The following is a 288,358-nucleotide window of genomic DNA, read 5'->3' on the forward strand; positions in this document are numbered from 1 at the left end:
CGTATTTAAGACATTGGTAAATTCAGATAGTAAACCCATCCAGACACAAACACACCAACTTTACATAGGATAAGGAATTTGGGTATTCAGGGAAAAGGAATATTAATATATCCTATGGTGAATGAATACAAAAATAAGTGGAGGTTTTTAATGACTCACATAAAATTAAATTAACTGCTTTCTGTGATACCCAGTAGAGTTTGCATGAAGGCACTTACCAGAGGTGTATGTGCTTTTAAAGGGTGTTGATTTAAGACCTGATTTGTTTGAAGGTTGACTTGAAAGAATTTCAAAGGATGTAGCTTAATTAAAAATATTCCAAACTTTGCATTCCTCGCAAAACCTTTTGACCTCTCACGACATTTAATGCTTGAAGGTGAGGAGCTGACTGACTGCTTCTCACTTCACCAGAGGCGCTCCTGATCCTTCCCCCATGCAACAACCATCATTAATTGTTGATAGGTGCTCATTACACCAACCTAAAATGAGCGTCTAGAGAAGTGGTAGGTTAGTATGTTGCAGGCACCTACTGCACTGGAGGGACTTTTTCCAGCTGTGCGTCAAACATGGCTCATCCTTTCAAAGATCCCAAGAACAGAGCGCGCACACAAAGGTCTGCGCATTGCAGCCATCCCAAAGTCTGGCATTCCCACCGACGGAGGAATCGAATGGAGCTATCCATTAACAGGCCAGCGAGGAGTCATTAGAGGGACTCCTCCGACCCCCGCTGCCTCCTGTGACGGATGGCCTGCTGTCACCCCCTCGGAGGGGGCCTCTCACCATGCAGGCTGTTTGCATTCAGTCAACACTTTGCTTTTATAGGCCTGTGGAGCCAAAGATTGCTAGACTTTTGAACCCCAGGCTAACTTCTGTCTGGCTACAGCCTCATTTTCTGGAGCCAAAATCTTTTTTAACAACTACACAATAACAAGTAATTAGGGTAAAGTCTGCTAATCTTCTCCTTTGGGCCTGGAGGTTGTGTATTCAGAATCCGTTGGGGTGAAGGTAGAATTACTGCCATCAAAGCCTGAGGTTACTTTGTAAAAGGGGTTGAACTCTAGGTCAAGGAAATGTTAACTGGACAAAGAGAGATCAGGGCAGATAGTGTTAAAATTGAAACTGTCCTACTGAGATAATGCAGAATTGACTGCTTTTGCTCTGGAAACTAGCCGAACGCAAGCCGTGAAGGGAAGGCTAGAGCATTTCTTTCAAAAGGCGAAAACATAGTTAGCAATAAAGGATCTATTGACTTAGTTTCATCTGGGAAATTATTTTTAGTCTCTTTATTCAGTAAGACAAAATAAAAGATCTTATTTTTTATGTCACCTTGTATTTGGGGCACCCTGTTTCCTAAAGCTGTTTGATTTACTAAATTAAATAAGCTATTTCTTAAATATCTTTTCTCTCTCCCTCCCAAAAGCCCCAGCACAAAATTCATTAGAAATGGAGAGGTTTCTGCTCTTGACTTAAGAGTCCTGAGGACAAATGGGACTTGCTGGGTGGCCAGAAGGATAAACAAGCCCAGACTCACACGTACAGTGGAGGAAACATGCTCCGGAAGAGAGTGGTATCCGTGCAGTGTCCTGGATATAGCATGAGGCTGTTTTTTGTGCCTCCGCTGCTTGCACATAGCATAGGTTGAGGAAAGATTCCAGTTTTTCAAGGAATTAGAGCCCAATCACTGAAAATCTTTAAACATTCAAAATAAGATCACAGATTTTGCCTGGAAATCCATCACAGAGCAGGGCAGCCCTCATTCCACAGCATGGAGTCACTCCAAAATTAATTCCGCTCGCTGCCGTCAAGGATAACAAATACGCTGCTACCCCCTCGCCGGTATCAAAGCTGACAGCTCCGACAGGATCGGCGGCACTTTGTTCTCCCCCGTCACTGCGAGCAGGCCTTTGCCTGCTGCTGCCAGTGGATTTTGAGTCCCTATATGGGAGCGGAAGAGTGGAAACGTTGAGGCCAGCTATTTCCCATGCCAGGTCCCGCTGGGCTCTGCCACGGCACCCTGGCCACCTCCCTCGCTTTTGGGAAATGGACAGAAATGCTTCGGCTGACACAGGCAAGGGGTATCTTTGGAAATCCTCAGTATGTGATGGCAATCAACACAGCAGCGGAATTACCTCACAGTTCAATTCTCAGGGCAAAGATGTATTTAATGGTGTTGCAATTGCCAGCTGGATTAAGCCAAGCACAGTAAAGCAGATACGGCTTTCTGCTTCCAAGTTGAGCTATCAGAAGGATCCTCTTGTGGATCCTCTGCAAAGTTGAAGGCTCCCAGAGTAGCTGGTACAGGTACCATCATGGCAGAAAAAGTGTTTTGTACAAGACCAGTGGTAGCAAAAACAACTCTCAGCTCTCTGGTGGGACACGTGAGTGCACAGGGAAAGACGTCTCCAGCCCCACATCTTCCTCCCAAGGAGGTGGCATCCTAGAGCTCTCCTCTGGGCTGTTGACAGAAGGAGACTTTCCAGTCTCTCCAGAAAAAAAAGGCAGTAGCCAGTCTTCTTTAGTTCCCTGTCATTTTGTTGGCATTTCCCAGGGGTTTTAGGAACCCCAGGCTGGCATTACTTTCATGAAAATGTAAACTTTCTCCATACAGGAGCTAAATGAAACAAGTCTCATCAGTAATAGCTTTCTTTTGTGATGGGTAGGTTTTGCATATATTTTCTTTTAATTGTATCAGAGTAAAATAAATTAGTGGTGATGACTAATCATGGACACAAAGCATTTTTTTTTCTTTTGAAACATTCTTCTGACACGGAGATAGAAAATGACAAGTGCATTTTTATGTTAATTATGGCCATGTGAATTACCCCATCTATGGCACAACAACGATGCTAAAATCCACCAAAGCGAAGGGTGCCTTTTTTTCTGAAACCTAGCACAGGAGCAGTGTCCATGGTACAACAGACATTGGGATATGTTTCTTGAAGGTTGAGACTAGAAGTAACTGCTCTCTGCTGCACTAGCAGCAATACCAAAACTAGTTAACTTTTGCCTGGTTTAAATGCTTCACAGATTAAACTAACCAGTGTAACTGTACCGTGAAGCAATTCTGTATTTGTGTGGATATAATAAATTGGTCTTTGGTCAGATACCTCTCAGACCAAAATGCAAACCTGTCTCCTAATTCAAATGCCTCCATCCATACTCTTTTGTGTTTTAACTCTGCAAAATGGCATTTTGCGGCTACCAGTGAAAACTGTCCATCAAAACACCACACAGTACTTCTTCAATTAGGACAGCTTTTGGTTTTAGAATACGATTTATAAGCACATTGTGGCTGTTTATTACACAAAGGTCTGTTCAAAATGGGAAGAAAAAGTAGACAGAAAATGGTGCTGGAGAACAAAAAACTGTCCGCCTTCTGTGAGGAACTTGTAGTTTCGCATGTGGGTGTTACCCTGTTGGGCAGCTAGCAAGCCAGTTTGGGGGTCTTGCAGGCTTGTCTCCTTTAGGAAAGAAATCAAATGTGTGAGTCTGGCATGCCCTCTGGTACCATCCCATTTTAATTCTTGAAGATTTTTTCCATGAACCCAACAGAAACAGACATCAGGAAGCACTTTCCTCGCCCAGAAACCCCACAGTCTGTCTTTCCAATTAATTCTATGCCCAGACACTGGGGCCATAGTTGGATTTTATAGCTAAGCCAATCTCAGCTCAAGCTAATGCCAAAAGATTCAGTTCTGTCCGTCCCTCTATTGCCACTAATTGCATCTTCCTATTCCCGGCATTGCACTGTGTCTGATGCTTTTCTGACCTCATAGTGTGCTACATCAGGGCTAAATCACCAGAAAAAATATTAAGTTTTACAGAGCTTTGCAGACAGGCAAGTGCTTGTGACAGCAAAGGAAGAAACAAGAGGACACAACTGAAAACTGAGAAGGAGGAGAAAGGGAATAGACTGCCGTTTCAGAGGCATCTGATCATCTGATTGCCTGGCCTAGCATCAGACTGTGCCCTGCACCCTGACTGTCTGCTCCGTCTCAATGTGATGACCATGACTGTTTCCTTTATAGTCTGGTGACTTTTTTCTTTTCTGTACAAACAACAGCTTGCCCATCATATTCTTGTTCTTGCACGCACAGACCAAGTATTTTAGTACTGCTCAAGCTTTGTCACGCATTCCCTTGCCTTGGGCCATAACCCATGTCTGCTTCCTACCATCTTTGTATAAAAGAGCATTTATTAAAGTCTCCGGTACTGGGACCAAAAGAAGCAAACCCACTGTCTTTAGCTAGGACTGTGATTACCAACAGATCAAAGACCTGCCTGACAAAAATTGGGACTTCTAGGCAGACACCCTAGATACGAAAACAGCTAGAAACTTCTACGGGGAATGAATCAATCCTCATCATCACTGTAGGTAGAAGGCGCAAGGAACACAATCATCTGACATTCACTTTGGAACAATACAGGTTCCTTTCTATGTTTCTTGAATAACAGTAACTCACATTTACAAGAATACGTTAGAAACTCTATTTTTCCTTTTTTCCCCCGAGTAATGGCACTCACACGCACGGCTCCTGGGCTTGATTCATCACTGTATTACTTCAGTTTTATTTAAGGGACTCCATTTATAGTGCTGCAACAACATGAACTATGAGTTCTGTCTGTGATGCTCTCAAAAGCAAAAGGGTAGGATGGACTTTTAAGTGGCTCGTGACTTAGGACTGAGTTGCCTAAGTTCCCTGTTTGATGCTCCTCTGCGGGACCAGCTCCCCAGGGTGTGAGGGCTCTGCACTTCCCAAAGAAACTGCTTCTTCCTCCCTTATGCTGAGCAGCCAAAACACAAGGGCATTTAGCTCATTAGTTAATTCAGAAAATTCTAGTAATGTGAGAAATTGCCCTGCCCAAGAATTCCTAGCTTCTTCAATCATTAGTCGATATTATCAATTATTATGCAGCCTGCAGTGTGCAATGTGCTTTCACAGCCAAAAGAATGCCCCAGTGTCTGATTTTGCCAATAGTAAAGCATGTGAATAACTTTACTGACAGGAATAAGCTCATTGAACTCTGTAATAAGACTCAGCAATCCAAGGATGTAGCTAAGAACTGTCATTCTGGAATACAGCAACATGCACATTATTTAAGTCAAGCTACACACTGTAGCTGGCTGTGCAGGACTCAGGAAAAAGGAAAATTTTTTTTTTACCTCCGATAATTATCGTATTTATTATTAACATCATGATAATGTCCCATAGCTCTAACCAGCTCTCATTAGCCAAGGTACTGTATAAACATACCAGATGATTAAATCCCTGCCAAAGGAAGCTTACATACACTTTGAAGCATAAAAAATGAGAATCCTATTAATTTTATTCCACCGTAATCGACAGGGTCTTTTAAAACCTTAATGCTGTAATAACAAACTGAGGGCTTGAGTGTGATCTCTGCTACTCCTGTGTAAAGCCATAGGAATGCCATTCATTTAGAACTCAACAGAGAGGTTGAAATATGTATTGCTGGCATGAAGTAAAAACACTATTAGAAGAATATTATTAAGGTTGCAATGTCAAGCACTTTAAAGCTTACAGAAGAACTTGTGCACCTCGCTGCCACCTGAGATACCTCAAAGCGAACAAAGTTTAACTGCTGATGACCCCCAGAAACAGCTACATTTTCTCATCTCTTGCCTTTCCAGCAACATCACGAAGGTACCCTACTTTCTGTCAGCTAAAGTGCATTTTCTCCTCTGCCTAACACCAAAACCATTCTTAGATGACTGATCTTATCCATATTTTGCCTGGGGAAAACAGGGATGCAAAGAGTATTTATACTGCACGGTGCAGAGACACTCAAGACAGCTGTGATCCGTACTGCTCAGGTACGGAAACAGCGTAGCTGTGCAATCAAACTTACCAATTTTGGGGCAGGCTTACTGCACAATCCTCTACCTCACTGACACAACATCATACATCCCCTCCCTTCTCCCAGGGTGCTGCGCCGTCACTGCTCAGTGGGGCTGGCAGCTCAACACCAGGAGCCAGCTCAGCTAAATTTTATTGCTGCTAACTTATAAAGAAAATTCCAGATGCAGTTGCTTGGCATGTGTAAATCACCATCTTCCAACTGCTCAAATCTTGGGCAAAAGGAGCTTTTCAGGGAAGCAGCGCCAGCCGCATTCCCGACACACCCTGCCAGATTTTGTGTCCCTTCCTCCAGGCACAGAGTGCCGAAGATGTTCAAGGAAACAGTAACAGATTTTGTTACACAGGCAAAAAACAAGGTAATTTTTTCAGAAAAAAGGGCCAAATCTTTTAGGATGACATTTTCAGAGGGATATTAATTTCTTTTCATCTTTATAGATCAGCCTGAGGCATTTATATTCGAGTCCAAACAAAGCCTAGCAAAGCTGTAAACGTCTGAAAAGAAAAGTCCTCTTTTAAGAGGAAGCATTGGTCCACCTTAATAATAGACATTGTCTACTGTCTGCTCTGACGGTAATTTGCAAATATAAAAAAGCTTTTGTTCACATACAGTAACCTGCAAAATTTCACTTAAAACAAAAAACCTGGGTGAGGGATTGTAAAGGTGTGTGTGAAAGACTAATTTGTTGTTCCTGTTTTGTATTCTCAGAAATCAGACATATTTTGTCTTTACTTATAATAAAAACATCCTGCACAGAATCCGAGCATTACTCAGTTCCTAATGCTTAAACTGAATATCAGCTCAGCGCTGGGCTTCAGCATGGGCTGAATTTCAGCCCAGATGAGAGGTGCTGCATTGCATTTCTTCACAGAGACCAGGGTTGGCCTAGAAACCCCTCAAACAAATGAATGTGGTAGAAATACTGACACAGAAAATTTAGATAATTGATAGCACAGGAAATCCTGATCAATTGAGCAATAGCTGAAGTCTCACTGATCCTGAATTTTTTTTTTTATGTGTTAGTAGGCCCCCAGGACACTGAAATTATCTTTTTTTAAAAAAAAGGTGAAAAGTTGTCTCTCACCGCATTAAGACATTTTGAGTTTCTAGCTCTATGTCTAGTTCAGAATCCTATAATATTAGTGTATGCAGGGAAAAAGGATCTACAAAATGGATCAGTAATGTCCCTAATGGTCTCTATATAGAGGCAGATAATATCTTCAAGGGGTTCAAGAGTGTTATGACCATCGGTCTGTGGCAGAGCCTCCACTGGTAGTCTCTGCCGCTCTGCTGATTTACATCATTTGAGTGTCCAGCCTACCAACTGAACAGCTAATGTGTTTTCACAAATACTAAATACTAGTGCTTCCAGTCTGTTTTTGTAAGGACATCATTCCCCAGCAAAGGGAAAAAATGCCACCTTTAAACTATAAAGAACTTTTGCCCTGAGTAAACCAAGTGTCAGCCATCAATATGTTTTTCAGATGGCTTCACTTGCAGATGGGAATTTATTTCCTACAGAGTTGAGGTCAACAGGAAAAAAAGATGAAAAAAAGACTTCCATAATGCCCCAAAACATGGCTTTAACAGAAAACCAGAGAAATTCATTAAAATAAAAGTCTTGGAGTTAAGCAAGGACATTGCCCATTTGGGAAGGCAGAAGATCTCAGTAGCAGGACTTTCCAAAACACTTGTGCCTCTGGCAAAATGAGCAAAGTGCTTCACCATGGTCTCCACATTATGGTAAACAGACCTCCCACGTAGTATCATTTTATGTCGCTGGTATCTGCAGTGCTGGAACAGCCTAGGGATGGGAGAAAAGCCAGCATTTCTGCACGCTTCCTGCGTCCTGGGGATCGCAGCTGTGAAGTACAGCAGGGCGCAATTTCTGTTGCATCTCTCAAATATAGTCCTGAATGCAACTTCTGTCATTAAGAAATATTTCCTAAACAGACTCCATACCCCCACTTTCCATCTGATAATCATCTCCTTGTGTTTGTGGTAAGTCAACATCCTTCATCTTTGCCTTATGAGGAAAAGCTATGGCTGTGAGCACTCCAAAATTCCCTCAGCGTTTGCAGATCCCTACGATAACAAACAACAGAAAGCATCTAACACGCTTTTTTCCTTTCCTTACAGAGACAAGCACTTTACTCAGAAGAGAGCAGCTCCCATACCAGCTTTCTGCCTGTGCTATCTACTAAGTTACAGCACACGCTTATCTCTCAAATTTGGCAATGAAGAGAGGAGGCGCATGATGCAGCACCATCCGTTTCTGGTTGTTGGGGGGGAAGGAAAGGGCAGAGTTTGTATACCCCAATGTCACCACACGCCATGAGAAAACACCAGTGGGTAGCCTTTATTTCCCTTCGGCTATGAGGTGTTTGGAGCAAACTCAGCCACCTTCCTTGAATGCAGCATCTTGCTGGAGTCCCTGGAGTCACTCATATGTGCTGCTGTGTAATGGAGGGGGTCTGGCCCGATGCTTGTGTTCCTGGGGTAACTGAGCAATGCTGAACACGCACACTCAAGGTCTAGGGGGGCACTGAACTGAGCTTAGCAATTTGTTCCACCATCTTCACTCAGGCAAAGCTTTCGGTGATTTATAGTGGTGTGGAGAGAGGGCCTAAGCTGTAGCCTCATTTAAATGTTCACATGCAATTGTTTTTCCTGGAGCTCTGAATAAAGTGTCATCACGCTTCTCAACAGGGAAAAGATTTTGGATAAGCTTTTCAGAGAAGCTGAAGAAATGCCCTCCAGACACACGATTGTTAAGCCCAACTTCAGTTTTGCTACCAGAGCTGCCTTTGGCAGCCACATTTTTGGTCTCTCCCTGCTTTCCTCACCACTCCCCGCTCCTCAGAGGGGGGGGTCAGTGCCCTGTGACGCTGGATGGGCCCCGAGGAAAGGCTGCTTCCTCACGCCTGCCATCCCTGTTAGCAGCGGCAGAGTGCTGGGTGCTATACAGAAAGGACCCAGGGAAGCCATGCGGAGCCAAATCTACACAGCGACAGGGAATGGAGATGGGGAATAAGGTCATCTGCTAGGAAGTGGCATGAGTACAGCAGTGGTATTTTCTTACTTCTTCCTCTCATATACACCTTTCCTATAGCTCACTACAACTGACCGAGACCATGAGACCCATCCTGTTTTTCACTGTGAAAACAAAGAGGAGCAGGGAGGCTTAAGGCTGGGAGAGAGCGGAGTTGATTTAGGAAACATGAGACAAACAGCAAGAGAGTAACAGGGAAAAGAGAGAGGGTAAGAAAATGAAAGAGGAAAGGACCATGGAGCTCAGGAAAAGGTCTGTGGAAGAACAGAAGGCACAGGGGGAAGAGCAGCGTCAAAGAAGGACAAGCAAGAGAATGGGGAAAGAGAAAATTATGGCTACAACAATGACAAAAACCAGAAAGAGTTGGAAGACATTTTGAAGGTGGCCATAGAGTGGTTTGAAAGGGTGTGAGCGGGAAAGAGGAAATGCAAGAAGGGGAACCAGCACGATGAGCTACACGATGTTACTGCACAGAAAACAGAAAGCAAAGTGCTAATGGGCACCCAAACACTGAGGGGAACCTTGGCCTTACCAGAGCAAAGGGGACATGGATGCCACGGGACACAATTTCACCCTTTGTGTTAAAGGCACCGATGGGTCGTGTGAGAAAGCTCTGATCACTTCTGAAGGTACAGTTTTCCTTCCTAATATCTCCATTGCTTCTGAAGGAATTCAGTACTTCACACTCCTACACTATAATATGAAGCAGGTTGTGATTTTTTTAGCTGCAAAGCGGGGATATTCCCCCCCCTTTCCTCTATACACATCAGGCCTGTCCCTACAGGCACAAAGGATTTATTCTTCCCTTTACAAATTACTTTACCAGCTGAGGAACTGCAATAGCTGCCAAACCCCCCAGAAGCCCGAGACCTCTGCCCCATCCCAGCAAGGACTGAAACAAGGGAGGGGAGAGAGGAAGCGAGTTATTTTGAAACAAGTGCTGGGGGGGGACCGCAGGAGCAAGCAGGGCCCGGCCTCAGAAAAGCTAGCAAGTGCTCGTGTAGCATGAGCCATTCCCTTCACTGTGCTAGGGCAGAGTTACCCGGGAGCCTGTGTGGGGAGGGTGAACATTGCTGGTGAGAGCCCTCACCACTTTTCCCTCCAAACCATTTGTAATTAAGAGCCGGCACACGAGCAAGTGTAAACACCCCCAGCAAAATCAGAGGTTGAACCAGGTTTTGGTTTGGCTCCGGTTCTGGTTTGGGTTTGCCTGTGACCAAAGTTGTTCTCGCCCAGTCCTGGTTCAAGTTCAGCCAAGGTTTCTGACTTACAGCCCTGGTTCAGGCCTCACTCAAGGAAAAATCTGGAACAAGTTTTCTGCCTGACTCTGCTGAATGTGTGTGTGAGCAAAGCTGGTCTTCTTTGCTTGCTTGTCCCAAAAAATGATGAATTGCAGAAGTACCCATTTGGTGTTAGTCATTCAGTGAAGCAGGAAGGAAGCAGGAAACCCTTGTGAGCACTAACTTTTCAAAGCAGCTTGCAGAGAAAGCCAAGGCCCTCCTCCCCTAGGCTACATTGCTGCACGCTGCTCTTTACCTCCTCACCTTAACGGGCACCTAGTCACAATTAACATTTGCAACACATTCAGCCGGAAATATTTGCCCAGTGCAAACAGCTGAGGCATTCGGCATCAGCCTTTTCTCTGTGCAAGGCGTATTAAAAAGGGGGAGGGAAGAGGAGCCCTACACTTGCTGAACGGGAGAGGCCCGATTGCGCTCAACAGGTTCAGTTCACGCTGTGACCCTGCCCGGCTTCCTGCTATTCAGATGTGTTACTTCCCCTTTGTGGTAATGGCCTGTGGCAGCCAGCCAGAAAACACTATTAATTTCAGAAGTGGCCTGACAACAAACCCACAGCGAAATGAGAGGAAGTGGCGGGGAGGCCATCTGTTGACTTCAGCAGAACAGTAGGGACGCAGCTATGTAGGTTCTACAAGGAAAGCAGATTAATAATCCACAAAGAGGAAACTGGCTAAAATTATCCGCAGACCGTATTAAAAAAAAAAAAAAAAAGAAAGAAAAAAAACCAAGGGAGTCACTTGAGCTGCAGCTGGACAGGAAATTGCTAGAGCTGCTTGCAAATCTCCACTTTGAACAGAGCAGCACAGGGAATGCCAAGAGCGGAAACCGTTCAAAACTGGATTAGCACAAGCCAAGTTTAACTGCAACCCACTTCTACTTTCACAGTTTATGCACTCAATCTAGGCCACTACTGCATGAGACACTGACTCACTTTTTTCCCATGTTTTGTTTGCTTTTCATTTCACACACTTGCAGTTTCTAAAATTACTTGAAATGTGCTCTGGCTGCCAGGAGTTCTGCAGAACCCCAGCCGACAGCCCCAGCTGCAGCATCAGCCCATCACCGTGGTACTACACGCAGATTTTGGCACCACCCTACCTTGGGCCACTCCTCATCAGGAAGGATGTTAATGAAAATAAGTTGCAGCAGGAAGTTTTGCAATCGCTAGAATCCCCCTTTTTCCTTCTGCAGAGACAGGACTAGCTGAAGGGTCCAAAGAGGAAATGAGGTGACTAAGGGTATATAGACACTTTTCCTCCTTGCCTTCACCTGCTAAGTTGCAACATGGCTGAACAGCAACAGAAAAATCATTTACAGGCTGCAGACCGTTGATGGATCTCTGTGAAATGAGCTCCTGCCAGACGGATAAGGAAAGCACAAACCTGTCTCCTGGCTTCTGTAATAGAGTGGCCAAAACTTGTAAACAAACCCAGAAAACAGCAGCTCCTTACTCTTAAAAAAAAAAAAACCAAACCAACCAAAAAAACCCCCAACATCCTTATGGTCCAGGGTCAGGTGCATCCCTGGGGTAGCAAAAGTATGCCAGAATATTTCGCAATTAACCTAAAGGCCTTCAAAAGTGTTCCCTTCACCAAAGCAAGACAAGAATCCAGCACATGCACTGTTTATTCATTTAGGCATCAGTGGACCAAAGGGGAAATCAAGGCTTTATTGTCTTAGGGGCTGTACAAAAGCTCTTGAAAGCAATCATTACCTTTAAACATAACCATATGTGTATGTGCAATTAACCACACCCACACAGAGGGGAAAGGGGGAATAAACCAGGCAGGTTCTCAATAGCCAAAAATAGTTATTTATTTATTAATAATTTAAGGTTTTACATTCTTATAATAAATTCCATCTTAAAACTTTTACACCGTGAATTAGACTCTCCCTTATTGGCAACCATGTGCAGGTTCACTGTGCGTACACACAGGTACAAATGCTCGCACATACTTCCAGTTTTATACAAAAAAAAAAGAAAAAGACACAAAATATTGCATTTGAGGTGAAGCTCCCTGAAGAATTTGTACAGAGGTAATGCACTGTTTAGCACATCTGAAAGTTTTAAAAAGTGATCAAAAATCTTTCGCATTCAAAGACAAACCTCCTCCCAGATGATCTATTTACAAAAGGTAAGGCAAAAAATTAATTTAATTTAAAAAATATATATATATATATCACGTGGAAACTACATCAAGAGTGTGAGAAAAAAAAAATCACCACAAGGAAAAGAAAGATATATGAAAGAAGAGACTGTACTTGCTCACAAAACATGATTTGCAAACTTCTCACCATTGCCGTTTCTCCCTCACGGAAAGCTTGCTTCAGTTGAACAATAAAATTAAGCATGCTGCAAATATATTCTTTGCAATTAAAAAAAAAAGAACAAACAAATAAAGCAGAATTTATGAAGAGAACAAAAACACAGATGTCCCTTGGATTGATTTCTCGAATACATGTGAATTCAAAAAAAAATTGCAAATCGATTTAAGATTAAATATTTACATTGATCAAGTAGACTACTACCGAGCTCCCGGCAAACAAGTACTCCAAATACACTAAGCTGAAATCTCTTTCTTTGGCTCCTCTAAATTAAAACAAACAAACAAACAAACAGAAATAACCAGTCTTCACTGAAGACAAAGATGTGTGTCACAGATCCGAAAGCAGAGAGGGAAGCAGGACAGTTCCAGTCTCTAGAGAACACGTGCTCAGCCTGTCCAGCCTTACACTACCCCCCTGGAAGTCCTCGGACCCAAGCCACTGCGCAAGTAGGGATGAGCGTGCTGCCCACCTGCCGCCTGGTCACCGCGGTCCTTCCCAGAGAGCTCACCACGTTCCCTCCCTTCGCAATAGCCGATTCCATACTGTGTAACCTTTCCTAGCCTGCACTGGCAGCTGCTTTTTGATAGCAGAGGCCAGAAAAAGAGAAAGCTGCGTTTTCTTTATCGCTGCCAAAGAGAAACCATTGAGGAGTGATCCCATGAAACAGACAGGAGAAGGGAGGCGGTGGGAGCTCACGTGGACTGCAGGGAATCCACCTGGAAGACATTCTGGTTGGAAGGGGTGGTGAAGTACAGCTGCTGGTTCGGCACTCGATTGTCACAGGGGCTGCTCAGTCCCAGAGTCCGCTCAAAGTCCAGCAGCTGACCCATGAAGTTGAAGTTGGGCGAAATGTTGGACTTCTTCATCTTGACGATATCATAGGCATCGTTCATGGACAAGTTGAGCTTCTGCATGAGGTAGGCCACCGTCACTGTGACCGAGCGGCTGATCCCTGCTAGGCAATGCACCAGGACGCCGCAGTTCTTCCCCCGTGCTTCATCTGTAGAGAGACAAAGAGGCAGAGAAGGACACGTAAGACAGGGGGTCGGTAACTGATCTCTCAACACAAGTGAGATTAGTATCAAGTAGGAAGAAAGGACGATTCTGATCCCAGTGGCCAGCAGTGCAACGCAAGAGTTAACTTCACCAGCTTAAAACCAGGACAAGAGGAGAATCCACCCCGCTACGTATATGTACCCAAGTATGAGTCCCAAGAGCTGAGAAAACTAAGAATGAGACAAAGGGAGCAGGATACGCTGCGTGACACTGTTTTAAAAGTCAGTTTCAAAAGACACGCTTTGGCCTGGAGATTTGCCTTAAATTCTTACAGTCCCCTTGCCCCAGCATGGAAATCCTACAATATGTCACTGAATGCCTTTTATACAGGCCAGCAGACTGCAAAGGTCTATTAAATTATTCTCCAACTGTTGTGCAGCTAACAATGGAGGTATTCAGGCATTTTAAAAGAATGAGGGAAGTCACAGGGGACAGCCCATTAGGAGGAACAGGATGTCAACATTGGTTGAAAATGGGTTCCTTTGTAATAGGAAATGCATTACAATGCCTGGAGATTACTTTCTTTGTGGCTTCCAGCCCACATTTCTTCCTGCTGGGCTCAGGTTACCTACATTCTCCACTATTACCGGTATCATTCAACCGGATTACAGCACAGCTTCCCAACAGATAATGCGGTGCCCACCCCACCGCATGGGGTGGTGGGCATGGGATGGGATGATTTTAGTCCTCCCCAAAACGAGGGAGAGTGTGCAAATTTTAACCAGAACTCCTTGAGCCCAGGGAGACGCGTTTCCAAAGCTGACAGATAATGTCTAAGGGCTGGTTCACCGAGGCACCGAGCCCGAGAGGTCTATCATTATTACCACGAGATTTAATTAAAGCCCTGACTATACATTTGCCAGGGATATCGCCTCTGAATAACTGAATAACTTGTATTTAAAAGCTAAAGTTAGCTTCCCAGATCGTTTCTTGTTATTATACTGCTCTTCAGTAACCTCAAGAAGAAAAAAATAGCAACAACAACAAAAAAAAGACGAATAAGCCATCAACCTCAGGCTCATTTACCTCCCCCCCACTCTGCGAGGAAGAGATTTAAAAAGATCCCCCATCCTGCCCATTGCTCAGTTCCCAGCTCCGACACAAACGGCTCGGGGAGGAATCCCACAGCCAGCCAAACCAGGTATACGTTTGCAACCTGCAAACGTCGCTTACAATTCACCGGGGCTCCTCAATAACCCCCCCAAACAGTCCCCACCCACCCCTCAACTTAAGCCAGCTTTAAAACCAGAAAGCGGGGCATCCCCCAGAGACTGCCAGCAATGCTGCTACTGCTTCTCGCCCGAAACCTCTTGAATTCTGCAAAAGAATTCTGCCGCTTGACATACAGCTATTAGCAAATAACCGGGTCTCACCTATAAAGGAGATGGCCTCAGGAAAGAACTGAGACAGATTTTGGCTCCAGTGGTCAGAGATCGGGATCTGTTTGTACTTGAATTCGCCGGCGTTTTCAAAGAGATTAGGCAGGTTGGGGGTAACATTCAAGATGTATTTAATGCCAAACTCTTCTAAAACGTCCAGATTAGTGGAGTCCTTGGCACAGCCTAAGTAGAGGTAGGGTAAAATCTCCACCGGGAAGGAAGGCTGGTTGTTGGAGAGAGGGCTGCCGTCGGAGTCGGTGGCACTATTGGGGTCTCTGTCAATGTCAGATTCAATGTCTGATGAGGAATCGGAGCTGATTCGGAGGCCTCCCAAGCCCAGGACTGGCAAAGGAGGAGAGCTGCTGCTACACGAACTGTCTAGGTTAGTTTCGCAGTGCAGGGCGAACTCGGCCTGGAACTTGCTGAAACCACCTGGGGAGAAAAGCAAAGGGGAAGAAAAAAAAAAAATGCAATCTGATACAAGATGGCAAGCCGACTTACCTCCCTGCCACAGCCCTGTCTGCAAAGGGGCATCTGTTTCCCACCCTCTCGAGCCCCGGGAAAAAGAAAAAAATGTCACGTTCTCACGCAGACGGACTAACCTCAACGAAGGTTTAAGAAAATCGCCCGCTGCGGCGGAGGGCGGAGGGCTCAGCACACTCAGGATTAAAGCTCTGTGCCGCTTCGCCCTGCGGGGACCTCTGGAAAGATGTCTCGGCGGCAATTCCTTCTGCCCTCCCCGGCTCACGCCGGGCTCCCCGTTAGCCCTGTCCTCCCCACGCTGCTACAGCGATCCGAGTCCTCGGGGTCTCCTTAAACAAAGCGAGGACAGGGATGCCGGGGGGGGGGGGGGGGAGGGCAGGGGGCTTTTCCCCCTGCCCAGGTTGGGGTCCTCCCGGAGCGTCAGTATGCAATGCCCGGGGGACGCTGCGGACGCTCCCCCCCCCCCCCCCCCCCGGGCGCAAAGCCGCACCGCAGAACCGCGGGGCTCGCCTGCCGGACACCCACAGCCCCGGGCTCCCAGGCAGGCAGCGATGTCTCCCACAACCCCGGGCCCGGGCGGCCCTCCTCACCTTCCAGATAAAACGCCTTGCAGCCTTCGTCTTTGAGGCGCTTGAGGAGCAGCCCCAGCACGGACTCGCCGCCCGTGTTCTCGTTCCAGTCGCGGCTGTGCTCGTCGTACAGCACCACCGTGTCGGTGCCGCACCGGCGGGCGAAGCGCTCCCGGTCCTCCTCGCTGCTGGCGACGAGGGAGCGCAGGGGCAGGTTGCCCTTCTGCAGCCGCCGCAGCATGATGCCGGGGATGGCCACGTTGATGGCCGACTCGATGTGGGACGACTCGTACAACTCCTGCGGCCGACAGTCCATCAGCAGCAGCCGGTCGTTGCCCATCTCCAGCTGCTCGTTCAGCCACGCCACGGATTTACTAATCGCCATTTCCGACGCGAAAGGGACGGGTCTGAACGTATCTAGCATGAGGAAGGACGGGGGGAGCGGAGCGTGCTCTGGAAGCGCCCCTCTCTCTCACAGAGGCATGCGGCTGGCTCGGCGGGCGGGCTGCACCCCTCCAACTCCGCACAACTTATCTCCCTCCGCCCCAGGAAAATGAATCACGCAGCCCCCCCGCACCGCCTCCCCCGCGCCGGGCGGCGGTGGAGTCACGGGGAGAAGCGGCCCCGGCCCCGGCGCGTGTGTGTGAGGGGGGTGTGTGTGTGTGTGCGCGCGTGTGTGCGTGTGCCTGCGTGCGCGCAGCCAGCCTGCCCGGTCTCCTCTTTTTTTTTGTCAATGAATCCCTGAATGAACCTGCCTAATCGCCGCTGCAGCCCGAGCCCACGGGCTTTTCCTCCGCCCCGAGTGAATGAAATCCAATTAACGTGCCGCCGAGCGGGGCTCCCCCGCTCAGCGCGGAAACACCGCGGCGGCGCCGGTGCCGCCGCCGCTGCCCCTTCCCCGCCCGCCGCCAGCAGCGCCCCTCGGCCGCGGCCCCGCGCAGCCCGGCGGCTCCTCAATGGGTACAACCGCGGGACGTCTCAATGGATACATTCTCCGGCGCAGCCAATGGGGGCGCGCGGAAGGGGCTGTTGCCGCGGCGACGGGCCGGCTGGAACAGGTTGTGTTGATGAATCGTTAATGAGTTTGTCATTCACAAAAACGGAAAGGAATTTCCGCTCCGGATAAGCCGAGTGCAAACAAGCGGCAGCCGCGGCGCGGCGGGCGGGGGCGGCGGGGGCAGGTGAGGGGGCGCGGCCCTGCCCTCCCCTCCCTTCCCCTCCCCTCCCCTCCGCGGGCGCTGGCACCGGCACCAGGCGCGGGGCGGCCGCCGCCGGCGGAACAAAAGGCACCTTTTCTCTCCCTCCATGTTTTCTCTCCCTAAATCCGACGTCCGCGGGGGGCCGGCCGCGTCCCCCGTAATTCCCCAGCGCTGATCCCGGCCCGGCTTTTCATTAGGGTGTTCCGGGAATCTCATTTTTAGGGGGGCGGGTAGCCTCTGTCCTCAGCTGATCTCTACACGGGTGAAGGGTAAACCCCGAGCTAATCCCTTCCTACGCGGCCCGGCTTTATTCGCTGCACGAATTCGCCGGCACCGCTTCAGGAGCAGCCTGCGGGCACTGCTACAGCCCGGGCGGGCCACCCCAAAAACGTGACCGGGGAAAGCGGCCCGCCTCGGCGCGGCCGGCACCTCCAGGCAGCCGGTAACTGAACCGCCCTCGCCCGGCTGCGGCGTGGGGCCGCCGCCAGCGCGGAGCCCGCAGCCACCCCCGGCGGCGCGGGGAGCGCCCTGCCCGCCGCCGGCCCGGCGGGGTCCGGCCCGGCCCGGCGGGGCCCCTCGCACCTGGCAGCCCCCGCGCAGGCGGCCCCGGCCGCCGCACCGGCTCCTCCCGCGGGGCGGCCTGCGGGTGGGGCCCCGCCGCCGCCGTCCGGCGCTTCCCCCCGGCCCCGGCCGGGCGGAAGGGCACTGCGGTCTCCGCCGCACCGGGAGGCGGGGGAGGGGGGGAGCTGCGGGGCCCGGCGGAGCGGCGCCGGGGTAGCTGGGGCCGGGGGGGACCGGGCGGAGCAGCGTCGGGGGGCCGGTGGAGCGGGGCCGGCGGGCGCGGCGGGGCCGGAGGCTGAGCCGGGCGGGGTTGTTCCGAGGTGCGGGTTAGCAAATGGGTTAAGTGGAAAGCGAGGAGCGAAAATAAATCGGGAGAAGCCTGGCCTCAATGCTGATCCCGTCGCCAACATCTGCTTGGGAGTAAAATTGTTCTGAAGAGGCTAATCTCGTTTACGCTGCTGCTGTGCTTCCGGGGCCATTATTTTTAAGCCCAGCTGAAGGAGGTTCCTGAAGTAGCGAGCGGCTGAAGAGTGTTGACCCTGGGAACAGATAGTGGCATGGACAGTCCTGTGTGTTCTGCTCAGAAAACATCTGTGATGTTAATTAAAGTTGGCACATCAGTCACTGCAGTTTCAAGCAAGGCTGACACCCAGATGGCATTAACGGCATCCTCCCCAGCAGGGATTTTGAGAGGATCCCTGCTTGCTACCTTTTTCAAAGGCTTGAAAGTGGGACTGAAGTGTTACACAAACCTTGCCCTGCCTCTAAGCAGGGGGATTTGGCCAGGCTGATGTGCGACTCACGGGACACATGCCACGTACCTTGTCCCACCGCTCAGTGGGGGCAAATTGTCCAGTCCGCCTTGCCCACCATGGTCCTGCCCTCTCTCATTAAGGAGTTTCCAGGCTGTTCTTACCAGTTGCTTCACTTGCTGTTCAGCTCTGTGTATTCAGGGTATGGTGTTTAAATGTTCAGAGCAGCGACAGCTCAAAGCAGGAGCCTTTGACTTTTATTTATTTATTTGTTGATATCCCCCCCCGCTATATTTAAGTCTTTTGTTTTCACCCATGTCAGGGCTCAGGCAGGACAGCAAATTCTTTGGGGCTGGCACTGTTGGTCACTCTGCATTAGTATGACGGATAGCACAGTCCTGGTAAAATGAATAATCAGGTCATAATTTAAGTACTACTTTTTTTTTTTCCCTTAAAATTGGCACCATGTTTATTCTTTATCCTTCTCCTCAAGAGTATCACATCAACTTTTGTTCAGATTTTACGAACTAATATAACCCAAACCTCAACCTTATTAACCATGGATTTCATGATTAAGAAATGAAAGTTCTGGAAACGGAAGTTCTGCAAACCATGAGCAACTGAAATAGAAATTCTCAAACCACCTGAGCTGTAGTTATCTCTTAAGGTGCAGTATAACATGATGCTCGTCTTACAACTATCTATCTCAAACATTTCTTATTACTCCATTATTGTAGTAATAAGCTGTATTTTTTCTGTTAACCTTCATCCCAACAGGAACCACAGCCAGAATAATCCTCAAATGATCAATTGTCACCTAAGGGGTCAACTTAGAAAACAAGCAGAAGGAGTCATATTAAACTACAGTGATTGTGACCTGAAAGTTAAAGGAAGGGACAATTTCAATATAACATTGTGACAATTCCCAGCAAGCTTGACACAATGATAAATACAATTTGTTTCTTGTAATCCATGTCATTATTAATTAATAATACTGGTTCTTTAGGGTTACATTGTACTTTGATTACATTTTTTAAAATGAAGATGCACAGAAAAACATCAGCACATTGCGGAGTTAGGATTCGAAGAAAACAGAACAAGCCCCAGATTACTTCCATCAAATACTTCCATATTCATATAAGGTAAACTTGCCTCTCTGATGACTAAAATATTTTAGGAAGAAAATATGTTCTGATTATCATCTTCAGGGCATTTTCAGTGACGTTTTATGGCAGTGGTTTAAAATACAAATCTTAGTCATTCAACATTTTAACTGAAAGCTACATATTATGCAAGCAGTTTATCAAACCCATTGAGATACCTGCCTAGTAGTAATGCAACAATAAATAATGGTAGCATTTAAGGAGATTTTTATCATTAGTACTGTCAGATCTGATTGAAATGTTATGAGCATTAAGGTTAAGTATATGAAGGCTATAAAATGTTAGATGAAGCGTGCTCAAGAGGGTTGTATTTTCCAAGTGAAGCCGGGGGCAGAGACTTGTAATATGATGGCTATAGCCAGCTCATTGCGTGGCAGCAGTCTGAGGGTGGCATCTGGCGAGTTGGGAGCCAGGCAGGAGATTTTGCACTGCAGCAGAGTTAAGTAAAATACAAATGACACCCTTTGAATTTGTAGTAGTACATCCCTCAGCACCCACCAGCTGAAGAGCTCTAAAGGGGAATGAAAACTACGTGGCACGTTGTTATCTTTGTGTTCACATGCATGTATGCACTCACTTTTCCTCTTTCTGTCTGAACCACGCTGTCCTGTCAGCCGCTGAGGGATGCAGGAGTGGATTCAGTTAACCACGCTACCATCTGATGCTTTGTCAGAGACCAGATCTACAACCCAAGCCTCACCAGGAGGTCAGTTATCCTTCAACTTCCAGAAGATTTTATAGTACCTAGGCAGTAAGAAGAGCCTATTCCTGTTAACCATGATCCCCTCATTCATTCAGTCACTGGCAGAGTCAGCTTTTGAACCTGAAATGTTTATTTCTGGGTGGGGTGTGTTTTATTTTGTTTTGGTTTCATACCTCCCTGGCTGCGAATGAAACCTCTTCAGCGCAGCTCAAAGCTTATTCATCATGAAAAGCCTATTTTGCTGGGTTTTGGACCGTAAACCTTTTGCTCATTCTTAGCATGTGTAGAGGCCCAAATAGATCTCCGTGAGTGCTTATAACCTGAGCTTGTCTTGGCCAGAGATGCAGACACAGAGGACAAGAGCCTCGCATGGATGATGGAGATTAGAGTTCAGTGTTGCTTTGCCCGATTCCTTCATGTCTCCCTGTAATAGAAGCCCTGGCCCTGAATTAGGCAGACAGGCTATCTACATAGTTTAATGAGAGAGAGAAGTACCAAAAAGGCAGGTGTCTATGACATTTTGAAACAAGGCCAACTGGGCCACTGTGAGATGCTTCACAGCCTGGGATACTGAGGCAGCGATGCAGAGGCGTCCTCAGGAGGCTAAGTACTGATGAAGTTTCTTCTTGCATTAGACATCAGGGATGGGAAAGTTTTTTTTCCTTATGTAAGTACTTTCTTCCTCTAAAGATGCAGGTTCACACCTCTCTTCTACTTGATTTGGAGCAGAATTCAACAGGAGCCTGTCTTTCTGTGAGAAGATGGGGCCTAAAATAGGAAAGGTTTTTCTGCTTCTTTGGTCAGACATTTCCCATGTTGCATCAATCAATATTTACCAAAGCAGGGACTCCAGCCTTGGTTTTCCACATCCCGCTGATGACCTGAATCAAAGTGGCAGAGACACCTCTGTCTCTGCACTGTTTAATGTCGGGCGAGTGAAGTACGCTCTGGGATTGCCTGCTGGGGAAGGCCAAGGAGCATGAAACATGCTGGCATCAGGATTTTGGTTGAGATGCCAACTCAACTCAACTCTGGAAATGCAAGAGCTTGGAAAATGTAGTGGAGACAGGTTTCTCTGCTGACAGGTCACGCTTAGGCATGAATTTTGAGGATCTTGACTGTCAGCTTTGACTGAACCAGCAGATGCCTGTGATTCAGCTAGGTAGTCATTCAGCTTTAGACGTCAGAAGTTAGATGTTCACATTTTAGCTAGTTATTTCTTTTAATAATCACTTTCAGGGGGTCTTCAGAGAGGACAAACTGCACTCTGGAGCCACTCAGTTCCCTTCCCTGTCTCTAAATGGTGCCTAGTGTCACCAGCCCTTACTTTTAGGTGCTTACCTTACAGTCTGTGATTCTGACCTCTAGGTTTATCTGTAAGTCCCTCTCACAGTTCCTTTAATTTCAGTAAAAGTGAGAATTAATGGTCTGTCTGTGGTAGTTTGTGTGAATGATCTATTTGAAAATAGAAATACACAAATCATCCTAGACCAAACTGATCATAAAGTACAGTGCCTTTGGTGCAAAACTGGTTAGTGCAGGGTGCCTCAAAGGCAGAACAAAAGTGCCCTATAAAGCATTTTACTTGTTTTATGTAAAGCACAAACAATTTATAGAAATGGCATTTAACTGATTATTCAATGTCCAATTATTCACATCTAAAATAATTCCTGAAGTTGGAGAAATAAAACACTGAATTACTCCATTTAGGAAATCCTTTTGACTCAAGTGCTTTCCTTGAAACAGCAAATAGCTGGATGACCTCAAGCACATATTTAATTGTGCCTTGTAATAAAGTAATGTAATTAGCAATTACTTAGGAATGAAGCTTTAAAATACTTAGCTACTACAGACATGCATTTATTCAAGAGGTTTTGTTTTCTTTTGAGTTCTTGTAGTATAAACTAAGTTCCCTTCTGAATGTAGCTTATACGTGAGTTCTCCAAACGGTTCCTCAGGGTGTGCAAAGGTGAGCAGTTTTGTTTGACAGCAGATCGCTAATGGCTATAGGGTTCTCCTTTCTCAGAGGATAAAACTAAGCTTGCAAGAGGGCATTGCAAGGCACACATTTAGCCAGGCTCACAGTGTATTGGCCAAGCACACAGGCCAGCACTCTAATCTTTTTTTTCTTCTTTTTTTTTTCCTTTTTTTTTTCCCCCACCAGGTACTGCCATTGGTAGTGGCAGTTTTAGTGGCACTGACCTGTGTATCGCTTTGCAGTGGTTTACATTCTGCTGGCAACAGAAACATAGCATGGGTGGGCAGCTCTGTCTTAAAAATAATAAACATGAAGAGAACAGACGGCTATGTGTGTGCATACTTTTCTTATAATTAATTACATGTTAATTTGAAAGCTTTCAAATAAAAAATTGACTGTATAATAGAGGCAAAAAAGAGCAGCAGACTAAATTTTAAAAGTGGTACTGAGACTGTGATTGCATAAAAATACTGATACGCCCTTAAATTTGGTGGCAGTGATTAAATTAATAAATTAGCTTACTAGTTGGAATCCAGATTCGTATGGTTCTGTTACCTTAGCTGAGGAAAATAGCAGTTCCTATTCAAAAGTCCTGATCCATGGTGCAGGAATATCATGCTATTTGTATAGGGACAGGTCTGTCCTTATATTATTTCTTTGCCAATACCAAAGAGTTCAGAAGTGTGAAGTGTGTTCTTACATTTTGCATGCTGGTGTGTTTCTCTCTGCTGTTGCCTGCTATTCAGGGACAGCCTGTATCATGCTATACTGGGCACATACATCACACCAGACGAGGCTGCTGAGAAAATGCTATAATCTCTTTAGTGCTGCCCATTTTGATGCGCTTGGAAGGGCTTACTAGGCACTAACGTGTGGGCTTACCTGGGGAGGTATTAGTGCTATCGCTCAAGTATGTTCCTTCAATAGCATTGTCCCATTTTCATCCCGTTCACTCATCCTACAAGGAAGCAAACCTGACAGCATCAAGAAAGTGTAGAAAGCAGCTTTCTGTACCCAATGCTAAAGATTTATTTTCCTCTGCGTTTACGAGGTCCCCTGATCCTAAATCTCTCTCTTGTTCTGACCATGGGAATAAAGCCTGCCCCTGGGATGACTGAAGGCTTGTTCTAGACTGTGAAAAGAGTAAACAAGGACTGCGTTTGCACAGTGCAGGGTAAATCAGCTGTGCAGAGAGCAGAGCAGGGACAGCAAATTACGTAAGAAAAAGATCTTCACCCTGGGACAGGCATATTCAGGAAAAGAAATGCTGTGCAGCTATCTTATGTTCTGGTTCCAAAGAGAAGCAATTAGGAGTCCAACCCAGGCATGAACAATTCAATTTCCGCTGTCTGTTTTTTATATGGCCACTGGAATGTGTCCTGGGGACCCGACGGAGCCGAGCACACAGTTTGGCTCCAGGATGTCACAGGGGGAGAGACATAGACATATATGTCCTGGCACCTGCAACTCCCATTTAGCACATCTGTTTTACTTTTCACAGATGTAACCCGCGTGGGGACCTCTCCTGGGCCAGGCAGGATCTGCACCAAATGGGGTAAATGCATTGACAGAGGCAAGAGTTTCCTTATTACTGGGGCTGGGGGTTTCCCTGGTGACCTGCTGCTGTCAAACACGGTTTGGTAAAAGCTTATCGAGAGAGAAGCACCAAACTGATGGCCCGGCCTAGGTGCTAAAACGTCCTACTCTGTTAAAAAACAAACTCAAATCACATGCTGAATTTGAAGCACCAGCGGCGTTGCTGGCTTCCAGGGGACAGCACGTGACATAAGTCTTCGCATCCTGCCGTGCAAGGGCCTAGCTTTCTGGTTTAGTTTGCTACATTTTGCACACACACACACCCCCAAGAAAAAAAAAAAGGAACAGGAGATAAAAAGAAAACTGCCAAACTACAGTGGTCTCAAGGGGTCAGTCACCACAACTCCCAAGTCCCACAGATCAACCTAGTAATTTCTTTTCATCTGGAAGCTCAAGAGACATTGGTCAGTGGGAGAGGGAAACCAGTAGAAAGAATTTGGTGTAAATAGAACAAATGGGGAAAGGATAATGCCCTAAACACGAGGCGGTATTAAAAATGGCTGGGGCAGTATTGGGTTGTGCACATTACTGGGAAAGTATATATTTAAGGTGTACAGTCCTTTTGAAAGGCATGCATCTCAAGGTATAGCCATAAATGGGGATGGTAGTTATTTCTTCACCTTTGATTCAGCATTTAAGAGCTTTGCAGTGTACAACATACCTTGATGATTGGGTGTGTACAAGTGTAATCTCTGCAAATGTTGACAAGAGAATTACTGCTGTTAAGTTTATCCTGGCTTTAATATGCTTAGATGTTTATCAGGACTTAATGGTAGAACTGCCCCATCCCAATACCAGGTCGTCACTTGGTATGTCAGAGCACAATGGCATGATGATTACAGTACTGTTCATGGTCACAGTTTATGTTACTCATTTGGTACATTGGTGCCACCAGCATACCACAAAGGTAAATTATATTAAATTATTACTTTCTCTGAGCAGTTTTGTAGTATAGCTGTAAAGTATAAACTGTTTTCACAAAGTTTCCTGTTCTGGCTAAACCGCGCACATAAATCTCTGTTCAAGCGTTCACAAGAGGTTGCTGTAGAGATGCCTACACCCCTATGCTTTCCAGTGATGCATTGGAGCCTCCCTGCTCTTTCTTAGAGGTTTTCTCCAGTAACTTATAAATGTTGGTTTGTTATTTTGTTTTTGCTTCCAGTCCCATTTTGCACCAATCATCTGCTTCATTTCATGTGTCAGTCTCATCAGGTCAGAGGAGTTAAGCATTTCTGGATCACATCAGAATTTGAATGGGAATAAGACAGAAGCGTGCAGGAAGCAAGGACCCGGATCCAGCAGTGCCCTGCTCCCTTTCCAGTCTGCGCCAGGTCAGTGCCTCAGCACAGGGTTAGGATGAGCTGCACAGAGGGGAGCGCTGTCCTGCAGATAAGAAGGTTCATGGCCAGCTGTAATAACTGGGTTCAGAAAGGCGAACATTACACAGCACGGAGGTCAAAACTGAGTAGGTTGTAGGTACAGTTGCTTCTGTATCTTGTTTCAGCAAGCAGAATCCAGAAGACTCACAGCCAGCCACATCTAATCCCAGCTCTGCCCTTATATGGGGCTCAGGCAGGTTTTTGGAGAGCAGATACCCTCCGCAGCGCTGCCATTCTTGGCTGTTTCCTCTGTGATGGGTGGGCAGGATCCCAAAGATATAGATTATCCTTTTTTTTTTCCCTGAGTGAAGTGTAACTTTATTGAATCAGGGAAATCACATTAGAATTACGCTATAGATGATGTATCCTAGATGGTTAGGTCTTCAGATACGTAGAGGAACGCTCAGTGAGTCAGCCCTGCAGTTTTTGGTGGAGTAGGTCTATTCCGGCGTGTGGGTGTTAGCAGAACAATTACGTAAGTGTCAGGGTAGTGAGGAACTTTTGACATTTCTGGCAGCTTAACTGAGTTCTTTTCAGTCAAAAATACACTAATTGTTGTTCTCTTGCATTGAACACACATCATTGCCTTAACTGGATTTGGGGGGCATTTTTTTAAGCATCAGTTGTCAGCACAAGATATTGGAGCAGTTTTATTCTTGAGAAAACAGGAGATTTTTCACAGTTACAGTGAGACGAACATTTGTGAGAACCATTTTAAATCATATAAGAGGGTGCGAAAGTTGCTGTGCCATATGCCTGGAATTTACTATGGTAAAGCTAATTACTGCCACTGAATGCAAGGGCCCGTCAGCATTTTCATCATCACACCCACCCTCAACACCTTTTCTCTTTTTTTTTTTGAGTTTTAGTTTGCCTGACTTTTTTGCTTATATAGTTTTTGGGCTAAAGAATGATAATGCAACCTCCAAGCTAACCCTTGAAATGCCTTATGGCCTATATTCAAGGTGAGTAGGTTTGGTGCCCCACTGAAGTATGGTGGATTAAATTACAAGGCAACTGCTTTTCTACATGTATTACACAGGGAAAGAAGGAGAATTGGTTTGTTTCCCAAGAGCAAGATACCAAAATTAGTCAGACTAGGTCAGTGTCCAAATGGGATTTTCAGAGAAGATTTCCCTCTAAAGATTAAATACGAAAGAAACAAAACCTGGTAATTTTCTTTCTTATTTGATCAAAGTTTGTGCCTTTGGTACCAAAAACCTCCAGTCAAACTAGCCAGTGTTTTTTTAAATCTGGATAAATATGAAATCTTTCAAATGATCATGACCTTGATATACTCTCTCTTCTTCTACATGGTACAATTCATGAGCCAGGTCACAACTCTGAATGGAGCTGGGCATCCAATTGACATGCCTGAGTGATTGTCTAGCAAAACAGCATTTGTCCATGGCTCTTGGAGAGTCAATAAATGGCTGTAGGATGTTTTTCACCTAAAAAAAAGTATATTTTCTGAAGTCAGTTAGAGAGAAGGGCTCTGTTATGTGCTCTGTGGGTTCAGAGGGAGAACTGAACCTACCAGCTGTGTGGGTGCTTGTCCACATGCACCACGTTGGCTGTGTTAGCAAGGCCTTACCGAGACTGGAAGTATGTAAGATGAGGACTCTACCAGTGACAGTATGTGGTGAGGAATCACTGGGATAACCTGTGTTCTTTGGGCTCCAACCAATATATTTTTGGCCAGGAATTTTCCTAATTAGTGAGGACAACTTCAGCCTGGATGTTCTGGCTTAATGATATGAACATTATGCCAGCTCAGACTCTTAGCATAAGGGGGTACATTTTATCACTTGTCTCTGAAAATAGCAGACTCGAAGTTTGAATGTGAAGTTGCTGCAATCATCCAATTGCTTCTCCAAAACATAGAAAATTCTGGAGATCTGCAGTGTGAATCCATGGCCTTATATCACTCGCAGCCTGGTGGACTGAAGGGATTCATTGTTCTGATGTGTGCAGGAGGAATTGCTTAAATCCAATGAGCAAAAACAAAGGGACTCTCAGTGCCTCATATTTCCTCCCCAGGATTTATGCAAAGTAAATAAAGGAAACAAGTCTTCTGCATTGAGTGCTGGGGATGAGAGCACTCTTCACTCTAGCCCAGTGCTTTCAACCGCCACCCGTGTCGATTCATGTAGTTACTCAGAGAAAACTGGAGGCAAAGAAGCATGAGTTCTTGCATACTAAGAGCTCTCTATGCTCACTGATAAAATTAGTCTCTCTTAGACTCAGGCACAGACTAATTATTTAAAAACAATTGCTCCCACTCCTTTGGGGCTCATTAACAACACATGTGATGCCTCTTCTATGTCAGGTGGACAAGAACTGTTACATACAGGTAGGGAAAAGTCACCTACCTGCATGATTCAGCTTCAGGGCAACTCAGAAACCTACAACAGGATATTTCCTTTGAAGGGTTTTGTTAGCTGGACCTTTTTTTTTTTTCTGAAAACCTACAAAAGTAAACGTATGAATGCTGCATTATTAATTGGTAAAGCTAAGCGATACATTGCTATGGGAAAATACTGATTACAATTTGCTAATTGTCAGATGCACACCTGTCTGTCCCTGTTGAGGAAGTATTACTTGATTCGATCACTCTGATGCTATTTATCTTATCTGAGTAAGATGATCAGTATTCTTGAGCTAGAGACTGGGCTGGAAGCAAATAGAGCAGTAGGTATTCTGGTTTTAGGGGCGAGGAAACTGTAGGTAAATTGACCCAATTCTCTTCATCGATATGTTCCACAACAAATAGCAACTGTAACATTAAAGTAGTAGCAAGAAACAATAGGAAAATTCATAGCCGTTAGAATAACAGTAGTCTGTGCTGTGAAAACCATTTTAGGCGTAGTGCCTCACCTCCCTGTGAGTGGTGTTACAGCAGTTTTTCAAGCTAGGTTAGCTGACATAGTAAGGCAAAAGCAGTGCCTGGAATAGGACCCATGATGTTGCTTGTCTTTTTGCTCTTATAAGCATAGCCCATATTGATTTTGCAATTGATTCCCTGCAAAAATATATTGCATATTACTTTAGAAGGCAAATGAGGCCAAAATTGCAGAGAAATTAACCAGGGCTTTTTATTCTCAGGGCTTGGAATTGATCAGTCACTCTGATCATCCATTAAGATGGATTCAGCACATTGCCTTTAGAAAGAAGGGGAAAATGAACTTCTGACCATAGAGACAGTAGAGATGAGATGGGAAAAACGTGCCAGAGGAATCAGGTCCAGCTGTGGCAAGGTGAGCTCCAAGCAAGGGTTACAAGCAAGGTGAAGATGACCCCAAAACCTCCCCTATGCCAACAGCTGCCCTGTGGATCTGCGCAGCTCCAGCCCTGTGCCCCTTGTCTCCTTTCCTCCCAAATTCCCACCTGACCTTCATACTCCAGCCTCCAAAAACGTGTGAGCTGCCTCCATTCACCATGGGCTGAAGAGTTTGCCTGCGAGCAACTCCTGGGCATCTGATGTGTGTCCTACATGCACTGTTGTGAGGCACACTGATGAAAGGGTCACATGGGCCAGCGAGGAGGGAACTGAGCACTTGCTGAGGTTGTTTTTGGCTAAGACCACCCCTTAGAGCAAGAGCCTGTTTGAGAGCAGCCAGGAGACTTTTTGCTCGCTCGGAGTGGGGTTATGAACTGTGGCTGAGGTCAGGGAGGAAGGACCAAGGTCTAGACAAAATGGTGCTGCAGAGTCTGAGATAACAGCCCTCCATGAAACATGGTCTCTCTATCTGAGAACAGGCTGCCCACCTAGCCTGGTCTCTGTCTGAGCTCTTCTTACCGCCATGAGGAGAAAACATCTTAGCTGACGTATTCTTAGATAGAGACAGTTTTCCTTATCTCTTCATAATCTGCCCAGCAAGGGCATTTGTTGAAACTCAAGGTGTCTGTTTTCGTTTCTGCTGCTGGGTGAAAGGGCACCTCACACTTCTCCATGGGCATGGTCTAGTTCACTTTCAGAGGAAGTACAAAATGCTTTTTGAGAAGTGGCAGGGAGGACTTTGTTCTCTGACTCCTTTCCTTCCCTTAGGTCCAAAGAAGGGTTTCTAGGAAGCAATTTGTTTGGGTTTTTTTTTAGAAGACATAGCACCTGTAGGAGCCTACAGTCAGTATATACTTGGAAGAGAGGAGATGGGTGTATCATTTCAGAGGAATCAAAATTAATTCCTCAGATCTGTATGTCAAAGATTTCCTCCAAGGGTTTTCTTAGCACAAGGACCATGTTCTTCTGAAATTTCCCATATGTTTTCAGGGCTTTCATAAGAACATGTGGGCTACATTTGCTATGGAGTGGCCCTTGGACCAGGGTGAATTTTACCTTCCAAGAATCAACTTCAGCTGAAGCAACCCAAAGTTCGTGTCAAAATTTTTTTTTTTGCCCCGCTGTCAGTGATGTTTGTGAATGATGGAAAACCATCCATATGGCTAAACAGACTATCTCCACTCCCCCACAAGTAGTCACTTAGAGGATGAAAGTAATATTCATCCTGATCATCTGTTTTGTAACAGGATATTTATCTCAAGCTTTCAAGAATGTCATTATTATTGGGGGAAGAGGGGAATGGGCAGTAAGATGGGATCTGTAACAGATTATTTATGCTGCGAAGTGGGTAAGCTGGAGGGAAGGAAACCTGCCTGAACCCCACCAGCCCTGCTCTTGCCCAGGAAGAGGGGCTGTGGGCCTGTGATAAAGGGAGGAGGAGGAGGAGGAGGAAGCATTATCACCGTGGTCAATCAGGAGTCCAAGGAGACTAAGTGGGGTTTGAAAAATGGTAGGGCCCTGAAAGGGGGGATGACGACGACACATCTAATGTGTGTGAAGAGAGGACTGGTTAGGACAGGGACGAGGGACAAGGCTGTAAATCTGTTTTTGCGAGCACATCCTTGAAAGCTAATCCCGTTGTGCTGCAGGGAGGCTGGCAGTGGAGGAGGCTGGATCTCAGCTCTGGGACTCTGGTCCAGTTAAGCAAATGGCACGGTTCTGATTGCTCCTGGCCCAGAGTATGGCTCAGTGTTTGTGGCCGCCTAAAAATGACCTAATTTAAACTCTGTTTCTGAACTAAGGAGCATGAAAATTTCAAAGCTTTTTGCTTCCAGTCAGGACTTCCAGGGGTGGTATTAATAGCTTTGGTGAACTGTACTCCATTGATTTAAAGCACCTGTGCATCTGAAAGTCAGGATTTTATCAATTTTTTATCACTTACACAGGAAGCAGTGCTGTGCTTAATGCTATTTATCCAGCTGGACATATTGACTTTGACTTAGGAGATCAAAGCATTTGGGTTAGGGATTGTGTAACATCTTCCTATAAGAACTGTCAGGGGTAAATTTACCAAAGCCTGAAACTTTGATTGATGATCATTTTGCATAAGTGTTCAGCATCAGGAAGCACACAATAGACCCTTTCTCTTAATGGAGCTGCAGGCCCTGACACCTTTAAACATACATATTTTGAAACGCGTTTCATCACCTCCTGGAACATAACAGTACACAAAACCCTGGAGGTACGCTTGAAAGTGAGCTTTCCCTGGGCTCCAAGGAGATGACCCAAGACCCTTTAAGATGCAGCTTGCTGTAGTGCAAATTGGGAGCCAGTAAAGAGAATAAGTTATCTTTTTTCTTTCTTTCTTTCTTTTCCCTTTTCCTTTTGCCATTGTAATAACAGCATTTCCCAATAGGTAAGAGGCTGGAAAGTGCTACCTCAGGAGCTCAGAGATTCAGTCCTCTGCTCCAGTGAGTCCTCCTTGCAGCACTGCAGGCAACAGCACAGCCTGGCAGACAGAGCAAGACCTTCCTCTGAGGCTAGGTAAGAGAGACCTGACTTCTTGTCCCAGCTTATGGTGAGATAGATCACCTTCTGTGAACCGACTTCCCCCATCTATTTGTATGTGAAGGGTACTAAATATGCTTGTTAAACACTTTGGCATCTTATATCACCAATTATTGAGGGTTTATTCACATCCTTTAACTTTTAGAAGGTGGGACGCTGACCCCCTTCACTAGGGTAATGAGGAGAGACTCCACAGAGCAGAGCTCAGCAGGGGATCCTAATTTAGGGGCACTAGCTGCCCCCCAACAGAGAATACCTTCTACTGCTGGCTATAAAGGGAGCCACGGAGAGTAATCTCCTTCCGCTGCCTCAAACGAAGCCGTGAAAAGTATCTGTCCCAGCCTCAGTGGAATTAAAACGATAGTGGTCCCCTCATCACAGGAGGTGTTGTCAGCATGGATGTACTTTTTGGATAGTTGCCCTTGCTGCAGTAGTAGGGGGCATGTACAGAATTAAAATAGATGAAATATGACAGACAGTTGTCTGAGTTTTTCTCTCAACATAAAATTAAAAACCATCAAGTTATATAGCATTATACTGGCCCTATTACTGTCCATCCATGGGTTTGAAAGCCATGTAGAGCTTTGATCTGCTCTGAAAATTATTGCTGTTGTACAAGACAGCGTTACTCTTTTTTTTGGCTAGGTGCTGAGAGTGCAGACTACGCCCAAAAGACGGGCCAGCCCTACTTTGGCCCATCCCATCTCTGTAGCTGTGCCCTGCGGATCTGCCCCCGGGGCTGAGTGTGGCTGCAGGGAGCTGTGCTGGCCAGCACTTACCCAAGACTCAGGCATCTGCAGCCAGCTTGCTTCTACCCAGAGCAGCAAGGGCATTCTGAGTGGTGGTAAAGGGGCTTGCCGCTGCTACCGCCGCTGTTCTGTCTGCTGGTTGTAGCCCTTGTCCTGAGTGTGCCACCACCTGTGCACAGCTGGCCTCTGGTTCTGCAGCGTGCAGAGGTCTCCTGTCCTGCAGAAGGGCGGCTATTTGAAAATGTTCTGTGGGCTTTTCCTTTCTGTCCCTTTTCTTTTTTTTTTTAGCTACAAACAAACAAACAAAACCTAAATATTTGGAGTGTGGATTGCACGGCTCAAGGACTCAGGATGACTAAAAGCAGGAGCCATACAGAGACATCCAGAAATGATTGTTTTTAACAAGACAGGAACTTTGTCTGAAAACAGGATGACCTGCTGCAAAAGACGCCAACAAATCCCCGTAGAGCTTTAGAAAAAACAAGCAGGCGCCTGAGTGTGCTTTAAAAAAAAAAAAACTGCCTAGTAATAAAAAGGGATGTACGGGTAAACAGGAAAAGAGCACTCCACACTGCGAGCAGCCCGGAGGAGGAGAGGCTGGGAAGAGCGCTGATCTGAAAACCTGATATGGAAACTGAAGGGAAAGATTTCTTAATATTCCCCAGGACAAACTTCCTGTGAAAACACAGCCTCAATGCAGCTTTGATTGCCTACTAGTTCCCGTGTGCCTTTGTACCAGTCGTATGGAGGCTTTGGGAGAATAGCATGGGCTCTGCAGGTTTTGTTGGCTGGCTTCAGTTGGCTGTAAAGAAGTGTTGTTTCAGATTTGCATGAAAGACAGGCTTAAGAGACATTTCTACTGCGTAACTGTATTTCCTGACCATGAAGTTACTGCAGTTCTGCACACCTGTGCTGCAGTTATACTGCAGTATGGCTCACTCTCCCAGTTTTAGTATGAATCTCATGACATATGTTATGTTTTCCACTAAGCCCTAGCTCCTCAAGTCTCATCATTTCATGACAATCTTGGTTTTCATGTATCTGAAACAAGTCTTTCTAGCCTTCATGCCTAAGAAAGAAAATCTTGACATCAAAAAGGCAACTTACCATAATGCGTAGACCAAAAACCCTATTATTGCTATTTTCTGACAGTGAATTTTAAAATCAAATACTATTTTGAGTAATTAGGATATTGATATTTAGGCTTGATCATGTTGACAACCTCTGCTTGTTGGCAGAATTTGCAGACTCAAATACTAAGCAGGTTTCGACTGCAACCCGCCGACCGTCAGTGAGACACCCGTAGTGATAAACGTCATGGGATATGTATGCAGCATCAGGCCCAGGGACAGCAAATTCCTTTACAGCAGTTTTCTCCTCGGTGCTGCTCCAAAGTCAAACACTTCCTCAGAACTGAAATAACAACTTATTACAGCTTGTGTTCATATGTGGCCAGAAATGGATTCAGCAGGCTATAAAATCCACTGGCAGCAAAAGATTCATCCTCTCAAATATAGGGCCTGGCTGCTACCAAAAGGCATACGAGTGGCTTGGGTTGGTGTCAGTGGTTTGGCTTCGTGTTGGGGTTTTTGGCACGGAGGTTGCTGCCCCCTGGGCACCAGACAGCTCTGTGCAGTCAGCTTGCCATGGCAGCGATGCTCCTGCACTCGCCGAAAGAGCACAGCTTTTCTGTTTTGGTGGGTCCTGTGGAAAATGCTGTAGTTCAGGCAAACATCTATGGCCATACAGGCACTGATGGGAGTTACAGAGAGGCTTTTGGGTTGCCTCCCCTGGATGCAGCCGTAAATCCCTGGTGATGCACGTCCGGTGCCCCGTCACTCCTTCGGCTCTCTGCGGGTGTTTACTAGCTGTGGCCTGGGAGTGCCTCCGTGTCTCTCCATACCAGGCTGCCTTCCAGAGAGGCCCCAGCCTCTTTGGGTGGGGGGAGCAGGGGAGAAAGGCTTAGAATCATAGAGTCATTTAGGTTGGAAAAGACCTTTAAGATCGAGTCCAACCATAAACCTAGCACTGCCAAGCCCACCACTAAACCATGTCCCTAAGCGCCACATTTACACGTCTTTTAAAGACCTCCAGGGATGGTGACTCCAACACTTCCCTGGGCAGCCTGTTCCAGTGCTTGACAACCCTTGCGGTGAAGAAGTTTTTCCTCCTCTCCGATCTAAAGCTCCCCTGGCGCAACCTGAGGCCGTTTCCTCTCGTCCTGTGGCTTGTTACCTGGGAGGAGAGACCGACACCCACCTGGCTACAACCTCCTTTCGGGTAGTTGTAGCGAGCGGTGAGGTCTCCCCTCAGCCTCCTTTTCTCCAGGCTAAACAAGCCCCGTTCGTTCCCTCAGCCGCTCCTCATAGGACTTGTTCTCTAGACCCTTCACCAGCTTTGTTGCCCTTCTCTGGACACACTCCAGCACCTCAATGTCTATCTTGTAGTGAGGGGCCCAAAACTGAACACAGTATTCGAGGTGTGAAGAGCTCACACTTGTTTGTGAGCTCTTCAGATAATGGAAAAGACATTAGTCTCCACCCTTTTCTGGGTCTTGCTTTAAGGTTGACAAAGAACAGCTTCTCCTCACCCAGGAGGAGGACGGGAGCTGGGAGCGCTGCGGGTGCAGGGCTGCTCTGAAGCTGGGCATCTCAGGCTGGGGGCCCAGCTCTGCAGCCAGTCACAGGGGCAACAGCTACCCCTGCACGCCTTTTTGGCCCCTGCATCTGATGCAAAACACTTCCCGCTGAGGAGCTGTTTGGTTTCGATTTACGATCAGTTCACCTGCACCGTTCGGTTTTGCACCTGTTTTTTCAGGTAGCCCAGTTCCTTGGGCATGGGTTTTTATTAATTCACTTTTTTATTACATAACAGACATAGGGGGTTTTTTTCTTTGCTGTAGTATAAATGAAAGGTGATTTGCTATTATTAACGTATGTGACTGAGCACAGATCAAATACTTATCCGTGGCCTGCAGCATCCCTCAGCACTGCACTACTTGAGATTAAGTATTACATAGTAGATGTTATGATCAGAGAAATTTCCAATTTCCAAGAAATGAAACTAAAACTAAATTAATTTTTTATCTCATCAAGATGGATAGAAATACCAGCTGCTTAGTCCACTGGTTACCTAATTATCTGATCCTCACACACACACTTACAGGGACACAAACAGCTGTAGCAGCATGTTTTGGTTTGCCTCTATAACTTCCAAACTCACTATGAACACAAAACACAAGACCTACTTGCAGGGTGCAGATAAACATGTCTGTGAAAGGATCTTGAGAATTTTATTCTTACAAGATGTTCTTGTCCTCCTCGGACAAGCAAAGACAAGCTTAGACCATTTATATTGGTCTAAGAAAAATTAATTCTGAGTAGACATGTCAAGGCGGTGACAGCTTGATTTAAAAAAGATTGTAAAATAAGTGTGCAAGATACTTAAATGCATCTTTGGGGGAAAAAAAGTTAATTCCTTCTCCATAAACAAGAGATGCTTTAAACTCTGCCTTAAAATGAATACAAATTCATGGGTGAGAAGTCCCAGGTCCCAAATGCATCTCACAAATTGTCAAAGGAGCACAGCAGAAGCAGCGTCACTGGAGATCTAACATGGAAAAAAATGTTTCATGTATGTTAAAAAAATGGTGAGTTCAGGGCAGCTGCTTAGGTTTCTGCAAATATATTTTTTTTCCCATAGTTCTGTCTTAAGTAAGAGGTAGCGGCTTCTGTTTATTACTTTTTATTTGAACGGTGGATCTTATGAGCCTTTTTTTTTTTTTTAATTTGAGGACATTTAAACTCTTGTGAATGAATTATTCACCTCAGCCTCTTGGAAGGGAGTCATGGAAGACTGATGCCATTAGTGCAGGATAACTTTTAGGCCATTCACTCTTTAATGGGCTATGAAGTAATTGGCTATTTTGGTTCTGCCCAGCAGGGTCTCTGGCTTGGCCAAGTGTTGCTCCCTCAGTGGCTGCCATGCCTGCACCCTGCAAACGCCTGGAAGCACAGACCTTCTTCACTGACAAAAAAGGTCGTTCAAACCAGCTCTTTTGCTGCAAAAAGCTCACTGTTTTGGGCCGTGAAAACACAGCCTCTTCACAATACCGCCCTCTCTCCAGGGGGATGCTGCCGTTTGCAAGGGCCAGCTGGGCAGCGTGAGGGTCGTGCCAGGCACAGAGAGGTGCAGCCCAATGCTGGCGTCCCTGGCAGGGGACAGTCATGGCCACCGCCAGCCCCCGAGCTGGCTGTGGGGAGGTGGCTCCTGGGGAGACGACAGCGGGGAAGAGAGCAGAGGGGAGGCAGGCTGCAATTAAGGTTTGGGAAAAGTGGCTATTTAAGCAACAGGCCAAGGCTGGCAGGGACCTCTGGAGACCATCCAGTCCAAGCCCCCTGCTCAGAGCAGGGTCAGCCAGAGCAGGGTGCCCGGGGCCAGGTTCTGCACCTCTAGCTGTCAGCGGTGCAGAAGCAAGCCTGAAGTTTGAAGCCTTGAAGCCAGAAGTTTGGCATAGCACAGCATGTGTCAAACTCATGCTGAGAGGTTCTGAGTTATGAGGGATGATGCGCTGAAAAGATCATTTCAATGAAGCTCTTTTTCTTTGTATTCCAACTAGTCACATTATTTTTTTTTCTCGCTCCAGATATTATTTTGCATCATCCTTGCCATATGGAAGAAAGGAATGATGCCGTTCTGATCTGCTGCCATAAAAATATGAAATGTTGTTTGTGTGATCCTCAGAGTAGATTAGAACTGGGAATTTCCACTTTGGGGGGATTTTCAACATGTTGAAATTTGTTTTCCTTTCAATCTAGACAAGCTACAGTAGTGTCAAGTTCTCCAATAAATTAGAAATCCCCTCCCCAAATGGATTTGTAAAATATGTAAATGTTTTATTAATCTTTATAAACAGTGCTGCAAAGCAAGATGTTCATTGATAACTTCCTTTTACTATTTTAGATAATTTGTTTTTAAAATTATTCCATGGCTATTCTGGGACTCAGGTCATAGTTTGGCCATCTAGATTCTCAAAATGTTCCTGAGGAAGGACTCTCAGAGATGGCCAGCACCGTCATCGCTGCTCCCTCTGAAGTGATCATTGACTTCTGGAACAGAACACAGCAAAAACACGAGTGCTTTGGGCAAGCCCAACGTTAAAGCATGCTATTTAGCACAAGGAGTTAAAAAAGAAACACTGTGAAGATGGGGTATGCGGGGAATAGGTAAGCATCTCTCCAGTGATACGTGTCATCTATGATCAGTTATACCCGAGTTGGGAGGTATGATGATGGAGCAGTCAGTGCAGGGGTTACTATGGTTTTCCTAACGTTATAAAATGACATATGTATTTCCTTTACAGGAGGTTGGCTACTCCTGGTAATGGAAATAATACAGACAACAGAGGTACAACCGCTCCTAATTCTCACAGAGGGTTCAGGTATCACCATGTTGCCTTCCCAGCACTCTGGCTTCTGAAGAAACGCGTTGGCTGCAGTGGCAGCGAGCCAGTGCTCCCCAGGCAGGTTCTCCGCTACAGCTAATAAATCCTCTGGGAGCTGGGCTGGTAGCGCAGAGCGTGGTGCACTGGCACTTCAGTGGCTTGAAGAAGAGCTGGGCCAGGTGTAGGGTTCATGCTCCAACAGAGTGACACTGGAGACAGCCTGGGTCTCTCTGCTCCACATCCCAGCCACTTTTCCGTGTCGGGAGGTGGTGCACTCGTGTCCCAGCCAGCTCTGCATAGAGCTGACAGGTTTGGGCTTAGCCCTGCAGGGACACAGCCATCCTACTTCTTGCCTCATCTGGCTCTGGAAGCAGTGCAGGCATGTGTGTGTGGTGCTTCCCCCGAGCCAGGAATCCCGTCTGGTTTGAGCCATCATCCTGATGGCACTCTTTGTCCCCCAGACAGCTCAGCAGCCCAGACACTGGGATAGAAACAGGCTCGGGGAGACCAGCTGGCATCATTATACCTCTGTAAGACAAGTTTGTTACTCTTACATGGGCACCTACAGTACAGGGGAGATTGGACTTTGCATCACTCAGTTTATATGCTGTGGCCTGGGCTGTGCCAGGGGACGGCTTCTTACCCCTTCCCATCTTCATTTCTTAATCAGACATAAGCAATGCAATGCTGAAAGGTGCAAAGCAAAATGTAAAATGATCTATTAAGGTACATTGTACCGGTGCTCAAAAACAAAGCAGCAAAAAGAAAAACAACAAACAATTAACATAGGACTGTATCCACATGTATTTTGGATAAGTGCTTACAATAGTACAGAACCAGTTTCTGAGGTGTTTGACATACAAAGTGCACCTTATGGCCTCTCCTGGTATGAAATTCAGAACATTTTCAAAGTTTCTTGGCACTGCAGATGGCAAGTTACTGTTGACTAGATGAAGTGATGCCACAAGTGGGAAGTGATAGATGAGGAGACAACGACGGCTCTCAGGGCACAGACGGATGCATCTCCACTGCAGCGCAGGGACAGATGTATCTTGTTCAGTCCAAAATTGCTTGTAAGTTGTTACTGTCCAGTGTCACCACTGAGTGAAATAAAGCTGAACTGATTACTAATACAGAGTCTCCAGTCCTTTTCCTGGAGTCTGAATCTATACATCATAGCTCCAGGTTAAATCATATGTATTAGGAGCGAACGTAAAATAGCTACAGAGCTCAGAAGTGCAGATGACTGGGGAATCATATGTTAATGAGGTAAAAATTGTATTTTTCCTCCCAAATGCAAAGGGACTATTTAAAGAGGAGAATTGTCCCTGGAGGAAAGACCATTTCTGAGGGCTTTTTTCCATTGTTTTTCAGCATCATTCCAGCCCAGCCAAGTAAGCCAAGCTACCAGGAACAAGGCAGTATCACCCGTGAACGATGCAAGAGCGGCTGGGGAAGGGGAGGAAGACCATCAGGGACGAGTTGCTGGGGGAGATACCTGAGGGCTTTGGCAGGGTGTTGAGCTAACTCCTGAAGAAAACCAGGCAAAGTCTGACTGAAGTCGAGAGCTGCTGCATGAGATGGAGGAGGAGACGGGGTGGACTCTCTTTCCCAGAAATGATCCCATGGTAAAAGAGGACCAATAGCTATAAGGAGAAAAGAAAGAACATAAGGGACCAGTGGAGAAAATGCTTAGTAAAGGACAGAAGACACCAGGCCTTCTCATAGTCCACTGACTCCCTTGCCAAGCAGCTGTGTCCTGCAGCTGACGGATAATCCTGGAGAGGGAACAGCCAGCCAGGGAAGGCATTTCATGAGTGGGGTGTATACGAGGCAGTACTTCGTCTCCAGGCTTCGGTGGAGGAAAGGGAGCAGAGATAACGTCCTGATGGGTAGTAGCAGGCATAGATGTGATGTTCTTTCATCATGCTTGTTTACAGTGTGGCAGCTGGGCTGAACACGCTTATTTATATTGCATTGCACGGTGTGTGAGGCTCAGCAAACAGAGGCAGGTATCTGAAAACAAGGTATTAATAAAGGCTGCAGATCTAGAGCACAGTGAACTAAACCTGATCACAAATAGGCTTTAGTATTGCACTGCAGGACAGTAACTCCCACACTAAAGCAAAGAAGGGGTTTGAATGTGTGGGCTGCTGGCTTCATGCACTCTGGCAAGGACCACCATGTTGATGTTTATAAACCATCCCAGAGGGTGTCTGAGAATAGCATAGGGGCTCAGGAAGGGCAGACCAGTTCTCCAACAACACATTGCAGTTGAATTTAGGGGGTGAGGTAACTGAGCTGGGCTTGGGCCACCCAGCAGCAGTCCAAACCCGGCCAGCCGTGCTGGGCTACACAACTGTGTGGACCTTGCTTGAAAAGCACTCCACCGGGGCTGCCGCAGCTTGGGCAGCCTTTGCTGGTGGGACTTTCATTTTCTGAAGAGAGTAGAAGAAAAATGAGCTGGACAAGCAGGGCAAGCAAGGGGGAGAGATTTCAGGCTCCTCTGTAAAGTACCCACACTATAGCAAAGCATCTGGAAATGTGCTTTCTGAGAGCAAACTGTTGCATGTGAAATGCTATGCTATGATAAGGAGTTGACGAAAAAAAGATTGGTGACTTTGCAGGTGAATGACCAAAGCACCGACATGAGAAAATGAGCTCTTGGTTTGCCATAAAGGCGTTTGTTAAGCTTTCAAATGTTGAGCAACAGGAATGTAAAACCTCTTTCAGTTTGGTGGCAAGAGGCAGCTTAGAAGGAGTACTTGTCTGAATTAAAAATCGACTTTTGCTAGACTGATGTTCCTGGCAGGTTACACCTGCTTCCCACCCTGTGCCTTGCTGCCACTCTGTCTGGAGCAACGTGCTCTTAACAATAGCTGGTGGCTGGAAGGTACAGCGTGTGCTACACTGCTCATTTCCCCTTCCTCCCAGCCTGATTGTTATTGCAGCAGTCGGGAGCAAGAAGGGCTCTTTAACACCATTAAGCTGTGAGAAACTGTGGCTGTGACATTGAGGGTCTGACTTCATGCAATATGAAGTTGAAGAGAAATATTTAAAGAGAGAAGATGCCTTCCTGTAAGTACTTTGTACTGTAAAGCATATGTATATACACAAACACTCACATGCACATGCATCCGGGAGGAGGTGTGTGTCCGTGGGGGGAAATCCTGCCTGCACCAAAGTCAATGACAGAAATTCCCACTGACCTTGGCAGGGCAGGGCTTCAGCAACCGTCTGTGCAGATGGTGGGATGTTGTGCAAGCGCTCAGGCACACTGCGAGCACATTTACTCACTGTAAGGCTGGGGGATGGCAGCCTGAGCCATGCTAGCAATGCACTGAAATACAGCTGGGGAGTGAGGGCTCGTCCTCAAGCCAAGCCCCACGCGCCAGCGGTGGTACCTTGCTGTGTTGTCATGCCTTTCTGCGTCACGTCTGAGCTGGAGCAGCTTCGCCTGCCTGCAAGTCACAAGAGCATTCCCAGGCAGTGACCTTGCCTACCTCAAGGGACTGGCAGGGGTCTTTGGTTGCTTGTTTGGTTTTGGCTTGAGGACTTTTTCTTTGTTTGCTTCCTTGTTTGTTTGTCTTTTTAACATTTGTTTGGATTGGTCTAAAAAATTGGTGAACTGCCTTCGCTTACTCTGCTCCCAAAATAGGTAGGATAGTTTTCAAGGGTCAGTTAGAAGGGCCAACAGGCCCTTGGATAACCCTAATCCTACATTCAGTGATTTCATCCAGCTTATTTTACCCTTGGCTCTGCCTTTGGTGAGGCAGAAGTTCAAGAAACCTACTTCTACAACTGACTTTAGTGGTTACTGTCTTGAAAACTACTATTTTAAGGTCAATGATAATTCTATTGCAATGATTTTTTTCAACTGTTTTGAATTTGTGCAGCTCTAAGCATCTTTCAGTGATAATATAGATGGAAATTTAAGATCCCAGCATAATGAATATAAATCTTGGTTTCCTTAGGTACCTTTTGAAGATCCATTAAAAGTAATTTAGGGGCCCAAGGTTTAAAGACCTGCTCTAGTATGTTTAGCTATAATGTGCCAAAACTTAAGCGGCTATTTTCACATCAATCCCTGCATGCAGTGGGCCAGCCACCTGATTTTATTAATGTAAAATGCATATTGTATTTACGGATTCCTCCTGTTCATAACTACCATTTTGTAATAGCTGGATTCTCATTTTTTCTGTCCTTCTCTGGCACCGCAAGCATCACAAACCAACATCACCACGTGTGACAGGCATTTACCTGCCACCTTCATCCTGACCACACACCTCCCAGCCGGGACTCCTCTGTGGGGCACAGAATTAAGTGACTCCCAAAATCGGAGCTGTGATTCCTGCAGGAAAGCACTATGTATCCATGCCTGGGACCGGATTTGGGGCAGTATGCCAAGTTCTTTTGAGAGTTTGGCCCTAACTGTAATTACCATAAGCTGATGGCTGCCCGCTTCTGAAAATCTGCTGCAGTGTTACGGGTGCTGAACATTCGGAAAATCTGGTGATAAAGACCAGCCAGTCAGTGGAGTGCTGTCTCAGTTCGAGGGTGACATGAAGGACAGCAGAACAGCGGCTGCTAGTAAAGGAAAGCAGAAATGCGTTCAGAGTAATAGACAGTGTCTGTTCAAGATTCCAAATACCTGGCAAAACCAAACCAAAACAGGAGTATTACTAACAAACATCAAGCATACCTATTTCTGCGTAACAAGTATAAAATGCTAAATCACTTCCAGAACAGTCTGAATTACCTTTGCAGAAGACTAGCATGTCCTCAGCTCCTGCAGAAGAGCTCTGAACTAAGATCCTGAACCCAGAACCTTCCAGTTGCTCTGGGCAAATGTATCCTCACTTCCACGCAGAGCCGTCGCCCCTTGGCCACGCTCTGCGTTTCACTGCAAGAGCTGGCAATACCGCAAGCTGCTGAAGAAGAAAAACTGCTGAACTGCTTTGGAGCTCTGAGATCTGGGTGGGTGAATTTCATTACAATTTAATGAATTATTTTTTCTTTCATTCATTTTAAGATGTGTATGAACTACTTTCAGAATGTTATTATAATCTGTAAATTTTTTGTCAGTGAATCTTTACACTAACTATTTACATATTCTTTACACTCTCCCTTTGGCACAGCCTGTACATGGAAACCTGTACGGGATAACACATAAACAATTGTGGTAACCACTCTATAAAGATGTAAAGTGCAGTCATCGCCACAGTACCTACAAACCAGATTCTATCAAATTTACCTTCAAACAGGGATCTCAGCTGCCCCCGAACATATCTGGATGACCCCTACATGTGTTAGCAATATGCTGCAATGACATACATGTGTTCCCACGCGGCCTATCCCCGCACTGACAGCGCAGGTTTCTTTGTTCAGAATCGCATTATGCATGTGTTTGTTATTCATGTTTCTGCTTCCCCAACTTTCCTTTGATGTAAATTTAATACAACTTTTTTCATCATTATTTGAAACAGAAACTCTGGGACAAAAGGAGCATCAAATACAGGATATACTGAATAACATTAGGCAATGTTTTATACTTTTTCTGCAAGTCTAAGCCATAATAAAAAATACATATTTTTCAGAAGAAAAATAAAAGTCTCGACTTTTATTCAGGAGCTACAGACTTAGAGTTAGGGTCAGGCTGGGATGCCATGGCACTGAGCTGACCGAGGTCTGCTGCAGAGGGTTTGTGTCAGGGGAGGCAGGAGGAGATTCAGATGGGCTTCACCTGTGCTAGAGACATTTTAGTTTAAGTGGGTATTGGCTTCTAAGTCCCCTACAAGTCCTATACTGTGTCATATACAGTTTTGGAAAAAGAATGGAAAGACATTTATGTGAAGGCTGGGAAAGATGCTTAATCTTAAGCTTTACATTCCTCTTTAAATGCTTCTGAGCCACACCTTCACCTGTTATTAGCTTGCACAGTGTATGAAGATAATGCTACTCTGTGCTTAACCTTTAAACAAAATTTCTGTGATTACTGGCCCTGGTTCCCAAAGCGACTGTGAGAAATGAACAGGGCAGATGGGAGCAGGCTTTCCCGGTGGATGCTACAGAACATTTCTGTAATGATTTAAAGCCATATTAAACAATAGCTTGTTCACATTCAAATGCAGAGCATCCCAAGATGCTCCATGAGGCAGGGGAGAGAACTGAAATTGCTTTTGCGGAGATGCTAGGCATAATTAAAGGCTTATGTCTGAATCTTACAGCTAACAAACTGCTGTACAACAAGGGAAACAGCTCCCTAAGTAGCTTTTTACAAAACACTAAATATACTATCATAACAATAAAACCTAACTATCCAGCTGCTGGTGAATTATGTGCATGTGGTACTGTGGACATCACGTCCCCTCTCTCCCCTTGAATCCATCCCTTTCTGCTGCTGGAAAATAGCAAAGGTCCTCCAAGGAGCAGCTGAAAAGTTTAATAAAAATAAGTTGGAGCTGCTTAATCTGCTTTTGCAATCTGGCTGCACTTTTTTTGAAAATCATGATTGCTCCTTTGGCAAAGTTCAGGGCGAAGTGAGAGCTGTTAGCATGGCCCCAAAGCGGAGGGAGAAACAAGCTGCTTGCTGTCTCCCCTTTTGACATGACAAATAAAGGCAAATGTGTGAAGGTATTAGAGCCCCACTGCAGAGCAGGAAGAGGAAAACAAATGGCACCACACCATATGCTCGTAATCCCAATTAAAATGCATTCAAATTCATTTCTCTTCTCCTCAGCTTCCCTTTTCCACACCAGTGAACAAGCATGTTTGACAACAGAGTGGGAATTTCTAGTTCACCGAGCAGGTTTCCTTCCTCTTTGCCCCTGCATCTACCTGAGGCTGCTGCTCCAAACCCTCACCGTACACTCCAAAGGAAGCCCTGTCTCCCCTAGCCATACAGCCAGGCATTGCGCACCGTGCCAGGGACTCTGGGAGAAAGCAAACTGGGAAGCAGCAGACACGGCTTGAAGTAAAGCATTCTCAGTGGCAGTGCTGGGCTTTGTAGGAAATCAAACCTTTTAGGCTCTCTGATGATGCTGTCCTTAGCTTGCCACCTTTCCCAGGCACAGAGCTTCCTGTGCTTGAGGAATACAGACGGGGAAGCATCTAGCAGGCGAGTGGGACCTCCTGCCTTCAACAGGGATGGAGCAGCAGGCATGGCAGCCAAGGTGATACCTACTCCGTGCCACCGGCAAGAACGGGGCAGGGAAAAAATGCCACAGGGTACTTAGGAGTCTAGAAAATGCCTTGGAGTCAGCGGGGTCATGAACACATGAGAGGAAGGCAGCATGGGCTGTACATTAGAGGCTGAACGGATCGAGAGAGGGAGAGGATGTTAGTGTGGCGAATCAATCTGCAAGCATCAAATTGATTTTAAAAAATGCAAAAGGATGCACTCACCATTATAAAATCGAACAGGAAGAGCAACAAATAAACGTGGCCTACGGTTCATAACACCATGGTTAGATAAATAGCAGAACCCTTTTCTCAGGCAGGATAGCAGGCAACCTCATCTGCAGCTTTTCACATTTCTACTTTTCACAGTTCTAATGAAGAACTAGTTACTTCCCTCTAAAGGCCCTTCGCTCTCCTCTTCACCTTCCTATTGACATAAAAGCTATTGACTGGACCTATAATCACAGCATTGCTTTTCACTGTCTCTTGCTTCAAACTCTGTTGCTTTCTCTTTTGTAGCACCTATCAGATCTCAACCAAGAATTCAAAACACTTGCTTATAACTTCTCAGTCTCCAGGTTTTGGGTTTTACATCCCCCTCCTTGCCAGCCTTTTCATATCTCCATCCCACTGCTTCCTACACAGAGTACAGCTGCCAGGTTGATGATACAGTTGCAGAGATAAAATTCAGTTCTCAAGAGCTGCCTTAGTGAAATGATTTTAACATACAGTTCCAGAGAGTTTTCTCTGTATGCATTTTCTTTATGCTTTTAGGTTCATCGCATCGCCCTTTGTCTCTTTAGCAGGTGGAGCAACCAATGGCAGTAGCAGGGTGTTATCCTCCATGCTCACTTGCGCCACAGGGAAAGTGCACAGCTGGGGAAGATACCAAGTGAGTGGCTCGATAGATGTTTAGTTGAGCAAGAGGCTGCTCTGCAAAATGGTAGGAAACAGGGCCTAACGGACTGGGGTCATTTCTTCCTGTTGCCCCAAGCTTGACTTCTCCCAACACCACAAATCTCCTTGGTCCTGCTTCAAACTCCTCAGTGTCTCATACCATCCCCATCCACTCTGCAGTTCTCAGATCTTCTCTTTTGTCTCCTTACCCCAGTCTCAATCTCCATGCTGAGTTAGTCTTGGTCCCACTGTATCCGCATTTTGTCTGGCCTGTGTCATTCTCTGTGATAGCTTTCAGTGACCTGCCTGCCTGTGTCCTCAGAAGAAATGTCTCCTACACCAGTTTGCTCCCATCAGCTGCCTGTATGCTTTCTGATGCCAGAAGGTCTTCAGGAAAGGCCCAAATGGGGGGGTGTCACATATTATCTCATTCTTCATAAAGGCTGAAAATTTCTTGAAAATTTCATCCTGAAAAGGATACCTAGCATGGAAAATTTCATTCAAATGTTGGGAAATTTGTGGGAATGGCCTCTTACAAAAAGACATGCAGGAAATGAGGATTATTTGTGGCACTCCTAGTCTGTGGTTGAAATAATTATAGGAGTTCTTGCCCACCGCTTTCCTAACCAGGAGTAAGGGCTCCCAAATGAGCTAAGTGATTCTGTATGTCAAGCCATACTAGTGCTGTATGAACTGTAATATTTACTTAAAATCCTCTTGCAGACAATGTACTGATTCAAACTCCATCCCATAGCTGCTGCAAACAATGTCATTATTATACAGCTCGTTATCCCACGACAGCTGGCAGAAATGATCTTGGTAATTCACATGCAACTCTGAAAATGCGCCTGCACTTCTAACTGTATTACCCATCACGACTTCTTAATGGCCACTTGGACAGGCAGCTACCGAACAGTATCGGTACCGACGCTTCAGGCCGATCAAAAGAAACGAGTGACACCACGAGGCAGATTCCTCCCAGCGTATGCTGAGGTAATGCCTGTGGTCATTTTTTGCTGTTTGACAGTGGAGGCCACGGTGTCTCTGTCGTGTGAGGTAACCCACGGGAGAGATCTGCAAGGAGGCACAACATTTCGACGTTGCCTCACACTATTCAGGGTTTGGCAGACCCATTGTTTCTACAACATTAATATCAAATTGATGCTTTTGGGAAACTCCACCCATGAGTGATCTAGAAAACTTCCTGATATGCCCAACAAGACTTCAGCCAAATGCACTAATTGTAGGCTGCAAAATATTTTTTCAGAGGAAAAGGACGGGAGAGAAGAGTGGGTGAAAACAGAGAGAGGAAGAGATAAGCAAAGAACTGATGGGCTACAGTAGGACAGACAATATACACAGGACAAAGTATTGGTGCAGAAGGAGACAGAGATTGTGGGTACGTTTGGGAAGATCATTCAACCTAACTATCAGAGGCTGTACTTAAGCAGAATGGGGTTCATGTTTGTCGTCTCCCTATCTCTTTCTCTGCCTGCATTCAGCTTCTGCTGGCGTTGCCTCTTCCACTCACACCCCTAAAACTTAAAGCCTCTTCTCCTTGGAGGTTTCAGCATCTGGCAGGGCTTACAGCATCACCTAGAAAATTACACTGGGGCACATCCCTTTCTTTCCCCATTCTTTCTATAGCCCCTGGCCATGCTGTGACAGCAATATATTCTGATCCCGTTGGCTGCGCTAGCCTCTTGGACAATCCACTTTTGGATGTAATGGGTTTCCTGATTGAGAAAATATCATTAAAACTGAGAAGTCTGGAAAAAATGAGATAGATACTCTAATGCTTAAAGAGAATATTAAAATGATGCTTACAGCTGTATCCTGCTGTTTGGTAACACCAAGACCAAGTTAACTCCAGAGTTTAAATCACCAGATCTTCTCGATGTTTGCTGAATGCTTCTTCTCAGTCAGGTGCATTTCAAAGCCAAGTTAACCCAGGTACACAGACACAATTAACATACTGATGAAGCTCATGGGCTGAAGGAAAACAACGTATAGGAGGTTGCTAGAGGTTGAGAGTCTGGAGTACAAAGGCAGATGAAGTTGACTGCCCGCAGCGTGAGCCCTGAAGTGAAAAAGAAGTTGTCTGCCTTCCTCAGCTTGCTTCACCTATTGAGCCCCCAGGATCCCGGGCACATGCCTGCGCAAGGTCCTGCCCTCAGATAACCCCACATTAAAGAGAAAAAATGAAACAACCAGCACCCGCCGGGTGATTCAGACTGAAGTGCAGAGAAACATCTCTGACTTCAAGTGAAGATGGAGCAGATAAACCAGGGAGCAGCAGCTAAAGCACAAGCAGCCGGCTGCCGAGGCAGCTTTCTAGAGTATATATCTGTGCTTAATGTCCCAAGAAACCACCTCACGTCCACAATTCCAGCAGCCACGAGTGCCCAGAAGACACTGGAGAGGTTGATGCAGCCTCTGTACCAGAAGCTGGCCTGGGAGAAGCGAGTGAAGGAGACAGTGCTGAAGGGCGCTGCTACTTCAGAGAGACCGCAGTGCAATTAGGCATTTTAGAAAATAGAGAGGAAGAGACAATATTGGCACTGGGAAGTCTCCTGAAAATGCTCAGAAATGAAGCTCAATGTGATACGAAAAATATTTCATTTCCAGGGCAGTTTAACCTGAGCAGCTTCTCTGGAAGGGAGGAAAGCTGCTCTGGGTCTCCCACGTAACAAACCAAGAGACTGGGCTGTGCGATGTCCTCGTTATCAAAATACCTAATTCTGAACAATCAGAAAAAGCCAGGCAGAGCCAATGTGTATTTCTCCCAAGACCTTTTCCCTCTAATTTAAAAAAAAAAAAAAAAAGTCAGGAAGAATCACAGGTTCAGTCCAGAGCCGTCCCAGAGCCGTGGAGCCTGGAGAGGTGCCAGGCAAGCTGGCAGGAAATCAGGCGGGCTTGTGATGGAAACCTGCCTGTGTTTCATCGGAAGTTCATCCAAACAGAGACGCTTCTGCGAAACATTTTGCTTACGACAAATCAGCATTCTCTGACAAAAACCTGTGCTGTTGGAAACCTCCCAGCCAGTGTTTCTTATGGCATAATCGTTCCTTAAATTAAAAAAAAAAAAAAAGAAAGAAACTGGGGTGTGTCATAGCTAACATTAATGGGCTACATTATATATAGTTTTGTAAGTGACTCCTTATATGGGGCAAATCTTAAAAATGAGACCTTGTGCATTTCAGTCTGGTTTTGTTTTCACAATGAGTGCTGAAGGCTCAGCTTTGTTACCCTACAGCGTACACAAATGTAAAAGGAATGGTGATGCTGGGTGAGGATAGAGCCATTTTATTGTATCCATCATTTTTTCACTCTGAATAGCATTTTTCAAATACTAGATTGTTAGTTTTGTATTCCTCCCTGTTCCTCCCAAATCCATTACACACAAAAGTACACATAATTCCCTCCCAATACTCAGATTATGTAACAAGGGCATAACTCTCTCACCTTGAAATTACTAACTTGATCATTTAGAGAAAAGAGAGAAATGTGGAAAACACATACACAACTTGGAATAGCTGAATAGCCGAGAGCATTTTTCTTTTGAAAGAAAAAAGACAAAATGAGGGATAGTTCCTCTTTTATGGTTTTGAATGATTACTGGAAACCTCTCTCATTCTCGCATCTCTTCCAAAGGAGTACCCAAAAGGCCACAGGATAAGGTCTGTATACAAACTGGGGACTTAGTCCTGCATACTCTTCATTTACCTGAGCTCCAGAGCCAGAAGTGGGAGGCTTTAATTCAGATAGCTGTGAAATAAATAGCAAAGTACCTATTTAAACAAACCAGAAACTCAAGTTATAACGGCTATTTTTGTTTTCCATGTACCTTTGAAAGAAAACAGCCATCAGCTGCTATTCAAATTTTCTTTCTTTGTCCCCCAGTTATGTGAATGCAGTGCACAAGATTAAGACATTTTCAGCATGTAACTTCAATCATGTGAGAAGTCCCACTGATTTCAGCCAGCGACTTCCTATTGAGTCAGCAAAGTACTTACGCCTGCGTGTGATTTTGAGATGACTAATCTCCCTGGCTGCGTCTGCGCTGGCGGGTAGGTACATTGGGCAGGATGTCCTGCGGCCCCGGCCCCCGGCATACGCCCTGGCTGCATCCTGGCTCTGGGCTGGGACAAGATCAGCGTGACCACGAGCTCCTGCATGCCGTTCTTCCGTTTGGAAAGAAATCCCTGTGCCCGGAGCCAGCAAGAAGTGCGGTGTACTTTGTGAGAGTCTGCAGCCGGGGTGACTGAGGGGATGACTGGAGGGGCATCTACTCTGCCGCATGGCCAAAAGCCCAGCTTCGTGCTTAGTGTTACCCACATGCTGAAACTCTTTAGTAACTTGGAGTGGTACTAGATCAGCCCTGGCTCGAACGAGGCTGTCACAACTTCTCTAATGAACCTCTCACAGTCTTTCAATAATGCGGCTATTTATAAGCTAGGTCTATGCTGAATAGATTGCAGAAGCTGCACAGAAGCTCAGTGTTTTAGCAATGAAGCTGTAGAGAGACATCAGCGCAGACCGAAACCACTCAGTACGGTTACATACAATTAAATATTATAATCTACTATGCTTTGCCTGATTACACTCACTGCTTAACCGAAAAGTTAATGGCATCTTATTACATTTCTAAAATTTTCTTAGAAGCGAAAGCTGGTCTTGTGAAGTACAGGAATTTTCAAGTCTTATGGATTAAGAACTAAGCCCTGCTTTTGCCCGCAACATCAATTTTTAGGTGTAGCATCACTTAATTTTAACAGAATACCCCCAGTAGTCGGTGCAGAACTTGGACATAGTCAGAAACCATCAGCAACTGTCTCATCTTTCTCTCTCAACTTGTTCTTTTTAGGCTCTAGCAAACGTCCTGGGTCTTGTGCTCCCAGCATGTATCATAAGGTGAAAATAATAATAAAAAGAATGATTAAAAAATGTTCAACAAGTGCTCTCATGAGGAAGAATTGCTGCAGGGAGCGTTCTCTCCTTCTCACCACCCAAGCGCATTGCATCTTAAATGTTTCTTTTTGAGATGTGCAAGATGAAAGTAGCATGAAGCAGCAGGACCCTTTGCATATGGCTCACCTGAATCTTTCTTAGAAGAAATCAAAGGAATTTACTGCTTTGACCTTCCCAGACTTCTGTCTCTACGACACTTGTTCATAAAGTCCCAATAAACAGCAGACCACTGCAAACATGCTTTGCTTGTGAATCTTATAAATCTTCTTCTGAATCTCACGAGAGAATTGACATTCGATACAGGTGTTGGAATAAGCGCTGTAAGCCTTTGGCTTCCATCACTGCAGCCAGAAAAGGCTTCGGTGACACCCTATAGCACAGAGACTGGCAGTTCCTGCTACTTTCACTTTGTCCTAACGTTTTATCTCTCTAAAAGGAGCAGGGATTTCCTCTGGGGATTAGGAGGAGGAAAAAACTTGAGACAGACATGCTATTTCATTACAGTACAAAGCACAAAAGAATGAAAAAGATAGCTAATGGCTGTCGTCTTCTCTTCTGGTAATTGCTTCCTCTAGCAGCTTTGAAGAGAAGTTGGGTCCCTCTGTTTTATCCTGTCTGTAAGGGCACAGGCCATAAAGGGACTTACAAGCCTAACTACTAGTCCGAGTCACAGAATCCTTTATTTAGATGGCATTGGGACCCTCAGCATTTCTTCTCAGCCCACTCCTGCCTCTGGAAGTGCACCGAGTTCTCTGATGCCCAGGTCCCTGCTATAGGCATGGGAAAATGTTGTGACCCCAGTCGCCAGCAGACTCAGTACCCCCGTTAGTGCCAAAGCTCCCGGGGGATTCCTGAACTAGACGTTCCTGCACTGGTCTAGACTGTCGCTGCTTCCCAGACAGCTGAATTTTACATTTATCCCTCCTCAGGTGAGAGAGAATGACTTTTGAAGGACAAGGTTAGGTTGGGCACATGGATCCAAACCAAAGTCCCTGCTCCAGTGGACTCGTATGAGTAGCCTAGAAATTCCCAGAGACCCTTGGAATCAAACTATTAAACGACCAAACAGCAGCTCTTCTGACCCTGACACACCCAGATGGCTTTTTTCCACTTGCTTTATTATTTTTTGTTTCTGAAGACAGGGAAAATGAAGCGAGGCAAGGTGAAGACTTTAATCTGATTGCGTAGCTTCGTGGCAGGGAATGTGTTAGTGAAAATAAGCAGTTTTTCTACTTTAAGTTGCATTTACAAATACACTGGTGGTACCTTGTCTAGAACTGCTGACTCTCTTACAAAAGAAATATTTTGGAAGGGACGACACATTTTGTCTTGCATAAGGTTCCTCGGTGCTCACCAGTAAAATTCTTCAATGCCAATAAATAATCAAAGACCTTATTTTCATATTATTAAGAAGTTTAAGTGTAAGTACAATACTAAGTTATAAATATGTTCCGTAACAGGTAATAAATGCAGCTTATTGCTCACTGACTAGTTTAGAAACTCATTTTTTTCTGCTGGATTTAAAATTTCTGGTGAAATTGGTGAGGAGTGCACTCAGCACATCCTGTTAGCTGAGTCAATTGAAATTGCACCTGTTCTTGGATGCAAGTCATAACAAATGCAACCCATACACATTGTAAAGAAAAGGACTTGTATGCACTTTTTCCAATTAACATCTGCCTTTTGGCAAGTCATTAACCTATTTTCTCACAAAGAAACCGCTTCAATTGTATTATGCATCCGAAGCATGCAAAAGTCCCTGAGGGGGCACTCTGACAAAAACATACTGTTCCTGCATCCAATGTGAACATACATATTCATTAATTGTTTGGGGCAGAGAGTACAGAATTTCTGATTTTTACAAGTCTTACAAGGTAAACAGGTTACATAAAGCTATGTCCTTGGAAATACATTCACATCCCAGCTACCGTCGCTCAGTAGAAAACTCAAGAGTGGTTTTGTGCTGTGATATGGCAATGAAAATAATTCAGCAACACTGCAGTAAGACTTCTAGGAAGAAAAAAAAAACCTGTTTACCCTAAAAATAGTACAGCATATTTATTTATTTAAATAAATATAAATAAGTAAAGGTGGGAAGTTGTATTTCTCGAATCCCTCATGCTACAGGGACCTGTTCAGGCCATCCTAAAATGGCGAGGAGGACCTATTCTACCACAATTTCTCCAGCCAGAAGATTAATTAATCAAAATTTTAAAATACAGTTTGAGTTTCTCACCATAAAGATAATGATAATGAGACAATGAATTATCTTACACATGTAAAAGCAAGAAACAACAATCCTCCAAAGACGAGGGTTCAGATACATTCGTCTCCAGGAACTGGTTTTCCAAAACCGTAAGTTTATAAAAAATGTCAGTAGTAAAGAGTAAATACTGAAGATTTTTGGAGAATGTAGTGGTGTGTTTAAAAAAACAACCAACCAAACCCAAAATGAAACAACCTCCAAAAAAAAAAAAAAGAGAAAACCCAGAATACAGTTTGAGTTGTCAGGTTGGTCCATGGTCCACAATGGATTACTGGCATAAACTGATGTCTCAGTCTGATTTTGCCCTGGTCTTTGAAAACCTCTATGTTCAGATCAAAAGAAAAAGTAAAGTGCCTTAAGGTCCAACATTTCAACATTTAGCCATTCGGTGTCTGCCCCCACGGTGATAATTAGGGACCTCTAAACGTGCTCCCAAAGGGAGTGCATATTGCCATCCAAAATGAAAAACTGAGAAAAATACCTTTATTGCCTCAATATCATGCTTTACGTAATGCCTAAGAGAAAAATTCCATTAAAATTCCACTAAACTTTGATGGGAATTACAAATAAAACTTAAGATGCAGTAGTAACTGACAGCATTTCTTTCAATTTGGAAGTGCGTTTTTGTTTCAAAATGTCTGCAGAAGCACGCAGGATGGGTTGCTGAGCTACTGCATAACGTTTTGATGCTTCAGGAACTTGAAGTTGGGTTCCTCCAGAGACAGTCTCCCAGCGATGCCAGCAGGAGAGGTTATTCCTGCTGCCACCTTCTCTCTCTCCCCCACAAACCTTGGGGATCTACTGCATGTCATTCAGACATTATTATTATTTTTTTTAATAAGTAATTAAGCCATTTTTGCAGTAGCTGGCCCGGATGCTGGAAGTAGTCTTTTTCCAACAAGGTGGCCTATTTACATTTACTATCAGAGGGATAACTTAGCTTGAGGAAAGCTGGACTGCATTAGGTAGGTGGTTCAGCTTGTTTAGAACAAGTATGGATTTTCAGTACTTCACTGCAGTCTGCAAGACAGATATACTTGTCAATCATTTAAAGGCCTGTGCAATTATTTTTTCACATGGTGCAGAAGCACAACTAAGGCTAAACAGCAGTCATCTTCCTCTAGCTCTATTAGATAATTCAAATTATTCAAGTCACCAGTTATTTGCCTGAGCACAAACCCTAGAGTAAATGCTTCTGAGAATTTAACCAGCCTCTTCAGGTGCTTTTAAAGGAAGTTTTTCTATTCCATAGCTTTATTTGAAATTATATGGATCAAGAGAATGAGATAACTAGCCCACACCAATGTTCCTTTAAAAGAAACATCACGTTAGCTGGTCGTGGTTGTGGTTTATGAGAGCCATCACAGCTTGAGGAAAATACCTCCATCCTGTTCTCAAACAACCATCTCTGGTTATACAGACACCCCAAGTGTCATGCATGCTGAGTTTCAATATCAACAGACCACCTGATAGAATGACAAGAACATATCTTAATTTGGAAATGTTACGTTAGTTCACCAGATTCACAAACAGCAGAGGAATAAACTGGATTAAGTAGTAAATGCTCCACATAATGGGTACTGAAAAGGAAGAAGGATTAGTGATAGGAGCTAAGGCAGAAAGGAAAATTTCAGCAGAGATTTTATTAAAAAATGCAGAAGTAAAAGAAATTTCCAAATCTTGTTGATAAATAATCCTGAAAAGCTTAACAACAACAAAAAATCTACAGATTGAAAACTTATATATATATATAGTCCACCCAGAGAAAACAAGAAACAAGCAAAGGATTTTAACAGCTACATGGTTTTGCGTCTTCTAATAGAGCCAAGAAAAGGCAAAGACCACAAGAGTATTTGCAAATGCATAAAGCAAAGTACGTCTGACCTAAAAGACAGTATTTACATAACTATGAGTTATATAGCATTATGAACAATTGCATAATCAAAGGTCAGGCTGTTTATATTGGAATATGTAAGACCATCCTTTCACAAAAAATCTGTGGCTAGGATGTTGCATAGAAATAGTTGCATCTAAAATTTTTTATAGGAGACTGCTTCTTCGCAATAAATAGTACTACTTAAGACTGAGCTGAAAACATGTAGTACTTGCCAGTAAAATTCAGAGTTTACCAAGCAAGTGAGGTGATGCCTGGCTATCTGATTACTATGAGAGAAAATGAAAAGTTATAAAAGAAAAATTGACTGCTCATTGCTTTGGCTCGAACTGCAATAGTATTTGCACAGTGAGCTTCTGTACTTAAGCTGAACTCTGTTGATGTTAATGAGGTATAATAGGTAGACATAAAGAAGAATAGATGTTTTCTATTAAAAAACAAGACCTACAATCGTCTTTCTAAAAATTGCATTTTTATTAAAAATAAACCCAAAATCATCATACATTGCAAAGTCTTTCCTGATTTATGGCTTCATTCATAACGCATTAACTGATGGGGGACATTCATAGCATGCAAAGCTTGAGAACCTGTGGAAGTCCTTGGAGGATGACAATCTTTTGTATTTATGATACAGATTTTGTATCATTTTGTGTTTGGTTCAAATATATTCTTCAGAAGTATGAAGCTGATTTTTATTTTTCTAAATATGAAAAATGAATTTTGATGGGGATGAGAAAAGCAGAAGTGCTCGACTGCCTCAGTCTTGCAGCTGAATTCACACAGATGCAATTATAGTTTCAAAGTTTAAGCGACTTCATTTTCATATTTGTAACAAAGTTTTTACACTACATCTTCTTGCAACCATCACTAAAACGTTTAGAAGATATAGAGTAACTGTTGCTACTTTTTGGTAAAATATTTGAGAATATGTAAGGGACAAAGAAAACCTCTGGCATTTTTGGAGTCAGGGCTAATTAGGTCTTATGGAATTTAGGTGCTTGAGTAATGTTGTCTTAGCACAAAGAGCGTTATTTTCACAATCCTTACCTGAGTTAAAAAACCTGCATAGTGCATTTCCATAATAATTGCTAATCATCTAAAACTATGTAGTTTGTTGCTTAGTAGTATTCGAAGATCTTATTAGGTTGAAATAAAACTCCCACAACGTTCAATGGGAATTATTTTAGAAAATATTAGTTTTGGCTGGGCTACACTTTATTAAATATGTAACCAGAATATCTGCTTGCTACCAATGTTTAAAATGTGTTGTATTTTTTTTTCTTCAGTTTTTATTATATTGACTTGTTAGAAAAAGAGGATTTTTTTTTTGCTTATAGCAAAATCCAATGGAAGTAACATTCATTATTTCCTTGTGAATATATGAAACATATTCATCAATACAGTTCGTTTGCATCTTTTATTCTTCCTGTCTTCCCTGGTGTAACATTTTTTGCTGATTTTCTAAGCATTCTTTCAATTTATCTTCAGTCAAAGTCAGACGTTGTTCCAGGATTGAAATAGTCTGCATGAAGAGGACAGTAATTTCAATTTGTTTTTATATTACTCACACAGCATTATAAAAGAGTGCAACATAGTAACATAAGAGAAATCATTTTAACTCAACAAGAAAAATTATCCTAAGATGGTTTTTCCTTAGCTATTCCACTATTTACAACTATTTAAAAATAATGGCTTTGTATCTGTGGAGATTGTCTAAAGGTTTAAAATTGTTTTCACAAAATATTTTCTCAGAGATAAATATATATGTACAACTATAAATTACTCTGAAATACTATGCGAAAGTTGCATCCATATTTCAACAGAAAACCAGCCATCAGTGGTGACTCCAAATGATGTCTTCCAAAAACCTAAAAGAAGCTTCTAAGGCATCCCCAAAAAAAGGAAGTGAGAAAAAATATACTGTTAAAAAGCATTCTCCAAGAGGTTACCTTCATCAGAAAAGGTAGGTTTCTGGACACAGGCTGGCAGTTTCTTTTTAATCTAATTTACTACACAAATAATTTTCAACTGGTGACTTGACTCCATACTTCCCAAAACTTATTTCTTGAGTTAACATATATATTGCAAAAGAATGCAGGAAAAAACCCTTAGCCTTTTGATTTGGTTTAATGCTAATATATTACAGACTACAGAGTAGTATCTTAAAAGATATATTGGCTAAATCTGGATTACTGAGAAGAAGTATTGAGCATTTGCAAACAAGTGACTCAGAGTCACTGACTGAGACTAGTATTTGTGCAGTTTCACTGACACTAGGAATTATTCCACTGCTTAGATTCCCACCTAAGCCAACACATTGAACACTAAGTTTGAAAAGGGATTTAACGGTACATTGCCAATTTACTTTGTTCATCCCCTGCTAATGCATGACTGTTCAAGCTGGAATCTGACAAAGTCTGCTAAACAACTGGCTTCTGGTAAATCTACACTAGATCTCACTACTGAAAAATAGTGACTCTTTTCCTCCAGAGTTAAAAATACAACAATAATCTTTATGATTATGTAGCAGGAAGCTTTCACTTTAGCAAACACAATACCTGCGATCAATATTTGCTGAAAGGGAAAAAACAAAACAGTCACTTGACTATACAACTATTCAAAATAACCCCATAGACTTTAATATTCTGATATGAACATGGTTCCTGGGTTTTTTTGCCCATTGACAGCATTATAATTTTCCACTGCAAGTGTTATCTGTTATTGCATACTTACTAGAGTTAAAACGTCCAGCTGCTCCACAATGTGCTCCAAAGCATTACCCAGGGAGGGGGAGATGCCTGTTTGCTTGTCCACATTATGCACAGCTGATTTGCTCTCATTCTCTGACTTCCTTTTTGAACTTGTTGCCAGGAGTGAAGAAGGGGGATACTGCAGATCTCCACTGCTGACATCATCCTTGAATACAGAAACACCATTTGAAGATGCAGTTGCCTTTGTCTTCATTGAATTGGAACCATACAAGAAGATAGGCAGAAAAGGCTGGCTTTTAATTTTTAAAAAAATCTATTTACACATATATGCACACACACAAGGGCCTTCAGATTTGCTTTTTGTACCAGGTCTAATTCATAACACCAATTCATTCTGACCTAAGAGAGAATTTCAGCTGTGATGGATGAGGCAATAAGAGAAATCTCAGCAGTCTTTAGGTACATGTTTCAGGTACATATGATTGAGGAACTACATGCTGTACTACTAGAGCTTGAATTAAAGTTCGAATAAATACTATTGCTGCCTGGAGTTTTCTTCAAAAAGATATCTCTAGTTCATAATGAAATTCATTCACAGCAGTCATATGGATGAAAAATCCGTATGTGACTAGATGATCACAAGGGTTCCTTCCAACTTCATAGTATGAAACATTTGTTTAGTATGAATTAACCTCTTCTTTCAGAATAAAAAAAAAAATTAAGTAGTTTTTAGTAGTTTATTCAGCGGCATTACTTTTTGAGAAACTGATTCCTTCAGAAAATGAGAGGAGGAAACAACAGAAAAGATCCACACAATGCAGTTAAGAGAGCAATAACTTTGATGTATAAACATTGCTCCAGGGTAAGTGAGAGAGCATGATCTTCCCAATCACTTCTGGTTTTGTTTGTGCCTTGAAGTTCTTAATGGCACTTTTGAGTCACGAAAGGTTAAATCATCACTAATTCATTAGAAGGTCCTTCATAACAACTTTACCTGATTTATTAATGACTTTTTGAGATTTCTGTGAAAACTTCTTATACCTTTAGATAATTTTCGTTTCTTTTTACACTAAAATAAACTGAGGTAGTCAAGTTTTATTATCTTTAATTATGTTTCCAATATCCACGACACTTACAAAATAAAACTTTAAAATGGTTACAATTTAACTGTTTCTCTGAAATTTAATCAAGAGCTGATGAAAATATTCATTAGCTACGCAAAGGGGAAATTTTAGTCTTACCTGATGTATTTAAAATACACAATATTTACAATGTACCCAAAATATATTTCTGTTGTAAAGCTGAACAGATTTTCAAAAGAAAGAGTCTTAAAATCATTGTCAGCCATTAAAAAAAATTCTCCTAAGTCTATAAAATAATCTTGTAGAATGTAAATTGCTAGGCAGAATTAGTGGCAAACCTTTACAAGATTACCTAGGCATGGTGATGAGTTTCTGTCAAGAATGATTTATGTATAGTTGACCCTGCCTTTGAATCAGGTAGGATCAGAGTAATGGATGTAATACTACTACTACCATAATGTTATGATTTTAAATATAAGTAATACTAAATCGTATCAATATTATCAGGAACTTATACTGCTGCATTATCCACAATACTATTCCTGTGTCTTCAGAGCCATCCTGCACAGTCCTGATCAACTTACATGCTCTGGACTCACTGTTGCTGATTCTCCAAAAATCTTTTCTTCCCTAAGTGCTGGGGTTGTGCTATCTACATCAATGAGAGAGAACCAAGTGAGAGACAAGTTGTGTCCACCATCTATCTGGAAATGCTTTTCTTTTTACTAGCAAAGCACAAGAGCAAACCAAAAATGCCACACACAGAGTCAGTAGAAGACCGTGGGTATAGGGAGGGGAATGGCTGAAAGCAGAGATTGTGGTGGGATAAGTGGATTTCGTATCTTAGGAAGAGGAGGGCAAAGAATAAAGTCTCACCACCCTCTCTGGGTTAAAAGCTCCATTGTGCAGTTAAGTTCTGCAAGGACAGGACTCAGCCCCCAAGCAAGAACCCAAGAGTGGCTGGAAAGCTGCCTGGCGGAAAAGGACCTGGAGGTCTTGGTCGACAGCCGGCTGAACATGAGCTGGCAGCGTGCCCAGGCGGCCAAGAAGGCCAATGGCATCCTGGCCTGGATCAGAAATAGTGTGGCCAGCAGGAGTAGGGAAGTGATCGTGCCCCTGTACTCAGCACTGGTGAGACTGCACCTTGAATACTGTGTTCAGTTTTGGGCCCCCCACTACAAGAAGGACGTTGAGGTCTTAGAGCGTGTCCAGAGAAGGGCAACGAGGCTGGTGAGGGGTCTGGAGAACAAGTCTTATGAGGAGCGGCTGAGGGAACTGGGGTTGTTTAGCCTGGAGAAAAGGAGGCTGAGGGGAGACCTCATCGCTCTCTACAACTACCTGAAAGGAGGTTGTAGCCAGGTGGGTGTTGGTCTCTTTTTCCAAGTAACTAGCGATAGGACGAGAGGAAATGGCCTCAAGTTGCGCCAGGGGAGGTTTAGATTGGACGTGAGGAAAAATTTCTTTCCTGAAGGAGTGGTGAAACATTGGAACAGGCTGCCCAGGGAAGTGGTGGAGTCCCCATCCCTGGAGGTATTTAAAAGATGTCTAGATGAGGCGTTTAGGGACATGATTTAGTGGGCATGGTGGTGTTGGGTTGACAGTTGGACATGATGATCTTAGAGGTCTTTTCCAACCTTAATGATTCTATGATTCTATGAAGTCCAGAGCATGGCCTTGATAGGGGTAGGGGGAGATGCTCATGCATATACTTCAGACCTTAACTTACAATGCTACAAAACCACACGGAACCCTTCTCAAGGTTTGATAGTAGCATGGTATTTGGTGATATGTCACTTTCATTGATTTCATTATGATTAAAGAAACAGATAAATGAACTAGAAGATATCTCCAGTTCCCTATCAGCCCTCTTTTCTGTGCTTGGTCACTGATTTATGCAAATGAACTAAGCATGTCAAGTAATAAAGGTCTGATGCAACTAATACTGAAATCCATCAGTGATTTGTATTGATACCGGGTTGTGTCAAAAAATAAAAGTGTGCTAGACATCAAACTACAGATTTCAAACATTAAACATCCGAGGCTGTTCTACAGAATGTCCTAATGGTTACAACATTTGCATTGGACTACAGAGAACTGGCCTTCTCAGTCTAAGGCTATTTAAACTCATAGCTTATAGCACAATGCTTTGTCAGCCAGGCTGTTGAACCCAGAACTTCCCCACTTCTAAACTAGGTTTAATTAAATCTTTCTCTCCAGTACCATGAATTTAAATTTCTTCTCAATATGAAAAACCTTGTGATGTCAACTTCAAATTATTCCAAAGAATTGTACATTGTGAAGGAGTCACTTGTTAGCACAAAATGGAATAGCATACAAATGGTTTGATTTTTGGACAAGGTAGGCGAAAAACAAATTTCCCATTTAATTTTACTTTGCTTTAGCTCCTTGCTTTAAAGTGTTAAAGTCCTCAAAAGAAAGTGTTCCGCATATCTCAGAATATTCCAGCTCACAATGTATCCCATGTACTTTTAGATGAGCATGAAGTATATAGGATTATTGCAACTTAAGACTGTCCATATCTTCCCTTTGCAGATTTTGTTATATGAGATACCATTAATTCAATCCTAGAAGAACTCAGATTCACTGTGTTATTTCTGACTTGCCAAGTTATATCTGAGGTCCTTGGGAAACAGGATTAATGGAAGCTTTTTGGCACACTTACTAAATCACAAGATGGAGATAGTCTCAAATGCTGATTAACACGGAAAAGATTAAGCTCAATTTGGCATTCAAATGTTAAAGAAAAAATATTGCCATACATTAAAGAATTCCTGCCTTACAACCAATCATGCTATGAAGAACATCCTTGTATTTAACTACAACAGGAGAGTCTGTTAGAATAGACTTCTTAGTGAGATTTCTATAGAAAGACAGTAAGATTACAGAAACCGTGCCTCTGTCTGTAAATCTTGACTGCTTGCCCAGAAGCTTCCAAACCTCAACCAGTATTAGCTAAATTTGACAGAGAGGTAGAGGGCTCAATAAGTTGCAACAAATTGCAGGAAAATTGGAGGCAGAGTAGATGGGACACATTGCAGGAAAGACAGGTAGAACTCAAGCATTATATATTCTGCATGGCAGCAGTAAATCTGCCCGGTTATCACATGCCTTATGAGACGCAGGCAGTTGATGAGGGAAGTTAAAAGTGTCCGTGAAAAACAGCCAGTTGGTGCAGGAACAATTTGTAAAGCTTATGCAATTATCCTTTGTAGACACCTGTATGTGTCCTCTGAAAGTTTTGGCACCTTTTGCTGATTTTAATCAAACCTAATGAAAAGGTAGGGGTCTCAGAAGTAATTAAGTTCCTGAAAGCTTCAGGAAACCATTTGCCAGAGTTTCCCACCTGAGGTTAACACAGCTCTACAAGTTCACCCTCCTTAGCTCCGAAGGGGAACAAAGATGTGAGTTCCAGAAGTGCGGGAAAGACCCAGGCTGGAACCCATGTCTTCCCAGACACCAATATCAATAAGCTCATTAGAAATAAACCTAGCATAGTTTGTCTAATGCTAACAAAGCTACTTGTACTAATGTTTTGAGAAGTACATTAATTTTCTTGCTGTTTGAATGATACAAGTAATTAAATAACACAGCCAAAACAGATGTAACTGTAAACTTCAACTGATATGCGCTGACTTTGCTTAAAGACATACTGCTTTGCAAGTTCAGTGTCCTATGGATAATCCATTAATTCTCAAGTACTTAAAAATAATACAAAATAGATTTAACATTCAATGGCACTCAGATTAAAAAATTGCTGTCTGTGATTTGAAGTATTAGGATTTAAAATGAATTTAAATTAATGGAGCAGGAGAGGAAAACAATCTGAAGTTATTAGACATTGACAAGTTCTTCTAAAAACAGTTCTACTCTGAGGTTGGTATTTCTCAGTTTCTTTTCAAACAAGCCTGCTGTACTTCAGACTGAAAATAAAGTAGAGATTTCAGTTTAAGCTCCCACAAAGTGATCACAAATTTTGCTATTAAAGCCAACCTAAATAGATTCTTCCAACCCAAGGAGGAAAGCTGTCAATTCAGGTAAACAGAGCAAACGCTAAGCTACTAAAAATCTCAACAAACATCTTTTTCTTACAGTAAAATTGATCCAAAATTCAATGTATCAGACAAATAGGCTGTGCAAAATGCTTTGTAGCTCAGTAAATTGCCACCAACATTGCCAAGACAGAGTACTGGAAAAGCCTTCCTGTCATTTAGTGGGTTAAGCAGGAAATTGAGATTCTTCTGTTATATACTTAAAGACACATAGGGACAATGTGACATGAAAGTGCTTACATAAATAAGGCAAAGGCCTCGATGTTTGTCAAATCTGAAAGGATCAAATACAGATAAGCAAATAATTGAACTTTCAAAATTAGTAAGAGAGAAATGAAATGAGTCAGTTTCAAATTTTCAACTTATTTATTTGTGCCAAAATGGTTGTTATTTTTATCATATTCTGGAAATTTGTAGAGATTTTTAAATGTTGTCAGACATCAAGTATGCTGCTACATCCTTGAGGTGCCTGCTTTATATTTTAACCTTTCCTGGGATCTAAATTTACAATCTCCTCCAGCTCAGTGAAGGGTCCAAAACCGCTGAAATCTAATGCAACACTCAAATGCCAAAACCTTGTTATAAAGGAGTGACACTAGTCTCAGTAGATTTCCTTTACTTTTGGATACCGATCTGCTCATGTCCTCCACTTTCATTCAGCATTATCTTTTATAAAAAAGTTCTCTTTAAAGAAACTCTGTCTACCCAACAGCCTATTTTACATAAAGTGTTTCAAGAACTAGATGTTGCCTTTCCTTCAAATTAGCCCCTTTCTAAAGTACTTTAAATACTACCAATTCATAAACAACAATTGTATATGTTGCCAGCATAGTAAAAATGCCTCATAATTAAAAAAGCAAACTATTCTGAAAGACTTCAGGGTTATAGCTTATTTTGAGAGAATAAATTTGAATAAGGCAATCAATTTTAAATTGTTACTTCTGAGCAAAGCTAAAAAGAAAATTAAAATGTGTACGGTGTTTCCATTCACAGCCCGTTAGTAATAAAATGGGCTCACATTTGGGCAACTTCATGCGAGTTACAAATAAGGAGGAGAAGGAACAGATTTAATTAATCAATAGGAAGTTATTACCATGACATTACCAAGCGGATGTTCAGTAGAAAATTAAATTTAGCCTATAAATGATGTCACAAACAGCAAACCATAATTGCTCATCTTTGTTTTCTGTCAAGCAAAATAGCCAAAACTCTGTGGGTGGTACTTAATCAATTTGTGAAAAATCCTTACACATAACCTTATCACCTCTGCCTATTCCCAAATGTTTTCCCATGAAACAGTCACATATCAGATAGAAACAAACACTGCATCCCGGTCTCCCTCCACTTTGTGATGTATCAGGATAGAATCTGAGTAAAATGCATCCATATATAAAGATGCCTAAGCAGTTTTAGAGAAAAAAAAATTCCCTCAAGGAAAAAAATATGAAAAAATACAAGTCTCTGTCACTCAATTGAAAATCATTAGTATTCAATCTTCTAAGAGCTTCGAATTCAGAAAATATAGACAACAGCTTCCAAATGAATATCTTAATGATCTTATAATTAAGATGGGCTTATATGAAAAAGTGACATTGGTAAGCTTCCTAATGAATCACCAAAATTGGCATGGTCTGCTTTTTAAAAATAATCCTTTAAATTTTGAACACATGGTACATTTGCCTACTAATACTAAAACATTTCTGATACTGTGATTAAAACAACTACAAACAATTAGTCATAAGTAGGGCACTAAACTCAAACAGACCAAAGAGCTAAGGCATAACAGATTAGTCTCCCATCTTACCAGACCTTAATTTCACGTGTTTTTTGGTTATTTGAAATTATTGGAAGTTTCTCAGGAGAAGTAACAGTACTATCATTATCACTGCTTTTTCCTCCATCTTGTGAACCTACCCTCGAATGAAAATGGTTCACTGTGGATATGCTACATTGAACCGTTCGGGAGATGTTTTTTTCTCTGTTTTTTTCGTAAGCCATAATTATTCACAGATTGCTTCTATTGCTTTGAAATTTTTTTTTCAGTCAATAAAACAGAGCTCTCTGATCTATTAGGCTAACACTAAGTATGTTAAATCACAATCTGTTTTATCAGTTTCTACTGCAGAGAACTTCCCTGTAGTTTCAGCTGATGACAGCACCCTTCATTTCCTTTCCTCTCCTCTCACACGCACATGAATCAGTGCAGCAAAAACCTGCCATGTGCCAAACTGCAGCTTTCTGCCCCTGGCTATCTGATGAGGTAGTTCTGGTATAATTTATTTGTAAACTTTAATCGAAGTTTTGCATTCAAGCAGTAAAATACAGATAAACTCTGCAGCACATCTAAAAAAAAGTTCTACCAAGCATTTCTAGCTTGAGCAGACCTCTTTCAGAACAACTCGTAACACAGAATTTCACACTTAATTCAAAGTCTTTCATGGCTTCTTATGCTTCTCAGTCTTCTCTAGCTCTTAAAACAATGTCCAAGCTAAAACCAAAAATTGAAAACGCTTAATGTAAGTGCACCTCATCCAATCTGACAATGAAATATTCGGTCTCCTCTCTGGCACAGGCATCATCACTGAAGGTAGCACATCCTTCAGTTTAGAACCTGACCGTGAGTAGTGGTATCAGGATACAAACTCACAGCCGACAAACCAAGCCAGACTATCAGACTGTATTCCTTAGCAAAACAGGCATTTTCACCTACAATGGAATAGCACCTTCTTAAATCTTGAAAACAACAAATTCAGCCTGAAGCTAACTGAGTCTATAGAGGTCACGAGACCAGTACAGTACAATGAAAACTAGTTGCTAACTTTTTTTTTTTTTTTAAATATCAGTACAAAATTAACTGAAATCCTGATGCACTTACATCTCTGGCCTGATTAATCAGATTTATTTATTTTTATCAGGATTACAGCTATGTCAAATTTAGCATTGCTGTGATGGCATGAAATAATAAACTCTTCCGTTCACAGGCACATCTCAAGATATCCTGAATAGATAGTTTTATGTAAAGAAATTGTATCATACTTTACAAGCATTCTTTCACACACATAATGAGAAACTTGCTATGTGGTTTTGTTATGTCAGCTTTTTCCCAGATTGATGCTGATGGTCTGAGAAAACACTGTAAAACAGTGCACATTCAATGCACTAAGTATTTTGCAATTCCACATGTACAGAATCTAGTACAGAACAAAAAATTTTCTCCATATTCCATTCATGTCAAGAGAACACAGGAAAAGAACCAAAAATAAGCCTTGTTTTCTCCAAGAAATATAAAAATTAATTATATTTCCCCAGTAAGAAACTCATAGAAGTCCACAAATATTTGAGTGCATCCAGTTAGAAACAAGTCATATTTCTGAAATATTCTTCTAAACTCTTAGATCATCAGCTTTACTTAAAAACAGATAAAAAATTATATTTTTTTAGTTTGCTCATTGATGTTAACATCAATGTTAGAAATTAATTTCTAATATCAATAGTTCCCTGACAGTCAGAGTCTGACTCAGTAAAGGGATCCACAAAAGCTGAATAGCATTGCTCTGTTTCCACTGGATTTAGATAAACCTAACCCTTAAAATGAAATACAGTACCTAAATACAGTAGCTATACAGCTTGTAAAGGAAGAAAAAACCCACAACCCCCTCAAACACGTTCTAATCAAACCACTATGTTTAAAGCATTTAGAGAAAACTGAGGATTTCCCCCCACAAAACAAGCAATACTGCTGAAAAGTTAATAAATAAAAAAATAAATGTCATGAACATCCCACACAAACTAGACAGAAATCATTAGAGGTTCGATTTCCAAAGGTGAGAATTTCCCTGCCAGGAAGTCAATTCTAAATATAACAGTTCAGGAAGACCATATTCAAACACTTCCATAATTTATAAAAATACTTGCACCACAGGCACTAAAAATAACAATATGTACCCTATGGAATAAAGGTAAAGGAAGGTAATAAATGATCTCCAATATCTCTTCAGCTTCAGCAAGAGGCTTTGTAAAGCTGAGGACAGATAACATGAAACCATAGAAACATTCCCACTATTCACAATTACAAAATAAAGTAGCCAATTTTAATTTAGGCAAATTACTTTGGACTGCATGTGTGCACATCCAAGGGAACATCTTATAGCTAAAATCAATGCTAAAGTTTCAAGCGATGACTTCTTTTTACCCATAGAGAGTCCAAATAAAAATTATATTACATACTCTGCTTGAACTTCTTGTCCATACTAGGGCAGGGAAAAGCCGAAGGAGGGTGGGAGGAATATTTGTAACAGAAACTGGAAACATAATGAAATAGATACTAGAAATGAAATAATGACAGCACATGAATAACCCTATATGGACAAGGCCTCCTTTCTAATACTATGAATAAAATATTCTGCTATACTTGATACTACAAATGCTAATGAATAAAAACAGAAGTAAAAAACCCTAGGGCTTTCCTAGCATGTGGGCAAACTCTCTATACTCCAAGTAGCAGACTGCGGAGGTTCACAGAGGGCATCAAATACATGGAAGGAAGGAGGCAGGTTTACTTCAGAGTGTGAGTGAGAGCACAGCATCCTCACCAGGAACACATCTACTCAGAGAAATGGCAGCTGTTCTTCTGGATTGCCTGCTCATGACTTCTTTCTGTCCTCTTCCCCATACTTGAGAAAGTGACTGAAAGTCTCTGCTTTAGGCCAATAGCTAGCTAAATAAGTCTAATTGAACTTTACAAAGAAACAATAGCTGGTAACAGTATGATTTATTGTGCAGAGTCTTAAAATACATATAAGGGCTCGCACTTCATCTATCTCGTTCAAATGGCTGGCAAAGTCACCTAGTATATTCATTGGTATTGTTCAAAATTAAATTACAATGAAAAGAGATCATTCAACAAACCCAAAGGAATTTCTCATTCTTGAAGGCATGTTTACTTCTAGGAAAACCAAACTAAAGCCATTTTTCTTAAGTTTAATTTTTCAAACTAAATCATATACTTGGCAATATATAATTGATTTCGCTTAGATAAGCGCCTCTTATACTTAAACCTGCTGGGCCAAAACTAATCTTGATCAAATTACACTGCATGTAAATGAGAGGAGCTAAAGGAACATACTTCTGTCTTCAACCCCACCTCTCAATAAGAATGAGCAAAAAATTACTGAAGACAAAACCCCGAAAAGACAGACTCTGCCAGGACAAGGAGAAGGATTGAAGGACGTGAGTAACCGCCTCCTAAACCCTGCAGAAAGCTGAGAAGAGCTGCAGTCCCTGTGCTCCAGCCTCCACAGACCAGGGGTCTGGGGGAGGTGGGAGGCTGCTGCACAGGAGAACCAGTGTAGAGCTGTCTGCTGCAGAGCCTCCTTTCACGCACATACACATACTACATTAGCAGAGTCCCCTGCTGTAGAAGGGGCACATAAGATCTTTTTGCCAGCCCGTACATAAGTATATACCCATATACATACCTACACGCAACCTTCTTTCAAGGTTCTAGGCAAAGCCAACAGAAGCTCCTTTCTGTTGGCACAGCTGCACCTGTACAAATGTTTTTTGTCAGGATAACAGTGTCAGTGCTATGGTATGAATTGGGTTTTTTTGGTTCTTCATACCAACATAACTCCTGTCAACAAAACTTTGTTGCATAGACAAACCTAGCTTGCCTCGTGTTAGGGGATGCTAGGAGGTGCAGGTTGTCCACACAAAGACTTTACAGAGAAATCTTCTCTTGTTAGCTGAGATATGGCAGCTCCGACTTCCCTTCAGAGCAGGGGTAACAGCAGGAGGATATACCACTTGGCCGGGTGGCTATCGACAGTACCATTGGGTTTTTACTCCTTCTTCTATGGAGCAAACAATCTCCTCCAATTCAAATTATTCACAAGAAAATGTCAAGGAGTAAAAAGCATTAGAAACTGAGTTAGCAATCCAGCATGGTAGAGTCCAAAGTTAAATCCAACAGGGCCAGCACAATTGCTTGAAGACTTTGCCAAAGAGCCAGATGCTATTAGGGGGGCGGGGGAAAGATGCCCAACATTTCCCCTGACTATAGCCAGGAAAAAAATATTTTACTATGTAATAGAGGAACACTGTTCCTCAGCATTTGACCAAGGCTTTTGTTAATAAAATGTTACACCTATAATGCATGATGAAGAAAGGTTTAACAAGGGCATCAAACACTTTAACAAGAGTGTCAAAGAAAACTCCCATAAGGATAAAATGAAGCTTCAAAATTTTCCTTGAAAAGTCAAATTTATGTGTTTTTATTCTGTTTCATTTAATACCTGGAAAAAGAAGCAAAAGTCTACACTGAGCTATTCCAGTGCTCAGTAATACGCTGAAGGTTTGGACAAGCTGTCCAATTTGTCCAGGTGAAACCAATCCTCAGCGCTGCTGAGCTTAGTTCAGAGGTGGGATTTTCAAAAATTGCTTTAGCAGCACTAGCATAACTTTGTACTTAAGTCAGTTGAGTTTTACAATTTACTGTGATAGGAATCAAATTAGGGAACTGCAGAAACTGAGATATTTGAGAATTGCATACAAATATCCAAGAAACGTTAACTTTGGAGTGGTCTGACATGCCTGTTATACTCTTGAAAAATCATTTATTTTAATTAGTGTTCTATTACAAACTTCTGTCAAAATACACACATTGTTCAGCACCAATTAAAATGTTAAATGTGTTGGCACATAAGATTGGTAGGTAGATAGGTTCTGCTTGGCTGTATTAAAAAAAGGAATTCAACAACGATAAAAATTACAGTTAAAGCATTAAGGTTGCCAGTAATAGCTTTATTTTGAAATGCTTCATAATTTTCTCCCACTGTTGGGCTGTGACAGTTGGAACTTTGAGGAAACCAAAATAAACACCTTACTGATTTAAGAATATGTTCTGCAGTTCTGCCAGTTCATTAAAATCAGAATTCAATTAAAAAAAAAATAAAATAAAACCTCTCTGTGATAAGCTGAGAGAGTGGGTTTCATTGCTCAAGAAATTCATTAGCTACCAGGCTCTAAAGATTTATCTTCTCGCTATTTGACACTTGGTATTTGTATTTTAGCCAATTTCTTCCTACCTAAAGTGACAAAAATTAACAAACCATTGGAGGTGACTAACTGTCAGCATGGGATAAATGGCAACACCACTCTGACCGAATTTGGGTGGTCGGGGCTGGGGGAAGGGTAGGGATGGTGACCAACTCAGTGAGTTATAATTCCAAGAACATTTGTTATTCTTAAATTTCACAGGAACATACTACTAGAAGAGGTCTGGATCACTGAATCTGGTCCTCAGGTACGAGAAGGAGTTTGCATCTATACCATTCTCATTGAGCAATCTCTTATGTTGGAACTGACAACATCTCCCACGGTGAATTTCTTTAAAATAAATAAGTAGTCATAAATTTAAAAAAGCATAAATATGGACAAAACTTAATTTATACAGATTATGTTCTAGCCAAGTAAAAGCGTAAAATCTTCCCACTTCTGCCTCAACAGATGCTCTGAATATCACAATGGTCACATCCACAGTCCTGCTGACTTTTGTTAAAATAAATATGGGTAAATAAATAACAAAAGTAGTCAGCTAAAATTTAGGGGTTTGTTATCCACTTCTGCAAATTATGCTGGGAGAAAGCCCCCTTTTTCCTCAGTTCTTTGTGTGAGAATGTCTTATGGATTAAGATCCTGATTCATGTTATTAGTGACGTGATACGGCTGGCTACTTTGCAGTCAGCTTTTCCTCCCTGTCAACTCAAAAGAAGAGGGGGGAAAAAAAAAAAATCTAGTACAGACTCCTGCCTCTCTCCGCAGTGAAATGCTATGAGGCCAACAACCTGAGGAAGCTCTGTCTCATGATTCTTATAGGGTTCCTTTGCCACCGAGCTGCAGAGAGGCAGTTGGCGAACACAGCAGAAGGGAAGCAACCTGGTCTAGCGTCCACAACAATTCACAACTTCGTGTTCCAGATTCAATCGCTGTCACACCTTATTACTCCTTCCTGGTACAAGAGAAAACTCCACTTACAGTTTCCATTCTCTGTCATGATGCTTATGTGACCAGAAAAGCTGAGGTACTACAAGCAGATACACAACTCACAAGAAACAAGACCAATGCTTACTCCTTCATTCAGCAAGGTGTAGCATCTTTTGCACAGAAGAGGTTCTGAAGAACAGGCTCCCTGTGGATTGGCACATCCCTCCATTTAATGTATATAAGTAGAAAATAATAATGTAATTTATGATTTTTCAAAGAAATAGCATAACATCACATAGGGCAGTAAAAAAATACATACACAAAGAAATATCTCCTTAGAATATAAGGATATATATAAAAGGCTATATATACTTTTATATATGTATTTTATATATATAACATTTTTCCTAGGGGTGTGTGTATATATGTACACACAGATATATTCCATATATATATATGCATACACACACACTTGTATAAAACACCTTCCAAACTCATATTACCTTAGAATAGAAATAAACTACAGCTCTGTCCCCTATAACATGCAAAGCTTTAAAACTGTGTGTGTATATATATTAGGAAAATAAATGGAAAACACTAAATAAAGGGTTTATCATTTGAAGGTAAGTATTAAGTTCCACCAGTCACAGTGTGTTATTTTATTCATACATCCACCCAGGTTTAAATTAATTTGTTAAACACCCATGCAATTCTTCTGCACACATTCCATATTTAATTACGTTTGCTGCTACACTACTAGCACTTGTGGTGTGTTTGGGTTTTTTTGTTTGTTTTGAACGGCCAAACTTAAAACACTGATTAACATTAGTATTCTCTCTGTGTCCAAAATGGGAAAAAATATGACAACAAAATTATATATACTAATTCATTGTTTAACTTGCTCACCTTCCTATTGCTTTAGCATACAAAAAGTGTCTTGGAATTATATTTGTATTAGTGACATCCAGATCAGAACCACCACAGTCTAAAACAACATTCAATATCAACTGTCTCTATATAGGTCTACACAATTCAGTATATTCTTGTATAATGCTGTATCAAAGTCCTGACAAAAAAAAAAAAAGAATCTACGTCATCAACTGTTTCTTTTTGGTATAAAGGAACATCCTTTGAACGTGACTAATCACACTGACAGCCAAAACAGGAGCGTCAGTATGTTCCACAAGTAGGTCTGAAAGCCACAGTACATGTACAACTTGGAGCTGAAGCACGAGGGTAGAACTTGCTCGTGTCATTATATCTCAGTAAACTAGTGCATGTCTGTTCTGGAAATCTGGTCCTCTGGTTAGACCAGGACAAAGAGAAACCGGAAACTTTTATTCTATTCCCACTTGCCATTTCTTTGGCATTGAGCTCTGATGCTTTAGCGAGCAACAGAACAAAAATTTTGTTAAGAATCACCACGGATTCAAATTAAAGCCCTCTTGCTTTGTAATGATGAGTAAGTTGCAGTCTCTACAACTTTTCTGTTTTCAGAAAAAACTCCCTTATTTGTACTAATACTATGATCTTTTAAAACTTCTGAAAGGAAGATTAGTTTGGTATTTTATTATCACCAGCAGCAGCCTGGTGACAGCAAGAATTTATGGAACTGTGTGTCCATGCAAGGTACAAGAGGATGTTTCATTTCCCATACTCTAATGAAAACACAGCATCACTGGCACTCCTTGTCATCTATATCCCTGCAACTTAAGGAAAATAATTTCTAATAATAATAATGGACAACATTAACACAAATCTTTTCTAGAGATCAATCACGTTGAGTGCCTAACACTTACATATAAGATACTCCTGCTAAGAACAGCAGCTCAGATTCTGAAATGTGCTTGCGCTCTCTTGTGCTCATGGCCATGTGGCACTTTCTTTGAAAGTAAAGCACATTTCTCTAAGTAGTTTGGTTGTACGGGTTAGAGTTGGATTAGGGATATAACTGAATTGAAAGAAAGATATGTAAAGATATAAATAACATTTAAATACTTCACTAAATTAGCATTAATGAAAAACTGCATTAAATACTATCCACTGGGGTACAGATAAGAAATATAAACACAACTATGCTAAAAGGCACGTAAAACAGAATATCATATTGTTATGTCCCCTTTATTAATTTCATTGATTAAGGCTGACTGTGTGCTTGCAACTGCATAGAAGAGCTAAACAACATGTAATCAATTGTATGGTATCAGTTATGACAGGTAGTGGTCTAGTCAAGTTATGGAGATGCCACACTCAGTGGAATATGGAAGAAGGCATACCCCTACTGTGTGCCACACTCCATACTTGATGTTAAAATGACAATAAAAACAAAAGCAGTTGGCAACATAATCCCAGATCAACAGCTGGCATTCCAGTCCTAAATGCCAAATTCCTGTTGGGGATTTAGAGTCTTCACAGAAAAAATATATTGTTGCTTTTTACAACCGTAAAAGGCAGAATAATACAAATTACCATAAATTAGAAGTCATGAAACACAGCTGATCAAGATAATTGAAGGCTTCAGCAAAAACTCTATAGCCATTAGAATTAGGAAAAATAAAAAGGACATTTTAGCCCACTTTCCTAAGGAAACAATGCTGAGACTATCATTTCCGTCTGCTTGTCCTCACACCTCACTTTTAAGTTTTGAACTTGTTGCAGATTTAAGAGGGTCTGATGGAGGAAGAGATATCCTAGAGGGAGCTGATTTCATATAAGTTTCCTGAGAATAGGTTGCCAGCTAAAGGACAGAAATCAGTAAGTACTCCCACTGGGAGAAAGGCTTTGGCATAAGTTTACACATTATTGGAGACCAGAGAATGCATATGAGAGAAACAGAACTTATAATTACCTCAAAACAAGGGAAAAGCTTCAAATAAAACCTTACAGTCAGCTATGAAACACAGATTTGTAGGAAGCTAGGCTAATAATAATAATATCTGTCACTCAAGGATTATTTGTACTTTACAAATATCAGGAACAAAAAAAGTCCTAGCAATGGCATACTTATTAGGTAGAGGTGTTAAAGAGTGATGCAGAATTTTTTTACAGGGGTTAATGAAGTATTTTTTATCTTCCATTTCAGAAGATAATAAATGCTGTAATTGTATCTCTGGCAAAATACTTTCTATTCCAACCGTAGCAAAAAAGACTGTTACACAATTTACACTGTATGTAAATATTTTTAAATCCTGGGTTACATAGTTTGAACTCAATGGTTTTGAAATAACTTAACAAGTAAGGTAATGATGTTGATTTTCAATATATCCTGGAATAACGGAGAAATACCAGGGGAGTGGGGAAGCTGACATTCCATCAGTAGTTAGAAAGGATAAACAGGATAACTGTGTGGTCACAGGTCACAGTCAGCTTGAGAATTGTGTCAGGGAAAAACACTGAAAAGTTGATTTAGGACATACATAGCAAAGATTTAAAGGCATAATGTCAAGCAATTCAATATGGGTTGAGAAAGAAAAGAAATGGTTTGTCAAACTGAAGACCTCTCCAGTGAAATATTTAGTCAAACTGTTCCTGATAAAAGTACTTTTTTTTTTTTTTAAGTCCATAATATGCATGCTACAATTTTAATTAACACATTTTAGGTTGTAATGCAGTATGAAGTCAATTATCTAGCTAGTGTTTCTTCAAAAACAGTTAAATCAGAAGGTTACTATAGAATTATGTTGGTTTTAGTAATTCCACTGAAATCTGTTCTTGTTTCAGTCCAATGCAAAATGTACAAGCATTCTGGAAGATCAAGTTTACAGATGACAAAAAAAGGCATATTAGAAACACTAAAATAGTCAGGGGTACTTGGCAATCTGACTTCATTCAGCTGTCCAAGTGCAACCTTATGTACACGTGTAAGATCTCAGAGATGAAGACACTCTAGAGTAATACGCTACAGAAAGCAGAGGTGTTGAAAAGAATTACAATGACATAATATATAACTGAGTGAAATGATAAAACTTTGATGTGATCAGTTTATTGAGTGAAGAATTACAGTAACTTCTTACATGTAGTTATAACCAGCTGAAAGTACTGAGCAAGAGGTAGTATTGCACTGTAACACTATACTGGCAAAAATTGGAAGTAAGGACACAGAATTCCTGTCTGAAAAGATGTGCAAGAAATGAGGAGACACTTCTAAAAATGAATCACAGCTTAGAAGAGTAATCTTTTCAGTAACGAACATTTGATACTGATTTATCTAAGAATAGGTTAAGGACAAAATAATTAATTCTCTTAAATCTCTATGTCAAGAAAGGGGTCTTCCTCTACAATAAAAATACTGCAATAGTCAACTCGGAGTTGCATTGCAATGCCTACGCTTCAGGTATCTGATGTGCAGTGTGGAACTGACATCTTGGCATTCAGGAAGTACAATCTCCACGCAGTTAGAACATACCAGGGCACAGCATCTATTTATCCCTTCCTCCCTCGCACCAACCCAAGCTGGTACAACCAGAGTACCATACTGTGAGGGGATTAAATAAAAAATAAATTAAAAAACAAAAAAGGTACAGCTTTTCAGAACAGTGAAAGTATCTTCACTTATGGTGTCAGTCACAGAGCTCCTACTTTTTTCTTTTTTTTTTTTTCCCCCAAGTAGTACTTATTGCAAAATGCATAAGGGCAATGGAATCCACTGTTTCTCTTCCAGAAGAACACCCTAAAGACTAACCATGGACTGCTTCTCACTTGCTTTCCTCTGATGCCATATACTTTCAGCTTTTACTTTGCAGTGCTTCAAATTCAAACATGAGGGATGGAGCTGCTTCCATTCAGCCTCTGTCTCGGTTACCTGCTGTTTAGGTTACAGCCGTGCAGACAGAAGAAAGCAAGCTGAATCCTCTTAGGCTGAAAAAATAACTGAATCCAACACACCTACTGCCTGAACAAAAGGAAGCCATTACTACCACCTCCTTTGCTCGTATTTTTCCATTGCATCTTAAGAAAGATGATGTTCAGATGTCATGCATGTAACACACCTGTATATGTTATAGCATGATCACATTGGATACATGGGTCCATGGACATCAGTCAACCGCAGTTAGGTTACAGCCAACACTAATCTCCTACTTAATCTCCAGATAATTTTTTCTCATTATATCCTTTGTGCTGGTATTAGTGTTTGGATAGCTGAGCAGATCAGGGAATTGACTTGGATGGAATTAACCAGACAAAAACAGTCATTAAGCTGAAATGACTGTGAAGTCATCCGTTAGCATTGTCCTACCTAATTTCTGACCCTAAAACTATTTTGGTGGAAGATACGAGCCAAGATGCTTTCAGAGTTTTTCTATATCAAACACCTATCTGATAAAGGAACATTTTTGCCCTCGGTGCTGAATTTTATTTGAAGAGTCTTAGTCTTGTTTTAAGCAACCTATATAATTTTTGGATCTGACTCAGTGTTTCCATTATCTCACATGAAGCAAGTAACTACATCTCTTACAGCAAACTAGATAGTAATGCAGCAAGGTTTGCAAGGAGAGGTGTGTTGTGTTAGAACAATTGATATATTTGGAGAACACTCGAACAAGCTTTTAGGCAGAAAGCACCCTCTGGGTTTAGATATCACTGTAATCTAAGTGATAAATAGAATTTGCTAGCACTTGTTCAAGCACTGTCATTTAGGAAAAATAAGAAAAGATTTAAACAGTATTAAAGTGTTTGCTTTTATAACAAACTTGCATTAACCATTTCAAATAACATATTAGTTATATATATCTATTTCATTTTATATTCAAGGTTCTACCACAGTTGCAAGCATGCTGCGCTAAACTTAGACTCCAGTAGTTTTTAAGAACAAATGGTAATTCAAGGGCACTATTTTAGCTTTAGCATCTTTTCTGACATGCTTGATCTGTAGCTCAGCTTTATTATCCAACTTAAGATAAACAAAAATGAAACCTTGCAACCTTCTCTAAGAGTCATGCACTATGAACTAAGCTAAACATTCCCTTGTTTCTCCGTCCCAGAAAACGTGCAATCTCAGAATTATTAAAGTCCTGCGAATACCAAGAAGTTCAAAACTTAACTTGTGCTGCTGCATGAAAAAAATTAAAACAGGTGTTTACAGGGTAACAGAGCTACTGAATGCTAACTTCATTAACTTCCATTAAGCTAAATGACTCACAAATGGCATTTAGATCAGTAGTAAATCATCATCTAGGTCAGCAGGAAGCTCATTACAGACTGACAATCCAAGTGACAGAAACACTTTTCTACAAGTGCTATAGTAGTAATTTCCTGTGTGAAAGGCTTGCTGCTGTTCCTGCATTCCTCAGGGGAGCTTCTTCTCAGAGGATGTTACTCTTCCCCAGGAAGAGGAAGGAACCAGTTGTTATTGGATGTGTGGGCTGATAGCTGTTGGGCATTTTCTGCATGCTGCAGAATCAGCTGTGAGAACTGTGAATACAGCTTAGATTCCCAGCCGAAGCGGGAGAAAACACTGCTTGGGCAGACAAGGTCAGAGCGTACAAGTACAGTATCTCAGGAAGTTGAAACAGAAATAATACCTGGAACTTCCACCCCTCTAGTTCCCAGAAATGTGCTGATTTGTTAGAGGAACAATATACAGACATGGATCAACTTGAAAAGCATTCCTGAAGCATTGCACTGTTGCCATGAGTAAGACCCTATACAAAGTAAAATATTGCCAGTTCTAAAAGTCATCTATAGCAAGTCAGTTATCTTACAAACTGCCTTGTGAGGAAGCTAAATATTGAAGCTTAATCTTTTATATGGCCGGGGGTGGTGGTGGGTGGGTGGGTGGGTAGATTTTTTTTTTTTCCTGCTAGGTTCCTCTCCTGAGCTTCCTGTCCTATAGTAACTCAGGCTCCCTCCATATGTGCTGTGACACTCTTACAGGGCAGGTCAGCAGTAGCTAGTCCATGCCTAGTTCAGTATCAGTAAATTCAGTGTCACATCTCACTGGCTTTTTCTTTAGTGACAGCACTAATATGTTTCCTTATTCTACTAACTGCTTATTTCCAAACTTGGTTAAAAAAAAAACACACCAACTATTTGATTCAAAAATTATTAGGGAGATAAGACAGAGACAGACAAATAAAGTACAATCTCATAACGTACATTTCCTCAGGAAAGCAGGCTAAAAATAGTATAGGAAATATTATATTCTTGCACTCTCTAGTGCCCAAATTCAGAATTCTGTCTCCAATGAAAACTTGACTTTCTCTCAAGCTCCAGTTCACTCAAAGAATATAATGAAGCCCATTAAGGAACATCAAGACATGTATTATTATCTAATTATGTAGCTGCACAACACATTTCCTATTCTCTCCTTGTAAACCAGCAGTTACATGCTGGGTTAGAATAGCATCACTGCAAAACACAAGGGCCATTTGGATCATATTCTTCTTTTATTACAAAAGTTGAGTTCCTTTCATGTATCTGACCTTTAAGTGTTATTTGATGCTAGTGGTATCAAAGCATGTTGCTTTTAAGACTAAGTACACAAATCTTTTTAAACATGCCTGCGCCTCTACAGAGACTCAAAATGCAAGTTTAGAAATTCACTGTTCAATATGCCAAATGCTTCATCCTTTTCGTACTTGTGACAGAAGATGAGCCATTTTGTTTGTATACACCATACTTTCTTTGGAAGGCCCCTAGCTGGGCAACAGAAAAGGCTGTCTCTACTGCCTCATGGTTGTTCCAGATAGATTAGGTGTAGCCTTTGGGAAGGATGGAAGACTTTCCTTCCCTGAGAGCAGCTGAACATGTTCAGCTGCAGAGCTGTGGGGAGAAGGCAGCCTATCCTCTTCCCCCCCAGCCCCACACACTGCACCTGCATAGCATGCAAAGAATAGAAAGGTCTGTCTGAAATGTGCCGTAAGCCAAGATGACACTAAAAATTGCTTGTCAAAGAGCAAGATTGGACAGAGAAGGATTCATTTGCAAAGACACAAGAGCGGAGTTTACAAATTCTTATTTTTATTCTGCTGCATGGAACACTTCTGAGTTCCTCTATTTACAGCATTTATTGTATGTTTTTATAAGACCTAGCATCAGAGATTCAGAGCCTGTTTGAGAACTTTTGGTATGCTCATCTGTGGAAAAGGTGCAGGCAGTTTTACCTCAAAACTTTGGATAAACAGGATCTCTTCACATTGTTCCCTAATTTCATTCCATGTTTGTGATTTGGAGTTCAGATCATGGAGTTGGCAGTTCGTTCAAATATACGTGTACTGGTAATCAGAAGAATGGCAGTATATGAAAAAAATCCATAGCTATTCAGGGAGTGGCCTTTCTTATTTCTGTCTGGGAGCAAGGAAGGTAAGGTGATGGGAGAGGCTGAGAACTATCAATTTTTATCAAAACCCGTCTACTGGTGGATTCACTCCTCAATACAGAGCTCAGTCTAATTGGCAGCTGAGTTTTGGACAAGGAACACAAGCAGGACATTTTTCTCTTTTTCTTAGAGGACAACGATTCCAGTCTTCCTTTCAAAGGGATAAGGCCAGAACTGTCCTTTGGTAGAGAAAAATTTATGAATATCGTGCAATGATCAGAGTTTAAGTGAAAGGCTAAATGTCCAAGGTCCCAAGAGAACTTGATATTCATGAACTACAGAAAGCTGTTGTGCTTTCGGATGAACTATAATAAGCAGCAAGGGCAACCACTGCGCACAGTGAAGTGCCATATGGGTTTTGCTCTACTGGCTGTTCCCTTCTGAATTGGACTTGGGCCCCAGAGGAGATGATCTGTGTGTAAAATTCCTATTCTTTCCTTTCTTCCTTTTCCCCTCCCCTTAACCTCACTGAAGACAGTTGGTGTTTATTTCCATGTAAGCCTGGAGCCAGGAAAGGATGTAAGTCAGAATAAATTTGAAGTTGCATGGTAAGGAAAATACGCAGTGTTTTTAGCTTTTAAGATAAAATTTCTTTTGTCATCCTCTTCTACAGGATTCTGGAGTTGTGTTAAGCCATGCGAGGAAGAGACATTACTCCAAGACCTTTTCAAAATAATTTTCCGTGAGGAAGAATAGTTGTGTAAGCCTTCATGTACACAGAGATGGAAGAATAGATACAAATTTTGCATTCATGATTGCTGTCTTTGCAAAATATATGGGGTGTTTTTTAGGTTGGGTTTTTTTTTTTTTTTGGATGTACTCAAAATAAAGGCAGAAAAAATTGGGTCAAAAATACCTAAACCTTGAAATACATACTGGGGAAGCAATGTGTATAGGATAAATTGAGAGTACAGATACTTCCACTTTTTGCATCAAGACACCTACTACAAATGCAGTACAGATAAACTAACAATGTCTTACCTTGAGGAATAAAAGTTGCACATGCTCTTATTTGCTTTCACATACTGTACAAGTTGGGGGTGAGGGGAAATTTATTTGATCACTTTCTACTTTAAAATATAGTATGTTCCTTTTGCTCCAAACAGGAACAATCCTTATCTTTCCCCGTCCAATAATTAATCCAGTCTTAACTTTGTAGAAATCATACTGTAAATGAACAATAAACATGTCTTGTTTTCAGTGTTAACTAGCACTGGAAGAGAAAGAACAGCAAACATCTCCCAGCCAGCACAGACATTCTGACTTGCAGATTACAGTACATTGCTTTGCTTCCTCCAAATCCTGTTTACATGAGCAAGGTCAGGGGATGGAACATTAGAGAGCCTCTACAGTGATTTCCTGCTGCTGTCAGTAAAAACTACCAAGACATCAACTTTCCCTTGTTCCCAACAGCTTATCAGGGACCAGAGATTACCCATGTATTGCCTTCCAGACTTGAAAAAGCCCATCCTCCCTCAAAACTAAAAGTAAAATCAGAGGATGAAACAGGAGGAAATAGTCCCAAAGGAAAACAAGACTTCCAATTTTTCCTTTTCAATAGTTCAGAAAACAAAGGCAATATTAAGCTGCTTGACACACAGAGAAGAAGGGGTGGGAGAGAGGCAGTAATGCTTTCAGAGTCATCAATGTTATAGAAAGGAGAAAGAAACACCACCCCCAGCCCCCAAACCTTGACCCCAATTCAGTGAACATTTTCAGAGTGTAAAAGGCTGGAACACACCTCATTTCTAATAACTGCAACATATGAAGGCTCTTACCATTGGAAAAGTCAGGGCATAACGCAAATACCAGTTAGTTAAGCATATATAGCTTGTTCTTATACTGGTTTCAGTGACACACAGGAGAACTGAATAAATGAATCATCAAATTCAAAGTTACTTTCCTGACAATAATAATACACAGACAGGAATTCTTAATGCTTTTGTAATTTTAGTCCAAAAGAAAGCAGCTCCATATTGAAGATCACACTGAAGTTTTTCCACTGACACAATGACCACATTCCCTTCACTAAGTTTACAAAGGAAGTTGCATCAGTGTGAAACTTAGATGAAAACAGGTTTTTCACCATGTTCAAAAAGAACTGGCCTTACAGCTTTAAGTTAGAACACAAGCTGAAGAGATAGGGTGTTTCGAGTTGAGAGAGTTTAATAATTTAAGTGTTTTCTAGCAAAATCGCTATAAGAACATTCATACCTGCATATCTTGGCTTAATCTTTGAAGCAAGAAAATACAAGTAAATTTAAAAAAAACATATAAGTAGGCATTTTAAGTGTGGAAGTTGTTATGGATTGTTGGCTTTGATGAAGCAACAAACTAAAATTCCTTGAAAAGAGGAGGATGAGTGGGAGGAAGAGATAATACCAGTATTTCCTCATACAGATAAAGCTCAAAATATAAATGAATTGCTAAGAAAATATCTAAACATGTATTTCAAATTCACAATAAAGAATCAAGAGTGTTAAGTTTTTAAATATTTGTTTTTCAAATCTTCTCCAGGCAGACTGTTGTCAAGAACAGATGACAGTGATACTTAGCTGCACCTTAATTATCTGGAGTTGTGTGTCCTGTTTTGGGCTTCTCAATACAAGACAGACATTGACATCCTGGAGCAAGTCCAGTGGAGGGCGAGCAAGATGGTGAGGGGGCTGGAACACATGATATACCAGAAAAGGCAGAGAACCAGGTTTGTTCAGCCTTAAGAAGGAAGGATACAGGGAGATCTTACTGCCAGCTCAGATATCTAATGGGTGGATAGAGAGAAGACAGAGCCAGACACTTTATTAGAGGACCACCGCAAAAGAATTAGAGGCAACAGACATGTTGGAACATAGGAAATTCTAGCTACAGATTATGAAAAAAAAATATTTTCACTAAACACTAGAGCAAGCTGCCCAGAGAGGTGGTGGAATCTCCATCCTTACACATATTAACAAATGAACTGGACAAGGCCTTAGGAACCTGATCCAAGTTGGCCTTGCTGGTTAGGTGAAATGACTCCAGACATCCCGCTCAACCTATACTACTCTATTATTTTTATTAACAAATCTTTACAGAAGGGAAGAAAAGGAATACCTTTTTGCTCTGCCACAAGTCATCTTAGGGGCAGTAATAGCATGTTTCCTATGACCAGTAGGACAGAACACAGTTCCAATAGCTGAAGAAGAGATTCTCAATAGGGAGAACACTTTCTCCTATTTCCTGGAGTAGCTTGAGATCTATGGGAGTTTGCCCGCTTACCATTAGGAATTTTTATAGCCATTCAACAAGACATTACAAGGTTTTGTACAGACTTACAATCTCCCTGAAGATATTTCAGGGAGCTTTAGAGAACTCATCACAGATCCTACAAAAGCTTCAATGTTCTTACTTGTCCCAGAGAAGCCGGTCTTTAAATACCTGAGACAGTGACCCAAGAAAGGCTGTATCTCTCTTCTTCAGTAGAAAAATTAAAGTAAGTATGTTGATTAGCTACTTCCAGTGGTCCAGGGACTTGCCAAGGCATTTTGTAAATAACCCTTAAGGCTCTGCTGTGTTATATGTGTGATAAAGACACCGAACAATAACCCTTAAAGATACGTGAGTGCAGAGTGCATTTTTCCTCTCTACACATATCAGAAGGGCAGAAGAACTGCTTAAGCTAGAGCAAAACACTTCAAAGAATAAGTAGGTATAGACAGGACATTTGTAAATTAACCTGGCAACCTGATCAAAGACTTAGTCATTTGAACAGCATTCTTCCAGTAGAACAACCAAAAAGCCATAAGCATCTTAGATGGGTCTTGACAAGTTTGCAAGGGAAAAAAAGTGTACAGTGATACTGTCTTTGATAACTAGTAGAAAAAGAGCAACCCGGGGGGTTGGAATCAGGGAGAGGGATGGTGGAGGAGGATGAATTAGACTAGAGGTTGGTAACCTCAAGTTAGAGGAGGATTGAAAAACAAAAAAACCCAAAATACACAAATAACGCATAAACACAGTATCATTCAAGTGAGGACCAACAGTATCAAGAGCAAATCTGGCAGTGAAGGTGGGATGGGAAGAAATCCAGCATCTGCCCTTCCCCTTTTGATTTTTATGAAGAACACATGAAGCCTCTATAGACGGGGCCTCTATACATTAGGGAAATTGAGCCAGCTTCAGATGAAGAGGTCAAAGTCACTGACATCCAGAACCCTTTGGAAACAAGACACAAAGAGACTGGATGGATGGCCTGATTAAGAAACAGGTGATAGTTCCACAAACAACAAAAGCTGGTAAATGCAGCAGACAGACACTGGACAGGATAATGACACTAAAAGATGAGTTGACATTAGAAAGTAGGGAGAACCAGATAGGTTGGCAAAGTTGGGGAAAGTGTTACTTACTATGGGGGAGGAAGGATGCTAGTGGCAGAGAAAACATGCAAATGGTTTCTGGATTTGTGTCAGTAGTGGTGTGTTGGACAGAGCAGTTGTCTGTAGTCCGAGTAACAAGGATACAGAAATGTTGCTAGACTGAAAAAAAGATGCAGATAGTGAATGTTGATATGCAGAAAGGTGAAAATCAATGGTGAACAGGAGATCAAGATAATGGAGAAAAAAAAAATGTAGTGATTACTGACACAGTCAAAAGACATGAATTTTGAAGCAACATTTTTGTAATGAAGACTGTAAAGCCAGCCAGCCAGCAATAAAAAGGATGCTGTCTCTAGTGGGTCAACTTATTCCTACTATGAGTTCTGGGCATAAAGTTTTATAAACTGCCCTCATATCAAAAAAATTAATGAAGGAGATTGATTGGCAGATTTATAGGTAGGTAACAAAGAATTACAGTGTAACCATGCATTTGAATTCTGTGATCAGTATTAAGATCAGGAAGTAATGAACACAGTATTTTAAAGTGATAGGTAGCCAATAAATTATATCCACCACAATCCACTATCTGTCAAGCCTACTAAAGAGATTTCTGTAAGTCTGCAAATTACTTTTGACAGAAGTTATCTTAAAGAACCATATTTCTGTTGTGAAAACACAACATGACAACTGCTAAACCTTAAAATATATGAAATTATCATCTCTTAAATAAAGGTTATTATATGATTATTTGTTTTGAAGAAAAGGTTTCTCTTAGACATCAACCTCTGTATCACGATCTTCAATAAATGATCTTAAAGAATTTTAAAAAGTATCTTCACAACATACCTTTTCATAAAGCACTCATGACAAAATAGAACAGCAGAAACCACACCTGCTGCCTATTCATATATATATTAACTCTTCAGCCACACAAACTCTTGTTATGGTAACTAAAATTGCTCAAGATACAATTTATGCCTTCACAGGAACAGATTCAGAGCTAAAAGAGAAATTCTCATTTTAACCTAATTCTAGAACAGTACGTCTTTTAGATTTCATACCAGGAGAGCATATTTCTCCTCCTACGAAACTACCGTTAAAACATTGCCTTCCTTTCCTCCCACATGCCATACCAATGTCACATGAAAAGCTAACACTAGAAGGATCCAATCCTATGATTCTGTCTTAAAATGTGTTACTTTTTTTTTTTTCTCCTAGAGAACTACTAGATGCCTTAAAAGGAGAAAAATTAAAACATCACTTTTGAAATTTTATCAATGAAGCAACTATTCTTTAGGTTTCCCATTATTTGCAGATAAAGACAGAGTTACAAAAAGTGTTTGAGAATAAGCCATAAATTTGAACAGTAATATTTGGATATAATTAACATAGGCTTATAATTAGAATTTCTGCTTGGTATATGGGTAAAATTACTAGTATAACATGAAAGCTTTGCTATTACACCATCTCCTGGTTAGCCTTGGGAACTGTGAAAGAAAGCTTAAGTTGAGAAGTTAGGATATTGAGCTCTGAGTAGTCGACAATTGTTAAAAAATATATTTCATTCATACAGGCAGAAAGAGCACATTTCTGATAACTGTTAGTTTAAGCCATACCTTCTCCCCCACCCCGAAGGCAACTTACTGGAGTACTGAAAGATGAAGAGGAGCTAATCTCTATGACAGGTGGGTCAAGTGTTTGTGTATTAGTCACATCAAAGGTAGGGTTGACCTGTGGAAAATTCATTAGAATATTGTTATTTCAGCACCAATAGAGAAAGGGAAATAAGACCGAAACAAAAAGGACCACTTGCTACATTAAGGCACCACTATTCACTAAGGACTGGAAACATGCTTTAAAATTTGTAAAAATAAAGGTAGGATGTTACCCTCCAACTGTGTAAAATGTAATCATATAATACAGAAAGAGAATCCAGATATGCATTTATTACAGAAATATAATTTATACTTCATAAAAATCCATCACCCAAAACTAACTCAGGGGATTCCTACCACAAGAGGTGCAAGTATTAAGAAGTTCAGTTGTATGACAAATCAATAAAACTGAAGTTACAAACACTAGTTTGAAATGGATTTACTAGAACAGCTAACTCAAAACCTGCCCAAGGCTGAAGCCATGCAATCAACAGTGTCCAATGATGCTGCTGAAATACCGAACCATAGGAAGTATTCAAACAACTTTCCAACTCTGTAACCGTCACTTGCAAGTACTTTTGAAAGTTTTTGCATGTGCACAACAACTATAAGGGCTCCTGAAAGTCACCTTTGAGTTTTATGTTCCAGTGTCTATCACTTGTGGGTGCAGTTGTAGGCCATCTTTCCTATTCCTCCTTTCACCAGGAGAACTGTCCCTGGCAAAAGTGGTGTACAGCCCTGGATAACCCTGGACTCGAGAACTGCCTTCTAGCAATGATGCTCAATTAGCTTGTTACAGTCCAAGGACAGCAGTAACCCTCCACTTGTGGAGGTTTCCATAGACAACTATGCAGCACTGTTTTTTATGTTACACTGGTCCCCTGCCTGTTGTAGATTACTTTGGGCACATCCTCACTCACAGTCTCATACCACAGCTTGTAAGTCTCACTACCATTCAGCTTGAGCTAGGATCAATGTGGTTGCAGCCACTCTGGCTCAGCAATACATAGGAAGGTGTGCACCAAGCCAGTCCCTAAGCCCGAGTTGCCTTACTGACGTGGGTATATCATTAGCACCAAAGTTGAAAGTGAGCACACACTTAGCAGCCCAGATCAATCAGTTCCCAACTCACACTCAAGTTCCTCAAGTCATCTATTGCAACCAAACAGACAGACTGTCGACATGCTTGCTTCTTACGTGCCAACTCTGATTGTCAAAATAACTTGAAAAACATTGTTGTGGAAAACAGGTAGGAGGTAACACTGAAATCTGTGATAAATTAACCGGCCAAACACAAATGATGCTGTTCCTAAAGCCACAGGAAAAACTTCTTTATGCTGGGGTAGTGTCAGAGGCTGATTGATCAGATACGTCATCACAACATCTGCGATTTTGACGTCTCAATATCACAGTTAGACTACTTACTTATTATTGGTTATAGGAGTTAATCTATAACTTTAGCAATATTTTGCTAATGTCCTTTCAGGAAAGTGAAGCATTAACAAAATATAAGAGAATATAAAGTTTGAGAAAGCTGCTGCTTTTATTTATCTTATTGTTTCACCTAAGGATCAGAATATCCTCCCTATAAAAACCTGCGTGCATATTTTCCCTACCATTGTATCATCTAGGTGTATCACAGCCTAATAAGTTTGCCCTCTCAGTGTGATGTATGAAAGTACTACTCTTATTATTTTATGAACTGATGTCAGAAATCAGAAAATTCACAGAAAGACTAGATGACTTTCAAATCACCAAGAACTCTGGTGTAGTAAAGAGAAATGAACTTTTCTCTTTTCAACTTTTTATCAGTAATCCAATAGCAGCCTTATCAGAGACAGCACTAATTCCAACCATCTTACTTGAAAGTGGAAAAAAAATAAATAAAACCTCCAAAACTCACACTTGCCTAGTGACAGGGTTATATTTTAGTTGCTGAAAGTTTTAGATACAAGGGTCATTTTATTTTGCCTTTTCAACGAGAAAGAGCCTGACATTTCACCTGAAGACTGTCAAAACTCTGGCTCAGCCAGAGCTGCTCCCTCAGTAACTTCAGTGCTATTTCCAAAAGCAAAAAATCCCTGATGCTAGAGTCCATATGTTGGCATACAGACTTCTAGGTCAGAGATCCATTTGTTAAGTAGCTAGAATGTGACCTTAAAACTGGAATTAGTAGCCAGGGAAGGCAGGCAATAGCATCTTGTTCTGCCTGAAGCCTTTTCATTCAGTTCATTTGGATTTCCATAACTTACATGCAGAAATTTAAGTTAAAACTAATAGAAGTTAAGATCTTCCTCAGTAAATGCGGGTGGAGGGGCAGGGAAGAAGATGATGAACAAAGTTTGCTAGCAAGCTAGAAGGTAGAGAGACATTTAAATACAGATGTCATCTGATTATTCAAGCTGAAAGTGATCCTCACACTTAGCAGCACTTAGAAATCAGAGATGACAAGCCTTCCTTAAGGGGAGATCTTAATTCTGTTTTTAAGCTAGTTCACCTTTCTGACTAGCAGTGCTTAGCTCTTTCTTGGATTCAGTTTCAACAAGCCATTCTTCATCCATGAGCTCTTTTTTGTAGGTATTCTGTCTTTTAATTTAGATTATAGTTGCATCAATCGAGAATGAGCTACCTGGAAGACAATCAGGAAAACCCATCCTGCTACTGGGCTATCAGAGCTGATAACTTAAAATTCTCCCTCAATTTGTAGATATTAGGATCAAGTCTTGCATTCTTCCAATTTTGTCAAATGGACTTGGAGGAAAGAAAGGGAAAAAGGAGAACAAAAGCCAGGTAACATGGTCTAAGTAATAACTTGCTATTTATCTGAAAGTTCTCTACAGAAACGTGATTAATGAAAGTCTCTTCTGCATATAGCATTGCTTACCACTTTATCAGAGTTAAGGTGACAAAGACAGGAACTGCAAATTTTACTTTTTTCCCCTCTGTACATACCCTGTCTATTTAGATTAAACAAACAACTGCCCTAAAGAGCTGACATCTGTTTAGTGCCCAGCATAACCAGGGTCATCTGCTTCTGACCTTCAGTCAGTCCTGTAATAAATATAATTAACATGTTATCTGAGTGTCACTCATACTACGGGCAGCTAAGCCTAAAGTCTTTTTCTGACATGCATCATTTGGGCACTGAAAAGAAGAGAGGACAATGCACCTGCAGGACTCTGCAGAAGAGGGACAGCAAGTGCCTATCACCTATCAATGTAGAGGAGCTACTGTAGTATTATTACTAATAGCTCTTGAAACTTCTTTGAGATAATATCTCCTTGTTATATACATCAGAGATATTGTAGAATGAGTTAAATACTTTTCTTGATACGGGGTTGCTAAATAAATACATGGTATGATTAAGTTAAGAAAATGTGCTCTTTATGTGGAAGTGTCACATGCTGGAGCTGGAATGAAAGTCTTCTCTGTATATAATTCTGCTTACTGCTTTATCAGAGATAGGGGGAGGATGACGGGCATTGCAAACACTGACTAGGGGTACAGGAACTGTCATAGGCCATATTAAAAGATATATCTATCTATATAGATATATGAAATTGTTAAGCAACAAGTCAGAAATCGCAAAGAGTCTAAAGAAAAGAGCACAAAAACCGTGAAGGCTGCAGGTAAACCCTTCTTGCAAATATTCGTGTTTAATATTGCACTAAAAATTAATGAGGTAATGGAATGAAGCTAAGTGTAAAAGTTTAAAATGACTTGACATTTCCTGATGAGGTGATGTAGTTAGCTGTCAAAATAATCTCACCAAAAATATTTGGAAAAACTTAACTTTAAAAAACAAGAAAGAAAAACCAGAACACTAAAAAGCAAGGCAGAGAGAACTGTCACGTATTAAAGGTTTTCAAAAACACTCTTCCAAAGCTTTCCTTTAATTACCTGGCAAACTGATACATAAGTATTTTCTTTATCTTCTTCCAACATGATGATACAATTATCACATTTCGATCCATAGCACAAGAAAATATATTTGAAGGAAGGTTTCTACAGAACCTTTCATGTAAGGAATTACAGATTTCTAAAGACTGAAGTGGAGCAAAACCAAAATATATTATTTAAAGAAAGTGAGAGGCAAGAATTAGGATCACTGCTTAGGACAGAGAACTAGAGGAGGAACAAAAGAAGCAGGCCCAACTAAGTATGTGATTCTCAGCCATATGCTTTAAGTAAATGATTATGCCCTACCAATATTGCTCTGTTGATTTTAATAAAGTATATCCAATCTCAAAAAAAACCCCCACTCTTCACTTTATTTTTATAATGCATTTCATAAGACATTGGTGTTATATCAAAAACCTAGAAATTAATAAAATTAAGAGAGGAAGTTTTAAATGACTCACACAAAGTATTTCCTAGGAAAATGATGTAGCTAGCTGTGAAATAGACTCTGCAAACATACCAAGAGAAATTTAGCTTTCAATTTGATTAAACACTGTTCTTTCTGCTAGACTGGAGCCCTCAAGCCAAGCAAGCCATATATTCTTATTCCTACTGCCACCTAGCGTATATTTGGATTTCCTTCAGCTAAGAAAACATTTACAACTGAAATTACACTGAAAATTTTAAGATGAAACTAAATCAACAGTAGCTTTTCATGCTCAAGATATAACCTTTACACATCTTAATGTGTTCAAACCTCAATGCTATGTTTTTAAAGGAAACTGTTATTTCCATCTTCCATCCGCTTTAAAGAGATGGAAATTTCTAGCATATGAAAGTTTAATTATGTACAAACACAGGAAATTCACAAATACCACTGTCACCAAGTGGAATGCATTTCTTCTAGTATATTGCAGTAAAACTGCATTACTGATTAAACATATTATTTTCAAATATCTTCAAAAGCTCATTATTTCAAAGAGAGACACTGACTGGGATTTATCTCAGCTAAATTTAGACATACTGATAGACACCTGTATTTGAGCTGGTCACCCAAGATTGCCTCTATGGTCTATGGAAAAAAAGTAGGCACCTTCAGAGAACAAGTCATTTACTTACATTTCCAAATCATCTGAATAATTGGAATGATTACAAGCTTTAAACCTCTACTTACTTGAATATTCAAGAATCACATTGATCAGTGCAGTTGGAGAACAGTTGTAAAGATATACAAGTCAGAAACATGAAATTCAACACTGCATTAAAATGCAGGCTACTGCTGGTCTGAAGAGGAAGAAATACAAGTAAGGAATTTCTTGTAAAAGTTAATTATGCTTCAAAAAGTAGGCAGGGAGATAGAAAAAAATTAGAGAAGGTATCTTAAATATTACTGGCTCTGTGTATAGCTTTGAAGTGTGAATAAGGAAAAGTTCTAAGAGAAGGTGAAAGTACACTCAAGCTCCACATTTCAGTCACTATCCTGAAGGCAAAATACCAGGTGATACCTGCAATTCTTAATGCCCTTGTGCAAGCTGTTTTGTTCAAAACAGCATTTCCAACTGGTGATGTTGTTGTTTCCTCTTGAGATCTACCTGTACATCTGTTGAACTTTGTGTTCTACCACTTTGAATTTTATCCTAAGGCAATCCATCTTCATTCCTGCTATAGAGGTGACTAAACTTAACCAGCTCAGCATAACTCAGGGCAATGTATTATAACACATCAAGTGTATAGATGACATAGTAGTGGCTTGTAGCAAACCTTAAAAGGTCATCTATACTTTTCAATATCCCGTATTTGAACTGCCTCCTCTGCCTGCCTGTAACTCTTGCATATGTTACCAAGGCTCTTAAAATACTGTTACTTCAGTTTCATTAAGATCAATCATCTTCCCCCGTTCCTCATGAAAAAGAAAATAAACAGAAAGCAAGTAGTTCTGCATTTTATCTGAGGTACAGATGAGATACTAGGAAAAACTGTGTCATTACAATTGCTGCGCTGTAGTGGAACAGATCACCCAGAGAGACTGGGGAATCTCCATCCCTCTTCAAGGCCCCCTAACTAGGCATAGCAGTGGCTGACTTGATGTACCATTGGCAACAAGACTAGATGGCCTCCAAAAGCTCCCTATGACGCATCTGTGATTCAATTCCTCCTTTCCCTGGTATATTAGAAACATGATGAGCCATAGAAAGATGAGGATGGTGTTGCAGTGGAACTACCTAGTGCTTAAATTCTCTCTATTGCCTGTTGCTTAGAAGGAGTTTGGGATGTTAAAAAAAAAAAAAAGGTATGTTTCTTTTAACTGAAGAAGGACAAAAATCTTTCTCTTCTTTTTTTTCTTCTCCAGAGTACAGCATAGCACAGTGGGGCTAGAAATGCTGCTTTTTTTCAGTTACAGGAGGAAATATTTAAGAAGATGGAACACTGAAAAATTTCAAGCATAGTTAGTGCCACTAAAGCATGTTCCTGCTAGTAGTAACCTGATACTAGTTTTGTCTGGATAAATTACGTTTCTGTACAGATGGTGAGGTCCATTCTTCCTCACCACAACAAAAACCCGTAATTTTTCTTGAGACAGACAGGAGGGACAGTAAAAAAAAAGGAAGAGACATATGGAGGAACAAAACTTCATAACTTCCTTTAACACTATCTACACTATTATATTATTAAATTACTTCTGAAAATAAGCTGCAAAAGAGATCCTAATCATTATTATTATATTAATTTACAAATATAAAAATATAGTACATTACGGTAATATCAGTTCTGTTGAAACTATCAGACACTGTTCTGTCTCAAAGAATATAATATAATTCATGTTTATTTGAGAGCAAGATATTCTACAGATAATGTGATGTTAATAGAAAACTAAACACAGCAACCTCATTCTTAAAATCTTGAAATCAGGCCAGAAAACATACCACAAGAGTCCAAAATTTTGCTACGACAAATGACAAAGCCATAGAGCCCTTTCACTACTATGGAGCAGCTAACCCAGAAGCCTATAAGCTGCTACAAATGTTACAGCCATGAAGAAATGCAGACATTAGGTTAAGTGAAATCTGTCAAAGCTAACTGATAAATAATTTCTTGACATTCAGCTATCAAATTTCCTTTATGTGCTCTTTCAGTATTGGTAATGAGGTGCTTCCTAGCCTTAGTTTAACTTCAGCCTGAACTCATTAATGCTTTTCCAGAGCTTCTCAATTACCTGGGACCAGGGATGAGGGGAAAAAAAAAAAAATCTGGAAAATTGCTTTAGAGAGTATTCGTATCTTTGCCAGGCATCTAAGCAGCAGAGGTCTGGAAAAGTTGACCTGAAAAGAAAGTAACTGAACCCTGCAGCTATAAGCTACTGTGTTTGTTTAGCATGTGTTATGACTGGGTGCAATTTGAATGGGTCTTGAAGCAAACTGTTGATGCAGCAAGAGTGGTTTAAATCTGCTGGCAAATGCTGTGATTGAGTTCGTTCCAGCACTGACCACCTATACTGAAGGCTGCTACCAGTAAATTTAACTTCATTCATTGACCTTACAATGAATATGACAGTCTGGCACAGAAGTTTGTTTCTGAAGCTTGTCATACATGCAGTTGTCCTGCTCTTGTTCTGACCAAAATGCTAAGCCATCAGAAAGTTCCACATCCAACTTGACAACAGAACCAGACACATGAGAATACTTAGTGATGGATTCTACCAGGGTTCCCCTCCTCCACCAAAATATTTTCAATCTTTATAGTACTCATATTGCATATATTCATATTGCATACACACACACACAAAAGCTCAATATCCTCAAATCTCAATGTTTTAAAAGTCTGAGCAGGAAACAAATGCCATGGTAGCAGTGTCTGCATTTTATATGAACGAAAACAGGTAATGATGAATTTCTATAGTACTCTATTAGTATATGACAGCAACCAAAAAGTACCTAGATTTATATCAGATACAGCTCTTGGACACTAGGGGCACCTGGAGAATATCAAAGAAGAGAGAAAAGTATAAGTAATCACCATGCAGAAGCTAGCCAGATCTACCAAGGACAGTCACAAATATATCCCTGGGGTTTTAGCATAAACAATGGTCTTGTCTAAAGCATAGTACTGTCTACCTATTTTGTATAGCTTTCAGACAACCTGACAAACACAGGATTTTCCAAATACTGACACAGAATATTTGACATTTCACTTTGGTTCCCTAATTCCCAATACTTCCAAGGGTTGCTGGTAGAAGGTTTGACAGTAAAGTAGCTGAAGAATGAAATTATCAGGAAATCAGACTACATATTGACATAAAACACTACTAGCCTAGAAAGGCTTTCTAAACTTTTCACTAGATATCAAGATCTTCTCACAATACCTAAAGGTCTTGGAAAGAAGGACAACTTGGACAATCAAGTATTTGACTTTCACTAATAACGCCACCCTGTCCTGCTTATAATGATGTATTTTGAGTAGTATCCTAGAGCTCACTGAAGATTCAGATATCTTCTGTAGCAGTTGCCATGTTACTTCAGAAACCAGACTAGCACCTATGTTTTGTTTAAATTAGATGTAGAGTACAGACTTACACAAGAAGCATGAAAGGAATTCATCAGGATAAATCTGACAGCATCAGATAGCCTAGTAACCGTAATGTGGATTCATAAGTTATGTATAATACTTTGGAAGCAATCATAACAAAAAGTTCTCTGGTATACATAGAGCACATTTAACTATAAATGCTAGACAGACATTTTTTGTAAACCAGAAGTTTACAAAAGCTTCTGGTTTCCTATATGAGTACTTATTGCACTCACCTCAACTGACTGAAGTTTTTCATCATGGAGATGAGGTGACCTTGGGTAAATATCAAGAAGATGAGGAGGATCATCAATATGTGTTCTTCTAATATGGTGTTTAAGAACTTCTTTATAATCAAATGAGTCAAAGTTGGTTTTCCATAGTAATACCTGTAAAAAGCCATCGTATCAGTAACTACTTGAAGCCTATTCAGTGACCAAAACATAACTATTCAGTGAAGTCTGTTATTACTAATAGATCACGATGTCAGAATGAGCCTGCTGTCATCACTTAGTCTGATCTCTACTACAACACAGGCACTTCCCCAGAGTATCTTGTACTTCAAGTCTAATAGATGTGGTTCAATCTATTTAAAAAAAAAAATCTCTAAAAGATGTCTCAATAATCACAAAACAAAGCAAAATTTTGTCCCACTGGACAAAGTTATTTTTCTGCCAAATCAAGGGGTCATATACTATCAAATTTCTGTCCCCTATAAAGGCTTCCAGGTCAAATGAGAGAGTTGAGGGGATAAGAGAAATGACAGACTTCCACAGAACTCTAAAGCACCTGGTTCCAGTGTTTTAGCAACAGGAATCTGTTTTCTGAACCTCGTCCAATTACATTCAAGGTAGAAACAATACACAACAGTCACACCACAGCAGAAGTAACAATGCACAAATGCAGAATTAAGTAGTAGAATGCAGAGGTAAGATAGCAGAAGGTAGTCTATCCAGCCTTATGGATAGACCAGGAAACCAAATTATAATGCACAATTCTGCTCTTTCATGTCAGAAAACAACTGTATATGCAAGTAATTTAATTAAGTTTACCACAAGTTTACATGATTTGTGTCATCTTTGTTACTTTAAGTGCTAAGGGAAAAAAAAAAACCAAACAAAAAAGGAAGTTCATAACACTTAGAAGATGGCAGTTTCCAAAAGTCCAATGCTGATTTTTATAGCTGCTCCCTAAATTAGAGGAAACAAAGATGGGACCATGGACTGACTTAATTTCTTGCCTGTCCAGCCAGAAGTATTTTTGACAACCATTAAAAGTATTTTTTGGAAATTAATAAACTATACATAAGCAGCACAAATCACAGATTTGTTCACAGAAATTCCAAGCAGACTAAATCTCATTTTTTATATATTCCTAAGTAGCTGCATTGCTACAAGTTCGTTTCAGGTTCAACACCTTTAATGACTGTCCTGGTTTCGGCAGGGATAGAGTTAATTTCCTTTCTAGTAGCTGGTACAGTGTTTTGGATTTAGGATGAGAACAAAGTTGATAACACACCGGTGTTTTAGTTGTTGCTAGGTAATGCTTACACTAGCCAAGGACTTTTCAGCTTCCCATGCTCTACTGACTGAGGAGGCTGGAGGTGCACAAGAAGCTGGGAGGGGGCACAGCCAAACTGGCCAAAGGGACATTCCATACCATGTGACGTCATGCTCAGTACATAAACTGGGAAAAGCTGGCCGGGGGGGCCGCTGCTCGGGGACTGGCTGGGCATCGGTCAGCGGGTGGTGAGCAATTGTGCTGTGCATCACTTGTTTTGTGTATTATTATTATTATTATCATATTATTATTATCATTTTATTTCAATTATTAAACTGTTTTTATCTCAACCCACGAGTCTTTCTAACTTGTGCTCTTCCAATTCTCTCCCCCATCCCACCGGGTGGGGGGGGAGTGAGCGAGCGGCTGCGTGGTGCTTAATTGCTGACTGAGATTAAACCACGACAGTCCTTTTTGGCGCCCAACGTGGGGCACGAAGGGTTTGAGATAATAACAGATTAACCGGAGTGTATTAAGGAACTTATATCTGTTAATAGTTGAGGGTCACAATGTTGGTTTCTCTGTTCTCGATATTGATTTGTATAATCTGCATCGCGCTCTTTTTCCTGCTGTACATGTTAAAGATTGGTGTTGGGTTTTGCAGTTTGCTGTGGTCTGCAGTGAATAGTAATGTCTCGCTTGTGAGGTTTGTTTTTAGAACATTGACCTTGACGTTTCTGTGGTATGTAAACTTCGCAATGAAGCCGTTACTGTACCATGGATACCATATCGTGGAGACAACTAGCAATTGCAGTAACTTTTCTGAGAGTTTTTTTACGGAGGAAATACAGAATGGCAGTGTCACTACCTTCTTCTATGATGTTTCCTCCTTCATTACAATAATTTTTCAGTATTTTGAGCATCCTTGGGCAGTTAAGATACTTCTATTAATACTTCTTGGGAATATTGTTTCGGTTTTGTCTAAAGTTGGTAAGCAATTTAAGAATATCATCCAGAGATCTGCCCCAAGGCTGAATAATTATGAGTGGCAGGGTGTGTGGGACAAGATGGGCAAGTACCTAGGCCAATGGGCACCCCCAGTGTTTTGGAACTTCACCCCTGAGCAAGTGCAGAATCCTGAAAAGTTAGTAGAATATTTGGAAAAAGTATGCTGTCACCCTGGCAACTCTAGAGAGATGCAACTCATTGCAACGTGCTGGGGCCTGGCCCATGCCTACCGAGCCCTGTTCAACACCATTCAGTACCCTCAAAGGGAAGAGAAGGTCTCTGGCTCTGACAGTAAAACGACACGCACTGCGGCCACTCAGACCCGGGCAACAGGCCGTGCAGCCACTCAAACCCGGGCAACACGCACTACGGCCACTCCAACCCCGGCGACAGGCCCTGCGGCCACTCCAACCCCGGCGACATGCACTGCGGCCACTCCAACCCCGGCGACAGGCTCTGCGGCCACTCAGACCCCGGCGACAGGCCCTGCGGCCACTCAGACCCCGGCGACAGGCCCTGCGGCCACTCCAACCCCGGCAACATGCACTGCGGCCACTCCAACCCCGGCAACAGGCCCTGCGGCCACTCAGACTCCGGTGACATGCACTTGCACTGCGGCCACTCCAACCCCGGCGACATGCACTGCGGCCACTCCAACCCCGGCAACAGGCCCTGCGGCCACTCAGACTCCGGTGACATGCACTTGCACTGCGGCCACTCCAACCCCAGCAACACGCCCTGTGGCTGAACCAAAGAACGAGCCTGTGCCAGTATCAGTCGCCCCTGTACACAAGAAGAAATCTTGGAAGCGGAAGTCAGCTCGTTTAGTAAGGGAGGAAGAAGCTTCTTCTAAAAGGGAACCGGAGGAAGAAGTATACGAGACAGATGACCCTAGAGAAGGACCATCACGAGAACGGGAGGAGGAAAGCCGGCCGCTGATCGGGGAGGAGGAAGAGGAAGAACTCATAAACGAGACAGTGACCACCCGATCTCTATCCCTGAGTGAGCTGCGAGATATACGAAAAGATTTCAGCCGCCGTCCAGGTGAGCATATTGTCACCTGGCTGCTCCGATGCTGGGATAATGGGGCCAGTAGCCTGGAATTAGAGGGTAGGGAAGCCAAGCAGCTGGGATCCCTTTCTAGGGAAGGGGGCATTGACAAAGCAATTGGAAAAGGGACACGTATCCTCAGCCTTTGGAGGCGACTCTTGTCAAGCGTGAAGGAAAGGTATCCCTTTAAGGAAGATGTCATATGTCGCCCAAGCAAGTGGGCCACCATGGAGAAGGGTATCCAGTTTCTGAGAGAATTAGCTGTGCTGGAGGTGATTTATGATGACCTGAACAATGAACAACTATCCAAAGATCCAGACGAAGTCAAGTGCACACGACCCATGTGGCGGAAGTTTATAAGGAGCGCACCATCGTCATACGCCAATTCATTGGCAGTGATAACCTGGAAAGATGGAGAGGAACAAACAGTGGATGAATTGGCTAGTCAACTCCGGCAATACGAGGAAAGTCTTTCTTCCTCCATCGTCTCGGCTGTGGAGAAACTGTCCGAAAAACTGTCCCGGGAGATCCAGCAACTCAGAGAGGATAGGTCCTACTCCTCACCTATACGGACCAGTATCTCGGCTATTAGAAGTAAGCGTTCTTTTGCTCAAGAGAGAGAATATAAAGGATACACACCACGGGGCACCCTATGGTTTTACCTGCGTGACCACGGAGAGGACATGAGGAAGTGGGATGGGAAACCTACTGCAGCCCTAGGGGCACGGGTACGTGAATTACAAGGGAAAACAATCACAGAAAGAGGTTCTTCCAGGAAAATTGCTGCTCCAGTTTCCAGCGGGCAGTTCCCCAGAGAGAGTAGAAGGGCTGATCTTACTCTTGATCTTAATAAAGAAACTTCTGACTCATACGTACAAGAAATGAGAAACGAGTACTGTGATGAGGATTAGAGGGGCCCTGCCTCCAGCCAGGGGGAGGAAAGGGACAACCGGGTTTACTGGACTGTGTGGATTCGGTGGCCTGGCACATCAGACCCACAGAAGTATAAGGCTCTGGTAGACACCGGTGCACAGTGTACCCTAATGCCATCAAGATATATAGGAACAGAACCCATCTATATTTCTGGGGTGACGGGGGGATCCCAACAGCTATCTGTATTGGAAGCCGAAGTGAGTCTAACTGGGAATGGGTGGCAGAAGCACCCCATTGTGACTGGCCCAGATGCTCCGTGCATCCTTGGCATAGACTACCTCAGGAGAGGGTATTTCAAGGACCCAAAAGGGTACAGGTGGGCTTTTGGTATAGCTGCCTTGGAGACGGAGGAGATTAAACAGCTGTCCACCTTGCCTGGTCTCTCGGAGGACCCTTCTGTTGTGGGGTTGCTGAAGGTCGAAGACCAACAAGTGCCAATCGCTACCACCACAGTGCACCGGCGGCAATATCGCACCAACCGAGACTCCCTGATTCCCATTCATGAGCTGATTCGTCGACTGGAGAGCCAAGGAGTGATCAGCAAGACCCACTCACCCTTTAACAGTCCCATATGGCCAGTGCGGAAGTCTAATGGAGAGTGGAGACTAACAGTAGACTATCGTGGCCTAAATGAAGTCACGCCACCGCTGAGTGCTGCTGTGCCAGACATGCTAGAACTTCAATATGAATTGGAATCAAAGGCAGCCAAGTGGTATGCCACAATTGATATTGCTAATGCATTTTTCTCAATCCCTTTGGCAGCAGAGTGCAGGCCACAGTTTGCTTTCACTTGGAGGGGCGTTCAGTACACCTGGAACCGACTGCCCCAGGGGTGGAAACACAGCCCTACCATTTGCCATGGACTGATCCAGACTGCATTAGAACAGGGTGGAGCTCCAGAACACCTGCAATACATTGATGATATCATCGTGTGGGGCAACACAGCAGAAGAAGTTTTTGAAAAAGGGAAGGAAATAGTCCAAATCCTGCTGAAGGCCGGTTTTGCCATAAAACAAAGTAAGGTCAAGGGACCTGCACAGGAGATCCAGTTTTTAGGAATAAAATGGCAAGATGGACGTCGTCAGATCCCAATAGATGTGATCAACAAAATAACAGCCATGTCTCCACCAACTAGCAAAAAAGAAACACAAGCTTTCTTAGGCGTGGTGGGTTTTTGGAGAATGCACATTCCAAATTACAGTCTGATTGTAAACCCTCTCTATCAAGTGACCCGAAAGAAGAACGATTTCAAATGGGGCCCTGAGCAACGACAAGCTTTTGAACAAATTAAACGGGAGATAGTTCATGCAGTAGCCCTGGGGCCAGTCCGGGCAGGGCAAGATGTAAAAAATGTGCTCTATACCGCAGCCGGGGAGAATGGCCCTACCTGGAGCCTCTGGCAGAAAGCACCAGGGGAGACTCGAGGTCGACCCCTAGGGTTTTGGAGTCGGGGATACAGAGGATCCGAGGCCCGCTATACTCCAACTGAAAAAGAGATATTAGCAGCATATGAAGGGGTTCGAGCTGCTTCAGAAGTGATCGGCACTGAAGCACAGCTCCTCCTGGCACCCCGACTGCCGGTGCTGGGCTGGATGTTCAGAGGGAGGGTCCCCTGTACACATCATGCAACTGATGCTACATGGAGTAAGTGGGTCGCACTAATCACACAACGGGCTCGAATAGGAAACCCCAGTCGCCCAGGAATTCTGGAAGTGATCATGGATTGGCCAGAGGGCAAAGATTTTGGAATATTGCCAGAGGAGGAGGTAACGCGTGCTGAAGAGGCCCCAATGTATAATGAATTACCAGAAAATGAGAAGCAATATGCCCTGTTCACTGATGGGTCCTGTCGTCTTGTGGGAAAACATCGGAGGTGGAAAGCTGCTGTATGGAGTCCTATGCGACAAGTTGTAGAAACGGCTGAAGGAGAAGGTGAATCAAGCCAATTTGCAGAAGTAAAGGCCATCCAGCTGGCTTTAGACATTGCTGATCGAGAAAAGTGGCCAGTGCTCTATCTCTATACTGACTCATGGATGGTGGCAAATGCCCTGTGGGGGTGGTTGCAGCAATGGAAGCAGAGCAACTGGCAGCGCAGAGGCAAACCCATCTGGGCTGCCGCATTGTGGCAAGATATTGCTGCCCGGGTGGAGAACCTGGTTGTAAAAGTCCGTCACGTAGATGCTCACGTACCCAAGAGTCGGGCCACTGAAGAACATCAAAACAACCAGCAGGTGGATCAGGCTGCTAAGATTGAAGTGGCTCAGGTGGATCTGGACTGGCAGCATAAGGGTGAATTATTTCTAGCTCGGTGGGCCCATGACACCTCAGGTCACCAAGGAAGAGATGCAACATACAGATGGGCTCGTGATCGAGGGGTGGACTTGACCATGGACACTATAGCCCAGGTTATCCATGAATGCGAAACATGTGCTGCAATCAAGCAAGCCAAACGGTTAAAGCCTTTTTGGTATGGAGGACGATGGTTGAAATATAAATATGGGGAGGCCTGGCAGATCGATTATATCACACTCCCACAAACCCGCCAAGGCAAGCGCCACGTGCTTACAATGGTGGAGGCAACCACCGGATGGCTGGAAACATATCCCGTACCCCATGCCACTGCCCGGAACACTATCCTGGGCCTTGAAAAGCAAGTCCTATGGCGACATGGCACCCCAGAAAGAATTGAGTCAGACAATGGGACTCATTTCCGAAACAACCTCATAGACACCTGGGCCAAAGAGCACGGCATTGAGTGGGTGTATCACATCCCCTATCATGCACCAGCTTCTGGGAAAATTGAACGATACAATGGACTGTTAAAGACTACGCTGAGAGCAATGGGTGGCGGGACGTTCAAACATTGGGATACGCATTTAGCAAAGGCCACCTGGTTAGTCAACACTCGGGGATCTGCCAATCGAGCAGGCCCTGCCCAGTCAGAACTTTTACGTACTGTAGATGGGAATAAAGTCCCTGTAGTGCACATAAAAAATATGCTGGGGAAGACAGTCTGGGTTATTCCTGCCTCGGGCAGAGGCAGACCCATCCGTGGGATTGCTTTTGCTCAAGGACCTGGGTGCACTTGGTGGATAATGCGGAAGGATGGGGAAGTCCGATGTGTGCCTCAAGGGGATTTGATTTTGGGTGAGAATAGCCAATGATCTGAATTATGTGATGTTAAGTACTAATTATAGTTATAATAGTTATACTAATAATACACAGATATACTAATAATACTAATAATATTATATGCCATACTAATGTTATTATAATAAGAATCACCCAGATTAATGAAGAATAACTTCAGTGAAACCAAGCAAAGCACAGTGATGATGGTACCAGAACTGACTTCAACCTGAAACAATCCAACACCACATACCATCTCCATTTTTCCTGCCCTGAAAGATTATTATGACAGATGGAGCCTGAAGTCATGGACTAAATGAACTCACTGAACATTTTAGAGGGATGGCCCACAGATGAAGGGAATGATATCTGTGTATGTGTGTATATATATATATAAAAGGGGGTGGTGATTAATGAAAATGTACTGGAAAATGTGAGACTTGAGCATGATGCAAATGGTATAGAATAAGGGGTGGATATTGTCCTGGTTTCGGCAGGGATAGAGTTAATTTCCTTTCTAGTAGCTGGTACAGTGTTTTGGATTTAGGATGAGAACAAAGTTGATAACACACCGGTGTTTTAGTTGTTGCTAGGTAATGCTTACACTAGCCAAGGACTTTTCAGCTTCCCATGCTCTACTGACTGAGGAGGCTGGAGGTGCACAAGAAGCTGGGAGGGGGCACAGCCAAACTGGCCAAAGGGACATTCCATACCATGTGACGTCATGCTCAGTACATAAACTGGGAAAAGCTGGCCGGGGGGGCCGCTGCTCGGGGACTGGCTGGGCATCGGTCAGCGGGTGGTGAGCAATTGTGCTGTGCATCACTTGTTTTGTGTATTATTATTATTATTATCATATTATTATTATCATTTTATTTCAATTATTAAACTGTTTTTATCTCAACCCACGAGTCTTTCTAACTTGTGCTCTTCCAATTCTCTCCCCCATCCCACCGGGTGGGGGGGGAGTGAGCGAGCGGCTGCGTGGTGCTTAATTGCTGACTGAGATTAAACCACGACAATGACTCTGTTGAATGGAAGACCCTAAATATACACTGGGAGACACAGTGCACCAAGAAAGATGGACCCAAACCAACTAAGACATTAGCGACAGTGAAAGTGGAATGCATGGATCTCAGTACAAACTATATAAACCTGCCTCAGAACCTGGCACTTACAGGACAATTAGGTGTTAGATTAGTTGATTCACAGCAGCTCACTGTGCTGTAAAGAGAGAGGTCCTGCTTTCTCTCCCTCCTCTTTTCAGCTGTGTAGTTCCACTACCTCCATCACCCAATCCAGCATCAAGTTATTCACAATTTTTATGTGGCTTTTTCCCATTTTTTCAGGCTAGTTTTCTGCTGGTTTAGCAATTCGAACTGGCTCAGCACTGAGTGTAAACAAGGGTATAGGCAGGAGGCAGCAGAAGTAGGACCTTTCATCAGTGGTGAGCATTTGAGCTGCTCAAGCTATAAATATGTTTCATTTTGCTCTGAAGAGAAAGGCCATGCCGCTGCAGCTTCATCATTACAGATAAAAAAATTAGTTAGAGTAAAGGCATATACGGATGTTTCCATGCTGGCTTGAGTATCTCAACTGCAATGCAAACAGTGTAAAAGCGACTACACACAACCCTAGAAAAACAGTTATTCCATAAGGAAGTATTTCCCGTTATGTCCAGGCAGTCACCAGACACAATGAGTTCTCTCTTCTATATGTTAAGAACTGAATTAACAGCACAGGCTACTGCCTTCCAAAGGAATAGGTCTAACTTTGCTCTTTCACTTAAAAGTAAGAGTAAAAGGTCTTCTGTCTTCCATGGAAGCAGGTAAATGAAATAATTTGTTATGTGCACATATAGCCAAGAAGTGCTAAGAACATGGACTTCAGAACTCTACATGTTCAGGTTTTTTTGGTTGAGGAAAGAAGCAAACAGGAAGAAACAAAAGAAGTATCCAGTGCTTGTTTCAAATACTTAATATGCTTCTGAACAAAGCTTTCAGCTGGCTCTGCACCAACCAGAAAGAAACTTGAAACCTGAAGCAGAGATACTGGTTTTCCTTCTTTGATGCAGGAAAAACAGATTTTATCTGTTGTTTGAAAATGTAACAGTCTTGAAATAATATGTGTATAGAGCAAGTAATCTGTGGTAAACTTACAGTGAATCAACTGCCTCCAACTCGCACTGTGGACAGACAGTATCTTTTGGATACTGCACGAGGGATAGAAGATGATACTTTTATGGCCAGCCTCTGCTCATCAGATTGACATTGCCGATCTGCCAGCAGAACTTTTCAAATGAATACACCCTACATTTACAGTAAGTCAACTTAATTCTACCACAGTAAGTTGAGAAGAGGTCCCACAACTATTCTCCCGGCAGACCTGGAAGAGGACTGTGGACAGGTCAGCAAAAAAGGATGTTTGTGGAGTACATGTGGGTATACACCAACAGAAAATGGACACTGAGGAATAAAGTTCTTACGTTTACTATAGATAAAGATATATACATAGGCAGTTACCACACAACAGTTAGCACTGCACATTTTAAAACTTGCAATACAAAAGTGAAAGTTACAGCAAAATAAGTAGCCCTCTCCCACCGGAACGTTCACAAGAAAAAGGGAAAAACTTCAACAGATAAAAACGTGCCTTTCTGTAAGGTAAATAAAACCAGGATTCATTACTAGACCTACCATGACTACTTTTTTAACATTTACCTAAGAAAGCACTTCCTGATGAAACTGGATCTTCCCTCTCATGCATTCAGCATGAAACCACTATACCAATCTGCTGAGAAACATGAGTCATCTTATAGATTTTTGCACTAAAATACCTACTCACTCCATGATCCCACGTGCCACCAGCTAGCTCTACAGCATGGAGTCAGAGCAGGAGAAAGGCAATGACATGACTGCACTGAACATGCACGTCATTCAGGGAGCCCCAAATTCAAAGGAAGCTTGCAATAAGTCAAGCATTCCCGGGGTATGCTGGCATTTATTTGGGAGGTTGAGTTAGGCTTAATACTGTAGGTCTTTTCCATCACCATAGCTTCTCAGATGAATCTTCTGTCATGTGACCTAGTTTAATACATGCACTTTACTTCCTCTCAAATTAAGTATAATCACCAATCGTCATAAAACTCAAAAGAAAGTACTCATGAAAAGTAAGGTCAACAATTCAGGATTACCTAGGAATCAAAGTTTCATTTTGGAACTGAAGAAGTCTCATAAAAAACCCTTTAGTATGGAAAATAAAAGATTAGACTAGCAGCTCAAGGAATAAATATCTTTTCCCCATTCTTGTGTTTTTTTTTCTGCTTGTAAAATTAGTATTGGAAGTTTGCTAACATTTTCACTTTTCCAATAACTGCAAGTCTTGGCTCGGCTTGTTACTAACGCCTTGTGATAGAAAGCAATTTTAATTTTTTTCTTTGAGTGCTTTCAAGTCATTCTAGAAAGTGTGCTACCTGAAGCATGAAGTAAAAATCAGAAACAGACTATATTCTTTTCAATTAAAAACTTCAGTATCATTAGGAAGTATTTATTATTTTCCAAGACTGTCTCTGTTACCAGCTGAAAGGTATTTCAAACTCCACAAAACAGAATATAAACATGATTTATAGTAAAGTCGAAAGATCTTCATTTCTACAGAATGGCTTTCTGGGTCTACATTGAGCTTTTAGCTTTTTATAACAGGAAACAATGAAAAAGACAACTAATATTAAGGAACGTTTCAGACTGTGAAACTCTAAGCCGTGGGCTACAAAAGTTCTTTCTTTTTGGAGAATGTGAAGACCTGATAGAGATGATTCCAAGCCTGATAGTATTTTTGTAATTATAAGATTTATCACAGCAGATGAAGATGAACTGCATGATTTGCTGTTTAATTTAAAATAACTTTTTTGTTTTAAATGCTCAGACAACTCCTCCCTGTACGAAATCCAGTACTTTGCTGTTTCCCCAATGTAAATTAGCAAAGCTAAACACAAGATTTTTTTTTCCCAATTCTAGCCAAAGTTTTCCCAGTAGTACAACTTAATTCTTACAATTACAGAGTAGCAACTTTAAAAGAAGTGAAAACCTAATGGAGCATGTAGGCATTAACACTAGTTGCAACACAACTAGTTTGTTGACGCTCAATTGCAACACTTTAAATATTTCTATTTAAAAATCATTCCTTTATTTTAATATGTAAACCAGAAGCGGCTAGTATTGTGGTCTTCTCCTCATGGTAACATCCAATTTAAAGTAGTTAAGATCAAGTTTTTAAATGATGTATTTATAATTTTTCTCTTCAAATTTAACTTTAGGCTAAACAAAGTCTCTAACACACTACTAGACAGAATGCATGTCAGCATACTGTAATTAGCATGTTACTGTGAAATACTATATTTAACTCCCATCCACTGTAACAAACATTAAGACATTTAATTTAAAGAGGCAATACCACAAACCTGAGCGTCTGCTCCACCTGAGGCAAATTTTTCACCACCTTTTGAAAAAGCCACAGAAAGTACAGGTCCCTGAAAGAAGAAAAAAAGCATACAGTAAAATTACGCTATTACTGTAATCATGGTATTTTAATGCAAAGAGAAAAACACTTATGCAGTTATCTAATATAAATAGATTTTTCAATTTTAATAAGATAAGAAACAATTTAACTGTCGTGAAATTTTTGCAAAACAACTTGATTGAAGAGGTAATATTGCACATCTTTGTAACATGCTGCATTACAATTGCTACTATCAATACTAGGAAAATAGTGGCATTTTCCTTAGGTTTTATGCTTTAACTCTGCAATGAAAAATTATCAAATATATATTACGTTACTCAAGACAATGTGTTTGAGTGCTTCATTATCAAAAGTAGGGTTTGTTTTGCATTAAGAGGAAAGGGCAAAAACATCTGCCATTCTTCACAAAAGTTATCTTCCATAAGCTTCCCCCTCCTTAGAAAGCACTGTTTTCCAATAGACAAAAAGACTAATGTGTCAAATAATTGATTTTGACAATCAAAAGAGTGAATTATTAATTAATTCAGAACATGACCTATTACTTAACATTAATCATGCATACAATATTGACAGATTAACTGCATGGTCGTAGGGAAAATTGATGCATTTCCTTATGCACTTGTGACAAGGTTTATTAATACAACACTTTGCTGTCCACTAAAGTTTATCTGCAAGTTGCAAAATACAAGACAGAGTGGCATAAATGTTACTTTCCCTTTGAAAAGATACTGAATAATCTATTGAGATCTCCATTTAAATAGGATTATTGTGTATACCTTGTGTCCATGAAGAGTGTAAATAAGTCTTCCTTCTAAGAGGTCCAAAATCTTAAGGGTGCCATCAGTAGAAGCAGTGATGAGATAGTTACCAGAAGGATGGAATGATACACAATTAACCCCTGCTCTGTGAACTAATTTACAGAAGACAATATTCAAAGACTGTAGATAACCACTAACAGGAAGTGTACACTTTATTTCTTTGCTCTTTTCTACTTCCCAAAGAACAACCTACTTCATTCAAGGGAAAAACAACCAAAGTGCTGGGGCATAGCAGACTCTCCAAAGTATTTACTTAGTTCTGTTCTAAAAATTAAGAGAAGCACTGCAAAGGAATAATCAGGATTCAGATTGAATTTTTAGGGTTGCTAGACTACAAAAAGATGACTTACAAAATGCCAATACGACCTGTTTGTCCACTTTCCCCAGCAAGGAATGAAATCATATAATCTAAATAAATCACATTCTGTTGCAAAGAGCTCCATTCTAAAGAAAATACAACAAACTACATTTTTTTTTTACCTTTGTAATGCTGCAGTAGCTTGTTCATTCGAATATCCCACAGTTTCACTGTATGATTGGAGCCTGCAGAAGCTATACACGTACCACTTGGGTTGAAATCCACAAAATTTGCAAATCTATTAATGAAAATAGATTGATTACAAGTTTCCATAGAAATATTTGGCCCGTGTGTGTGTATATATATATATACACACACACACACACACACAAATAAAAACCCCACAATATTAACACCGAGTTGCCACAAACTTGTGTGGAATCCGCGTGTAAGGAAACTCGAATCAGGTATTTCAAGCAACTGAATGAAGCATAAGAAAACAAGATGTGTGTGATAAATCAGACTGTATAATCTGGCTTTTGTTAAAAAGATAGTGTAATTGTCCTGATGCAAACCTTCACAGTTTGTGTTGGAGTACAAAGTTCCTAGAAGAAAGTGCTGCAAAGAGTTTGTAAGCAGCAAGTAAAATAATTTTGTCTAAGAACAGAATATCTAGCTATAACAACCTTTTAGCTTGGAAAAAGGATAGAGATGGCAGCCATGAAGTTAGCAAAGCACATATACAAAATTAATATTCCATTGCATTTGTTAATTAAAACTCTGGTTCCAAGATGTTTAAGAAAACTTCAGATAGGTTTAGAAAATACTTGCTTTTACTTAAGTAAGGCAGGTCACTGAAGCTAACAGAATTCTGTTTTCATCAACAAGTGGAGAATTCTTAAACTTCTATTCTTGTTGAAGCATCCAATATCAAATAGCATTATCAAAAGAGGAAAAACATGAAAATGTTCAAAAACCCAAGAACAATCTGACTTCTCTCTGGCTTATTTCTTGACTGTTCGAAAACAGCTGGATAAGTGCAGCCAGTTAACCTTTTCAGAAAAAAGTGAAATGAGTTATTTTAGTTTACGTGGGTGGTAGAAGTTTGATCTATTTTCAGATGTAACATATATAGACGTTAATACCATAAAACATGAACTTAATCTCATTAAAACTACGCATTTACATTTCTCCTTTTTTCTAGTAACACTTACCCTCCATAATCTAAGAAGCTATCAATACAAGTTTTATTTCTCGTATCCCAGATCTTAACAGATTTATCCTCACTGCAAGATGCTACTAGTCTTCCATCAGGTGAAAATCTGGAACATGCAAGTGTATACATTACTAAAAAACTGATACTACCTAGATTAGCATTAGAGACATAAGTAGCAAAACACCAGAACCAAGAAAGCCTGTTTGGAATTAAAATGTGTAACATTCAAAAGACATTTGAATTTCTCGTATTTCTCATGGAGTAATAAAACTGAAAAAAGAAAAGCTTCTCCCCCCACTCCTCCCCCCTCCATTTCACAATCAACTACAATTAAAAACAGAGCCATAAGCAAGAGAAAGAGGCGGGGGTAGGGAGGGAAGGTAACAGCAGCCTAAGGTTGTCACTTCAGATACCAAAGAGATTATTATAGAAAACTGTAGGCAAAAAGACAAAGAGGACACAGTAGAACCTTGCGTTCAATTTTAACCTACATACATATATTCTCCTGTGAGTTCTCTCTAGACTTACAAACTGTCAGCAAAACGTTCATGATTATTCCTAGACTAGCAGACTAGGTTTTTAAACAGGAAAATTGATTTGTCTATAATTTCACCAATCATTATTCTCATATTGAACAACTGCACAAGGACATTAGAACACCGTTCAAGAACTTTCACATATGATTTCCTACAGCTTTTATTTTTCTTTCCAACAATCAGATACTTTGGAACTTTGTAGGGCTCTGCACTTCACCAGTGCTAAATTTCTTTCTCAAGAGGTTTAAATCAGGCCTCTCTTAGCTGCAGATTTTCCATTAATATGGAGGAAAGAAGAAGAAAAAAATAAATCAAAGAACAATCTTTTCTTGTCTTTGAAGAACTGCTCTGCCTTTAAATAGAGTGTGAATCTTAACTTGCAGTACAAAGGCCATTTCTTTTACCTTTTCCAATGACGTAAGCTTAACTCGTTTTGACTCATGACCATTCTTTTATGTCACTACTGTTCCAAGAATAGTTGAGAAAACCCCTACCATGCATAATAAATCTAGAAGCAAGTGAATGCTGTGAAATAAGTTAATACAGGACTGGGGAAGGAGACAGGATACTGACTGAAAATAAATACAGAAGACCTTATTTGTCCTTTAATGTAAAAGAATTAACACCCAGCAACAGATATAGTATGTACACATATTAACACAGAGCAAGCTTTCAGACTTCAACTAGGACATATATATAAAACGTGTGTGTGTGAGATTGATTTATTAAAGTTTTATTATTAGCGATAGATCATCATCTATCATTCACAGATTTTTATCCTCTTGGTTCTGCCCTGAGAAATAAAAACCCTTTGTTAGGAGTTCTGCTTCTTTACAAATAGAATAAAAACAATGCTTACTTGGCACAACGAACCCAATGAGTATGTTGGAATAGGGAAAACAAAAGGCGCTGACGGCGAACACTCCATATTTTTATTGATTTATCGTTGGATGCTGAAACTAGAAAGTGGCCATCATGTGAGAAGCTCACGCTACGAATGGATGCTGTATGACCTTTCAGTACTGATGATTCTCCATGACTAGGAAAAAAACCACACCAAACCAAAACACAGTTATATTAAACTGAAAGAGTTTAAAACCCCATAAAACTCAAAGTTAACATATTTGGAATCTTATCCAAATGAAAAAGCAATGTATACAGGCTAAATCTTAGTGTTGCAAATATTTTTTGCCTTATTTGTATAATATTAGAATAACAGACTTTAAAGTAATTGTATTTAATATGACCAATTTTAGAAAACAGTGCAATTAACTAGCAGCATTAGCCTCCATACAGTATTTGAAAGAGAATTTATAATATCTTTTGATATCGTAATCTACAAAATGCTTAAGAGTTAAAGTAACATCAGTCTAAGATCATTCTGAATAGCTCATAATCACTACTACTTGAGAACAGTCTAAAAAGACAAGTCAATTCAAAAATTTTTTTCCCCTAAAAATGCTATTTTTTGTTTCCTTCATCACTTGTCTCCCCAAAATGAAGTGCAGCCATGCAATCCTTATTAAAAGAAATATATCCTTTAAGCCAGAGAAATACTTCCAAGCATAGTCCTACCCACATGAAATTATGACCTCTGAATTACTGTATTTTTATTTGGAAACTACAGAATAGTCAGTGAAGAACAAAGTAACACAGTAAAGAACTGTGTTGCTTGTGCTCCCAATCTCTGTTTCTGTCAAAGCCCAGTCAGGGATGTGGGAAGGAAAGAGAAATTTTTCGTGGGTATAGACTCCAATATTCACTTTGCACGTTAATGAAACACATAGCCAGCATCGCCCAGTTATACTTACATGCAAGGAATCCATAGTCTGACAGTACGATCTTGAGAAGCTGAAGCAAGTAGCTGCCCATCTGGTGAGAACTGTACGCTGGTCACCGCTTCCGCGTGGCCTACAAATTTGTAAGCTCTGCATTGTGTCTTCAGCTTCCACACCATAAGAAACCTATCCAAAGAGGAGGTAGCTGGCAAGAAATAAAAGATATTATGAGTCCGCTCACCATTATTAGAAAAGTCAGAGCTAATGACTATGGATTTGGATTCACCAGTGAACTTACTGGATATTAGTGGGAGGGAGCAGTTATTGGGTTTTAATGGATACTTGGCCTGAGCAGAAGCTTGGCAGCCAGCAATGCCAACACAAGGCTTTTGGAAGGACATCAGAAGACTGGGAGGAGGAGTTAAGGATAATTCTTAACAGGTAGCTTTCCCACATATTAAGCAAACTGGCTTACAAGTACTTTAAAGATATAGAACGGAAAATCCAAAGCCGAACATCATGCACATGTCATTAAGTATGAATCCAGATCTGGCATTACCAAATACCAAGAACAAGAGACAAATTCTTTGGTGATCTCACCTTGATCTCCAAGATAGAATTTGTTTCAAGCACCAAGTGTCTAACTCTGAAGAGACAGGCCAACTTAAACTCAAGATATCATTTCTAACACTTCAGATATCTACACTAAAGTGAATATCCAAATAATTCTGTAATCCTATTTAAGTACCAATTTTTTAATAGTAACATTTGTCTAGTTCAACACACAATGTGAAGTTGTCGGTCTGAAAGAAAGAGATGAACTTTTTTTTTTTCCAGTCACTTTACAGGCGGACCATACTATCTACATTTCAGAAGGCAGACATAGCTTTTACCAGAGCTTGATCATTTTCAGAAAACTGTAAGCAGCAAAAGCAATGAGCAGTTGAATTAAATTGACAAGTGTGATATTCCTACGCCCCTATTATCTTCATCTCTGCCAAGTGCTAGCATGCAGGTCATAACTAAAAACAAGGGGTTTGCACTCCCACCCCTCAATTATAAAATTCCTACCCCTACTACAGAAAGGGAGGGAGAGGAAGAACAGGGACCTCCTGGAAGTTGAAGAGGACATGAAAAGGATAGCTCTTCCCAACTCTTTCAGGCACCAACATAGCACAAAGGAATGAAGTCTGTTTATTAGCACGTGTATCAAGGCAAGCCTCAAACAAAATATTAGATATTAAACTCTCCTTAGGGATTTGGCACAGAGATATTTTTACTCCCAAAAGACTAGCTTCTGGTAAAAGATGTGGGACCAGACTATCCCTATGCCCATATCAAAAGGCCTAAATTTGACACAGAAGTACAGGATATTTTCCCACCCTCCAACTTTTCAGAACTCTACTTTACAGCAGGATCTTTCTAATTGTACTTGAATTACTTCTTTTTTCCCTTTGATTCAGAAAAATGTCATCTAGAGTGGCATAAAACAGAAAGGAAAGAGTGAAATATAAGCCAAAACAGAATTTGAAGGCATCACGTTGGAAACACGGAACAGACAAGATTGATGGTTTCTAAAACAAATAATACATGAACTGCCAATTACCTGCGAAACACCAAGAGGAGCCTTATGAACTACCCGAAGGCCATGTAATACCAGCCCTCTTCGCTTTCAGTTCTAAAAACTGAAGGAAATATTTTAAAAGATCACAATACAATAAATTCAAACCCTGGTTTCTTGTAGCTTGGTCTCTCACAGATGTATTATCCCAAGGTTAATGAGAGACAAGCAGTGACCTGAAGTTCTCCTTTCCCTGAGACTTCCACAAGCATCTTCCTTGCTCTCCCTCTGGACTCCCTGTTGCCTATGCTCACACAACAGCCTCTCTCCATCCTTCAAGAGAGGTTTCTCTCTTGAAGCCACCTGCTCATTACCATGACCCTCAAAGGCTATTATTATCTCTGACACTGCAGTTCCAGCCCAGCTGACACCACCCCAAGGATGGTAGAGGGCAGAGGTTCAGGACCTGCACAGGAAAGGGCGAGTAACTGAGAGATCCATTGCAGAATTATTTTCCTAAGGCACACAGGCTGGTGCGAGTCTATATCCGAACAGTATGTGAGAGGCATAAACCCAGAAAAGGAAACTCTAAGCCAAAACTCTGAATCTACATTCAACTTTGGCCCCTATCCTGCCAAGGAAACTGGGTTCCTTTACCCTTAACAAGGCTCAGCCAAGCCAGGCTATTCCCTATTCAAGCAGGCTGAAATCAACTTTGGTGCATATGGTGACAGCGTTGCCAGCAATAATTTCCATTATCAATACTAACCTTAAAAACATTTTATACATGAAAAATCTACTGTTTAATTTACTATTATCAAATAAACTTGTTTTTCTTTTTATTCCATTTTAAGGATTTTGTGTACTTTACAACAATGCTTCTCCAATTTACTCAAGTACAGTATCTTAAGAATTGCTTCTTTATCCTTTTATGCATTTTCCTCCCCTCAAGTTCATGTTGTCTATGCATTTAAGTGTTCAAAAGGAGGGGAGCAAGGACCTTCCAGGACAGATTACACATGGGGTCCTACAGCAATGCAGACCAGACCCAGCTGTTACATTCTGTCAGCACTTGCTAAGTATGCCAGCACCCTACAGTCTGACTTTCAATTACCCAACCACCAGTAAATGGTCCACAACAGATCTCCAAGGCTATGTGAAGTATTGGAACTGAAACAAAAAGAAACACAGAAGGTCCAGAACAGTTTTTTTTAAGATGGGCAGTACCACAAACAGGTCTGTTGCACATGCTCCTCAGAGAAAACACAACATAACCAGAACCTTGTTTAGAGGTAAAAGACAAAATTTGTCCTTGCTGTAGTAATGAAAATATTTGATCAACTGCAAAATATAACTAGAAAGAAGAAAGCTGAAAATTCACACTTAGCTGACTCCAATATGCAACTTAGTGCAGTTTATAATGTCAGTGCCTTTTTTTTAAAAAAAAAAAAAAAAACACGCCAGTGCTTTCTGTACACGCCCAAGTATAGCTAACATATCTCTAGGTAATTTGCTTTTCTGGTGATGAGTCATAGAATCATAGAATCATTAAGGTTGGAAAAGACCGCTAAGATCACAGAGTCCAAGCGTCAACCCAACACCACCATGCCCACTAAACCATGTCCCTAAGCACTGCATCTACACGTCTTTTAAATACCTCCAGGGATGGGGACTCCACCACTTCCCTGGGCAGCCTGTTCCAATGTTTCACCACTCTTTCAATAAAGAAATTTTTCCTCACGTCCAATCTAAACCTCCCCTGCCGCAACTTGAGGCCAATTTCCTCTCATCCTATTGCTTGTTACTTGGGAGAAGAGACCGACACCCACCTCACTACAACCTCCTTTCAGGAGGTTGTAGAGAACGATGAGGTCTCCCCTCAGCCTCCTTTTCTCCAGGCTAAACAACCCCAGTTCCCTCAGCCGCTCCTCATAAGACTTGTACTCCAGACCCCTCACCAGCCTCGTTGCCCTTCTCTGGACACGCTCCAGCACCTCAACGTCCTTCTTGTAGTGAGGGGCCCAAAACTGAACACAGTATTCGAGCCTGTGCGGCCTCACCAGTGCCGAGTAGAGGGGCACGATCACTTCCCTACTCCTGCTGGCCACACTATTGCTGATCCAGGCCAGGATGCCATTGGCCTTCTTGGCCACCTGGGCACACTGCCGGCTTATGTTCAGCTGGCTGTCAACCAACACCCCCAGGTCCTTTTCCGCCAGGCAGCTTTCCAGCCACTCTTCCCCAAGCCTGTAGCGCTGCATGGGGTTGTTGTGACCCAAGTGCAGGACCCGGCACTTGACCTTGTTGAATCTCATCCAGTTGGCCTCGGCCCATCGGTCCAGCCTGTCCAGGTCCCTCTGCAGAGCCTTCCTACCCTCGAGCAGATCAACACTCCCGCCCAACTTGGTGTCGTCTGCAAACTTACTGAGGGAGCACTCGATCCCCTCATCCAGATCATTGGTAAAGATATCTAACAAGACCGGCCCCAAAACTGAGCCCTGGGGAACACCGCTCGTGACCAGCCGCCACCTGGATTTAACTCCATTCACCACAACTCTCTGGGCCCGGCCGTCCAGCCAGTTTTTGACCCAGTGCAGAGTACACCTGTCTAAGCCGTGAGCCGCCAGCTTCTCTAGGAGAATGCTGTGGGAGACAGTGTCAAAGGCCTTACTGAAGTCGTAGCAGAATTTAACACCAAAGAATGAAGACTTGGCCTTATGCAAAGGCCAAGTTTACACACCGCTTTGCTGCAGTTCTCTAAACAGATATCTGGGCTTCACATATGCCACAAAAAATTTTTTTATGGTATTTGCAATGAAACCAGATTCAATGTATAAGTTGTGAATACTGATGGTATACATTTTCATATATACACGTGCCGCAATATGGAATTACCATTACATTCCCATTTCCCACAATACCACAGTAGTGGCTATAAGAAAGCTGTGCAAAAGATAAGAAAAGACATACTCAGCCAGGCTGTAACAGTTCAATGCAGCCCTTGGTCACCCTTTTTTCCCCAAATACTGAAGCATCCTCAATATAATTAACTCATCTAGTGCAAGAATTACAGGTCAGATGGAGTACAGGGCTGTGCACGTGACATTATGCGTGAATATTCAAACACCACCAACCACCAAAAACCCAAACACTTTACAGGAACCCTGCAAATCTCAGTGTGAGAAAGTGCAACATCACAATACAAACATATTTAACAGCAATTTGCAAGATTTCCTACTTGGAGGAAAACAGTTATTAATTAAACCTCTGTCAAGGGAGCTGATCTGGGATTCTAAGCACAGTGGATAAGTTATGAGAAACTTTTAATAGCTTCCATGAAGTTCATCATGGTTTTTACTGTATACTGTATGTACTTACACAAGTGGAAGAGAATTGAAAAAAGAGACAGCACACCAGCCAACATTTAATTATCATTCTGGATTTTATTTTTTCAAAAGAAACCCCAAGGCCCTCTCACATTTATTCAGTGTTGAGTTTACATTCAATTTCTTTTAAGTCACTTAAAATCAGTAGTTTAAAATATATACACAAGTGTTCCCCAAACTTTCAGAGTCTAACAGAATAGAAAATCTTTCAGAGTTCCAGATTTTCCAGAAATCTGTACACACTGAAAAACAACTGGAGTATTTTTGTAGAATTGCTGCAATTCGGTTCAAAACTAGTGAAACTTGAAATGGCAAGGTTTTTTTCTTCTCTCTTTCTCCTTCTGTAGCCACCCCTCCAACCTTTTTTATTCCCATTGGGAACAAATTTAGTTTTTTTTATTTATTTTAGGGCCAGGTTATTTACTTTTCCTTTTTTTTTTTCTCCTTTTAGTTTTTAAATAACCACAAAAATAGGATGGGAGGTGGTGGGAAGAAGGAAGAAGGGTTCAGATGCATACAGAGAGAATAACTTTAAGAGCAGATTCATTTAGACTTATTGCTTAAATAGATAAGGAACACTTTGAATGTCAGTTTTAACATCAAGGTAGTTCTTTATATGAAATGTAGTTTTTGCCAAGTCCTAGAAAATGTTAATTCTATAAAAGTTGCATAGTCTATATTCACACCATTTAATTACTTTCATCTGAGGAAACATGCATTGCACCTACAACTTATGCTCTGCCATGTAGAACAACTCAGGCCTTTTTCCTGTCATTTCTATTGAATGTAACAGTTTACAGCAAGCTTTTCATAAAAGCACATACTTTGTATAATTAATTGCCCCAGTACATAATGACTGGCTGCCTTTTAAAATTTGATAAATGGTTTATAACTTGTAGGTCCACAAAAGAATTTCTTGCTGCAGAGTGGAATGGAATTTTTCAGGAATGTCTCCCTTATATAGTAAAAAAGTTCCCTTTTAAAAAAAAAAAAATAATCAGCTGAGGGGGGGAGGAAAAAAAAGAAAAAAACCAAATTGCAAGTAACCTCCTAAAAATAAGTTAAAGACTTAAACCAAACCATGCCACACAGTGGCAAGCATTTTTAGCATGATTCAACACTACATCCACAGCTCCAAATTTTCTTCTGTTCCCCCTCTATCTTAGCCTGCTTCTACCCAAATCTCTCAACTCTTTAAACCCACTAAGATTCAAGAATATGTCTCAATTTACTCTTGCTTTATTTTTGGCAAATCTTCACTTATTTCAGGTCTCACTTGCTCCCTTTTAAACCTTCTACCTACTAACACCTGCAGCAAATTCACACCTACTACATTCCACAAGTACCCAGATTCTTATTGCTCACTAGCTCAAGTTCCTACCTACCAGCCCTATGTCAAGAATTACTACACTGTGGCTACTGAAGAACATTTATCACTTCAGTGAAAGTAATCAAAAAAGCTGGAATGCCTGAAACATTAAGATAAGTGTCCAACTTAAATCATATAAAGCTAAAAACACAGATACTAACACAAGATTTTTTTTTCAAGTACACAATATATCTATCACATCTAATGTCTATAATCACACTCAAAATAGATTAGTGACATGATTCAAGAATCAATATTCTTCAAAACTCAGCATAACAGGATACAGAAAACATTCTAAATAAGTTGTTCTGTGAACCACCTAACCAACAGATCTTGGCTTCCTCCAAGCTGCCCTTTACCTTTTCAACTCCCTTCACTTCAGGAACTCCAGCTTCCCAACCTTACCCAAGGTCTCCCATGGTACTATTGTGACTAGAAAGACACAGCATATGCTGCATTATTTCAAAACTCTACCTAGGGCTGATGTATGCCAGCTGTTACCAAAATACATGATGCAAAATACAACAGCCCAAGTTTCCCTCTGTGTCTCCTTCCTCTACCCTGCTGACAGAAAGAAAAAATGGATACATGGTATAGTGACATAAGCTTGGCATCCCCAGGATGCCAGGCTTACCATGGAAAAGCTTACACAGAGGCAATGTAAATGTTAAATATATAGCTAAGAAACAGCAGTAGCTAATGCAATTCTGTGCTTTCTTTCCTTCTCCATTACCTTTAAACAGAATTCTTACTTGTAGCCATCCCTATTTCTTCCCATTTGTGGTACCACCAGCATGTCCTTGGTTCCACTGCTACCACACTCTTCTCTAAACGCACGAGAGCTCCTGACTCACCCTCATGGAGGTAAGTTTTCCAGAATAGGCAGAAGACTGCAAAACAGTGCCAAAGCCCATCTACTAAAAAAAAAAAATTCCTTTTCTTCAATGCAATATAGCTAGTTGTCACCCTGAAACCCTTAAGAGCATGTAAATTCCCAGAAAACTGCAGAATACTACAATGCTTGAGATTCAACTTTCCACATCAATGTCGATTCAATCACATGCTACTGTAGCATTACTTAGGGAGTTAGATACATGTTATAATGTATCTGCAACATAGGTCAGTTAATTCCACTGCAAGAACCTTAACTTTTACTTCTGTAAGTAAAGATTCTTTACTTTCATGTAACATTAACTTGCAGGTTTAATGCTTTTTTTTTTCTTAAAAAAAAAAATTATCACTCAGTCCACTCTAAAGCCTTTGTTTTACCATAATCAAGACAGACCAAAGTAAGAAAATAACGGATCAAAATTTTACAAAAATAAAAGGCATTAGATCTGTATTCAACGTTTTAGAAACTAAACCCCGGTATTTAGTTTTGCTTTCTGTACAGTTCACCACAGCAGATATAGTTTCTACACCACTACAGACGCATCTGAAGACATTCCAAGGTATACAAGCAAATGTCACTATCTGCTCACAGATGTAAAAACCTTGGAGATCACAGTCCATTCCATTCATACTACCAGCAGTGATTATTTCTCAAATTTCCAAATCTGATTCTTATCTGCAGCATTACAAGTTCTCATTTGCACATCGGCACGCCCCTCAATTGTACGATAAGCAGTAAGGCACTTTCCCGAATGAGGATGATAAATAGTCCCATCTTCTTTGAAATGCCATATAATAATTTCTGGGATAGGAGATCCATCTTTTGGGCAGCTCCTCATACCTATGAAGTCTTCATGCTCAGGAACTTCAGCACATAGCTCAGTTACAGAGTTAAATCTAATCTCCTTATTTGACGTGTATTCAAAAAATTGATTGCCTCCCTGACCATGACATCCGAAGAGAGAAAGGTGAGACCCAGTAGGATTATGTTCTGGTAAGACGTAGTCGAGGCATTCTGAAGCTATTCCTGCGCTGCGGATAGCACCATGCCAGCCAGGACGATCTTCCGGTACATGCAACTCGGCAAATATGTTCTTTAAATACCAGTTAAAACTCCTGCATTTCAAACGCTCTCTTAGTATCTTTCTTTCAGAAATATCTCCATAGTTTTCTTTTCTTGCTGAAGGATTTCTGTTGTAAAAGTGCTCTTTGTAGTCATCCATCCACACCTCAGCAGCACGTGCTGTGTTCTGAAGGAAATTCGGTCTAGCATAGGGCGCACGCTTTGGAAACACATGGCCTACATGGGAGCACGGATGAATTTCCAACATGCCTCCACACTGCCAAACCCTAAAGGATAATTCCAAGTTCTCCCCTCCCCAAACATCCATTCCTGTATCGTAGGTACCCAGGTACTCAAAATACTTCTTGCTGACAGCAAACAAGCCACCAGCCATAGTTGGGGATCTGATTGGGTCGGTTTCAGATTTGCGCCTGAGACGTTCATGTTTAGGCACCGAGTGCCACTGGAATGTCAGCCGCCAGTCAAACCCCCCAATCATGGGCTCTGCTGTTTGCATGTAGTATTCAAATGTTTTCCAGTCAATGGTGTCAATGACAGGACAAATAATAACAGTCTCATTCTCAGCAATCCTTTCGAGCAGTGGTTCCAGCCAGCCGGAGACACATTCACAGTGACAGTCTAGAAATGTGAGGACATCACCAGTAGCAAAGGTAGCGCCAATTAAGCGTGCACGAACCAATCCTTCTCGTTTGTTGGTTCTTATCAAACGAACTCTTTTCAGATTGCTTATGTATTTTTCAAGTTCAGTCTTCAAATACACTTTATCACTCAAGTCATCCACCAGTATAATTTCTTTTAGAAGCACTGAAGGTGATGTTTCAAGAACACTATGTATCGTCCGCAGCAACGTTGACCAGGCTTCATTGTAAAAAGCGATTATAACAGATGTCGTGGGCAGTCTCCTGTAGTCGTAGGATTTAGTTTTACAGCCACTCAGTCGATTATCTTCAATGTGCCGGTGGAGAGATATTTTATCACTCAAATAAATATTAATTGCATACTTCTCAATCAGCTCTTCTTCCTGTTTCTTCTCCTCAGGACTCAGCTGCAGGCGAGAGGGCTTACCCCATTCTCCTGGGGCATAAGGATCAGGCGGGGATTTGTCATAAACTGGACGAGCCAAATCCACAGCTGCTTCTGCTCTGTCAGAAAACCGCCTCTCCCATTTCCCTTTGGTGATGCTCTCCCCGGCGAGGGAGGCACCGAAGGAAGAAACCGACAGCTCGACCACAAAGTAAGCGATCATCAAGAAGCCGAGAAACACGCAGCTTTTGCGGACCCACGTCCATCTTCTTGCCAGACGGATCCTCATCGTAGGCGATTAAAAGCAACCCCTAGCAGAGAGAAGCTCCGCGAACTACTGCTGGCTCCCCCCCACGCCCCCAGGACGGAGGGGGCTGCAGGCACTCCCCGCTCCGGGCTCGGGCCGCCGGCCGAGTGTGCAGCCAGTCCCTCCGCGGCGGGCCCGGAGGTTTCCAGGGGGACCGCGCGGGGAGCGGGGCAGCAGCGGAGGCACGGAGCAGCCCCCCGGCCTCGGCGCTCCCCTCACTTACTTCCTCCTCCTCCTCCTCTCTCGCCGCGGGACAAACCCCTCCTCCCGCCTCGTGGTTTGCTCAAAAAGTTGTCGCTTAAGGAAGGGGCAGAGACTCCTCGGCCCGCCCGGCCGGCGCGGGAGCCCGCCCCGCCTCCGCGCCCGGACCTGCGCCCGGAACCGCCCGGCGGCTCCGCCAGCTGCCGGGAAGGGAGGGAGGGAGGGAGCGAGCCGCCCCGCCCGAAAAGCAAACGGCGCCCGGCCCCGCCGCCGGCCCCCCGCACTCACCCAGCCCCGCGGCGTCCGCGTTGAAGGCGACGCCCGTCACCGCCGCTCTGTGGCCTCGGAAAGGCCGGATCAAGACGGGGTCCTCCTGGGGGAGAGGGTGCGCACCGTCAGGCTCCGGGTGGGGGCGGCCCACCCACTCCCCCCCCCCCCCCCCCCCCCCCCGAGGAGCCGTTAACATCCCGCACGCGGCGGAAGCACGGCGGCGAGTGGTCCCTGCACCCCGAGCGCTCCCACCGGCGGGTGCGGCGGCCGCACCGGCTGTAGCCGCGCAGCCCTCGGCGCCGGGCGACACCCGCCGGCCGCGGCGCCCGCTCGCAGGCCGGCGGCCGCAGCTCGCCCGCCTGCCCGCCGCCCCGGCCCGGGGCCGGGGCCGGGGCCGGGGCCGAGCCCTTACCAGCGCGGAGGCCATGGGCGGAGCGGGGCGCCGCGGCAACGGCAGCCGCCGGAGCGGCGCGGCGTCCCCTCAAACCCCCCGCGCTCCAGGCGCGGCCGGCCGAGCCCCGAATTCATCCGCGGCGCCAACGCGCCTTTCGATCCGTCCATTCGCCGGCCGCCCTGCGGGGGGCGGAGCCGCAGAGCCGCCTATCGGTCGTGTAGGTGCTCGACTCGCTCTTAAAGGCATAGAGCCGCAGCGCCCCTCGCGTTGCCTGGCTACCGCGCGAGCAGGCGGCGCCCCCCCGGCCGCGTCCGGGTGTTCCCCGGCCAGGCCCCGGCCCGGGCCCGGCGGCCGCGCAGCGCAGCGGAGCGGAGGGGCCTCCCCGGTCGGGCCGGGCAAATTAAAGTCTCTCGTCTCCGAGTTTGTCCGTTGGCGGGGACACAGCGGCTTGTGGTTGGGAGGGGCTGAGCTACCGCCGAGGGGCCGCGGTTCGGTGGGTGCTGGGGCAGGCGGGGCCGGAGGCGGGAAACTCGACCCGGGGGTTGTTGTTTTAGAAAAAAAAACACCCAAGCGACCGTTCTTCCTGCCAGCCTGTGAGGGAACGCCCCGGCGCCGGGCTGCTTCTCAAGCCCGGTGGCAGCGCGGCGCTCTGAGCTGCGCCGTCGGTGTTTCCTCGGGGCTGCCGGAGGAGCCCCGGGCGGCGGGGAGGCCCCCGGGGCCTGAGGCGCTGCCCCCGGCCTGGTTGCAGGCGGAGCATGTTTTCGCATGCCTGTTCCTGAGGGCCTTTTCTTCCAGCTTCTTTTTCTTCTTTGGCTGAAGAAGCAAAATCTTCAGAGCTGGTGGAGGATCTGGCCCGTGTTACCCCGTTTTTGTGACTTATAAATTGATGCAGGATAGCTCTGTTTGACACCTCAGGCTGATTTTGTGTTAATCACACACCTAAGGCTACCACCTTAGGTAGCCTCTTTGTCTTTTTTCTTAGCCTGTTAATACTGTCTAGATTTCCAAGTCAGCGCCCGTGTTTGTGTCATAGAGTTGTCTTTAAACAGTCCTTTAATGCTCTAAAAAAGTACAGCTACCTTTTTTAAAAAAAAATAAAAAAACCCACAGAATTGTTGGTGTTAGCAGTGCCGTGAATGTTTATGCAGCTTCATGGTAAGCTAGGTAAGGGAACCAATCTCACTGAAGAAATACTGCTCCAATAGCCATGCTAGTAAAAAGAGGGTTGATATCAGTTACAAAAGGGAGGGCTGTGAACTGTCATTCGATACGTCATTTGTGAAGAAGTAACTTATACTGCAATTACCCTTTTTTTTTAAATCCAGTCTCCATTTTACAGAGTTTCATCTGACATAAAACTCTCACATCTACAGAATCAGGTCAGTAATTAGGCCAACATGTAAGATTTGTCAGTTATAGGACAGTTCCAAATCAATTGTATTTAACCATGAAATGCACATTTAAAATAATTTTAAAAGTGCTGAAAAAAGCAGGATTACCACAAGTATATAAAAAGGTTTCCATGAAAATCTGCTAGCCACTCCTTAAATTGATGTTAAGCAGGCTGATAATTTGCCTTTACATCTTCAGAACATAAAAGAAGTTTTTTAAAAAAATAAGTGGTGGCACAGGACACATTGACTTTAACTTGGACCTAACTAAAGCTACAGTTTTATGTCATTATTTGTTCTTGGTTTGATTTGGTTTGTGGTTTTTTTTTTCTACACAGCTCACTCACCCATCCCTTTGTGTTAGCTCCCATGATTTAGTTATCACTAAGTGAAGTGTAGCATTAAAAAAAGTTGATAATGCTAAGACCTAAATGTGCCACGTTCTACCGCTTTGCAGGAACAGTGAGTTAACTAGTTAACTTGGGCTCTTCACCACTATTGAAATCTTCCAGCCGTTTCTCAACTGTTTTTCCAACTATCCTCTTTCTCCTAGGGTTTATCAGCTGTGAATGATGCCTCTCAGCAGGGCGACAGCCAAGCTACATTTAGATCCTATCCCTCTGGGAAGCAGGTTTAGTACCAAACTTTGAGTGATCTTAAGTTATTCCATGTTCTCCGTTTCTCTTCTCTTGAATGAGAGAAACTACCCTCTGTGCTGCTGTAATTGTGTATTATGATATCTCAGTATTTCTGGTACCTTATGTTCTCAGGTTCAGATGTGTTCTGGAAGCTCCTTAAAACCCAGTGGACAGAAGCACGTTATTTTATTTGCAAGCCGAGCTAAATGACAATTCCCAGTTATACTGAATCTTTTTCCTTTTGCCTTCTTCACAGCTGCTACACTTCCAGCAGCTCAGTATCCTTTACTCATTTTGGGCTGCTAGCAATAAACTAGAATCTGTACTTGCCCACAAAATTCCTGAATTATAAAGTGCCAGGTGATAGGCATAAAGCAAAGGAAGGACTGTGATTACTGAGAGAAAGAGGGCGGCATCCCTCTTTCTACAAATTGCTGGAAGAGTGTTTCTCAAATTGTAGAGCTTACAAAGTTCCTTGCTGCTTCTCCTCACCTGAGAGTGTTTTGAAGACTCCCAAATGCTTGTAGGAAGCAAAGTATTCCCTTGCTGCAGACATATAATTAGCTATAATGAGTGTAGTTATAAAGCTGGCAGGTTATAGTTCTTATGCTGATTATTTTTTCTCATTAGCATGCATATATTTTATTTTTAGAATGATTTTAAGATTATTGTAACTCCTAATAATTTAGTACAATTATGAGTTGGCATTGTCTTTTTAAGGTTGAGAATAACTGTTTTGCGATATACAAGTGCAGTCTACTGTATTAAGTTGTTGTGTTCTGTGATGACAATGATAAGTGGTGCATCAGAAAATATCTTCCAAGCGTCATGTCTCAGTAGCCTGTTGTTTCAACAGCTGTGAAGTTTTTTTCTCAGGCACTGAGTCAAGGTAGTATATGTCCAAACAGAAATCGTGTATATGGAGGAACACTTTTAAGATTGTAACTCAAGGTTCATGCAGGCTGCATGGTCACTAGAGGAAAGGACCTAGTACATGTAGAATTCAAGGACACATAGACAAACTTTGTACCCATTGTGCATCTGTGTTGCAATGCACACATAAATTACACTGATCACATATGATTTCATAATAATTGAGGTAATACAATGCATGTGCACAAGGGGCATATGTAATATACTAGCCCACCTAAAATTCTGTCATACCTAAAATGAGGCCTTTTAACTTAATGTTAATCCTACTTTAAAATAAAACTAAGAACCCCAACTTTAATTACATGGGATCATATTGGGAGCAGCTGTGTTAGCAGCAGAGCTGTCCAGACCCCCGGAGAGGCCTTTGGCCCTCGGGCTGTTGGCAGACCGGGGACACAAGCAGGCAGTGGTGCACCATGGGCGCTAGAGGGGACTGTGAGATACGCTTTGCCAGCATGGTGTCGGTTATTCATCTGCCTACATGCAGGAGAAGAATGTAGTCTCGGGGCACAAAGATTTAATTATAGGCTGTCTTGTGGTTGTCTTGCGGTTGTAGAACCATTATACCTTATGCTCCAGCATCTTTCCAACCTCTGATCCTACTTTTTTTTCTCCTACATCAAAACGGTTATGAAAATAAGACTGTAAAGTAACTTGTGGAGTACTGTTGATTTGTTGGTTTTGTTGAAATTTTCTTATCAAAATCCCATTGAAGTCTGTTTGCCAACAGCAGCAAGAAGACAGAAGAGAAAAGGATATCAAGTAGGTACATACAGATTTGAAACGCAAGGATGATTTGGAATATGTGTGATGTTACTTTTAGTCTAAGAAACATATATTTTTAATCTAAGAAACATCCTGGGGTCCTGAGGGAATTGGCAGGTGTAGTTGCTGAGCCATTCTCCATCATATCTGAAAAGTCATGGCAGTCAGGCGAAGTCCCCAGTGACTGGAGAAAAGGGAATATCTCACCCAGACCCTGGGAACTACTGACAACTCGGCCTCACCTCTGTGCCCGGTAAGATCATGGAGCAGATCCTCCTGGAAGTTATGTCGAAGCATATGGAAGATGAGGAGGTGATTAGAGACAGCCAGCATGGCTTCACCAAGGGCAAATCACGCCTGACTAATCTAGTGGCCTTCTATGATGCAGTGACTGCATCAGTGGACACAGGAAGAGTAACTGATGTCATCTACCTGAACTTCTGTAAAGCCTTTAATACAGTCCCCCACAACATTCTTGCCTCTAAATTGGAGTGATATGGATTTGATGGATGGACTATTAGATGGACAAGGAATTGGCTGAATGGCTGCATCCAAAGAGTTACAGTCAATGGCTCAGTGTCCAAATGGAAACCAGTAATGAGTGGTGTCCCTCAAGGGTCTGTTTTGGGACCAATACTATTTAATATCTTCGTCAATGACATAGACAGTGGGATCGAGTGCAACTTCAGCAAGTTTGTGGATGACACCAAGCTGAGTGGTGCAGTTGACACGCCTGAGGGGCGGGATGCCATCCAGAGGGACCTGGACAGGCTTGAGGAGTGGGCCCGTGCAAACCTCATGAAATTCAGCAAGGCCAAATGCGAGGTCCTGCACCTAACTTGGGGCAATCCCCAGTACCAATACAGGCTGGGGGATGAATGAATTGAGAGCAGCCCTGTGGAGAAGGACTTGGGGGTGCTGGTGGATGAAAAGCTGGACATGAGCCAGCAATGTGCGCTCACAGCCCAGAAGGCCAACCGTATCCTGGGCTGCATCAAAAGAAGCGTGGCCAGCAGAGTGAGGGAGGTGATTCTGCCCCTCTACTCTGCTCTGGTGAGACCCCACCTGGAGTACTGTGTCCAGCTCTGGGGTCCCCAGTACAAGGAAGACATGGACCTGTTGGAGTGGGTCCAGGAGAGCCACGAAAATGATCAGAGGGCTGTTGTAGCTGATAGATATTTGAGATTTGTCCTTGTTCAGTGTATAGATTGTATTTGTACTGAAGGATAAGTAAGAGAACTTAAAGTGCCTGAAGGGAAACGTGTAAAGGAAAACTGCATAATTTAAAACCAGCACTTTAAAGCAAATGACCACCTGGATTAGCAGCTGAGAGTTACAGTTACTCTGCCAAAGAACTTGTCTTAAAGTGATTAGAATTTGTATAAAAGTGGGTGTGTTATCCAAAGGCATTTTTCTGTTTGTTCCTTTTAATTAGATGATATATCTTTTGTATAAAAGATACATATCTTTCTAATGACTACAGTGATTAAATTCCTTAATGTTTCTCCCTAAGTATCCAAACAGCACAGTAAAAATACTGACATAGTCATATACAGCTGAAGCACGCACTTAGCTGCGTGTAAATCTCTCTCAGTGTTACCTTCAATGTCAGATTATAACTCATACTCTCTATAAGGTATGTGCATTATTTGAATCTGAGAATGTTTGCAGCCACTGATTGTTTTCTGGTAACGGGACTGGTCTGACTATGGAATTTTCTGGGATAATCCTATTATGGTGTTTTATAGCAGTGGCATCACTACCTGGCTGGATACCCAAATGCAATTCCAAATTTGAAGAACATCTTTCTCTTTCTTCTTCTTTTTTTGGGTTTGTATTTTTTTTTTTGTTTGGTAATGTTTTAATGGATGATCAATACCAGTAATGTTTGCTGTGTTGCTAGTAACATGGGTATGTTGGTAAATATATTTTTATTTCAATGCACTTGCATCTAGCTTTTCTAGAAATAAGTAAAGCAGTTGTTTTCTAAATAGATATGTGGTATGATGGCTCTTTGCCATTGTATACAATACCTGAGAAACTGTCACGTTGCAAAATTCAGTGTGTTGGCATCAAGTTACTTTAGCAAACTGTTTGGTAATGTGTGTTTAAAATCAAGAACTATTCATGTGTCTTACCAGGTTCATGAGGGTCAGAACAAGTTTGGAAGAATTTAGTACAATGCAGCAAAGGTTAGAACAAATTTATTAATGCTTCAGCAGATGCTTCAGCGTATAGAATGGTGTTTATAGAAAATCTTCCATTTAGTACTGCTTAACAACAGCATCATCTAGTATAATGTGGATACTAACTGCAAGAGTGAGTCAATGAAAACTGATGAACAGTGAACTGTTGTATGGAGATACCTAGCTCGGTGAAGAATCTGTTTAGGTGTGTATCACAAGGCAACAGTTCACCCAAAGAACCTGGTGAGGAGAATGAACCAGGGAATGGAATAAACAGGACCAAGAGAAACTAAAATAAGAAATTTAACTAGAAAAATGAGCTCTTGATATCAGAGCTCACTTAATTTTAGAAAAAAATGTAGCTTTTATTGAAGTCCAAACTCTGTGAAACCAAATTCTGGCTTAGCTGACAAATTTATCAATAAAAGGCAACAGTAAATTTATTTGCTGGGTGTTAATGAGGAACTTGGTATTTACACATAGCAGAATTCTTATTAGTAGGTATTTTATAAGTTCATGTGGTTTGTTTTAAACCAGACTACATTAAAACCATATGGGTGAGGTTTTCAACCATTAAACTGAAGAAATAGAGAATATAAGGCATGATAAAACCTTAATATATCATGCTTGACTCAGCTTTTCAAAAGGAAAACTACTATCTGCATTAGCTTTAAACAGAAGATGTAGAGAAGCACCTGTTTTTACCACCTCCAATTACAGCTGACCAGTATATTTCAGAAACCCAAAAAGCTGTTAGAAACACTCAGAAAAAAACACAAATTTTCCTTTGCACATAGATAGACAAACAGGCTATGAGACAGAAACATGAACTGAAGGCTGTGTAATGATCCAGAGTATATCAGTGAGGTTGGGTAGTTGATGATACACCAGTGAAGACCAAAGACAAGAATGTGTTTTTTTCTGTACTTGAAGGTACAAAGCAGAAAGGGATGCATAGGTGTTACTATGAGGCTTTGGGAAACTAGTGGGATCGAATGAAAAATTACAAGATGTGCATATCATAGCAAAAATAATCAGATGACATTAATTTGGTGCTTTTTATTCAGAGATTATGAAGTATTTTTCTAGTTCTACTAGTTGTTCTACAGGTAGGAAGTTGCTTGCTTTCACATTTCTGTAGAAGCATACACGGTGGTGAAGGCTATTGGAAGACTGCTGTTGAAAATGTGCGCTCCAAAGAAACTAATGTTATGGGGGATTGTAGCAAAATCAGAAATAGAACTAAAGTCTGACTCCCAATTCTGATTCCAGGGCTCCAAGAAATTACTAGTGTGCCTCCAGAGAATACTTACTCCCCAAAATTATGTAGAAATAAAATTCAGAGTTGTAAGAGTTGTTTTTTAAGTAAGGCCGCTTGCTAAAATTACCTATAAATGAGCATAACACAGTCCCACTTGGCTAATGACATTTTCTATTCAATAATCCTGATATTATTCCAGATTTGACCAATGTTTTGTGTCATGCCTTGTTCAGATCCATTTCTTATTGTACTTTTTCTTTAGGTTACATTTAAGACAGAAATAGTCACTTCCGTCATCTTAGCTGGTTAAGTTCACTCCAGTAGTATTGTATTTGAGTATGTCTGTAGCTTTTGTTTTCCACTAGCTATTTGTTGGGGATTTTTTTGGTGGCATCAGAGTCATATGGAAAAACAAGGGAATGGCTGTTTCTGTGTTTCTTGCATTGCCTTGGATATGGCGGTATATAGCAAGAGGCGTATAGGTATGTAGGCAGTACCTGGATTCACAGTGTGGTTTAGGCCTGAGTCAGAACTTGAGGGTTTTTTTTAAATACCTCTTGCTTATCTTGATAAGTTCTAAATTTGGTTTAAGTGTCTTCTAGCTCAGGCTGAATCTTAATGGGCAGTCCAGTATCAGCAAGGTGTGTCACGGTTTGTGCATTGACAGTATGTCTAAATATGCTAGTTTAAGACTGGCTCATTTCAGCTACTTTTAAAATCAAGTTACTGTTAATTTTGAATTTTCTTGCATCCCTGTACCATATTTATACTTGTTTTAGTACCAAAACAGACATAAATAGATCTAGTGGTTAGCTGCTGCTAAAAGGGGCATCATCACTTCTTTTCATGTTGGCATTAGTGGTCATCCGACCTAGGAGTGAAGTGGTTTAGAAAGCTAAACCAACATGAATAGCAGTGTAGTGGTTGCTTATTTATTGTCGGTTTAGTGTTCTGCTAGTTTAGTGCATTGAATTGGTTCTTCTCAGGATCAGATCAATGGTAACTGGCACACATTAAGTGGTTGGAGCTTGCTACTGAGTGCGGGACTGCTCATTTTGGCAATACTTAGCCAATACATTGTCTTAGAGAAGTTGTCAAACTACACCCTTAGACAATTAATTTTCCTAGTTTCATCAGCATACAGCTACCTCATGTTCAACCAGTAACAACAACCATCATGATTCCTATGCTATTTTTTTTTTCTGCTGCTGATGGGAGGGGAAAATGGAAGTTACTTTACTTTGTTTTTCATAAGCTTGCTTGTCTGCACTTACCCAAGAAGGACTAGGGGAAGACACACATAAACATACCAAATATGAGTGAACAGTGAAGGTACAACAGAAAAACTAAAGCAAGTGCTTGAAACCAATGACCAGAAATGCCAGGTACAAAGTATGAGAAAAGATAACAAATGTTATTACTGAAACAAGTGAGGAAAAACAACGTGCAACTATTGTTGGAAAACAAGGAACCTAATGGTGCCTGGACACCTGCAGCTACAAGTGGAGGAAGGGAGTATGTAGCTGTTAAAAAATCACAAGGGGAGGTCAGTGGGCCAACTGATCTTCTGGGTCCTCCACTATGACTTCCAGTTTAACAAGCCTGTTTATAGTGGCAAAGGAGGGGGAACATGGTATCCAGAGAGATGGAAAAGGAAGCAGAAGAGCGCACTCAGTGGAGCAGGGATGGTCTTCAACTGCACAGCCTGGTGCACATATCACGTTTTATCTGTGGCATTAGTTTCTTCTGCTAAACGCTTGCTGAAGTCCAGGGTCTGACCCATCAAGAGACTTCAGGTGCTTAGCACAGGGCTGTGCTATATGCATTTGTTTAGCAATGTCATAACGCTAGTCTCCCAGCTCCACACCACCCATCCATCCTCCCTCTAAAAAGGATCTTTAACTCTGTATCTCATGACTGGTCCAGAGATGACTCGGGCACTGAATTAGAAATGTCATTGCTCTCTCCTCTGCTGCCCCTTTTGTGGCATGTATCTAAGGACTGAACCACCAGTTTATTTTACCAGGGCTGAACTCGATTTTTGTTAGTACACTTAAAAGAACTAGGAGAACTTGATTCCACTCTTCCCTTAGATTAGTTTCCAGAGGGACAGGAGTAAGGCAAGTTTCTGACCAGCAGTGGCAGCTGCTTCAGATTCAGGATTGTTACGGAGAAGGCTGGGTCACATGAGAGAGAGAAAACCTTACAGATTACATTTTTGCCACTTCATAGGCAACCCTAAATGCTGATTGATTTGCGTTCATCATTGCTATACCAGAGCAGGGTAGGGACTTCATTGTCTGGAGAAGGAAAGCCTGCGTCTGTACTTTTTTTCTTCTTTCTGTTGCAGCACTGGCTGCTTGGGCAAGAAGAGCTTTCCAGCACGGCAGTTGCCAAACCCACAACATGACAGAGTACCACAGATGCTTCCTGCTGCTACCATTTAGATTTTCTCTTGAATATTACTTGTGTGGCTGATGCACACAGAAAGATGAAGGGGCTACTAGTAGTTTCAGACTCTCAGAAGTTTTATTATTAAATACACTGTTCTGCTTGCATGCCTGCATCGAGTATAAAAGCTGCCACCATCAATGAGGCAGCTAGACACTGGTCTGATTCAAAGAGTAATATAGTATCGTTACATCTTGCCAAATGCTGCATATGAAATTATAAAAATCTAACCAATGGGCCCTATTCCACTGATGAGGCATGCAAGTGGGTCATTTTGGGGGTAGAAAGTCCAAACTGCAAATATGTTCCCCACTCCACACCTTTTTTTAAACTCCCTTTCCTCTCCTGCAGGAAGGCTGTATACATGCCTAGCTGGGCGAGTGTCAGCTTGCTTTAAGACTTCCTGCAGGGGCTCTAATAGTATGAAATTTTATGCTGATCTCAGCATAATGACTGGTTTTGTTTCAGAGAGGCACGACTTCTGAATGGCTGAACAACCTGTGTACTGTACAGTGGAGAGAAGCAGAAGGTGGGATCTGCTTAATATCACAAAATGGAGCAGGGACAAATGTCCCTAATTTTGTTGTTAAAACAAGTTTGCGAGAACGCTGCTCAGGCTCCCTGTAGCATTCTGTTTTATCACAAAACATTACCTGTTTTTATCATTTTGCACACTTCTAATTGCAAGGCTGCCACATATGGACACACTATATCCAAGATCTCCATCACAATCCAGTTGATTCCTCGGGGTGTTTTACAGTGGCAGTTAGCGTACAGGTACTATGGAGACTGCGCCCAGGGTCAATAGGGCCTCATAGCAGACAAGATATGCAGCACATCAGTATCACTGTAATCCCTGAGCACTACAGAAAAGAAAACAGGAGTCAAAGCGCCTTCCCTTTCAAAGTTAGAAGGGATATCTGGGCGCTGCAGCTTTTGCAGATGCAGTAGCAGGAATCGGGCAGGAAGCGTGCGCTGATGGCTTCTGCCCGTTCAGAACTAACCCAGGCAGTTTTCCTTCAGTATGCCATGAGGCTGCAACCTAACAAATATTTTCACACCACACAATCTCTCTGATGGAGACAAAATATTAAATTCATGCTAAAAGGATCACAAGGCAGCCTGTTAGAGATGATAGCACCTAACTTACTCTGTGCACTGCTTGCTTTTTTTTGCAGTAATTTGTACTTAGAAATTGTTTGCTGGCTACTTTCACTCTAGTTTAAGAGAATTCATCCTTAACTAGACTTTTGTTTTGAAGAATGCAGCCTGCTGTTAGTATAAACAGCTTGTTCTTGCACCCATAGAACAGACAGGGTGTGCTTTGAATTTCCCAGTTGTTGTCAGAAAAGGGTCCTACGTGCTTGCTGCAAGAGCTGCCTTCAAGATCACTCCTGCTGCAAAGAAGTTTTCCTGCCATAGTATCGAATATCATCAGGAAACTTATGTCTTCATCAAAAGCATATGAACACTTGCAGATAGGCACATTTTACTGTGACACACTGTCCTGGTTTCAGCTGGGATAGAGTTAATTTCCTTCCTAGTAGCTGGTACAGTGCTGTGTTTTGGATTTAAGATGAGAACAATGTTGATAACACACTGATGTTTTAGTTGTTGCTAAGTAGTGCTTAGCAACTAACAACTTAGCAACACACCACTTAATTACATTAGCCACATTTAATTTTCGTATTTTAAATAAAAAGCATGGGATTAAGTTTCTTACATCAGTGTGCTTAGAACATTTGGTATTCCAGTCTTGTTACACTCCTTCCAACCTGTCATCACTTACATTAAATCATACAATGATCCATAGTGGTTGTCAAATTTTGGTATTCAGATTCACAGCACAGATCATAGTAGGCTCTCCTCCAAACCAAAACAAGAAGTAAACATGACTGAAATGCTCAAGCAAAAATATGAACTGATAGAGGGCATAGTCTGTAGCATTCCTGACATTAGTGCCTCGAGCTGGAGGTGCCTGCTTTAAGATACACGCTTTTCAACTTGTATATTCATTCTTTTTGCTCCTCTCACTCCTATCCTGTTATCCTGCTTTGCTTCCCTTGAAGCTTTCAGCAACCTCCTCGCTGCTCATGCTTTTCTTTCCACTCTCCCCTTTCAATTCCCATCCGACTTCCTTCATCCATGGTATTTTTACTGTTGCTTCCTCCACCTCTAGTTACTGTGGCACTAGGAGCCACGGAGGGGAGCACCTTTCTGCTTGAGTTTTGCTGTCCAGAGAACAGCCCACGCAGCCAATAGCATCCAACAGGCATCAGCTTGCAGCAGCAGTTTACCCAGAAGCGGTTCCAGTGTGGTTCACCACGCTGTCACAGAAGCTGTTGAAATGGCACAACTGAGGGGACACTGCAGGAAGAGAGGAGCGGAGCAGAGGAGGTAACCTGAGCCAGCATCATGGACTACGATCCTGCTGTGTGAAAGGCTCAGTTGCAACCCAATCGCATCCCCCTGCAACCAGGCAGAGCAGTTTGCTCTGAACAGGTACAATTTTCAGAGAATTTTGAGATCCCCAGCACCAGGAGATCCTCCTTGACAAGTGTTAAAGCTTGTTCAAAAGCTTGGAGATAGTAGAGTATCAGCAGCAACAAGCTGCAGAAGAGTAACACTTCCCCCTCAAATTCCATTCTTTGAAATGGCTAAGCCCTTTTATTTCATAACGTTACTCTTCCCCCCCCAAAAGCAAACCTCTCAAGCTGTGTAATTTTATTAGGGGGGTTAGTGGTTAAATGTATTTCTCCATTAAGTTTCCTCACAGGCCTGATTTCTAAGTTACATTACAACCATCAAGCCTTGCAAGACTGAAACAAGGCAAGAAAGCCACAGGAGCACTTGTCTTGTATTTGGCAATATCCCAAATGTAGTCAGTTTGGAAATAACTGTCTACGGCTTAACTGTTGAAGTTGGATGGATCCTAAGCGCAACATTTCAAACTGGGTTTATGATAGCACGCAGGATTATGTTTCAGCATGTCAGTCTTTTTGACACTGACTGTCAGAGATCAAGCATGACTTCGGAAAACAAACACTGAGGGGTCTGGTGGTTGTGCTGAGTGCCTTTGGGGACAGTAATGAAGAAAGCTGATGTAAAGTGGAATTCTCAAGTGGTATTTTATCAGCTCACACTCCTCATCCAGTGATCAAAAAGCTTGTAGCACTTCTTCATTCAAACATATAAAATGCTGATCCTTTTGATTGGTATCAAGCTGACACACGATCATTTAGTTGATATTCAGACTTGGACTGTTTGTGGCCCTTTTGAAAAGGAATGAGGGTAGTGGGATTTAAAGCTGTAATAATTGTATTCAAGTATTGACATGCCTGCAGAATGGCTGGGGACCCTGCTATCCCAAACTCTTTAAAAACGGCAGTTTGGAATACTTTTAACCTCCTGCTGTAGAGTTTAGTTCATCTTTTATTGAAACATTAATACCTTTGAAATGAAACGTGCTGCCATATACTGGCCCTACAGAAGACAATTCAAATGATTTCTGCACCTTTAAGGTAAAGAGCCAGAAGGCAGCATATTAAGATTTAGTGGTGTAGGCACTCCCCCACATCTTCTAAACATACTTATTTTAAATCTGTTTTAGTTTCAAAAGCAATGTGTTATTTATAACAAGAAAAAGGCTATGACAACTGTTTTGCAGAAACCCAGCTATTTTTTCAATGGTTAGAATGTCAAATTTCTATTTGAATCATCTCACATTACTTTAACATTTGGTCAGCCAGCCAGCTAGTTTTACTATACAGCTTATATGTGAAATATTTGACAGAAGCTTTCTCCTATTACATCCTTTTTAAGACCAGAATGGCAATTTTGTAATGTCAGGCTTCCTACATTAGCATTTAAAGTTTTGTACATAATTATCTGAGAACCAGTAAAAACAGACTCCAAGTCTGATATAACACTAAGTTCTCCAAGTGTAACAAAGTATTTCTGTAACTCAAGGCAAAAGAGAAAGCATTTGTATGTAACAGCAGAACTGATATTACATTTAATTTAATTTCACTGATACTTTGCTCAATTAGATAAAAGCCTGTAATGCCACCACTCTATGAACTAAGGTAAGGAGAAAAGTCAGCTTCTCAATTCTATTTAAGTTATAGGCTTCTATGATTGAAAATGTATTTTTCAGTGCTCTTTATTCCTGATCAGTTAGAACAATAACATAGATTTCGTTAACTTCATGTGCCTGCAAGAGAGCTTTCTTTTCCAGAAACTGATCTTAAACACATAAAACCAGAAAAAAACACAGTAGCTTTGAGAAAAAGGAGCAGGTTCTTGCAAGAGACAACTAAGTAGACAGCAGGGCAGTGAAGCCACACAAATCTGCAAATAAGTCAGCTTTTCATTTTCCTTAGAAATAGCTACAATTTTTATTCTTTATACACCTGAACGATTTGAAAGAGCCAAGTAACAGAGTGAGAAATGCTCCTCTTCCTTGAGGAGCAGCTACTTTCCACAGGTCTGCAGCAGAGCTTTCTAGAGATCATGTTAAAATCTGTGGGCTTTCCTATGAATTACAGACTGTCACTTTGAAGTGGCTAAGCATGTCTGGCTTGTAGTATAAAACACAAATATCAGAATGCATGAGAAAAGTTTAACAGATACCCATTGAAGACAGTTTAAAAATAAGATCACAGGATAATTCAGGTCGGAAGGGGCCTCGGGAAGTCATCTAATGCAAACTCCTGCTCAAAGCAGTAGAACTTTATGAAGTTTCATTCAGATTATTTCATGAACCAACATTCCTTTAATGCCTGCAAAGACAAAAAGGCTGTGAATTTTCCTCACTAAAGAGTTATTTTCTGCTGAACAGTGTCCCATCTCCACAAAAGAATAACTGAATAAGCTGTTACTTTGAACATTTGAATACCGATTTAACCCAATATCCCTCCTCACAGTTCAGAATATCTTCCCAGACAGCTGTCTGCAGAACTGCATTGCACTGTGATGGGATAGGCTCAGGAAGGAGAGGAAGGGGCAGGGATTAGAAGCCATACAAAATCTATGCAGTTCAGCACTGAACAGTAGGAACTAAGCTCTGTGTTATTTCTCCTGCAGGTTTCTCTCCTAACAGGAGATGGGAAAAGCTCAAGTCCAGTTTAAGCTTCACCGACCTTTACTAAGATTCACTGGGAGTTAAAAAAAAAAAAAAAAAGCGCCAAGGTGTCTGAAACTTCCTACAAGGAGGTTTTCATTCATGACCAGCAACTTAATCCCTGACCATCTCTGAAATTTAAAAATATCACCACTGAAGACTTCAAGATTAGATGTCAGCTTAAGTTCAGCTCACTAGAGAACAACTCTAAGACCTGTAAAAACACTTAAGTAACATTATTTGCACCAAGCTTCATGTTACTTACATTAGCCATAGGACAAACTTTTAAATATTTTTATTCCATTTTCAACTTGTAAGAAGATGATACGAGAAAGAGTTGCTAGAAGAAAGAAGAGAAAAATGCACACTTCTATTTACTAAAAGATGCTTCTACAGAGGAATGGGAACTGCAAGTTTTCTTCAATGCACATATGCTATCCCCCTTCTTCTGCACATAATGGCCCCATCTTTCCAAAAAAAGATCAAAGCCACTGGTGACATTTTAGACGACCTGAGTCCCTCTCTTGTAAGAAGCCCTCTGGGATACCTCACAGGCCAGCAAGCATAGGATATCATCTTGCATGCAGTAACTTAAAGCCTGAAAATTGTAGCATTTTAGATAAAAAAAACAAGCAAGGTAGAGTTGCTTATGCTTAATCATATCATTTTGGGAGTACTTTTCAAATGGTAGCATCTTTCAGTGCTGTCATCTAGAGCAACTCATAGGAGAGCTCTTTTGACAAGATGTATGGAAAGAACTAGCTTTGAAAAATACATATTTTTAAGGTAGAGGGACAGCTTCTTTCCCCATTAGAAAAACAACAGTATGAGTTTCATTTCAAAGTTTCAAAGCCCAGAAGAGCTATCACCAGAATTGCTTAGCTGGTTGCTTAGCGCATCAGGATTCCAGAAGGCCATTGTGTCTTTACAGAACATAGCTAAAGTTGATGCCATTTTAAGACATTAATTTTTGACTTTCCCAGTCAGTCATCATTCAAAAAGGTTTATTATAGCAGAAGTGATCCAGGCTCTGCTATCACAGTAAGCATTACAGCAGGCAAATATCAGCAAGGCCATTGGTCAGGTCAGCTTAAGGTGAGAGAAAGACAAATGTCAGTTCCTTTTTTGCTTTGGCTCAGGCCTGACCACTCCAGTGATTGATTTCTTTGTTGAATTCCATCTATGTGTATAAATAACATCCATGAGGCTAATAGGGAAACCCTGTAGAGTTACACCTCCTGCTCAAGAATTTCAGGATCACAGAATGGCCGAGGTTGGCAGGGACCTCTGCAGATCATCTAGTCCAACCCCCTGCCCAAAGCAGGGTCAGTTACAGCAGGTTGCTCAGGGCTGTGTCTAGTTGGGTTTTGAGTGTCTCCAAGGATGGAGACTCGACAACATCTCTGGGCAACCTGGTCCAGCATTTGACCACCAGCACAGTAAAAAAGTGTTTTCTTGTGTTCAGGCAGAATTTCACATGTTGTAACTTGTGCCTGTTGCCTCTTGTCCTGTCAGTGGGCACCACTGAGAAGAGTCTGGCTCCCTCCTTTGATTCGACCCATCACACACGCACAATTGTGGCAAATTAGACCCCTATACAGCTGAAGAGGTTGATGCTTGTTTTTGGGGTTGGGTGGTGGGGAGGAAGAGGGGCTGTTAAGCAGGTGTTTGCTACCTGCAGCCAAGGGATCTGTGCAGCATAGCACAGCCCGTGCCTGCTCATGTTCATTGTGTTGTGGATCGATCACTCTTCCGTGTACAGGGGTCTGCAGGTTAGGATCACTACGCTTGTTCAATTAAGTAGATGTTTTATGATATAGCTACCTCACATTGCTTTTGCATGTATTTTCTGTATTAAGTCCTCATAGGCCTTTTATGCATATTTTCAAAGCCCTGCCCTTAGGACCTTTTACTAGAAGTGTGTCTTCAGGATATACCTAACAGAAGTCTACTGTAAGACAATGCTTTTGAAGTTTCCTGCCCAAGGCTTAAATTTAAAAGTCTTATCCTAATTCTCAGCATCTGTACATCTGCAAGCATGACCAAAGTCCCGCTATGTGTAGAGCTGGAACCTTGTCTATATACCAAGGTGCTTTCATATAAACAGGCGCAGAGGTACGAACGAACATAAAGGGCTCAGCTAGGTAAGGGTTTTTTTACCTGGGAGAAATATTTGGTCTTAAATGTGCATTCTCTACTGCACATTCTTATGTTCACTCACTGTTTGTTCTTAGTCTAAAACCTAATTCTTTAAATGTTCACACCAATTAAAAAGTGGAAGGAACACATTAAGGACCCTTCACTGGAAACACCAACAGCCACGTTGCACAGCAGTTTTCCAGTGTGTTTACCGATAGTGGGTGAGATCTTGAAGTAGAAGGTAGAAGAGAAGATCATAAGGCAGGGTAGAAGGATGATGGAGACAAATCCACAATTGCACCTCTTACTCCATCTGTCCTTCACTGATTCCCTACAATAGTCCTTGGCAGACCGGAAGGGGGAAGAGGAGAAAGGGAGAAGATACCAAGTTTTAGGTCACGTCCATGCTACTGCTAGATTTATTAGAACAGAGCCTAGTTGATTTGGTAAAAGGAAAAGAGCTAGGAATGACTTATCTTTTTGGAAATTAAAATACGCCAGAAAGTACCATTTCCAGAGTATTTTTTTTATTTAAAAACACTAGTTTAATAGAGTGCTTTTTGGATGATGGTCCTCACTGAATTAGACTGTTACACTGATCGGAATATTAATGACCAATATATGGCAAGTGAGTAAAGACATACCTTCCCATCTTTAAAAACAGTGGTGTCAGAAAGCAAATCCTATCGCTTCCTACCAAAATATCAATTCCAAGAGTTCCCTATTTTGCGTAATCTATGCCTGACCCACATATCCTTTGACAGCTCCTATGACAAGGATCTGAATGTTCTAAACGCATTGTTTTGCAGGTTCTCTCCTAAAATACATAGCACAAAACACTATGCAGTAGCTGCCAGCACAGTATTCAAAATAAACTCTGTATTTCCCCACAAACATCAGCCAAATAGTGGCTTACCTTCAGGAGATCTTGAGACTAGCTTAGGTCATAACTGAAGATGCTTTGTACCTACAGCCATCAGAGCAACCAACTTGTGGAAGAGGGAAAATATCAAGTTAAATCCTGTATTTGCAAAACTGAAATTGTCAAAGATAACAGATGTATCTTCTGGGGTTTATTTGTAGAGTGGTTTTGGGATTTTTATTCTAATACCTTAAATCAGAAGTTTTGGGAGGCTATTGACACCAAGTTGAGAAGCATTCGAACTGTACGCTTTGATTCTCTACAGGACACTCTGAAAGCTTTAAGAGGAAAAGCCAGTGTTGACTTTGTGCCTTAGCAACTGTCATAAAGCAACGCCAAGATTGTGCCTTTGCTAAGGAGGAAGCCATAGAAAGTTTTCTGTATGATCGTACTTACAGTCTTCCAGCATACTTCAGCTTCACGCCCTGTAAGAGAGGTAGCCTAGGAAAGCAGATGAAGATGTTCAGAATATTGTTAGATACTGCCAGCTTTGCAATGAATCAAAGGGATACAGAATGCATACTTGCATTTCAGCGAGCAACTGCTGCTTCATAGCTGGATTGACACTTATCACTACACCAGAATTTGAGATGCCAGGTGATGTTCCAGTATTCTAGAATGTACACTTCCATCAACCAAAAGCTGTTAATTCCCAGAAATCCCCTTGCTAGTAATTTTTCCAAGCTTGAATTCCCACCATCTTCCGGTAGGGGCAAGCCAGGGAACCCTTTTCTGCCTAACAGTTTTATAGATTTTTAGAAAAGGAGGAGATGCCAGGTGCACATAACAGTAGTAAAAACTTACAGAGGAATTCACTAAACGTTGAAGATCAGATATGGCTGAAGCAAGCTGCTGCCCATCTTCTGCAATGCTAGGCATCCTTATCTGTCTTTTGAAGGAATACACCCAGAACACTACCAAGATCTGAAGTGGTCATAAAGTTGTATGTGGACACAGAACAAAGTCCTCTGCCTGCTCCATACAGGGCAGGAGAAACTCACTTGCTTCCTTGCAGCTGTTCATGTTTTGGATATAAACTGTGTCAATCTCTTCTCCTTTAATATATCATCTGCTATTAATGCTGCTGAGTTACCATGAAAGCATAAGAGCCACGTCCAATTTGTTTCCCCTACTGAGGAATACTCCCCGCTTTGTCAGATTTGCAGTCTAAGCGCCAACTCTACCTTTATGCTTTGCAACTAGAATGGTGGTGCCACTGTCTAGTGAGCTACCTTTTTCATGCTGTCTTCTTTCAGGTGTTTAAGCCCATCCCATAGTTTTCTAAGCAAATCCTTGTCCTAGACCTCACTTCGAACAAAAAGGACAAGTAGTACCTGTAGGAGGCTTTTGGTTTAGACACCGTGTAAGCCGTATCTCCTTGATGGATGCTGTAGTCTCTTGAAGGTGGTTAGGTAGTTCTGTATACAGTCCAGGGGAGAAGATAAGCAGGAACAGCTCTAAGGCTCTTGATTCTGGCCCAGAATTTCTCATGACATGGCCCTGAATAAGCAAGCCAGTTCAGTCTGGAGAGAAATCGGAGCTGGACCCTCATGCTGGCCAGGCTCATCCAACAAAGTTAAGTTATTTCAGTGAGGGCTTGAAATCTGTAAGATCAGAAGAGATGCACTGCCTGGGGAGAGGGTGGAGGTGGAAAAAAGCAGGAGCTCTTTAGAACCAAGTATTTGCATCAGAAAAGCAGTACGGACATTAAAATATTCTACTTCAGTTTATGCAAGTGATCTGGATTCTTCTAGGGCTCGGCAGAGGCTGGCACACTTCCCAATACAGTCAGCCATACACGAGTTATCCCCCCATGAACATTACATTTGCTTGCTTACTTCGAAACACATTGGAAAACTTCCTGTTATTCTAAGAAAGTCTGAGAGTGTTAGTTCATATTTTTTAGCTGCTTACACTTGCTACAGACCCCTGCATTTACCCACTGGTTTAGCATTAAGGCATTTGTTTCCATTATTCTCTCCAGACTACTCCGTGATGCAGCATTTTCCTCTTCCTGTTAAGACCAATACAGAAAAAATGAATTCTCTTATATAACAATTTTCACCCCTCCCTCAAAGCCAGGATTAGGTGTCCTAAACATTTGTCTTATACACAAGTATAGTAGACATCCTACCCAGAATACTGAATTTTAAGCCACTTCAAACAGTAGTCAGTCTAGAACTGCATTTATGTTATAAGTTACTATTGCTTGATCATAATGCCATGGACACCATGACCTCTTGAAAGGGAATGAGCTTAAAGTCATAGCAAGAGCTATTTTATAGAATTGGCATGCATTTCAGGTTTAAATCAGTACTGTACTGACATTCAAGAATTTCAGTCCCCATACAGACTGAGATGAACAGCACTTTTATTTATTTCAGTTACAAGACGACAAGTAAACCTTACAACCAGAAAGGCAATGAAGGCCTCATGAGCTTAGTGATAACCATTTCATAATCCAGGCAACATGTTATGATTTCTTGAGATCACAAAGAAAGCATACCCCCCTCTTAAACAACTTTTCCTTATTTCTGTAAGGAAATTTCCTGTAAGAACAGCACACTGATGTTAACAGAATCAAGAGGGACCACCGATGTACAAAGCCTACATTCACCATCCCACCCCCCCTCAAAAGGCTTAAGTGTAGACTTTATTCCAAAAAAGATAACAGAGTCATGATCACAGCTAGAAGAGAGGGAAAAATTAAAGTCTGTTTTCAAATAAAGTCAAATTATGATGCATTAATGAAGTTAAATGAAGATACTTTCTCACACAGCAGTGTACTTCAGGGGTAAAGAAACTCTACTCATTTTAAGCCAATGTTTATCTGACTTTTGTAGTAGGGAGAAAACAGCTTACATAAAAACCGATCCCCCTACCAAGCACTCTCGGTAAGAACTATGACGTAAGGGAAGTGCTAGAAACCTGTGGGAGAACAAGTGCAGGCCCCCCTTGACTTCAATGCATTTACTTACTTAAGTACAATAGAAAAGACTGAATTCAGGAGTGGTTGACAGTGGGATACAGTGCTACAGGTTGAACATTAGCCACTAAAGGACAAACCCAAGCATGCATGTATCCCACCACAAGGGAAAGATACACTTGAGCTTCCTAACCTGCTCATTTCTACAGTTTGCTCTAGTATTATCATCTCCTCCCTCATTACCAACCTAATTCCTGCACTCGTTTGAAGGGACCCCTTTAAAAATCTCCAAAATTCTGGATTATTTGGCAAAAAACAAAAAATCACTTGCTATTTTAAAGAACACAGAGCTGGAAAAAGAAAGGGAAAAAAAGTTTACAACTCATCTCTTCAGTTGCTCTTCTAAGCAGTATTGGACCTAGAAAACACGAGGAAGTACCAGATCAAGTACTGTTCCATCATCCTTCGCTGTTGAAACAATACAGTTGAGGCAGACCATAACTTCTTCAGTCAGTCGCTAGCAGGTCAGTTTTGGTGCATAAGATATTAATCAACTGAAAAATGTATTTTCACCCGTGCTATATGTCAGTTCTCAGTTTCCCCTGACCTAAGTGGTCAGGGATACGTTTATTATGCAGTACTCACAGTAAGTCTCGGAATTTCAGGCAGACCTATTCATTCCCAAGGAGTATCCTTTTGGCTCAGTGAAGACTTTTGAGTACCTTAGCTTACATTCATTCTGGAGGCAGCCACCATGATTCCATTTACCCAAAGTACTATTTTTAGTGGGGCTGTTACCATCTTGAAATTGCAGTTTAAAGTTAACCAGTAATACGAAAGAGTACTTTTCAGTGTTTCCAGTGAAGGAGCTGAGAAAAAAAAATCTGTAAGAAACCATTGCTGCAATTTTATTTTAACAAAAGGGCAGATTTATTCATGTTTACAAACAAGTTTCAAAAACAAAAAGGAGAACATGTATGCTACCCACTAACATCCTTTCAAAATGCCAACAGCCCTCATGCTGCATGAAGGATTCTATAGATTAGAAAAAAAATCACAGTTCCACTCACAGTTCACCAAGACAGCACTAAACATGTTTAGACAAAAACAAAGGACTAAGATTCTGATGTATTTTGATTTAATCCATTTTGCCCGAGATAACAGAAATATTTCAAGCAAGTTCCATCACATATTGATGTCCTGCATTAAACAATCCTACTAAGTTCTGAACAAAAGTTATTCAGTAAGTTTCTCAAAATTTTTAAAAATTAAACAGTTGTTTCAAAACCATTAAGTAGTAAATGTATTTAAGAAACTAATTAGGACAGAGGCCATAACTTCATTAGAACACCACTGCTCATGTTTTTACAAAGCATTAGTGTTATCTATTTGGCTATTAGTATTAGCAATTTATCTACAATATTTAACAAGGTAAATTGCAGGCAAAATTTAGTACAGTTTCAATAGAAACACCCTTTTCCTGAAAATACAGCAGTATTTGAAGGACTAGTTTTTTTTTTTTTGTGTTTTTTTTTGTTTGTTTGGTTTTTTTTTCTCTGCATCATTTATAAGGAAGCTTCCCATCTATGAACAGGAACAAAAAAAGTATCTACAAACCTTGTAAACAGATCTGTATCATTTATAAACATAAATAATCCAAATTATTAACAGCCAACAGCAGAAATTAAAGTATCAATTCAACAATCCAGGGCCTCCTTGCCCTTCCCAGCCTTCCCCTCAGAAAAGGATCATGATAAACTAAAGCTCTGCTAACACACTGTTCGGGACCATTCTTAAGTACAACAGATGATCCACAGGTCACTTATGCTGAGTTACTGTTTATCTGTCAGAGTTCATTATTACTCCCACCCCCCGAAAAGCACCCTCCAGTCTGGCAGAAAGCTTTTTTTTTTAAAAAAATAAATCTACATTCGTACAAGTGTGTCTTCTGTTGAAGTCCAAGACAAGAATATCATCTTGTCCATCATAATGTGTGAAGAGACCCAGTTTCAATTTCTTTACAATGCAGCTAGTGTGTTAACATTCAGCTTACAATCAGAGTGATGTTTCCAAACTATGTAGCGGGCTCCCTGGGGATGAAGAGGTAGCAGACTTGTTCATGTCTGTTGTAAGGTGAATTCCACTGTCAACCGCATTGTTGTTTTTATTGGGAGAGGGTGGGGGATTAGAGTTGCGTTTTGTTGGAGCATCATCTTCAGCATCAGTATCATCAATAAGGGGAATATGAGGCTCGGAGTCTTCTATTCTAAACTCAGGATGCGTCATAAAATTGTGAATTGAACTTCGTGTCTCAGGTTTCTCTAGCCCCTCGTACAAGGAGCTACGAAATGCATTCACCACTCGGATCTGTAAACAAAGAAAAAAGGTTGTTAATATGCTGCAGATTTACTGGTAATGGCATGGTTCTTATGAGTTTGAATCCACAAACAGCTAGACATGAGTGAATTGAATTTGTATGTGATGCAGTGGAACTTGCAATAAACTGTAAAAAATGAAGAGCATTTCAGTAGAGCACTGCCAGTCTACACAGTAGGAATAAAAATTGTAAAAGTACTGCAAAAAGCTGAAGGGCCTAAAAATTCAGACATGGCACTAGAATTGTTCAATTATTTAACATGGGCTAAGCATTTTTCAGAAGTGAGGCCAACAGTTATTTACTTATTCACAAATTAAATAAATCTCAATGAGTGTTTTATTGAATACTTGGGGGAGGTGGGGGAAGGAGGGGAGAGGCTGAAAATAAGTTAGAGGATAAAAGGGTTACTAATTATCATGCTAGGAATTAGGATGTCAACTGACTATGAAAAAGCCAAGCAAGTGTAAGCCAATGTCACAATGACCGGACATTTACGAAGAGTCATGCAAAAAAGGATACCACTGTAACAGCTGTAAATATTCGAGTATATACCCAGTTACCACACTAGAGAAAGTTCCTTACTGAATAGTGTTTTGGAAACTTAAGACCAGAACGAGGAAATTGAATGCTGTATTGTACAAGTAAGTAGCTATGACAGGTTGTAACTTTGAAGAGATTATGCAAGTAGCACAAAGTATGAGAAAAGCAGGTGATCAGCCTTTGCTTGAGTCTTCAATTTACATTGAATTCATGGACAAAATTCCCAGGCTGAGTATTATTTCAAGTCCTTTCATTGTTTAACTAACATTTTTCAAATCAGAAAGCTAAGTTTACAGAATTCATAAATAAACATTTCAGAGTGAAATTAGATAGAATAAAGTACAGCTTCATTTTGCAAATTGTGTATGTCCAGGTTGACTTGGATTTAAGCTTTCCAAATTGTAATTCGAATGATGAAACCACCTGCCCACACCCCCCTTCTCCTCCCATGCCCCACACGTTTTCCTCATCAACTACAGGAATTCAGGATTCATTCTTGAACTGATAAAACAAATAAGGTTAGGCAGAAGTCAGTGACCCCTTTGTCCAACACTTTCATCAAGATACAGTTTCCCCCTTCTGTTAGCTCCCTATTCGATTCTCAACATCTCTACTCTGAGTAAGTCTCCAGCAAAGCACAGTTTCAGTCCCAAAGCTCCTGTGTTGTATAGTAAGCAGCAGAGCAACTGTAGGAAACAAGAACTTACTGTTACAAACAGTAAGTCCAATTTAAAGATTTTTTTTTTTTTAGCACATTCAAGATGACTTGTTTCAAGCTGAGAAATAGGTCATGACTAGTGCTTCCATAGAGTTCCTTGATATTAAAAATAAAGTGACTTCCAGGTGAAGGAATGAAGCTGGAAGGTCAAACGGATCAAAAGCACAGACTTCAAAACAGCTAAGATACACCAAACAACCTCACTGTAAACACAGAGAAGGGCTCCCCAAAAGCAATTCATTATCAAATTTGTTACCACAGAATCACTGCACATGATAAAGTCGTAGGTCCTAACTCTGTTCTTTGACCTCTAGAGATAGCATTGTTACCCCACCCCTACCCCCTCAGAGCACTTGCGCAAAGAATTTTACTCAAAATCTATCATGTCCCCATTTTTATACTACAGGTACACGGCTGAGCCCCATTAGCTATGGAAACTATTGGGGGTGGGGTGGGTGGGGGGGTGGCGGCAGGCACACAGGCAAAGGGGAGGACATAACTACCAATAAAGGGAATACAGGGAATAGCGTGAATGTGCTTGAGAAGTAAAAAGATTACAACAGCAGCCAGTACTTTACTGTTCATCACATGAAAAAATTGAGCACGCTGTTAAGGAGTTGACACGCTACACGAGCTTTAAACAAGTCCAGCAAGCTGCATAAACTGTCTTGGCGCTTACCAAGAAAAATCAGTGGTGACAATGCCAGACTGAAAGTTTGCAATGCCTTTATTTGGCATGTTGCATCCCACTGTGCCACTGATTTATGTGGCAAAATGAAATACGACTGCCTCGTGGGACTGGTTTTTCATTGCTTACAGATGGTAAGTTAGAACATAAGCAGTAATGGAAAACAATTTTTTGGCGTAACAGGACAGCTGTAATTATCATCAGAATATAAGCATACCCACAATAAAGGCTTGATTCCCATGCAGAATGCATACTAAACAAGTGGTCTAGACACTCCTATGAACCCAGGACCCTCAAAGAGTCCAGCCATGAAGGCAGAAATCAGACTATCAGCATTTTAAGTTACACTTAAAAAGGGAAAATCTAGTGTTTTGAAGGCTTTATTTTCAACTACTCCAGATAATTAGATGAGAGAGGTTAACTATAAATAAATTGCATAAGTGAGGAGCAAACAAGACAATTTGTTATGTGTAATTTATACTGTCATCAGGTCTTCCTCATATTAGTACCAGAATAGCAAGGAATGCAGTAAGCACTCCAAATCCTCCTAGCCAGATGGCTGCTTAAGAGTTGCAACCTCACTTCATAGGAACAGCTGAACTATTTTCCAACAAACAGCTCCGAAAGAGACACACAATGAAATAACACATCTGCTTCCCATTAATACATATTAGTTATCAAAAGTTGTTCTGCTGGGGGGGTCTAGCAGAGGGCTGTACTACTTAGTGAGGATCAAAAAGTTCTCTGCTATTGTAGCTCCATATCTGCATTGGTCATTTGATGCGATGAGATGCTGCAGTGCCCATTAGATTCTGCTCAAATGGCAGCACGGCATGAAGTTGCTTTCTAGAGAATTCCGAATGTCTAATTAATGTTCTTGAGTGTAGTTAGGGATACAGGTTACTAATTAGCATTTTAACTAGGAGATGCAATCCTGTGCATGCTTACTGTTAAATCTACTTTTCATTTTGTGTTCTTGAGGCATGCGAATTTGTGAGCTGAGCTTCTTGATACTACTGCAAGGCAGGGAAATACCTGTCTCACCAATGGAGAACAGAGCAAGTACAGAGGTAAATACTTGTGCAAGCTCACACAGGAATTCTGGCCAAGCCCCCCCCCCCCCCAAAAAAAAAAAAAAATCAGAAGAGAACATTTCATTTAAGACAGCTCCTGAAATTAAGGGTCTTCATCCATCTGGTAATCTGAAAGTTTAAGAAGCATGAGGGAAAAAGAAGCCCTCTCAGAGTTATTTTAGGAAAACAATTATTTAATTAGTCTCTAGGAAGTTAGAGAAGGAAGTTAAACATGTAATATATAATTAAGATGGAAAACTCTTTCAGTGATATTAGTTATCAGTATTCAACTACAACTGTTATGCATCTTCAGGCTCCAGAGTTTAAGCCTACATACACGAGTAATTAAATCTCTAGCCTCTACAGAGAGGAAGGCTGAAACTGAAACACCACTTAGAGCACAATATAAAGAGGGCAGAATTAAGGAGAGACAAACTTTACTTTCATTGATGGCTTATGAACTGCTGCCAGAAGAACCTAGAGAGAAAAAAACCCTTCAGATTTGAATGAAAGTTTCACCATTCGATGCTTAAACCTTCTTTTCCTTTTTAATTAGCTAATTAAATGTCTTTTCTGACTTGTACGCATTTTAGAAGCCTTGTTTCGCCACCTGAATCCTGATGTTGAGAAAGTTGTGTTATTCAGTAAAAAAGGTCCAACAAAAGCAGAGACTCAGAAGTTCCTTACAGGCTACAAAGAAAATGCATTTAGTGCTCCATGTTCTAACTACATTCATATTTTTAATATACCATTTGCTTTCCCCATCAGCTTGTTTACCTTAAGTATCATTTGTGCTGCAGTGCAAGACACCTGTTTTTGTTGACCTGGGTCCATGATTATATAATTAATTCACTTATTCAATGTAAGTCACCCTAAGAGGCATATACTCGAAAATTTACAACAGTTTTCCTGTTTTATCTTAAACATCCCTCTGTACACGAATGGATGAAGGCACAGGATGTGCAGGCTCACAGCTTTCACATTAAAGTCTTTTGTTGAAACTGTTCCACCTGTTCTCAGCCCTCTAAGAAAAAAAAGTCTTGAGGACTCCACTTTGTGGAAGAGCTCTATAAAAGCCTGACCGATGATTTTAAGTACTAAGGAGAAAATGAGAAACGTTAGGTACGTGAATTAGGAAATGTTAATTTCATGCACTTTAGGAACACACACTCACACCCCACAGTAGTAGAAGCAGTAGTAGAGGAAAACACTACATGTGTAGGGGTAGAAATATTTGTTACATCATGGTGCTGGCTGGCGATGGAGGGTTGCCGCCTTAGAGCCCCCTGAATGGTACTTCCACTCTGGAAAGCATTCACTACATCCATCTGCAAGGAATCAGAGATTGTGACAGCTTGCTCAGCAAGAGAGAGAGAGAACAAGAGAAAGGACCATCCCATCTATAACACACAAAAAGTAAAGAAAAAAGGCACTTTTTTTTTTTTTTTAATAGAGCAGATACACAGGCAAGAGTTGCATTTAGAGCTGAAGAAAACAGAGGACCCTGAGGGATTACACATCCATCCATACCCCCTTTTGACAGTCTCAGTCACACCAGTTAGAACTGCCACCTTAGTCAAAGGACTGGAGATGGAGAGGAGAGATTTCCCTCATAACACCCACTGCATCCTACCTTTTTCAAGACCATACCTGAGTTTGTATCCTGTTTAGGCCCCTAAACCACAAGATCTGACCGCGACGTAATTCTCTCTCAGCATGATCGATCTCCTCTACATCTTCTGCTAGTTCTTCTTCAGGAATCTCTTCCTTTTGTGTTCCATGACCAGCTTCTTTAAGGAATTTCAGACGGCTGGTTGGAATTGTTGAAATCAACTAATGGTGAATGAAAAATATGAATCAGGATTATTCTTTTTTTTTTTTTTTTACATAATAAATGTAATACCACACTTAAGGCTTAACATAATATCCTGCATACAATTAGCAAAGTTGAAAAAACAAATTATGTAAGTGGGATGAGTGCATCAACGTAGAGCAATCACTCCAGCTGAACAGTTGCAAAGCTGTGAATATCCTTACCACCTCAACTGAGATGTGAAATTAAACTTGGACTACAAACCTAGAAAACGAAACATCCTTGCTCGGAACAAAGAATTCCACTTTAGCGTTACTTGACTATGCCAGGAAGGAGCAGTACTGAAGCTACAAGAACCATTAATTCTGTAGATTTGTCCTTGTATCTAGGGCTTTCAGAGCTCCATCAGTTTGATGAGCATGATGTGTTACCTCAAGTGAGAACCATATCATTTAATTAAAGTAGCCACAGGTAATTCAGAAACACAGAACAGACATGCATTCTTTTGTGAGCTGGAAGGTATCAATCCATTTGCAAGGTGAGTGATGTTTCCAAAACCCTTATCCCAAACTGTTACTTTGCTACTTGGTGTACACTAGTTCATCTATTTTAAGCTAAACAAAAGCTACATATGGCTGTTCCAGCTTTCCTTTTCATCCCCACCTTCAGGGCTATTCTGGTGAACTATGTGGTTAAGGGGAGTCATCTTTTGATACGTCCCATCTAGCAGATCCAGATCAGTTCCAAGATTGCTTTCCTTGATCATCACAAACCTAGAAGACCATTTCAGCAGCTGCAGAGGAAAAAGACTGCTCCAAAAGCAAGATAAACAGCCCTTTATACTGAAATTGCTACTATGAATGCTCCCAGATCACACTTCCGTTTCTACTATTCTCAGAAAGTCAAAAGCTCTTTGACTTTAATGCGATGCTAGAGCAGCATGAACTGCAGCAGGGAAGCTTTACCCTTGCAAGACACTTTGGGTCAAAGGTATTTCAAGCCATCTTGATTCTTTTCTAGGCTACTTTTAAACCTCAGAGTGACTCTATTTGATTTTTTGAAATAATTAATTTTCCAGAGAACCTTACCCACCTTTTAGAATATGCATCTATGCATGTATTTAAACTATCAATTTTATACTGAAACCTGAAGTGTCCTTTACAAAATGGAAGGAAAGAAACTGTAATGGAAAACTCTTCATGTAGTATGAAAAGTTTAGACAACTATGTCATTAAATAATGGAAAACTCCGTAGCTCTAAAGTTTCATGTAAATAAGCTTGCTGCTTACAAGCACCATTGTGCATGCAATAGTAATGAAACCCTAAGGGGGGGCGGGGGGGGGCGGGGGGGGCGGGGCGTGGAAAGGCAGGGAATAAAAATCAAAATGCAGTAGCTTAATAGGTGGGAGAATTTTCCAATTATTTCATAATTATGCAAATGAATATTAAAGAGAAAGTTGTTTTGAGTTTTGCTGCATTTCTTGCTACTCCAGGAGTTTTTAAATCAAGAAAATACTAGCAAGTTTAACAATTCTGATTTTTCAAGAAAACCATTCAACACTAAGTTAAATATATTTCAACGTCAACATGTTCATTGCATCTGTATTCTTACAGAACTTCTTCTAGTACTTATCTGACTAAAGATATAATTTCATATTTAAAAGGTAACTACAGCTGCTTCTAGTTAAAAGTTACTAAACATAAACCAGCCATAGCAACTAGTTATGAAATGTAACTAATCCACCAAGTCAGAGTAAGGAATATCCAACTAAGGACTTTCTAGCTATTGAACTAGCCAATTTTAATCAGTATTTACTGTTAATCTCCATATATTCATATAGTCCACTTGAAAGATCTGAATGCTAAAGACAGTGTATTTGTATTTTCCATGTAAAGTATTCTAATGCAAGTACATATTTGGTATTTTGAAAAAGCTAGTTTACCTGGCCCCAGAGTAGTGTTCCCATGCCCAGGAAAATGGACCACAGCCACTGTTCAATCGAGAGTTCTGAGCAACTGAAAGGCTTCCCACCGAACTGCACAATAATTATCTGTGAAGAGCAACATCATTAAAGAACACGTATCAGTGACCTGTTACTAGAAAATTCCCTAATGCTTCAAGATCACTACAGACAGCTCTGCATTAGAACATAGGGTTTCCCATCCTATTAAAGCATACACTTCCACTGTCTCAGCAGTTTGAGCACGTTTCCAAACCTAAGCCATCTTCTTATGCTTTTCAGTATTTCAAGAACTACCCATTTATTCTTCAAATGTCACACTCATGAAAACCTGTTGACTACTTCATTTTGCTTGCCGTTCTTTCCCTTCGTTTCGCAATTACAGCACGTATTTGATGCCACAAATTTACAGTGATTATTTACCATGTGAACACCCATCTCAGAACCAAGTTGATTAATAAACTTGTATTAATACAAGTCGTAGATCCACAAGACATAAAACATTTCAGAAATAATTCAACAGAATATTACTCTGTATCCCATAAGTGTTAAACGTCAGACTTTAAATCATCACAGTGTGACATCTATGTAGTAAGTCTTGGGGGGAGGGAGCAGAGATCTCAAAAGCTAAATTAAATGAGCTCCTACTGACTTACCTATTACAACAAGCTGTACAGGCCCTAATGAGCAAGGTATCCCTCTGCATAGGGATTATATGCATGAAAGCCTGCCCTGGAGAATCAACAATTCAAGTAGCAGGGCAGGCATGAAAAGGAGACAGTATTGACCATTAAGCAGGACAGCTGAAAAGCCCAAGAGTATCTTCTTTTATTAACACAGCATAAAACACTGAGACAACAACTCAGGAGTTACTTATTTGGGAAGGCATTCAGTCCACCAAATTTATAAAGGGAACGCAGTTGCAGTCAGGAGTAATTTCTACATATTTGGCTTTCTTGCACAACAGTCAGTCTGCTACATATGCAACCCTAAAAATAAGAGTAGCTTCTGAAGAAGTGTCATCTAAAAAAACCCTAAACCTGGGAGAATAAGTGAACTAGCTTCACGTGAAGCAGAGCTGCATACATTTGCATTGCTTGAACCGTTATGAATTTGGTCAGCTTCATGGAATACCAAGTCTAAGAAGAAACTTAAGGCGCAGGTTATATCTTATGTCTGAAATAACGTAAGTCAAAATGAAAGAGTTTTCTGAAAAAAGTAGTATACCGATTTGTTGGTTATTTCTTCTGATGAATTAAAAGTTAAGGCCATTTAGAAGGTGAAACTATTTCTCGTAAACTATTTTCTTTAGATTCAATTTTGACTTGGTGTTTCTCAACACCAGTGTGTTAACCCAATCAATTTCAGATAATTTCATTTCATTTGTTAGCATATACTGAGTTAACTAACTAGCTTTTACAAATCTGCCTCAATGCACCAACAAAAGGTCCCTAGACATCAGTGTTTTTCACCTAAAACAGCAGCATCTATACAGATAACTAAAATATATACCAGTGCAGATAATTGATTTCCACATCAGGAAGATAAAAACTGATACTTAAGTTTCTAAAGCTTATTCATGTCCTAATCTCATTAAGAAGATATGAGAAGTTGTAACTTTTCTATAATTGTTTAAATGGGCTCTCATTCAGATGCACAGGCAGATACTATGAGGAAGACTAGGTGGGGAACATACAACTTCTTCACATTTTGTCAAGAGACTAGAACACTAAGATCAAATTGAAGAACTAGAAAATTCAAAAGGTAAATACAAATACTTCTAGATTCCAATTTTACCAATTTCGAAGAGGTCTTACCTGAAAACCCTGTCAAGCAGCACTTCCAAGTAATTTATAGCGTGTTTGACGCTGAAGTTTTTTTTCACATTACAGAAATGAAATGCCTGGCACTAGTTGATTAGCATTTCTAAGGTAAGAAAGTACATCAGTGTACTAAGTGCATTTTCCCCCCCACCCTCCAAGAATTTACTTACCTGTACAACAAATGTCCCCAGAACAATAGTACAGAAGATAGCGTTGTTAAAGATTCCTTCAAAAACGTTTCTTTCACCATGAATTTTTCGGGCATTAATTTCATTAAAAAGCTGCATCATCACAAACGTATTAAATACAATAGTATAATGCTCTGAAGGAGGAGCATGCAGAGGTGCATTTCTTCCACTATCGATATCAAAAATTCTCTCACCTGTGTATAAAAGGCATTTATCAGCAGCTTAATTGGTGTTTTTATACACACACTACAACAAAAAATTAGTTTTAAGATCACATCTCTGTACAACTTTCAGAATAAGTTTGCAAAGCCTCAGTATTCTTACCAGCAAACAGGAGCGTGAAGACCACTACGAGTTGGTAGAATGCATGACCCAAAATGTTCTTCATCATTGTACGAGAAATCAAAGGTTTGTTTCTACCATAAGGCTTTCGCAACAGAAGAGCTTCAGTGGGTGGTTCTGTTGCCAGGGCAAGAGAAGCTAATGTGTCCATTATGAGATTTACCCACAGCATCTGCACAGCTTTAAGCGGAGAATCCTATAAAGATAGATATATAAACCCTCCAATATAAGTGAACAAACTGCAGCTATTAAAGGCATTTATTATACAACATGGGCATGTTCTGAAGGGCATTATGTTCTTTGGACTAGTATTTAACTGAAAGTTTGAAATCAAGAGTTAATGAGTCATGACATTTTCAACCTTTATTAGCTGAAACAATCCACCACCAGTACGTACTTGTGTTATGCATGCTCCTGTAAAAGCAACAATTACTGCTACTACATTGACAGTAAGCTGGAACTGAAGAAATTTGGAGATGCTGTCATACACGTTTCGTCCCCACATAACTGCTTTAACAATACTTGTGAAGTTGTCGTCTGTAAGGATAATATCAGAAGCTTCTTTAGCTACGTCTGTTCCAGCAATACCCTGGTAGAAAAAGAAAAACACTATGAAATATAACAGGATGCACTGACTTATGTAATAGAAGCTATTATTATACCCTCGGTCAGTATTCACTTTGGTGCACCTTGTCTGAAGGACTATTTTAATGTAAGCACCTAAAGTTCTACTGAATCAAGTTCTGCTTGCAAGTTCTACTCAAGCATGGGAAAATGTAAACAAAAAACAGGTAATGTTGTCTTTAAAATAAAGACCTTAATAAAAATCCTCAAGTTGATGACAAAGACAAAGTTCTCCCAAAGAAGTGTTACTGACCACTGTTCAAGTTAAAGGCCACCAGATGGTGCAGCACTACAATTTAGTCTGTGTCCTAATGAGTTTGCTACATGGATTCCAGCAGTAGGGCAATGCATGTGTTCATAACATAGTAGAATGATACATAATCCCAAAAACCTTTTCCAGAAGAGCATTAGCATTAAACAGTAGAATATGCAATATGCACGTGACGTCGCAATGCAGTATGACATTCTTAAGTTTTAAGCACCTGTAGTCTCCTGCAGTGTCCAAACAGTTAAGCTGAGTTCTGTGCAATACCTACTTCAAGGATATTTATTTGCTTTTGGCATTTCAAAAACACTAACTCAATAGCAAATTTAATGATCCTTATTCTTGATAAATTATTTTGCTAAGGAAATGACTCACCTGCATAGCTATGTGTACACCTTAAAAGGTACATTTAAATATCATGTAGTAGATGGTATATTTTAAGTGTTATTTAGATAAGCAGTTAGAGAAATTAGTTTCTTACACAGATGAACATAGACAGCAACTGCAGGAAACATTTAAGTTCTGGAAGATGAAAATAAATCTGCCCCTGACAGTGCCAACTACAGCAGCTATACAATAGCAGAAAACACATACTCGTTAAAACAAGATTGTTACTGTCTAGAGAACATTTCATGTGTAGCTGTCAAATTTTTAAGTTATGCTTTTGAAAAATGCTCCTTGAGAATGACAAAAAAGCTCCTTCCTCTCCCCATTTTTTTCTTCAAGATTAGCATCTGAGTCAGTGCATCTGCATGTGGTGTAGGAGAAGTGTGGTCTTCATTATTTTTTTTTTTTCCTTCAAGTGCTTAATAATGAGTTTTTAAAGACTATAGTGACCTACTAGCACCAAACTGTACCTTTTCAGCTTAAGACTGAGGAGGAATCTTGAGGCAAGAGGAAGCTTGAGGAATTTATTTTACAGTGTTTTGAAAGAGACAGAAGGAAGCTGAAGCCTACATACTTAAGGCATGAGTCTATCTAGTATTAGCACTTAAAGCCGAGACTTGGTTTGACTACCATTTGAAAAGGTAGTTGAGAATTTAAATTGAGAAAGCCAAGCAATCAAAGGAAACATTCAGACAAATGCAGATCCTAGATTGTCAAAAAGTGCTGTTACTTCAGTTGTACTAGAGATGTCTCTTAGTATAGCCTCCAAAGCCATTTTAAACATCAACTGGCAGTCTCTCTCATTATAGTCTCCCTGTTCCTATGCATCATTTCATGGAAAACAGATGATTAAGCTCATTCCATATTGCATATAAGCTTTACTCAAAGTCAACATAGTATGCTATTTACCACCTAAAGTCATTTTGCCTTATGTTGAACAGATCTCATTTCAGAAGTCTTCAGGATCAGTAATTCTGTTCCTATGTTTTGCAACAAGCCTTTGTGGAAAAAGGTTTTGATTTGCAAGTGACTGGGGTTCTGCGTTTTTTAAGTTTTATTCAATGGCAAATGCCACAAGGACATTTTCCATCAAATGAAAACATGGCTAAGTTGGGAGACTGAGGAAGGAGGAAAAAGTAATTAGTATTAAGTATGAGAGATGTTGACTCCATTAACTTAGTTGTATATTAGGCTCATGAAACAAGCAAGGTTGTTTAATGATCTTTTAAGTAATTTGAGAAGTTATTTTATCAAAATAGGTCTCCAAAATTCTGAAGATTTAAAAAAAAAAATCATACCATAGCAAATCCAACATCTGCCTTCTTCAGAGCTGGACCATCATTGGTACCATCACCAGTTACTGCTACAACTTGCCTCTGTTCAAAGACAGTGCTGTCAATTATACCTAAAACAAAATGACATCTTGGTGTTACAGTTCAAAGTTGACAACACAGCACAGACTGAACCTGAAAAAGAAACCCAGTTTTTGTCTTCCTCAGAGTCATTAAACAAAAAAAAAAAAAAAAACCAAAAAACCCAAGAAAAAAATCCAACAGATAGTTCTAGTTGGCTCCATTTCTCAAGCCGGGGGTGGGGGGGAAGAAATCAGTTGGCAAATGAAGATACCCTCATAGGCATTTCCCACTGCTCAGTCCTAGTTTTTTTTTTTTCTAGAAGCAGGAAAAAAAATAAATCTAGCTTTACTTAGAAACTCAGATAATTTTTACTTACCTTTTACTAGAGTGTGTTTGTCAGTGGGAGACGATCTTGCAAGAACACGAAGCTTTGGCCAGATTTTATCTATTCGCTCTTGCTCTATCTGCAAAAAGAGGATTGCTTATATTTTACAGTTAGGAGACTTAGAATATCTGCTGATCTGCTTTACATAGTCAGTATGCTTACCTCTCCTTTTTCATTGCGTATTCTCCTGTTAAAGTCTTTGCCCTCTAAACACAGGAAGTCTTCACCAGGATTCAGAATACCACATTTTAATGCAATAGCACGAGCAGTGTTAATGTTATCACCAGTGACCATACGTACAGTTATGCCTGCACGTTGACACTTTTTTATTGCATCAGGTACCTGTAAACAAAAAACAACAAACAAAAAAACCCATAGGCTCAGAGACTGTACATTAGCTGAATAAATCTAGACATGTGAGTGAAAGGAATGTTTTTGGCTCAATCCAGGATAACTCTTATTTTAAAATCGACTGTTGTTATGGAACATTTAAAAAAAATAAGTAGCTTACCACAGTTCTTTTCCTGAAAAACCACACAAATGTCAATTCTGGCAAAGGGGCTTTATTGTTGTTGTTATGTTATGTCCCCTCCCCCCTCCCTTCATTTTTCAAATACTGTAGTATTCAAAAATACCACAAAAATCCTCATGACCTATTAGGCTGTAATATTCAAAGGTACTGAGTACTGGCTTTTCATTTATGATTATGTGAAATGAACTGCAGCTCACACTTCACTACTTCACCCGTGACTTAGTGTGAAGTGATGACAGTGAAGATCAGACTGGAGTTCCACTTACATGTGGCATAAAAGCTTTCACTATTGAAAAATACTGCCCTCTTTAGACCTCAACCACAAGCTGGACTCCTTACCTCAGTTCTCAGGTGACAAACCCTCCTCTCCATCACTCCCCATGAGAAGCTGGCAACAAGCACAATATTATCCTAAACAATACTCCTAATACTCCGAGTGGTAAAAAAAAAATGACAAGTTCCATCTACTGAGACCCTGCACAGTAAGCGCCTTAAGTCATTAGTTTGTACAGAGCTTCAGTAACACAGCATAAGTGACATTAAGAAGTTTTAATCTGCTTTTATAGCTCCATTAACTTCCCCCTAAGAAATTAGTTTTTCATTTATCAACTATGCTTAAGGCGTACAATAGCGATTCAGTTCCTTGTACTCGCTGCATGATGAACAACATCATGAATCAAGATCCGTTGTAACAGAATCACTGCAGTTTAGTCAGTGACCCTACCTCAGGTCTCACAGGGTCTTCAATCCCAACAACAGCAATGCACGTCAGACCAGTAACAATATCATTTTCATTGTCCCATTCTGGCTCAGGTTCCCCTGCTGGGAAGTCTCTGAATGCCAGGCAGATGGTTCTGAGCCCTTCAGAAGCCATTGGCTCAATTACAGTTTTCACGATATCATCGCGGTCCCTAGGTCTAAATACCTTTGGTTCTCCATTAGCACTCAGTATTTTGAAGCACCTGAAAAGGAAGGTTTAAAGAGTTAAAGTTCAGCCCATTCAATGGCTTATTAGTCAACTCCAGTAAGTTTCCACAAGCTTTGTTTTCACTAGAGACACACACACACGAAAAGCCAGTGGCAGCATCTCTAAGGTAATCTTCTCCATATACACTTAATCTCTTCCCAATTGCAAAACATACTAGGTGTAGAAAGTTAACTGAGCCCGTCATCCTAGGATGAAAATAGTGCCCAATGAAATTAGGACACAAAGATTAGTTACCTCCCAGAAGTATCCATTTCTCCGTTGCATGTAAACAGACTAGTGTCTACGCTGGTTGAGTCAGTCAATCCAGTTTCAAGTTCAACAAAATAATCCCACCTTGTTAACAGTTATACAAGTCTCAGAAGTACAATACGTTTCAGAACATGCATGTGGTGCTTAAACAGCTGTAAGTACTAAACTTACAGCTCTGAAAGCAAACTTTGGTACTATGATGAACCAATGCCATCCTTAAGAGTAGTAAGGTGTGCCCCCCCCTGTCCCCCAGTCTAAGTGCAGAGAATTCAGAGAGCATCTGGCATAGAGTTCTTAATGTGAAGTATTAAATGAAAAACAAATACTTAAATCTAATTTAAATATTTGTAAGAGACTAGATGCAACACTTTGTACTCTAACATTTCAACACATGCTTTTAGTTGTTTCTTCATGCCAAACATGCCACTGCTTTCATAGACAGTATACATACTTTACCAATATTAATACCATGAATATAACACTACCAAATATTTTGAACAACAAATTTAGTCTCATTCATCTGCATGCTTAGCAAAGTTTTGCCATAAAGCAACACCATAAGCATTTGTTTTACAAATTAGTACTATTATGGCACTGAAAAAAAAATAAGAATTTATGACTTGTTTTTAAAGTATCGAGTTCGGACCTGGCAGATCTGCTAAAATGACTACTGTTATATTTAAGTATTTAGTCCAAGGGTTTAGGGAATTCCCAAGTGCAATACATATAAAGTTTCCACCTCAGCCAGGGAATGAAAACAAAGCAGTCCCTTAAAGCTTCATAGTATTCATCACAACTGAAATTTGAAGTCGATCTGAATTTCCTGATTTTGGTTATCTGTTCAAGTGTCAGCAACCACTAAGGATATCTTGTGTTACCTACAATCATAGGACTTGTGATAAATTCAAAGCATTCCAAGATGACTAAATGGAAGCCAATAAGCTTTATGTAAAGATTTCATTGAAACTCATTTCAAATATTTGACTTGATGGTAAGGAAAGAAGAATAAAACTGCTCTGATTGAAAAAGTTTGCTGCATTTCTTCTACGCTTATTAGCGACTCATTTGTGTCTTATAAATATTCATGTTTAAGCTTTCAGTGCTCAAGAACAGTCATACATGTGACAATAAAGAATGAGCAGCACAATTGACAAACCAGGTTACAAGCTCTGAGATTAATTTCTGGCACTGCATAGGTAGTGGGTAAAGAAAGTGGCTTATGATGCTAAGGCTTTTTCCTAGTCCATGCATACTCTGAAATAGTTTTGGAATTACAACTATTCCAATAGTATCCAAATCAGTCTAGGTTTTCTTGTTCTTTGCCAAATGTCCTTATTATTTATTTTCTTATCTCAGTTATGAAGCCAAGTGGACAACATGAGTCTGGGCTGAACGAGTTTTAGCAACTTCTACAGTTCAATTGCTCAACAAGATAATAAGGTACAAAATACTTCTGAAGGCAGAAGCAATGCAAATATAGGCATACTTATTCACTGATGAGACTTGGCTTAAAAGCTAACTATGAAAAAAATCACAGCTAAATCTAAGTTCCATATCAAAAGGAACAAGAGCCCTTTAAGATTGACTTTTTGTTGTCAGCACTAAGTTGAGGAGAAAGAAGATTTCATCTTTTTTCTTTAGTGCATTAGTACTTTCCTAGATAATGATTTGGGGGGCTAGTAGCAAGCAAAAAGGTAAATTGAACTGATGAACATAATCTATGCGCTTCTCAGACTAGAAATAGTCTGATGTTAGAACCAAAACCAGGCTGGCTACAACTGCTGTTCCTAGAGAACAGCATGCATACATGCTTGACTTCTCTCCTCACCTAGGAATTACCATGGCCTTCTTCACACCTAAGTGTTTGTCCCAGTGGTGACTAATCTTTCACTAATAGTCTAATCTCATTCTAATAAATCCCCTATAGATGGGCAGATGCATAAGGAAGCAATTTGCTTTATCACATTAGAAACCCTCAAGTTTCTCCATTGGCCAAGTTCAACCTCCTGTTAAATGATCAGCTTGGACACCAACTTGCACAGTCTTTTGAAGCTGAAAATAATCTTAAAAGTAATCACTTTTCAACGGCACAAGTCGTTCCTGGAATTTAGGCATATCAGCTGTTCGGACTTCACTGGAAGATGGGTGAGCATTTTGACCAACCGCACCTAAAACTATAATAGTTTAACTAGAGAATAGATCAATTCATAGACACTTTCCTGTATCAGAGCAGAGTTCACAAGTTAAAATTAATCATGACCAGCTCTTTTTTTTGGGGGGTGGGGTGTGAGAATTGAAGTAACTGAAATGCTAATTGCCCATCTTACTGCAGAAAGTCAAACAATTGAGGGAGACAAGCTGGGAAGCTGGCTGCAATCACAAGGGTATAGGACTGCTGCACTTGTTTGTGAATAGGGCAACAGAAGTATTTCGCAGACTATGGCACAATGTTGTTTACCACTTCAGCCTCCTCACCTATCACAACATTTAGCCAAATTTCAGTGCTGAAGTACAATAGTAGTTGTTCTTACTTTTTAAGAACTATCTCAGAGGCACCTTTACTGAATATCCGGAAACTGCCATCAGAGTTTTTTAACACAGTACTCATAGATTTTCTAACAGAGTTGAACGTGTACACTTTGTACAAATCCTCTTCTGGTATCTCATTTCTTACGTCCTGATAATCACGTTTTAAATCCAAGAGCAATCCCAGCAAGGCACATTCAGTTTTATTTCCAACATGACGTGGTAGGCCACCTTCTTTTTCAGGAGGCTGCAAGAAGAACAAGAACCTTTGCTGATTAGGTTAACCTATGAACCACTGAAGTACAGCATGTAGAAAACAAGGGAGCTAAGGCCAAGCTTAGCTCTAGGATGGGGAAGTTTCACTTTCGCAATGATTACTCTATAAATTCCTATGAGTCATGAGCCAAAGTCATACTGCTGGCTTTTTAAAGTAACTTCTGTACCTGTTCAGGATCTTTCAGTCCCTTTCTCAGACTCAAAAATCACCCATCAAATCCCAGCATGACCCTTCTAAAAGGCATTTTCCATTGCTTGAAATATCTATCTGATCAATTGAGTGTAGTCCCTGAATAATTATTTTGCATTTTAAAAGTACAGAGAAGTTTACTTAAACTGATTTAAGCAAGCTAAATGGCATTATTTCTGCTAAATTAAAGTATCCTCTCCTGTAGTAACTCTTCCGCAATGAATTAGACTACGATCACATCACCTGTTAGCCTTCTACTGAATAAACTAAGTCTTTAAGCTTCTTAAGTCTCACCACAAGTTCTGTTTTCCAGGCCATGGCCTATTTAACTGGAAAGAGTTCAGAAACAAGTTTCCAACCCTTTAATACCAGAACAAGTTTCTTCTCTCAATGTGGAATATGCATGTACTAGTGCTATAAGTAAAGGAGTATTTCTCAGATATTTCTGAGCTTATATAGCTGTAACATTGCAGTGCAGTTTGTAGCAGAAAAGGCAGAAGCACTTACTCAGCCTGACGTGCCTCAAACAGCTAGAGCTGAACTATATTAATCATAAGTCAGTGATCCATTTTCATCGTTCAGAGCTGCAAGATCTTGGATTTGGCTGTACTGAATACTCACACTTTCAAAATGTTCACTTTAACGTGCAGTTTAAGATGTCCAGTTCTGGGCTCCCCAGTACGACAGACATGGACATCCAGCCATGGGCCACAAAGATGATAAAGGGGCTGGAGCACCTGACATATGAGAGGCTGAGAGAGCTGAGACTGTTCAGCCTGGAGAAGAGAAGGCTCTGGGGAAAAAAAACTTATCAGTGTGTATTAAATGACTGAATGGGGCAGGCGGGTGGCGCGGCAGTAAAGACTGCCAAGCCAGACTTCCTACTGGTATCCAGTGAGAGGACAACAACGGGCAATGGGTACAAACTGAAACTCTGAAATTCTATTTGAACATAAGGAAACACTTTTTTACTCTAAGGGTGATCAAATACTTGACAAGGTTGCCCAGATGTTGCAGAGTCTCCACCCTTTGAGATTCTTAAAACCTGACTGGACATAGCCCTGAGCAACGTGGTCTGGCTGACCCTGCTTTGAGCAGGGGAGTTGGACCAGAGGATCTCAAGAGGTTCCTTTCAGCCCTCTGTGATTCTGTAAAACAGACTAACTCTGACTGCATTGGATATAATTTGATTAAAATTGTAGTAGTAAGGGACCTGGTCAGTTTACATGCAGCTACTTTTTTTCTTTCTATAAAAAGATCTTTAGAAAATTGACTGTGAAACTCCTCACATGCTATAACTCATTAGTAGTATTTCAGTCTTGTTTCGGAGAAATCGGTGCTGGTGATCTTGATGTGCTGCCTCAAGTACTGCTATTATGGAAATTCTTGCAGAGGTACCATCTTTGTTGGCTGAAAAGTAGCTTTTGGACTGGCGTTTTACTGCTATTCCTGTACAAAGCATTATAGTGGAGGCTTCTACTAAATCTTGAAATGCTAATTTATTTATTTTTTAAAGCTAAATTCTAATTATTATTTTTGCTGCCTTAAAGAATATGTTATGCAACACGTTGGAATAACTACAGCAAGGAAGCTATGTTTGGAGTTGCAGAAACTTATGCACACAAAAGTGCTAAATAGTCCAGTATTTTTAATGTGTAACAGTCCATTATTCTTTTTATTTCAAAATATTTTGGAAGTCTCAAACAAGGTATGAGCAAAGATGTTACAATTCTAAAGTCTACAAACTCATACAACAGAATCTGGAATAAAAATCCATCAAAATCCTCATCTGTACTTGTGTTTTCTCATTACCTTCTAGCTAATGTTATGCTACTCTTACATGTTTACTTTGAAGTAGCATGCAAATCAAGCCAAGATACTCTTCAAGTAAGGTAAACAGCCCCACTTATAAAAACAAATTTAGACACAACTGTGAACTTAGAGGAAGTTATCTTCCTGAGATTGTATCTTTGAATTATTTGTTCTAACTGAAATAAGCTATTTTTGAAGCTTAGACTCAAATGAACAGTTGAGTAATTTACAGCAGGTACAAAATACCTTACACTGCATTTTGCCACACACTTACACTTAACTGCCTACCATGTGGCCACCAGACAATTTGCATCTTTTGAGGAAGTTGTTTAGTTACCTTGATTAGAATGAAGAAATCCACTTACCAGTATTTTGGAAGTATAAGCACAATTAACAGAAATTCCTGTCACAAGGTAAGCCATAATTTTCTCTGGAATAGCTTCTGGCTCTGGAATTTTTTTATAGTGTTTTTCATTGATGTAGGCTTGGACCACTGTCATTCTGTTCATGGTCAATGTTCCCGTTTTATCTGAGCAAATAGCTGTTGCATTGCCCATTGTTTCACATGCATCCAGATGTCTCACCAAGTTATTATCTTTCATCATTTTCTAAGGAAATAAAAGCAGTCAACAGCTAGCCATGACCATTACTTCACATTTCAGAAATTATCATTTAGAGAATATAGAGAATATCCAGTCTTACACAGCAGTTTCAGAAGACACTCAGCCTTTAAGTTATCTGGCATCTTACAGAGGAAGAATTTGTAGCTGCCACATTCTGTAAGGATTCCTTTAAGTCTACCATGTCACAGTAAACTTCATTTTGAACAACGTTCATAAATACAGTCTTAATCTCCTGTATCTCCATGTCTTGCCAACTACTGATACTAGTCACACTGTTACGAGCAAATAGTTTATGATGATATTTAGAAATAGAGGAGAGGTACAGACTGAGCTTTACCAGATATAACATTAAAAAAAGTCTTTCTGCTTACAAGAAAGATCAAATAAACTATGTTACAGACTTATTTGAACATCAGATGCTAGATGCTTTCAAAGATGCTAGAGTCAGACTTAAAATCAAATACAAACTGGGAACCTAATGTTTCAGCTATGGTAGTGAGGACTACACAAATTTCATAAGTCAAACATTGCTTTAAATTCTTTACTTAACAGGTTTGGATAGTATTTTAACCTTGAAGAGGCAGCATAACTTCAAATGATACAATACTAAGGCCACTACTCGTTAGTACTGTAAGTTATTAAGTTTTAGAACACAGCCTAAACAGCCATTGTCTTTACAATTAGATTTTCAGATCAATAACCAGTTGCAGCATGCTGAAGCAATAAGAAAATTAAGAGAACAAAGAGCATGAGTTAAAAAAACATGCTGTATAACAAAGCTGTACGTTCTACAATATTCAGTCCTCAAGGAGAATCAATCTGGAAACTTTTGTAGTAGTTGTTTAATCAGTTAGGTAGAAGTTCAGGTTTACAGAAAGGTTTGTTATTTACAAACTCTAATGCATCTATTATTTTAAGCAAGTGCTACAATGTTATGAGCTAAACCCATTCATCTTTAGCTGGTGACAACAGGCTGTCACTGGTCACTGTTCATATTAATGTGTATTCAGAGATTAAGAAAAATACTGGGGCAGATTTCTTATGCAGTTCAGGGAAACAAGAAAAGTTTCTCCCCAGTCTGTTACATTTATGTGATGCAGCGTATCTCAACTGAGATTTTACAGCTGATGAATACACCCACCTACCTTTAAGGTCTCTTCCCATCTATCCACTTACCTTAACAGAGTAAGCCAGAGATATAGTGACTGCAAGTGGAAGACCTTCTGGTACTGCTACCACCAAGACTGTAACTCCAATAATGAAGAACTTCACAAAATACTGAATGTAAATTGGTGTACATTCAGCAAGCCAAGGTCTCTTCTGAACCCAGAAAGTATCAATTACAAAATATAACACAAGGATAATGACCGTGATTGCAGACATCAATAAACCTTGTTAAAAAGAGAACAAACAGTTTTCAGAAATTATCTCAAATATTTGGCAATACAGACTGTGGATAAGTCAAGTGCAAATACTTCTGCCTTTATAGAAGTTAGCTTATAGCTAAGATTTTAAACAGGCAAGCCGGGAAACATTGAGGTAGTTCTCAAAGGTGTTCCAACTTCCAATGCAAATACTTCCTCATGCATTTCACCTAGAAACTTCTAAAATCTTTTTTTTTCTTCCCATATAATTGAAAAGTGTAGGTCTAATTATGAACAGGAGAGACCAATATGTAAAGTCAATTGACTAAGCAGAATAAGAACTGAAATAATACAGCAGGTCTTCAACGATTGTATTGCTGACTTATTCAGTAGAGAAAGCTGCTGACAGCCTGTACCCTGCTTCCTGCTGAAGGTAGGATTAAATATGGCAGGTAAGCACAGTGTTCAATGAACTGGGAGTAACTGGGAAGAGAAACCAGAACTGCTGTTAGCAAGCTGAGCAGCACACTTAAGACACTACAGGAAAACAGTGAAGGAAAATGGACCTGGCTGGAATAAAGCAACAGAAGTCACTGAAGTGTCAGCTCTTCATAGAAAGATAGTTCACTGTGTGGACGATCCCAAAGCAGCAGGACAGAAAAATGCATGCATGAGGTAGATGAGTGTTAAGGGTGTGTGGGGAATTACAATGGGTCAAAAGGTACATAAAGGAAAACAAGAGCTCTTACTTATGAAAGAAGTGGAAAAAATTGTTTGATAAGAACAGTATTTACACAAAACATACCATGGAAGCTTTATTCAACTTCTGTTAGTACAAGTTTCTCTGAAAAATTAACATTGCTTTACATAAGTATGGAGTGCTGCAGTAAGTTTAATTGCTTTGTCCTCACACCATAACTGTCTTATGACACAGATGCTTAAGTCAGCCCTTTTTGAGCTGTGGGCTGGGCTACAAGACTTCTAGAAGTTCCTTCTAGCCTTAATAGAATCATAGAATAGTTTGGCTTGGAAGGGACCTCTAAAGGTCATCTAGTCCAACCCCCCTGCTGTGGGCAGGGACATCTTCAACTAGATCAGGTTGCTTAGAGCCCCGTCCAACCTGACCTTAAATGTTTCCAGGGATGGGGCATCCATCACCTCTCTGGGCAACCTGTGCCAGTGCTTCACCATCCTCAGCATAAAAAAATTGCTTTCTTATATCCAGTCTAAATCTACCCCCCTTTAGTTTAAAGCCATTCCCCCTTGTCCTGTCGCAACAGGCCCTGATAAAAAGTTCACCCCCATCTTTTTTATAAGCCCCCTTTAAGTACTGAGAGGCTGCAGTAAGGTGTCCCCCCAAGTCTTTTCTTCTCTAGGCTGAACAACCTCAACTCTCTCAGCCTTTCTTCATAGGAGAGGTGTTCCATCCCTCTGATCATTTTCATGGTCCTCTTCTGGACCCGCTCCAACAGGTCCGTGTCCTTCTTATGCTGAGGGCTCCAGAGCTGGATGCAGTACTCCAGGTGGGGTCTCACCAGAGCAGAGTAGAGGGGCAGAATCACCTCCCTCACCCTGCTGGCCACGCTTCTTTTGATGCAGCCCAGGATACAATTGGCCTTCTGGGCTGCAAGCGCATGTTGATGGCTCATGTCCATCTTTTCATCCACCAGTACCCCCAAGTCCTTCTCGGCAGGGTTGCTCTCAATCCCTTCATCCCCCAGCCTGTATTGATAGCAGGGGTTGCCCTGACCCAGGTGCAGGTCCTTACACTTGGCCTTGTTAAACCTCATGAAGTTCACATGGGCCCACTTCTCAAGCTTGTCCAGGTCCCTCTGGATGGCATCCTGTCCCTCTGATGTGTCAGCCACACCACTCAGCTTGGTGTCATCTGCAAACTTGCTGAGGGTGCACTCGATCCCTCTGTCTGTCATTGATGAAGATATTAAACAGTACCAGTCCCAACATGGACCCCTGCGGGACGCCACTTGTCACAAATCTCCATCTGGACATTGAGCCATTGACCACTACCCTCTGGATGCGACCATCTAACCAATTCCTCACCCACCTGACAGTCCACCCATCAAATCCATACCTCTCCAGTTTAGAGAGAAGGATGTTGTGGGGGACCGTGTCAAAGGCCTTACAGAGGTCCAGATAGACAACATGGGTAGCCCTTCCCGTGTCCACTGATGTAGTCACTCCATCAGAGAAGGCCACTAGGTTAGTCAGGCAGGACTTGCCCTTGGTGAAGCCATGCTGGCTGTCTTGAATCACCTCCCTGTCCTCCATGTGCCTTAGCATAGCTTCCAGGAGGATCTGTTTCATGATCTTCCCAGGCACAGACATGAGACTGACTGGCCTGTAGTCCCCCGGGTCTTCTTTTTTCCCCTTTTTAAAAATGGGGGTTATGTTTCCCCTTTTCCAGTCAGTGGGAACTTCACCGGACTGCCATGACTTCTCAAATACGATGGATAGTGGCTTAGCAACTTCATCCGCCAGTTCCTTCGGGACCTGCAGATGGATCTCATCCGGTCCCATGGACTTGTGCGCCTTCAGGTGCCTTAGATGGTCTCAAACCTGATATTGTCCCACAGTGGGCGGCTCTTCATTCTCCCAGTCCCCACCTTTGCCTTCTGCAGCTTGGGCAGTGAGGCCTGAGCACTTGCCGGTGAAGACTGAGGCAAAAAAGTCATTGAGTACCTCAGCCTTCTCCATATCCCGGGTAACCAGGTCTCCCGTTTCGTTCCAGAGAGGGCCCACATTTTCCCTTCTCTTCTTTTTATTCCCGACGTACCTACAGAATCTTTTCTTGTTGCCCTTGACGTCCCTGGCCAGATTTAATTCTATCAGGCCTTTAGCTTTCCTAACCTGATCCCTGGCTGCTCGGACAATTTCTCTGTATTCCTCCCAGGCTACCTGTCCTTGCCTCCACCCTCTGTCGGCTTCCTTTTTGTGTTTGAGTTTGTCCAGGAGCTCCTTGTTCATCCATGCAGGCCTCCTGGAGTTTTTGCCTGACTTCCTCTTTGTTGGGATGCATTGCTCCTGAGCTTGGAGGAGGTGATCCTTGAATACTAACCAGCTTTCTTGGGGCCCTCTTCCCTCCAGGGCTTTGTCCCATGGCACTCTACCAAGCAGATCCCTGAAGAGGCCAAAGCCTGCTCTCCTGAAGTCCAGGGTAGTGAGCTTGCTCTGCGCCCTCCTCGGTGCCCTAAGGATCTTGAACTCCACCATTTCATGGTCACTACAGCCCAGGCTGCTCTTGAGCTTCACATTCCCCACCAGCCCCTCCTTGTTGGTGAGAACAAGGTCTAGCACAGCACCTCTCCTCATTGGCTCCTCTATCACTTGGAGGAGTGTCCTGGTTTCGGCAGGGATAGGGTTAATTTCCTTCCTAGTAGCTGGTACAGTGCTGTGTTTTGGATTTAGGGTGAGAACAATGTTGATAACACACTGATGTTTTAGTTGTTGCTAAGCAGTGCTTACACTAGTCAAGGACTTTTCAGCTTCCCATGCTCTACCAACTGAGAAGGCTGGGGGTGCACAAGAAGCTGGGAGGGGGCACAGACGGGACAGCTGACCCAAACTGGCCAAAGGGATATTCCACACCATGTGACGTCATGCTCAGTATATAAAGCTGGGGGAAGAAGGAAGGAGGAGGAACATTCGGAGTGATGGCGTTTGTCTTCCCAAGTAAACATTATGCATGATGGAGCCCTGCTTTCCTGGAGATGGCTGAACACCTGCCTGCCCATGGGAAGTAGCGAATGAATTCCTTGTTTTGCTTTGCTTGCGTGTGTGGCTTTTGCTTTACTTAAACTGTCTTTATCTCAACCCACGAGTTTTCTCACTTTTACCCTTCCGATTCTTTCTTCCCCATCCTACCAGGGGGGAGCGAGCGAGTGGCTGCGTGGTGCTTAGTTGCCAGCTGAGGTTAAACCACGACAAGAAGGAATTTATCATCGACACGTTCCAGGAACCTCCTGCATTGCTTATGCCCTGCCATGTTGTCCCTCCAACAGATGTTGGGGTGGTTGAAGTCCCCCATGAGGGCCAGGGCTTGTGAGCGTGAGGCTGCTCCTATCTGTTTATAGAGGGCCTCATCTGCTCGGTCTTCCTGGTCAGGTGGCCTGTAGCAGACCCCCACTGTAATGTCACCTGTCCCTGCCTTGCCTTTAATTCTGACCCATAAGCTCTCGGTCAGCTCCTCATCTATCCCCAGGCAGAGCTCCATGCACTCCAGCTAGTCATTAACAGAGGGTGACACCCCCTCCTCATCTCCCCTGCCTGTCCTTCCTAAAGAGCCTGTAATCCTTCCATTCCAACACTCCAGTCATAGGAGCCATCCCACCACGCCTCCATGATGCCAATAAGGTCGTAGCCCTGCAGGGGTGCACACGTCTCTAACTCCTCTTGTTTATTCCCCATGCTACGTGCATTTGCATAGAGGCATTGAAGTTGGGCCCCCCGACAAAGCTGTCTTACTGGCTGGAGTTCCTTTGTGCTGCTCTTCAGGTGCTCTCCTGCTGACCTGTGATCCTTCTCCAGGCTCTGGGCATCTATTGCTGGCCCTGGCATCAAACTGGTAGGAGTGGGATGGATTGTGGTTCCCCTCCCCCGGCAACTTTAGTTTAAAGCCCTCTTCACCAGCTTGGCAAGCCTATGACTGAAGATGCTCTTCCACTTTTCTGAGAGATGGACCCCATCAGGCCCCAGTAGACCAGGTTTCTCAAAGCGAGTCCCATGGTCTACGTAGCCAAACCCCTGGCTGTGGCACCAGTCCCATAACCCTTTGTTGACTTGCCAGATTCGACTGGCCCTTTCAAACCCTCTTCCCTTTGACCAGCAGGATTGATGAAAAAAACTACCTGCGCTCCTGAGACCCTTACTGCCGCTCCCAGGGCTCTGTAGTCCTTCTTGATAGTCCTCAGACTGCTCCTGGCTGTGTCACTGGTGCCCACGTGAAACAGCAGCAGCGGATAATAGTGGACTGTACGAGGCTTGGTAGCCTCTCGGTGACATCCCTGATGCGAGCCCCCAGTAAGCAGCACACCTCTCTAGGGAGTGCATCCAATCGGCAAATGGGTGCCTCTGTACCTCTCAGAAGAGAGTCGCCTACTACTATCACCCGTCGCCTTTTCTTAGTGGCGCTGGTTGTTATACGGGGGGCAGATTGGGCTGCCTTACTCAGCTCCAGTGCTTCTCCTGGTGTGACAGGACCTTCCTCTTTGGCCTGCAGAGCGGTGAAGCGATTCTGCAAGGGCACCTCAGGCTTCGGGGAAAGTCTCTTTCTCCTGCTGGTCCTTGCCTTTGCAACCGTCCATTCTTCTGCATTATTGGCCCCCCTGCTCCCTTCTGCGTGTGCTAGTGGGGGAGTTTTTGGCTGTTTGGCTATGGGTCCACTGCAGACTGCGCTTGGAACCAGCTATCTAGCGCCTTCTGTGCCTCCCTGATGTTACGCAGTTTTCTCACCACCTCCTGCAGCTCAGCCACCTGCTGCAGGAGGTCCTCCGCCTGGGCACACCTTTTGCAGGCAGGTCTGCTGCCTGTCCCTGCCCCAGGAGAGAGGTCTAGGCACTTTCTGCAGCCTGAGGTCTGACTGCAGCCTCTCCCTTCAGCAGTTCCGTCTGCGTGGAGGCATTGGCTACCGCTGGGGTAGGTGGTGCAGATCCCCCAGGTGGAGCCGCGGCTTTTACCCTCAGACGAGTGCCCGCCATTCTGCCTTGAGCATCAGGTAGGATGAGTGCCCTTGACCTGTGCCCAGTTGCTGGGTTATGTGCACGCTGAGTCCCTCACTCGGCCCGTGGAATGCCTCTCCTTCGAAGAGGCGGCGCCCTCCCTCGCGAACTGCTGTGCAAACTGCCATGCAAACTGCCGCGCCACGCCCTGGCTGACGCGCCACGCCCTGTTTGCCCCTCCTGTTGGCAGCGCTCCTGGTGGCCAGCGCTCCCTGGGGCGGCCTTTAGTGGGAGTGAGGGGTGGCAGCCATTACTCCTGGCCCCGCCCACGCCTCGTCAGCCCCCCTCGTGAGAGCTGCCGGCTCCCCGCAGGTCTCTGCGCTCCCCTGTGGGTTCCCCGGCTCAGGAAACCCCCCCCCCCGTACGCCACCATCCGCCGCTCCGCCACGGGACGGGCCTGCACCAGAGCTGATCGCCTCTGCGAGTGACCTTCATCTTTCAACAATTCTACATGCGACAAAATAAATCCTGCAATATTTCAATTAAACCTCTACATACTAGATAACATAGCCTAAAATTTATACTGAACTTCATTGTTGTTTTTAGACTACTTTCAAGAAGCGACAGTTTATCAAGTGTTTTGACAAGACAGCTGAATATTAGCTGATAGACGAGTAACAGAAGCTAAAGGACAGTAGGAAGTCAATAAAAGTGTTACATATCAGTGAGGCATATGTTAAGTGGCAATTCCTAAGCTTCTGGAAGTACCAGAGATAACCTGGTCGACCCTACCACATTTCCAGACTTCAGTCAATTTATAGTTCTCTAGGTACATCATTAAATGCCATATCTTATCTAAAAACATCTTTCATAACAGTTGTCCAGTGATATGAAGTTGGAATTCTCTCTCCCAGAAGCTGACACTCTAAAGCCTGAATCTATTTAAATCCAGGAAAAATAAAAGCCATTCACATGACACATTCTGAAAAGCCATCAGCACACTCAGGTACAATTGCATACTTGCATGCATTAGAATTTTGCACTTAAAATAATCAAACCAGTCAAGGCTAGCTGCTTAAGTTATCCCCTCACAAACTATGCATGTTCCAACTTTACTCAAATGTGACATCAACATAAGGAGGGTACTAATATGTCATACCTGCTTTGCCAATCTGAACCGCAAGCTTTGTAAGTTTGCCTTGGAGAACCGACTTTTCTTTCTTTGGCAAGTTTGCTCTCTTCTTGTCTTTCTCATCTCCATCCCCACCATCCTCGCTCTTCAGTGGTTGCATTTCCATGGCTGCGCCATCCTGAGCTTTAGCTAGAAGTTAAGACCAAATAAAGTTTAGCCATTCGGGAGTCCCCAAAATCAATGATACTTAAAAAGCTTAACAACACCAGGCTCCACTAAACACCAGTACTGCATAGTACCTTGTATCCAGAGATGCCATACTGCACATGAATGTTTAAACAAGTGTATTTGGTGTAGGTGCCCAGGTGCTGGCAGCAGGAGAGCTGCAGCCCATGGAGAAGACCACGGTGGGGCAGGTTGTCCCCCTGCAGCCCACAGAGGACCACAACAGAGCAGATATCCACACTGCAGCCCATGGAGGACCCCATGCTGCAGCAGGTGGATGTGCCCTAAGGAAGCTGCAGCCTGCAAAGGGCCCGTGCCGGAGCAGGGTCCTGGCAGAAGCTGTGGCCCGTGGGAGACCCACGCTTGTGCAGTCTGTTCCTGAAGGACTGTACCCTGGGGGAAGGACCCACATTGGAGAAGTTCATCAAGGACTGTATCCTGTGGGAGGGCTCCCATGATGGAGCAGGGGAAGAGCATGAGGAGAAAGGAGCAGCAGACAGGCATTATGAACTGACCAAAAAACCCCATTCCCCATCCCCCTGCACTCCTCAGAGGGATGAGGTAGAGGAGTCGGGAGTGAAGTTGAGCCTGGAAGGAAAGGGGGGTGGGGTGAAGGTGGTTTTAGTTGTTTTTGTTTCTCACCATCCTACTCTATTTTTAATTGGCAATAAATTAATCTTCTCCAAGTTGAGTCTGTTTTGCCCGAAGATAATTGGTAAGTGATCTCCCTGTCCTTCTGTCAACCCACAAGCTCTTCATTCTATAATCTGTCCCATCCTGCTGAGGAGGGGGAGTGAGAGAGCAGCTAGGTGGGCATCTGGCAACCAGCCAAGGTTGACTCACCTCAACAAGATAGCTTGAAAATCATTGGTAAAGTTTACTTTTATAGTATCTAGCTATGTTGAGACTACCAAGTTCATTTAAGCATTTGTTTTACGCAGATTCACTTATGCCATCTTTAGCACAAGCACTTTGGATCTAAGTATTCAATATGCATTTTCATAGGAAAGTATGTATTCATTACATACACTCTCAGAAAATAAGGACTTGCAAGAAAGGTTCAGAGAACCTGCATTTACCTTTGTTACGGTTTTCAACAGCTCCGTCTTGCTTTTTACCTGTTGGAGAGGAGAACAATTTGTGTTTTAAATTGGCTGTGCAGTTCATTTCAGCGTTTACATTTATATATAATACATACATTACCATATGCTGAAACAAGCAACTGCATTTTAAAAAAAAAAGTGTAGAACAAACTGGAGACAGAGGGCTGATATAACTGAGGATTTAAAAGTGTAACTCAACTCACAGAAACAGCTCATACCAGTTTTTTGGACTTTACTTTTCCCATACAAGACTGCTGCAGTGTTATGCTACCATAGTTAAGTTTGCACAAATTACTGATACAGACATTTATTACTTGTGAGGAAAGCTTTTAAAAGGCTTGCCTAAACATTTTTCTAGGAAATAAATTTGTGACATTCAAGTGATTCTGGTGGCCTCAGCCTTGCTCTCTGTTCTTCCAACACTTGGCAACTGCATCTGACTACTACTGTAAGTGAACTGTAGGACCTCACTTCCAGAATCAGTGCTTTTGTACAGCATTGCAGAAGCTATTGTAGTATAAAATACTTATAAATCCACACCAAAGCTTAACAGAGGCACAGCACTCGATTACTGTATCTATGCTAACCCTGTTTATGCAAGCATGACCATAATCTGTTGGCAACATACCAGTATTACACCACTAAGAGAATAGTTCAAGTTCAGAATAAAATATCACTCCTACCTCTGTTCAGAAATGGAGTTCAACAAGAGATCATAAAGAAGGACAGTGAAATAATGAAAGACGTTAATGAGTGAAACATTAAAAGGTAACTAGAAGACCGACACATCATGTGTAGTTTATGAGGGCTGGGGGGGACACTACCTTTTTTTTTTGTTTGGGTTTTCAGATAAAAAGGTTTAGATACTACCTTGGCAAGTGAAAAACTTCTCTCCTAAGTAGAGAGAGCAAGGGTTATAGTTTCTATTTGCAATAACCTGAAATGAAAGCACAAAATTGAGGAACTTAGAACAAAACCCAGAATTTTTCAGTCTCACTGGTAATTCATTAAGTTTTCTGACTTAGGTTATGTAGACTGAAATGTATGAGACTACTCAGGTAGAAGAAAATCAAATTATCAAGCAGCCTGTCTGTCATGACATTTAATACCTCCACTACATTATTATTGTAGATGTAGTCTGATTTCTATACATAAGATTTCCCCTGACCATCCTCAGAACAGCTGAGGAAAAAAAACAAAACAAAAACCGTGTTCACCTTCTCCACAAGATGCCACTTCAAACTTCTTAAGAACTCATCATTGTCTCCTAATTTAGTATTTGTTCTTTCCTAGTTCTCCCTTACCTCTTAAAAGAGCAAAGTTCTACACTTGAGTTACTTCTAACTCCTTGCACATACGTTTGCTTTCACTCTGAACCAAGCCATACACAGCCGACTAAAAATAGCCACTTTAATCTCCTTAACATTCAGAGAAGCTAATTTAGTTTAACCTGAGTTTTACCAAGGAGAATCTTATCAGGCACCTAACTTAAGGGAAAGAGGAAGCTGTCTATCTAGGGAGAAAAAAAAAAAACAACACAACCAACCAACCACAAGTGTTCAGGCCCTAAGGCCCTAGAATACACCAAAACACTACTTATCAAAAAGACTTCCACTTATAGAATATTATAGACACTGTCATAATATTAATAAAAGCTATCGTCTTCTCCATATCTCCTGTAGCAGCTGGTACTGTTGCTTGCTTCCTCCTCCTTCCTCTGTAAGAGAAAGAGCAAAGGATGGAAACTGTTCCACACTAATCCCTGGAAGCGTTGTGGGTCAACTTTTACTCTTCACTACCACGCTTGAGCTTGAAACTAATTTTGAACTTTCAATTCTTCTTGTAACAATTCTTGTAACTTACTTCTGAAGAAACTACTTTAAGTTTCAAGAAGGGTCAGAACTGTAAAGTATTTGTGGATTAGGACAAGACGACAAAAAGTACAGTTCAATCCTAATTCCTGCACAGAGCACACATTTCAGCAATTGCCTCTTTAGTTTGAAGGCACTGAGATTCCTAAGCACATTTCTGTATGGCTTTCTATTTATGGCTTTCCATTACTGTTTCATATTCCTCTGATGAAAAATTATATTTTTCTGCCAAGAATCCTCAGATTCAGTCCCATCTAGTAGACCTCACAACAGTTTCTACAAAAATATTTGCTGTGGTGAACCTCAGTCCTGAACATGCCTTGTGAGAGCTAATATCAAAACATTACTGGTTAACATTTCTAAGCTTTAATTCTCAGGATAAAGGCTATGGCTTAGATAAGTGACCTTATAATTCCAGCTACCGAGCAAGTCCTTCAGAATAAGGAAGATAGCCCACTTCACACAAGGGCTCCAAAATGTTCTGGGTTACAAGCTCCTCATCCCTCCAAAAATAGTTTACAGAAAAGTGCTGCTAGGGATTTGCCTTGTGTATATATCTGAGCATTCAAAGTTTCAGCTCTGGAAGAAAATGAGTGGCAGAAGCACCTGTCTGCTCACCTTCATCAAAACCAGTCTTATATATGTTTAAGGTATCCACAAATTCAGTAGTATCAATGATACAAGCTTTTCCCCTTCAAGTGTCATAGAAGAACTCCCTATGCAGGACACTTTCTATCTGTCAAAAGCAGAACTAGATACTTATTGAGTTATTGGTAATAACCTGTTTGCCATAAACAAATTTTTGCTATTAGACACGAATGTACTTTGAAGTTACACAAGATGGCAGTTTAACAATTTATACATGGTATGGCTGGTTAGGAGTTGTAAACTTTCCAACCTCTAATTGATCAATGAGACCTGAAGTTTAATTAAAAATCCATGTGACAGGAGTTATTAGTAGTGGTGCACTCTCAGGTCACTGGATCTGAGTTTTTCCTGTGAAACCTACTGGAAGTATGAGGTTTAAAAAAAGATTTCTGGCTCCAGATGACTAGAACATGTTTTTATTATTATGCCTACTTTTCTTGTCCTTCTTCTCTTTTTCCTTCTCCTTCTCCTCTTCATCTCCTCCAGCTCCAAGTAAGGTAAAGATGATTCCAGTCTGAGAGTTCACACCTACAGCAGTAACTACCATTCTTCCAGAGCCTTCCATCACATGTGTACCTGAAAGATTTAACCAAGTTTTCCACTGAGACTTGAACAGTTATATGGCAGAGCACAAAGGAAACGAGTTCTCAAAGTTCACGTTGATGAAGCCTTGATATACCACTGTGTTCCCCTAGGGCTTTAATTGCCAAAACTATCTGGAAAATAAAACCATAAGCAACTACACAAAATGTTTGTCAGTTTTAAGAGTCTACTCACTTTGTCAAAGTTTTATACTAGTGGCACTGTTTTTGGATACTTTTAGAAGTCAGCCTAGATAAGGTCCAGTTTGCCAGATTTTAACCTCAAAATTTTAAATAACCAGTTTACCCCCCGAAACAAACCAATTTCTTCAAGAATTGTCAAATGTTACACACCTGACAGCAGCATGGGATCTCTGTCCAGAGATTTCTTAACATGATCAGATTCTCCAGTCAGTGAGCTTTCATCAATTTTGAGGTCATTTCCTTGAATGAGTACACCATCAGCCGGTAAAAGATCACCTACGAGAGATCACTGGGTATGTTGACTGCAGTTCCTTTTTTAAAAATAAAAGAAAGTTCAACTTTAAAAATATGTTTACCATATTTCACTTGTGCAATATCTCCAACAATTATGTCAGCTACTGGTATTTGGATGACTTGGCCACCTCTGATGACTGTGAATTTCTGTTCTTGTTCAATACGGCTCTGCAATCCCCGAAACTGTTTCTCTTTACTCCAGTCATTGAAAGCTGTTACTAATACCACACAAACTACAGATAGGAGGATTGCTGCTCCTTCAATCCAACCTGCTTCAGATTCCTCCTCTTCTTCACCAACATTTACTGATCCACATACTGTAGAAAACAGGTTTTAGATTTAAGAAAGTTCATGCAGATAGTTACTTCAACAACAAAAAAGTTTTGCCAAACAGAAGAAACTACTGATTTTAGTAGTACTAACTATATAACTATACTATATAAATTAGAAAGTTGTCATATTGCAAATCAATGAAAATTTAAGACTTGCTGACTCCCCAAAGCACATGACTGCAAATTATAAATTGCTTATATATTTGAGGTAAAGCTAAAAAAAACAAAAGAAACAAAAAAACACTTACACAGAAACATGACTGGACCTAAGACAAGTCCTTGTTCCTGCTGCTTGCACTTTACCTTTGGCATTATTTTGGTCAGAATGATACTAGATCATGACCAGGGAAACCTCATGTTGCCCTTTTAAGGCAAGCTAGAGTTTTAGTAGTGTTCTCTCAATGAGGAACAATAAGCTGCTTTTCCACTGACTTACTGTCTCCCATCAGATTTACAGTATAGGCATGTTGGACCAGAAAAGCTAGTAATATAATACAGGTAGATACCTACTTTTTAAAAAGTTTACTTACGTGATTCATTTCCTCCTGGAGGCTGGTAAAAAGAAAGGCCCAAGGATACTACGGCTGCAATTTCTAATATAATTAGTGTAACGTCCTGTAGTGCTTCCCATACTAACTGAAGAAATGTTTTTGGCTTTTTAGGAGGTATAAAGTTCTTCCCAAAAACTGCTTCTCTCCTTTCTATATCTGCTGGATTTCCACTTAAACCTATTTAATAATAAGACAAAGTTAGTGACACTTATTTGCATTTCACCCTCACGTTAGAAGTGATTGACGTTTCCCATTCATGGAGTCAAGTCCCACTCCATATTTCAGTAACAATACTGAAAAGCCATATCTCAAATATAATTACATAAGTATTATCCTTAAATTAGAGTCACTATAGAAAGCCAGCTATATTTTATAATTCACACTTTGCCAATATAAAGTAGGCTGATGGTCTACCTACTTGCACTTAAATATGACATAGCAACAGAGTAACAGTAACAGACGTACCTTCGTACAAAGTAAACAAGTTTGCAAGACAAGATCATTAGTAGAGTTACTACTATCGAGACTGAGTAGCACCATGCAGCTTTAGCAAGACCACAGCCTGTGAAGCCAGCTCTGGTTCCCACTGTAGGGATTCTGTATTCAGAGATAACATCCTAGGATCCTACAATTAATGTAACATTTATAATGAAATATTTAATATAATTAATAATATAAAATACTATAAATATTATATTTGTGTATTATTTAGTTATGATATAAAATACTATAAAAAGCTGGTGAAGCTCTCCAGGCATCATGTGGAGAGAGGCAGCCACTGAATGATGCTGCTTCCACCTGGACACCATTGTTTGCTCTTCTGAAGCTTCACTTTCTATCTCCTCTCACACAGAGAGAGCCCATATTTAGCACCGTGCAGGGTCTGTCACCTCAGTTTTGTACCTATCTTCTTTCTTATATGGCATATTTCTTTCAGAGTCCTCTTCTCTGTCTCAACTCTTGTACCATCCTTAAGGGACACTAGCAGGCAAGAGTGATGGGCCTTCACTAAAAGCCACTGCGTGCTTCAAGAGTTAGCCAGGTCCTTAAAAATAAAGGAATACCAAGTATATTCAGTGCAAGGTCATGCACTCAAGGTCTTCTGTAAGTACACCTCCTGTTTACTTCAACAGTTTCCAGCTGCCTAACCCGCCATTCAGAATTCAAGCCACTAGCTCATTTTTCAAAGCAAAATGGCCAAACATCCAGCCGTGTTCAGAGCAAAGGTCTGGATACTTCAACCATATTGCCCCCAAGGTTATGATCAGCACCTGCTTAAAGACAACAATGTTCCTAGTAGCAGTTTTTTAGTACTTAACCCAGCTGCTTAGTGATAAACGCATTGCAAACACGCTAGGTAATCAATAAGAACAGCGACCAATGCAACTGGCTTTCATAATAAGTGGGGTATTTAATACCTCTAATAGGCATTTCCTAGAACCATCATGTGATATTTCAAGACACTTTGCAAAGACTACTGAACTGCAAAGCTCAGTTTTAAATGCTAACAACTGCTATGTAATCACTTAACTGAAAAGCAAAATATTATGCGCAGATCTTTTGAAAAGTGAAACAAATTAAACATACTCTTAGTGTATATCATAAATTAGATTTTTTTGTAACACTTTTAGATTCACCTTGAATTCATGGCTTTGGAGGTTTAATACAAAGGAACAATTTTACTGGTTAGCCATAATACTATGCTTCTTGAAGTTCAAGCTTCGAGGTGCTTACTTTCACTCTCAACTCAAAGACCACCACAAGACCATTTTGAAAAATCAAGCTATATGAGGGGATCTAGAGAAACTCAGGACAGCTTGGCCATTCCAAAAGGCTGGACCGTATTGCTATTTTACAACAGATACCATTTCTCTCTTCCTTTTAGCATGGCAGAGTTTGGAAAATTATTTACATAACATCAGTGGCACCGCTTTCCTCCTCCCTTCACAGGGTACCAGGATGCAGAACATCAGAAGTATACAGCAATGGTCTTTGAAGAATGAAAAGCACTTTCTAACAAAGCTATATAAAGTCAAGCTACTATCAGAACCACTTAGTGAAGATTAGTAAATAAGCCTAGCAAAGACAAAAAGCATTTGTATGTTTAGTATTTGCCATAATACACCACGCACCATTACTAAACTTGCTACATTTACCACACAGCTGGCAATTTCATAGTTCATAGTCTACAGTCCTGAGGTCAAAACTACTGCCATTATACTGTTCATTATGTATCTTAACTAGGGTAATTTATGTTATTTGGGGTTAAGTTTGAAAAATATTAGGCAAGGGACTAGTTAAAGCTTCAGATACAAATTTTATTAGACATCTAGAAGTTACTAGACAATCAAAATAACGTAGACCTGTGGAAATATCGATGGTGTTCCATCTCTTCATTTATTCACATTTGTATACATTTGTACACATTAAAGGACATAACAAACTTCAAGTACTAAGCCGTAAAGTCTGCTCAGTGTCTTTTTTTAGTAATACCAGTAAAGGATAGTTCCCATTTCTCATTTCAAATCAGGTAGGTCTGATCCACATTTTGCCTGAAAACAGACATTGCCTTACACTGTCAACAACTTCAAAGCAAGAAATTATGCAAGCTGAACTCATCCACTGTGTAGCATTTCGGAACTACCTGTACTTTTGCTGTGAAGTCACTGATAATTACGCAAGTCAACACTTCATATCATAAAGAAAGCTTCTGAATAGGAAGAAGTGTCATAGGGCCTTGCAGGTGTACACAGGAAATTTTAGAGAGCTAAATAGTGTAACACATAGCAGTTTTCTGCATAGATCTTGCCTAGATTTTCTCCATTAGAAATGTCTCCATTTCTATACTTACACCTTGAATTTGACAAAAGAAGAGACCTAGCTCTACTTTTACAAGAGCTCTCCAGTACTACCTCCGAGAAATTTATAGCAGCTTACCTGACAGAGAAGCTGGTTCTCTAAAGGTTCATGTAGTGATTTAGAGCCAAAACAACACCTTCGTAGAAGACACTGCTCTAACTCATCTTACTTAACCTCTTCTGAGCTAATTATCACACTCAACTGTTGAAGCCTTGCTGTGTTTATGAGCTGCTCTCATACTTCAAAAAAAAGATGGTGCCCTTTTATCAACTTAGTGATTGTATTTAACTGATTGCAGGACACTACATCTAAATGTCAATTCCTTTTGAAAGGGAAAGGCCTCGATCACACAGTCCTCAATACAACAGAATCAATCTGCAGGAAAGGGCATCTAACCCTTTCTAGTTTTAGTACACTGACACTCATCATTCATGGGAATGTAAGTAAGTTAACAAGCTTGTTAACTTACATAGTTAACATTGTTACATAGTTACATTGTTAACTTACAAAGCTTGTTAACAAGTTAACAAGCGTTAACCTGCTTGTTACATTAAGGGACATAAAATGAATCTTGCAGTATACCAGGTATTTGGTGCTTAGTGCATCATGGCCGTCTACAATCATACGCCCACCTAGTTTGCAGTAATAATGGGCCTTAAACCTTGCAGATTACTGTAAAACAGGATTCAACTCTCAGTTCGGTTCCTGATTGTAGAAAACTACAGCCCTTTTCACTGAGAAAGGAAACTGCCTTTCAATACTATGCAACAGGTCAACAGGGTAACGAGAGACTGCTGCTCCTGTCTAAGAGGTGTTACACTGCTTGTACACAGCAGTGCTTCACACGCATGCACCAAACTTTACAACTCCGTTGATGCCAAGGAACAGAAGTTTACACTCCTCATGTTTTACAAATTTCTTCTTCAGCCTAAAACTGGTCTACTCCCATTCACTGGCAGGTCAGGCATGAGAGCTGGCTACTTTCAGTTTGGTAAGAGGAACCCAGTTCATGTACTGAAATAATTTCAGGAGTTTGGAAATCAGGAGTCTGGCTTCAAAAGCAGATCAAGCCAAAACATGCTAACTGCAGATGTACCCAGAGATACCTTACGGCATTAGTAGGCTGTTCTTGATCCAAGGAGACAAAACTTTCCATAGCATTTCTGAAGAACAGAAAGCAACAGCTCTCCAGGATTAAGACAGCAGGTACTTTACTGCCACCAACATGACACCACATTGGTTAAAAGCTATGTGAGTGCTTAATGCTGAGACACCACAATTTGCCAAAATCTTGATTTTGGTACTTCTCAATCATAACCAACAGCAGGACTTCACATTACATATTTTTATCTAACATTAACTTTGAGTTAAAAACATTTGTACAGGACACTACAGTTTAGATATCTTAAGCAATATGACTTGCATCTTTCTTTCACAAATTAAAGATTATAGCTTTCATTTACATTGGTAAAAGAGGGCCAGATCTTAAGGAAAACTTCTGGAAAGCTCTCAGGAGCAACACTTGATACATTTATTTCCTTTTTCACATTTGTGCAGTCTATCTTGGAGTAATAACTCTAGAGAGCAAAAGCATCAGGTAGCCACACTTCACAGAATGCCATCAAATCCAACATGGCAAAGACTTAAAGATGCTTATTTCTAGAGAATAAGATTGTGTGATCACTTTGCAAACCTTCTACTAATAGTGACAGTACCTCGTAGTACCTAAAGCTGTATTGTTAGTTATTTTGTATAGATCAAATGAAATCTACAGAAATATTACAGATTTAAAACCTAGATCCTACTATTAAGAATTCAGTGTAGTACAAATAGAAAACAGATGTCACCAGTTTTAAAAATTGTTGCATTAGGCAATACAAGAACTAGGTAGCAACACAGAAGCATTAATAAGCCCTGCATTAGGCTATTAAAACCTTGTGTTCTACGACAGCATGATCTGAATTGTAAACTATAGGTCGTATGAGCTATTCACAAAAAACTTACACTTTCACAGTAAGTTAAACATTGCTATGTTGCATTGCTATTTCATATGTGGATGCCTACATCAATGAACTTTATTCCAAAGTGCAACTTCACCACTAATCCAAAATCTCACATGCAGTTAGACCCATTGAAAAAACTCTTGCTTACTTATTACCATTGAATACCTCTGCCTTAGAGAAGTAAGAAGCAATATTTTATTATGGTAACTGACACACTTTTATAAAAACTTTGTTATATTAAAAAAAAAAAAAGTAGTATTTTGCTTGACTAAGATTTTTCCTAAATGGAGTTTGCTCAGTAATAGTGTTAAAATTGACTTACCTTCATTTGGTGAAGTTTTCAATTTTGTACAGATGCCATGTACATCTCCATAGCATTCCTGTATTTTATGCAGTGCATCGGTAGCTCGAAGTTCCATAAGAGAACGGAGCTCTGCAAGAGTAACTCCAAAATCTCCATGATTAGCTTCTTTTACAGCATTTTTTACGCCACTATATGCAACCGAGTTGTTTGCCATATCACCCATGATGCGTGCAGTCTTCAGTGTAGACAGTTTCCAGTAAGGAACAAGATTTCAACTTAAAATATTTCCAAAAGGAAAAGAAATCCTTCGGGTATGAAGACAGTCAGGAGAGCAGATACATCACCCAAGTAAAAGACCCTGTCTGGAGAGATATCTTTGAGGTTGTCCCATGGCGGGTTCTGTTCCCCAAGCCAAATGGCATGTACAGTCTAGGGAAAGAATAAATATACATTCAGTTACATAACAGCTATACAGAAATACATTATAAGACAACTGTACTCTTCAAATTGAGGTTACAGAACAAATTTCTGCTTAAGGACAATTTCTTCATATTTCTTACAATATTTTTAGTTAGCATTCAGCTGGCAAGAGTGACGAGGCATAAAATGGATGTTTCCCATCCCAAAATAACCTTGCATTATTATACTTTCTTAAATCATTAACTTCTTAGAACAGCTGTTGCCTTTAAGTCTTGCATTTTGCTTGATATATCCATATGGTTCATCATCAAGAGGAAACCTTTAAAAACACCTGGAAGTACATCTGTTTCTAGGGAAATGGAGTTTGGAGCATCCACCACTGATGTCACACAGGGTAAGAACATGCTCAAGTTAAAAATCCCGACTTTTCACTGAAGCTTTCACCTCAGAGTTTGGGATGAGCAAGCTTTTTTGCGTGTTCCCATGAATTCATTTGTGCAAACCTCAAGGAAACAGTTTCAACACTGTTAGCCCACACATGAAGTACTTTTGTAGTATAAGTAGGAGCGTATCTTCAGGCAGACCTAGGTCTTAATGCATTTTCATGTCCAAACAGTTTTAGCCCCCCTCCAGCCCATTTCATCACAACTCAAGCCTCCCACAGTATCTGCATTTAGTTCTTTGAACAGAGGGGAAAATTGCACAATACCACCTTCCTACAGAAGGGATAGGGAGACTAAGAGCAGTTCTTCCGTCTGATTATCAGACCACTGTAGCTGAGAAATTAACATCTACCCACAGGATTCTTAACCTGCACAGGCATTTTATATTTAATTCCTGCTCGGCTGACACATCTTGCATGTACACATGTATCTACACAACAGTATCATGAATGCACTAACACTTCTTGCCTATATAAAGATCTGCTGTGTGCAGAAGAGAGAAGTCTGATCATGTAAGTCAGCTTTATCAACATAACGGGGCATGGTGAGCACAAGTAACGATACATCCCCCCATGAAACATTATGACTGCCAGGCTCAGATGAAGAATAACTTGGACACTTCCAGGTCAATAAGACTCTCAGGTGTCATATGCCTAGCAGAGGCAAACAGTTACCACTGACTGCATTGCTTTACAAAGGCAAAGAGTCAAATAGCAAAGTAAAGATTAACCTGGCAGGGCAATAGCCAGAAGAGGACTGTTTGGCTGAACCACCGTGTCTATGTTGAGGTCCAGGTATAAGCACCTAATTACCAGAAATTTAAGGTCTTGGTTCCAGGAAACTGTCACTTCTCTGCTCTGGCAACAAACAGCTTCAGCTATAGTCAATCTACCATTTTAAGCACCGTGCCACAGTACTGCATTTGCATTGAAGACAACCACTGATGCTGAAAGACCCTGAAGTGATGTCACCTGACCACAAGTGACAGTCCCATCTCCAGCAGAACTACAACTGCTCTTCTCTTCTCTTCCTATCACTAGGAGATTCTGAGAAAAACACTGTCTACGTCTGTTTTCTGGAGAGCAACAAAAAGCATAAAGCAATCAATATTCATATGCATAAAACTTCAACATCAAGAAGGTACCCAATTTAAAAATTCATTTTAAACCTCCATTGTTTTGTTATTTGCAAAAAACCTATTACAACAGTTGAAGAGTCCATGATGATGGCGTTAACCTGCATGCTACGATGCAGTTTTGATTAACGCATATTTTTCAGCTGACTATAACATGTTCTGCTAGAGTATCCTGTAAGTGAAGAAATTCATGCAAGTCATGTACAAAAGAGTGCTCTTTAAAGCCACACCACATCTTTAGCTAATGCCCAAAAGCTGGATGCTGTTGGCCAACTGGTAGCCTAGGAGGATTTATCAATTGGCATCTGATCACAAGCTATAACAGCATAAAGAAGCAGCAGATCAGGCAAGTGAGTTTGTATAGAATCATAGAATCATTGAGGTTGGAAAAGACCTCTAAGATCATTGAGTCCAACCGTCAACCCAACACCACCACCCACTAAACAATGTCCCTAAGTGCCTCATCTACTCGTCTTTTAAATACCTCCAGGGATGGGGACTCCACCACTTCCCTGGGCAGCCTGTTCCAATGTTTCACCACTCTTTCAGTAAAGAAATTTTTCCTCATGTCCAATCTAAACCTCCCCTGGCGCAACTTGAGGCCATTTCCTCTTGTCCTATCGCTAGTTACTTGGAAAAAGAGACCGACACCCACCTCGCTACAACCTCCTTTCAGGTAGTTGTAGAGAGCGATGAGGTCTCCCCTCAGCCTCCTTTTCTCCAGGCTAAACAACCCCAGTTCCCTCAGCCGCTCCTCATAAGCCTTGTTCTCCAGACCCCTCACCAGCCTCGTTGCCCTTCTCTGGACACGCTCCAGCACCTCAACGTCCTTCTTGTAGTGAGGGGCCCAAAACTGAACACAGTATTCGAGGTGCGGCCTCACCAGTGCCGAGTACAGGGGCACGATCACTTCCCTACTCCTGCTGGAGTATATATAGCTATGGAGAAGATGCTGCAGCTGCTAATTAGGCAAAAATAGACCAAGCAGAATGCCCCACAACTAATTACATCAAACTTGATTCACTTTTAATTAAGAAAAGCTCTGTTCAAGCCTCTAGCAGGAGCCCTGCACTTGAGGCCCAAATACACCCAAATCCAAATACAGACATGAGGTTAGGAAAAGCTACAGCTCTAGTCACTGCTCACTCGGCATTGAAAAGCTTTGAGACTGAATACTGGGCCAGGGCAAGACTTGCTTTCATGTGCAAGTAATCTTAAGAGCAATAACATTGCTTAATCATAGCTCATACTGTGCTTTGCACTCCGGTTCTATCATCCCTATGCATCTAGATTCATTTTTGTTAAGACATAATAGTCCAGTGACTAGCTATTACTAACAGTTTATACTGAAAGGGATTCTCAGATGTTCTGAAGTACCTCAATGGTGTCCTTACGTACCAACAGACCCTTAGGGTTCAGAGACAAGTTCAATAAGCTTACATTAACACTACAAAAGCAGCACGGTTCTGCAGATCACCTCTAGTAGTGTCACAGACTATTTGACACATCCATGTTAGGAAATAGCTCTGGAAAGCTATTCCTCCAAGAAGAACAGTGTGAAGACTGAATACTGAGCAAGAGCAGTTTTGCTCCAAATCATAAAAACTTGGTTAAACATTAGCAATTGTTACACCAAATCAGACCAGAAAGAATCTGCTCCAGCAGCCCATTTTTACAAGGCATTTCTAATGGACAGTACAAAAGCCTCTCGGCACATGGGTACAGAATGGACTTAACATAGTTTCTTTGCTGATTCCTACAGAAAAATCTCACTACAAATTTCTTTAAGAAATATCCTTAATACAGTTTGATGTCAAACCTTGCAACATTCAATTGCTTCCTGTTACAGCAAGTTCCAACAGTCCACTTCTGTAACAAAGTGGCAATGCGTAATGCAACTATAAGCAGTGAAATTCAAGTATCATAAAAGAAAGCACATTTTTAAGCTACATAGATCATCTAATAATATTTATCTCTTCAACTAGTGGAATATTTTATTTGTTTTGACCAGTGTTCCAGTTTTCAGCTCAATTCTTGCAGCAGCCATTTGAGATATGTTGTTTGAGTAGCATGAGCTCTGAAGCATTATAGTTAACAGCAACTCACCTCAAACTTCCAATCTGCTAATATCTCAAATTTTAAATTCAAGAAACAGTTATCATAACTAAAAGTCACTTATACACCATTACTGAAGTTCCAGCTTATTTAAAGTTTAATTCAGTTGAAGTTATGTTAGTGTCCAGCTTAAACAAGCTGCACAGGATGATTAAGAGAAGTCTGTCTTTTGTTAGGCACATCAACTTTTGGATAATCCTTTGTTTATATATCACTGAGACTACGAGCAACTCGAAAGCTATTGTCCGTCACACTCAAGTGACTAAAAGTCCTGTACTGCAGAGGCACCTTACAGTAGCAGCACATACTCTCATAGGCAGGATTCAGGTACTTGTGCAAATCTCTCCGAAAAGACCCTGCTGCTCTGACTGTAATAGTGTCACTGACACATGTCATCGTGGCTGCCTATGAGGAGTACTGCATCTTAAATTCCCTACCCAAATCAAATTGATATTTATTGCTAAGTGAGTATGCTCCTTACCAAAGACAATAATTCAAAACCATAAGCCATGAAACAAAGGTTAGGTAATTTCACCAGTGTTAAAGGTTTAACAACCTCACAAGCCTCTGTAGTCAGACTGGAAAAGGACAAGCTATAAACAGAAGTCTACAGGTAGAGACATTTACCAAAGCATGAAGAGACTATAGATTACTACTGTTTAGTGCCACCAGAACATACTGTGTTGACCAAGCTAGAATAAGCTGTAACATGTTTCTTGAAGTGTTCTTGTAACAACACTTTCAATATAAACCCATGTTAATCCCCCGCCCCAAAAAGCAGCTACTATTGAGGCAGCCCTTAACATTAAGCATGCTTCAAAAAGGACTCCAGAAATAGTCCTTCATAAGTGAAAGTAATTAGTAACTAGTAATTTAGTATTTAGTAATTCCCTTTATTTGGAAGAAGGCTATAATCTGTGTTCTACATTCATGAAAATTAGGGCTACTTTGAAGTGATAGTTTGCAGTGGCCACGCACTGACAATCAAATGTGAACAGCAGAGTTTAAGAGTGGCATAATTACTATTGCCCAGATGCACAGGACCGAGCATACATTAGACCCCTATCTAAGCCTTTCCTATTATTGAATTTGCATTTAATACTTGCTTCACCAGCCTACAGGAAATACATTTTAATATTAATAAAATTAAATCTTAAAACACTTAAGCAAACTCACACCTCAAGAGTCAAATCTCCAGCAATTATATATCCTGTGTCATTCAATTTAATTTATACATCTGCTTGAACACTATACATCCAGATATTAAGCATTAGCTGGTACTAGCATTTGACCTTCAACAACACACTAAAGCTGGTTGGTATAATATAGGAAAAGGCTTGCAAAGTGATTATCTCAGGAAAGCCTTTGTTTAATCTAATTAGTTCAGTGAAGACCGGACAGATCTACATACCAAGAGGTTGCAGTGATAAAAACTGTCCCCATATGTTGCAGCTGTCATGCCATTTTAATCTGTTTCAAAAGAACAGCTTTTAAGATAGTGAAAAATATAATATGCCTTTGCATACTTTAGTTTGAAACCCACAGCACTGGGTATGTTCCACAGCTTCAAGCCATCACATGACATTTTTCCTTAGGGGAAAAAAAAAAGTTGTCTGTAATATTATTATAATGGAAAGTAATTGTAACTGAGAAACTGATCTGGAAATCACACTGAAAAAGCCTGAGGTCCTCTGCTCTGGAGCGTCAGGTTTTTTACTTTAAGAGACAGCCCCTCATACCTACTCGAAAAGCTACAGAAACTCACCAGCTGTTTCACAAGAAATACAAATGAACACTAATAAAACAGAAAGTTAATACAGAACAGTATGCATTTACAGATCCCTATCCCATATGTTTAAATGTGCCTAACTGAACAACTGGGAGTTAAATCATTTCAGTAGCATGCTGTTGTTTTAGTGCAGGCATCTCAGAGAGCCTGGCTTACAAAGAGACAATTACAAGTAGATTGAACAACTAAGAGGGAGAGGGCACAATCGTGGAAGACACTCCGCAGCAGAAAGTTTTTAATACATCACCTTCAGCCTCAAATGTACCCAACAGTGTTGTAATGACAAGTTTTCCTTATTACAACTCCTGTGTTCTAAACAGTGAATTCAAAGGTCATGAGTTTTGCTGTCATTTCAAAGAGAAATTTAACTTCATTCTTAAGCTTAATCTCTTGGGAGGCTGATGTACTCGCCTAACTGAAATAAAAACTGTCTGCTGTTCCTAGACTCTGCATTGGATGTAAACACTGGTATTTACTACACTTAATCTAAAGGATTGCTGGGGCCAACCATGATTGCCACTTTTGTAGTAGCAGCTTCATCCAATGGTAGTTTCTTTAAGACCCCAAATTATTTCTTAGTGAAGCGATGGCTAACAAATTAGGATTTCAGTAGTCTGAAGTCAATTCAGTAGTACAAGTTGGCAACGTTCATGCAAAGGATTCCCGCACCATTTCCTTCGTACTTTGGTAGCAGCAAGGGAAAATTGTAACAGTCTTGAAGGTGAGTTATTAGGCAATTAATATCAACAAATTTGAATCGGTTTACTGTATACATCAAGCAGCTGAGCAGCTTTCCTTTGAATTAATGGTTATGCGCAGCATGAAGAACATGACCTCTTACAAAGCAGCTCGCTCCACAGCCTCTGCAAGGAGCCCAGCAAACGATCAGTCATTCTCTTACACCATGAGCCAACCATGCAGGCCTATACTGCTCCGCCTCTCCCAAGCCATGGCCTTTCCACACTCATGAAGCACGTCAACTCAGACTGAAATGACAGCTGGATTAAGAAACAAGACTGGAAAGTGCTGTATAGAATAGTATGAGTAGAAAAACTATTTTATCAAAAGCTTAAACTAATCATTAGCTTGCTGAATTTCAGGTATGTTAACTTGAAGGTGAGAGAACTAAATAGATACAAGATCAATATACTGTATCAAATACTGATCCAACAAGTAGGGCTTCAGAAAAACCTATGAACGCTTTCAAGGAACATCAGACTTTGAGACATATGGGAAAGCCCTAGAGAGTAAAACCAATGCGATCGTCATTACACAGAGTGTCAAGTGTCCCATGTATTTAAAATACTAGGCTTTCATACTCTCCTATTTCATATTACAATGGTGAGTTGTCCACAAGAAGCCAAACACTTCGAGACACAAACCCATGCAGAAGAGTTGAGTTTTTAACTACTTAAAACACTTTTCTGGAAGCTGGAGTTACTCATTCCAGATATCCATTAACCGAGCACTGTCTTGAAGGGTCTCCTACAGTCCACAGCTCTGACCAGTGCTCAGACAGCTTCTCCCTTCTCCACCCACAGGCCCTGAAGCTCCTTCTCAGTACTTCCTTTTACTAGGCTTATCTACTTTTCATTCTGCAATGACATTCTAAACTAAAACAAAAAGGCTAAATTTGACAGGACTGTTTATAATACCAGGTAAATCCAAGTGAAGACTATAATCCCAGAGAAAAAAAGTTTTAACCTCTAGGTACGGCTGTCCCCTTTGGCATCATTTCTAGCATGTTCAAGTACATAAGATGCACTTACTGTGTGCGTCAGCTTCCTCAGATAACTTGAGATGAGTGGAGCTGCCAAAAGTTGGACTAAGGCAGCTGATGGCTGAAGGCAAACCTGGGATATCACAAGGCTCCACCTACTAGTGTTTAAAATGCAAGGAAAAAAAAAAATATGTTTGCCTAATGCCCATCAATCTTTTCCTTCACTTCAGATCCATTGGGTTCTAAACAGATGACTGAGGATTTAAAGTCTCTTAATCCTGCACAGTTCAGGCTTTTATCCTGTTTATTCAGGATAATTACGCTGTAAAGTAAGTTCTATTAACAGGACTGTCATATTAATAACTTAATATATAACCCTAAAAGTAGATTTTTTTTTTTTTTGAGTGCAGTAAAGTCATCCATTGACAAATATTCGCATTAAGTTCAGGAACAACTTACTACACTTCTCATCAATATTTATCAAAACAGTACTGGCAAAAGTTACAATACAAAAAGCTGAACTATTTTGAAAAGAGATAGTAGCATGACATCCTACTTGTTAAAATTACACATTATTAGACTACAACAGAGTTTGCTCGCATTCCCAAATTACAAGATGCATTCCAGTCACAAAACCTGTCAAGCATGTGTTAAATGAGGCATATGACATCATTATATGCAGTACAAGTTTCAAGCAAAGGGAAATTGAGACGGTACCAAATTTCATCCAACAGAGCTGGAATTGGATTCCTGGATTGTAGTCACTTGTTGCCTTTAAGGCTTAGTGCATGCCTGTAAGCAATGCACCCAGCTGCTCAGTTCTGACAATAATTATGACTCAGAGCAAAACAGCATCTGACTTCCTCGTAACAGTTATTCCCACAGGTACATCACTTGTCTTGAGAAACCTTGTTACCTTTTTTCCACAAAGCCTCTAACTTTTGCTGCTTCTCCTTAACCCTGCTTCCGATAGCTTTTGAGCTAAACAAACTTTTCAGATGTTACCTCTATTTTTACTTCCATCTTTCAATTCCCACAATACTATACATGCATGCCATTGAAATTGCTTTAGTCAGTTTGAGCAATGGTTTTCTTCCCTTCCTGTGTCATTAGACAGTAAGTAGCACGAGTGGAAATGTCTTCGTTCTGAAGCTCCAAGTCCACTTCAGGAGTTCTTAACACCAGAAACCTTGTTTCAGAACATGTTGCACCCACTTAAATTAAAACATGTTCAAGTTAAATTGCACGCAACACTTCAGCCAGAACCAGACATTTACCATCTCACACTGCTTTGAACATGCCCCCTTTTTCCTTCCAGAAATTATTCTTTCATATTAATATCCATTTAAGCAGAGCGGTATGCTTTTGACTGTAACCGTGCTTCATGGTATCAGAGGTGCCAAAAGCTCTTTAGAGCAAGGAGCCTTCAGGCAAAGGGCAAAAGTCCATCCCTACCTGATTTTTTTGTATTCAGGAAACCTCGAGATAAATTTAAAATTAGTCTTAAAATTACTAGGAAATATTTATGCCTAATGAGATTAAGCCGAATTACTTCCATAAAGTCACTCTGCATATGACTGACTCCTTTCTGTTAGCTTAGTAGGTAAGTTTTAAGGGGGTTTTTTTGCTACCTTGGACTAGCTTACTGCTATGTAGAAACAGTACTACGAAATATTCTATATGCTCATTGAACTGTAAACACATAATATATAAATAGTAATATTTATGTAGTAAATCATCCATATATGATGCTCCAAATCATCCCTGCCAAGCAATGGTTTGGAACGTAAAAAACCAAAAACCCCAGCTCTGATCACCCATCTCAATGAGCACACACTATGATGCTAAGTGGATATCTGTTTTGTTCTCCTGTGGCCAAAGTTTAAGGAGCTTCCCTCTCATCCCGTAACATGCCAGTTTAAGAGCCTTCATCTTCTTGTATTTCCAAAATGCTTTTGAAAAATCTGAACACAGTTTATCCTTATCCTCAAACCCTTAAAAAAGCCTTACTTCTTGAAAAATATGTAACTTGAAAGCTATGCTAGCTTCCCCTGCTTGCCATATTAATCCCTGCCTGCCAGAAAATACACCAAGTAAACTGGCTAAAGAGTCATTCTGAGAGAACCTCTTTCAAAAACTACAATTATGTTTGCCATCCATTCTTAAGGAGCCAAAGTGTTTTTTTAATTCAAATATCATAACTAGTCTACAACCGAGCAGCTCTTTCAGAATTACTGCACACGTTTGCTGTTCCTGCTGGTGGTGGGAAGAGGGGGTTCAGGGTGTTTTGTTGTTTTGGTTTGGTTTTTTTTAACCTTGATACTTCAATTTGAAAATCCACTGTACGGCTTTGCAAGAAACATAGGTGTGGAATCTCTTGCAAACGTCTTCATTATGACTATACTGAGCAGCCCTTTAGCTCTTTTTGATAAATTTTGAGAGCTTAGCTCACTAATCCATTCTAGTGGGCTTCCTCTTTCTGGTACAACATAAGAAGTATCTTCAGTAAACTGAGCCTCATAGTATCATCTGATATGTTTTACCATTTAGCAAGGCCACATACTGCTTCATCCTTCAGGCACATCTCCAGTTTCAAAACTGGTCCTTCCTCATGATTATACTTTTTGGTCTTTCTCAAGTCTGACACCCACTTAAAGGCTAAGTTCTCATGCTGCCTGCACTGTCCTGCTCTTTTAGCTACTCCTTTTAAATTACTTTCTCACTTACGCAGGGTTGGTTGCTGGTTTGGGTTTTTTTGCATACATTTAAACATTACTGCAATATAGCTATTGGTATATTGCAGTAATTGGTATATTTAATTCAATGTCCATAGAATGACATTGAATTAAATGCTGTGCAATCAGTAAGAGTTACATGACAATCCTGGGTCCACCATTCAATACAAGGTAATAAATTCTTCTCTTGGCAGTTTGTTTCTTTAACATAGACAGGGAGTGTGTAAGCACTGCTAGTACACAGGATGCACAAAACTGAGATTCCCATCATATCACTTCGTAAGGTCTAACAATGCAAGCAGCAAGTCTGCCACATTCTCAGGTGACCAAAGGTATGGCTGTGCTACAGCATCGAGGCATAAGACTTCCACCCACAGAGGTCCTAAAGCAGCTCTCATTATTTGACACTAACAACACTGCAACTTACACCTGCCACCCTTATCCTTTTGCATTGGGAAAAGCCACCTACATTAATTGGCAACTGCGTTAATGAAGTAACAGACCATGTGAAAGCCTGCTGTCACAACAGTCACACAGGCAACCCCAGGGCTCAGAACAGTAACTTCTTGTGTGCTTTTTTTTACTCTTCTTTCACAGCACCTCAGCCACTGAGAGACAGCACTTCATTTTGGGTCCTGCTCTAAGTCCGTTTCCCGTGGGACACGGCACTGCAACCAGTTTTATCATCCCTTCCTTTACTAATCTTTTTTCCACTGCTCTTGCCTTCTCCCTGTACTTCCATGATCTTTAAGAACAGACAATTTTTTTGACAGCAATGCGATCTGCCCCTCCAGATCCAAGGAGACAGAAAGCACCACACATATTCCCAAGCCTCCACCCTCCCACTAGCTGTGATCGTAGCCACGCATTTCACTTCTCTACAGTCTAAGAGTGCGCTACTCGCAGCAGCCTGGTGCAGAAAACAGTCATCCAAAAAGCATTCCCCCCCCAGCCACAACATAAAGCCAAAAGATTTAAATACCAAGGTTTCTACTGGCTGAACAAGTTACCACAACAGATTCCCCAGAAGTTTTTCCACAAGATGTCAGAGTAGCCGATTTATTTGTAGAAGTCATAAAGGTGATATGGATTTGCCAACTTAAGGGATACACATTCAGCTAATGCTGGGAGCATCTTCATCCTGGAACTATCCTATGTTGCTGCCACCTTTAAGATAACATTCATCTCCATTCAAGGAAAGGTTCATCTTCCCTCTGTTATTTCAGGTAAAGTGACATGCCACTAAACAAATCGCATGATACGTGAATTTACTGCCAAGGACAGACACCGTTTGAACTGAATAGCAAATTGACCAGACCGTCAAATGGCAGCTCAAGCAGATTTAGTAAACTTAATTAATTTCTCAGTTTTGGTAGGCTATTTAATAATTGCTGAACAAACTAGCTACGCACAATTAACAATTGCGGCTTCATTTCTAAAGTCTTGAGGTGTGAAGATCTGTACTGTGCATAACTCTTTAGGTTTCTGAGAGCACAAAGACATCGGTTGCATGATTAACTCATTAGAAAAAAGTGACTGGGGAAAAGAACGCAAATGGAGCCATGTTCCATGATAATATTGAAAAGTCCTATTCCACCCAGTAAAGGAAATCCCTCCCCCAGTTTCCCGTAAACCAAAGGTCTTAACTCTTCACTAGTATCAGTGGATCCTAATGCAATTTGTAGATGGTTGTGCTTTCAGTCTAAACAGCAAGCGTTCAAATTAGGAAGTGAACTAGGTGTCTATTTAACTCCGGCACAATGTTTATTCCTCTAGGCAGGGAAAGGCCATGCCTTGAAAAACTTCACAGCAACCAGCTGGACCTATTCAGTGCTGAGAATCAGATATTTGTTTCCTTCACTCCCCTGCCTAATCGAAGCACAAGGCTATCGGAAATAATGCAGTAAACCAGTAGGCACTCAGGTGCCTAGAGCAGAACTACCATGGGCATACATGGCGAGGTGTCAGTCTCCTGCTAAGGCAGCTCTGAATTCCCAGCAGTAATTCCTAGTAGCTAGTTCAATAAGGGTAATATTCCTCCTTCCAAGAGATGGTATCTGAATTGGGAGCCTACTGCCATTAGTTCAGCTGCTGCTGACCCTCAGGGCCAAGAGTCTACCCATCCACAAAGACTACAGATCATCATTCTGACTCAGCTAAGTCAGACCTATTTTGTTCCTTCTACATAAAGCTACTTCCCGCAAGTGTTTGTTTATTTTACAGTGGTGCACAGTAATGTTTTGCAACTTCTGCAATCAGGTTGTTTTTAGCAATAGCATACAGTATCTCTGAAGAAAGGGAATTGAGAAGGGCAGTATCAGCTCCTCCACTCAAGTGACAAAGTTCAAGCAACCTGCTAAACTGTTGAATTTGTGCATGTTAGACTAATTCCAACTGGCCACTGCTGAAGGCACAAACTCTTTTAAGAACGAAGATTTGTATGTCCAGCTTATGGTTTCCAAGGAACTTCCTCAAAGGGCCATTGCAATTACACACCTGACTGTAGCACACCTCAGCTCAGTGCAAGTTTCTTTCCCCATACAGCCAAGTAGGGGCTCACAGACCAACCCTAATAAGTCAGATGCTAATTACATTTTTAATCTAACCCCTGCAGCTCACAAGTTTCCCTTACTGCAGCAAACAGGTAAAGCAGAGTAGAAAAGCCAAGCGTTTCCTCTAGCCTGAGGTTAGCAAGACTCAGGGAAATGACTATTTCCCCATTGGAGGGAAGTGACTGAGAAGAGCATCAGAGTATCATGAAACAAGAGTGACACAGCACTGTGAAACAAAAGATAACATGAATTGCCAAAACTCCCACAGTTAGGGACTCAGTCTTTCTAGAAATAATTTTGGAAGATGCATAGAAGTCTCCCCCCTCTGCCTCCTAGTGCTCCACTAAGTTTCCTAAGCAGCCTCCTGTATCCCTGTCTTCCTCCCAGGATACCATTACCTTGTTTCTCAGCACCTTCAATAGACTCTTAGCTTGAAGGACACTTAACAGTCTGTCTCCATTTCTAATGGAAAAGAGAAAGTAGACTGCTAGGAAGCAGCTGTGCTAGGACTGTTCTCCAAAAACCTGCTTATTATTTCAGTCCTATTAAGAATTACTTATTTTAAGTAGTTTGTCAAGGGAAGTACAGAAGAAGCCATCTGAAAACCTTTATAGTTAAGGAACACTTTAGTAGCATCTCAAAAAAACCTACCTGAAGTAGACAAGATTTAGAAAAACACAGTGCAAGTATGAAGTCTGCTAGCCTTCACAGTAACAAGTTTCAGACTTCCTAAGTTCTCTCTAGGCAGGCTAGCAAACACTGGTTAGGAAGAACTGAAACTTCTTACTGAGTCATCCTACACATTGACAACCAACCATATGTCTCATTTCAAAGTTATATTATGAATTTGGCTCATTTAAATTACATGCATATTCAAGTCTGTACATCGTGTCAAGCAGGTTGAAAGCCAAGTTTTACCGTGGTCTCCAATTTATGTTTACTTAAATTCTTAGTTTGATTCTACTTTCAATATTTTACAACATTGCTTTCTGTTTCTTCTTTTTCTGAAGGAAGGAGATGCTTTAAAATAGACAAATTTATGCCAACAGAATTCTGAATATCCTTCATATGTTTAACATTCACAGGTATAGCAGCGCAGTTTACAAACAGTGCTTCCAGTTCACCTTCAGAACAAACATGTATTTACACTAAACATTTACGTGTAGTTTTGTATTTTGCACTTGTAGACTCGATACCAGAAGCTACTAGCTTTCTCTAGACTATTAACAGCAAGTTGCTTCTTGGTGTGCTACACTCCTGCTATAGGAGTCAGATTTTTGCACATGTATCCATTCCTACTGAAATCTTTCCTTCTAACCAAAACAGCATGAAATTGAGGTGATGGTTGGTGGGGGTTTTTTTGGGTTTTTTTTTTTGTTTGTTTTGTTTTGGTTTTTTTTTTGGATGGTGGTGGTGGAATATCTTATTTTATTGGTATTTGAACACAGTTTAGAGCAGTTATCTAATTAAAGGAACTCAGCAATGTGATCAAACAGTATACGGTCAGAATCCAGAATCAAACTAAGTGTAAAGGAACAAACAATTTTAGGCAGGTACACAGCTGTCTGTCAAAACCACAATCTTGTTTGAGGCATGATGCTTTATGCACATAATTAAGACTAAACAGCTTTCGAGACAGCTTTCTTCCTTAAAACTAAAAAAGTAGGTACTTACTAAAACACTACCTTGTTGTTGAGCAATTATTAAAATAAGCCAATAGCTGTCAAAACGTATTTTTCACTGAGCAAATATTTTCAAGTATTTAAACAATTGCCTCACAGCAAAATTGCTCAAAGAAAGCCTAAACCAAGCTATTTTAAGCTACTTTATTATTTTAAGCTATTTTAAGATTAGGAATCTCTGACTCCTTAACTTGGAGGTTTCTAAAATACACTGGGCTTTCCTAGAAAATAGAAGCATTTCCCTGTGCACTGAGAATCCTCAGCTGTTCTTACTTGACAAGATTAGGGTTCAAGGCAGGCACTGCTAAGCTAAATGTTATGGCCTATATTATGCAGATCCACAAGTTTTGGTTTGCTTGTCAACTAACGTGAACATTATTAAAATACAACTTCGGACATTAAGACAAAAGTTATTGAGCATGGCAGTAAAACTCTAAATTCTGATCATAAGTGGAGGATATCCAAGTCATAGGATTAAACTTCAAGACCTTAATCCACAATAGCATGCCCAAAGGGAAAAACTGGAAGAGCAGGATATTTGGTAGGGGGAACACACTCGCTGTGAGAGGAAGACTTGTTCTAACCTTCGTTTGAATGCCTGGGCAGCTGCCTGTTTTTATATAGCCAAGCAGTCCCTTCTCAGTATAGCAATGCCTAAAGACATCTGCAGACAGCCACAGGTATACCCAAAGAGAAATCTAACAGAAGGAACCACAGAGTGTTTGGCTGTATCGAATTCTTAAATCGGGTTTGCACAGTAGTCTTACCATTCCAAAATATTTGACAGTCATGAATTATACAAGCAAACATCTGGACAAAAGACTGCACTTCCCGGGAAATGCACCTTGAGGGCATGAAAAGCCAGAAAACACCCTCAGACTTAGGAACCAGAAGCCAGGCTCTCCACGTCACAAGGCTCAGGCGTTCTTGTTCAGAGATATCCTGAACTAGCAAATGCTAAAAAGGCAGTTTGGTTTGTTATTCCACTTATCTAGCTTCAGACCAGTTACTGACTAGTATAGCAGGGTAGGTTATTCCCTCAGTCCTCCGAAACTGTTAAACCCTCCCTGAATTCCAGAAAGCAAAAATAACTAGAATAGTAGTATAATAGAGTAATAGTATCAGAAAACAAGAAAACAGAATGAACTGCATTGGCATGTAAAGATGTCTGTTGACTTCCAAGAGCAATTGTTTTGATTATGGACTTAACACTTATCTATACCAAGACCTTGTTCAAGGCATGAACTTCTTCCATTCTGGCTGAGAATTTTTCATATCCAATATGTCTTCACATAGGAAGAAACCAGTAGTCTCAGAATAAGCAAATAAATGTACAGAGCACTGTAATTTATGGAAGGATCTAAGTTCTCTTCCCCTGTGGGAAGCTTCCAGATATCATACCTCTTTATGTACATATAGCACAGAATACCTATAAAAATAGGGCTCAGATGTATGACTAGCTGTACAAGTATTTGATATCGTAATTTGGATAGCCCCATCCAATCATTAATACACAAAAACAGACCAGACTACAATTACAAAGGTATATACAACACCAGTGTTTACCATTATAGCAGAAGATAGCATCTGAGACACCTGATTAGCTTTCAGTAACTATTTGTTGACCCATTTTTCAGGAAAATCCCTCTTCCATTCATTGAACTGTTCTTAACTCAGAATTTCACACAGGCGTATTTGTAAGACGTGCTACTCAACTATTTAAGCTCATGAAAGTTATTTTTGCAGAGCCAGCAGAGGGAGTACAGACATCATTTTATTTATCAGCTGTGGAAAAGATACACACCTTGTAAGAAAGCACTAAAAGAGCTGCGCCTGCAAACCTAATGTGGTTAGTTTAAAGCATGCCAAGAACTTCCTCAGGCTTTCACAGACATGTATGTCAATGGCCAGTAGAGTTGGTGTTCTGTTTCTGATCCCCAACCAGCAGTCACATGTCAAAGCCTCATATCTGACAAAAATGGCAGGATCAGCTCTAACAGTACTAACAAGTACCATAAGCCTGATGCTTCACATGTCAAAAAACCCAAACGTTATATAGCTACAGTTCAAGCTAGTCAGCAGTTTTTATTCCTATGGATCCTGCTGTTTCTCAATTTCAGAAAAGCTAAACCCTTTTGGTTTTTTATTTCTTAAAAAGCAGCTTCACCTGGATTTCAGAAAGTTGAGAAATTCAGAGTTCAAGACAACCCACTAGCAAAGGAGCCAGGAAGGTACAGCACGGTGTTGGACTGGAAGGTAACGAACAGCTATCCTTTCTGCTGGCATTCACAGAGGCATGCACCTACTGGCAAATCTGGTTTTACACATCCTTTGAGGCAAGAGCTCTGCTGCTTTATTTAGCATTTCCATTGATCAGCCTGCTTTGGAGTTGGCAATTATGACTGAACTGGTGTTGACACAGCGGAGGCTGTGGAAACAGTTTGAAAGAGGAACAGGCTTTAAGCAGACAGATTGATAGCTTTTTGCCATCTCGTGGAGGTGAACACTAAGCTCTAGGCCAACACGAGACAACATACCTTCCTAGCAAAAACTCCACAGACAGACGCTCCTTGCTCGTTTACACTGCAAAATTTTGACAAGAATTTTTTTTTTTTAAATAAAGTTGTTGGTAAGAGGCTAAGCTAAGACAAAATACTATTCCTGCCAATCTTAAGCATTTATCACATTATTTTATTGGGTGGCTATTTCTAACTTTCACTATTTAAAAGTTTGTATATGAAAAGCTCACACAAATGTGATGAGCTCCTTAGTCTCAAAATTTCCTCTAGAAGAGCAGCAAAACACTCTCCTCCCCCCAAAGAAGATAAATTTCAGTCCTTCTAAGCTTCACATGAACTTTAAAAAGCTTTGACAGCTTGAATCACTAGATTTTGATTACTACCTACCCAAGAAGAAGAATGCGCCTGTAGCTATGGAATTCAGCATTCGCTTGTTTCAAGTTTTGAAAATAGAAGAACCACCCTTCGGCAAGTTAGATGGCTGCTTCTGCTCCCCACTTCCTACAGGGAAGTGGTGTTCACTTCCAAGCTTCTTTTTCCCATAGTAGATTCACTAAGTGAATAAGTCAAAGTGGATCAAACTGGTTCCCATCTTATAGAGCTTACAGTTAAATATCGTATAGCTTCACCCCAGCATGGGTGAAGACCACCTTGCAGGTTTGGGGTTTTTTTTCCCCAAAATTCAGGGCTCCAGCACCCTTTCCTCTTTGCGTGCTGTACCTGGCTGGTTCCCAGGACTCCAGCCAGGCTGCTCAGTAAACTTTATGTAGGGCAACCATGGCAGGAAAAGCCCTGCCTCTTCCATCACAAACATGGTGATGCCCAAGTAGCAGGATCTGTCCCAACCACTCTGATCATCCTGTCCTTCCTCAAATAATTGCTGTCTCTTGTGACAACAGTGAAGTTTCTGCAGATACATAAGAAGCTGATCCAGACAGGAAAAATGTTGTTTTCAGGCAGACTGGTTACCTAACCAGGCTCACCACACAGATAATCCAGCACCAGGGCCAACTCAAAACAGGGCACAGAACTACACTGAACCTTCCCGAGTCAAGCAAATGTGAAACCATACTTGCAGGAAAGGTGCATTTTTTGAGAGACAAGACTGAATTTATGACTACGAAGTCACAAACAGGTAGTATAAGCAAGGCAAATGCCAAAAATTCACATGGCAATTCATTGGTTGAGTATAATACCACAAATCTAACTCATCCTGCAACTGGAGTCTCATTAAGCTCCCAAATAATTTAGTACCTTTAATAATAATTTGGTATCTTAGCTTTTTGTTCCTTTCAAGTCCTCCCTTTTCTAGTTTAAAAAATCGTATCTCACTGACAGCTAAATGTACTTCACCTCAAGCTTCTATATTAGTCCTAGAAGAATGGGAACTTATTAATAGTGTGTATTTATGTTTATAATACCCTTTACATTTGAGAGACTGACATTAGGCTTCTAGTCAGCAAGTTAAAACATGCGATCCATTTATATGGAATAGGTAGGGTGGGGGAAAGCACTGAAAAGCCCCTTGAAACATGAGTATGTTTGGAGCACTTTTCTTCTTGGAAAAGTTTCTACAACAAATTCCACAGAATTTTACACTTGAAAATTACTACAGCTGCCTTTAAGGATCTACAGAGGTTTGTTGTTATCTCAGTTTTTAACCTGAGAAGCCTAAGACCTTATATTTAGTATACAGCTGAACAATTAATGATTCCAGTATTAATCATTCCACAAGATTTAGTACTTCAATAATTAGTAACAGACAGCATGCAGCAGATGCAAGAACTTTTTTAGAAGCCAATGCTGAAGTTGTGCTCGTCGCCATCCCCTTCTCCTCTCACCACCTGGAGGTCCAATCTGAAGTTTTGAAGCCTGTTTGCATTCCACAGGTTAAAAGTTTACATTCCTCCCATCACATGCAAGATTCACCTGACCAAAAGGTAACACCTGTATCTAAGGTAGGCACTTTAGTGTTGGGTTTTTTGTGGGTTTTTTTGATAGGAAAGGGATAAATTATAACTTCTCTGCTGAAAGATTAAATTTAGCCACCTAGGACCTGACCTAAAACAGTCACATGAATTTCATCTTAGATGCGCCTGTGTCTCTTCAACAAGAGAGGTGGCCCACAGTGACTAGTTTCAGTTTTTAAGATGCTTATGTGAGTGGCCAGGATTGCACTGCTGAAGTGAAGCACAGTCGGCTGGGCTGAACTCCCATCTCAAGCGGCTGCATTACCATGTCAGAGCAGGCACATGCAAGAAGGATGTGGTTTCACAGTTAGTTTTGGAATATCTGAGCCTACGCTACTGCCAGAAGGTACAGTCCTGCGCCCTGGCCTGCACCAGCACTGATGCTCACCTGACCTCAAGGTCAGGGGACAGCCCTAGATGGGAACTGGTGACAAGGAAAGACAGTGGCAATGCCGGTGGTTCCTCCTGAAGGTCACATGGGTGACTGGCACTGTCCCCTTCCAGCACAGCACAGGCCTCACCAGCTCAAATCAATCATGGAAGCTCTTCTCCTCACCCCATGTTCATCCTGGGAAAAAGAAGAGACTGGCTGCACCTTGACTCTGAGGCCCCACTGAGGACAGTCACCGGGGTCCCTCCTTAGCCTTCTCCTTTCCAGGTCAAGCAAAGCCACCTCACTCAACCTCTCCCCACACACCACAGGGCAGCCCCCAACCAGCTTAGTGACCCTCTGCCAGCCTCCCTCTGCCAGGAGAGGTGCAAAACAGGACCCCATTTTGGATGCAGCCTCACGAGCACGATGGAGGGCAATAACCCACTAGCCATGCTCTTGCTAATGCAGCCCAGCGTGGGCTAGTCCGCTCCAGCACAGGCGCACCCTGCTGCTGACTCAGGGTCCCCCATCCAGCAGGGTGGCCAAGACCTTTCCTACAGACCTCCTCCCTCCAGCCTCACCACAGGGGGATGGGTGCCAGGCAGCTGAGGCAGCCCCAGCTTTCCTGTTCACCCTCACCCCCAGGGATCTAGACCACCCGGCAGCCATACCACCACCATCCAGCACCAGCCACATGTCACCATTTCCAGCTACTGCCAACCATCACGGTGAAGAGGAAAGCCCTTCAGTAGCGCTTTTACTTTGCCAGCTCCGTAATGCTCAGGAGGGGCCTTTGGCAACTCCCATCAGGAGCTTGAAACAGGCCTGTTTTATGACCACTGCCTTAAAGTAGCATGTATTTACTTTGTCCAGTTCAAAGCATTTTGCCCGTGGTTATATATATAGCTTTATTCTCCATATTCATTCCTCTAGCTTTAGATTTGACAATAGAATGAGAACATAAAGCTTCGAGCCTATGCAAATTCAGCGTTTCAATTTTGGAGTGAGTAGTCCACTTTCCAAAACGTTACTACAATATCTTCCCAGAAAATATAAAGTAATCTCCTCAAGTATCCATCCCTTGTATTTTTCCGTCTGGTAAACTGATTTCCTGTGCTTTGAGGTAGCTTAAGTTCACACCACAGCTTTAGGGTGTTGGACTTTGCATAACCAAGACAACTTTTTCTGAGGGGTTTTGGTAAGGCGGTTTGAGATGCTGCTGTCCAGTGCCCAGCAACGCCACGATCAACAAGGAAAAAAGAAAGCCACATGTGAATTGTTCACTCTCAAGCAGATGATATCCTTAGTATGTACCACCGCTTTATATGCTGGTATTTAATTTTTGAAAGTGCGTGTTCGTACTAAAGCTCTTTCAAAAGGTTCCTGTAACCTGGTATGCACCGTGAGTGGCTGTCTCCATCTGAAGGATAGCTCCCCTACGAGTGCCTCCACTAACAAAAACCAACTAACATGCAAAAAAAATACAAAAGGCAAGAGACCATGCTTTTCTCAAATCCTAGATAATTTAGTGCTTTATTACTAAATCCCTTTCAACTTGCTTTAGAAATACAGCTCCAGTTTAGAAACAAAACCCTAGATCTGCAGTCACCACAGCCAGATCCACCTATTACCAAAACACACATCTGAAATCAGACTTTGTGAAGACATTAAGACATTTCACTATGCAAAGCAAGCTCATTGCAGAATGTGAAAACCGCTGTCACTGTTAACTACATGGATTTTGGAGCTGAAGTAGGTGAACACAAGCTGAAGTGATCTGAGTTGTTAATAAAGCAGAAGTAAAGAAGTTGTGCTAGCAGTGGTAGAGCACCTTCCCTACCCTCCCCAGCTGCCAGTCTCCAGCTTCTCAACTATGTATATTTGAAAGCTATCTGGCAGAGATCCTGCCAGCCAGTTTAAATCATTTCATGTTTCACACAACCTCACCGGAGTGAGGCTGCTAGACACTGCTCTAATTTAAATCTTGATTTGCATTGTATTCCATAGGCTTCATGAAGTTTTGCACCAGCTTCATTCCTGAGTGAAGAAAAACTGGCAGACCCAAGCGACGTGAAGCAATTTGGAGTGCAATATCAACAGTGAAAGCAGTAGCACCTAGATGGAAGTGAAGAAACTCCTGCTCAATATGCATATTAAGATCCTGCTTTAGTCTCTACTATCTCTAAATAGCCAGGAGAGGTTCAAAAATACCACCCTTTCTCAGATAATTTAAAGGCTAACCATACCTGTCATCTTTTCTACCCATTTCTTGTTACTATCTCCTCAGTCTTATCTAAGTAAAAACCTCAGAAATCAAGTCTAGGCACACAATAAAACAAGCAGTTTTTCATTTCCTCCACTGCAGCACCAGAAACCACCTAGGCATATAGCTAATGTGTTGTAATATTCTTTAATATTTTATTTAGTGCCAAGATCTTTATGGATAGATCCAAATAACCTTTTCTGGAAAGCCATTAGTTGAAGGTTGGCACTCAAACTACTTTCCGATCCACTGTCAGAACAGTAACCTCAAGAACCTCTACGTGAAAAGATTAATACTCTCTAGGGAACGGTTTCACATGACGACCATGCAAGAAGGAACATTCCCACACCACCGAGCCGAAGACTCAGGCTGCTTCCTTCGTGCGAGCCTCGCCTCTTGCCTTGGAGAGCCCAGTCTGTGCACAAGGATTGTGTAACACAAATCATCTACTGGGACAGCGAGTCAAAACAGCAGAGATGGCACAAAGGAGGGGGGAGTACTAAGCAGCCCAGGGCAGGGTGGAAATGAAAGTAGCTATCAGGCCTCCTCAGCCACCCCATGAAACTTTCCAGTCACAGCGACGAGCCAAATAGGCAAGTACAAATGAGGCTGTCTCACTGTCCTCACAGTCTCTTGGATTATGCAGATCAACACAGCAACTTCAGAAGGCCATGATAAAAGTGTGCCATAACTTTGGAATATTAAAAAAAGCAATCAAACATCTTATATTAGCAGAAGTGCCTAGTAAGTCTTTTGATCAGGACTTAAAAGACTCCCATTTCTTGAAACACCTACCATACAAACCCAAATGTTTTCCAAGCTTTTGGAGAGTCACAGTGGCCATCCTCTTAACTCTTTATAATATTCTACAACAATATCCCTAAAAAAAGTTTGCAGTAGCTACAAGACTTCTTTACTGCTAGTGGCTAAGCTCCTTATTTCAACGAAGAGCATAGCACTATGGCTATTTCTTTCTATGGCGGAAAAAACATCAAACACAGCTAACATATCTTCTTCTCCCTTTCCCCATACAGAGATAGCAGTTGGTTTTGATTTGTTTTAAATCCAGACAGATATTCTGATCTGACTCGCAGATGAAGTTTTTTGGGTGTTTTTTTTGTTTTGTTTTAAAAAAAATCTGTTATCATGTAAGACCAAAGACATCTTGATTTCATTAGAAATGCAGTAGTTCAGGAAGCCAAAGTACACACCGCAAGCAACACATCCTTGTATTTGCATAGACACAGAAGCAATCCTGAAAGAGCCACGTGGACAAGCCGTCAGTCACTTGTCGAATAACAAGTGCAAAAAAGGTTGTGTGATCTCTGTGTAAGGGCGCAACTACAACACTCCAGCAAAAAGAGCACTTGATTTTTCTTCCACTGGTGCATGTATCGTGAAGGTGATTAAGATCATCTTGGATTCAAAAACTTGAAATGAATACCAAAGTTTGAGTTTCAATGGAGACGTAAGACAAGCAGAAAAAGAGCACACCACTGTGAGCCTTGGGTTGAGTCCCAGGAAGTTAGACAGTTGCTTAAAGCAAGAGTGGCTGAATCATCTTTTCTGCCTTGAGATGGGGTTTGTCGTTATCACCTATGCAGAGTACGGTACATCCTGGGCCTCCTCTTCCTAGACCAGACACTGTACACCAAGTGGCCAGAACCCAATAGTGTTGTATTCCCTGCCGCCACCTTATCTTTCTGTGAATATAAGGGCACAAGGGTAGCAGATTACAACTGATAGGCTCCGCAGAAGTGTGTTTTAAGAACACGGTGTTTCCCATGCTCACTGGGAATTAAGGTGGCATCCAGCTCATAAGCAATATTAAAAAAACCTGAGACATGGTGAACTTCAGTGGTCTGCATAAGTGGGAGGCCATGCAGGAACTTACCTAGCTCTCTTCTCCAAAACAGTATCAGAAAATAGGCAGCAATAAGCCAACACTACCCCTAGCATGAGACACTGGCCATGTTTTAAGTGGCAAAACCAGCCAGACTTAGTGGCCAGCACCAAAGCTTATCAACTATGTCATCCTCAAAATGTACCCATGCACTCCTTAACTGCATGGTATGGTTGCCAACAGCAGTGAGGGGAGGGTATACCCTCTTCTTTAGTCCATTCCCCTCCAAAGGCAGGGCAGATGTTCTTTGTCTGTCTTGTGACATGCTGTTACATCTTACCTCTTACTGGACAAAAAGAATTTGGATTTATTTTCAGAGCTATTTCTGTCTTTTTCTTTTTAAACGCCTCCTACATTTTCTTTACATCTCTTCTCCCACCAGACTTTTGAAATACCAACTGAGAAAGCCTCATGCCTACTTTGCAATTCACCAAAATTAAACTAATAACACCTCCCGCTGTCATCTGTCAGTTAGAATAAGATTTATAAGTAGCAGCAGAAGTCACTTTCATAATGTTTACTGGAATACGAATAGCCTGAATAGGCAGATCCCTCAAATTTACTGTTCATCTCAAGTGAAAACTGCCATGAAAACTAGTAACTCATTTGTATAACCTGTATTTGAAAGCCTGATAATTTAGAAATAAAAGACAAACTGGACGATACCATGTATTTGCATTAAAGTTACATTCGTTGTGAAAAGGTGCAACTGTTCCAAGATGGGTTACTCTAATTTTTTGCCTATTGATTTCATAGTACACGGTACCACCCAGAAATCCTCCTTCTATACTGCTTATTATCATTGCTTCCATCTTCTGTACGCAACCGCCCTGTTTCAGAGGTGCTGAACACATTTTTACATGCGGATGCAAACATTCGGGGGGCTTCACGAACAAAAAATCCTTCCTTCCTTGTTTTTTATCACTCTGCTGTGCAATTAGTGAATATGGTCTTTTCTGCTATTTGAAGCCAAAGCTAGGGGAAAACTAACATTAGTGACAGTTATTTAAAAGCAAAGAAATCCAAATCTAAAGACAAGCCATTCTGCATTAGATTCGTAATTCTTAATGCTTGTGAGAAATACCCACCCTCTACATAAATCACCATAGGTTCACTTTCCTTTTTCAAACAGGCAACAGTATCACCTCATGTCCGCTGCCCTCCTTGTTCTTCAATCAATTAGCTTTGTAAGGAGAAATAAAAATTATGCCTTCAAGAGAAAATTCAACAGGTTTGAATAAAAAAAAATAAACCTACTTGAGACTGTTGCACAGTCTTGCTATAGCAAGCCAGCAGGCAAAGCTAATCTTAGCTTTTTAGACACAATACTGCAGCCCCTAGATTTTATCTAATTTTTAATTAAAATACTCTACAGAGAAAGATCATTATCTCCTGAACAGCAGCTTTTAACATGTTTTATTATTATTATTCATTTTAAGACAAGTTCAGCATACTGAAGAGTACAAATTTAAGAACATTATTGCAATTTTATTGATCTTTTCAGAGGAAAGTAAGCATACTTTTCTATAACAAATCTGCTACAGATTCAAATAGTCTTCCTTATTTCTCAAAAGATATTTACATTTAAATGCCCTGGTCTAATCATGGCTGTTCATTATTCTGCATTAGATTAAATTTTGCTAACTGAAAGCTGACTTCAACTCTGAGCAAAATATGCATCCTTGTTGCACTAGTGTTATTTTCCCTTTAAAAACAAGAGAACATATATTAAAATAAACAGTTCAAACACTGAAAGACATCACTGAGGTCACATTTCAGTGGTAAAGAATGCCATTAATATTTAGTCTACCTTAATGGAAGAAATTTGAGTTAGAAGATACTTTAGATTATCTTGTCCACCCTTATGTCAAGGGAGACTTGCTTGCTATGGCATGTTATTGATTGTTTCGCCAAGTCCATTTTGAACTTGTCAGTTAATATTGACTTCCCAGCTCTAAAATCTTAATTTTTGGCAAAGTTAATTCTTCCAAAGCATCCACTTTTGAGGTGGCTTCAGCAGATCCAACCTACGTTTCTTCCTTCTTAATATCTTCATCTTACAACTGTCTCCAGTTTATCATACTATTCTTTTCTGAATAAACTCAAACAGTAAAAAAAAAAGTAATTACTAGACCTTCATGACTGTGAGCTGCAGGACATTTACACGCTTCTCAGCTTCCTGTGAAGCTTCCACAACATGGTTTAGAGGTTCTCAATTTTAACACCTGGCAGAAGTTCCCTATATTGTGGTCCATGAAAGAGTCACTTTCGAAATGAGATTCTAACATTAGACTGCAGAGCATTTTAATTGGTAGGATCACTCACAGATTATTAGCTGATTGTATATTACACAAATGGGGATCCTTTGCTTACATCATTACCTGTATGTAACACAACTTTGTAAGAAACCAATACACAGTTTACTCAATGCTAATGTGACACTAGTCTGCTTTCTGCTTCAAGTTCCCAAACACGTCTGCTTAATATGCAATAGTGAGTCACCGTATGTGTGCATACACAGAGTGCAGCCACAATTCCCTTTAAAATTAGTTTTGACTTGTATCATTTTAGTTATCTACATCATAAGTAGCATTTTTCTTTGAATGAACTGAAGTAGTAATGCTGCAATTCAGCACCGAGATAGCAACATTGACTGGGAAAACCTGCAAGTGTCTGTACACAGCACAGGAGCCCCTTTTTCTTCAGTTAACCCAACCTGGGTGGGTTACCATAATGAACAGAAAGAGCAAGCAGCAATACACCGAACGACCCAACGATGCTGTTCCAGACCGAAAATTTCACATTGAAGTGTACGAGTTTTTTTCCTCACTGAATTCAGTGACCACTTTTTCCACTGACACCGAGAGAGTTTCCATTCATTATGCCATAAGTATTAAAGTCCTAGTACATTGGAAGCAATTCCTGCCAAAAGAGCCAATAGTTTAAAGACACACAAGTTTACTTCTGTTGGAATTCACAATTTACGGTGTTTGGAACAAATCCTTGAAAAGCTCCAACAAACAGGCAAAAAAAAAAAAAAAAGGTACTGGCTATAGCTACAGTTGCCACCTTCTGAATACACTGTATGATGAACCAAGGAGTTGGCAAGTTACCCAGCCAAGACCTTTTCAAGCACCTAAAAACACTATTTCAACTCAAATTCATCAGGACCCACGAGTGTTTTAAAGATGCAGCAGCTTTTGGACAGGCGGCGGTTTTCCAAAGGCATGCTCTACTTCTCCCCCCAGCAAGTCAAGATTGCCAACCGCTAATGATGCAAGACATGTTTCACAGGTATTTTTGGCTTGGGACTTCACTTCCAAGAAGGGACATGTTAAGGGACACGATTTGAATATTCACCTAGCTAGTCACCCCTCAAACACTGTTAAGCCAGATACCACTGCAAACACATGCTCGGAACGATGGTTTAAGACAAGGCATAAGGTATTATCAGCAGTTCCTTTTGAACAGGCCTTGAGAAGAAAGCCTCAGCACCTGAAGTCACAAATTTAAGAATGCTGTATGTAATAGATGTTTAAGGATTAACGAGGATCTTAAAATGACAAGATAAAAGCCCCTGAGATTTTGTTACTGTGCATCTTTCTTTCCCCCCTCCCTTCTCATACAGTTTAAAAAGTGAAACGTAAAAAAAAAACCCCAACATTAGTAAGGATTTATGTCGAGTGTGAAACATGCATAGCACTGCCTAGACTCCGATTACAGCTGTGCAAATGGGTTGCCCCTCAGGTTGAAAAGCCTGGGACAGACTCACCCACAGCTCCCGATTTCCAAACGCTTCTCCGGGCTCAGGCTGACACCCCCACCCCTCCGGCACCCACCACTCGCACCGCGGGGCGCGGCGCTAAAAGAAACGCTCCCCCAGACCATGCGACCACCTCTACCCGTCAGCTTTCCGTGAGACCTTCCTCCCGAAACCCTAAGTCCTTCCGACCTCGGCCTTTTCCGACAGCCCGAGGGGCTCGGCGGGAAGCCCGGGCAGGCGGCGGGGCGGACGCCCGCCCTCCCGCCGCCCCGCTCCGCTTCACCGTGAGCGGCGAGCGCTCCCTCCCGCGCCCGGCAGCGGCCAGCCATCCCCCGGCGGAGGCTCCGGCCCGCTCCCAAACTCACGTGGTGCCACATCCAAAGGTTACACGCACCGCCGGGACGAGGGTGACACCGCCGCCACCGCCGTTAGAGGCGCTTCCCACCGCGGAGCGGCCCCGCACGGGTCCACGCTCACCCGCGGCGCGACGCCCGCGAGGGCTTCGCGCTCCCGGCTCCCGAAGGGGCGCCGCATCCCTTCCCCGCCCGCGCCGGTCGATGAGCAGTCCGGCCAGGCGTCGATAAATCAAAACAGCCCGCCCGCTCCGACGGGGAGCGGCGTACGACCCAGCCGCGGCCAAAAACACCGCCCCGGGGGCGCGGCGGGCGAGCGAGGGAGGGAGGAGGAGGCGGCGGCGGGGGAGGCTGCGCGGGTGCGGATGCCGGGCTCCCGGCCCCCGCGGGGCGGCGGAGAAGCGCCCGGGATGTCGGTGTCGTGCAGCCGCAGCGGGCTAATCCCGGCTACTTAACCCGGCGGGGGCCGAGCACCACCTTAATCCGCGGCGTGTGCGCGCTCGCCCGCCCGTCCGCCGGGGGCTGCGGGGCCGCGGCGTGCCGGCCCTGCCCGGCCGCGGGGTCCGCGGCGGCGCCGCGCCCGGCGGCTGCGCTCCCGCGGAGGCTCAGTCCCGCATCCGCTGCCCTCAAGGTCACGCCGCGCCCCGGCTGCACGGCGGCGGCCAGGTGCGCGCTCCGGTTACCTGCGGGGAAAACCGGCGAAAGCCTGGGAGCGCGGCACCCAGCCCCGCCGGCGGCCCCGCTGCCGCGGCCAGCCCGCTGCACCAGCCGCGCCGCCCGCCGCCTCCCCGGGCGAGCCCGGCCACGGCCCGCAGCCCCGCGGCGGGAACCGAGCAACGCTGCACCTGCCGCCGCGCCGCTGCCCGCCCTGGCCAGCCGGGAGGAGATCCGCCCCAAGCCGCCGCCGCCGCTGCGCTTACCTCGGCGCCGCGGGCCCGACCCCGCCGCCGCCCAGCCGCCAGCCGGGGGCCGGGACGAGGCGCCCGTGAACCTGCCGCCGCCCGCTCGCCGAGCGCACAAGGTCCCCGCGCTCCCCGCCCTGCCCACGGCCGGCCGGCCCCGCCGCGCCGCCCCCGCCCTGCGGCCGCGGGGGGAGGGAGGAGGGAGGGAGGGAGGAGGGCGGGAGAGGGGGCGGGGGGGAAGCAGCGACCGAATTGGGGAGGGAAGGAGGGAGGGAGGGGGCACCGGCGCGGGGAGAGCCGGGGGAGGAGGAGGAGGAGGAGGAGGAGGAAGGAGGGGGGGCGCGGACCGCCCGCCCCGCCCCCGTCGCCTCACCGGCAGGAACCAGCGATTCGCCCTCCTCGCGGGCGCTGCCGCCGCCGCCGCTCCCCGGGGCCGGCCCGCCTCCTTCCCCCCGCACGCACCGGGCAGCGCCGAGCGCGCCGCCGAGCCCCAGCGCCGCAGAGCAACCGCTACAGGAGCCGGGCGCCACCGGGCAGGGCGGGGCGGAGCGCAGCGATACGCCCGCCTCCCGCCTCCCTCCTCCGCCCGCCCGCCGCGGTCACTCACTTGTTCGCTCCCGCCGCCCCCTCCCCTCCCGGCGCCGCAGCCGCCGGTCCCCGCCGCCCCCCTCACCGCCTGCGGAGCGCCGGTCACGTGACGGGGCCCCTCGCGCGGCCGGGGAAGGGGGGTCCCGACGTGCGGCGTCTTCAATGGGGGAGGAGGAGGAGGGGCTCCGAGAGGCACGGCGCCTGCGGGGGCGGGGCCCCGCGCCTCTCCCCGCCCCCCCGCCGCCGCCACTGGCGGGCGGGAGGCTGACGCGCTTGTTTCCATGACGTCGCTGGGCGGGGCCGCGGCGTTTGATGGAGCCCGGCGGGCTCCGGGGGTCGGTGACTTTGCCACGAGCGGCTCCCGCGGGGCGGGGCGGGGGCGGGGCGGCGTGTCCCCCCGCCCGTGGGTCGCGGGCCGCCGCCGGCGGGGCCGGGGACCGCCTCGGGGGGGGGGGCGGGGATCCCCCGGCGGCGGGAGAGGCCGCGGTCCCGCGAGGGAGGGGCGGCCGGGAGCCGGTCCGCGGAGCCGGGGCGCGTCGGTTGCCCCGGTGGGCGGGGGCCGCCCGCGGGGCCGGGGCCGTCCCGGGGGCGGTGGCGACGCCGTGAGGGGAGGCGTGACCGCGCGGGGCCGCCCTAACGGTCCGCCGGCGCGCCCAGGACGCGGTCCTCCCCCTCCCCAGGGGGCGCGGGACGCCGTGCCGTGCCCGCCGGGGCCCGGGGCGGCGTCGCCTCACGGCCTCCCCCCTCCCGGGGGCAGCCGGGAGGTGCTGAGCGCCGGGTCGGTGCCTGTGGGAGCCGCGGGGGCCTCACCGGCGCGTTCGCGGCTCCTCACCAGCGGGCGCGGGGAGCACGGCGGAACCTGGGCGAAGCTCTGCTGCGGCTGGAGGGATGAATCGGGCGCCCCGAGGCGCGCCGCGGCGGGGGGTGTCGGGTCCCCCGCTGCGCGGGGCCGCTGACGTCCGGAGCGGCGGGAACGAGCGTGTCGCTCGCTGCCGGTGGTGGGGACGGGGGAGCGCCGGGTCCAGCCTCCCATCAGGCGTGCCCGCCTCTCGGGGAGCCCTGGCAGCTCCCGCGGGAGGTCGGGGAAGGTGTGGGGGCCGCAGGTGTTCAGCACCTCCCTGCCGCCAGCCGAGGGCTCTTCGGTTGGAGAAAGAAAAATAAACGGGGTTATGAGCGTTTGAGCCCAAGTGAGTTGTCCGGGGAGACGCTGGAAGTGAGTAACAGGGCTGGGAATGAAGCTGGAAATAAAAGACCCTGATTTCAGTTCTCCTCTTCCAATGCAGTAGATCACCACCACCACCCCCCACCCCCCAATGAAAAATCCCCATCCATAAACCATACGTAATTCTATAACCCCTTTGTGTGGTTTTTCGAGCCTTGTTTTGACATCCTACCCGCCCCTCTGTTGGGCATCTCGCTGGAATGACTGGCCAGCTGTGCCACCAGGCTGCCAGGTTCTCTGAGCCTGCCATAAATACCTCGCTTCTCCTTTGTCAGCGTTCAGATCCCACCGCTGCCGGAGCCGGTGCTGCAAAAGAAATGAAACGGAGAAGCTCATGTATCGCTACTGTTGCAGACCCGAGATGGTGCAGAGCCGAGAGGGTTAAAGCAACAGGATGAAGTCAGCACAAAACAGCCCACAAGGACTGGCAAATAAATAAATCATCCTAACTACGTTATTATCATGGCTTGCCTGAGCTTCATTGTCTCTTTCTTTCTTACCTGAATGCCTGTTACATTTTTCTCCTTGTTCAAGAGAGGCAATCAAGAGACTGTGAGCAGTAAATGGCTCCTGCCCATTTTGGAGGTTGCTAAAAATACTACCTTACCTCTCCATATCTAGAGGTCAATTGAAAAATCAAAATACTGAGGTAAGCAATCCTGCAGGCTGTTCTGTTGAGGAGATTTCTTGCATTTCTTCCCAGAGGAGAATATAAAACTATCTGAACGCATATAAAACAAATTCTCTTACATTCTGTCTGCAGTTCAGCACCCTCCTCCACACTGATCGCTGTAGCTCAGCGAGGCTTCCCCAGGCACTTGGAAATTGCATTTCTCGATACAGCTTTATAAGACTGGCAGATGTGTTCTGCACAGTTCTGTCATATCCCCTAGCTCTCAGGCAGACAAAATTAGCTTTGGTACAGCTAAGAAGGAGATGATGTGTTTAACGCATTGCAGTTTGGGTACATGTCTGTACCTGCTTCCTTTTGTCTTGAGGGAAGGTAGGTAGGTTGTGCTTCGGTTCTTTGTCTATGAAATGGGACTAATAGCCTATTTTCTTTGCAGGAAGGAAGCAAAGGTGGGAGGGGTACATAACATTAATTTTTTGAGATACTGTTACGGTAGAAGTCTCTAAGTGGATACATTTTTCAAGGCACAAAATAGTTACTATTTAATGTTCCTCTTGCACTGTTGTACGAGGATAGCATAAAAACATGCAACACATTAACTGAAAGTAAGAAGAAATTTCTTCTAGCTCTACAGAATCTTCTCCCTGAGGATTTAAAAATGTTTTCCAAATTAATCCTCGAGCTACAACACTCTTCATGATTTTTATGAGAAAATAGGCACTCCTCCTATTTCTAAAGGTTAGGACATGTAACTGACTAACAGAAAACATTCCATGTAATGTAGGTCACCAATCCTATAAAGCAAGCAAAACCAAGATGCACAAAGGAATATTTCTGGAGATCTTTCATTTAACTTTTGAGGAAACATTACCATTTCAGGAAAATTCAGCGTGGTTTGCAGACAGCTTGGAAAGGCCAGACTTGACAAATCAGTGACAATAGCTCAACTCATTCCGTGACCAACACTCTAAAGACAGAAGTATCATACATTTTAACAGAGGCAGAAAATGTGTCACAGAGAATTCAAGTGGGTTGCCTGAATCTGATCTACTTACTATGAGACTTTTAACACAAAGAGTATGAATTGGAGTATTCGGATCACTACAATATTTGGTCAATAATGAGTAAGGCAGCCAAGGTCTGTGTGACCATCTCACCACCCCGTATGAACAAGGGGCCTTTTGGCAAAATCACATGATGGGCTTGACCTGAGAAGAGAAAGTAGAAGACAGACTTTTTGTAGTTTGTGTATAGATCTAAACTTTATTTCATTTTGAAACTGGTTTCTTGACTATCCCGCTGGCACTGATCCTGTTCAAACTCGGTCAATGAATTAAATTTGATGAAACTGGAGAGCACAGAGAAAGCGTGAGAAGTTGGGAGAATATTTGTGTGTGAGCATGGAGAGATGAGTGTCCAAAGGTTCCACGGGGCTTGCAGAGTGAAACATTTCCCATACCAGCTACACTTCTCTCAGCTGGCTTTCTCAGCCCAGTACTGCTGTTTGACCACTCTCCGCAGACCACCCTGGAAAAGATTCCTGTTCCCTGTGCTCCTGGTTGGGGCCCTGTGCTGATTCCTGCTGGGCCGTGGAGGCTGCATCTTGTGATGCTTCCGCTGTCCTGCATCCTAACAGATCAGTCTGTTGCCTAAAAGACCAGACAGCCATCTAGATAAGCAAACAATTGACCTCTCGCTCATCTTGTAGGTATCACAATGACCAAACTGCTCTGTCATCCACCCATGCAGCCTAGCAATGACCTTGTGAAACAAAACAATATCATGCAATCCATCCTGAAATCATCCACCCCTCCCTTAGGAAAGAGGCCTATCTGTAAACATTTGCATTTTTATCAGCTCAGAATTCTTTCTCTTGACTGTTCAGGAGCTCAGAATTTGCGCATAATGTGTTTCCTGTTGTGAATACATATGATAATTTAAAATACTTGAATTTTTTTTCTATTCCATTTCCCTCACAACATTTTTTGTTTTGTTTTGTTTTGTTTTCTTTTAGTTTTATGTTCTTTTACTGCAGTACTGCGGGATCAGGAGGGTGAAAGATAAAAAAAGAAATAAACAAAGGAATGTGAGAAGCAACAGTAATTGCACAAATCACTTTTTCATATATATTATATTTGAAATATATCAGAAAAAATACACTGGACTTCGTGTGTTAACTGTTTCTTCTTTACATGTTCTTTTCAGGTGCCACCACAGCACAGCAGCATTACAGCCCCAGACCAGATGAAAGAGTAGAAAGTTATTTCATGAACAAAGGCACAATGTCTACATGCAAAGAAAAAAAATAACAAAGCATAAAGTCCTGGAATTGATGGAGAATCTGACCGATTAAAGGACTTGGATCAGGCATGAGAGAGGATAAGGAAAGAAGAGAGCAGGGAAGGATAACCATACTTCACACTGCTATAAAGAGCAGGAAAAAACATGTTTGGGAAGCTTTTCATGATAAAACAAACAAATAAAAACAAGTATGGATGTGATGAGACAGTATGGCCATGGCTGCCTCTTAGAAAGGGAGAAATGACTGGTGAATGAACGTGTGCTATCACTCTGCAAATAGAGTACTAGTAGAGCTCAAAAATACATACAGCGAGCGCCCAGCTACCTCCACTGCAGTGCCTTTTCCTATGCAGCACTTCCCCAGTTTGGAGCTGATACTTTCTCCCCCATGGGAGAAACCCTTGCTGCTTCATTGTTGAATTCCTAAAGTATGGCCAAAGCCTCAAGCAAGGCTGTCCTGGAGGCAATTTGGTCCAGTTCGCTAGGAGGGTTTGTTAAAAATAACACTGGTGTTGCCCATCTCCCTGAAGCTGCTATTAGCCATCATCTCTCCGTGCCTGTCCTTGGTACGGATATGTGTTGGTCAGGCAGCTTACCTATCACCCCAAGACTCAAAATGTGGGAGCATCCATTATAATTACCAAGGTACAAATGTGCTTTTGGGGGGTTCATGGTATGTACAATTCCACTTCGAAATAAAAAGTGTTAGTTCATTTCATTTATGCTACCGTGGGTACTTTTAGATGCATTGCTTTTTAAGGCTTCTCTGCTGAACTTGTCTGATGAAGCTGTGGTCTTATCTTTGAGAGCCTCTCATCAGCCGATGTTAGTTTGTGAAGGTTCATTGATTTTGCTGTTTTTGTGGGCCTGTTCCAATTCATGCTGACTGAGTATCTGGTTCATAAATTGTAATGTTGTGATCCGCTCCTCTGTGATCAAGTGACAAGGGTTTTGTTTATTTTTCCTCCCCTCCCCAAGATAAGCAGCAACACGGGTAACCAAGCTATCTCTCTCTGAGGCTAACATCAACATCACTGACCAGTCTGAGTCACACTCCTGACTCACAAAAACTAGTTTTAGGAAGAGTAAATGTAGCCCTTCCTCTCTCTCATCAGTGCTGGGTAGTTGTCTTGAGGAGAACAATAAATTGTCTCTCAGCAATGCTACTTCAAAGTCCTTTGGATAAGAAAATAGATAATTCAGTTAAGTCTTAGGTTCCTTCAGCAAACATTGGCATTTCTGCCCCTTGGCGATTGTTCAAGATGGGTTTGAAACATTTAAGAGTCATTAGAGCTAATAGCTCCCATTCTGTATTTCCTTCAAGGAGGAGTATCAGAAAAAAATACACTGCCTTATTCCCACTACCTTAATCAAGAATTAATCATTGAAATGATAAACAATGACCGGAACACACTTGAATAAACTGTTTTCTTTGTTGATCAGATACAGCTCTAATTCATCATGGCTGTTTTTAAGGTACTAAGAAAAATATCCCACCTACCTAAAATTGCATTTAAAAAAATATTAATAATGACCTATTTCACATGCAGAGTTTAAAACTCTGGGTTCAGCCTTGCAAGCCTTATTCAGGAATTATCATTTCCAGATTACAAATAACAGATCTGAAGATTATCAAGATCAAAATTTGGATATCTATGAAAAGGTGTGGATATAAAATATCTAGTATCAAAGCCTTAAAATAAATCACTCTTCATAGTAGTACAGATTACAGTAAAAGCATTACACAAAATGTCTATACTTGCGTATATATAAACTCAAGTATGCTTAGAGTGCTTAAGTGTAGATTATGAGCAGTCAAAAGAGGAAAGCCTTGACTAGGGCATTGTCTCTATTATCAGGTAATAATGCAGCTATAAATACTAAGGTGAGTAGGAACAAACTTTTAAAAATAATTTAGAATGTTGCTTGTTAGCTCATAAAATCGAGGAAAATTAACTGAGTCCTTGTGACATCAACTATATTTCTATTATGTACTAGTAGAAAAGATCAATAGGATTTTCCTCTGCCTAAGTTCCCTTTTGTCAGTTGGATAACATGGCAGCCTTGTATTGAACCACCAGAGTTTAAATATATCATGTTATGGGCACATCTAGTAATAGGACTGCTGTAGGTTATTTTCAGGCCACAACATGTTATGCAGCAGTAAAGGCAGTTTGGTTTAGGACAGAAGTGGATTAAAAGGTATAAAAATATTTTGTACATGACAGCAGTCCAGGCACTGACAGTTTTGTTATCTTCAGTTCTGCACAAGCTTAATAATTAATAAAATTGACACCTATGTTACTAAAAATACCTTGGATTACTAAAAGGGATTTAAAAATGAATCCCCATAAAGGGCTTTTAGATCTATTAAATTTTAGATTTACAGTAAATCTTAAATTTGTTCATCTTTTGTGTTTCACTCAGCTTGTTGTTAAAAACAACCAGGACCCTTTCACTGTTCCAGCCAGTTCTCAGTGCCTTTCACGTTCAAGCCCTCAGGCCCCAGCAGCGGCTTTTGAACTGCAAGCCATACACTGAGAACGATCCAGCAGGATATCAGAAAGGGCCCACAGCTAGTCTGTGGGTCTATAGTTAGGAGTAAATGTATGAGATGTCCTTGACAGCATATGTAATGGTTTTTGAAAATGTTAAGGGCTGATGATAATCCACTGGTCCAAAGCATCTGAGAACCACTATTCTAGTGCATTTGTGCAGTTGTTGGCTGTATACACGGAAAACACACATTTACTTACTGTTAATGAATCAGTCTCCACAGGAACACTTGCTCTACAGGTTGCTGCAGAAGGACTTGTAATGGCATTGGAGTGTGGGAGGTTTAAATCAAGCTCAGCTAGAATCACCTCTCCCCATCGTCTGCTCTGGACTAAAAATACTAGAGGGGAGACTTTTGTTTTATAATGAAGATGACCCAAGTGTTCATATTTCTCTGCTGTACATAGGGAAAATGCAGAAGTGAACCAATCAAGGATTCAGTCACATCATAGTGCAGTTTCAGAAACAGCCGAGGTAGGCATTTGGGATCTTCTGGACATCTTTCTTTAGGACTTGCCCAGCCCTGCGCCAAAGTGCTGTACCACAGTCTTCCACTCCCTTTGTTCCTTTGCATAACTCCCTTTGCCTCTTTTCCCTTTATGTACTCTCTCCTTCACTTTTCCTTCAGTTTGGCTTTTTTACCCAAATAACACCTTTCCCGCACTTCCTGCCAAACAAACCAAACCAAACCCCAAGAACATCCCATGGAGCTAATGCATCAGATGATGAATTTGCAGTTTGTGCTGTTCTTGAGTGGTATTCCTCCTCTTGTCAGTAGGATGGGATTCATTTGTCCTCATATAAGCATCTAAAAGGGACACATCTAGACCTGTGCTAGTAACCCTGGGCTCCTTTTATAGTCAATGGTGAGAAGCTGCAGCCTCCAGAAGGCAATATATGTCATTCTAAGTTTAAAGTTTAGGATAATTCTGCAGTTGTCTATATATTTCCTTTAATTCTGGAGGCAAAAAAGGGTGAGTAGTTTAAATTTAAATGTCTAACTCTGAGAAGGTTAGCAGTGGGTATGAGAAGTGAACTTCCCTTTCAGACTGCATGATTTTCTGGCCTCTCTTAATCTACCAGCCATTACTTTTAAGTGGCCACTGAACTGGAGAATGTACGCCAAGAAGCCAAAAGTAGAAAAAAAACACTAGGAGAACCAGGTTTTAAAACTATACATTGCCAATGATTTTTAATGAGCGCAACTTGTTTAATTAGTGCAACTTTTGCTAACAACTTTTAGTAATTAAAGCACGGAAACTTGAATTGAGGTGAACAATCTCTATGAAGTAAATGACATGGTCCTAAGTAACGACATGAGTGAAGTATGTCTGAGTCCAGAGGAGCTATCTGTGAGGAAAGGGATATCGGCGTGCAGAAGGCTCGCAGGACATGGCTCCTGGCTTCGATTCCACTGATCTGGTGGTGGTCCTGAGAGACTCAGTTTAGACTAAACTCCCCTGAGACGGTATACTTTGTTGCTAGACCAGCCAGCCATGGGAAGAAAATGAGTGTGGGTCCCATACTGGAGTTTCTTAAGAATAAGGTTTGAGATGCGGTGTCAAATTGCCAGCACTATCACAGCCTATTTTGAAAATGACACTGAGACTTAAGCTTTGATCTTTCTAATCACTACATGTTTGTCTGCCTCCCACCTTTATGCGGTTCTGTGGAAGTCCGTGATGCTCTGCTGAAGTGCAGGGAAATGTTAGCACTCGGAAAAGTGTCGAGAATCCCCCTCAAAAATATAGTGTTGGTATGTATAAATAAATATAAAAATATACATATACATAAAGAGAACTTGCTTTAGAAGGAAACTGTAATCTAAAAATACGTCCAGCTAAAACTCTAAACCAGTATTACATTTAGCAAAAATAATAAAAATTTAAAAATTATAAACCAACAGTAAACTGTCTATAAATTCTGTTGGCATTAGAAAATCCAGCTTGTTACCTAAACCAAAATTGTTCCTTTCCTCATTACTGATCTTTTCCTTATCCATATCCCCATCCATTTTATTTTTGCTAAGAAGACAAGCAAAAATATTCATTTTAGAAAAAAGCTAGGAGGTCTGATGGTTTTATATAGGAACCATACAAAATTTTGTTCTTTTTTAAAAAAGGAACCAGAACTCTTGTGGTAAACAATGGATGTTAACCATGAGAAATGAAACCAGAAAGAATTAATTAAGACCTCTAAAGCCAGAAAACAGGTGGGGCTGTACAAGTAAGGTTTTTTTTCCCCCAATCTTTTCCTTTTTTTCTAAATTAGATAAAAAACTACATGAAACATTAAATTGGCAGACAAGTACAGCTAAGATAAAGTACCTCCCTTACACTCATAATGCCAGGAAATTCAGAGATGAAGCTACAACATTACTCTTATCCCATACTGCAGTATATTTGGTGTGTGGGGTTTCTCATTGTTGATGTAATACTGAGATAGGTAAGAACACAGCTAATTTTTTGCCTTCCCTCAAAATTTTTTGTTTTGAGGTTGAGGGGTAGGGTTTTTGAATAGCTTATTACAACATTGCTATTTTCTCCTTCAGTGTGTTCCACACATTGGAATGTATTCTTATTTTAGTTTTGGTTTTATGGTTGACAAAAGTAAATAAAATTATGTGAGAGAAAGCAATGAATATAATATATATCTCATACCTGTATTGGATGAGGGTTTTTTTATTGTTCTGTTGCAAGCTCCGAACAGAAACATGTATGTAGATTAAGTTAAACTTGTGCATGCCTTTGCAGGTTTAGGACATAAACTGCCTAAAGGAACTCATGAAAATATATTGCTTGCGTTGTATCAGGGAGTTTCTGTATCTCTCTCAGTATAGTCATTATTTTCCATCTGCAATACTAAAAAGCATTTGCCAGAACTCTACTCTGTTCCTTTGAAAATTTAAACATGTGGACTTATTTTCCATTGTTATGAGAATAAGGAATGTTTTTTTTTCTTAATATATTTCAACTTTATTGCACTCCTGACATACAGCAAAGAAGTATCTGATCTGAAGCCTCATAGCATGTGTCGTTTTCAGCAGGGTTACAAGGATCAGCAAGTATTTTTAAAATAGAAATCACTGGGCAGGTCCAATTTATTTCATTGTTCAACTTCTCCCAGTTTTTACCTGTGGCCCACTGTGTGGAAAGGATGAACGATTTTGCTGAGTGTTCACCTCTTTCAAGAAGTGGTAGGAGGGAGGGAGGAAGGAAGAAAATTAATCAACGAAGTCCTTGTTCCACACACCCCTACTCAGCTACCACTTTGTCTATGTTGACCTATTATATTAGAAAGACATTTATTAATTCCCCAGAGTAAGGAGAAATCAGAGAGGTAATGGATCTCAAGCATGAGCCTCTGAGTCATTGTATCTTAGATACTCATTCACAGACTGGTGCAATCTAGCCATCTATTTTTCAGGGCTGTCTTTAGAGGTACTCTATCAGTCTACAGGAATTAAAAACTAACTGAGCAAAAAATACAAATAATTAATCACATAAAATGCATTCACCTGTATTCCAATTCCTTTAATCTGTATTTTGAACCATCAGTGAAATAAGAGGTGTAATAAACCCAAAATTATCTAAATTATGTTTCAAAGGGTTTTTTTTAGTGTTTAAGACAGATATTGCATTTTTATACCATAATTTATATAAACATCAATGGCATGGTCTGTTTCCGCTTGGCTTTAGTCACGAGTTATTTTTTGTTTTATTTTGTTTTTAAACGTGACTCATGAGGTTTCTCTACACTTCTTATACAATACTTCTTCCTTCCTGATAATGCCTATTCATTCTCTATTTTTGGCTTGCTTTTCCATTGTTATCTCTAAATTATGTACATTTAGCTGATGACTGGAGGGTCTGTTTAATTAATACAACCATTACAGAATAGTTGCCATATTTTACTATATATTAAATGTCTTCGGAGAAATAATTTTTAGTATTTGATGCTTTCATTTTATTCTTCTACAGTGTTCCTATACTATGATACATTCTATGCATTAATTATGATTTATCTGATTACAAAGCCAAAAATAAGTTTGAAATATAATCAGGTTTCCCTGAAGAAGGAGAAGTTTCATGTTGTCAAAATCAAATGCAAGAAAGAGTAAAAGGTGATGTTTGTGTAAACTGTGGAAGACATATCAAAGGTTCATGAGGATTCAGATGACCTAAAATAATGTTCGTGTACATTGATAAGACAATATATTAACTTTTTATTGTGGTTAAAAAGGGAACAGCCTTCTAATGGACTATCAATGCAACAGCTTTTTGAAAAACTCATTCACTAAATGCCAGATAGTACCAGTTTAGTAGGTAAATAAATAAAGCAGTATTCACCCAGAATGAGCATGGCAGAGTCAAGATTCTAACAGTCTAAAGAACAGCTGGGGGAAAGGTATCCACATTTTATTCTTGTCTTCCCTGATATTTGCTTTCCTCCATAGTTAATATTTATCCTAAAAATGGGTTTAATATTGCTTCGAGAAACAGGTTATATGGTGAAAGAAAATATGTATCAACAGTGTATAAAATCAGTTTGTTCTCTAAATTTTAAAATTCTGATTTCCTTAATGAAGTTTACAATCCTTATTTTGAAAGATAAAACCTAACCTACAAAGAGATATTTGTTATCCTTTGGTACACTTTAAGTTTCATATATTGTTCACTCATTAAATTTCATTTTACAAGATAATAACAGGGATATATTTTTAAGAATGCAGTTTGATATAATTGCTACTCCCTATTTAATGATAGTATTAGCTTGCAATTAAACAATTTGCTTTACCCATATGAAAGATTTCCATGATATATCCTTTTCTTTTTGTCCACTGAATTGCTGCCAATTCTTAGGTGAAACTATTTGCCTTTTCATCACACTCTTTTATCCTCTTATTTAACGCATACTTAAGTGTTCTCCTGAACTCTGGATGTTTGATGTCAGGCTAGCAAGGTTCTAAGCACTTGATTTGTTGGGTGATGTCCTTTGGAAATGGAAAACACAGAAGGAAAAATAGTGTTGCCTCTGAAGACTTGAGCGGGATATAAATTGTCTTTCATAGCCAGTATAAAGCTATGAGGGCTACGCCTCTGCAGGATAACGATGAGACACTTTAGAGGAGAAGAATTCAAGTTTCTATTTTTGATGGATGGTTGTCTTTAATCGCACCTGACTTATTTTACAAGTTATGTGGTCTTTTGCTACTAAGTTATGTAGTCATTCAAGAGTTCTGTCTGTAGTACGGTGCCTACTCATCAAATCTGTAATCAGGCACCACTTGTATAATGATATGAAGTGCTGTGCCGCAACCGAGTTTTTACATCAGCATTACAGTCTATCTGACAGAGACCGCTGAGTATTTCGGATATGTTTTCCAGAGACGCTCTCTCCTGGTTTGTTGTTGTTGGAGCTGCTTTATCGAAGAAACACCTTTCTGTCACGTAACAGCTTAAAAATCCTTTGATCGTATTCCCCTTAGAAGAGGGGACTCGCATACAGTGTGATGACAACATCCATCAGCTCTTCTTCAGAAAAAAAACCCATAGTGTAGGAAACGTGGCACTGAAGCGCTTTCAGTAAATTCTTCGCTAAAAATTATCCACCAGATTGTTTATGCTATGGGGAAACTGGTGGTAGGGAAAAATAAGGCCAGAATTAACAAAGCATAAAGCCCAAAATCTTAGAAATGTAAATCCAACATCTATCTATCTGAGACATACTGGGGGAACAAACCACATTCTGCTTCAGCCTTACCTCTTCTGAAAACACCCTCTGCCACAGGTGAGAAGGAAAACTCACCTGTATGTCTATTTGACCATACCATTTGGTTTATTTATAAATTCATCACTCTTTTACTTGTACCTATTCATATTGGTAGTTCTTCAGTAGCTGACAAGCAGTAACCAACACACATACGTGACAGCACAGCTTACCTATTCCAGTTTGAAATCCTGGCTAATGGCTAAGCCAGGTTCTTAGCTAAGTTTCTCTGCCTTTTGTTCAGTTTTTACATCAAATACTGCATATTACATCCAGATTTTGATAATGTAAGGCACCACTTCAGCCAAATGGCCTCTATGAGTAAGGCAGAAACATTTTTTATTTTCTAGGGCAATTAATTAGACATCCACACTGTCACTCCCACACTTAAATTAATCTCCATATGTTCAGTTATCATAGGAAAAAAAAATAAATGAAAGAAGAAGCTGAAGGGAAAATTCATAGCCACATCTCTGCAATGTTTTTTCAAACACCTAAATTTCTGTCAGCATGTTGGGAATTCATAACCTCATTATTCCATGCTTAACTAATCAGCATACTTCATAATTTCCGCACAAACAAAGGCCCTGTCACTTTTCATCATATATTTAAAATAGAGAAGAAAAAAAAGAAGTCTCACTCATGAGACTTTAATACTTTTATTACATGCGGTTTAGGACAGTTACTGTTTACCTGTGAAATACTACTTCCGATTTCAATAGCACTTCTCAAGTTACTTGTTTTGTGATATATTGTCTTTGGTTCATTTAATTTCTTGTTTCATTTCCTTGCTAATTTGAAAAAAAAATCCATACTTTCTTGGCCATTTTTCTGAAATGCCAAAGTTCTAATAGGTCTTGTTGGAAACCCTCTTAGATCACTTTTTAAATTAAGTGTCTTGTGTGATGGGTGGTCTCAGGTAAAAAAAGAAATATGGAAAGCACATCTGAACTGGTGAAGCGCTTTAACACAGGAAATGTTGAGGACTTGCAGCTAGTGAAATGTAGAAATATATCCTGTAACAGCTTATGTACCCCTGGCCTGATACAGTTGTTTTCTCTATGTATCATTCCTGTGTTTTAAGGCATTAAAAATGTTCCCAGCCAAAAGTTTCCACCCTTGCCCCAGCATTTCAGCTGCACAAGACGCAGTCTGACTGATCAGTACATACGAGGGAACAGACTTTACCATACAGGCATGAATCCTTCATGCAGGGCTGTACAGCTAGCAAAAGACAGACTCGTCCCCTCTTTTAGGCTGGTGCACGCCAGTGTTTAGGATGCTTACCACATAGTTCTGGCCATGATAAGGAGTTTTCTTCTCCCAGCTTTTGGAAAAGAGTATGACAAACGAATTCTAACCCTCTGCTGAGGCTGTTGAACCACGCCAGTACTGTCATTCTTTGCTCTACAGCACTTCAAGGCGTAGCAGGTACTTGAAACCCATAGTCTTAAGAAGTTGTCAACCTGCAGGATTTTATAGTCTCAGTAAACAAAACCAGATTAAGGAGGAAAGGGTTCAAGCCTTTATGTAAAGATCTGCTTGATACCCCTTATATTAGTGCTATGACTTTCCTGTCTTTAAGGCTTCACTTTTAATTTCTGCATTTTCTTGAATCTCAGGATCTCATTGCTTGCTTGGTTCAATGTTTTCTTCCAGCCACTGCCTACTTGCTCGCTTTTTTAATTCCAGCTAGGTTATTCTCCATGTATAGCTTTAGAACAGAGAAGACTGCTTAGTTATAGCCACACCTGTGCTTTTTTTTTTGTTTGAGGAGATTGGAGAAGGGTGTTGGAGCTTAAACAGTTGTATTCAGAAGCAGAAGGCCTCCCTCCCTCCCTTCCTTCTTCTTCTTTTCCTGCCTTTCTCCCTTCCCTTTCACCCTTCCTCGCTTCCTCTCTTCTTTTCTTCCTTCTCTCCTTCCCTGTCCATAGAACCACTAGGGAATTCAGTGAGATTTCTGAATTGATTGCAACTATATAACTAGACATTAAAAGAATTGTTCTTCTGTGTAAGGGCAAATAAAACAGGAGTTTAGTGAGAAAATTTCCATGGAAACAATAGTTCAGTGACAATGAAAAATATTTCTCACCACAATGTGCTAAAAATAACTTCACAAGTAACTTTATAAAATTGGACATTTTTTAATTGATAGCATGGCAGGCAAAACCATTGTATTTTTAATCTGGAGGATAATATGGCTCATTCTGAGTTCTGCATCCCTAATTCTTGAATAGGATAACTTTGTATTTGCCAACCTGTTTTTTTAAGCCTGTTCTGAAGTTATGTATTCTTATTCATCTAAATATGGGCATTACAAAGCAAAGTGGGCTACATTGTGTGCTCAGTTGCTTGCGACTTCCCAAATTCTTCTGCATTGTTGCTATTTCACAGCAATACTAAGATCAATTCCCCGGGAAAAAAGCAAGCAGCTTGGATCTGCACATTCTTCACTATTGCAAGAAAGCCGTGTCTTCTTTTACCTTTCCTACAATTTTTAAAGAAAGAAAAGTTGATTGGCAGTTCTTCTACAAGGCACAATAGAGCAGTTAAATTGGATAAGCAGTCCTCCTTTGTGAGAACTGTCACTGTACCATATATGCTGCTGCTTCTATCACTGGGCTTATGAAATTCCCTTTGGGATCTCAGTTTTATGTTAGTATCTCCGATAGTCCTTGAGGCTTTTTTCTGCATTTGGTTTTCAAGTACAAATACATCAGCACATATCTGTGACCATTTGTGTATTTAGCTATAAATAGTTGATTGATACTGGTTAATGTTATAAGGTATACACAAGTCGGCTGCAGACTGCAACTCTGTTTTGTCTGTAATGGTTGTATGGTCATACTTTGTTTTCCCACAGTGTTTCACTTTTTTAGTGAACTAAAATTTCAGTGGAATTACCTGTATAGGTTGGTTTGTTTAGCTAACTAACTGAAACATTGTAGTCATAGAAGAAAGAGTTAGTTTCTATGAAATGAAGTAGAACTGTACAGATCACTTAGTCAACAGATTTGTCCAGCAGGGTTTTGTGGTCATCTGATGGGTCTTGCCTGACAGACAGACTGGAAGGTTTAGAACAGAAGGAGCTAAAGTAAATAAATATACTTTTTCATTTTTGACAGCCTACTTAAGGAGAAATTGTCTGCAAGAGCAGTCTGAAGGAAGAGGAAATATTCCTGTCTTCTTGCTGACTTCTGGGCCCTCAGGGCTTTCAAGATGAATGGGCTTAGAAGTCCTGTATTTAGATCTGCTACTTATAAAGCAACCTCTGAATATCTTTGTTTTCTCCTTTGAGTAAATGAAACTGTATGCTTGAAAAGGTCATGCAGAAGTGCAGTGGCTCATAATTATTGTGTGTTTTTTTCTGAGAAAAGGTATGTCTAAATTATGGTGGTAGTTGAAGCTGCATCCTACATAGACATAGCCGGATTGTGGGTTTGGCTCTTAGGAGAAATGTTAGATAGTTGGTCTATATTCTCAAATTGAAAAGTAGCACTTGGATTCTGTCCAGGTGGTGAAGGTCTCAACATAGGAGTCAGTAACTGAATCTCCTCAGTTACGAGGGAGTGTCCAGAACTGCGTGCTTTATTAGGTGTTACAATGGTGAACAACACGGGTTATGTTCTTGGGATATCTTCTCTGCCAAGGATCTACTCTTCTATGTCTATTTGTGAACCACTCCCAAGAAGTATGTCAGCAGCTTAAGTGCCTTAAGAAATGACTTACAGAAAGTTAGGGAAACTATCACAATTCAAATATGTAAACATTTGAACACAAACAAAGCCTTTAGGGGGTCAAGGCCAATATACGAAGACTGTATAGCCTCCTCCAGTCATACAATGGTAAAGCAAATCTAATGCTCTTTTGAACATGAAATACTGTAAAAAAAATAGTGTGATAAGTAAAATGAGGCATACAATGACAAAATAATGACAGCTTTGTCACATTGATAAAATGAATGCTAATGATATAATGATTTCTTCAAGGTTTTGTCCATCTATGTAGTAGGACTTCTTTACTTTTAAATCAGTGCAGGTTAAAGTTGAATATCTGTGACATATTTATGTACTGGTGGGGAAAAAAAAGCCTAAAATTTGGATCCTGAAGAAGAAAGTTGAGACAGAACTCCCAAATGAAGGTTTGACTGAAAGAACAGATTGGAGAGGGAGGACATACTCCTTATTTACAACTTTGAGGCAGAACGAACACAATAGCTGAGATCACTGAATAGGGCCAGTGCAAAAGTGCAAAGAAAGTAAAACCTGACTTAAATGGAATTTCTAGGTTAAGTAAGGACAGCATGAAGCCTTGTTGGCTGTTCTGCACAGGGTTGTATGGCTGACAAAATGGATAGGGCCAGCACCCATCCACCTTGACTGTTGAAAATGCCTTTATTCTGCTAGTGGCCTTTGCTGGAAGAGCAAATTGCTTTTAAAACTAGTCTTAATATGCAGGTTTTATTACGTAAAAATGTTTTAATTAGGCATTTCTGCATTGATTGAGGGACTGTTTAATTTCTTTGTGCTTAGAAGTTTTGTGGCAATGTCATTAGTCATCATGCTTAAAAATACTTACTTTGAGTAGACAGTCCTCTCTGCACAGTGGATTTAATAAATACCCTGAGCTTCAGCATTTGCAGTCAGAACTCCTTTTAAGTGGATTTTGGAATGTCAGATTGAACATACCCTCCTGCCTGTGATCCAGAGCAGTCACCCATGTGAAAGGTTTTCAGCCTCTATTTGTTTGTGCTCTTGGCTCCGCTGGCAGTGTAGGTCTTGCACAGTCGATTTAAGCTGACTGTCAATAAGCAGTTTTCTTTGCTACCTCTTACAGATACTAGTAACAGCTTATACAGAATATGTAGACTGTAACTTGAAAACCTTCAACTTAAGAAACTGTTACACTACCTTATATGACATATTAAACTGTATGTAGTGTGACAGACTTGAAATGGGCTTGTAGTAATGAGCATCTTATGCAATAATTATTTTAACTAGATCCCTTTCTTTGCATTACCTGAGCCTAGATCCAGAAAAGCATATATCTATATGTGCCTTCACTGATAGTTCATTTGACCCTGGTATTAACCTCCAGCCAAGACCTAGTAGCCATTTACATTGCATATACCTAAGCTTTACTCTAGCAGAGTTTAGCTTGATCCTGGAAGATCTGAACATCCTCCCCAGAGGCTCACCCTGTTCCTGTCAAGTTTGGAAAGTGAATGAATGCTGAAGTACTATTTATAGGCTGCAAATGTAGGTAATTAATTCCAAAATTTGGAACCTCAAACTTGGCATCACCTGACGCCTATGTTGAGATGGGGCTGTTTCTACCAGTAGAGTTCCCCAAGTGGGTGTAGGTCTGACCTGAGGGTGCTCAGAGGCACTGAGAAACTCACAGGGCTGAAAGAGTCATTGAAATGACAAATTAGGCATCGGCTTCCAAAGTGTGGATATTCAGCTAACCCACCACATGTATTCAGAGAACACCAGCTGGAGAAAACCTACCCCAAACTCTGACTGCGATGATTTCACTTCCTGGTGAAAGTCTGAAGATCAACGGGTAGGATATTCTGGGCTGGGCTCTTGCAGACTCTTCTCATGAAAGATGAGAAAGAAAAGTCATTGTGCAGAAACACACTGTTCACCTGGGTGAGGCCACATCCAGGGTGGCAGCAGCTCCGGTGGGTACTTGAACATCCATTGTGACCCTCCTCCTAGCCTGATAAGGAGAGCTCCTTCTGCTTGGGCTGCTTCAGTTCTTCAACTCATCTGTTCTCACAAATGGTGTGAAGCTTTCCTCATCCTATGTTTCCCAGAAGTGGAACTGACTTTCTTCTGTTCTTGTAATGAGGAGGGAAAATGTTTCTTTTTTTTTTTTTTTTTTTTTTTTTTAAGTATTCTAGTCTATAACTACTATTTGGGATAGATTGCTTGTTTCCATGCTGTAGATATAAATAGGTTGTCAGTTGTTTCATTCAAAACCAAAATAAAGCTGAGAGAAGATGCAGTCTAATCTAAAGGAAAGGACTGCAGGCTGTGTTAACTCTTCTGCAACTTGGCAGCAGATGTTGCTTGAGGGAGATGGGTCAAACATTTCTAGAGATCTATCTCTTATCGGCACAGAAAAATGCCGCAAACCTGTCCCAGTGCTGCTAACAGTTGGTTTGCTCTTCAGGTGCTGGCAGCGTTTAGAGCCTTGGGGTAGACAAAGCTGGCAGCATTTTCAACATTGTTATCTACTTAGAGCAGGCCTAATCAACACCGCCTAAAGTGTTAGAGGCTGTCTGTGCTCTGTTTATGCTACGGCTTCCAACTTTACTGATAGTAGGGGAGACAAATCAGTCAAGATTTTAAGTGTTGCCATGGTTTAAAGGCTTATCATTCATTTTTTACTGAAGTCTGCTCCCAGAGTGCAGAGTGTCCACTCTGCTTCCACTGGGCTGGCTGCACTCTGCAAGCTGCCTTTGCAGCCTGGAGGTGTAGTAACACATTTTAGTTACTCCCTAAGAGCTGGGACGATGGTGAGAAGTACAGCATGTTCTGCAGGTATGCAAGAGGTGTCATGTGGTAAGCCCTGAAGAAAACTTGCTCGTAATCTTGGTCCAGGCAGGAGGCTGCTAGTTGAGAAGAATTGCCATCAATTGTCATCAATGGTGTAACACAAATATTCTGTTATATCAAAACAAAAATTGATTATATATGAATTTCTTTTTTCAGTTAAAAGCTAGTAAATGAACTTTTCTTCCTAAACTTAAGCTAGATAATGAACCAGACTACATCAATATGGTCCTTTAGACTTCAGTTGGATCAGAACACACTTTCACAATATTAAACTGTAGATGACTCTATTAAAACTTTTTATTTGTGTTCAGTGGGTCAAATTCTTAGCTTCTGTGACATAAATCAGATTCTGATCTTGTGAATGCTCACATATGGTGCTTTGCACTGTAAATCACAAATGTTTTTCAATATACATTGTACTGCAAAGTAGAAAACATCTTTTTGAGAGTCAGAGATTGGAAAAAGAGGTTGATATAAAGCACAACTGGAAAACTTCACAGTGCTTTTTATTGTGCCTTACATGACATAGAAATATATCTGAACATAGGATGATAAGGACAGAAGGCTTCATGAAGGCCCTTGGCTATTTTGGTGACACCTTGACTGTCTGCTTTGCTATGTTTGCTTTGGTTTTGTCTTGCTTTTACTGAATATTTCATATTTTTTAAATGTTCATGTATTTATCAATGTTATTTTAAGTTTTAGTTTCCTTTAAGTTATTTGTATGTATTTCAAACTATATTTTGTCATAGAATTATCAGAGTGTAAACTTTAAAGGCTTGATTTGACTTCATTCTTGCTTGTTAAGTGAGATTCTTGGGGAGACTCTCAGTTCATTTCAACTGGCATTTCTCTTTCAAGTTTTAGGGTAACATTCCTAAAATTGGAGATTTAGTCTACACAGAAATTATTTGTCACTGACCTTTTGTATTGCTACTCTGCCAAGTTCAAAGTACTGTAAATTTTTCTTTTTTTTCTTTTTTTTCTTCAAGTTTTATTTTTTGCTAAGTTCCCACCACCGTATATGGTATCATTGTTTCACTTATTCTATGTATTATTGTGTTCTGACTAGATTTAGTGGAATGATTGAAAACAGAAAAGTTCTAAGCATGCTGTGTGGGATACTAAAGCAGTATTTCATTTCTGGCAACATATTGTAGGTATTACTTCAGCTGTGTTGTAAAAATACTTAATATGGGTAGGAGGAAGGAAGAGGAGAAAGAGGCAAGTCTTGCTCTCCCTTACATGGTTATAGAAGACAGACAAGGGCGTGGAAGGAGCAAATAACATCTCTTTTGTAGCCTTTGTAAAGGTTTTGGTAAGACCACAGGGTAGCTGCTGTCAATTTGCCCATCCTGAAATAGACTTGCTGGAAACAATGGAGAAGAAGTGGGAAAAAACGTCACTAGCTGGTCTGGATGAATGAATATTGTACCTGTGAAAAATGTGCACCAGTTGACTTCCCTTCCTCCCTTATTGACACAGCAGCATATCTCAGGAAGATGCTGTGGGTAGCAGAATGCTTCCACAAGAAACACTCAAGCACCCCAGTAGGCTGAATAACTGGTTTGTTCTTCCGTGCTTTGCAAAAAAAAAAAAAAAAAAAAAAAAAAAAAAGAAATTAAACATGGTTCCAAGCAAGAAGATCTTCCAGAGGTCAGCTTTGGACAACACAGAACATGAAAAAGGTTCAGGAAGAGGAAGGCATGAACAAAACCAGGGTAGGTTACTAAAGGTGCAGTGAGGTAGTGGGTTTTATATAGGGCTTGAAAGCAAAGAAAGATGCTTGGCTGACAATGAGTGGGAGGCTTCCAAACATAGGAAGCAACATTAAAGAATGTAAAAGTTGAAAGAGGCAAGAGGTTAAAAGAAATGAAGAAAGAAGCCAAAGCTGAGTGTAGGGACACAAAGGGTCACTTGAAGTTTTCCAGTTCTATTAGACTTTTCATTTATTTTTTTCCCCATCAAAATCTCCATCTTTTCAGTTATCTAACTTTTTAGTGGCTTTCTCTTCTTTTCTTTCCTTTTGGAATGAGTTATGTACTAAACATTAATTTCAACATATTTGTGTTTAAAGTCACTGGGCAGTACCAATTCTACTACCTCTTTTCCCTATTCTGATAGTGGAAGAGAACTTAAAAACACTTTTTTCCATGTGTTCATGAAGCCAAAATGAACAAGATTGAGATCTGAGACTTGCTACTCAGCACCTGAGTAGCAACTCCTTTTTTAGCTGGAAAAAAAAAAAAAAACAACATTGATCTGAGACTTGGCTTTGCAGGTTTTACATTTTCATTAAATATTGATACTCAGACATCATCTTTGTTTATACTGCCTGCTGCTTCCTCTAGGTTTTAAACAAGGTGGGATTTTTGCAGATAGTGTTGAAGTCAGGAGTTCATAACAACTTCACTTATTGTTCATAAGAGTTTATCAGTGTATATTGAACAATATGGATATAGTCAGGTATTGTGAATGATGCTTAAAAGCTGTGTTTTTTGTGAGATCAGGTTTATGACTCCAGTCATCTTAGAGAATGCTTTCAATTAAACCAGTCATAGTCTAATAAATAATCTGCATAAACGTCATGTTAGGTTTGGTCAATGCACTAGGGTGTGAACAGTAAACTTTAAGGACATCAACATTTGAAATGGATTTAATCTGCCAACTTCTTCCAATTGTTTGTATTGTATTTGCTTTCTAGTGAAACATGTTCTGGTGATTTAAATTTAAAAAAATTGCTTGTGTGCATAGTCCTTTAGTTTGATTTTCCTGTTTTCAAGAAATTATTATTTTTTATTCTGTATTTGTCTCAGGGTTTAGGGAGAGGCAGAAAGAAGGCTGAGAAGAAACAATTTAAAGCTGTTTAGAAGTAAAATTTTGAGATATTGTGAAGATAAGCAAGGCCCTGCTTGTGTGTTTAGGTTCCCAAATCAGGATCAGATCCTTCCTTGAGGTCATTACAACAGGGTGAGTTGGCTGTTGCTGCCTTGTGGATGGATGTGCAGGGATTGCACAACTGCACAACTGACAAGTCACTTGTAACATGACTGGAAGCAGATTTCACTCAGGGTACAGCGGAAAGGGGAAGGGCTGCCTCCATCTTACTTCCTCATGTTTCTTCTAATAAAATCACAAGCGAGAAAATTAAATCAGCACTTTTTCACTTGTCAGTGATATCAGTACCCTGAGAGTTCATGGGAATGGAAAGTTGAGGGTATCTGCAAAGTCAGCGATTCAAGAGGTGGTGGATGTGGCACAGTGATAAAGTTTGCATGTTGCTACATCAGCCTAGATTTAAGTGGTCCTGACTGCCACACAGAGCAGGCAAGGGCATGGAGCTGTACCATGAATACCTACTACAAGGGTAATGCAAGATGACACCAAAAACATGTTAGAAGGCATAGGGTAACCCGTCTTACGTCTTCCCAGAGCCACCCATTCAGAGCTCTTCTTGCTTCCACTTCTTGTGTACAGTAATTTTGGCTTACCCTAGTGTCATCTGCAGCACCAGAGACACCTATGCAACATTACTGTCATATATATAACCACCTCTTATCTATGAAAGATCCTGGCAGATATCATCCGCTTGCTAAAAGGAAGCTGGTTGAATCTGATACAGTCTCGAGTTACCAAGAAACATCCAGATTATACAACCACGGCCTCCCTGCCATCCTCCTTTCGGATGGCACTCGGGTTGCTGAGGCCATTGTCCACCTTCTGCACTCTGCTGGACTGGATCTGCTGGTCTTCCCCCTTACGCTGGTGTTGATGACCCTCAAAACAAATGTAAAATAAACTAACTCAAGAGGGCAAAACCAAGTGTGTCCAAGATAGAGAGCTCTGAGTCACAGATACACTTTAAGCAAGCCTAATTTATCAAAGGAGACAGTGGACTCTCTGTTCAACCCTTACAGACTGATTTTCTCTTTCATACAGATACTGTAGCTCAATCAGAAGTTATGGGCTTCATGCAGAAATTAGTAGGATTAAAATTGATGACCTAGATTACCACTGTGAATGTATTTGTTTTGCAAGCAGAGTCCATGCAATAATCTGCTTATATCTAGCTGCAAAGAATAGGTAGGCATCAACATAATTTAAAGAAAATAAATCTAAGCATAGATGCAAACTGGAAAAACATCCCTGAAGTCAGTAGAGCTATTCTGATGTAAACTGGCATAGGTTCACAGTGAATCACAAGCAAGTCATAAATACAGCTTCAAAAGGAAAGAAGGCATATGGAATATTAATATCTTAAACAAAGAGTAAACGTGAGTTACTATCACCAGCTCATTTTGTTTATCATAGTAATGACTGGCTATGGAGGGATGCCATTATTTCATAATTTTCCATGAGTAAGTTTCTCCATTGTATCTTTTATGCCCATGCATAACAATCGAAGATGCAATGAGGAGTTGTAAAATGGTTTCTGAAATTGCACGCCGCTGGCAGGCTCATGTCAGAGGTAAATGGATGTGCCTGCCACTGCGTGGGGCTGAGCTGTGCCGGCCACCATGCCAGGAGGCGTGCTGGGACAGCCTGCTGCCAGGGGGTTCCTCCTGCCCCGAGCTCCAGGTTGTGCCTTAGAACCCGTCACCACCACCAAATCCGTTAATCGGTGCTAACAGGAGCCTGGCAGTTGAATGCCAATAGTGTCAGTCAGCAGATCCAAGAAAAGCAAGTGAAAGGAAGAGGACGTGCTGAGTGAAGCCTAGATCTTCTGTGCCAGGAAAAATGGACAATAAATGAATTAACCTTCACAAGAGGCACAGAAATCTGGGCATCCAAACAAAGAGGGAATTGATTGTTGAGTCAGTCTTTCCACTGGACTAAATAACCGATACAGCTAATGCCCTGAAGACCACCACCCTTCCACTCATTGCTGTGTGTCTGAGAGGGGGAGAGGGAATGGCAGGGTGAAAGCTGGAGTATCATACATGGAGCTGACAGATCTAGCTTGTCTGTCATCCATTTGTGCCTGGTTTGTTTGCATGTTAGCCTTCGGCTCTGGGTTCACTAATTAGTTTTTTTTTTCTTTTTTTTTTTTTTCTTTTGTTTAACACTTTAGGAGATATCTTGCATCTGTTTCTTAAGTTGAATGTTTCATGGTGAGCTAATCCGCTCTGACTGCGTGTAACATGCAGACTCAGCAGCTCAGCTGTTCTTCTTCTCATGCTTTCCTGAAATGTCAGACAGCAGCATTCATATCTGTGCAATGACAGGGCAGGAATCAGCCTGAAAAGAGAGTTTCGGTATTGATGCAGTTCTAGTTTCTTTTCAGCTGAGTGGAAAAAAACTGACTATTTTTTTTTTGGTCGGTTTTAATAGCGAATTAAACCATTTTTCTATATGCGCATGTGAATTGTGCCACCCTGACAGCAGCAAGGTATGGAAATCAATGCAGAAGCCAGCTTGACCAACTGTACTTCAACAATACAAAACTGGTTGATTAAGCTAGATTTACACTGCTTCATATTGCCAAATAAAATAAAGATAGGTTTGGTAAAAACAAATACAGCAGAGAATCATTCAAAAGTTGTAGCCAGGACACGTTTTCCTGTATTATCTTGTCAATTATTTGCATATTTCCCTGCTCCCAGAAATGCATCCTAAGCCATGTATTGTGACGGCAATAGGAATTTTGATTACTGTGTGCATTGCTGAAGAGATCATAAAATTTTGTTTAGACTTCAGAGAAAAGAGTGGTCAGAAAGAACTGCCAGAGTCAAAAGATTATGAAAAATATATTTATAGCAGTTACATTTGACTGACATAAACTCTGTCTAATTAATCTATACTTGGGGGGAGCACTCCTCTTTTCTGGCATAATTTACATGTCATAATAAAAGCTATGACGATAGAAATGAGACTTGATCTAATACAGAGTTGTGGGTTTGAGTGGCCTCTTAAAGTTCAATATGACTTTGTCTACAACAGTATACAATAAGTCATATTTAAGCTAGTATAATTTCTTGATTGTAATGAGATCTGTGATCTCTACCATCAGACATAAAGTCCATGGGTTATGGCCTCTCCAGGACAGAACGGAGGAGGGGAGAGGGACCTGAGTATATACATGTGAGGAACATGATGAAAATAAGACCACACTGCATGCTCATAAATAAAAAGAAATCAAGTTACTAAGAATCCGAGAGCTTTAATGGTTTCTTTAGTCTTGAGCACTGGTGCTAGAGAAAACAGAGAAAACATGCATTGACTGATAATTCATTTTGCAGATGTATGAACTTTTTTCTGCAAGATGCTGTTTGATCAGTTTTGACCACACTTTTCCTGTCTTCTAAAAAAAGTTAAAGATATAAATGAGGACTTGTGGTTAGAAACTGACAACAATTATTTGGTTGCATGGTTACAGGCTGTAAGCATAAAATATCTGTTATGGTAAATGGATTTACGTTATTGTCAGCTCTGAATATTTTGTGAGGTTGTTTCTAGGTACAGTCCCAGGAGCTGTTGTGTAGATCAACAGAGACTTAAACAACAATCAGTGTTTTGATGAACAACTGCTGGGTTTGGTTTAAAAGGAAAAGGAACTACTGAAATAATAACAAGTAAAGTTCTACATGCTGAAAATGAGAATAATGTTTACATCTCACTATAATTTCATTGGGGGATTAATGGGATTTGGCCTTGCATTTTTGAGGGGGGAAAAGGGGATGGAAGATGACTTACAGTAGCAATCGCAGAACATAAACTGTGCAGAACTGTCCCTGAATATTGTAAGTATCTTGGAGCTTGTTTACATGGAAGAGTTTAAAGCATACCTGCACTTTAGGCTAACCTGGTTTGGATGTGCTTAGTATTGCAGTATGCATAATACAGCTGCTTCCATTTACAAGCATTTCACAACCTGAAAATAAAGTAAGTACCTTCAAAAAAATGGGCACAAAGAGCAATATCAGAAGTAGAAGCTTGGCTCTTGAAATACAGTGTAGGTTTAGGTCTCTATACTAAAGCATGCAATCTTTAAAACAATAAAATACAATAAGTAAAATGGAAATAGACCTGAGTGACCTGAACAGGGTCCTCAAATTATTGAGGAACCTAAGTTTTCTGGCAAACTGCAATCCCTTGCAGGCAGTTTGGTGGTTAAGACAATATCCTGTGAGGGGGAAGGAGCTGCTCAGCTTCAGCTCCCTGCTCAGCATATTGCAGGAGTAAAATGTAATGTAAAATTCAGAAAGTTTCCTGGAAACAGATGATATAGTAATCCTTCAAACAATGTGCTGTTAATTTAGAAACAAATGGGGCAGGAGCTGAAATGGAAGTGAGGCAACAGGACAAAATGTCACAGACACTGTTGTGGAAATCCTAATAGTATTCACAGATTGTTCTTACCCCCACTGCAGTCACTGATAACTTTGTTGGTTGTTCTCAGAAGGCTGAGTAGAAGCGATCTGGGTGTGTAAGTACTGAAACTGTCTAGCAGAACATTTCTTCTACACTGGCTTTGATTTGTGGGGGTTTGGGCTGCACAAAGCCTCACTAGATCCTCAAAATTAGCTTGCTAGCAGGGAAAATGCTGACTTGTTACCTAGTTGTCATGACATCTTCAACTGTACAGCTACCAGACTTGGGATGAAGGCATCTATTCAGCCTGTCTGTAGAAAGACAGTAATAACATGGCACTCTGCTAGAACTATCCTCTCATTCTTACTAGGGACAAGCACAGTAAATGGAGGATAAGACCTCTCTCAGACTGTCCAAAAAGGGCATTTTTGCAGCAGGGTGTTACACCATGCAAACTGGCATAACACTCATTAACTGAAATAGAAATAGGCTGATTTATACAGGACGTGTCATTCGAAAAGGAAAACCTTCTTGCAGGAGTCTGTACTGCTCCTAAAACTCTTGGAAACAAAATGCAAGTAGGCCAATGGAAAAAAAAAACAACCCCACAACATTTTAAGATTATTACATTAAATTTACAAAGTATCAATATACATACTGCTCAAATGAGTTGTAAAAGATGGGTTAATGACAAAATGATATATTAGATGATGGAATTAAAACCAGGTTCTTGCTACATTAAGGACACTTTATATTTCATCATCATCTATACATTTATCAGCATTGTGACTGAGATGGTATGTAATTTGCTCCTGAAAGTATTCTCCTGCAGTCCTTGGGTCTTCAGAAGCCATTAAAGCAAATTAGCAACAAAAGTCTAGAGATCAAAGATAGGCTGCCAAATAGCTGGGCATGGACTTTCAAACCCATAGGTACAATAACACCAGATAAAAATCGTAGTGTGTCCCTGCAGTTGTAGTCCATGGCAAGCATCAGGTCTGGCAATGATTATATTGTAGTTGCAATTTTTTTTGTCTGAAAAATCTATGCCTTTAATAGACATTACACATTAAAGTTCAGTAAAATTATATTTTCTTTTAAAAAAAAAGTGGCAAAATAGGTGTGTGGTTTTTTTTTTTTTAATTTTTAAAGGCAATCCAGCTATTACTGATACTTTTAGCAGAAAATGGATGTAGTTTAGGAAAGCTTGTCTACTGAATCTCGCTCTCGTATATATAAGCATGCAGGCTTCATGTCTGCAAAATCTGCAGTATTAAAGACTGGAAAAACATTTGGCAGACAGGAGTTATCTGATAGGGAGGTTACAGACTGCATAATGCTGGTAAAGTAAGCTCACTGTTTATGTCCACACCATATGGCCTATGTATAAACACAATAGTTCAATACTTGTCTCATTCTTACCCAACATTCTCTTCCTCTTATTCTCGTCTTCACTTCCTTGTTTATTTTTGCTGTTAACATCAACAGCATTGTCTATGGAGTAGACAGGCATGAGCACTAGAGTTTCATATAAAGTTATAATTCCCATTATTGGATTTTTTTTTTTGCAGTGGTCAGCATCTTGAACTATTCAGAAGTGTCTACAACCCTTCAACATGTGAACATAAATTCCTCAAGTCCAATCAGTAGCTGATTTCATTGGAACTATGCTAAAAGGGAATCTGACCACTCATGTCTAAAGAATGAGTCCAGAGGAACAAAGAAATATTGTGATGGGTTATCACTGGACTGGGTTGACAGTGAGTTATTGGATGTTAAGTGGTCAACAGTGCAGGCTAACAAAACCATTCTCCAACTGAAACTGTAACTACAGTGGCAAGATGGACACTGGTTCGACCAAATCATGTTTGGTTTAATTGCTTCTAGCTTGGCTGATGATACCTGCCAATGGAATAGTGAAATCCTGTTGCTGCTGCAGTTACCATCCTTTTCCCTTTCCATGCCTAAGAACAGTTGATTGTATTTACTAGCTCTACCCTGTCTTATATCAGCTAGTTAAGATATGCAAACAGAAACTGTTTCCTATTATCTTTGTGTAATCCCATGGACCTCAACTGGCGCTACTACTGCTGATGAGAGAGGCAATACTGGAAGTACCAGAAAGATGGAAACCTGTGCCTTTAAACCTATACATGCATACTTATTTTCATATTTGCATATACTTTCTGGCATATATGAGAAGACGTATCAGGCTGACGGATGAAAAAGTATGTAGCAATATCAAACCATTAAGGGTTGAGCATGAGCCAGCAGTGTGCCCTGGCTGCAAGGAAGGCCAGCAGCATCCTGGGTTGCGCTAACAGGAGCACAGACAGTAGATTGATGGAACTGATTATCCCCCTTTACTCATGAGACCACATCTAGATATTGCATCCAGTTTTGGGCCTCCCAATACAGGAAAGACATCAGTGAATTGAGCAAGCGCAGCAGAGGGCCACCAAGTTGTTTGGGGCTGGAGCACCTGTTGTGTGAAGAGTGACTGAGGGACCAAAGCTGGTTCAGACTGGAGAAGAGAAGGTTTCAGGGAGAGCTAATAGTAGACCTCCACCCCCACAGTGCCCAGCACCTACAAGATATCAAGAGAGATCCAGGTTCTTCATGGGTGTGCATGGTAGGTGGACAAGAAACAGTGGGGATAAATTGAAACAAGAGGGTTTCCTACCTGATAAATATTTTTTTTTACCATGAGGACAGTCAAGCAGTGGGTGCTCTAAATAGCTTTTCACCGTGAGGACAGTTAAGCAGTGGTTGCTCAGAGGTTGCGCAGTCTCCATCCTTAGAGGCTCTGAGTAACCTAATCTGATCTCAAAGATGAATCTGCCTTGAGTGAGAGTTTGGACTATAGACTTCCTGAGATTCCTTCCAGCCAGAATTATTCTGTGATTTTGTGATTCTATGATTCTACATGGATGAACATATTTACTGTCTTGAACTTTAAATTCAGCCCTGTTTAAACAAAAGAAAAATGGAAGACTATTCTGCTATTATTTGTGCTACAGCTGCGATTGTGAAGCTAAGATGTCAAGATATGAAATGAAAAAAAGTGCATTTCAATTAAATTTGATTTTGGAAAACCTCTTCCTTACAAACCAGATCTCAATTTCCTGAGAATTTCTTGAGAATACAGCAAACGTGATATGGCAGACTTACTGCGTGTACATAGAAGACTTTATATCAGACCAGACTTATTACATAAGCATGCACAGAGAACTTTACATGTTACATGTGATGTATTGAATTTCCTGATATCTGTTGTTATTTGGGAACCATGTTAAACTAGAGAGCCAAAGGCTGGTATCATAGAATCATAGAATCATAGAATCATTGAGGTTGGAAAAGACCTCTAAGATCATCGAGTCCAACCGTCAACCCAACACCACCATGTCCACTAAACCATGTCCCTAAGTGCCTCATCTACTCGCTTTTAAATACCTCCAGGGATGGGGACTCCACCACTTCCCTGGGCAGCCTGTTCCAATGTTTCACCACTCTTTCAGTAAAGAAATTTTTCCTTACATCCAATCTAAACCTCCCCTGGCGCAACTTGAGGCCATTTCCTCTTGTCCTATCGCTTGTTACTTGGGAGAAGAGACCGACACCCACCTGGCTACAACCTCCTTTCAGGTAGTTGTAGAGAGCGATGAGGTCTCCCCTCAGCCTCCTTTTCTCCAGGCTAAACAACCTCAGTTCCCTCAATCGCTCCTCATAAGACTTGTTCTCCAGACCCCTCACCAGCCTCGTTGCCCTTCTCTGGACACGCTCCAGCACCTCAACGTCCTTCTTGTAGTGAGGGGCCCAAAACTGAACACAGTATTCGAGGTGCGGCCTCACCAGTGCCGAGTACAGGGGCACGATCACTTCCCTACTCCTGCTGGCCACACTATTGCTGATACAGGCCAGGATGCCATTGGCCTTCTTGGCCGCCTGGGCACACTGCCGGCTCATGTTCAGCCGGCTGTCGACCAACACCCCCAGGTCCTTCTCTGCTGGGCAGCTTCCCAGCCACTCTTCCCCAAGCCTGTAGTGCTGCATGGGGTTGTTGTGGCCGAAGTGCAGGACCCGGCACTTGGCCTTGTTGAATCTCATACAGTTGGCCTCGGCCCATCGATCCAGCCTGTCCAGGTCCCTCTGCAGAGCCTTCCTACCCTCGAGCAGATCAACACTCCCGCCCAACTTGGTGTTGGAAAAGTCCCATCCCGCCCATCCTGTAGAATGGCTTTGCCTTGTCTAGTTTTTCTCCTTGAGGAATGAGAAAATGGTCATATGTCATGTTTTGCCTCACTCCAGGTACATTAAATGATGTTCAAGACCTATATCTTTAATATTTCACAAGCATTTCATGTTTCTTATATTTTAAAATAAAACTGTGTCAATAAACAATAAGATAATATAAATAAGGGTGACATAATAGAGGGAAAGCAGCAAAGTTACTGTTCTCTTTACCAGACATGAATATTTGAGGGTTTTTTTTTTCAGTTTCTCTGGAGTTGCTCTGGAATTCCCTGTTCATAACAGCAGAATTAGACCCGTTTGTACATGTAATTTTTGAACAAAGCAAGATGCAGTGAAAAGTGTTATTCTGGAGTTGAGGAATGCACAGATGATGTTCAATTTTGCTTCATTTTCATTTACTCAAAGCAAAATCTCTCTTCTATGGCAAGGGGGAAAACTGATTCAAACACCATTTACATCAGATCCATCCAAACAAGTGAAAATATAAGAACTCTTTTTCTTAACAACAGTGAATGAGCTGGATCAGATGAGAGAAAAGCTGGTTCTACCCAGGCAACATTTTGCGCTCTGAAATGATAGGGTGATGGAGTCTAGTGTTTTCCAAGGACAAACACAAGCTTTAGTACTGCCCATAATTTAGCTAGTGATTTCAGAAGAGCAGTAGTGTGTTTAACAGTTCTATAATTCACAGCAGTTATTGAAGTAAAGATGGCAGAACAGTCTCCTGATCAAAACACGTCTCTGGAAGTGTTTAGTCCCATTACAGAGTTTGGTATGTTATCTAATGCAGGTTAATGAGCACTTTTTTACTTTCTGGAATTCTGATGTGCCTGGGTATCCTAGGTCTGTCGGGGCTGTGCAGGACCTGGACATGAAATGAGTATGGTAGAGGCAGTTTGTACACCTCCTTCATGTCTCCCAGCTTCCAGAGGTACCTGAAAACCATTCTGACTGTTGTATGTGACCACTTCAATCACAGGTCACCCTGGCGACAGAATACGTAAGGTGTACAAGCGTTCTGGATGCATCCATTTTCTCAGAAAAAAATCTAGGCCTACCAACTTGTATTTATAGATTTTTTCCCAGAGGAAATTTCTGTCTGATCAAACATCTATATTTATGTTCGACTTACACCACTAAACAGGTAAGAGTGATGTTAAGTGCTCAAGGTTGCACAATGAATCTGTGGCAGAGGGAGTTAGCTCAGATCTCTGGGGCCCCAGTCTATTTTGAATGTAAGTGTGAAGACATTGGACTGACAGATTGTGAATTCTCTTATTCTATAATATAAACACTTGTGCTCAAAACACCCCACTGAAAACAACCATCTTTAACTAAATCTGTTGTTTTAATAGAAAAGGCTTTCATTCCTTTTTTAAAAAAAATACATAGACTGACTCTGCAATAGACATTTCCCTGCTGATCAAACCATGTTCTATATTAGAGAAGGGCTAACTTGTTGTGCTAATCATGCATGTACTCTCATTTGTGATAGCCCTATTATCAAAACATTGCTTGCAATTTATTCTAGCTCTGGGTGAGAATCATATTTATTTATGGTTAGCATTACAATAGTATGTGCACTCCAAACAGAATTGGTGTCTCATTCTATGTAGGTACAAACACATAGAAAAGATTGTTCTCCCTGTGAAGAGTTTTCATGATTAACTAGATGCCTGGTTATGAAAGACACACGATATCTATATTTCAGCTAAGACAGGGCTTTAAATTCATTAGCTGACATTCCTTAGAAGTGCCTCTACGTAGAGGACTTTGGGTTCATACATACTAACCTCTGTTCAGTTTCAAAACTCACTGAAAAAACCCTCTCTTCACCTCACACTCTCTGACAGCTATATGTAAAAGAATGCAACAAAACAGAAGTGCAACTGTTTCTTGTTTATTAACTGAGTCCTCTCCTATGATGTGAACCACTTATTTCTTCACTGGAGCCCCAGTAATACTCAAAGTGTCCCCAGGAGCTTTGAATTAACTTGTGGAGGTCCTACTTAGTCTTGTAAATTACCCATTGTAGTATGGAGTTGTTAATTTCCTCTTTCAGCTGTGCTCATGTCAGGGGCTGATTACCTGACAACTATTCCTGTCCATTTTACTTTCATCAGGGAAATAGCAGATAGTATTGATAGCATGTTGACCATTTCTATTCTGCCTTGAATCTGTAGATCCTCCTCCTCCCAAATGGTTGGCCTGCTGAGATTAAGTAAACCCTAGTTTGTAGTTGTTTCTTCTTCTTCTCATTACAGCTGATCCATAACACCTAGGTATTTGCTCCTGTTCTTTTAAAACCTATCACAGAAGCACAGAGCTCAGAATGATCTAACTACTTTATCAAGAGGCCCATGCTGAGCTCCATGCTACTCTACTGAGGTGACTACTGGCATCTAAGCTAGGTAGTAGGTTAATGGTGGCTTAAACATACATTTTTACAGTGCAGTAGAGGTGCTCTGCTAATATATGTCATGTTATTCAACACTGGAAATACCTGATATGATCCTTCTTTTCTTTCCCAATTTGACGAACGGCTGCAACCCAAACTGAAGAGACCTGTAATACACAACACTTCATGGCTTCTGTCTTAGAAATGAATAAAGTAATTACGGAGAACTATGCAAAAGAATTTCATCATGTCCTTTTAAATATGCTTTCTGTGCAAAATAAGTTCAAAGTTACAATTTCATGTGCAAACTGGTTGATTAGATTAACCACTCATGCAAACAACTTTGGACAAAATAAAACTTGCAATTTAGAGGCTTTTTTGTGTATATGCACTTTTTCACAACAGGAGAGCTATTGTTGTCTTGATTTTGTTACTGAAAACTTCCCTTGAAATTCAAATTAAAGATAATGTGTAACAGAATCATATTGTGTTTAAAGACCACTGAAAGTAGGAGAAATGATTAGAATGATCCTGGAGATTACTTTGATATCTGGGGCGGGAGGGGGCACACTTTATTTACGTGGAATTATACACGTTGAAGATGAACTCCCAATGTGACAGTGTAGCTAAAAGCACTGGTGTAGCTCTTAACTGTAGAAACAAAACCTATGAGCATGGAGGCTCTACCACCTCTGTGCTTGTGAAAGCAACCTCTACTGGAATAGCGTTTCCATTTCCTGTGTCCAGAGCTCAAGAGAAGTGTTGAAAACTGAGAAGGGGTGAAAGGAAGAGTTATTGGGAGTAAGAGAAATGTGATAACAAAGCAGTCTTCAGCAGACACATTGTCTGCATTTGAAGTAAAACACGTTCAATCTTGAATTAAGGAACATGTTTTTTTTTTTCAGAAAAGATAATTCGTTATCAGAATCATTTACCAAGGTGGATTTTTCATCAGAAATGCTTAAATATAACATAGGTTTTTGGGGGGTTGTTTGGTTTGGGTTGTTGTTTTTTTTTTTTAAACACATACTGTAGTTCAAACAGGAAAAGTCCTGTAGCCTAGTGGAGATCAGAAATATCAGTCATTACACTTAGCTGACTGATGTGCTATTGCTAGTCTGCATACCTTCTAATTATACTAAGGAGAAATGTGGGGGCAGAGAGGATGTTAATCCTATTCTTAACTCTATCTCAGCTCACAGGGGTGATGAAACTAAAGAACAAGTGAGAAGAGACATCAGACACTGATTACTATTACTATAAAGGCAATGACAAATATAAATATTTCATCATGGGTCTGAGTGACATTGGATGTTTTTTCTTAGAAGTATAATTCTTGAAAACCAATGACTGGGATTTTCAACTTTTCTTAAAACAGAAAAAAAAAAATCCTCCTAACCTTCTCCTTTCAAAGAGAAACTTTAAAACAAGGCACAGTGTCACCCTGAAGGCTCAGAAAGTGAGAGATAAAAGCATGCAAATATATAATTAAAAAATAAAACATCATGATTTTTGGAGAGAGAAGCGATTCATAAATTTTACATGTTTGAAGTTGGCAGTACTGTCACTAACACACTTGAGTAATACACTGATCTGGGTACTGTAGGCACTATGTCCTGTGCTTCACCTTTGGAGAACATGGAAAAGAGCAGATGCGACCCAGTTCAGATCACATGAGAAGGACGTTGCTGTGGCTCAACAAAGTAGTGTTTAATCCTGAAATCACTTAAGATTCCTGTTTTCTTTTCAATGCCTGTGAAAGACATTCAGTTGCCAACTACAGAAAAAGGCAAGTGGTTCTAAACCATGTTGAGGCTACGAGCAGCCGATAACAGCAGGAGGCAAATGACGGATGCTGACAGAAGCAATAGATTCCTTCAAGCATTGCCTGCTTCCTTCCACCACCTCTTGCCCTTAATACTGTTGATTTCACCTAGGACTTGCAAAAAACTCACATACAGCATTCATTAAGCCTGACTAGGTCCAAAATTTTTCATTGCCTGTTTGCTTCTCGTGCTTCAACGTGGACTCATAAACTAATGCAATGGCAAGAAGCCAGTTGTTAGAAATGTGGGCTCCTCAGATAAGTTAGGAACCTAAGGGGTCTATGTGTGCTTAACTGATAATCAAGATGAACTAATGATGACACCTGAACTACAAATACCTTATTTGGTCCTTTGCTATTGTTGTTAGAGAAAGTATTCCTTATCTTAATTCATTGAGGTGACAATGCACTGAATTTTGATGCTGTATGACTCTTAATAATAAACTTAGATGATGTTGTTTCTTTTTTTCTTTCTCTTTTTTATCTTTGGGTATTAAATAAGACATTTAAAAATTTAAAAAGACATTTCAAATAAACTTTTTTAGGAAGGGATACAGATTTAATTTAATTTTAGTTTTCTGAGTTGTTAATTTCCGAATGTTTTTCTGAAAGTTTTGGAGTTACTCGCATACTTGCTTTTTGGAGTAGACTTTTTTTTTGGATTCTTGTCTGTTGTGGGTAAGCTCTATCTTGGTATATTCAGTTAGCTGCTCAGAGCTAACGAAGTCTGAGCAATTTAAAGATTTATTTTGTACCATTATTTATATAAATATTTTTATTATAAAAATAATAATTATTTAGTAATTGCAAACTAGTTTATACTCCAACTGCAAATGTGTAATCCCTAAAAAGAAGACTGGTTGGCAGATAGGTGATAGCTTGGGACTTGCAAATTGACAATATAAACATGAGTTAGTCAAAGTGAGTTAATCAACTTCTGTGTAAGACACAGTACATATTTTAAAATATGTTAAATCTCAAAGTAGCTCCTTAGTCAGCCAAGCTTGTGAAACAGCTGGGAGGAGAGAAGCAGTGGACTTACACAGAGCAGTAATTATATGATATTCCAGCTTGCTCAAAGGTCAGGTCCCTGGCCTCATGTCCAATCGCACTAAGGTTCTCAAGCAGTGCAAGGCAACGAGGAATCTGCTTTTAGTACAACCAAATCCCTGTTACTAGAGACTCCTAGTCCCTTCCCCTTACAGCCACGCAATGTTAAGTCAGGAATAGACAGCTTTTACAGCACTCATTCCCATGATTCTGCCTAAGAGAACTATTTTAATTGGTGATTTGTGTTGTGAGGAAAGCTGAGCCACAGCCTTATGGACTCGTCTCACTCTGGACTGGCAGAGTGGTCCTCCTGGATCTGCTGTAGCCAAAAGCCTATGGAGCCTTGGGCAATCTGAATTATTCCAGAGATGTTAATCCCAAGGTGGTCCTAGATTGAGGAAGGCCAAAAAGGAGATTTAAGAGTCCGTTCCTGTGTAAACCACGATCACAGATAGCTCAAAGTTCTTCAGCAATGTGCAAAAACCCGAGTTGTGTCCCGTGGGAACTTCCAAACTTGGACAGTTCTTCCATGTGAAGGCAAGATGCCAGAGGAGAGCTTTTTTTAACACAAGGAGTGTTAAAAAGTGTCAGTTCTGCCGGTGTCTGGTTCTGCCTGGAAAAGGTGCCACTAATCCTTCTGCTCCTAATCACTGGTTCTTCCACCCTTTCATGGTTGCAGCCACAGCTGACCAGCATACTCTGACTCTTCCTTCTCAGCAGCAGCTGCAGACCTGGCTTTCTAGGACTTGAATAGCCATTTGCTCCCTGGCTTTACTACCATGGGCAACTTACTCCTTTACCTGTACCTGTAACTTGCCCCGACTGTAGTGCCATTGAATGTCCAGTCTGGACTCTTCTAATTCTCGAAGTATTTCTAGGCCAGTTGAGAAAGCAGTCAGCATCCCCCCAGTATGCCTTACTCCGTTGCTATTGCTTTTCCAGCCTTTTCCTGGTGAGGTTCTTAATTTTATGAAAGCAGAAATTGAATGCTTTTGGTACTAACTGACCTTGATATCATCTAGACTAATGTCACTTCATGCCTCGATTTCTATGGTTTTCTCCAAATAATTGAAATTAAAGGTCTGTGCTTATTACTGCTGTCAAACAAAGATCACCCCTTCCTCTATTCGTGTGGTAAAGGTTAGTCTAATGACTTCACAGAAGAAAGAGAATTTAGGTAGCTGTGTGGGAAGAATTGGTTCAGAGTGAGAAATCTCAGTATGTTGGAGACAAAAAGGATTCCTCATATCCTATCCTGCATAGGATTCTTGTTTTAAGATGTCTTCCAAAGCAGGACCTCACTTCATCACACTTATTGTTCCCAGGAATATGATTGACTGACTTACCCATATAATTATGCTCTGACTGCAAGAAATGTGTTAAAGGACTATGAGAAATGGCCTTGTTTAACTTTGTATGTTAACATGAAATATGGCATAAAGGCAGGTTTTTCTATGTAGAAGACACTTGAGCTTCCATCCAGAAATGTCAGTTTGGTTTTGAAATATGTATTTCTTTCCTGTACTGGTATCATAAGTGCTGGATTTGGAATTCATACTGGCAGAATTGTTTATAAATGTGTGTATGTGCAAATGAAGATATTCATATGCTTCTGTGTAGTGGTGGAATTATAAACCTTGATACAAAGTAGGCTAACGGATTTCAGTGTACCTAAGTAATTATTGGAATGTTTAATTCAGAATTTAAAATTTCCAATACTAGCTTATTTTTTAAAAATTAAGCTTTTGTACCATTATTAGTCAGTCAGCTATATGGAGCTAAAGTATTAAAGAAGCAACAAGACTTTAAAAATGGAAGACTGATGCTGTTTATAGTTTTGAGGTGACTAATTTCAGATCCTTAAATAGACCTGTTTTTTTGAGGGTAGATCTTCATCACTTTATGGAAAACTAACATCTGTAAAACTTCTCAGTGTGGATAACAAAACACTGAGCTATCCCAAAGCATCAGTTTGTGCTTGGTTAGAATAAGTGCCCAGAAAATTATTGCAAATAAGTCTGTATAAAAATCTTGTTCATGTAGCATTGTACGTTGTAGTAACAACAAACATTTCTAAAGCGTGTAATTTATATTCTGCTTTTTTACAGTCTTTTTACTTGACTTTTTGGTAAAATTTTGTATTGATTCTAATCTGTCAACTGGATTTAAATCACTTTGTTCTTATACCTTTGTTAGAAAGTATATCAACATTCACAAAGAGGTAAAGGTATATCTAGACTGAAATATTTGCAGAACACTTGAGGGGATTAATTATCCCACCACATTGAACTCAGTTGACTGAGGTGAAGTAAATGGAAAACTTCTACATCCGGAATGTTTAAAGAAGCAGAAATTTAAACTCCTGGGTTTATTTGTGTTTGACCCATGTTTAGAATTTGCCACTGTAATTGAACATGTGATAGCCAGGAAGTGTGCTAACTGACTTCTGTGCGTTGGTGCTATAATAGGCACTGTTCTGTTTCATGGCCAAATTCTCTTCGTCAACAGAACATTTTAAAAGTTTCAACTGCAAAATTATAACAACTTTCATGTTGGAAAAATTTTAGTAAGATGCTGGTTATAGACAGCTTCATATTTCCTGGCAAGTAAGTAAAGCAGGTTGAAATATTTTTACATGAAAAATTTTCCTCTTGGAAAATGTGGTTTTGCTGAAATAAGAACTTTCTGTGGGAAAATGTCAATTTCAATGCTTTTTTTTTTTTTTTTTTTTTTTACAATTGGGGTAATCAAAAGAAAGCCCCCCATATTTCAAGGTGACAGTTTGAAACAAAGATACTTTTCAGTTTCAAGTAATTATTTGAATTAAAAATAAAAAAAAGAAACAGATTGAGTTACACAGGAAGTTTTATTCCAATCACAGGTGTGGTAATTTTTTACTTTGACAATTTTATTCTGAAACTTCCCAAAGATTTTTGTCCTATTTTTTTGATGCTCCAATTTTTCATTCTGCTTTGAAGCAGAAACTAATTTCCCATGGAACAAAATTTTGTTTCCCAACCAGGTCTACAAGACACCAATCAGTGAAGATTTTCAATAGAAATAAGGAAGAAATATTTATGAATATATGTATATCAGTTACAGTTACCTGTCTGGTCTCCCAAGCTGTTTTCAAACAGCTCAGGAGAAAACGATGTCATTATCAGAGGTAGAGCTCCTCAGAGTACCTTTATAAGCAACATTACACATGTGAAGCTGTTTTAGATTTTCCTTTGACTGGGTTACACACACAAGTACTTCAGAATCCATCTTTTTTTGAGTCACTTCAGAAACCTTCCTCAGATCTGTCACTGAAGTCCATGAGAACTGGGGACAATTTTTCCATGTGAGAAGGATGTAAACACCTCACCAACACTTTACATTCCCAAAAGGACATCATCCTGCATGATCAGTGCCCTTCTGTCTAATTGATTTTTCTTATCTCATGAAATTATATGTGTTAGCATGTGTAGTCAAGGATCTAACAATCTGAAAAATCATATCTGAGGAATCACCTCTCTGATTTCCACTCCACTCAGTAAATAACTTCTTTTGTTCACCACAAGACCTTCACAACCACCCTCTCTGTCATCTTTTATGAACAATGATCTACTCAGCAAATACTATGTAAACCATGCCTGAAGAACATTGCAGATGACCAGTTCAATTATTATTATAACTAGAGATGATCAAGTGTTCTGTAAGAAATAAAGTATTCTCTAAACAGCTTTTACTTCACCTGATGGCTCCTATCTAGACTTCACTGCCTGGCTCCCAGAAATATGGGATTATTTTTCACCTTGAGTTTTAGTCTCTGATGTTTTGAGGATCTAGATATGCTGAAAAACGTATCTCTAAAAATAATACATCCATCTCACATATTTTGGGAAGATTAGCCAGAAAAACTTGGGAATTCTACTAATTATGTTATTGTTTATGATTTTGACTGTGGTGGTAGCAGATCAGCACCATTGTGTCTAGGAAATAATATCTAAAAAATATCTCTTCCAGCACAGAAGTGGTGCTAGGAACAGTATCAGTAAGCCTGGAATATAGCCAGTGAGGTTGAGTGCTGGATGTTACTGAAGAAGAAAATAAATCTGTCTTTGTTTCTGGAGGCCATATAGTTAAAAAGAAGTATAATGCTATAAACAGCTTGTTTCAGAACAAGAATTTTCATTGCAGAAGATATGTGGTATTTTCCTCATTCTTTCCTGATTCATTCTGAGGGTAGACTTTACAGTATCATCTAAAAAGACTGCTATTAGGCATAAATAACAAGGAACTGCTTCCTTAATCATATCATAAAAGTCAACAGTTTGATTAGCCAACATATGTTTAACAGAATGAATCAGAGAGCAAGACGGTTCCTTGTTGATAGAACATGCTCTTAAGAAAGGACTTTGGGAACAGCTTGTGGGACTAAGATTAAATGTCTCATACACACATACATGCCCATGCATCTTGGATATATCTCAAGATTCAGGATGTAATCACTGGAAAACAGTCAGCTTTCCCAAAGTGTTTTAAGATGGAAGTAGATAAACCCAGTTTCCTGATGGGCAAGGGAAGGAAACCTGGCATAAGCTTCACAGTTTACAGCTCTGTGCCTATCAGTGTACGGGTGGGCAATAATTAGTGTAGCTGGCTCTCAGCGGTAGCATTTATACCTGGACCCAACCCTCCACAGAGTTCATGGATGTTTTGTTTCAGTCCCATCACAGGTGATGACTGTGTTTCAATTTGTTGTCTCAGACTGGGATGGTCAAAAGACTGCTTGAGCAGAGATCTTTAAGAAACATGGGATCTGCAGGAAATGAGGTACACAATGCATTTCTTTCTGAGACCTTACGACTAAACCATACATCTGCTATGATTCTGTGAGGATTTTTATGTTTCTGCTGGCCTACAAAAAGTGCTCAGCCTCTTATACCATTGGAACACTTGGATCTGCCCCAATTCATCAGCACTGCTTGAGGAGAGGAGGAAACTGAAGATCAGGTTTTACTTTACTTGGATGCTCTATTCCATGGTTTCTGAGAGATGCCAAAGTCCAAAGGGGAGAAGTTATCTAATTTTCTTTTTTCTGTAAACCCTAGAAAGAAACTATCTATACGAAGTAAACATCATCTATCAAATAGGAGCTCTAAAGACAGTACGTGGTTGACATTTCTTTTTCTATCACAGGGCTGACACTATTCAACAAGCAGTTAAACTCATTTAGGAAGAAAAAAACATAGTTCCCTGCCATAATGCAGTAGGCTATTATCCAATTAAAAACGGTCTGATAAAAACACTTTTTAACATTTGTCACATTTTTTTGCCTGTTTGTGATCCAGCCAAAGAATTTCTATCATTTTCTGAATGCAACCAAGATGTAACTAACTGTTGCCATACCAATAACTAGGAAGAAAAAGAACCTCCTCCACATGGACTACCCACACAGATCTGATGGGCACAGTTTGTGAAATGCCTTGGGAATAAAATGGTGTGGTGACTGATGGTATGCACACGGCTGCTGCAGTTCGATCTGGCCTTAGACTTACACACTGTGTGTGTGTGTGTATGTGCATATGGTATAAGTGTGAATCACTGAGGCATTGTATCTGCTCATGTTCCTAGTCACATCTCCCTTTTAAGTCACTGGCTACTCTTTTTTTCCTCAGTCTGTCAAACTGTACTGTGTCAGAGGAGCTGTGGGCCTGAGTCTGGTTGTAGCTCTCTAACAGCACAACTCACGTAATCCTCACAGCAGAAAAATAAGTGAGATTTTTCTTTTTTTTTTTTCTTTTCTCTGACTTGAGGACAGTTTTCCGTAGTTCTTTGATGTCTATGTGTTCAGTGATACCTGTTCACTGACACTAGATGTTGAGATATTCATATTCACTTTTAATATGTCCACTAAATTTCCTTTTAAAGCAGCATTTCTTTTCCTCTTCCTTCTCTCTGTCTTCTTGGCTGTTAGATTATGAGTATCTTGGAATAGCATTCAACTATTTCTGGATTATTGCAGTGGGTTTAGCATATCATGAAAGCTAATACATATATGTTTTAAAAAGGAGTCTGAAGAAGTGTCTGAGCTACCTATTTCTCATTTATGTTATAAAACAGTAAATAAAACAATAAATAAATCTCTCCAGTCCATGGAAAACATTCAGTAGAAAAGAACGAGCAGAATATATAGTTCCTTAAATCTTTAGATTCTCAAAGATATTGAATTTACTACTCACTTATTGTTGTCGTGTAATGCCGATGTTGTGATATGGCTTACTGTCATGAATAAATATAGTCGTTGAACCCCCAACATTGAAAAAATTAGGCCAGTTCAAGTCAAAACAAATTTTGCATGAGAAGAGAGGACTTCTGCAAAATGAAAAAGGAAATCCCATGCGGTTTCATTTTCACATCAGTCAAAAAAAAGCTTAATCTGGAATAAAATATTATTTGGTTGTGGGCTATTTAAGACTTTTAACCCTTTCTTCCTTATTTTAATCTACTACGAACATTTTTTTTTATATTGAAAGCATAGAAAGCAAAGATTTTGGCCTTTCTAAAAAGAAAATTATAAAAATGTTTTGACATTTAAAAAATTCCATTGATTTTTTTCAGCTAACATTTTTCATCAGATCCTTCCTACACTTGTAGATAGCTTCTGCCATGTGTGCCCCTTCCCCTCACTGAAAATGCCATTAAAAATAATAGTAACTTCACGGATCATCAAAAGCATGTACCCCCATTTTAACAATGGAGTCATACTTTTATATACACTTAAGTGTCTGCAAGGTTTCATAAATCATGTTCCAATGAAATATATGCAGTCATTTTAAATGTGTCTAATGCACTCTTTATTGAATTCAAGGCTTTTATCACTCACAAATCTGTCTTCTCACTTAAGATTATCGGGTTTTTTATGCAGTGCTTTGTTAATAACAGGACTATTTTCACTTATATTTGCTAATGAAAATATCTTCTAAGATATTTGATAGGAAAAATTCAGAAGTTTTGGCTGGATCTGCCTCTTTACATTCCTGTCTCTTGGGTCCTCACAGCACTTGCTGTGTTTCTCTCTGTGAGAATACAAACTTGTTGCTCAAATAGCTTTAACGTGGGACAGGTTCTGGTCTATCTTTGCAAGCTGTACACCATCTCCTGTATTTGTCCAATGTCTTCTTTAGCACTTCTTGCAAAAGGATAGACAGGTACCTTATTAGAGATTTACATGTGAATGTCCGAAGAATACAGGATATGGCGTATGGCAGTACAAGAAATTCATGGTTTCCAAGTCATAGAATCACAGAATCATAGAATAGTTTGGGTTGGAAGGGACCTTTAAAGGTCATCTAGTCCCTGCAATGAGCAGGGACATCTTCAACTAGATCAGGTTGCTTAGAGCCCCGTCCAACCTGACCTGGAATTTTTCCAGGGATGGGGCATCCATCACCTCTCTGGACAACCTGTTCCAGTGCTTCACCACCCTCAGCATAAAAAATTTCTTCCTTATACCTAGTCTGAATCTACCCTCTTTTCGTTTAAAATCACTACCCCCTGTCCTATTGCTACAGGCCCCGCTAAAAAGTCTGTCCCCATCTTTCTTATAAGCCCCCTTTAAGTACTGATAGGCTGTAGTAAGGTCTCCCTGAAGCCTTCTCTTCTCTAGGCTGAACAACCCCAACTCTCTCATTCTTGCCTCATAGGAGAGGCATTCCATCCCCCTGATCATTTTCGTGGCCCTCTTCTGGATCTGCTCCAAAAGGTCCATGTCTTTCCCGTGCTGAGGGCTCCAGAGCTGGATGCAGTACTCCAGGTGGGGTCTCACCAGAGTGGCGTAGAGGGGCAGAATCACCTCCCTCAACCTGCTGGCCATGCTCCTTTTTATGCAGCCCAGGATATGGAAGACATCTTCTAGTATGACTAGACATCATAGCATTCACCCACTTAGATCCACAGTGGCTCCAGCAACTCATGATGAAGAAAACTGCACAGAACATCTTATATCAGATTTGATAAAACTTCAGCTAAAGCATCCATTCAAATGGGTCAGAAGTTTTAATGGTAAATCTATCAGACTAGGGCATTTTTTCTGAGGTCATGAACTTTGAAGGATTTGTTCCTTGTGGCTGTCAGTAGGTCTGCTCTTCTGGAAAATAAAAGCAGTATTTAGCTAAGGATCCAGCTTTCCTCTGGGGTACACACATATCACTTCATCTGCTTTCGGTGGGGCTTATGAAGTTGTACCTGCAGATTAAATGAGCCCTCTAGTGATAAATTGTAAGGATTTTTAGGTTAACTTTAACCTGCGCTGCTCCAGTTAAAAGTCCCAATGCAGAACCTTTGATAGTAGCAGATCAAGCAGTAGAAAGGCATCAGTCTCTTTTGTCACCTGGTATAGTGGTCACAGATACATGCATAGCAACTCTCTGCTGAGGTTAAAGGGGAAAAAATATTAAATGTAATTTCTCTATCTCCTCACTGCTGTGCTTGTAGGAAGGCTGGCTTTGGTTTTCCATAGGAAATTTCAGCTTCAGTGGAGCCAGCATCTTCTTGCATCTCTACAAGGCGTCCTAAGTTATGCAGACATGGATAATAGGGGCCAAGAGCTAAGGGAGAACGCATCTCACACTATACTGGAGTGAATCGGGATCACTGAATGCACAACCTTTTCTGCTATTTCCTGCACCATAGGTGGCTACATAACATCTGTGTGTCTGTTCTCCTAATGGCGCACACAATTGTATAGGTTGGACTACAATCTAATCTTAAACTAACTTTGCACAGTTAATAAAAAATTCATGTCTTTCCTGTTACGATAAAAGGAGTTTATTGTCAACACATGAGTATTTCCCTTCAAAAAAGTGAACTTCATAACGGGTTCAGGGTTTTGCAAATGATCCCTCAAGTTCTAGTCTTGGTGTTGTATAATGTACTTTAATACTCCTTCATACTGACTTTCTGTTTACTTAATAGAAAGCTATTTAGCTTTTGGAACTTTACAGATTTTGGCACCATGAAAAAAACCAACCTGCTTATTAAATTCACGATTGAAGGAAATCACTGTAAGCCTAATAAGATTTACATGTTTCCATTCAATGTCAGCAGGGAGTCAGATTAAATCAAGGCTGAAGTCTCAGCTGCATTTGAACCCTTGATCAAGATACTAATGCTTCAGTTGAAAAGTATGACATGATGATTAGATGATTTAAATAGCCCTGTGCTTTTTGAGATGGCTGATATCACTAAAACAATTATTTTTGCAGTCAAATTATGGATTTCTTATAGTCATATTAATAAAATGTGGTTTGTCAAGTTTTTCAGTAAGGTGGTTTAATGAAAAGAATGATTTATTTTGTTTCTTTTGTTTAACACAGTTACCTGTTATACAAGTTTTCTATTACTAAAAACATAATACCTGATACTTATATAAAGTTGTCCTCAAAGCATTTTACAAAAGAGGTCTGTGTGATTACCCTTTTCTATAGATATGGAATGCAATATCTTTAATGCTACAGCTATTGAATGACATCCCAGGATTTCAATATCTGTGCTGATCCAGACTGACGAGGGATTAATTACCTTTCGAGGTCTTGTCCCATAAAGAAAGCTAAAATACATCTAAAAAGAAGGAGGCATTTAATCTGCATGGAGTGTTTGGAAGAATTTTCTTATACCATCTGAATATTAAGTAGCGTTAGTTGGTATACTTTCATGAGGGATGGTCCAAAGGCTGCCCATGAAGGTCTACAAACCGCTTCACTTCTCCTTCCAAGGTGAGACCAATGCTGGACCAATGCTCTTAGTACCTGTTGCTGCCCATAACATTCATGAGACCTGTAGTCAAAGATGGATGTCTGAAATTTTCAAGACCATCTGCTGGATTTAGAAACACGTCTTCTGTCATTTTAATGGAATGAAAGGTATCTTCAGTCTACTCCAATTTATGTAAAATAGGCTTGGATTTTGGGCCACTAGCAGCCTGCTGAAGAAATCCAGGGATGTGAAGTGAAATCTTGGGAACCTTATTTTTATGAGCTGCATGTGATGAAAATATTGAAATCAGCCAGTCAAACTATGGTTCTGATAAAGCACACACTTTGAAAGCCAAGATGATTAATATAGCCTTTGCCTCAATGTCTGCAAACCAAAACTGTAATCCCTGACAGTCAGTCTGGGAGCTAAAAACTGTAGATAACGGATCCATTTGTAATCACGTCAAAAGATAAGCCAAGCATTAAGGATGATGGTGGATATGGAGGGTTACAAGCTCACCTAGACTTTATCCAGACTAAGGTCCTTTCTAAACCATGCTTTTCTTCCTGCATGAGCTGAGTGATCTTTGCTGGCTTTGTAGGTTTGCAATGCTGTGCAGCTTGTTCCAAAAACTGATAGGCACTGCTGTAGAATGGATGCACAAATCAAACTTGGCTTTGGCAACAAGGTATTTCCTAGTCTTTACTGGGACTAAATGACAACCTGGGACACTGAAAGCTGTCAGTAAAGCAGTTTTTAGACATTTTATTATAGTCTAGGCACCTTTCTGAAATTTTAGCCTGTATCCTATACCGGACTTCATGCAGAGGCATCAAGCACTTGTACTAGCAAATGGTCAAGGTCTAACCATGTGGTGCTAGAATTTTTTTGTAGTGAAAGAGGTAATGGAAAACTGCTTCCCGGGTTCTCATCTGGAATATAGGGAGCTCTACCACTCTGCCTGACAAGGTGGATGTGGCGGGTAGGGAAGATCACAGATTGACACTTCACTGGGGTAGATCACTTCACATGGGAAAGACTTAGGCCTACTAGATTAAGAGGCGTCATTGCTGATAATGTCATGGAATTGTCTGAACTGTAATCACACTGCACCTTGATACCCTGGGAGATAAGTATTTTCCCTTTGCTCTTAGCACAGTGACAGCTGAGAACTCTCCTTATAATGTTTCAGGTCACTGAAAGCTATTTTCCCCTTAATGAACACATAAAAAAAAGTGATGAGCGGATGGACAAACTGATTCTTCAACATATATCACTCAAGACTGTGGAGTCAAGGATCCCCTAATGAAGCAAAATGTTGTGGGCTGATATAAACTGTCAGTCTCATCCTCTATTGCTACTTGCCAGTTTGCTGTGGCTGTATAATGTTATCAGTCTACTGTATTTCAAGAACATTGATATATAGAGATAAGAAGTTTCTGTTGTTTATGCCAATGAGATAGAAGTAATGGCAGTCTTAAATACAAGCCCCCCTTCTAATTTCAAACTCTATGGGTACACAGTTTTGTTTGACTAATGTGGGCTGTAAAAATTTCAAATAATGCAATGACTGAAGCAAGAAAACACAAACACATTGCATACTAGATGCAGTTGAGTGAGTACTGACTGACCAATTGCAGCTCCCTGGTAATAAATTCTATATGGTTCAGGAGTCTTAACTGCAGAAGTGTCCTAAAATATGCAAAAATGTCCTTTATGAAATGCAAGCATACACAAATGATTTATTCTAAATGTAGGAAGCAAGAAATTATATTTTTTTATATATATATATAAAAAAAATGCTCAGCATGACTGAAAAAGTGGCAAGGGTAAAGGGACATGTGTTGAAAGGAAACTCTCTCTTTTTTGTGAGTAAATCAATAGGGGAGTGTTTTGCAAAGCCATCCAGTGAACCGATCGAGCTTTCCAACATTGCTGTAGGCTACTGACCACAAAACAAAATGCTTATGCATCTATTTTGTTACAGGCCGTGAAATGTTGTGTTTATGTAGAATCTGTTTAATGATGAAGGCCCGGCAGAGGAATTTCACTTCTTCCTGCATGAATTTCCTATTAACATGAATGCATTTTCTCTTTTGGCTAAGACTCTGCAGAGACTGGCCAAGCTCACACAAGTGAGACAAGACAACTTCTGAATGGTAGGTGTCAGCAGCGTAGGCAGCTGTGTGACGTGTGACTGACATGGAAGGAGCAGGCTGGCTGCCAAGACCTCTAAGCAGCGATGTACTTGAGGTATGTGTGAAACGCTGAATTCAGTGCTTCAGTTGCGGGGCTGCTCTGACCCGTTTTGCGCTCACATATAGAATGTGTCTGCAAGTACCAGAGATAAAGCTGGAGCAATGTGAGACCGAGAGGCACATGTACATCCATAGCACTGAGCACCCTTCGATAACTTGAATGAACTCCAAAGTGAGAGGAACTCATGTCTGCTGTGATAAAAGTGACAAATGACTAAGGGCTAGGCTGATAACTGGCAGCGCAGAGGTGCAAGGTGGGCTCTGACATACTCAGTGGTCACCATAACCTTAACGCTAATCTCTCTTTTCCACAAGCATGGGAACCCAGTGACTCCCGTGAATGAATAAAGAGGAACCAGAGTCTGTCAATGACAATCCTGTTTCTGTCTCTTTGGATTCATAAAGACACTCAGGCTCAGTGGTCAAGAGTTTTTTAGATGCTAACTGCCAATTTACAGAGAGAGAGGAAACTGCTGTGACTGTCAAATAAATAGCAATGACACAGATTCTAATGCTGCCAGGCCTTAGCTTATCTCTGGGACCTGCAAACTACTGAGTGGCACACAGACTCCCAGGGCGTGTAGGAAAACACATGCTGTGTGCTCCCCTAGCCTCTCTCTCTCCTGCTATCCGCTCTCAGGGATCATTATTCTGCCTTCTGACTCATTGAGTGTTCGAGGTTTTAATCTTTAATGTCTCTACATGCCGATTTTTTCTGTGTAGTACCAACAGTAATGGATGAAGTGTCTTTTTTTAGTAAGTTACCACGTTTGTTTATGCAATATAATATCTGTATGGGACTGCTCTGAATATTTGTTTTTTCTGCTGTGGAAGAACAGAGATCATTATTTACTGGCACATGTTGTCCACCAGTGTTAATGGAATCCATAAATTAACAGTCTTATCCCTAAAACCAGAAAGCCTTATTCTTCCTTTGTTTTTATCCTAATGCAGAGTTAAGACACCTTCATACCTGTGCAAAAACCAAGAATGGAATCCTTGTCTGATAGTGTTCACCTCCTCCCAGAGACATTACCGCATGGTCCATGTTGGGCAGCTATTGTAGATTAGCATGGGGACAAGCTCCACTCATATTGTACCTATAAGTGGCTAGCTGCTCTTTGAGGCTCGCCATTCAATGTTTCTGAAAGCATTGCATCTATTCTAGCAATAGTAATTTTGCTGTGCAATAGGCCTGTTATTACACTTCATCTGTTGGAATAAGCATGCAGGTGGAGAGATGCTGCAGCTCTTCTCTGTGCTAAAAGTAGGGTGAGAAGGTAAATGGAGGGAGAAACTGCTATTGTTTTTAGAGTGTTTGCAAAGATTAGGAAAAAAGAGCCATATGCTCAGATAAAAGTTGAAATCTCATTAATTCAAACCAGCATGGCAATGAGGACATTGTAACCCCGTCACCTACATCTTGCATACAAAGTGACCCAATAAAACATCAAGGATAGAAAAAATGCTATACATCTACTTGCTTAATCACTCCTTCCTGCAGCTCTGAACGCAAACTAGACCTGTTAACATTCAAAGCAATTCTTTCCTGTCAAATGCTGTCCGAAGGAGTTCCTGCAGAGAAGCTTTCTTTTTCTATGGAAAGGTTCAGGAGTGTTACTGGCTACTTGGATACAAAGCTCCTTAGTGACTGTGAATCAGTCCCATCTTGTTAATGTCAGTAAGGCTATGCTAATTTATGCTTGCTAAAGTACTCAAACCTGCCAACAGGCACCTGGTTAAATACATATGTTTAACCTGCTGGAGTTGCTGAGAAGCAATTAAAGCAGCAACCACTCCATTAGATGTGGAAGGGTTGAAGTGTCACCCAGTTCAAGTCCATCTCTCACTTCAACATCAGGGGCATTAGGGTCCCAGGGAGTGCCTTCCCAACGTCGTCCCTCCAATAAAGCCTCTGATGGAAATATGGAGGCAGATGACTATAGATACCAACAACATGCTCTAGGAGCAATTGAAGAAGGAAGCTAAAGACTTTCTGAGACCTTGTCCTGCTGTGCCCTGTGCTGAATGATGGTATGATCCAAACTTCCCCTGCTCTTGCCTTCGCTGTCCTTACCTCACTTTTCCCTTCTTGACCTGCCGTATCTCCTTGGTCTCTTTCCTTCAGTTCTTGAACATATTTTCTTTTTGTTTATCATTACCACACTAAAAAAAAAAAAAAGAAAAAAAAAGAAAAAAAAGAAAAAAAGAAAAAAAACCACCCCACCTGATGTTTGCTACTGCTGCTAACTCTGCTTACATACTGCATGCTTTTCCTCTCCTTTGTATTGCTACTTGGACTGTAAACTCCGAGCGCTGTTTTTAGCTAAGTGCTATACAAATAATGGAGACCCAATCTTGGTTTGTCCTCAAGCATTACCATAATAAGAAAGGCATTTCAATTTAGTGCAGTATTGTAAAGATGTGCCTGTTTTTAATGAGAGATTGTCTTTCCTAGCTTGTACCAATACAAACAAAGCAAAGAGAGACCAGAATACTCATTATGAATAATACTTCAGCACAATCTGCTATTTCATTGCCTTCTGCAGTCTATCAGCCACTTCTCTTCCTTACAAAATGTACCTGTTTAACAACAGCTAAAATATTATCATGAAACTGAGCAAAAAGAGTTATTCTAATGTTACAAGTTGTGCCCTTGCAGTACTGATGACACAAATAGTAAAACAAACATATCAAGCAATTAGATTAATGTTTAAAATAACATATCACATTAAGGAATAATTAAAAAACATAATCCTGCAAATTTACAAAGTAACTTTCTGGAGACAAAGCAGTTCATTTTTCTGTTTTTTGTTTTGTTTTGTTTCTTTCTTGTTAGCATCCACTTTTCTGTCTTTATATGGGATGCTACTTCCATACAGTAACATCAATTTTGTTGGGATTTTATATGGGTGGTGAGATGCCAGAGAAGATTTTGATTGTTTGATGGCAAAGTTTCTTGTTTATGCCAGCAGTTGCACTGCTGTTCTCCTGACTGCAAATTGTTTGTGGAAAGCTTTGGCCTGGGCAATATCATAAAAAAAACCCCAAACATTTAGAAATGCTAGTGTAGTCACTTACATGGAAAGGGACTGTAAGCGTGGATAACTTTTACAACTGAAATCAATGTAACTGCTATCTTTTTTTATTAGATGGAGATATGAGACATCTCACCTAACTATAAACACCCACACTGTAGATATCTCCTTTGAGCAAGTCATGCTACTCCTTTTATAGTCAATGGAAAGAACTACCCTATTTTAGCCATTTCCTTTCAGTTGAGATAGATTACACCCTGCAAGTGCCTGTTTCTCCCTCTTGACTCTAAAGGCCATCTAGACTACAAGCTTAGATGCGGAAGTTCACAGTATAGATATTTGCATTTGGTCAACTGAGTCCTTTTCTTGGTGTTGCGTCTGAAAGGAGTAAAGAAAATACATCTTCTGAAAGGCTTCACTCAACATGCACCCATTGCTCCTTCTGTGTATCCCACACTTGGACCAGAGGTGGGTCATGGCTTCTGAGTTTGAGGCAAAATTGAAAATTGCTGTGAATGGGAGGGATAGTCAGACCAGGGTCTGCAGCACAAGAAGGAACAGGGCAAGGATGGAAAATCTAGAGGATTGGGCTTAGTGGTCCCACCATCTCACTCCTCTCAGCTGTTGTTGCCACACTACATGCTCTGACACCTCCCTTGGCAGCAGCAGGCAGCCTGGTCTCCAGCCCTCTGGCATAGGGAATGCAATGCTCTGAGCCCGTGGCCTTCCTGACACCTCTGCTGATTGCTGCTTCTGGTGTCTCTGACATGAGCTAGCTTTGGCTTGAGAAGAAAAAGAGATATGCTTCCAGACCAGGTGTTCTCAGGGATAAGTCCTCTTTCCTCATTCATCTGTCCAGCTGCAGTTTTTATTTGCCAGTTATTTGAAAGACTGTGATAAGTGGTAATTGGTACAAGATAGCACAGGCAGGCGTCTGCCTCCCTTAGTAATGAAGGGGATGAAATATTGTGAAGGAATTTGCTTCCCTTTAGAAACTTAATTCTATTTACAGGCCTTCCTGTCATTTAAATAACTAATCTCAGGAGGTGGGACGTGGCTCGGGGGTTATGGGAACCGTTAATTCCTGACTGCCACTTGCTCTTTGTGAAGAGTAAATCCTTCATGGTTCTCTCTCTCTCAAAGATGCCTGAACCTAATATGATGATGAACATTAAGGATTATATCCTTTTTTTTGAGGTAGTGGTAGACCACACAAAACCGATGCAGGAGAGGAATTATTACTATTTTGTGTGTCTGTGACACAAAAACCACTATGGTAATTTTGATGGGAATTAAATGATGGATCAAATTCACAGAATAGTCTCAGAGGAGATGGAAAGGTCCAAAATATTTGTTTCCATATTTAAAGAATTATATATACCACCTTTCTAGTCTGAAGAGGTTTTTTGTTTTGTGATTAATTTATTTTAAAGATTTTTCCCAAAGAAAAAAGATTCCCCAAACAAAAATGAAAACAACATATTTGGTTTCTGAACCAGTCTGAACCAATCTTTTTCACCAAACCTAAAAGGCCATTATTCATAAAATTTTACTTAGAAAAACTGGAGATAGATGAGAGAAACACTTATTCCCCAGGTTCCTTGGAGACCAGTGAAGTTGCTAGTAGCTTGCTTTAATGCAGAGCTGGAAAAAGGCTCTGCCTACCCACACAGTATAGCTGTATTTATCTGAACGTATTCCTATTACTTTGCATTGGATGCAAAATAATTAATTGTATCTACAGTGTTCTGAGGCATACCATTACATTGCATTAGCCTTGTGTTTGACATCAAACTGATGCAACGTGATACATTAGGAGTTTTATCAGAGCTGTTTTAATTAGGCAAGATATTTTATTCACTTAGTGAATATTTGCTTTGGGTTGCCTGTAAAAGACCATAAAGTGCAAGCACCTAAATGTTCCCAACTAAATGTCAGATGAGGTATCCTGCACTCTGCTGATTAATTACATAATATTTACATCATTTAGCTAATCTATTGAATGCATATCACATAGTTAATGAAAGATTTCAAAGCTGCGGACAGACTTAAGGAATGAATCATCATGTACAGTACACAGTCTTCATTACTCACTGCAGAAAGGCAGCATCCATAGGTACTGAGCTTGAACTGGGTGAGGTGCAAATGACAAGGTTACCCTGCCAAACTCTGCTTCACACAGCAGGGTGAATAGGTATTCTGGCTTCTTCTCAGTGGGGCAGAGACTGATCCCTGAGGTACTGATGAGGAAGGGGACTCATTGGTATTGTTCTCTCCTCTAGAGTGCTGCAGCCCCTATGAACCGGGCTCTCCTCTTGTATTGCTGCTCTGGGTAAAATTTTAAGGAGATAAAGGAATCGTAATGCTTGCCCAAGAAGAAAAAGTTCTGGGAGGTACTAGAGATTGTGCACATCTGTGTGGTTTTTTTTTCTTCCCACATGCAGTGATGTACAATGATTAGCTAACAAAGGTTGAAAAGTCAACATTATCATCACCACCTATTGTCATGGCTTGAGTAGTTCATTCCATTTCCAGGGTGTTTTTTTTCAGCTTATTAGCAGCAATTAAAGGTATCAGTTGACTTCTAAAATGACCGTGAGTTTTTTTTCCATAACTCTGAAGGCCGGAGGTTTATTGAATTTCTCTGGGATGGTGGAGGAGAAAAGGTTGCTTGTTTTTTTTTAAGGAAAAGATCTGGGAACATGAAATGGAAGCTTCACTGAACTCCAGCTCATTGATGTTCTGTGATCCGTCTCATTAGGTCTGGGCTGGAAGCCTTAGGCTTGTAGCAAAACACTTTATGAGGGCTTAGTAGATGAAAAGGTGAAAAGCAAATTGGAAATGGTAAGGAAGAAAGGCAGATGGGCTGAGAAGGCAAAAATGAGGTCTATTTAGTTATTATGATTTAGCTGATCAGGCAACTCCTCACTCAGGTTGCCTGTGGAAAGAAATTACGTGAACGGTGTGACATAATATCACAAACAAATAAAAATAGTGGATACTCTCTTCTGGGATGCAACCAGGAGACTCCAGAGTGACATTCCTCTCCACATCTCTCTCACATCACTATTGTGCACAGTTATCAGTGCTCAGGTGTATTGGGGGTCATCCTGCCCTCGGCTCCCTTGGTGGGAGGAATTGTGAGTACTCTCCCTATCTGACTTGGCCAAAGTCAGCTGGGATAGCTAATACCCATCTACTCCTGTTTTTTAAAACTGGCTCTGGCTGAAGCAGATTAAGGACCATTGGTGCTATTCCTCTCTCTGCTAACCCTCTGACGGGGGGTGGGAACAAACATCTGAGGTGGGAGTGATAATGTCTTATCTGTTCCAGCCACTTTCTGAGGGAATATCCATTCGGGGTCTGGGGGGGTATACAGCAAAAAGCAGCATACATCTCCTCCCCTTGTTTAAAAAATTCCTGTATGTGGCCAGGACCTGAGTTTTATATTTCATCTGAAAGATAACACCTCCAGGAGAGCATCTTGGGAGAGCAATTTAGTACTGAGTCAGAGGGAAGAGAATGAGTCACTGCAGCTCTTAGATTTTTCTTGGAAGTTTCTCACTAAAGCATTGACCCAGCCTGACACTGTTTAGTAGATGACATCAGAGAGACTAGAGTTTATACTAAATTCAGGGTGGATAAAGGCTAGGATCCCAGGAAACTGGTTTGAAAAGAGAGATAAATTTTTTGTGGGGCAGTTAAAAAGTGCTTAATTGGGGTATGTTATGTTCATCATGCACTTATTTTAAAGCCAAAGTAAACAACAACAACAACAAAAATTAGAAGGGAAGACTGTCTAACCAGAAATCTTGAGCTGTTAAGTAGTGGATACAGCATTTGTCTGTCACATTACAGACTGTTCCTTCCTTTAGCAATGGCACACAAAGAGAACTCATTATAATTGAATTGTATTTGGCTAGAAAAAGTGCAAGCCTTTTTCTTTTTTTTTTTTTTCTTTTTTTTTTAAATCTTACTATGCAGCTACCTGACTTTTGGAGTAAAGCTGCCTGCAATCCTGTGAAGGATCCCCTCATCAACAGCAAGACATCAATGGCAGTGCCAGGTTGTCATTGTGGAGTGGTGCTCTGGTGATTATCAGTGAATTGACAATGATTAGTGACTCACTGTTGCTCATTCTTAATCCAGCCCACTCCACCACTGCTTGTACTGCCTTGTGGGAAGCAAATCTAAGCACATGCACAGGAAGAAGCCTCAGTGCTATTTTGCTGGCAGCCTTCCAGAAACCTCCTTTGCACTGTAACTGCTTGTCTGCTACCCACAGAGTTTGCTATCCGGCTAAAGATTTTCTTCCAGCTCTGTGGGGATTTCAGAGGGTATACATTCTACATTAATGCCAAATGGTGAAAAAGGTAAAAATTATTTAAGCCAGTGAAATATGATATGTGCATGTATGTGATAAAATGTTAGTGCATATGTGAATGAAAAATGGACCTGTTGGCAAGAATCACTGCAGTCAGTCTCCTGAGGAATCTCCCTGTGCTGAAAAGATCACCTCCCATGGAACGCAGTGGCACCTACATTGGCATCCTTAAGAAGGGACCCAAACCCAGAAAGGTTTCTTTAAGCTTCTTTGCTGCTGCTGCAGGCTTGAAGCCATATGACGTGCAGACAACTGTAGATGTGCAAAAGCTGCGTATGCTGTGCCTTGCCCTCAGTATGCTACTCCAAGACTGCTCAAAATGCAGACCAGGTTGAAGAGTGGTGTGGCTCCTGCCTGGCCCATGTGCCTTGGCTCACCCCAGTTAGACATAGCAGAACTTAAACAGCCTGTAGGCCAGAAGTTCCCTCACCAGGTATCAGGATCATATGAGACTGAGATAGGGGGAGAGTAGAAGGGCAGGTCAGAAAACTGAGGGGAGTTCAGCTGCAGAAGCAAGACTTTTAACAACCTGAGCTGGTGAAGCTGGAAATGAACCTACCAGTGGAAGTATCTGAGAATCACTGTCTCAGTTCTCTTAAAGTGCTGTAAAATCTGTCCCTTTTCTACTAACCCTTCTCCCTCTGTCGTACCAACATATCTCCTACACGAAGCTGGCCAATAAAAACTGAACTTCCTCCATGATTAAGCACTCAGGGTGCAAGGCAAAAGAAAACCCAGTATATTTTCAACAGGTTATTCTTTAAAAGCTGGAGGGAAGCAATAGGTTCCTATACAAATGGCAGTCTTTCTAGTCTAGCCCACATATTTGGAGCAATAATTCTCAGAAACCAAACTAAAGGCAAAAACATGCTTGACAGCTATATGCTCAACAGCATTATTCCTGGAAAGGAAGAACATTTCTGATACTTGAATGAATTTATAAAACAAGGCAAAGTGTTCTATGATCACTTTGAGAAAAAGGGGTAGGTCTGTTAGGGTCTCTAGTCTTTGACTTTGCTCTTCATGCCAAACATATTTTGTCACATTTGCTCTCATTGCTTTGAGCTGTTTCTGGCAAACCAAGCAAGTTCTGCTTACTGCAGTGATACATCTTGAACAAACATGAAGCTGTTTATACGTAATGTTTTGATGGATGGAATGAAAGCTGGCATTTCAAGGCACATTTGAAGTGTTTGCATCCAGGGTTCTTGGCACACTGGTGCATCCTGCGAAAAAAATGGTTCTGCCTCAATAATATGGAAAACCTTGGCGGTATTTAATGGGTGGCTGCAGATAAGGTGGCATCCACACAGCTACCTGCCAGGCACTCTGTCCAAGTGTCCAGGTGTGTACTAAACTGGGCACATGTCTCCTTTACAGTTCAAGGTATTTACAGTCTATGCCTGAGAGAGGCCACATTTGCTAGTCTGAGAAGAAAATCTGTTATTCTAAAGATGAAGGGATACCTTCCAAAAGACTTTTGGACATCTCTCTGGTGTCCTTATTTAGGTTTTGACTTTCTGTGGTTTCTATTAGAGTTAAAAGGATCCCCTTATCCTCTGTCCTTTCTCTCACTGAAGTCCTTGTCCACATGTCTTGTAGGCAAAAGACACGTGGACACTAATTTCTCAATTCTTCATACTTCTGTTTCAGGAGAGAACCGGACTTTTTGATTTTCTTATCAAATGAGGCATGAGGTAACATGGGACTGGGTTATTTGACCTGTACTGTACCTCGCCTCTTTAGGCTACATGGCATGGAATGTGACTTCAGGGACTATACCCTGTGTATGGGCACCTTTCTGTTTAACACATCCTTGGGCCGTTGCACAGTACTGTGACCTTCTGCTCCATGACACCAGCAGTTTGTCAGCAAGCCACAGACCAGGCTGATCAGCAGTGGCAGAGTGTCGGAGTGGGATGGAGACCTTGGCTTTGTGTTGCATGAATGGGCAGAACAGACCATGTTGCTGGGCAGGAGTCGTCTGTGAATTTTGTACAGTGTGTGAGACATGATGGGTCTGCCAAAGGCTAACACTACTTACCGTCAGTATCTACTCCATGGTTCTTCATTAGCAGCTGAAGTGACTGAGAATCCTCAGGCTCCTGCTTTGACACCACTTTCAGGTCACTGTTTCCTAGCATGAGGCTGCACCAACAAGCGTCCCAAGGACATGTGCTGTGCCTGTGCTCCTCACGCTTGTTGGGGCAGGCTCTCCTCCTGCTGCACTTTAAACCAAGGGACAAAACGCCCATTGAAGCTAATGAGAACATGGGTGAGCCCACTTCCCATATGGTGCCTGTCAACTATGTGCTTAAGAAACATCTGATATATTTTTATTCTGATCATGTGTTTGGTATAAAGATTGAGACTTGTTAAGGCTTGTAAGTCCTGAGACTGTAGACCGTAAGAAATTCCCAAGTTTTGTATAAATATCCAGCTTTGTTCTTTTGTGAGAGAACCACATACCAGCATGAGAGCTCATATGACTTTGGGTGCAACTTAGAGAAGCCATCTGCTTTAAGGTACACTTACAGCACTCTGGCAAACCCTGTGCCTCCTATCAGTGCAGTATTTGTTTACACAAACCTAAAGTGGCAGGTCATTTTGAATTACTGATGAGTAATTGAGAAATATTAAGGCTGACCCTTATAATTTTTGCATTTCTGTGGCTTTTGTATGGCTTTAGGATGTCTGCCACCATGGCAGCTTAGTCATTGTGAAGCTGTAATGCTATCACCTTTGTTGTAAAATAAATTTATACTTCTTGTTTGAAACATAAACAGAAAAACTTTTGCACAAGACTTTAGCCAAAAGCATCACCTTTACAGTTAAAATACCTCCTGTAATAAAGCTGCTATAACATAAAATCGTTGGAATGATATTAGATCCTGATATCTCTTCTCCACTGATTAATATCTTCCTAGGTGGTTCATTTCAATACAAATAGGTCCCTGAACTTCAGGTAGATGACCAAACTTTTAATATGACATTATAGTGGGCAGGATTTATCTGTTATGAAACAAGCTTACTGTTTTATGTCACCTTGACTTTGAGCAAATGTATCATATTATAACTGAAATTGTTCAGAGTACAATGGAGCATAAAAGAAAAATGATTCTGAACAAGGCACAGGCACAAGCTGACTCTTATGTTTCCTAAGGACAGAGGCTCAAGGAAAGTGTGGAACATCATCTTTGTTGGTTTGCTTTTACTCTCCGGAGACTCATGGATTGCACTTGAGTGGACTGGATGTAAATAGCGTATGGTATACGAAAGATACAAAACCCAAAGATACCTTCCCAAAACTTATTTCTATTGTGGTAAATTGCTGACAGTGTCACCAAAGCAGAGACCATCTTGTGTTTTCTTATGTTAACAAGTAAAAAAAAATTTTCTTTTTTTACTCTTTCATAATTGCTATACTTCCTATTTCAATCCTATTTTGCATATTAGTTTGTGAGCAATAAAGGGCTTCAATAAAGGAAAGGAATAGAACTGCACAACAGCTATGTTGTTTATAGGAAACCAGAGTGGATTTAATATAATTTATTCTATTTAGTATAAAAATCAATATCTATCTTGAACAGGTAAGAACCTATCTTGAGTGGACAAAAATCTTCATTTACTTCTACTGCACCCACAGTGATTTCCCACTCTGCTGCCTAAAGCTCATTCTTCACAGTTAATAATAAACATCATTGACTAAATGATGACTGCAGTTCCTCTGCTAGAATCACAAGTGATCGTTTATGTTCCAGCCAGTGCCGTTCTTCCTTCAGTGCATTCATTCACAACACACTCTGCATTACCAAAGCCTCTGCTTGATCACCAGCTTCAGACACAGTCAAACTCACTTAAAGTCAAGCTGTAAACATTTTCCAAATAGTTGTGAAACACTTAATAAACCTGTGTGCTTTCCTTGTGCTTCGGTTACTCACTGCCTGTTTACCATAAGTAAAAAAAAGGACTTTGACCTCTAGAATAGAATTTCAGGGGCGATCTCATCCAGAACGTCTGAAAAATGTGTCACCTCAAGCCACTAACCAATTTAACCTTTAGTGTGTTTCATAGTTAACAGGGAAAACAATTCCCTCTAACTGTATCCTAAGGGTACTGGAGAGATACTGATATCACTTACAGTGTGTTCTGGCAGATAAGGTTTCATTTTCATCTTTGGCATTCAAAGATGTTAAGTCTAACAACACTATAAAAACGGTGATCTCTTCTGCGTTAATTTCCAAAATGCTAATTCGGTAATGCAAAAGGTGAGTGGTGGTAAGCTTCTGGAAGTGGCTCATTTGTCTACTGTTAGTTTAAAAAATGTTGACTTGGCTTCTTAATAAACTGATGGCTGAGTTAGCTCCTGAAGTGTTAAACAAAATAGTTGTTAGTAATCTGAGAAAGTCTAAAGGTTGTTTGAAAGACTTGTGCATTATTTTTTCAAAATGGATTGGAACAAACTTTTCATGTGCTGTATGTTAGTCCTCCAAATAGTATAAAATGTCTGTAAATCCTGAAATACTGTTTGAAGTGTTTCTTGGGGCTATGATTACAAAGCATCTGTTTTAAAAGTTAATGTTAATCAAGGCTTAGCTATGAGTGAGAGAAAAACACGCTTGAATAACTACTCAGTATAACTCCTTAAGCTAGATAGCTTGTGTCCCACTTCTAACTTGCTTCTTGATTGAAAATATATCTCCTCCTGGATTACTTTCTACTTTCTTGTAATCTAAGAAATAGTTTACCATAGAGGCGATAAAGTTTCCATGATAAATACAATAAGAAAATGTTTTGGTTCCAAATTTATTTATTTTCTTGGTGGTGCCAGGCACACACCAGCCATGTAACATAATATAATGGCATGCAGAGCAGCAGCAGAATGGGAGTCGCTCAAGGAAGCCACTCACTGGTTGTGTAATGCCTTGAGCACAGTCCTAAGGGGCCGTGCCTACCTGCTTGTATTGAGTCTGCGCACCCGAAATACTGTACGTTATGTTTCTGTCTTGAGTAACTAATTAATGAAGGCTGAAATAATTAATGATGAATGTAACAGAAGCACAGTGTAGGTACTGAGGTTAACAAGTTTATCTTATTTCTCACCATCCATTATTTGTGCATCTCTGATATTGAGTAAACCACAAAATCAAGAATTGGGTAAGTATAACCTAAAACCTATGAGTCCTGCAATATTCCAATTATATTTTTGGAAATGTGAAAGGTGTGTGGTAAATCATCAATCCGATTACTGAAGTGAGAGTGTTGCAGGTAACACCAGAAGACCCATTCCCTGGGAATGATGGTATCTTTATGACTCCATATTATTAAGCAGTGATACTGTCTGAAGGACAGCAAAATAATTATGTTTTTTTTAGTTCAGTCTAGATGCTGTTGTCATTCTTGTCAAAGTAAATGTGAAAAAATCCAGTTGGGAGGCAGACATCAGCATGACTTCAGCTCTTGCTCAAGTGATGGTGGAAGGTGCTTAGGATACCTCAGGAAATATTTAGCAACTCAGTGAACCAGGTTCGGAACCTGGAGGAAAGGGACTCATTCTCATCTCCACTTCTAAAAAAATTGAAGAAAAACAAATCTTTCTTGTTATTAAAAACAAATTTCCCAAGAGCATCTGGACTTTCCAAATGTTTAGCATGTGGATGACTCACCAGCTTTATGCTGAGATACCATGCTGTTATTTCAAAACCAAAATATCAACTTTGACATTTTTATATGTCGCACAGAGATCCATAGTCTTTCTCATTATTATATACAATTTCAGCTTTTAAAAGTCTAAAAAGAAGCTTGGATTAAGCATGATGCTGATTTTGAATCTAGGACGGTCTTTTAGAAAAAGATTTTTCTCTGACAAACCATTTGGCAGAGGAATTGTATTTTAAAAAGCCTTTATTTTTCTTGTTTGGCCAGAGTCTCATCTCAGCTGAATTGTACTTGTTGCAGAATTTGAAATAGGAAAGAAAAAGTTGTCTTTTTTTCCAGCTAGCTCAGGACTTAGGATGGACCAAAGTCTGTCCTGAGCTAGGCCAATTAAGATGGTCTTTCCAGGACTCCTCTGCTCACTGGGTCTTGCTAGAAGACAATTCAAAACGTAGCTCTTCCACCACTTCTTGTCAAGAGTCCTTAACTGCTTAGAAACATCATTTATAAAGGGGGTGGTGGGAGGGAATAGATTTAAAATACCTTTATGTATATGCAGATTTCTTTGATTTGAGAATTTTTACCAATATGAGTGATTTAAAGGAAAACTGGGGCTTTGCTTTTTGGTGCTTGTATAAAAAGCAAGGTAAAATGCCCTCCTTAAAGAATTTACAACCGCAAGACTTTGTTTTGGCTTCTGTGACTATATGTAATACTCATGCATAAGGAATTATATGTGCACAAGGAATATATACTTAAATCCTCAGTGTGGTCATGCAAGTTATTACTTGGAATAAAATAAACTATGAGTCTTCTTGAATCGCCAGTACTAGGAAGAAGAAAGTAATCTAAGACAAGAAAGGACAAGTGCATTCCCTAGACACATCTATTGCTCGTGATAAACAAATAAAGAATGAACTTGTTATTTTTGTTACAGTGAAGCATGGAGTTTCAGATAAAGAAAAATTTAGTCCCCAGAGATTTCCAGATCTTCAACACAGGGTGATCTTTTGGTTGGTGTAATAAAAAGAGCAGGGCTGAAGTATCTTCTGTAACAGCATCTGGGGATCTTTTGGTTAACTCATCTTAGACTGACATCTAGATGATCTCAGCATCAAGAAGAAAATGGGTATATAAGGCTTCCCTATCTCCATGTTTAGTGCTAAGGTTGTGTTATAAAATGTGTGCATATATACCAAGTCCAGAGAGAATGATTTTCAGTGTACGGAGACCTACATCGCAAATACAGGAATTCAGGTCTCTGTGTATGTGCTACGTAAAATAAGACGCTCTGGACTTGCTATGCACTATTTTTCATGATAAATTGGAGTCTTTCTTCAGCCATATAGGCTCGTTAATTTTACATTTCCCTGGGTTCTCTCCAAATAGAAGGAAGGCTACTTTTTATTGTAGCTGTATTTGTATCTAGTACAGATATCAGATGGTTTCTATTTGTTTTATTAAGAGCTGTGATTATACTGGCATGACCCAAGAGTATGGAGCCTGTCAAGCAGCTGCTAAATTATATTTCTTGTCCCATTCCCAAAAGGCCTTGCTCTTACACACCTGAATACAGGTGTCTACAGGCCTGAATAAAACAGGTATAGGTAGGAGAAGAGACCAACCTCCCCTAAAAAAGGCTACACCGTTCGCTGGCAGTGTCCTATCAAAGCAAAGTAGAACTTTTTAGCTACACTTTAATGTGATGGATGGACTGGATATGCAGATATAATCATTGTAACTTCATAATCCCCCTGTATGTGGTCATCACTATTTTTCTATGGCTCTGTAAATAAGATAATTGAATAAGAGAGGGACAACAGTCCCTCTCCTGGGGAACAGACTGCATTTCTCGAGCCCTGAAAATCCCTTTGCCTTCCCTGCTCCTATGCTTGCTGTCCATTGCAGGCCATTAGGTATACAGTTCCCTCTCAGTAGCTAATGAGACTTAAATAAACATACTGAGAGACAAACATGGCCTCTACGGTTTAATAAATTATGCTGATTCTGGTCTCGATTACACTGGTGTAAATCTGGAACACCACCACTGCTTACAGTTGAGTTACTCTAGATTTATATCAGAGCTGAATTTAGCCCATAGATTTCAGTTCTTTAATCCACTGGAATTTTATCACTGTGATTTAAGCCATTTTTAAAACCCAAATATAGAGATAGATTAGCAGATCAAGTTGTGTATCTAATTTTTTCCGTATCTTTTTGCATACTGCAACTCTAGCTTTATTTTTATCTGTTTTTAAACCTTACTCTTCCAATAGTCAAGGAACTGATAACGTTGTACTGATAACTGATAAGATAACTTTACATATTATAATTAGAAGATCAATGCTTCTTTTCTTAGAGAAAGCCCTTTAACTCTGCCCTTGAATTTTTGTACTTTTGGCTGCGAGTAATGTGCAGCCCAAGTTTTTAAACATAGTTTGACATCTGGTTCATGATTAAAATGAAGTGATTTGATGGATGGAAGAAACACAATGCATCTTAAACTAGTCAGAGGAACAAAGTACTGTTTTGTTCTATAAAACAAGTAGTGCCAGACATACTATGATCACATCACCAGTGTTATAATGAACAGGTTGTTCAGAATCTGCCAAAAATCAAAGGTGAGTCAATGGAAAAAAGACATTAAGAGGAGAGACTCAGCCAGTCAGCTCACAGGCAACATAAACCTTTGAGTCAAAGAGTTTTCTATTACAGTCTTCCTTTTAGGTCAAAAAGCTAGCAAATGACAACACTCTTTACAGAAATTGAGTAGCTTTCCTTTAAATTATTCTTAGCTCAGATAAAGTATGAGTACCAGTAACTATACACAGTATAAAGAAGGAAATTTCTTTGCATTTTAATTCTAAGATGGAGATGCCAAACATGCATGAAATGTCATGATTTTAACCTTGCTTGAAGATTATTCAGCTCAGTAATGCTTCTGGAAGGTGTTAGAATTTGGTGAAAAAAGGGAATATGAATTGATGTAGTAAAGGTATGAGGGAACAGGAATCTGATTGTATGAGTCTTGAGAACATAAAATATGAAGGTGTTCCGAGATGACTTTGGGTTAAATGTAACTGCCAATCTCAATGAAGCGATGATCTTCAGTAGTGCTGAGGACAGGAATCCATACATCTCGTAATAGTTACCCGTATCTTTTTGTTATAATAAGAAGAAAATGTGTGTGGGAAGGGGGAGGGGAAAGAAGATATAAAAACCTGTGCAACAGAAGCCATTTAAAAGACAAGATTTGCCAACTATCGTTACCATAGTTACCTTGCATTATAATTATAGAAGAAAGATCTGTGGTGGTCTTATTTAACCATGTGTGGGACGCATCGGTGATTGGATGATGACCCCTGTTCTGTGAAATAGAGATGAGATATACCCTCTCTCAGCACATCAGACTCATGGAAATGAATTAAAAAACTCATTAAAAAAGTCAACCTGTCAGTGTAATAATGATGAATTCTGCTTATTTCAAGACATCTGGTCACATTTCCTGGAGATGTATGACTGAAAATTTGTTAAGAACAGGAGAAAAAGTTAGCTGAGTGCTTTAGTGTTAATTTTCAAACCCACTAAGTCAGATCACACACTCGGGCAGAAGAATTAAAGTACACTGACAAGTCTAGATTAACTTTGAGGGTTGAATAGGAGTCTATTTGCTAAAGTTATACATGTAAGCCTCCGTGGTTCTTTGTACTTCCTATTTGTAAGCTGGTCATTCCCAAGACATGCATGCTTTCTTCCTATAGCTCATCACTTTGGATATTTTTTTTTACTTTTTCATCTTGGGAAAAAAAGAATTGAGGATTTTCAGAATAATCTTAATGGTGTAGGAGAGCACATGTTCTCCAGCTGTTTTTCCTTGCAAATCATACTGGCCCAGACCTGGTGTGGGGCTTGGAAGACGCAGAAGTTCTGGCGTTGCAATACCCTATTGCATCCAAATTATCCTTTGGATTCTCATGCCTGGTACAACCCATGGACTACTTGTAGATCATTTGTCTTGCCATTGTTTTACCATTTATCCTGGGGATACTGATAAGCAGGACCACACAAGGTGAAGATACATGCTAACTCATGTGCCTAGGAACTGTTACTGATAGAAACCCAAAGATGTAAACCTCTTGAAATTCCCCTTGTATGCCCTGGGAAGAATTTGCAGTATCAAGTATTTAATCCTTCCTAAGAAGTTAGTTCCCCAAGCTGATTTTTTTTGCCCTTTTGGAAGCTTCCTCCTACATACCATTATGAAAAACCTACAGCTGAGTAAAATATAAAACTGTACTTACACAAGAGAGGGACTGTTTTGTAGCTAGTGGCTTTTGAGTCATAGCTGCGTTGACCTTTTCAAATGCTGTAGATACATTTACATTGTGGTCAAACAACTGACCTTGCTTTAAGCTGACTAATTTAGGACCTGCTAGCATCATCGTCATGACAGCTCAAGCTAGCTGCCCTTGTAGTTATCTACTTCTGGGGCAGATTTTGCAGCCTCCTTTGAGCTTGTGGCTGCCTCTTCTACCACTGAGATCAGGACCTGAAATAAAGTTTAAAATTACACTAGGTGTGTCTGCAAGTGTTGGAATGCATCCCTTTGACTATAAACATCAAACACTCTGTGCCATGTTGTGACTCATGCTTAAGTTTCTGTCAGTTTGGTATTTTCTATGGCAACACCATTACTTTTTTATTAGATCTCCTTGTTTTCCACAATTTCTTCCTGAGAAAAATCAACCTGACTGTTCTCCTGTTTTTCTACCCAGACTACTCATACTTCGATCACCCAAATCATGGCATACCTGTGAAGTGAGGAAACGCTATAGTCCTGTTTATTATAAAGAGAAGAGCTCCTTGGTTTACATAAGGTTTACATAAGGTTATCTAGGGCATTGAACACTAGTCACTTCCTGCTTGATTGATTTTTAGGCTCTCATCAGGGCTGCAGAGGAGGAGTTATCACAACATCAACAGGTCTGCCACCTCCCTGTTCTTAATTTCTGTTTTATTCTGTTGTAATTCTAGCCTGGTTTCCAAATTTCATTTAGATCTACATTAAAGATGCCCTGAAATATAACTAAAAAAAAAATCCCTATCCTGAAACATACTTTTTAATTCACTAAATTTTTACATGTCAGAAAAAATCTGAAAAAACACTTAATCCATTTTGCATGTATTATTTATTTTCTGCTCTGCCACTGACCCAGGGATATCAATTGTTTAGATAGTCCTACTTGTAAGACAGGTTTTTTAGTTAGTGTAAACTGGAGTAACTCTTGATTCTGCTGGACTATGCCAGCCTACATATATTGATAATCTGACCTGTAATTTGCTTGTTCTCTATATACTGAACATTCACTCATCCTACACCTAGAATGAAGGACGGAAGTGGGAAGGAAATAAAAAGAGTCTGGCATTTTTCTTACTGTGCAAAACAATTCTTATTCTACTCACATACTGATATGTCAAAGTAACCAGTAAATCTTAAGAGTATGTTTTAGGTCAGAATTTTAATCTTTTTTCTTTGTAATGAAAAGATTAATCATAAAGGTGCAATACTTTATGGCAGTGAAAAAATATAGTGACGGAAATTATTTTTATGGGGCTCACATTGCCTTATTAGTCTCCATAACATGATTAAAACAATTCAGAGAAGCAAACCATGGCAACCTCACTATACTTCCTGAATCCTATCCTTTCCTTACAGAGTCGCATTTATTGCCTGGAGAGGAGATTAACTAAGGACTGGAAAGACCCAAATATCCCATACTTGCTGCATGACCGTGGAGTCTGCAGAATCTCTAAAGCCACTTGATACTATTTCTGCAGTCTTCTGCAAAGCCTAACAGCCTGGATATGCAAAAAAGATGTTAGTTAATTTTCAGTGGGGGAGGCTGTAGCTTTTGACTGATGCCCCGCATGCATGAATGACTAAATTTAAGCCTGTTAAGCCTTTTCTCCAGGAATCAGCCTTGATTGGATATAGAGGGTGGGGGAACGCTTCTTTTTTTATTCTGAGTAGCCTTCATTTTACACAACAGAAGTGGTAAGTATCACAGATTCTTCTGTGCTAAGAAAACAGTGTAAGGCTGTTAAGATGTAACTACGAATTGTCTTCATTTTGAAGTGGGTTTTCCTTTTTTATCCATAGCAGTAATGCAGTAATGAACATGAATAATTAATTCTTGCTGTAAAGCCAGATGCTAAATTGTTTCACAAGCAAATTGTTTGTTTATGCAAGTGAGATAATAGGCCCTTAAACTCATTTTGCACATATATACAGTGCCTAATATTAACATACTAACGTGGCCTAAACATTATGGTTGCAGCCATTTGGACATGTGGAGACATACGCACAAAGTAGCTTGATATAGTTCTGGTCCAAAAGCTCACGCTGAAGAAACTAACCTCACTGAGCTGTCTGATTTTAAGAATCAGAACTTTTATTTTTATAAGAATCTTTTCAAAATGCATGTTCAGGATTTAATCCAGCAATGCTGAAATGGGTAAGAAAAGCTTAGTAGTTCATTGGTCCACTCTATGGGAATTATTATTAAACAAGAATTTGCAAGACTAGAATCTTAAATTTGAAACTTTTCTGTGGGGGTGATAACAGTGTCCAATTATCTAAGGAAAGAGTGTTCACTGAGGTGAGCCAATGTCAAACATCCGACACCTGGAATCTCAGTGAGATTTAATTTTTTTTTTTCCACTTCTCTGTCTTCTATTTTACTCCTACATCTGCAGATTTGAATATTCAAGCACAAGCTGAGAGTGGGAGTACATTATTTTGGGCTACTGGTATTTGGTTTGAAATTGTCAATCAGCCTACAGTCAGTGTACAGTGAAGAACAAATACTGCCAGAATCTGAAAAAAAGCACTCATTACTGTTGATATAAAATGAATTTATACTAAATAATCCTAAATTAAATGTTAATAGTTCACAGATTGTGTATTAAATGTTGGTGCATGTTGACTTCCTCACCGGGTTCCGCAGTAGTGTAAGCAGAAGTACACATGGTGTGTAAGTAAAATTGGCTTCCCATGAACTCATTTTTCTTACGGTTTTCTCAAGGTCAGTAACCATTTTCCTACAGTGCATTAAAAAAATGCAATTTTCTTTTGTCTTCTCCGTATCCTTCACACAACTGGATTTAGACTTAACACTCCAAAACTGCTACTCATATAAAGCAGGAACATCTGCACATGCTCAGTCTGCTATCAACTAAATAAACAACCTTCAGAAACTGCTCAAAGAAAACAGGACAAATTCACATACATCCAGTAGCTCTATGTCAGTGTCACCTCTGGAAGAAATACAAATAATATAAGGAAATGTATGGGATACCTGTAAATAAATTAAAATTTCCCAAAGTATTGGTGATATGAAGATGCTTATACAAAAACTTGGGAATTAAAAATTGAAGAGCAAAGTCATTGTCAAGTTGTTGAGAATTGGGCAGAATATTACCTTCTGTATTTTTCCAACTAAAGGTGATTTTTCAGAAGAAAGATTAGACATCACAGTGACTTCAGCTAAGCTGCTGGATGAAGTTTGGCCTGAGGAATGTCTGTCTGGTGCCATGTTGATGTGGTGGACACCTGTTCGGCTGGTTTTCTGCCACTGTGGTGGAATGGCTTGTAAGAAACCTTGCTGAACTGCTGAGAGGTAAGTAGAATGTTTTTATACTGGAAAATAATCATTTATCAATATAGAAAAATTTCAATAAAATGCATTTCTTTTGAGAAAAAAGTTTGCTAAGAGGGCAACTCATATCCAGTGTGAAATTTCTATTCAGAAAGAGAGAAAGGGTCGATACAGAACTTCTTGGCATCTCAGGGTGCTGTAACACCTTTTTTGGCTGGCCACTGTTCTGAGGAACCCTGGATCTTGAAAAACACAGTACACTGCATTTTTCCTGGCTGGTTTTTTAAAACCAGGTTTTATTTTTTTCATTCTAACTTAGGATAAAACAATCCTGAAAATCTTTTTTTTTCTTTGCAGTTCTTGTTAGATTGTTGATGTTGCTGTTCAGTAATTTTCTGGTGGGTATTTGCTTAAGATTATGATTCAAGCATCTTCAAAAAATAATTAACATATACTCCTTTGGTACATTTGTTAGTGATATGTGAAACAGAACATTCTCATGCATGTGTTTGAATATGCAATATTTATCCCTTCAAAAATAAGCTTAATTTTGACTTCTATTCAGGATGGTAGCCTTAACCTGTTTATTATCATATTAAAAATAATAAAATATCTTAATACCTAATGACATCCAAAGTACTTTGTTCAGAAAATACAATTTGCTAGAATTTACTGAATTACTTCTTGCAGTGTTAGTAAAGCAAATTATTCCACTGTAATTGGTAGAAATCAGACAATGCTGTAACATCAATCTGAAAAGTTCGAGCAGGTCTTCTGAGGGCAGAGTAGTTAATAATGCACAGTCTGATATACACCATCCCTGTTATGGAAGATAATATTGCTAATTATGCAGTGAACTCTGCCAGAAGCAACCACTCAGAAAACCTAACAGAAGCCCTTTGCAGAAGAGAAGTCATTGCTAACGATAAAGGTACAGCAGAACTGTCAATACAGGTATAACTGAGGGGTGGTCTCTGGATTTATGTGCCACAGTGTGAAGCTGTGGAAGTTCCTCTTTCAGAGGTTGTTTCTCGTGCAGATCCTTTTCTTGTTCAGTTATTATTTGACATGTGCCCAAGTCAGGATTGTATCCAGGCAGGTTGAGCTCCTTGAAGAACTATCTCTGTGAATATATTTTAATAAGAAGAAATCCACGTATTGCTAACTACTCAGATTCATGTTCTTGTCCTAGCACCTGTAACCAAACCAGCTGAATAGTGAAATGGCTATATACTTATGTCAAGATTTTATTTTGACTTGTTTGTAGGATTTTAATTTTTAAACTTTTCAGTATAATTTTAAATGGTGGCAGAGAACCTTTAGGTGGGCTCAATATTAAGATAGATACATGCTGTTTCTGGTGATGTAAGGTCAACTTTGGAAAGTAGTCATCATATTTTCACCAAACGTTTATCTGGGCATCCAAAATGAACAAATATAAATGGATAATTCAGAACTGCTTGGTATCTGAATCTTCTGTTGGCTTTACTTCAATACTCTGATATGCATTGAAATCACAAGGCACTTTTGATTCCAAGATACCATCAACTAAATTATGCATCAGCATAATCATGCTAAATCAACAGTACTCTGTTGATACAAATACAGGATCACCTTAAGTACTGAACAGAAGCACTTAATTTTCACTTATAGTTCATCTTGCAGTTTTTTTTACTTTTGTCTTCTGCAGAGTCTGGGGACTCTAAGCTTCTCTGTTGGTTGTGAAACCATTTTGAGCATTGCACTGCTTCTCAGTGCTGAGTCATGTGAAAGAAATAAATTGATACAATCTTTTTCAGACTTGCTTCTTGACAGTCATATACTTCGGGGAAGATGCAGGTTGTCCACATTTTTTGAAGTCAATAATTTTTATGTAGCTTTCTGTAATTTGAAGGAAAGGGTCATTCCCATTTCCACTTGCATTTTAACATGATCTTCACACTGAGATTACAGTACTTTACTGTTAGGCTTTGACATGAAACTGTGCTAAACAGCCATAAGCTTTGGTACTATATCTGGGAAATATATGGAATATAGTTCCATTGCAAACAAATCTTAACAGTGTGGCTTTAACATCACTGATACTGAAGAGATAGAAAATACCAGTGACCAAACACTGCCCTTCCACGTTTGCAAATATTATAATCTTTTATAAAGCAATGGGAACTGCCTGTGCATATGGGAAGCAGAAATTTGCTCTGAATTAAAATGAATGTATTAAAAAAATCAGAGAACACAGGACTTACTTACAGAAAATATTTTGTTGCCTGCTGGCTCCAAAGCACCAGTTCAGATAAGAGGCCAGGAAAGCAGTGACTGTTTGCTGTCACCATTTGGTAGTCTGTGTGAAATGAGATAGTAAGTGCTGCCAGTTACATTTTCTGACTAATCCAATGCCTGTTCAGCTACGGGAGTTGAGAATGTGCCTGAATAATGAAATATTCCCCATGCTTGAAATCAAGCAGGTGATTTAGTACCTTGATGAGTCAGGTGTCATAACAGAAAGCGCTATAACTCTTAATGCTTGTTGGCATGTCTATAGGTAGGCTCAGCCAAGAGGACAAGAAAGGAACGGACTTCTCAGCCCAGGAAGCTTGTTGGCAGCGTAATGTGGGAGCTTACCCTGTCACTGCCTAGGCTGTGCTGGAAGATTAATGGTTATTTTATTCCGATTGCCTTCAAGTAGGAAACTGTGATATTGCCTCTTTAAGAATGGCTAGAAGTTCGTGTGTGCGTATAAATGCGCAATTATATATAACATGCATACACACACAGGTGCACAACATATATTTACAGCCTCTCATAATGTAAATGTCTCTGCTACTACAGGGATTCACATTAAAAAACCAGAGTTTCACCAGCCTTTCTCTGCACCTTACAGCTATCACCCCTCAAACAACTTTTTCACTTTTTTGGAGGTGACATTTTTTCATTGCAAAGTGAATAAAAGTAAGAAAGAATGGCTAACAACATGGTAGTAACATTAAGAATTGTAAACCTTGTGTCTAATCAGATATTTTTCTACAGTTTTATCATTACGAATTTTCTGCATGAGAGGGTGGCGTGCAAAGAACATCTGAGGAATTACTATAGTTAAAAGGAATTAGAAAATATTTATTTTATGATTTCCAAGGACTGGGTTTTCAATGGCTGTTTTGTTTATATGTCTCAAAGTATGTGCATAGACAGACAAGAGTTTAAAGTTCTTTCCCAAGGTTTTCAAACCCAGCAGTTTATTCCTCCTTTTGAAAGCAGAGGCCTAACTCACAGCTCAGAGAGAGGGTGTAAACCTTAATACTCTCTAGGAGAAATCAGTTATCGTGATTTTGTAGCCAAGCTGGCCGATCACGCACATGAGCAGAGAGAGAGGCTCGTCGTAACACTTACACATTGCCCGAAAGTTGTGCCCTGGCCAATGCTTCAGGAGCATCAGCAGGTGCTGGATGAACCACAGCGTATATCCAAATGCCTGCAACCAAACGAGTGGGCCAGAATGATCCTTTTGTGATTTTCTTCACTTTCAACACATTTGAGGACTCCCATGCTAGATTTTCATGTGAGAGCGCAGCGCTCACTCTATTTGCGGCATGACTTTCTTCTGGCGCCCCACCACCTGTCACTGGCTGGTTGGTTAGCTGCCAAAGGCTGCTTACCACAGCCTGGAGAGGTATATTAAAAAACCAGAGCTTCACATTTGTAAGTGTGACTCGGCAGTAAGTACCATCTCAAAAAATCCCATTGCTTAGGGAGGGGCAACCACTGGGTTGTGCTGGGGAAATCCCTAACTATTGTCTAATGGCTATAGCGATTGCAAGTTCATAAGGGTAGTGAACTGTCTTAACATATTTAATATATACCTAAATCATACATAACAAGACAAATGTCCTAGTACACCAATTTTATGTGTTTTATATTAAAAAAAAAAAGAAACAATCTGGTCACTATACTGAATAAGCTGAAAAATGCATCAGTTATGTAGTAAGCAAATATTTACAACCATGGTTAGTATGTTGGGTGTTCAGCTGAGATAGTCAAAGACTACTTCACTGAAAACATGAACACGAAGAGCCTCCTCTCTGAAAATGAGACAGCTTCGAGATGCTCCACGTTAGACAGCCAGAAATCTAGACGTCACAAGTAATTAGATATTTGGTGGTTTGGGGTTTTTTTCAGGTGAGAAAGGGAGAAACCAATTTGCAAAACAGACCACTGCTCTTTCAATGGTTCATAAAACAACCCCAGATCTCCCTCTTGCTTCCGCTGTACCTGGGATCACCATGCAGAACCGCTAAGTGCATGCCCAGAGCGTAACAGGAAGGCAGTGAGTTCACTCCAAACTCTCAAGTTTTTGAATCTGTCAAACTACTTTACCTTCATCTCTGTGCTTTTGTCTCCTCAATTGACCTTTTGTGTGATTTTAAATTATTTAATAGCGATCTAAATTTAATTTAACAAAACTACAACAAATAAGACTGTAAGCAGAGAGAAACTCATATTTGTACTATTACACTAATAGGCTTAATAACAATAATCCACCAACATCTGCAATCATAAAATAAAAACTTCATTATCATTTCAATACAGTTAATACAAGTCCTCAGGTTCGCCAGTACACCAGCTGTGTCCTGGTGCTCAACAACACAAAACAGCAATTCATGCAAAATCACCAGTCTTTGTTACTGACTCTTTTCCCTGGCTCCAGTCCCAAAATATTCCTGCTGTTCAGGTCTTTTGTTTCTTCTCACTGGAAGTCTTTTATTTCCTAGGAGAATACAAAAGGTCATCCCCAAGGATGCCTTCAGTAGCCTTCTCACCTCCAATATCATGCCTCCAGCTCTTTATTCCTCACAGTTAAGAGCCTCAGGTGTTTGGTTAATGGTCTCTATTGATTTGGACGACGTGCTGCTTTGTCCGGTGCTGCTGGCATTGCTCTAGACCTGCCCACAATGTTCTCTAGCACCTCTAACCAGCTTGGAAGCTTAAAGCATTAGGAAAAACACTCCTATAACAATATTTTCTGACGTCTTTCCTTAAGGATTGTAAAATGCTCAGAAAAGCAAACCATCCAACATTTAATGCTTCTCTTTGAATTAGGATGATACTCATAGTGTTGGATACTCTGTTGAGCTAGAAACTTGAGACCTTAACCAGGAGCAAGGCCTAAATGTGTTGGGCACTGTGCATGCTTTTTCTAGGTACAATTCCTCAGAAGGAGTTTGCAACTTAAATGCATAACAGAGGCAGGAGGCTAAGAAAGAGGAGATAGGTTCAGGGTGAAATATTTCTCTCCTGGATTTGAGCCAGTAATTCAGAAATAGTCCCATTGCATTGGACCTACTGGTTCAATCACTGACAACAGCTTTCCAGTGTGCATTGTAAACATGCATTAGAGAGGTGACAATGATCAGAGAGTTCATGATGCCGAGATATGACTCATGTCCCTCCCAGGCAGCTTCTCATCTCTGCCAAGTAGCCAACCAGCAAAAGGACGGTTTATGTTTCAGACTCATGGGTTGCCCTTGCGTTTCCTCTCCATCTCACTCAGTCACTCCTGGTGTGGGTACAGAATAGCTTGTGTGTATGCTGACTGAGATAATGGACATCTTCCCAGCAGTTCTGCTGGGAGGGAAGGGAGGGGAAAGGAGGTAAAAAGTTTGCCTGTCAGTTGGCTGCATCTGTTATTCCCCCAAAGCCTATTGAGAATACAAAAAGAGGAATGAACAACTCAGATAATGCCCTATTATGTAGCAGACCACAGATTTCTCAAGCTGCCATTAAGATGAGATTCAGCACGGGTAGACAACAGAATAGTCTAAAATAATTATCCATTATGAGAGGGTTGGCACCTTTCCTGAAAGCATCCTGCACTGTACCTTGGTAGAAAGAGGACACAAGCTGTCTTAGCTCAATGTGCTAGCTACACACTCTCTCTCTCCTTTTATGTTGGGAAGCTCCAGTGTTTCCATACCCCCTGGTACTCTGGCAAATAAAATAGTGTCTAAATGAACAAGTGGCACACTTCTTTTAAGAACACAGCTTTCCCAGGTGACAGGATACATGCCTCTTTACATTGATCATTTGGTCACTCACTAGTAGAGAGAATAAAGACAGTCCAACGGTGTCTGGAGCACAAGAGTCTGTAAACAGTGTGGTTTGCTGACTGGGCAGGTGAAAAGATTTGAGATGTAAACCATTTAAAGGTGTTTTAACCTCACTGGGAAGCTAAAAACATCATGTTTTGATATTGCTTTTAAAATAAGTATCAGAATTGTGTTTGGGCAAATAACATGCCTGTAACATGGGCAAAACACTTGTGACTTGAACTTACGAAGTGAGGGGAGCCAGATGCTATACTGCAGTCAGCCATTGTTCTTTTAGGCAAATCACTTCCTCAATGCTATCTCCTCCTGTCATTGCCTATCTGTTTATTTGTATTGCAGACTCCTTACAGCAAGAGAAGTTTCCTAGTAAGAGTCTGTGCAATGCCTAAAATTTTCAGACCTTACTCCTTGTTCATTTTCATGATGTTTTCAGATCTTAAGTGACTTGTATGGAGCAGGTTCAAGGGGAGACTTTGCACAATGCTTTTAGTGCCGTGGAACCAACTCAGGTGTGTCTGCACTGAAAACGTACTCCAGTCCATATATCACTGATACTCTAAAAATCTAAAGAGTTATAAATTTGGCTTTTAAGGTCCAGCTTTGCAGCTACTGAGGTATTTTTGTTGCTGTGTATAGAGGATTTTTTATTTTAGCTTAAAGTTCACATTTTCAAGCCTGTAATCATTTATCACAATGCCGAGGATTATAAAACTTTAATTCTGAGACTTACTGTTAATATTTATATTAAAAAAATAAAGTCCAGGAGGTGATCAATCCCAAACCAGCTCTGGACTTGTTATGTGACAAATGTGGGATTTTTTATTTTGTGTAGACCCCTAACTAAAACTTGTCCTCATATGCCAATTTTATTTCAGCACCAATGAATTTCAAAAATGAAAGATAAAAAAAGTTTCTTTCATTTTGATTTAAGATTGTCAGACCAAATCATTTGGTTAACAAACAGCTTTGTGACTGTTCCATTCTGCTATCATTGCTATGTCTAAAGGTCAATCTCTTTACCCCATAATAGAGACTTTTTTTGTTTGCATAGCTGATTCAGTCTTTCCTCCCTGAGTCAGATGTAACAATCTCCCTTTGACCTTCTCTGTAGGTGTTGCAGACAAAATTCTGCACAATATGTTAAGAGGGAATATGCACAGGCTTTCAACTTTGACTATGGATTCAATAGGAGTAAGAGAAAAACAGTCCAGCATCAGCATAAGAATATGAAAATATCCCACAGGACTGGGATGCTTTCCTGAGCTCTCTGAGAATAAGGACTCTTCTTCTAGGAATACAGTACAACTAGTAACTCATTACTCAGGCAGAGATTAGCACTTTGAAGTACCATGTATTTGATAATCTTTATATAGACCAAAGAGGCAGCTTGATGGATGACTTTTCTGATGTCAGCCTGTCACAATGACTCTCAACAAACTTGATATTTATCCCCTTTTTTCATAATTTCTGTTGTATAATAGTAATAAGACAGTAAGCAGAGTGTTTCCAATCAATGGTGCATTTCTTGCCTGGTGGAAATCACTTAGCCTTCATTTGTGTTTCCAGACTGCTTCACTGGAAGATCAAAACAATTCCTTAGATATACCATGGACATTCACTGTCCTGGCACTTCAGCAAATCACAGGCAGTCTCGGGTTTTTGACTGAATGAAATAATTTTCTGACAAATGGTGCCCATAATACAGATGATGACCTCAAAATATGAACCTAAGCCTGCTGTTCAAGGAGGGTGGGTAGTGCAGCATAACCCTGCCAACAACAAATGGTCCGTCTGTTCCTTTTCTGTGTGGTTGCCACTGCAGTTCTGTTATGAGAAATAGGATTGTGAGGTATTATTAGCTTAGGACTCGGGACATCTGAATTCAATTCCTTGTGATACCACTCATGTCCTCTGGGATACTCGGTAAGTCTAAATCCAACAAAGGACTTCAGTGCCCTGCAAGGCAACACCCAGGCGTACAGAGTGCAGAGCTTTTGGTCTGGTAGTAGTTAGGCTTCCTATGTAATGACTTGTTATAAATGAGATATAAAATAGCTTTCCTGTTAAGCACAAAGACTTAGATTCCTGAGTGTACTTTAGACCTTCGATCCCTGAGTCAGTGTGGCAGGTAAAATCCTCCATTCATTCAACTAGTGCCCAGAGTCTACCTCACAGAGATAGGTGCCTACATTTCTTTGAAGGAGCAGGGCAGAGTTCTTTATTTTTGTTGCTTCTGTCTCTCCTACACAATACAAATGACAAATAAAA

The 288,358-nt window shown here is 41.1% G+C and overlaps 4 protein-coding genes across 18 annotated transcripts; all 4 read right to left on the reverse strand.

Annotated features, from left to right (window-relative positions):
• Window positions 1–12,015: 12,015 nt before the first annotated feature.
• On the reverse strand, window positions 12,016–16,938 carry DUSP6 (dual specificity phosphatase 6). Its single transcript, XM_076334180.1, has 3 exons — window positions 16,070–16,938; window positions 14,991–15,428; window positions 12,016–13,561 (listed from the first exon to the last, which is right to left on the reverse strand). The coding sequence occupies exons 1-3, from the start codon at window positions 16,470–16,472 to the stop codon at window positions 13,254–13,256; spliced, it is 1,149 nt and encodes a 382-aa protein (XP_076190295.1). The 5' UTR covers window positions 16,473–16,938; the 3' UTR covers window positions 12,016–13,253.
• Window positions 16,939–55,086: 38,148 nt separating this feature from the next.
• POC1B (POC1 centriolar protein B) lies at window positions 55,087–120,620 on the reverse strand. Of its 6 annotated transcripts, none has more exons than XM_076334248.1 (12): window positions 120,551–120,620; window positions 120,157–120,241; window positions 110,080–110,251; window positions 109,128–109,307; window positions 107,731–107,838; window positions 106,699–106,814; window positions 106,177–106,310; window positions 105,342–105,410; window positions 93,499–93,651; window positions 84,789–84,875; window positions 57,360–57,584; window positions 55,087–56,148 (listed from the first exon to the last, which is right to left on the reverse strand). In XM_076334248.1, the coding sequence occupies exons 1-12, from the start codon at window positions 120,563–120,565 to the stop codon at window positions 56,044–56,046; spliced, it is 1,449 nt and encodes a 482-aa protein (XP_076190363.1). In that variant the 5' UTR covers window positions 120,566–120,620; the 3' UTR covers window positions 55,087–56,043. The 6 variants fall into 6 exon arrangements, with proteins under 6 accessions (XP_076190363.1, XP_076190321.1, XP_076190331.1 ...); XM_076334206.1 differs by having other exon boundaries at window positions 57,360–57,542; window positions 120,551–120,597; XM_076334216.1 differs by lacking the exon at window positions 107,731–107,838 and having other exon boundaries at window positions 120,551–120,597.
• On the reverse strand, window positions 115,027–119,868 carry GALNT4 (polypeptide N-acetylgalactosaminyltransferase 4). Its single transcript, XM_076334194.1, has one exon. It carries the CDS (start codon window positions 119,647–119,649, stop codon window positions 117,898–117,900), a length of 1,752 nt encoding a protein of 583 aa, XP_076190309.1. The 5' UTR covers window positions 119,650–119,868; the 3' UTR covers window positions 115,027–117,897.
• Window positions 120,621–140,694: 20,074 nt separating the features above from the next.
• On the reverse strand, window positions 140,695–213,451 carry ATP2B1 (ATPase plasma membrane Ca2+ transporting 1). 10 transcript variants are annotated; one of them, XM_076334342.1, is made up of 23 exons: window positions 213,345–213,451; window positions 212,851–212,900; window positions 182,166–182,576; window positions 176,961–177,158; window positions 176,161–176,415; window positions 175,955–176,080; window positions 175,452–175,595; window positions 172,477–172,515; window positions 171,200–171,361; window positions 164,178–164,392; window positions 162,744–162,986; window positions 160,106–160,347; window positions 157,062–157,299; window positions 155,968–156,147; window positions 155,797–155,884; window positions 155,364–155,470; window positions 153,187–153,378; window positions 152,772–152,985; window positions 152,430–152,641; window positions 150,419–150,526; window positions 148,313–148,495; window positions 147,877–147,990; window positions 140,695–143,633 (listed from the first exon to the last, which is right to left on the reverse strand). In XM_076334342.1, exons 3-23 carry the CDS (start codon window positions 182,368–182,370, stop codon window positions 143,322–143,324), a joined length of 3,777 nt encoding a protein of 1,258 aa, XP_076190457.1. In that variant the 5' UTR covers window positions 182,371–182,576; window positions 212,851–212,900; window positions 213,345–213,451; the 3' UTR covers window positions 140,695–143,321. The 10 variants fall into 10 exon arrangements, with proteins under 10 accessions (XP_076190457.1, XP_076190376.1, XP_076190396.1 ...); XM_076334332.1 differs by having other exon boundaries at window positions 143,537–143,633; window positions 147,837–147,990; XM_076334261.1 differs by lacking the exon at window positions 147,877–147,990.
• Between the last annotated feature and the right edge of the window lie 74,907 nt (window positions 213,452–288,358).

This window comes from Aptenodytes patagonicus, chromosome 1 (genome assembly GCF_965638725.1).
Source record: "Aptenodytes patagonicus chromosome 1, bAptPat1.pri.cur, whole genome shotgun sequence".
Lineage (NCBI taxonomy): Eukaryota > Metazoa > Chordata > Aves > Sphenisciformes > Spheniscidae > Aptenodytes > Aptenodytes patagonicus.

Bases quoted from the DNA above. Each gene is read 5' to 3' on its own strand.
- DUSP6 (XM_076334180.1), bottom strand. From the start codon at position 16,472: ATGCTAGATACGTTCAGACCCGTCCCTTTCGCGTCGGAAATGGCGATT. The intron at 15,429-16,069 runs GTGAGGAGGGCC...TTTTCTCCCCAG, and splicing joins CAAGGCGTTTTATCTGGAAG to GTGGTTTCAGCAAGTTCCAG. The intron at 13,562-14,990 runs GTGAGACCCGGT...GTCTCTCTACAG, and splicing joins TGAGGCCATCTCCTTTATAG to ATGAAGCACGGGGGAAGAAC.
- GALNT4 (XM_076334194.1), bottom strand. From the start codon at position 119,649: ATGAGGATCCGTCTGGCAAGAAGATGGACGTGGGTCCGCAAAAGCTGC.
- POC1B (XM_076334248.1), bottom strand. The intron at 93,652-105,341 runs GTTTGTGGTATT...GGCTTTTTACAG, and splicing joins CAGGTGGAGCAGACGCTCAG to GTATTACTATGGAAAACCAA. The intron at 57,585-84,788 runs GTAAGTTGCCTT...AATTCAATGAAG, and splicing joins CTTCATCTTTCAGTACTCCA to ACAAAGGCAACTGCATCTTC.
- ATP2B1 (XM_076334342.1), bottom strand. From the start codon at position 182,370: ATGGGTGATATGGCAAACAACTCGGTTGCATATAGTGGCGTAAAAAAT. The intron at 152,642-152,771 runs GTAAGAATACTG...TTTTATACACAG, and splicing joins CTTCACGCTCCTGTTTGCTG to GTGAGAGAATTTTTGATATC. The intron at 147,991-148,312 runs GTATGGTCTTGA...GATTCCTTGCAG, and splicing joins TAAACAGGATACAAACTCAG to ATGGATGTAGTGAATGCTTT.